The sequence below is a fragment of the Pristis pectinata genome, chromosome 28, assembly GCF_009764475.1.
Source record: "Pristis pectinata isolate sPriPec2 chromosome 28, sPriPec2.1.pri, whole genome shotgun sequence".
In the NCBI taxonomy this organism is placed as follows: Eukaryota; Metazoa; Chordata; class Chondrichthyes; order Rhinopristiformes; family Pristidae; genus Pristis; species Pristis pectinata.
In genome coordinates, this window is record NC_067432.1 from 3,263,176 (window position 1) to 3,550,367 (window position 287,192).

Consider the following 287,192-nt stretch of genomic DNA (forward strand, 5'->3'; position numbering starts at 1 on the left):
CGTTTCTACCTCTCTCCTTTAAGGTGCTTCTGGAAGCTCAACTCTCTGACCAAACCCACGATGACCTGTTCCAACATCTCCTGGATGCCCTGTGAATCACTGCAATCCTTTGCTGAAACAGCTAGAAATAACTTGCATGTATACAGTGCCACCAGTGTAGAAATACATCTCAAGTTACCTCACAAGAAAGCGTTAACAAAAATTGACACCAATTCATACAAGGGAATGTCAGAGCAAATGACCAAAAGCTCAGTCAAAGAGTTGGGTTTACTGTTCTTAGCCCAGGTAAGAGTTCTGTGCAGACACAGGAGACTGCAAATGGTGGAACTTGGAGCAAAAATTGAGCTGCTGGAGGAACTCAGCAGGTCAGGCAGCATCTGTGGAGGGAAATGGACAATCGACCTGAGACGTCAACTGTCCATTTCCCTCCACAGATGTTGCCTGACTGTGGAGTTCCTCCAGCAGCTTGTTTTTTTTTGCTTGAGAACGCCATGTAGCAATGAGAAAGCAGTGGAGAATGACTGTCAGATTAGGAGAGGTCACACCTAGGCTGTCATATGATCGACGGGTGAGACAGTGGAGGATGCAACGCCAGTAGTCCCTCAAACAAGCAACAATCACGGCACAAAGGAAAGGAAGGTGAAATTCTCCGAAGCAGATCTGTCTGTTCACTCCACACAGAGCCTTTTAAGAATTTAACTTCTTATTTTCTGCTACAGCCATTACTCCAGTGATTCCTGATAAATGAATTTCCTGTGCGGTGATGTCAGACCAAAGGGTTTTACGGCAGAAGTTTCTTGTAATGAGCACCCCCACACCCAACCCTGCATCATTGTCTTTTCACCCTCAGCATGATGGTTGAGAGCTGGAGGAACCTGCTGTGGCCCCTAAACTCCATGAGAAAGGTAGCCTGTTGTTAGAAACTCACTCTCTGATTTAAGAACTTAGAAAGTACCAACAACCAATATATTGTGCTTGATTGGGACCTTTCCTCTTCCCTACCTGATCCCTACATTCCTTATTCCTTAGAATTTTGGACACTATCAGTCACAGCCTTGAGTCCACTCCACAACTCTCTGGAGAATTCCAAACATTCACAACCAGAGTGAAGGGATTTCTCCTCCCCTCTCTCCTAAATGGCTGCCTCTTTATCCTGAGACTCCGTCCATTGGTTCAAGATAAAAACAGAAACATAAACAAGAAACCATTCAGCCCTTCAAGCCTGCTCTGCCTTTCATGGCTGACCCTCTCCCTCTCTCTCAATGCCATTTCCCCACTCCTTCCCCATGCCACTTGACAGCTTCATAAATGGAAATATATCCAACTCCTTCTTAAATATAATCAGTAAGCTAGTGTCCACATGTGGTAGAAAATTTTACAAATTCACCTCTCTCTGGGATTTCTCCTCATCTCAGTTCCTAAACAACTTACCAGAGAAACCACTCGTTCTTTGCCAACACTCAGAATGGCTCCAGGCTGAAGATTCAGCACATCACTGCTGAGGAAGTTTCATTCTCCCACACACCCTCTTAAACAGGAGATTGGACCCAAATGATTCACATTGGTTGCACCTGGGAATGGGATTATCCTCACTGACTGACAGCTGCTGCTATAAATCACAGGTGCAGTGTGATTTGCTCTGGACTAAATGTGCTTCAGTGCATTCACTGCACTGAGGGAACCTCTTATGTAAAAGTGGTATGTTCAGGTACTGGAATGCTCCATGCTCGACAAGATTGGAAACCTGCATAGTTGTCACATAGTTGTATTCAAATCCTCTGTCCTGTCAAGTGCTGCTGGAAGGTCATCAACTCAGTGAAGGATGCCCTTTGGTCTGCCCAAAACTTGTCGGTCTCCCAGCACAGCAAGATGTCTGTAAGGGAATACCGCTGACTGGCACAGTCCAGGCTGCAGGAGTACGTGCTGAGGGACGCACTGAAGCTCGGTGCAGCCGATGCAAAGGCTCTGTGGGGAAGGACTGCAGACTGGGCTCCTTCCACTGCCGCACATGGAGGGGCTGAGTCGGGCGGGGAAGCCCCTCGAACAATGAAAGGGGGCATCACCTCGGGGCCACGTTAGTGGCAATGGTGCTGTGTTCGTTTGTGTGTTTTTTTCCTCTTTTAAGTTTTACACTACTGAATAAATGTTAAGCTTTTGTATTTTGCACTGATTTCTTCCTTTGTATATACTTTTTATTATGAATAAAGTTTATTTTTGAAATTAAAAAAACAGTCCCGTTTGGATGGACCTTGTGTGATCCTATGAAGATCTTTAAAAGTGTGAATCGGTTGCAGTGGGGTAGATATTCGGTTTCCAAAACCAGGAGCCATAGACATCAAACAGTCCCAGCAAGTGAATTCAGGAGAGCATCCTGCACTCAGAGAGTGTGGAGGATGAGGGGTGGGGTTGGGGGTGGATGAGAGGAGGGAGGGGGTTCACCCCCACAGGCAGTGGTTGAGGCAAGCAGCAGAGATCCTGGGGAGGAGAGGCTGGATAAAGGTGGAGGAGGTGAGATGAGGAGGGGTGGGAGGGGTTTGTGTGAAGCCTAGGCATGGAACAGATGGGCTGAATAGCCTGTATCTATGCTGTAAATTCTATGAATGGTTGACCTTTTGGGTCAATACCCGGCATCAAGACGAAACGTCGATAACCCTCTTCCTCCACAGATGCTGCCTGACCTGCTGAGTTCCTCCAAGCAGTTTGTGTTTTGCTCCAGATTCCAGCATCTGCGGTCTCCTGTGTCTTCAGCAAAACCTGACCTCTCGTTCCTTGTTCCTGCTGAGACCATGTAACCCTGCCCTGGGTACACAGACTGTCCGTGCCCTCAGACAAGATGGCACTGTGTCCATTGTCACTGTGCACTACTGAAGTCAAGTCAAGTTTATTGTCATGTGCACAAGTACAGTGAGGTGCAGGTACAGTGAAAAACCTGCTTGCAGCAGCATCACAGGCACGTAGGTACAGACAACACACAGAATATAAATTACACCAGTGAAAAAAAGACTGTGCAAAATAAGACATCAGTGCAAAACAAAAACACCATCAGAGACGTCCAAGGCAGTGCAAGAGGTGGTCCGTCGTGCTCTGTTGCTGAGGTAGGGTTAGGGTTGCAGGGTCAAGGTTCCATCTGTATCACCCACGTTTCATCGTCCCTTCATCATCACTGGGTCTAAATCCTGGAACTCCCTCCCCAACAGCAACGTGGGAGAAGGCCATTTTACTTCCCCCGGCACCGCACCCCCCACCCCATTCCCACACCTCGCCCCATTCCCACACCTCGCCCCATTCCCACCCCCCCATTCCCACCCCCCCCATTCCCACCCCCCCATTCCCACACCCCCCCCATCCCCACACCCCCCATCCCCACACCCCCCCCATTCCCACACCTCGGCCTCCTCCACTGCCAGGGGATGCCAGACGCACACCGGGGGACCAGCACCTCATATTCCGCCCGGGTAGCCAACACACATTGAGTTCTCCAATTTCAGGAGGTCCCCCCCCCCCCCGTTCTTTTCTCTCTCCTTTCGATCCAGCCAGGTCCTCTCACACACACCCAGCCCCCTACCATCATTTCTTTCCCCTCTCCCACCTACACCTGCCCGTCACCCACACACTCCTCCCACTGGCCTCCCTCCCCCTCTGTTCCCATCTGCTCACCATCCCTCCCTCAGCTGGTTAAACTCACCACCTTCCTTATCAGATTCCATCATCTGAAGCCCTTTGTTGTCTGCACATCACCTCCCAGTCACTAACTTCACCCTTCCCTCCCCCACCTGACTCCATCCACCTATTCCCCCCTCACCTGGATCCACCCATCACCCTCCTCACCTGGATCCACCCATCACTTGCTACCTTTCACTCCATCCCTTCCCCTCACCTCTTTATACTATCCCCCTCTACTCTTTCAGTCCTGATGAAGGGTCTTGACCCAAAATGTCAACTGTCCATTTCCCTCTATAGACGCTGCCTGACCCGCTGAGTTCCTCCAGCAGCTTATTTTTTTCCCCTCACTAGTGGGACTGCAACAGTTTAAGAAGGTGCCCCCCTCCCCCCATTTTCTCAAGGGAATTTAGCAATGGGTAGTAAATGCTGGTCTTGCCTGCAATGTCTCGATCCTGAGAAAATGAAGACAAGAATCAGTCCGGAGACGTGCCCTGGAGAGGTGTGTTTGGCAACACGGGCTGCTGCCGGACCTTCTCACTGCACTTCGGGTGTGACTGGATTCAGAAGCCTGGCCTCGATGTAGGCGTGACCTACATCACAGGTAACACAAAAAGAAACAACTTGCATTTATATAGAACCTTACACAACCCCAGGATGTTCCGAAGCATTTTACAGCCAATGCCATATGTATTATGGCATTCCGAGTGTTGCGATGTAAGGACTGCAGCAGATCCCATACAAACAGCAAGATAATCGGTACAATTGAAGAGCATAAAAACTGACGGTCTTGAAAATCTGAAATGCTGGGAAGACCCCAACAGTCAGGCAGCACTGTGGCTAAGCTGCTTCCCTTGGTGGGTGAGTCCAGGACTAGAGGGCACAGTCTTAGAATTAGAGGGTACCCGTTTAGAACAGAAATGAGGAGAAATTTCTTTAGCCAGAAGGTAGTGAATTTATGGAATTCTTTGCCACATACAGCTGTGGAGGCCCGATCACTGGGGGCATTTAAGGAGGAGATTGATAGGTATCTAATTAGTCAAGGTATCAAGGGGTATGGGGAAAAGGCCAGAAATTGGGGCTAGATAGGAGCAGATTCGATGGGCCGAATGGCCTACATCTGCTCCTTTGTCTTGTGAGCACCTGTGGAGAGAGAAACAGAGTTAAGGCTTCAGGTTGACAACCTTCCATCAGAACCTGTTGTAGTTGTGAACTGAGCGATAAAGATTGATACTGGGAAATGATTGTCCTTCTCAAGTTCCAAGGAGCAGTTCACATCTTCAGCTTAAAGCAACACCCAAAAGCCTCACTCAGCACTGCCCCTCCAACGGTGTTGGGTCCCCTCAGTGCTGCCCCTCTGACAAGGAGGCACTCGTCGATATTGCCCTGGTAGCTCTCATTGTCTAGTCAGCGGTATTAATGCAATCTAAGGAACAGTGAACTTTCCTATTTCTGCAAAACAAATTATTACTTTGCTTCTTTCAAAATTTTAAGGAAACGTTCTTTGTACTTTTCATGAAATCCCACTCTCTGTTCATTCATTTACTTGATCACACCCCAGAATGCAAGAGGAGAAATCAAACTGGATCTGTTTCACTTCCTTGTTAAAACATTTACCAAACCCCAAGCTTTCTTGATGTCATGCCAGATATTTCTGAAAGCTTCTCCTGAAGTCGGCACTGCTTCCGTCCAGGCTGATCGGGGAAATGGAGTGGTCGAGTGAGCTAAAACAGATTGCATTACCATTGGTCAGGTTATAAATGCGGAAAGGCTTCACAAGTGGTCCCTTAAGACCTCTGTGAGTGCACACACAATTGGTTTTCCAGGAGTGGGTGTGTAAAGACTCAAAGGTTTTCCTGTGTTGTGAGGGAAGTTCTGCGATTGCAAACCTACACTGGGCACTGATCCAGCCTTCTGCCACTCAAATCCCACACTGCACATCCCCGTAACCCCCTCCAGCCCTGCAACTCTCCAACCTCCCTGCGCTCCTCCAGTTCTGGCCTTCTAATCATCCCTCAAATTTAATAACTCTGCCATTGGCAACCCCGAGCTGGTGAGGTCCTGAGCTCTGGAATTCCCTCTCCAAACCTCTCCGCTTCTCCACTTTTAGACACTCTTTAAAGCTTACCTCTTTGAACAAATTTCTTGTCACCTGTGCTGATATCTCCACACCCATCTCAGTTTTATCCAAACCTTGAGACATCTTTATCAAGGTAAGGATCCAAGGCAAACACAATTTGCTGTCATTTTCCAGCAGCAGTGGAGAGTTAAGTGGGGGCAGGCAACCAGCATTTAATTTGTAAAAGTTGCAGTTACACTGCTAAAGGAATATCCTATAAACAGCGAGACAATGATTTTCTAGAAGGGTTCAATTTCCACATTTGCTGTTCACTTCCAGCTTGGAGATGAGCAGGGCTCAAAGCTGAACATCCATCCACTGGGTTTGCAAGGAAGAGACTCTAAAGCAATGGATTCAACATCAGTAACACTCAATCATACAGCACCATTCATGGAGCTCCACTGAAGCAACTGGTCTGTGTGGAGTTTGCATGTTCTTCCTCTGATCCTGGGTGCTCCAGTTTCAAAGCCGTGTGATTTGGAAGATTAATTGGCCACTGTAAATTGCCCCCAGTGTGTAGGTGGAATCCGGAGGGTGTGGAGGGGAATGTGGGGGGAATAGAATGGGATTAGTGTACATGGGTGCTTGATGGTTGGCATGGACTTGATGGGCCGAAGGGCCTCTTCTGCAGCTGAATGACTCTAAGGCAACAGCTCACCAACAAGAGCAATAAGAAATGGGCAATAAAAGCTGGCCAATCATAGCCATGTCGAAGGAGACAATAAAAAATCCCTGTTACTAAATCCTCAGGCACAAAATCAATCTCCAACAATTAGGCCAAAGGTTTTGATAAAACAAGTTTAATAAAAGAACCGTAAACGTATAAAAGTTGCCTGAACACTGAACTCATCATCCTGACTTAACATTCAAACTGCAGGCAAGTCTCCAGCAGTCCCCTGGGACACAGCAACATGGACACAGCAACATGGACACAAGATCTCTTGCCCAGCGAGGACTCAAATGGAACACCGGCGAGGGGCGTTCTCTGTTAGTTGAGAAGCTGGGGAGGCTTTGAGCTTGTCCTTGTTAAATGAGCATATCAGAGCTGGAAAAATAATTTTGTGCCATTTCCTTTTGCGTTTAGATTTAGCGTTAAGCATTTCCAGATTTGGTACAACCCAGGTCAGAGGCAGAGTGAAATTTCTTTCCCTCTTCTCACTCATTCTGCTTCAGGCAGTGCAGGGCTAGAGCTGCTGCCTCACAGCTCAAGTGACCCAGCTTCAATCCTGACCTCGGGTGCTGTCTGTGTGGAGTTTGCACGTCTTCCCTGCGACCGCGTGGGTTTCCCCTGGTTGCTTCTGTTTCCTCCCACGTCCCAAAGTTGTGCCGGGAGGTTAAATTGGTCACTGTAAATTGCCCTTAGTGCAGTTAGGTTTGAAACAAATCAAGGGAGCATTGATGAGGAGGTGAGAGTGAATCAGTTCCAGGGGTACAGGGAAATAAAGAGGGGGATGGGATTGAAGGGATTACTCTGCTGGCACGGATTACATAGCCTCCGTTTGTCTTGTATGTCTTAAACTCAAACCTGGAAAGTATATGGACAGAATATAAAAAAAAGATTCCATTTTAATGCTGCCCCAGGAAAGTATACACTAGAGACTCAAACATCATCAACAGCTGTTTGACATGACCCTCGTTGCAATAAGAGAGTGTTCATTTCCGTAGTAACATACTCACACACACACGTTACTCAGTACAGAGATCAGTGTGGCCTGTGTCCTGTTGTGATAGGTATAGGTTGTACAATGCTTCTTAAGTATTAGCACCACAGTTCTGTTTCCAGAATAATGTACATTAATCAGAATGATAAATGCTCAACAAAAACTTCTGTAAGTTGAAAATAGGTTTCATATAAAAAAAACGTTCAAGTATGAAAAGATTCTGTGCTGTCCGGCAACACCCAGGATAGGTTACAGGGCACTGCTCAGACACAGAGCACCAGGAGACACGTTCATTCTCGCCCATCCCCGAACCACTTTGAAGAGACGGCTGAGGTCGTGTTGTCAATGGGAAAGTGTCATTCTTCAAACTTTGGAGCACCATTTACTTGAAAGGACATGTGTAACTATAGCAACCATGGGCCTCAGGCCTTATCCTGCAACCTCAACACTGTAAAATCTTGGCTTCAATCAACAGTTAGGGTTGTTGTCCTGTTAAATGGTTGCATGAACAAGAATACTGAAAGAATGTCTCTCTCATTTATATATACATAAATATTAAAAAACTCCAGATTTCAGTGTTTTCTTACATATCTTTTTCCTGAATTGCTTTTGTGCCTTTCAGTCCCTGTAATACTTTCTCCTCGTATCGTTATTTTCTTAAAAGTTTCTTGTTTGCTGCATTGCATTCCAGGTCCGCTGCTCATCTCCGTGAGATGCGCTCATTGCCGCGGTCTCTTGTTCCATGTCGTTGGCACGTTTTGCAGCACTGTGCCCGGACGGTCTGAAGGTAACATCGGTCCAAAAGCTTCAGCGTCTGGCAGAAGGTGAAGGTCAGCCGATCTCGCTCACAGGTGTAACCTTAGCGAGGAAAGGTACAGGTAAAGACGCCTATTAGTGAACAGTCGTCAGCTTGCTGTCCCTATCTCCCTTCAGATCTCCCATCCCTGGGCTACAGCTTCACTGATTCCCCTGTGGTTGGGAGCCCATCCAAGTGTCCATGTTGTGTCATGATACCTGAACAACATCGATCACGTGAAGGGTTTTGACAGAGTTCAGAACTGTTTCTGGTGATTAGAGGGCTGCGCTAATAATCAGCGCATACTCCTGCTCTTAAACTGTCCAGGTAACATCTGTTCTCACACCTGCTCCACACAACAGCAGACAAATGTATAACATAAAGATTTACAAGTGGATGGAATGGGTCTGTTCCTGAGTAGTGTGCACTTCCAGAAGTATATAGAATTATGAGAAGCATAGATAATGTAGATAGAGTCTTTTTTCCTAATACTAGAGGGCGTAGATTTAAGGTGAGAGTGAGAAAGTTGAAAGGAGATGTGCGGGGCAAATTGTTCACACAGAGAGTGGTGGGTGCCTGGACCGTGCAGCCAGCAGTGGTGGTGAAGCAGATACAATAGCAACATTTATGAGGCATTTAGGGGAATATACCATGTGCAAGCAGAAGGGATTAATTTAAATTGGCATCATGATCTGCACAGGCATTGTGGGCCGAAGGCCCTGTTCCCGTGCTGTACTGTTCTATGTTCCATGAACGATGGAGCTGAAACCAGTACCTGAGCTGGAAAAGCCCTCACCCCCGCCCAATACTTCAATGGACACCTTGTTCTGTCGCCCATCATGAAGGATGTTGGATCTTCCACTGACCCCTCAGTAAGTCTCCAACAGAAGAGGCCTGATGTTGAAAGCAATGGTGTTGAACCCACCCAAAATGGGTGCATGGGCTGTGCTGAGTTGTTGATCCGGAAGGGGAAGCTGATGGCTTCTACAACTAACAACAAGCTGGGGATTAGCTCCTAATGGAGTCCTGCAGGAATGATTCCAATGGGAAGGCATCAACAAATATCAGGACTGGACTATGAGGTCCTCCTCCCATGGTTGAATAGTCTGTTCACACTCATTTCCCAAGTGGAGGGTGATCACTGGGGTGGGGAAAGAGAACTAAATCTGTGGAACCTACAATAAATAGTTGTGGGATATTGTGCCTGAGTTGTCCATGTTAGTGTTTCTGCTCCTCCCACCTCAGACTCGGTTCCTCTCTCCTTCATCCATTTATCCTGTTTTCCCTCATCTGTTTATCCCGTATCTCTGCTGCTCACCTCAGCCACTCTCCGCCCCGCATTTCCCCCAAATTCTCTCCTGGATTTATTTGTAGAAATGGCCCCTTGTTTACGTCTCATTGAAAGTGGAAGAACTTTCCGTTCATCCACCCTGTCCAACCCCTTTGCAATCTCAAATCATTCCCCCATCTCACTCCTCAGTCTTCACTTCACCAGAGAAGAAAGCCCCAGCCTGTTCAAAGTAACAAGGGAAGAGATGAGGACCACCTCACACCTCCCTCCAAGCCTGATCCAACATCACGGTGCATTTGTCTATCTCCTTCAGACATCCCATTACTCCGCACAGCTTTGTCATTTCAAGTCTGTGACTGTCAGCCTCAAATAAGAGTCAGGAGACAGAGAAAGGGGAGACTCATGAAAAATAAACTTCAGCAGTAGCATGAGATGATAACGAACTGAAGAGGCCATACTTTTCATTTCAATGGGTTCCTCTTTTTGGGAACTCCAGGAGAATAAGCAAGACACCGGCAGGATGTACTGGGCGGAGCAAGTGGCTCGTTGATGGGAAAGGGATGAGTTCTCGTCCCCGGTACATAGCTCATTTACACGGAGCTTCAGTCCCACGTCAACAACTAATTCTTGCTCCAGTGGAACAACAAACGGTGGATCTTATTGAATGGCGGAGCAGGCTCGACGGGCCGGATGGCCTCCTCGTGCTCCTGTTTCTGATGTTCTTATTTCAATTCAACAGCCTTGATTAAATCAACCCCCACCTTTCCGTGGACCAGAGAACACATCTACTCTGTGCAATCTCTCCTCATACACTAACTTTGTGAGCCATGGTACACATTTCAAATCCAATGACACACTCCTTTGAAAGGCAATACATTCTGTCTGAGATGCAGAGCTGAGAACTGTCTGAGACTGACCAGGCCTTTGTTTAGATGTGGAAAACCTCACTCCTCTTTACAGTTCCCTTTAAGAAAATCTGAAAGGGACTGTGACCTTGGAAGTAAATCTCTCGTTGACCAGAGGCAAGAGCTTTGAGTTCAGCACTTGAACTAGAATGACCTTTAAATAGATGCAAGAGGTCACGAGTCCGCATGACCTTGTGGTATTAGTTTGTGCATCATCAAGGGACTTCAAGGGTTCCAGTGGAGTCTGGCTTTTAATGATTTTATTTTACCCTGTGAAATAGTTATTACAAAACGTGACCAGAGATGGGGAGCAGATGTTTCTTTCATCACTCCCATGGAGAGCTGGGATTATACAAGCTGAGACCACTGGATATCTCATTGGGACACACAGACGTTAAAAGGATCGACAAGTCGAACTAGCTGTGTGCCCCATAGTTACATAACCTCTTCTCAGATCACTGCAATTATGCTAAGCAAGTTATTAATATGCAAACGCTGGCTGTGGGATGGGGGAAGGGTGCCCTCGCCTGACCTCTGCTCAGTGATCCCTCCCCGTCAGAAAGGGGTAAGCACAGACCGAGGGAGCAGTGAGCACTCCCAGGCACTGTCTCCTGCAGCTGGGTAGCTAATTGAGACTGAGGGGTAGGATTCGTCCCCAACTGTAAGGTTTTCCACAGCTAAACAAAGGCCTGGTCAGTCTCAGCTCTGTGTCTCAGACAGAACATATTGGCCTTCAAAGGAGTGTGTCAGGAACAGCTACTTTCCTGCAACCATCAGGATCTTGAACCGACCTGCACAACCATAACCCTACCTCAGCAACGGAACACGACGGACCACCTCTTGCACTGCCATGGACTTGTATTTGGTTGTGTCTTTGTTTCTTCAGCTAAGGTCTCGTTTTGGACAGTCCTTGTTTTCACCACGTGGTATAATTTACATTCCGTGTGTGTCTGAACCTATGTGCCTGTGGTGCTGCAGCAAGCAAGTATTTCATTGTACCTGTACCTCACCGTGCTTGTGCACATGACAATAAATTCGACTTGACTTGAATTTAAAATGTTCCCATGGTTCACAAAGTTAGTGTATGAGGAGTGACTGCACAGAGTAACAGTGTGATATCAGAAACACGCAGAACTCTGCTTGTGAAACTCCAGACCCTGACATTCAGAAGCAGAGTTCAGTGTGCAGACATTTCCATGCTGTGTGTTCAGCGTGCAGAGGGCGAGTTCCAGCTTAAACTCAGGGCTGGGGTGGTTGTGGTGTGGGGGAGGGGTTGGGGTGGCGTGGGACAGGGTTTGGTGGTGGGGGATGTGGGGGAGGGGATAGTCAGGTGTGTAGGGGTGTTAGTGGGGGAGTGTGGGACGGGGTGGTGTGGGGAGAGGTTGGTGGTGGGGGCTAAGGGTTGTTGGGGGGTGGGGGGAGGCAGTGGTGGGGGGGTGGGGGGAGGCAGTGGTGAGGGAGTGGGGGAGGGGTTGGAGACTTGCACTTCCCCACCCTAACCAGCCCCGTTCCTGGAACTCCCACCATCTGACCTCCTGCCTTCAACCACTTCACCCAGTCAAACTTTGCTCCATCCACGTTTCTAATGTCAGACGCTGGAACCTGAGGACATTCCCTCCCCATGTCCTCCTTTAATGACCCTGCTGGGCCTTGTTTCCAACCTTCTCATGGTCGACCGCCAAGTGCTGTAGGATGCAGTGGGTGGTTGGTGAGCCTGTAGCAGGGGCGGTTGGAGAGGGTGGGGCTTGCTGGCTGGTTAAGGCTGGAGGTGTAAGTCCACACAGAAGGTGTTGGCTTGACTTCAAAGGGCTGCAGATGAATTGAGTTGCCACTGTGCATCGGTCCTTACACACAATGGGTGTCAGACCTTGGAACAAGGCCAAGCTTTCCGAATTCGGGAGCCAGACTAGCTTCGGACTACAAGACCAGCTTACTTTTCCTTCCTCTCTCCTCTCAGCATTTACCAGAAACAAACAACGTCATCTTAGGGTCAGAGTGGCCAAACAACAAACCAAGAAATCTAAACTAAAGCCATTTTCCAATAATTTGCACTGGCAGTTTCCCAACTTTCCTTCCAACACAGTTTCCAACTCAATTACTCAAATGTTAAAAGCAATCCAAAACAATTCCCCCTGCCCCCCCCCACTCCAATCTGACCAGGGGCTCTTGTGCAATGATCTTGTTTTCAAAGCTTCGGACAGCTCAGTCTGATCCCAGTTCTCACAGTCTCTCCACCCCACTTCCGTAGGTTCACTTCCACTCGAGAAATCCACTTTGGACCGAACTCTGGACTGAATAATTCATACCAATCTTTCTTTTGAATGATTAAATGTCCACTGTCGGTTAAATTGGACATACAATGGTGGATTATTTTAACCTAGTTCATCACTGGGTCAAACTAGCTGCCCAATTTATGGGGCAGGCCCCTGATCCAATTACTTCAGTTCCCATTGCGATGTCTCAGTTGAAATGTTCCACCATTGTCTGTAACTGAATAGACTCAAAGGACAGAATGGCTTTCTTCTGTTGTGTGGTTCTTTGTAACTCAAAATGTTTGAATAGTAAATATATACATACAATTTATATATACACAAATAAAAAGTGTCATAAGATAGGGCTGCACAAACAAACCCTTGATTAATGTTTTAAGAGGTACCAGTCATGCTGTAAACATTTGCATTCTCAATGGATCCCATGCTGTTCAAAGATTAACTAAACTTCACTGGAGTCGATCAAAGTTAGCATTACAAAATTACACGTATGAGTCACCTAACTGAACAAATACAGCAGCTAACTACATAGTTAATGAGCATGTTATCATTTCAGGTTCAAACTGAGCCAGACTGGAGCAAGGAACATGCACTGGCATCTAAGACATGATGAATAATCTCACATGATAGATTTCAACACTTAATCTCAGCACATTTCACTATCTCACCGCTGGCATTTTTCCTGAAGTCTGGCACTGATTCAAACAACAATCTTCTTTTATGTAGCACCATTAATGTAGCAAGTATCCTAATGGCCTCAGGGAACTGATTATCAAACAAATATTTACAGCAAATACAAAAATTGATGTTAGGTAAAGAGATGAGTTTTAAAAAGCATTTAAAAGAAGAATCAGATGGAGAGGTGACAAGATTTAGCGAGTGAACTCTGGAGTTCAGAGCCTCAGCAGCTGAAGGCATTGGTCAATAAGAGTGCATTAAATAAAACTAGGAATGGTCCGGGGCAGGAGGAGCAAAGGAGGACTGGAAAGTCAAAGTCAAGTTTATTGTCAGATGCACAAGTCCATGTGTGCACAGGTGCAATGAAAAACTTACTTGCAGCAGCATCACAGACACATAGCATCAGAGAAGCAGCATTCACAAGAGAAACGTAACAAACATAAATTTTGCACATTTTTTTACAAGAAAGAACACAATTAGAACAAAAAAAGTCCATTGTAGTGCAAAGTGGCCATAGTGTTGTTACACTGAAGTAGTGAGTAGGGTTGTGCAGGTTGTTTCAAGAACTGAATGGTTGAAGGGAAGTAGCTGTTCTTGAACCTGGGTGTGTGGGACTTCAGGCTTCTGTACCTCCTGTCCGATGGTAGCTGCGAGAAGATGGCACGGCCCAGAGTGTTTAAAATGAGGGAGGAAGGGATTTAAACGTGACGTACAGGAAGCACAGAATGATGAGATTTGGGAACTTGTATTTTAGCTGAGCTCGTTTACAGAGGATGGCAGGTGGGACGCAGGGAGAGGTTGGACAATGGAAAGGCGTTGATGTAGGTCCAAGCAGCAATTAGCTGAGGCAGTAGGAGATGTCAGGAAAGAGTCATAGAGTTATACAGCATGGAAACAGGCCCTTCAGCCCAACTGGTCCATGCTGACCAAGATGCTCCATCCAAGCTAGTCCCATTTGCCAGCGTTTGGCCCATAACCTTCTAAACCTTTCCTATCCATGGACCTGTCCAACTGCCTTTTAAAAGTTGTTATTGTACCTGCCTCAACCACTTCCTCTGGCAGCTCATTCCACACAGATACCACCCTTTGTGTAAAAAGGTTATCCCTTAAGTTCCTATTAAATCTTTCCCCTCTCACCTTAGACCGGTGCCCTCTAGTTCTTGATTCCCCACCCCTGGGAAAAAGACTGAGTCCATTCACTCTAAGATCTTACAATAACTTGGAATAATTCCACTCATCTCCAGTTCCTTCCCAAAGGCTCAAACATGGTGATATCCAAAGAAAATATTTAATCAATTAAATGAAGTGAGCTGTAAACGGTGGCACTATCTTTCACCTACAGTTCCACTGGTAACTTTGTTCAACTGGTACACAGTCTGTTTGTCACAGGCAACATTTCTATTAAGATACTGAGTCGTCTGTAATTAAGTACTTGACAACTGGGAAAGTACACTCAAAACGCTGCAGGAACTCAGCAGGCCAGGCAGCATCAATGGAGGGAAATGGACAGTCGACGTTTCAGGTCAAGACCCTTCATCTGGACTCAAGAAAAAGTACACTGCTTAACACCTTTTTGGGTAACTTGCTGGCTATTTAATGTTTAAAGAAAGTCTTGCATTTCTATAACCACATTATGACTCACAGGTTTATGCCTGGGAACGTGTTACAGCCACTGAGAATGTGAATAGGATTGTGGTTTAATGGCTCATCTTAAAATGTCACCTCTGGCATTACAGAACTGCTCTTGTACAGCACTGAAGTATGAGCTGGATTCTACCTTCAGCTCTATTGTCTGGGAACTAAATCCACAAACATCTGACTCAGAGGCTACGGTAGCTGACACTATTGAAACTCCGGGAGCCGCCTGGATGGTAACAGAGATAATGCAGTAAGTGTTGTGTGACACAGTGGTTGATAATTACCCTCAGTAAGAACAACAAAAGGGGAGACGTCTCCCTGATCTAACAAACTGAATGTTATTGGCAACTAATGGGGTTGTTGCTTGGCTAGATATCTGTGGAACAAGGATAAATCAGTGACTGTGTTGGGAGTTCTAGTAGCAAGTTAATGAGCTCCCTATCATTTTAACACAGAACCGTGTCTGGAGAGAATCCATCTGATTATCCCTGTGCACTTTAGATGGAACAGAGGTTGTGGAGTGTTGACATGAGGAGACGAGGGGATTAACTGCACACAGTAGAAATGCTGCCTTATTTAGGTCCAATTTCATCACTTTCTGCCTCAGTTCTGCACTTATTCCCCAAATGCTCATAGAGGGCAGCATAGTGGCACCCCTTGCAGAGTTCCTGCCTGACAACTCCAGCGACCCAGGTTTGATCCTGACCCCCAGTGCTGTCTGTGTGGTGTTTGCACGTTCTCCCTGACACCCTGAGTGCTCCAGTGTTCTCCCACATACCAATGAGGTACGGGGTTGGTAGGTTCCTTGGCTACTGCCAGTTGTCCTGTGTAGGTGAGTGGTAGAATCTGGGGAGAGTTGGTGGGCATGTGTGGAGGAGAAAAATGGGACTAGTGCAGCATTAATATGGGTGGGTGCTGGGTGGTCGGCACAGACTTGATGGGCCGAAGGGCACTTCCATGTTGTGTCTCTCTATGACTCAGTCAAAGTCGAGTTTATTGTCATCTGTACATGTGTGCACAGGTGCAATGAAAAACTTACTTGCAGCAGCATCACAGGCACAGAGCATCAGATAAGCAGCGTTCACAAGAAAAACATAAATACATATAATCTCTACCTCTGCTCTCCTCTCCCAGTTTGGTTTCTATCGCTGCTCTGCTCTCCCAGAAACCCCACTGTCTGTGTTGATGGACACTGTGGAGAAGGCCACAATCCCAGCCGCATGTACTCACACACCAGCATCAGGCACACTTTCCCTACAACTTCATTATTTTGCCCTTGACCTCTTAAGGGTGGTGCACTGGAGTCACATCCTCAGAATTGAATCATTCTAATCTCTAAACATGTATAGCTTGACGTTATTCTTTAAAAGATACTTGTATTTAGTCTTGGTTAAACTGAAACCCTGGTCTCCTCTCAGAAATATCCAAAATATCCCATGGGACCATTTCAAGGAGCAGAGGGGGACCTCCCCAATATTCCTGCAACTTTTATCCCCCATTAACATCACTAAAATGGATTTGTCTCAGCTGTAGGTGAACGAACCTGAAGACCCACACTCAACGATTCAGGAACAGCTTCTTCCCCTCCGCCATCAGATTTCTGAACGGTCCATGAACCCAAGAACACTACCTCGTTATTCCTCTTTTGCACTATTATTTATTTTTGTACCTTATAGTAATTTTTATGTCTTGCACTGTACTGCTGTCGCAAAACAACAAATTTCATGACATATTTCAGTTATAACAAACCTGATGTCTGTGAGAAGGTCGGGTTCTATTCCCCGATTGTCCAACTCATGTAGGTGTTCACTTGCAATGTAACAATGATTAAACTCAGGGACTGCACCTCAGATACAGGAGCATCGTAACCCTTCAGCTGAAACCCCTCCAGAACTGGTGGTTCAGTAGTCTCTGCAAAAGAAAATCTTCCTTGCTGTTGGGATTTGCTGAGTCCCTTAACACCATCTGGGTTCAGAGCACGGTGCATTCCCCACGGCAGGGTTAGGTTGACATGTAGTCGTTGGTATGTTCTGCCTTGCGAAACACTTCAACCAATCCATGCTGTTATTTTTAATGTGAACCACTTTGTCATTTACTAATAAAGCAGAGTTACATTAATTCAAATTGGGACACAATATGAGATCTGGGCAGCTCAGTCTGTCTTTGTTCTCAACTCTCAGCTCAGTCTCTCTCTCCCTCTCTCTCTGCTCTCAACTCTCAGTTTGGTTTCTGTCTCTGCTCAAATCTCTCAAGCTGCTTTGGCTCAGAGTTAGAAAACAGACTCCTGTTTACACAGAATTTTTCACCAGCCCTACACAACCCACTGCCACACTGTCCCCAGCCCCTGCACCACACACACACAAAGTGTCCCATTCCCCTCTGTGGGAGTAGGTGGGATAGATGGGGTGAGATTCCCAGCCTAGAAATGCAGGTTCTTCACAGCTAACCAAGTACAGTAGATTGAGTGATATTTGATTGCAAGCAAATTCAGGTCATAGGTCAGTGATAATTTTGTGTATCTGATGTAATTTTTAAAAGTTATTTTAACCTTATAACACATTTTGTGAGTAATTGAGTATGAAACTACACAGGCAGTCCCCGAATTACGACAGGGTTCAGTTCCTGAGAACTGTTCCCAAGTCAGAAATAAACAATGGGTGTGGGAGAGGATCCCAGACACAGCTATGAGGGGGGAGTGGGCAGGCGCAGGAAGAGCGACCGCCAGCCAGCCTCGCTGACTCAGTGAGTGAGGAGTGCCCGCTCAGCGCTCCCAGCTCTGCTCGGCTCCACCCCGCCCGCGATTGTTGTGACTCAGGGGTGGGGAAAGACAGCACGGGAAGTACCCCGTTCCCTATAGCCCCACAGCAGCCAGTAAATCCACCCCCATCCATCCTGCCAGTCTCCCAAACGCTTGTTGGTATGAATGGGCTGTCCATGAGTTGGGCGATGGTAACCCGGGGAGGGCCTGTAACACTTTTTAAAATGCACTTATTCATTGTAGTTACTTTTGAATCCTTTATAATTGTCAAGTATTTCTTGAAGGGCACTTGTTTCCCATTCAGATTTCAAATATTTCTGTGTGATGAATACTTACATGTACTGTTATTACTTGTTTTTTATTTACAGATGCACTGTGGAAAGCATCCTATCTGGATGCATCACGGCTTGGTACAGCAACTGCTCTGCCCAAGACCGTAAGAAACTGCAGAGAGTTGTGGACACAGCCCAGTCCGTCACACAAAACAGCCTCTCCTCCATGGACTCTTGTTTGCATTTCTCGCTGCCTCAGGAAAGCAGCCAACATAATCAAAGACTTCACCCACCCCGGACATTCTCTCTTCTCCCCTCTCCCATCGGACAGGAGATACAAAAGCTTGAGAACACGCACCACTAGGCTCAAGGATGGCTCCTATCCCGCATATTCAAGACTCTTGAATGGACCTCTTGTACGATAAAGATGAACTCTTGTTCTCCCAGTCTACCCTGCCGTGGCCCTTGCACCTTATTGTCTGCCTGCACTGCACTTTCTCTGTAACTGTAACACTATATCCCGCATTCTGTAACTGTAACACTATATCCCGCATTCTGTTACCGTTTTTCCCTTTGTACTACATCAATGTACTTACATAGGGCCTGATCTGTATGGACGGCATGCAAAACAAAACTTTTCACTGTATCTCAGTACATGTGACAACAATAAACCACGTTGTTGTGTATGAGATTTCACTATGCACAGATCAACTGCTGTGCTGCCACATATGATTTCATTTTCAAAGTCCTCTACTAGCCGTCAACTGCCTTGGGATGACCCAAGGATGTGTAGGACACCACCTGAGTATCATGCAGGAGAACCTCACATACAGACATCGTTCAGCCCACTCAGTGTGCAGCCACTCTTCCCAAGATTGATGCCGTTAGTCCCATTCACATCCTGTCTCTCCACATCCTACAATTTTTCCTCCAAGTATTTATCACTCCCCCGCCACCCCCCCCCCCCCACAACCCTCACTGTTGCCTTTCGAAGGTCACACGCACTTCCCTCCATCCCGAATGGACTGAGTTTGCTGAGGTCACGCTGGGACTGGTTTTCCTTTTTCTCATGTTGTTCCTTCCTGGGCAAATTAAACCCATTTGTCTGCAGCAGGAGACTAGACAATTAGGTGCTGAAACCTTGTGGCTGTTTTCAACAGCTTTGAGTGTTTTGTTTACCTAATAAAGCACGCCTGAGGTGATGGTCCCATCTCTCTGCCTACTGATATAGAATTCCTTTCAAATATACCTCAGCCTGATTTACAAGTGGCAGCACAAGCCTGGGGTGCTTCCTGGTATTAGATGTAGAGGGAGCTGAGGCAGACAAAGGCTTGTTTATTCAATTCTCATTTATAGAATGATTTACTAACCACAAACAGTGTCCTGAGGGAGGGAAGGATGAGGGCAAGAAGGAGGGAGAGAAAGAGAAGGAAAAGGGAGGGTGGGGGGGGGGGGGGGAAGATAGAGAGAGAGAGAGAGAGAGAGAGAGAAGGGGACACACTCTCAGAGATACTCTCTTCCAGCTGCAACATTCCACCAAAGTTCATTCTGCCCCACTAATCTGCAGTGAGAAATCCTGAACAAACATTTAAGGAACATCAGAAGTTCCAGGATTTAGATCCAAGGACGGTAAAGGAATGGTGGAGTAGTTCCCAGTCAGAATGGGCGATAACTTGGATTGCCCATTGTCCAGTTCTATCAATATTTCTCTCTCACTAAAAACAAGATGATGTGGTATAAACAAGGAAACACTTTGTTAAAAAATACACCCACTATCACGGCAAGGAGTGTCAATGCTGAGAGAAGAAACATCTTTAAATGATTGCACTAATCCCACTAAACTCTTGCACAACAGATAGAACACAGACTTGAACTTGAACATTTTGAGACCCAATGTTCTCAGAGAGAAATGAACCACACACTTGCGTTGCTTTACAGGCAATGAGTGACCTCACTGTGTTAATACAGTATATGCCTGGGAGTCAGAATGAGCATTTCGCTTTTTGAACAGAGGTTATCTCTGAAGAGCTGCGATATTTGGTGTCTTGCTCCAATATCAGCTGTGACCCAGCAGTTACTGCTCTATCTTACTCCTAGTCAGAAGGCTGGTGGTTTGAGCACCACCAAGACGAGATGGTACTACAGAGCAGGCCACAGACCAGGTGCTTGTAATTGGGATTAGTACAGGCAGATACTTGATGTCCGACATGGACAGGGTGGGCGGAAGGGCATTCCTCTGTGCTGTATGGCTCTGTGACCATCTAGGTCGATGCCAAGGGAATAATGCACTGACAAAGTCTTTCAGATGTGATGCTTAACAGCACCTCAGGAGACACAATAGACCCCAAGGGGTTAACTTAAGGAGGATTAAAGAAATTAAAGAGGTTCTCTCAAGGTTCCTTGGGCAATGTTTATCCTTGAATCACAGAATGTCTGTTGTTTATGGGAGTTTGCTGTGCAGATATTTGACTGGTATATAAGATATCTTTATTAGTCACATGTACATTGAAACACACAGTGAAATGCATCTTTTGCGTAGAGTGTTCTGTGAGCAGCCTGCAAGTGTCGCCACGCTTCTGGTGCCAACATAGCATGCCCACAACTTCCTAACCCGTACGTCTTTGGAACGTGGAAGGAAACCAGAGCACCTGGAGTGATGACTATTTACAATGTGCTTCGTTGGATGCAAGACACTGCATCCTTAAAACTAAATCCTTTCTCAGCACCTCAGTACTTCACCTCATTGTAGCAACACTATGACCACTTTGCACTACAATGGAGACAGTTTTGTTTTGTTCTAATTGTGTTCTTTCTTGTACAATTTATGCTTAATTTATGTTTTTCTTGTGAATGTTCTGTCTCTAATGCTCTGTGCCTGTGATGCTGCTACAAGTAAGTTTTTCACTGCACCTGTGCACACATGTCCTTGTGCATTCGACAATAAACTCGGCTTTGCCTTTCTGCCTTGTCTGCTGACTTACTGTGGTCAGTGTTGTTGCACTCCTGCAGGTTACATTTCTGGGTGTTTTCAGGCCAGGGCTCGTGGTCACACTGGTTACTGTCTTCCTCTGCCCGCCCCGTCACTGTGTTTATGCACTTCACCAGACGTCGCTGTATCCCTCCGCCACAGGTAGCAGTGCACTGTTGTGGGGCAGAAATATCCAAAGTTAAAGTTCAGCCGCACCATACTGTCATTCAGACAAGAGTCCACTCGATTGGCCACCCATCCGAAACGGCAAAGATTCACCCCTCCAACACCAGGGCACCTAGACTTCAGTGTGCGTCATCTACAAAGTAGCAACTTACCAAGGCTACTCCGACAGCACCTCCCAACACCCATGACCTCGATCACCAAGAAGAATGAAGACAAAAAACAGAGTTCCTGCGGAACTCACTGTGTCAGGCAGCATCTGTGGAAGGAAATGGACAGCTAACGTTTCGGGTCGAGACCCTTCACCTGGACTGGGTGAAGGTGAGGCGGTGTGGGCCAGGGATTTGGAAGCAGTTAAAATGGTGGAGAGCATGTGAGGGTTCCTGCATGTAGGTGGGAAGGGGCAGGACAAGGAGGGATAAGATAGAGTCAAGGTATGAGGAGATAGGGCAAGAGCAGGCAGAAACAATGGGCCTACCAGGGAAGCCCTGTGCAGCAGGCACATGGGAACACCATCACCCTGCAAGTCTAACCCCCTGACGTAGAACTACATCGGTGCTCCTTCATCATCGCTGGGTCTAAAACCTGGACATCTCGAACCTTCACCACCACTGATTCTTAAGGACAAGTAGGAAGAGGCAATAAATTATGGCCTTTCAAGTTTTGCTTGTATCTCGCAAATGGATAAAAATTATCCACCGGAATTCCTGTGGAGGTATTAGTTTTCACAAAGTGTTAATACTGACAGGGAGGGGAGGGTGAGGATCTGCCAGGGTCACCTCTCCACAGAAATGTTTGGTGCTCCTCACACAGTGCAGACACTCAAGCTCACCTGTCCCCACGAACCCTTCATCCACTTGGTGCAGGGATGGACATTGCACGCCCTGGTGCTGTTCATGCGCAGCATTTCATCACAGTGGCCAAATTCGGGGCACATGACCAGCCTCTCCTGCACGCCTCCACCACAGGCCTTTGAGCACTGCACGAAACACAGAAGGCAAATCCAAAGTACGTCACAATTCATCCATAAATAGCAAATGGCAAACCTTTCACTTCAATACTTTCTTCAACCTCCGTCATAATTCTGACCTCGGAAGAATCTCCTCAGTGACATTTCAGTTTGCCATCTGTTGCTCCCTGCTGCTGTTGGATTAGACTGTTTTAAGCAGTTTTTTAACATGTATAGTGTTTAATACACCACAAGTGGTTGCACAAAGAATGGCCTCTTCCTAGCTTATTGGTTCGTCATCAGGTGAATACATGATTTCTCGTTGGTTGGTTCGGCGACAGGTATCTAATAGGTTTCCTGATTGGACTATTGTTAGCTAAGGAGTACCTCTTATCTCAGGTGTAAAAGGTGTCTTTTTTTTGTTAATCTCTCTTCCCCCACTCCCTGACATCGGCCCCCCTACCCCACCCCCCCCCCCCCCCCCCCCCCCCACCCCCGGCCCTAGCTCATCTTTAGTTCCTTTTGTCTCAGCTCATCTCCCAGTAGTAAAGCTGGTGCCATGTGCTCTGTGACTGTTTCTTTGTTTTAAACTTTTCCAATAAAATTTTGTGAAACACCAAGTTGTTTTCAACTCATTCCTGGACTCCTGAAAGAACCTGTGGATTTGAAAATAACCGGATCCGACACTACCTTATTGGTCAAGTTACTGGTGTAATACCTATCTAGAGAACTAGGCTATTGATCTGGAGACAAGAGATCAAATCCACTGCAGCAGCTGGGAGAGAGGAAAAAAACTACATCTGGAACTGGTGGCTGGTCAAAGTGAAATTGACCAAAAGTCTTTCCAGTCCTGATGCAGGGTTTTGACCTGAAACATCGACAATCCCTCCACCCACAGACCCTGCCCGACCCGCTGAGTTCCTCCAGCGGATTGTTCATTGCACCAGATTTCAACATCTGCAGTTTCTTGTGTCTCTGTTGACCGTAAATCTGTTGTGTGGGAATCGGCTGCTCTGGCGTGGATGTGACCCCCAAGACAACACAGCTGAAGACAAGTTGAGATGGGGAGGAGCCATCAGTAATAACCAACACCTGCCTTTGCTTCATTTCTCCTGCTACCCTTGCTCAACCAAAGTGGCATCTGGGGCAATTACATGCAGCTACACTGGAGTTGGCATATCTAGATGGACTTATTCCAGGAGGCCTTGTGACATGAACTTCCCATCATCAAATTTGTCCTGTGGTTGACTGCAAAATGATTGGTCCCTTGGTTACCTGGTTTCTAGGTCAGCCCTTCTTCCTTTCTGGTTACCTTCCTAATTATTAGACCCTAATATTCAAAGGGAATTACAGCCAGAAGTTTTAGTTCACTCAGGATCTTGGTACTACCTGGATGCATCATGGCTTGGTATGGCAAGAAACTGCAGAGAGTTGTGGACACAGCCAACCACCTCATGGAAACTAGCCTCCCCTCCATGGACTCTGTCCACACTTCTTGCTGGTAAAGCATCCAATATAATTAAAGACCCCTTCCACCCTGGACATTCTCTCTTCTCCGCCCTTCCATCGGGCAGGAGATAAAAAAGTCTGAAAACACGTACCACCAGGCTCAAGGACAGCTTCTATCCTGTGGTTATAAGACTATTGAATGGACCTCAGGATGGATCTCCATCACCCACTCTCCACTCACTCTCCACTCACTCACTCCCTCCCTCCCTGGCCTGATCATTGGCACGGTCCCTCTCTCCACCTCACCAACACTACTCCTCCCCCCAGCGTCGACCAACACAGCACAGGGCTCCCAACCCTGGCCACAACACAGGCACAAACCAGCCTACAACTGCACACCATTGCTGCCCCCTGGGAGCATCATAGGGTCAGCAGATTGAAGATCTGGTTGGAGATGGGGGTATGGTGAAGGACTGTCATGGTGCAAACAGGCTCAGTGCATGAATAGTTAATAAGGGGCATATCTGATGGGAACTTCCCTCCAGTGAAGTGCCAGGAAGACCAGGTTATCTTGGGAAGTGCCCAGCATGGTCACTCCCAAAGCAACGCAATCCAAGCTCCCCCAAAGGGTATGTTGCTCAGGGAATGATATTATAAGCTAAGATTTCTTTATTATTAGTCACATGTACATCGAAACACCCAATGAAATGCATCTTTGCTTAGAGTGTTCTGGGGGCAGCCCACAAGTGTCGTCACGCTTCCGGTGCCAACATAGCATGCCCACAACTACCTAACCTGTACTCCTTTGGAATGTGGGAGGAAACCGGAACACCCGGAGGAAACCCACGCAGGCACGGGGAGAACATACAATCTCCTTACAGACAATGGCCAGAATTGAACTCAGGTCGCTGGCGCTGTAATAGCGTTACGTTAACCGCTACACTACCGTGCCTGCCATCCAGGCACCCCTGAAGAGGAGATGGCCTGGAAGTGGTTATTATCAGTTTCATTCCAGAAAAAGGATTTGCAATAACATAATGTTGAAGAAAAACAACATTAGGTGATATTTCTACGCATCAATTTTCTTTTAACGCCCTTGTGATCTTTCTCACTTTCTTAGGATTAAGGAGGTTCGGCTTGTCACTGAACACTCCAACAAACTTCTACAGATGTACCATCGAAAGGAAACTGACTGGTTGCATCACGGTCTGGTACGGCAATTCAAATGTGCAGGAATGTAAGAATCTGCAGAAAGTAGTGGACTCTGCCCAATACATCACAAGCACATCCCTCCCCACCAATGGTGGGGGAATTGATTGGGCATCAGTGGTATGTACAGGAGACGGTGCCTCAAGAAGGCAACATTCATCATCAAAGATCCCCACCATCCGGGCCGTACCATCATTTCGCACCTACCATCAGGCAGGAGGTACAGAAGCCTGAAGTCCCACACCACCAGGTTCAGGAATAGCTACTTCCCTTCAACAATTTCGTTTTTGAACCAACCAGCACAACCCTAATCACTGCAGTTCAGCAACACTGTGACCACTTTGATCACTTTGAACTAAAATGGACTTTTTTATTGTTCTAATTGTGTTTTCTTGTAAAAATTGTGCACAATTTGTTGTGAGTCTTTCTTGTGAGTGCTGCCTATCTGATGCTATGTGCCTGTGATGCTGCTGCAAGTAAGTTTTTCATTGTACCTGTGCACACACGGACTTGTGCACATGACAATAAACTTGACTTTAACTTTCCCTCAGATTGCAGAGTCCTGAAGATTAATAGTTAATTCCTGGGACAATCCCGGAATTTTGGTTACCTCAAAGATACAAAAACAATTCTTTTTTTCAAATTCTGATCTCATCCTGTCTTTCTTTATCCTGCATGAACCCTTGTGATGTTGACTTACCTCTCCCCATGATGACATGTACCAGTCCATGCAAGGTTTAGAGTTGCAAGCGAGGCTGGTGGGCGGCTTGTGGAGGACAGGCTGACAATGGAAGGGTCGCAGGGGTCGTCTGTCCCTGATGTCAATACACTGGATGTCTCGGATCTTCACCCCACCTCCACAGTTCTTGGAGCACTGAGGAAGCCAATGGAAAGTCTGTCAGCATGGACACCACAAATGAAGCTGAGAACATTAGAGTTACCTTGGAAAGGTTTGTAGCTGGGTTTGGTGGAACACATCGCTTTAGTAGAATCGTGCTGCTTTGTAGGGCTCTCATCTCCCATCTGTGCCAGTTCTCTCTGGAAGAGCACTCCAACTCTTCCCACTCCCTCTTCCCACGTCTTTGTCTAGTTCCTGTTTAAGGGTTCCTATTGAATTTGCTTTCAGTGCCTTTTCAGGTAATGCTGCCTAGATCAAAGCGTAAAACTAGAAAAAGTTTTATCTTTCTTTGTTCTTATTTCCTTTATCTGACATCAGTGGAATCCATTGGCAGAAATAATTTTTCCTTTTTTACTACAACTTTCTTTACATCTCTATTAAATCTTCTGGTAATCTGCTCCACAAGCAATTCGCAGTTCTCCGATCTCTCCACAATAACTGAGGCTCTCATCGTAGTAACCCTTCCATTAAACCTGACGCAGTCCTGATGCAGGGTCTTGACCCGATAAACGTCAACCAGCTCTTTGCCACCACAGATGCTGCTTGACCCACTGAGTTGCTCCAGCAATTTGTTTGTTCCCCTTCCACTGTAACCCCCTTGTACCCTCTCCGAGGTCTTGACATCTTCCTTAAATTGTGGCAGCCAGAATTGGACACAATAGAGGCCTTGCCAGGGATTTTGAAGGGTGAATGCAGCCTCTTTATTCCAAGAATACTACCTGGTTGGAAAATGAGGAGAACTTGTGAAGGGAGGAGTGGTGTTGGTGGGAGATGTAAATGTTAAGTGATTGGAACACTGAAAAGTCAGGGAATCTACAGAGCAGTGACTGCATTTCACAGCGATTCAGCTGACAGTGGGGCTGATTAGCTCAGTTGGTTACAGCGTGATGTTACTAACACCAAGTCATGGGTTCAATCCCCCTACGGGCTCGTGCGTTCCACGATGGGCCAAAGGCCCTGTTCCTGTGCTGATTTGTTCTAACATTGAGCTAAAAGTTTACAAAATCTAAATTCAAGGAGGCACAGTTCATTTGCTTCACAACTCCAGACGCCCTGGTTTGACCCTGACCTCTGACGTTGTCTGCCTGGAGTCTGGATATTCTAATCCTTGGATTTCCCCAGTTGCTCCACTTCCCAAAGAAATGATGACTGTAAATTACTCCTTAGTGTAGGCTAAAGGTTAAGAAGAACCAAACCAGAGCTGATGGGCTTGTGTGAGAGAATATCAGTTACAGAGATACAGGTGGTGGGACCAGTGGGATTGCACCCTGGACCAGTCTGGACCAGATGGGTTGAATGGCCTCCTTCTGCATTGTTATAAGTTTAAAATATAAAATAATTTACTGGGAAATACTCTTCTTGGACCAGGATTGAGGAACAGACAATATTTAAATCATGGTCCCACATCCAATAGGTCATTAAATTGTCACCTTGAACTGAAACCAAAAGCAGCAATGAAGTCTCCCTTCCAATTTGTATACTACCCTGACTTGGAAATACCCCACTGTTCCCTCATTGTGACTCTGTTTAAATCATGGAACTCCCTGCCCAAAAGCACAGTGGGAGCATCTTCACCAGAAGGACCTCAGTCGTTCAGGAAGGCTGCCCACCCCCACCCAGTTAGGGACAGGAAATGAACGCTGGCTTTGCTGGTGAAGCCTATATCTCTTTAGAGAATAATTATTTTATGATTTGATGTGGCAGAGGTAGACAGATGATAATTTGTACCAGAATTTAGGGAACAGTTTATGCTTGAAGGAAAAGGATTTGTATTTAAATGTTTGAGTAAGTGCAACAGGGTAGGGGAAGGGTTGGGTCCAATGGAACTGTTCAGAATGGAAGTAAGATACCTTTATTAGTCACACGTACACCGAAACGCACAGTGAAATGCATCTTTTTTGCGTCGAGTGTTCTGGGGGCATCCCGCAAGTGTCGCTACGCTTCTGGCACCAACATAGCATGCCCACAACTTCCTAACCCGTACGTCTTTGGAACGTGGGAGGAAACTGGAGCTCCTGGAGGAAATCCACGCAGTCACGGGGAGAAGGTACAAACTCCTTACAGACAGCACCTGGATTTGAACCCAGGTCGCTGGCACTGTAAAGCATTATGCTAACCGCTACACTATGTTTTGTCAGCCGGATGGTGCTTTGCATTCGTGCTCTCTTCATTATATGTTGTCTTAGCACAGAATTCTGCTTTGCCTGGTTAGAAAGGAGCTAAGCAAAGGACAAGGCAGCATCGCAGGACAGGGAGTCAGAAAAGTGGGGGCAGTAACTCCAGCAGAGTCCCCGATATTGACTGGAGAGAGGTTAATCACCTCCCACATCTGTAGTGGTGTCAGACTAAGGGGAGAAGAAAAGGTGATGAAGGGTTAAAAAAGAACGAATGAAAATTTAAATGTGATGTAATAACTCAATTCAAGTCCCGTTGAGGGCTGGGGAGTGGATGAGGAGCGAAAGGCACTATCTGTGACAGGATGTTCGTATGAACAATGACTGAAATGACAAGTAACATTAACGTTTCAAAAGCATCAAACTAACCAAGACTTTGCCACTTCTGTGGACAGATGGGTGGTGGGGTGGGGGGGAGGCACAATCATGGGAGAACATGGTGACCTGACAGATGTTACTTTCCAACCATCATCAAACCTAGACGTGAGCTCAATGGCCCTCCTCGTGGTACACTGTTCAGCAGCAAGGACGGCCTACCAGATCCCCTTCACTCGAAAACTCCTCATCTCTGTCCACTCCCAATCACACACGCGAGGGCATCATTCGATGGGCTTTTGTGGCCTGAGTTTATGGTCTCAGAGTCTGAGGGGAAATCTTATAGAGATGTATAAGGTTATAATGGGCATAGATGGGATGAATACACAGAGTCTTTTTCCCAGGGTTGGAGAATCAAGAACTAGAGGACAGAGGGTTAAAGTGAGAGCGGAGAGATTTAATAGGAACTGAGGGATGACTTTTTTTACACAGAGGGTGGCACGTATGTGGAATCAGCTGCCAGAGGAAGAGGTTGAGGCAGGTACATTAACAACTTTTAAAAGACAGTTGGACAGGTACATGGATAGGAGAGGTTTAGAAGGTTATGGGCCAAATGCAGGCAAATGGGACTAGCTTGTTTGGGCACTTTGGTCGGCATGGACCAGTTGGGCTGAAGGGCCTGTTTCCGTGCTGTATGACTGTATGACCCTATGACTCAGTGTTGTGCAGTGAACAATGAAGACAAGAAGATGAAGAACAGTTACTGGGGCAGTGTTCTGGATGACATCCTGTGTCCTTGGAGCAGTAGGAACGAGGATACGGAAGGGAACAAAACTGCAAACCTTTTCAACTCAGGAAGTTACGGATTAGAAGATTTAATGAGCTGAATCATAATGAATGTAAAATAAATCAGTCCAAACAAATCAATAATCTTTTCAAAGCATGAGAGTTAATGGAGATCCTATCCAGGGAAGGTGAGGAGAAAAAGTTGTCAAACCAGAACCACGAACCAACTTGCCTCTTACATCTCAGCAACAATTGGACATGGCAGAGAGAGCCCGACCCTGCACAGGAGGAGGAGTGGAGACCAGAATTAAGACTGCCTGTGTGTGATTGTGGATTAATACAGTGTTACAGAGCACGTGGGACTTTCAGCACTACTGTTGATGTGACAGAGCAGGGAAGAGAAAGCATCAGAAAAAGCAAGCACAATGGCCCACAGAAGTTCATACTTGGCTCATATTTTCACAAGGCAGCCTTGAAGAAGGCTGGCTACAGCAATATCTGTGGCACGAGGATCACCCTTCCTGATGCCTGTGGCTCCAGGGGATATCCAACATCCTCAGGCAGGCTTAACACCCCATCAGTTAAAGAATTCTCAACGGCAACAAACCAGGAAGTAAAGAAGCACGAATCATTTATAGTGTAGCGGTTGCTACCGCGGAATAAAACAAGACTCTACTCGGAGGATTGCCAAACAGAACTGGTTTATTTTCCCGCCTTGCGCGGGCCCTTTAAGGGAGAATGTTCCCGCCCAAAACAACCGGCAATGACGTAAGTACTACGTCATCAGGACTTTCCCGTGCGCGGGTTCTCCCCGTCGCTCGGAAAGACGAGGCCCGCCGCCATCTTGGACCTTGTCGCTCCGACGCCGCGCGACCCGACTGCCGAGCCGGTTCGCCCGACTAGACGGTGAGTCGCCACACAACCCCCCCCAGAACCGGCGAGACAGTCCCCAAGGTCCGTGGGCTGTGCCAGCTGCCGCTTAGGGGGGCGGCCTCTGCTTCGCGGCGTGGCAACCCCGACAGGCTGTTGCAGATCCAAATGGGCCGGTTTGAGGTAGTCCGCCATGAAAACCTGTTCCCTGCCTCCAATGTCCAAAATAAAAGTGGATCCGTTATTCCGTATGACTCGGAACGGTCCCTCATATGGTCGTTGCAATGGCGTCCGAGGTGTGCCCCTGCGAATGAAAACAAACTTACAGTCCCGTAGTTCCTTGGGCTGGCAGGATGGGGCTTGACCGTGCCATGAGGTGGGAATCAGGGCCAAGGCACCAAGCTTCTCGCGCAGTCTTTGTAGGACTGCTGGGGGTTGTTCCCCTTGGTCCCGAGGGGCAGGTATGAAATCCCCGGGGACAACTAGTGGCGCCCCGTATACAAGCTCAGCTGACGAAGTGCAGACGTCTTCTTTGGGGGCAGTGCGTATGCCGAGCAGGACCCAAGGCAGCTCGTCAACCCAGTTAGGACCCTTCAGGCGGGCCATCAAGGCCGTGGTGGTGTGCAGCTGCGTCCCTAGCAGGTTCGCTAATGCAGCTTAGAGACTGGAAGTGAATTGGGTGCCTCTGTCTGAAGTGATGTGGGCCGGAACGCCAAAACGTGAGACCCAAGTTGTGAGCAGTGCCCAGGTGCAGGAATCAGTTGTGATGTCAGCCAGGGGGGTTGCCTCAGGCCACCTCGTGAACCGGTCCACGATGGTAAGGAGGTACCGGGCTCCTCTTGAAACCGGCAGAGGGCCCACGAGGTCGACATGTATGTGGTCGAACCTCCTACGGGTAGGCTCGAACTGCTGTGGTGGGACCTTGGTGTGTCGCTGGAGTTTTGACGTCTGGCAGTGCGGACAAGTCCTGGCCCACTCACTGACCTGTTTGCGCAGGCCATGCCAGACAAACTTGCTGGCGACCAGTCGGACAGTAGATCTGATGGACGGGTGCGCCAATCCATGTACCGAGTCAAAAACGCGTCTCCGCCAGGCTGCAGGGACTATAGGGCGGGGCTGACCAGTCGCAATGTCGCAAAGTAGGGTCCACTGACCTGGACCAACCAAGAAATCTCGGAGCTGCAGACCCGAGACTGCAGTTCTGTAGCTGGGCAGTTCGTCGTCGGCTTGCTGTGCATCAGCCAGGGCCGTGTAGTCGACACCCAAGGATAGGTTGTGGATGGTTGGTCTGGAAAGTGCATCAGCAACGACATTATCCTTTCCGGAGACATGTTGGATGTCAGTTGTGAACTCGGAAATGTAGGATAAATGTCTCTGTTGACGAGCTGACCAGGGATCGGAGACTTTGGAGAAGGCAAAGGACAAAGGCTTATGATCGGTGAAAGCGGTGAAAGGCCTGCCTTCTAGAAAGTATCGGAAATGCCGGACCACTAGATACAGCGCTAGAAGTTCCCGATCAAAAGCGCTGTACTTCAGTTTGGGCGGTCTAAGGTGCTTGCTGAAAAATGCCAAGGGTTGCCAGCGGCCTTCGAGTAGCTGTTCCAGTACCCCACCCACCGCGGTGTTGGACGCGTCTACCTTGAGGGCAGTCGGGACGCCAGTCCTGGGGTGTACCAGCATCGTGGCGTCTGCCAGGGCGTCTTTGGCCTTAACGAAAGCAGCCGCAGCCTCGTCAGTCCAGGTGATGTCCTTGCCCTTACCAGCCAGCAGGGAGAACAGAGGGCGCATGATACGGGCTGCTGCAGGGATGAAACGATGGTAAAAGTTGACCATCTCAAGGAATTCCTGTAGGCCTTTGACTGTGTCGGGGCGGACAAAATGGCGGATAGCATCTACCTCGGCGGGTAGGGGTGTTGCCCCGTCGCTGGTGATTTTGTGGCCGAGGAAATCGATAGAGTCAAGTCCGAATTGGCACTTGGACGGGTTAATCGTGAGGCCGAAATCGCGGAGGCGGGAATACAGCTGGCGGAGGTGGGAAAGGTGTTCCTGGCGGTTACGGCTGGCGATCAGTATGTCGTCCAAGTAAATGAACATGAAGTCCAGGTCTCGGCCTACCGCGTCCATCAGCCGCTGGAAGATCTGCGCGGCGTTCTTAAGGCCGAACGGCATCCGAAGGAATTCGGGTTGGTGGAACGTTTTCACCGCCATCTGAAATCGGCCTTGATGGCCTGCCTGAAGGGTCCTAACTGGGTTGACGAGCTGCCTTGGGTCCTGCTCGGCATACGCACTGCCCCCAAAGAAGACCTCCGCACTTCGTCAGCTGAGCTTGTATACGGGGCGCCACTAGTTGTCCCCGGGGATCTCATACCTGCCCTTCGGGACCAAGGGGAACAACCCCCAGCAGTCCTACAAAGACTGTGCGAGAAGCTTGGCGCCTTGGCCCCGATTCCCACCTCACGGCACGGTCAAGCCCCATCCTGCCAGCCCAAGGAACTATGGGACTGTAAGTTTGTTTTCGTTCGCAGGGGCACACCTCGGGCGCCATTGCAATGGCCATATGAGGGTTAGGGACTCTACTCGGAGGATTGCCAAACAGAACTGGTTTATTTTCCCGCCTTGCGCGGGCCCTTTAAGGGAGAATGTTCTCGCCCAAAACAACCGGCAATGACGTAAGTCCTACGTCATCAGGACTTTCCCGCGCGCGGGTTCTCCCCGTCGCTCGGAAAGACAAGGCCTGCCGCCATCTTGGGCCTCGTCGCTCCGACGCCACGCGACCCGACTGCCGAGCCGGTTCGCCCGACTAGACGGTGAGTCGCCACAATAGAGAGTGAAATACAGGTTGGATCGAACAACCAAGGTTAAAGTAAAAATTATAATACTAGAAATAAACATTTTAAAAATTAAGCTACAAATAGATTTTATTGCCTTAAAACTGACCATCTACAGATAGATAAAATTATTTTTTTAAGACCAGTGAGTGTGTTAAGCGTTATTATTTTAGTACAGGATTAAAAACAGACCCATTTACAGAATATAACATTTTCAGGGTTTTTTAAGTGGGAATAGTTAAACACCTGACGGTCTCACAGATTCTGGATTAAAAAGTCTGCAAAATGTACTCCCTGTGACAGCATCTACTGGATCTCCACACATGGGTACTCCAGAAATTGCTGGAAGATTGACTTCACTATAACTGCAACTGATAATTTGCTGTAAATTCTCAGTGCAAATTTCACACCATTGAATTCAGACCTCAAGTTCATTATTGCTGTTAAACCAACAACTCAATGTACAAGGATGGCACCTTCCCAGAGGAAGCACAAAGTTGGGTTGAGCTGAAGGTACCTTACACCTTCCTTGGTGAGATACTGGAGATGATTGAGGGAATGGGGTGACTTACTTTGCTCCAGTTACCTACACGCCATGCTGAGCAGGGTCGGATGTAGCATCTCCGAGCCGGGACCGGCCTCTTGGTCGTATCGCAGTCATCGTCCGAACCGGAGCTACACTGCACTGTTCTCCATATTGCTCCCAGGCCACACGTGGTGGAACACTGCACAGCACATTAAAACATTATTAATTCCACTTCCCATTCCCACACCGACATGTCTGTCCACAGCCTCCTCTACTGCCAAGTTGAGGCTAGACGCAGATTAGAGGAACAGCACCTCGTATTCCACCTTGGTAGTCTCCGACCTGATGGCATCAATGTTGAATTCTCTAACTTCCAGTAATCACTCCCCTCTGTCCCTTCTTTCTTTTCTTGATCCCACCAGCCCCCATCACCCCTTCCCTTCCCCCTCCCACCCTCTCCACCAGCCCCTCACCCACACACCCCTCCCACCTCCTTCCCTTTGCTCCATGGTCCACTGTCCTCTCCTATTAGATTCCATCCTCTTCAGCCCTTTGTCACTTCCACCTATCACCTCCCAGCTTCTTACATGATTCCCACCCTCCCACCCCCTCACCTGGATCCACCAATCACCTGCCAGCTCTTGCTCCCCCCTTCCCCCCACCATTTTATACTATCCCTCCTCTTTCCAGTCCTGATGAAGGGTCTCGACCCAAAACGTTGACTGTCCACTTCCCTCCTGTTCTCCAGGTTAGTGTGGGGAGATCTTGTATGTACACAATAACGACATTTAGAAGACATTTGGATAAAGATAGGAGGGGTTTAGAGGGATATGGGCCAAACACAGGCAAGTGGGACTAGCTTAGGTGGGCACCTTGGTTGGCATGGACGAATTGGGCCGAAGGGCCTGTTTCTGTGCTGTATTATTCTATGACTCTATGATACACCCATTGTTGTAGGGAATGGTTTGGGACTAGCCCCAGCCCAGAGAAAGGTAGGTCAGGGAAGGAGAAGGGATGGTTTGAATATTAATGAAGCAGACAGTATACAGGCAACACACAAAGTGCTGGAGGAACTCAGCAGGTCAGGCAGCGTCTATGGAGGGAAATGAACAGTCAACGTTTCAGGCCGAAACCCTTCATCAGGACTAGAAGGGAAGAGGGCAGAAGCCAGAATTAAAGGGTAGGGGGAGGAGCACAAGCTGGCGGGTGATGGGTGAGAGGGGGAAGGTAGGTGGGTGGGGGAGGTGGGGGAGTGGGAGTGACGTGAGAGGCTGGGAGGTGATGGGTGGAAGAGGCAAAGGGCTGAAGAAGGTGGAATCTGACAGGAGAGGACAGTGGACCATGGAATAGAGGGAAGGAGGTGGGGAACCAGAGGGAGGAAGGAGTGGGTGAGGGGCAGGTCAACGTGTGCAGTCACGGGAGGATTGTGTTTCTAGACATCGGTCCGTATCGTGATTTTTGTGAACCAGCATCATCTGTTCATGTGTCAAGAAACACTTTGAAAAAAAATTGTATTTAATTATTAACTTTTTTCACATGAGAGCGAATTTTATTCCAATTCTCATATCTCTGGGTGGTGACTGAATTCTGTAAGGGCAACTTTCCATAAATTGAATGGCAAAAAGGGGGGGGGGGGGGGTTAGACTGCAATGTCTGCAGGGGGGTAAGGGTTACAGGGAGAAGGTGGGAGAGTGGGGTTGAAAAAAAAATCAGCCACGATTGAATGGCAGAGCAGACTCGATGGGCTGAATGGCCCAATTCTGCTCCTATACGTTATGGTCTTGTCAAGGTAAGTTCAAGTGATTATATAAACAAGGCTTGCTTTCCCTGGAATATGGAAAGTTAGGGATGATTTAATTGGGATTTTTTTAGATTTTTGGAAGGAATTGCTGGGGCAGATGAAGAGTCCCTTCTCCTGCTGGCGAGGGGTATAACCTTGACATTAAAAGTATGCCTCGGGTGGTGCAGTTGTGGAACTCTCCGACAGAATCTGTCCACACAAATCACCGATCATCTCAGATCCTGTTGCTGAACATGATGTTTGGAGATAAGGCAGGAGATGGAGTTAGGGTGCAGTTCTTTCTGATCTCAGTGAACGGTGGAACAGGATCGAGGGGCTGAATGGCCATCACCTGTTACTATGTTCCCTATTCCCTGATATTAAAGAAATGTTTTGGATGGCTGCTCCCCCTCTGGGTTATCCCCCAGTACTTGCCTCACTCCAGTTTCCAACCACCCAGTACGTGAGGGATTCCATGTTGGCCTCAGGAGCTGCTCCCTTCACTGAGTCAGTTGAAGTTGCCTGGCTACCCAGCGTTGGCCTCGGAGACGGGATGTGCCTGGAGAGACCCGGAAGACGAACGGTAGAGACTGGTACTGGTGAATTCCCCACCACAGATCTCAGGGAACCAGTCCCAACTCCTGAGTCGGCATCTCCCGCATCAGTGTTTCCAGGATGGGCCTTGCCCTCCTCGGACTCAGCTCCAGTGCTGGACCTTGCTAAATCAGTTCTTGTTTTACTTGAGCGGAAGCTGGACCCAAGCGTTGTTGAAACCTGCTCCAGGAGCATCAAGTCATTAGTCCAAGAAGGAGAACCCACAGGTGGAGTGTCGCCTGGCTCCGTCGCACCATCTGTTAACATCTGCTGTGGACTTAGATCTGAGTCAGGGCTTCCTGAGGCAGTTGCTGACAAGTTAGGACCAGGGACAATGTCAGCAGGAGAGGTAGTGGTTGTGGGGGACATGGCTTCTGTAGTCGTTGGAGATGTTGGTGATGGGGCTTCCACTGGCCTTGTCCTCTCTTGATGTGTGTGCACTGACACAGTGGAGCTCGAATCTGAAGGCACCAGATGAACAAATGAGTGGCCGGAGGGTGTTGCCTGAACTGATTGCAGACTGTTTCTCTGGTTCCCCTCGGTTGCACCCCGGTCTTGCAGTGGAGAGTCCAGTTCTGGCAACAACGCAGTAGTTGCAGGAGATGCTCCCGCCACTGGCAGCTGACTTGCTTCTGGTGGCAGCACTGCTACTGACGTGGTTGCAACTGATGTGATGAATACGTCAGCCCGTGGCAAAGGAGGATTAAGTTGAGTGTGCACATCCGCTTGGTCAGTGTTATAGTCAGACACACCAGGTAGAAATACATTTCCTGATGAGGTTTCAACCTTTCCTGGGAATTCTGAAGAGCTGCTTAAACTACGCCCATCTGGCCACCTTGGCCTGGTTTGTCCGTGCCTCATTGGCCAATGGATCTCTTCTGAAGCAGGAATGTCATTTGGATCAATTGGGATGGGAGGCGTGGGAGTAGCACTGCTGGTGACAGAAGTGAGGTCTCCCCAGTAGTTAATGGTAACAGCTGGATGCTCAGTTTTGGTCTCTTGCTGTGGGGAGCGACCGTGGTCAACACTTAATTTCTCTCTATTGCCGACTGTCACAGTTGAAATCTCACTTCGAATCCCAGGCACATCCTTCCCAGCTCTTCCCTCATCTCCCAACGGATCTGCCTCCTCACCATGCATGCTCTCCCTCGATTCCAGGTCCTCTTCTCGCTGCACACTGTCTGGGGATTCTCCAAAATCTTCAGCATATTGATTATACTGACGGCCCTGCTCAGTACTGCTGCCATTACCAGCACTCGTGTTGTGGTCCCCAATGTCCTGGTCTTTCACCAGATGTTTCTGCTTCCATTTGGGATCACTTGTTGTTGAAGCACTGGGAATGTCTACATAAGGTGAAGAGGTGGGAAAGAGTAGTGTTGGGGAGTTGTGATAATAAGGTCTCTGGGTCGTTACTGTGTTAAGAACTGTGTCTTGATCATTACTCAGTGAAGAACCAGGATAAATAACCTCCTTAACGTTGTGCGTTGTGGTATTCTGGACAGGAAGCAACTCATCTTCCTCGTACATGTCTTTATCAATATCTTCACTGCCAGTGTTGTACAATCTACCTGGTGTAGCCTCTGTAACCCTGAGATTATCAGTAGTATATTCTTCACTATCGTGAACATCCACTGAGTTTGCTTTTGAGGTAGCAGTTGTAATCTGATTATTATTTATCTCCACTTCCTCCTGATTGTTTCCCATTGACTCCAAAGGAATGTCCTCCCATTCATCAGGTCCTGGCTTTTCAACAGAGGTCCTATCCTCAGTTTGATCGGGAACCTTCTCCCAAATGTTGTTTGAAATGTTATTTGTTTCCAAATGTTCTTCTTCATGTTTAATATTCTCACCTAACTTCTCCTCTTCACTGAAATCCAGCCTGTCTTCTGGATCGTAGTCAAGGTCTTCGTGGAAGTTGATGAAGTTATAATCATAATAGAAATCATCCACAAACACGTTTGGTCTGGAGGATTCCTCACTCTTGCTGCTGTCGACGGTGAAATCATCTTCAATGATGTGGTTAGTTATCTTGTTATCTTCGGGGGATTGTGGCTGTGGAGTTTGTGTGTTGATATGGGAAGGATAGGAGTTGGGAATGTGAGCGATTAAATTGGAATTGTCCTCTTGGTTTGTAGTGCTGGGGCCAAAATTCAGGTTGAATCCCACTTCATTGTATAGCTCCTTGCTGGAAGCTCCACTTCCTGACCAGTCATGCAGTGTGAATCCCGGCCAGAGTACGGGGCACAGCTTCAGGTGACATGGTCTATTTGCAGCTGGTTTCATCTCGAGACTGCACGTCATGTTGGTGTTGTTCAGACACACGATGTTGCGTTCCTGCACACCTTCTCCGCAGGTGACAGAGCACTGAGGAAACAAAAGCAAAAACTTAAAACCTCCAGCAATATTACATCCTTTTCAGTTGTGTTCACATAAGATCAGCTCAAAGGGGCATAAGTTCTCCTTTAGCCACTGTTTGGGCTTTTGGAACTTGGCAGAGTGGGTATGACCAGGAGCAAAACCTACTGGAGGAACACAGTGGGTCAGGCAGCATCTATGGAGGGAAATGGACAGTTGACATTTCAGGTGGAGACCCTTCTGGACTGAGTCTTCCCTCCACAGATGCTGCCTGACCCACTGAGTTCCTCCAGTGCCTTGTGTGTTGCTCCAGACTCCAGCATTTGCCGTCTAGTGTGTCCCTGGGAATGACCAGTGTCTGACGCTGGCAGACATACTCAGAACCTGCAACCTCAAATTCTACTGGAAGAAAGATTTTCATTCTGGTAGCACCTTTCAAATTCTTCCCAGGGTTGCCCAAAGAGCCCAGTGAAATACTTTTGAAGTCTGGTCACTGTTGTGACATAGGAAATGCAGCAGCCAATTTGTGCACAGCAAGCTCCCACAAACAGCATTCCGATAATGAGTGGATAAGTTGTTTTAGAACATAGAACAGTACAGTACAATACAGTCCCTTTGGCCCACAATGTTGTACCGACCTATGTAAACCTACTCCATGATCAGTCTAACCCTTCCCTTCTACACAGCCCATAACCCTCCATTTTCCTTACATCCATGTGCCTATCTAAGAGTCTCTCAAATGTCCCTATTGTATCAGCCGCCACCCCCGGCAGTGTGTTCCAGGCACCCACCACTCTGTGTGAAAAACCTACGTCTGCCATCTCCCCTGAATTTTCCTCCTCTGACAAAATGATGTCCTCTGGTGTTAGCCATTGCCACCCTGGGGAAAAGGTGCTGGCTGTCCACTCTACCTATGCCCCTCATAATCTTGTACACCTCTATCAGGTCACCTCTCATCCTCCATCACTCTAAAGAGAAAAGCCCCAGCTCACTCAACCTATCCTCATAAGACATGCTCTCCAATCCAGGCAGCATCCTGGTAATCTCCTCTGCACCCTCTCAAAAGCTTCCACATCCTTCCTATAATGAGGCAACCAGAACTAAACACAATACTCCAAGTGCAGTCTGACCAGAGTTCTACAGAGCTGCAACATCACCTTGTGGCTCTTGAACTCAATCCCCCGACTAATAAAGGCCAACACACCATACGCCTTCTTAACAACCCTATCAACTTGTGCAGCAACTGAATAATGGAATGGAGGGATAAGTATTAACTCCAGAACACTGGGGAACTCTCCTGCTCTTTTTAAAATAGTGGCTGTGGGATCTTTAGTACCCATCTGAAAATATAGATAGGACTTTGGCCTCACCCACATTCAGCTCCAACAGTGTGGCACTCCCACAGAATCACACTTGAGAGAGCCCCTCTTGTGTCCAATTTCACGTCAAACAACTCACCAGGAGTGAGGAAACCATTTGTCTATCTGTGGTCAACACTTCCTGTAAACAGTGGACCTTCTAGAGTTGTATAAAATCACAAGGGGCATAGATAGGGTGAATGCACAGTCTTTTTCCCAGGGACATGGATCCAAAAACTAAAGGCCATAAGTTCAAGGTGCAAGGGGAAAGATTTAAAAGGAAACTGAGGGGCAACTACTTCATGCAGATGGCAGTGCGTACATAGAATGAGCAGCCAGGGAAAGTAGTTGTGGCAGCTACAATTATGACATTTAAAACAGATTTGGAGAGGTCTATGGACAGGAAAGGTTTAGAGGGATATGGGCCAAACTCGGGCAAATGGGACTGGCTTAGATGGGCATCTTGGTCAGCATGGACCAGTTGGGCAAAAGGACCTGTTTCCGTGCTGTATGACTCCACGACTAACGTTACCAGAAGGAGAGAAGAACTGTATCAGATTATCTGGCCGTGATCACACTGTGATTTGTGGGACGTGTCTGTGCACTGACTGGATGTTGCATTTCCTACATCACAACAATGGCCACAGTTGAAGAACGTTTCACTTCCAGGTGCACTGAAAGGGAAGTGAAAGGTTTTACAGGATCACTTCCTCCTTTTTGACGATTAACTAACAAGGTGAGAAGCTGATGTGAAGCACGAACATCTCCAGCCAGACGTGCTGAGTGTCCTGCTCCCATCCTGCTAACTCCAAATGCTGTGAGTATTTTAGTCTCTTGTTTTTTAATTTCTCAGGATGGGTGTGTCGCTGGCAAGGCTAGCATTTATTGCCCATCCCTAAAAGCCCTTGAGAAGTTGGTGGTGAGCTGAATTTCTGATCTGCTGGTGGAGGTGCTGCTTTAATACAGTCAGCAGCAGTGCAACTTTAAGACAAGAATACTCTTTAAAGGCACGATTATTAAGATCTGTTTCTTCATTATCGCTGCCCACGTAAATCATGCAGAGTAATTGGATGCTGGATTGTCACAGGACTAACTCCCAGTTCCATTATCATCCCTGTTCAGCACTGCTCTGTCCCAGATTATGGCTCATCAGCCCCAGGCAGATCCAGTAATAAGTCAGTAATGCAAGCTCTAAGGTCAGTGGCCTACGTCCTTGCTCACTTGTCCTGTTAATCAAGGAACGAAGCTGTGAATGTTGTCCTGTTGGTGAATAACTAATGCACGGTTAATCAGAGAAGGAAGTGTGGACTGTCAATGTCAATATAGGAAGTGTGTAAATAAAAGCCCAATCATGAGAGGATTCCAGTGAGTTAAGTTTGACCATACAGTGGAAGAACAAAGACTTCCAAGAAGATCCAAACTGTGTTACAACTAATGAAGCAACACACAAAGGAGCTGGAGGAACTCAGCGGGTCAGGCAGCATTGAAAGAGGGAAGTAAACAGTCAACGATTTCCCTCCACAGATGCTGCCTGACCTGCTGAGTTCCTCCAGCTACTTTGTGTGTTGATCCAGAGTTCCAGCATCTGCAGCCTCTTGTGTCTACAACGAATGAAGCATTGCTTATGTAATTGCAGTATTAAACTGTATGAAATAGGGCAGCAATTTGTGCACAGCAAGCTCCTACGAACAGCAATGTGATGAGCTGATAACTGGGCTCACCCCTCGCTCTCGTGGGGACGATGTCAGTGATCTCAGTAATGTCTATGGGCTGACGGGTGACCTGACAGGGGTCTTTACAATTATGAGTGGGTCAATAAGTTAGATGTAGGCAAGATCTCTCTACTGTAGGGGAATAGGTACTGCGGGCCATAAGTACAAAAGGGGGACCAATAGATTCAGTAGGGAACTGGTGAGAATTCTTTTTACCCAGACTATGGCTATCACTGAGTCTTGTGTTTGAAGTGAATGTTTCCGTACATTTCAGGGTAGTCCAGGTGATTAATAGGAGGGAGAATGGAACAGAAAGAGATTCTCTTGAAGGGTGGGTGGAGGCTGGTGTTGGGGACCAGAAATGGAGGCTAGTGGTGGTGGTCTCTATGCCTCTATTACAGTAACAGCTTTCAAAAGACAGTTGGACATGTACATGGATAGGAAAGGTTTAGAAGGTTATGGACCAAACACAGGCAAATGGGACAAGCTTGGATGGGCATCTTGGTCGTTATGGACCAGTTGGGCCAGAGGTCCTGTTTTCAGGTTGTATGACTCTATTACAAATGCTGGTACAGACCAGTTGGGCTGAATGGCCTGTTTCTGGGTGTTGTCTTTCCACTTCACTGAAGATGAAATTCCTTGGGGGGTCTCTCCTCCTTCCACAACTTGTACAGAAACTCTGTTTAAACACAAGGGGTATTCGAGACCCCAGTGGGAACTCCCTGATCAATAGGTTAAGTTCTGCTCAACGGAAACCCTCGGCTTGAAGCTGCATAATGATGGAGTTGGGCCAGTGTCTCCCATCCCTCCATTCTCTGCACATTCGTGTGCACATCTAAGATTCTTTTAAAAGCCTTTAGCATATCTGCCTCCACCACCATTAAAGACAACTGAGTCAACTAAGTTCCTAACTCAGTCCCTTGTGTCTACCAGAGAGCTCTGGATGGCATGGAACCCAGGAATGGCAAAGAAGAAACACCTTCAGTGCCCAATTAAAATATTGCTGCAGTGAACTAGATAAAATATTGTCCAGTGATCCAAACACCCCGCTTGTCATCTACTTTTGAGTTTATGTTAATAATCTGCCAGACCCATTCACATCCCCTTAGAGAGGAAGATGTGTTATTACCTGGCCAGGGCCTATATGTGACTCCAGACCCCATACCTACATGGTTGACTCAGTTGTCTTTAATGGGCGCACTACACTTACACAGACCAAAGTAGTTCATGACAGGATTTTTTATATTAGGAGAAGAGGGCTGGTATTTTTTTTCCAGGTCTAATACCAGAGGGCATGCATTTAAGGTGAGAGGGTGTAAGTTCAGAGGAGATGCGAGGGGCAAGTTTTTTTACACAGAAAGCGGTGGGTGCCTGAAATGTGCTGCCAGGGGCAGTGGGGGAGGCAGATACGATAGAGGCGTTTTAAGAGAATCTTGGATTGGCACATGGATGTGCAGAGAACGGAGGGATACGGACATTGTGTAGGCAGAAGGGATTAGGTTTATTAGGCGTTTAATTACTTGTAGCAGTTAGCATAACACTTTACAGCGCCAGTGACCTGAGTTCAATTCCGGCTGCTGTCTGTAAGGAGTTTGTACGTTCTCCCCGTGTTTCCTCCGGGTGCTATGGTTTCCTCCCACATTCCAAAGACGTACAGGTTAGGAAGTTGTGGGCATGCTATGTTGGCGCCGGAAGTGTGGCGACACTTGCGGGCTGTCCCCAGAACACTCTACGCAAAAGATGCATTTCACTGTATGTTCTGATGGATATGTGACTAATAAAGATATCTTATCTTACCTCTTATAATAGTTTGGCACAACATTGTGGGTTGAAGGGCCTGTTCCTGTGCTGTACTGTTCTGTGTTCTATGTAAGATACACACAGCCCACCACCCCATTCAACCAAGGATAGAGTGGAGTGGGCTGGGCTTGTTAGCAATGTGCAGATCCCACAAATGAAATAAAGCAATCAGCAAAAATGGCAACAGCAGTGTATTAAAAGGACCATTCCTTTTGTATTAGCTCAAAGATTTCTTTTAAATAGCCAATCTGACACTGAGGCTGTCCCTTTAAGAATAAGCCACTCACGCTTCACAAGCACAATGTTTCTGGATGTTTTTGGACTCAGGGTCACCTCAGCAAGATGGAGCTGATACCAGACAATTTACTCAAGACAGACATTTCCTTGTTGATCTAATTGGTTGTCAATCATTGCCTAAGTTTTTTTAAAACAGCCTCCTGTCTCAGCACGGCTGCCCTGACATTTAACCTTTGCCCCTCTCACCTTCGACCAGCTGCCCAGGCTCCAGTCTGAGGGGCAGGGGATCTCCCTGTTGCAAGGGCTGGTGTCTTCGGGTTTGGGCATGTGTTGGCAGTCCGAGGCTTGGAGAGCCCGCTGCTCGTCCAGCCCCACGCTCTGGATGCACAGGGTGGTCCTCCTCATGGTTCCTGTTTCTCCGCAAGACGCAGAGCATGTCTGCCACTCTCCGACCCACCACCTGAGGAAACAACGAGAGGTCTCAGAGTGCAAACTGGCTCTCACTGGAGAAAAAAAACAACCTTCACTTACAAAGAGAGTCACACAGCACGGAAACAGGCCCTTTGGCCCAACTCGTCCATACCGACCAAGTTGCCTACTTGAGCTAGCCCCATTTGCTTGCATTTGGCCCATATCCCTCTAAACTGTTACTATCCATGTACCTGTCCAAATGTCTTTTAAATGTTGTAATTGTACCTGCCTCTCCCATTTCCTCTGGCAGCTCGTTCCACACACCCACCACCCTCTGCGTGAAAAACTTGTCCCTCAGGTCCCTTTTAAATCTTTCCCCTCTCACTTTAAACCCACGCCCTCTAGTTTTGGACTCCCCTACTCTGGGGAAAAGATGGTGGCTATTCACCTCATCTATGCCCCTCATGATTTTATAAACCTCTATGAGGTCACCCCTCAGCCTCCTACTCTCTGGGGAAGAAAGTCCCAACCTACCCAGCCTCTCCTTATAGTTCAAACGAACTGCATGCAGTACTCCTAATGTGGCCTTAACAGCATCTTGTATGGTTGTAACATGACGTCCCAACTTCTGTACTCAGTATTCTGACCAATGAAGGCCAGTGTGCCAAACACCTTCTTCACTGCCCTGTCTACCTGAGTCGCCACTTTCAATGAACTATGTAGCTGCACCTTTAGGTCTCTCCAGTCATAGAACACTACAGCACAGAATCAGGCCCTTTGGCCCATCTAGACCATGCCGGCCTGTTTTTCTGCCTAGTCCCATCTACCTGCACCCGGACCACATCCCTCCAAACCCCTCCCATCCATGTACCTATTCCAAAGCTCTCTTAAATTTCTCAACACTCCCCAGGGCCCTGCCATTTACTGTGCAAGTCCTGCCCTGGTTTGCCTTACCAAAGTGCAACACCTCACATTTATCTAAACTGAACCCCATCTGCCATTCCTCAGCCCACCGTCCCAACTGATCAAGATCCCATTGTAATCTGAGATAATTTATATTTCAGGGATTGGCAGAGTACGGACAATCTTCCCTAATTTGTCCCCCAGTACAAAATTTTATCTCCAATGTTTGAAGTTCAGATACTGCCCTCAAATGGCTCCCTCTTGTACTGTGACATCCCATAAATGATTACATTTATGTGGCACCTTTAACAAGTTATTTCACAGGAACATAACCAGAAAATGTGCAGTCATCCAATCACATACAGAGCAATTAGGGTAGGTAACCAAAGACCAGGCTTATAGAAGCTGGAAGATCTCAAAAAAGTGTAGGGGAGGGAGGGGGTTACAGAGTCAGGGAGGGGTGTAGGGGAGGGAGGGGGTTACAGAGACAGGGAGGGGTGTAGGGGAGGGAGGGGGTTACAGAGACAGGGAGGGGTGTAGGGGAGGGAGGGGGTTACAGAGACAGGGAGGGGTGTAGGGGAGGGAGGGGTTTACAGAGACAGGGAGGGGTGTAGGGGAGGGAGGGGGTTACAGAGACAGGGAGGGGTGTAGGGGAGGGACAGGGTTACAGAGGGAGGGGGGGAGGGGAGGGAGGGGGTTACAGAGTCAGGGAGGGGTGTAGGGGAGGGAGGGGGTTACAGAGGGAGGGGTGTAGGGGAGGGAAGGGGGTTACAGAGATAGGGAGGGGTGTAGGGGAGGGAGGGGGTTACAGAGACAGGGAGGGGTGTAGGGGAGGGAGGGGGTTACAGTCAGGGAGGGGTGTAGGGGAGGGAGGGGGTTACAGAGACAGGGAGGGGTGTAGGGGAGGGAGGGGGTTACAGAGACAGGGAGGGGTGTAGGGGAGGGAGGGGGGTTATAGAGATAGGGAGGGATGTAGGGGCTAGAGATGGTGTCTGAGACAGGGTAGTGCAGTGGAATGGTGTGTCGTGAGACACAACTGAACGTGGACCCAATGCTGTTCCGTGTGAGCACAGAAGGCTAACGTGCAGAGTGCAGTTTGGGCTGATGCTGGAGACCCAGGTTCCCTGGGCTGATCACCCACCGGGCTGGGCAGGGCTCAGGGTGACAGCTCCGTTGCTGGTCATCAGGTCGAGTCACAAGGTCGCAGTACTGTTCTTCTACAATTCCCGCAATCTTCTCCAGACAGTGCACAATCTGCCTTTGGACACCTGGGAGCAACGCAGTAAACAGGGTCATTCCAGAGGCTGGCATCTCTGACAGAACGTGTCTTACCCTACACGGTAGACCCTTGACACAGCCGCAATCCACACTGAGGGATATCGGCAGTTCACAACCTGGTAACCTGTTGAGTGCTCAGAGCATTAGTTACCCGTGGAAAGGCATGATGGAAATCCAGGTCCTTCTACCTTTCTCCAGTTAGGGGACGTGGCTGGAGGGTTTCAGATGGGATGTCCCGATTGTCAATTCTTTTTGGTGCATCAGTGACCTCCAATCACCCATTCTCAATGCAACTGGATATCATTCCATCCTTGACATGCAGTGCCTTCCCACAGCCAATGGAAATGAACAGACTATTTGGCAACAATTGGGTTCATCTTGACTGTTAAAGAGCTTTGTTTCCCCCACCTTCACGAGGACTGGAGGGCTTGAGCTGTAAGGAGAGGCTGGATAGGTTGGGGATGTTTTCACTGGAACTTAGGAGGCTGAGGCGTGATCTTATGGAGGTTTATCAAATCATGAGGAGCATAGATAAGGTGGGTGTTCATAGTCTTTTTCCCAGGGTAGAGGAGTCTAAAACTAGAGGGCATAGGTTTAAAGTGAGAGGGGGAAGATTTAAAGGGGACCTGGGTGGGCAAGTTTTTCACACAGAGAGTGGTGGGTATGTGGAACGAACTGCTGGAGGAGGTGGTCACGGCAGTTTCAATACATTTAAACAGGTACGTGGAGAGGAAAGGTTTGGAGGGATATGGGCGTGGGACCAGCTCAGGAAGGCATAGACAAGATGGGCCGAATGGTCTGGTTCCATGCTGTATAACTCATGATTCTATAATATTTTTGTAACTAATAATACTTAGTTATAGAAAAATCACAACTAAGGTTAATGGTCCTTTCATTTTCCTTTTACTCCTGGGTTTTAGTCCCAGCTGTTCTGGAGAGATTAAATCTTCCATTCCCGGAGTCTCCAGGCCAGCTCTGCAGGGCTGGTGACCCTGGATGTGCCCCTTTATAGAGACATGTGCACCTTGCATCCGCCACAGTTCAGATGTCAAGTTTAGTTGAATGGAGATTGTAATGGAACAAAGGCGGTGATCTGCAGACCCTGGGCCTGTTCTGAAGCCAAACGTGACCATATATGGGAACCGACTTTGGAAGGTAGTGCGTCAAACATAAAAACCTGCATGCTGGAACTTGCAGCTCCCAACCTCTCTGGTGTACAGACTAACAACAGGTGTGTGATTACCAGTTACGAAGAAACATTACGCCATGTTGAGACCCACCACATCAGCTTCCTTATAGTTTAGATGAAGTTTCTGTGAGGTGACTTGAATGTGAAGTTAGATGCTCATGGAGTATTTCTGTACGCCCCAGCCAAACTAATTCAGCAATGATGGGAGATACAGGACAGGGGAAACAGCCCAGTCCCTTACACGTTTCACCCTCTTGTCACAGCATGGATAAGGTTCCACCACCACTTGATTGACCAAGAGTATCCCTGAATGGGACAGGAATGCCCTGCTCACTGTGTGTGAATGGGCTGCTGTTCCCTTGCCTGCTGCAGTGTAAGGTCACAGGTTGGATGGGAAATGTGGTGTATGAAGTAGCTAGGGCTACCAGTGATAGAGATCTGGGTCAGAGGCCATCTTCTCATGAGATCTGATCTCAACTCAAGTAATAAACACTTACGTGCCTACAGTTCACATCACAGTAGCAAGGCATCCCAAGGAATTACCTTGAAAGTATTGTCACTGTTGCAATGTACATAGAACATAGAACACTACAGCACAGTACAGGCCCTTCGGCCCACAATGTTGTGCCAACATTTTATCCTGCTCTAAGATCTACCTAACCCTTCCCTCCCACATAGCTCCCTATTTCTCTATCATTCACGTGTCTATCTAAGAGTCTCTTAAATATTCCTAGCATATCTGCCCCCACAACCTCTGCCGGCAGTGCGTTCCACGCACCCACCACTCTCTGTGTAAAAAACTTACCCCCGACATTCTCCCTTTTACCTTCCTCCAATCACCTTAAAATTATGCCCCCTCGTGTTAGCCATTGTTGCCCTGGGAAAAAGTCTCTGACTGTCCACTCGATCTACGCCTCTTATCACCTTGTACACCTCTATCAAGTCACCTCTCATCCTCCTTTACTCCAAAGAGAAAAGCCCGAGCTCACACAACCTATACTCATAAGACATGCTCTCCAATCCAGGCAACTTCCTGGTAAATCTCTGCACCCTCTCTAAAGCTTCCACATCCATTCTATAATGAGGCAACCAGAACTGAACACAATACTTCAAGTGTGGTCTGACCAGAGTTCTATAGAGCTGCAACATCACCTCGCGGCTCTTGAACTCAATACCCCGACTAATGTAGGCCAACACTCCATACGCCTTCTTAACAACCCTATCGACCTGTGTGGCAACCCTGAGGGATCTAAGGACTTGGATCACAAGATCCCCCTGTTCCTCCACACTGCTAAGAGTCCTGCCATTAACCTTGTATTCTGCCTTCGAATTCGATCTCCCGAAGTGTATCACTTCGCACCTATAGCACAAAGAGCGTGTGGAATGCAAGGGTGGATGATTGGGAGAGGTGAGCAGAGCTATGGCTATGAGGCTCAGCGTTTGAGTGTGTTAGACTCCAACAGTTGTCAATGAAAGTTGATTTCCAGCCTACGAATGCCTGGGTGGAGGAAGAGTGAACGAGTCTGTGTAAAGAACAGTCCAGAGGCACCGCCTACACTCAGTGCTGAAATCTCCTTATAACGGAGCTGATCCTTTGTCATCAAGGTGAGTGCGTTACTGTAGGGCTGCCCTTGTCTCACAGCCAGAGAACTGTGGGTTCAAGTCCTGCTCGCAAGACACAAGCACAATAAGCACTGCCACATCTTTCACAAGAGAAGTTAAGCTAAGGCCCTGACTGTCTTCTCAGGGAGAGAATCATCTGTGTTATTTTGAAGACCATTAGGGGAGTTCTCCTCAGTGCTCTGGGCCAAGGTTATCCTTCAATCAACACTGAAAATCAACCAAATCACCTACTGAAAGACAACATACCCAAGTTGCAGTTTGTGGGACCTTGCTCTGTCCCAATTGGCTGTTGTGTTTCCTATATTACAGCAGCTCCAGCTCATCAACAAGTCCTTCATTGGTTTTAAGTGTCTCCGGAACACCCCAAGCTCACAGGAGGTGCTATAGAAAGGAAGTTTGTCTTCTGCATCTTACTGAGCACACTATTTTGAGTGGTTTTAGTTCCATTTGATTCTGTCTGCCAGAGTCCGATCTTCAGGCTGCTTTGACCACAGTAGGTGTCACTAACAGGAGTTATTTCACTGATATGTACTACCATGAAGTTATCACTGACAGTGTGCAAATCATGTTAGTGTGAACTGCAAGTGTGGGGATCTGGGGCTTAGGAGGAATAAAAGAAATAAAACAACTAAGCTGTTGATTACTCTTTCACTTTAAGAGTCAGCCCGGGGAGCAAAGATAACAGAGGAAGACAGCTGGCAAATTGATCTGGGCGGTCTCCATCAGCCATTGCTTGGAGATCTGAACATACGTCGGCCAACGGTGGAAACGTTAACGTTCTTGTAAGGAAACAAGCAAGAATTACACCAATCATTGCCCCTACAACTGGCTGCTCACTCTGACTCTTTATTGCTTGCTGGTGTTTTAGAGTCATACAGCACGGAAACTGGCCCTTCAGTCCAAATTGTCCATGCTGACCAAACTGCCGACCTGAGCCAGTCCCATTTGCCTGCACCTGGCCCATATCCCTCTGAACCTTTCCTATCCAGGTACCTGTCCAAGTGCCTTTTAAACATTGTAACTGTACCTGCCTCTACCACTTCCTTGGGCAGCTTGTTCCATATACCACCACCCTCTGTGGGAAAAACAGGTCTCCTTTACATCTTTCACCTTAAATCTGTGCCCTCTAGTCTTGGACTCCCCTACCCTTGGAAAAAGACATGCTCCTTTATGATTTTATAAACCTCTAAAAGGTCATCCCTCAGCCTCCTACATTCCAGGAAAAACAGTCCCAGCCTATCCAGTCTCTCCTTATAACTCAAGGCCTCCAGTCCCGGCAACATCCTTGTGAATCTTTTCAGCACCTTTATTGACATCCTTCCTATGGCTAGGTGGCCAGAACTCTCAAAGTCTTGTAGTTGTAACATGAAACTGTATTAGAACATAGAACAATACAGCACAATACAGGCCCTTCAGCCCACAATGTTGTGCTGACCTTTAAACCTCACCTAAGACTATCTAACCCCTTCCACATATCCCTCAGGTCTGGCACATAGAAAGGACTCCAGACCTTTCCATGTGCCAGAGGAAGTGGTAGAGGCAGGTACAATTACAATGTTTTAAAGACATTTGGACAGGTACATGGGTAGGAAAGGTTTAGAGGGATATGGGCCAAATGCAGGCAAATGGGACTAGCTTGGATAGACAACCAGGTTGGCATGAATGAGTTGGGCTGAAGGGCCTGTTTCCCTGCTGTGGTAGACACTTATCTGCTGTCTGAAGTGGCCCAGAAGACATTCAGTTCAGGGGCAATAAATACAGGGCTAGCCAGTGATCCCCACATGAATAATGAGAAGGATTTTACTAGGCAGCTGTTAAATCAGGTTCAATAACTTGAAAAGCAGAAATCTGCAGAGCTGTGTGGAAGGAGCAAGGTGGTGGGGCTGACGAGAGCTCATTCAAAGAGCCAGCATAGGTAAGGTAGGTTGAATGACTTCACAGAGCAAAAGAAATAAAAGCAAGAGGCTATTTAACCCCTCATCCCTGGTCGTGGCTGACCTTTACTTCAGTACTTCTTTCCTGCATTAATCCCATCTTTCTTGATTCCCGAATTATCTCAAGTTCCACGCTGTAAGGTTTAATGATTTGTTATGCTCAGTGCTGGTGGTTGGTTTAAGTGAGACGTTAAACACTTCTCTGAGAGGTTGTAAATAACCCGTTGCAGTCAGCTGCACTCAGCAGCTCCTTTGATGCCAAGCATGTGTCCACCTGCCTGGAGACAGCAACATTAGTGGAGCTGACTGGTAGTCATGAAGTTGGAACAAACACTACTTTTGAAAACGACCATTGAGATGGACAATGAGGCTGCATTTGGAATACTGTGTTCAGTTTCGGTCGCCCTGCTATAGGAAAGAGGCCATAAAGCTGGAAAGAGTGCAGAGAAGATTTACGAGGATGTTGCCGGGATCGAGGGTCTGAGTTACGAAGAGAGGTTGAGCAGGTTGGGATTTTTTCATTGGAGTGTAGGAGAATGGGGGTGATCTTATAGAGGTGTATAAAACCATGAGGGGCATAGATAGGGTGAATGCGCACAGTCTTTTCCCCAGGGTAGGGAACTCAAGGGCATAGGTTTACAGTGAGAGGGGAGAGGAACCCAAAGGGTGGTCAGTATATGGAATGAGCTGCCAGAGGAAGTGGTTGAGGCAGGTACATTAACAACACTTAAAAGGTACTTTGACAGGTAAGTGGATAGAAAAGGTTTAGAGGGATATGGGCCAAACGTGGGCAAATGGGACTAGCTTAGATGGGAATCTTGGTTGGCATGGACCAGTTGGGTCGAAGGGCCCTTTTCTGTGCTGTATGACTCTAATGAGATTGATTCCTGGGGTGAGAGGTTTCTCCTCAGTTCTCAGTGTTCAGGAACACATCAATTGCAGCCTTGAGTGTACCCATGCACTGAACACACACAGTCCTCTTGGGCAGTGATTCCAAAGATTCCCAACCCTCTGGGTAGGTAGAATGGACCTTTATTCTCATGAAAGCATACAACATTCCTAAGCAACAATGTACAAGGAAGGCGGTGAAACTGTCTCCTCCTGGTTAGAACATTATCTCAGGATAAGGGGTTGGGACTGAGAAATGTTTTGAAATAGGGAGTTGGGAATCTTTGGAATCCTCTCCCCAGAGAGCAGTGGAAACTCAGTTAGTGAGTGTACTCCAGGCTGAGATCTTTGGCCACTTAGGGAATTTAGGGGATATGGGGAAGTTAGGGGGAAGGTGGGAATAAGCCTGGGTCGAGGAGCAGGCAGGAGGGGATGAACAGCCTGCCGCTAGTCGTCACATCCTTCTGTGGCGCAGTCGATGGTAGATGTGTGGACCCTTATCTGCTGGATTCATGGAGGTCAAGTCAGGCCGATGAGGCCTGTGCATGTCTGAAGGGACGGGTAGGGAAGATAGTGGATCATGGGCTGGTACACAGCAGAGCGTCACAGAGGGGGAAGATCCAATGTGGAGTGTGAAAGAGGGGGAAGGAGTGTTCAAGTCAGATCCTCCGCACACAAGAACAAAGCAAACAATGAGGGAACAAATGAGTCCTCCTTAGACATCAATAGCCTTTGAGCTCCTTCATTTGAAACGCTAGATCCTGAACTGCAATTACATCAATACAGTGACTGTTGGCCACACAATGCCTGGATTGTGTGTGTGTGAAATTAAAGGAATTCCACAGACTCCTTTCTCTCAGATCCTGGCTTGTTAACAGACCCAAAAATCTGTGTCTATCACATGATGTTATCCTTTCAAGATCTGTCTATAACTGTAAAGATCAAAGGTTGAAGTGTACAAGGCACACAAGGCCCTGGAACGGTCAGAGGTTGTGTATCGATGAGTCATATTTGACCTGCAAAAATCACAGACCCTCACTGCCGATCCACTCTCTGTGATTATAATTTACATCAGTAACCAGCAAATTGAAGAAATTCCATTGCTGGTGACCCCTAACCTGTACTAACTTGATAAAGAAAGAGCCTGGAGCTGAAGTTTGGTTGATGTATTTGCGAAAGGAATCTGGCAGCAGAAAACTACGCCTCCATATTCCGCGTCAAAAACCTTGCCAAGAGGGTGTGTCACAGCCAGAGTGACACTCGATAGACGTTCACGAGGTAAGTCCGTCTGCCCAAAAATTCACTCACCCAGTGAGATACACTGCCTCACCTTCACCCAACTGTTCCTTCAACAACCCAAAGAGGTTTGCTTCCTTTGCACCCACTTGGCGTTCATTCCACATATTTAATTTTATTTCAGATTTTCAACATCTGCAATTTTTTGATTTTCAAATTTTCTCTCCACAACGATGAGAGGTCCTGCATGACAGGCTGGTTCTGAAGGTGAAGGAACGTGGGATCCACGGCGAGCAGGCTAATTGGACCCAAAACTGGCTTGACGATAGGAGGCAGAGGGTGGTGGTGCATGAGTAAAGCACAAAGAATAACAGAGGGAGTTCCAGAGCTTAGGATCCAAGCAGCTGAAGCCACAATGAACAGTGTTGGAAGAGATTAAACTCAGGGCTGATCAGGAGCCAGAACTGGGAGAGTGCAGAGATCTCCGAGGGTTTTATGGCTGGGTGGAGGTCACAGAGCCACAGAGGCGAAACAATAAGTTTTAAGTTAAAGCATTTTTAGATTGTGGTGATGGGTGAATGGGACACCAGGATAAGGGGAGTAACTAGGCTCAGATTTATAAAAGTCAGCATTGGGAAATAATCCTGAGTTAACATCTTGTTCAATGCTAAAGTTTGAACAGAGTTCCCCTTTGCAGAATAACATGTACAGGCACTGATACTGCTGGACGAAGAGTGGCTGGCTCAAACACCCACACAGCAACGTTCTCAGCTGATACTCAGGCGTGCCAAGAAATACGGACTCAAAAACTCCAGACTACCTCCTGTTGACAGGTCCATTGTGATTCTCGGGGTTGTCCTCTGCTGGCTTCCCACAGTAACTGTCAATCTCCTCCATTCAACCCCTTGCCAACTCTCAACTGTACATAATCTGCTGTCCAACGCCAACCCCCATCTCCCCTCCACACCCACACACCCACCCACCCACCCACCCACACACACACACACACACACACACACACACACACACACACACACACACACACACACACACACACACACACACACACACACACACACACACACACACACACACACACACACACACACACACACACACACACAGAGTTATTACTGAGTTCCACCTCTCTGCCTGCCAGTTTTCAATTTGGGCCAGAACTAGATCCTTGGAAGTTGGAATTCTCTCTCCCAAGTTTCTCATGAATTTTAAATTTGGCTGTTTTCCCACAATTCTATGGAAGAACCAACTCTGGGCATCAGTGTTCGAAGCAACAGCTCACAGTTCACTTGTGTTTAGTTCAGTGGAAACTTAAGGTGGATATTGAGCTGGATAAAACAATGTCTGGGAAGGATATCCTGACAATTGGTGTGTTTCTGTCAAGGGCAAGAAAGGAGCAAAAAGATATTCTCTTGGAGAGAGAATTCCAGAGGGCAGATGGATACTGACTGGAAGAGCTGTCATTGAACGTGCAGTTGAAGAGAAATAAAAGACTTGCCTTTCTGTAGCACTTTTCAGAACTCAGCTCATCCCAATGTGCCTGACAGTAAAATAAATACTTTTGAGGTGTAGTTATACTTGGGTTGGGAGGTTAATTGGCCACATTAATTGCCCCTACTGTGTAGTTAAGTGGTGGAATCTGGGGGGAGTGAGAACAAAGTAGGATTGGTGATTAGTGTAAAAACGGGTGTTTGTTGGTGGAAGCGGACTTGACGGACCATAGGATCTGTTTCCGTGTTGTATAACTCTGTGACCTCTACATGCAGCAAACCAGCAGACAATTTGCACACAGCAAGCTCCCACAAACAGCACTGTGGAAGACCAGATAATCTGCCTTAATATTGTTGGTTGAGGGACAATGTTGCTCCCAGGATATTGGGGAGAATACCTGCTCTGTTCAAAATAGTGGCTGTGGGATCTTTCTGCCCATCTGAGAGTGGAAAGGGCCTCGGTTTCATATCTCACGTGTAGGATGGCGCCGACAACAGTGCTGCTCTCCTTCAGTACTGGACCGAAGTGTCAGCCTGGATTGAGGTGACGGGGGAGCACAAGAGATAGAGTTGTTCAGGTTTATTGGAGTCAGGCTGTAAAGATCTTGATCAGCAGTCTCCCTAGACACGTGAACACAGTGGAACTGGGTATAGTTTAGCGGCTTCTTAACGTCACATTTTAAATACTAAGAGGTTTTAAAACGTAAAGTCTGAGGTAAGAAGATACTGCAATTGCTTAGGGGAACACCATGATGGCATTCTATTCACCAGTGTGTATATAAGTTACGAGGTAGCCTCTTCCCTTCCTTTAAAAAAATTGCCCATAAAATAACACACTGCTTTAAACCCTCACCCACTACCCAGGTCCCTGACGGGTAATGGAGCTCCAATCAATGACTTCCACCCATGCAGCTGAGGGCAGTTGACATTGGTGTACAACTGTCTGCCCACAATGGCAGTCAGTAACCCTTCCACTTCACTGGCTACCCACTCAAACACAGCAGGATTAACTGCACCCATTCACCTCCCAACGTACTGCCCCGAATTCACAGCTCTGGAGGCTGGTTTCCTGCACTGGGAAATCCACACATAGATCAGGTGATCACTTTGCCAAATCCCTCCTGTTCTTCATGATTTCTATCACCTGTCACTTTAATTCTCCTTCCCACCTCCACTCTGACTTCTCACTCTGATTGGGCCAACATTGTTCCGGTGAAGCTCAAAGAACAGCACCTTATATTGCAACTGGGAACTTAACAGCCTTCCAGACTCAATGCTGAGTTCAGTAACATTTGAGATCAACAGCTGGAAATATGGACAGAGAAATGACAGACAGAGTTTAATCCAGACAATGTGAGGTGCTGCACTTTGGGAGGTCAAATGTAAGGGGAAAGTACACAGTAAATGGCAGAACCCTTAGGAGCATTGATATACTGAGGGATCCTGGGGTTCAAGTCCATAGCTCCCTGAAAGTGGGAACACAAGTAGACAGGGTGGTAAAGAAGGTGTACGACATACTTGCCTTCATCGGTTAGGGCACTGAGTATAAAGGTTGGGAAGTGATGTTGCAGCTGTATAAAACTTTGGTTAGGCCACATTTAGAGTATTGTATGCAGTCTGGTTGCTGCGTTACAGCAAGGATGTGGGGGCTTTGGTGTAATGAACCTGGTGAAGCACCTTTTACAATTATGAAAAAAAAATGCAGATACTGTAAATCTAAAGTAAAACACAAGAATTACTCAGCAGGTCAGGCAGCATGTGTGGAGTGAGAAACCAAGTTAATAGATGGAGCCAGAGCATGGCAACTCGTTGCAAGCTGCACCCTACAGATCTACTCATTACTTCTATGATCGTTCTGCTCTTTCAAATTTAAATTCAATGATTCTAAGAACCTCACAATCTACCTCGTCATGACCCTTAGACCTTATTGTCTGCCTGCACTGCACTTTCTCTGTAACTAACACTTTATTCTGCATTCTGTTATTGTTTTCCCTTGTACTACGTTGATGTACTGATGTGATGAAATGAACTGCATGGATGGCATGCAAAACTAAGTTTTTCACTGTACCTCAGTACATGTGACAATAATAAACCAATTTACCTATTTGTCAGTTCTGACAAATAGTCTCCAACCTGAAAGGTTAACTCTGTTTCATTCTCCACAGTTGCTGCCTGACCTGCTAAAGTGTTCCAGCATTTTCTGTTTCTCACTGAATGGAATCATAGAAGACTTGTATGTAGTGGGCCACTCAGCCCATTGTATCCGTGGCAGTGGAGAAAGAGCTCCCCAGCCTTATCCCACCTTCCAGCACTGTGTCAAGTACTCATCCAAGTACGTTTTATTTTGGACTTTCAGCCCCTCCTGCTGATAGCATAGGGCTCACTGAATGACTATGGTACTTGTCAACAAGAGGCCTCAAGAGATCCAGTGATAAGTGGATCCACTTATCATTGGATCAGGCAGGGTTGGATCAAACCTCAGGGATGTCTCATAGAACACAGGACAGTACAACACACCATGTCTGTGCTGACCATGATGCCAATCTAACTAATCCCATCTGCCTTCACATGGTCTGTACCCCTCCATTCCCTGCCTGTTCATGTGTCTATCTAAATGCCTCTTAAACATCTTTTGCAGGAACTGTCTACAATCTCAGAGATTCTCCAGCACCAAGACAAGAACACTTTGCATTTATAAAGTATCCCAATGTGATTTGGGAAACATTAGGAATAAATATTAATATTGAACTGCTTAAAGTGATATCAAAAAGGGAGGTTTTAGGGAGCATCTTCTATGTTCAGGAGAAGGGTGGGGTTTAAGGAGGGATTTCCAGAGCGTGGGGGCCAGGAAGTTGAGGGTGATAGAGCAACAGAGACCGGGGCAAGAGCAAAATGCCACAACTGGAGGACCATAGGTACCTTGAAGGGTTGTTGGCCTGGACGAGGTTCAGAGGAAGGGACTTGAAAGTCGCACAGTCGCAAAGTTATGGTTAAAAGTCATTTGCATTCAAAATCATCTAATCTCCTAGATGCAGATGTTTTATAGAAAATCAATCCAACCATCTCAGGAGAGGCAGCAAGGAAAAGCTGATCATGTTTTTTTTAAGGTCACTCCTGGGAATAAATCTACTGAAGTAATAAATCACAGTGAAGCTGAAAAATAGTTTTCCGCTTCAGCGAGATGGCTGTGGGTTGAATTGGAATATCTGCCCCACCAGACATCAGAAATGCGCCAAATAATTACAGTTCAGTCAAAAAGGTACCTTAAAGCATCCACCTCAACTGCAGAGTGCTGGATTATTGTGTTTCCTGTTAGCAAGTACCATCCGGATACTCTTAGCTAGGGAGTCCATTTTGGGGGCTGCTTCTGCCCTCGGAGAACTAAGGTGAAGCCACAAAACCACCTCCCCCTCTGTTGGGTGTAAGAAGCTCCACAGTTCCTGTTTGAGAAGGAACAGGGTGGTTCATGCTGGTGTCCCAATCCCAACCAACACCATCTGGTCATTTATTACATGGCTGCCTGGGATCTTGCTGTGTAAAAACTGGTTGCCACCCTTCCCATCTTACAATGGGAATCAAAGGTCCTTCATGGGCTGCGAGCATCCTGAGACTGTGAAAGGCGCCACAGAAATGCCAACCTGTTGACACGACAGACCCAAGCCCTCTGGTCCGCTGTATCTTTGCTCCACAACTGCCTTTTACTTTCTCCTGTCTGGTTTAATGGAGTTAATATTGAATCAAAGATCTCCGTTAAACAATGGAATAAAGGATGTCAGACTGGATTTTGCAGTTGCTAAGGAACATTTAGCTGTGCGATTTCGAGGCCTGTGTGTCCAATCCAGAAGCCGCTGCCAGATGGCAGGAACAGTGACCCTGATGGAGCCCTGACCTCACTAGTTATGGGCGGGCCCTTGGCCTTGCCTCTCACAGACTACTGCACCTCAGGGGAGAAGGATGAGCAGGACATGTTTCACAGGCACCCCAGGACGGCTGATGGTGCAGTCATTTTGTCAAAGCTGCTCTTCCTCCATCTATCGCCTCCCAGCCTCTGTCACTACCTCCACTCTTCCCTCCTCCATCTGCCTCTCACCCCTCCTCACCTGGATCCACCTATCACCTGCCAGCTCTTGCTCCACCCCTTCCCCTCACCCCCTATACAGGCGATCTCCCCTCTATCTCAGTCCAGGTGAAGAGTCTCGACCCGAAACGTCGACTGTCCAGTTCCCTCCACAGCTGCTGCTTGAACCACTGAGTTCCTCCAGCAGTTAGTTTCTTGCTCCACCTCAGTCTGCTGTTGCTTCCAGCTGGACACTTAGTGGTTCATTAAACCTGGACTCCTTGGGACTTACGCCAGCCAACAATCTGCTCAATGATTCCCTTGATAAAAGCATCTTTCCAGAGGTTTTCAAGAACTGCCTGTGAGACCCCTGCCTAAACCCGCACAAACCTCAAACAATACTTCACTTAACTTGGGGGCGTGTGCAGAATTTAAAATTGAAAGCTTTTGGAGGGGTATCTCAAACTGATGCATATTAAATGCAAACATGCATAAGTGCATGCTCTTAACCTGGTTAATGATTACTGTGGGGGAGATGTGTTCCAAATGCCTGACTTTCCACACACATCATGACTTAACTCAGTAGCACATTCATTGCTCACTTTATTCAGCTTCCTCCTAAATACGTCTCTGTTATTTCCATCAACAACCCAGGGCCATGTTCCTCCTCCTCTGCCTTATCTTGACTAAGAATTTCCTTTCCCAAGTGTTGACTGGGGGGGGTGGGGGGGTGGGGGGGTGCAGGGCAGCACTGAGCACCTCATAGTCAGTCAGAATCGTCACAGCCACTTCACTGTGACTGTCCGAACTGCACTCAGCCAATCACAGGGCTGCTAAACTTACTATGGCCTCCCCTAAGATGCACCCAGACACTTGTGAGGTTTTACCCATGGGGGACCCATCTGTTACCTGCCCCTCTACATACCCCGAGAGGGGAGAGACTGGAGAATGTTACACAGTGTGGAAGACGGCTCTGGGGTTCCTTCTCTCAACAGGAGTTAGGAAGATGGGTGAGAATGCAACAGGGTGAGTTGCCCTCTTTTGTCTCGAAGGCGAGGGGCCCTTTGGTCATGATCTCACTGCACGAGGAATGGTTTATGAGCTCTTCCTTCCACTTCAGTCAATGCGATCAGTTCTACAAGCTTGCAGTGTAAACACGAGAGGCATAGATGGGGCAGACGGTCAAAATCTTTTTCCCAGGACTGAAATATCAAACACTGGAGGGCATGCATTCAAGGTGAGAGGGGGAATGTTTAAGGAGATGTGAGGGGCAGGCTTATTTTACACAGAGAGCGGCGGGTGCCTGGAACGGGCTGCCAGGGGCGGTGGTGGAAGCAGATACGACAGTGGTGTTTAAGAGGCTGTTGGACAGACACATGAATATGCAGGGAGTGGAGAGATACGGATCGTGTGCAGGCAGAAGGGATTTAGTTTAATTTGGCACCATGTCTGGCACAGACATCATGGGGCACTGGGCCTGTTCCTGTGCTGTTCTGTGTAAACATATCCTACCTTTGGGTTTATTTGGAGGTGGCTTGGGAGAGTTGTTGGAGTACTATAGAGTCATTACAGCGTAGAAGGGAGTCATTCACCCCTTACGTCCATGGCATTACTGTGTGGAGCAGTCCCATCAGTCCTGTTGCCCTGCTCTATCCCCAGTGCAGTTTATTTTCCTTGTGTTGGAACAACTTCCTGCAGAAATTATTGGCCGTCTTGAGATGGCGAGTTGCAGGACCCTTCAGATCCTGCCTTATCTCTTGTCCTGAGCCTTATAGCTATGTCTCCTAGTTGTATCATCAGCCAATGGGAACAACTTTATCCAACCTGCCATAACCTTCTACACTTGCACCAAATCTCTCTCAACCTCCTTCACTCCGGTGAGAACAACCTGAACTTCTCTGATCTAACCTTGTAGCGAAAATCCCACGCTCCTGGAACCATGCCAGTAAATCTCCTTTGTATCCTCACTGGGACCTTCACATCCTCCCTAAAGTGCGGCCACCATTACTGTGTGAATACTAACAGGGATGAATTTCTACCTTCATTCAGGGTTGGTTAGCAATGATCCGTGTTCTAAGATGCAGGGAAAGGACGAGGGAGGAGTGGTCTCCGATTGGGTGAAGGACAGGAGAGATTAAATGTCAAATGGGGTGATAATGCAACATGATAGAGAACCGTAAACTCCAGTTTGTTACTCACTAATCTCAACACCTCCCTCTTCCTCATTAACCCCTCATCCTCTGTTGTCATCCAGCGTCCATTCACCTCCCTCTTTCCTCTGCACCTTCCAATCCTTCATCTCTAAATTTACACGGTTCTGGTGAAAGTTCATGACCCTGAAGTGTTGACTCAGTTTCTCTCTTCAGGGATGCTGCCTGACCTGCTATTTCCAAGATAATGACCACATTATTTCAGCAATCTCAGGGACATTTCAGCGATCTCAAGGATATCTCAGTAATCTCAGAGATATCTCAGGCATAAATATTGCTCAAGACACCAGAAAATCTCCTTTGAATAGTGACGGTGGGATCTTTAAGTTACCTCAAAGGGTGTGAGTCAACTATAGCTTAATAAAGTGATAGCAAGCCAAAAAATTGCAGGTGCTGGAAATCTTAAAAAGGTAAATGCCTCAAATACTCAGCATCTGTGGAAAGAGAAACAGAGTTACAGTCTCAGGTCAAAGATCTTCTGTCAGAACTGTCTACAAAACTGCCTTGTTAATAGATCGATGAGGACATTAAAGACACAGAGAAGACAACAAAAGGGATGTAAAAACTGCGAAATGCAGGTCAGGGCTGTTACTGCAGCCAAACAGGGAGTTCTGGAAATGCTCAACAGGTCAGGCAGTGTCTGTAGAGAGAGAAAAACTGATCAGTTTTCAAGTTTCAGCGGCGGCCCTGATCTGCATTTCTCACCACCTCTCTGCAGCCGAACTTGTTTTCTCAGTTTCCCATCAACTGCGGAGTTAACTCTGTTGTTCTTTCCACAAGATGCTGCCCAATCTTCCAACTGTTTCCGGTGTTTTCAATTTTACTTTTAATTAAGCAGAAACTGTGACATAAGCATGTCTTGGCAATGGTCTGGGGATGTGAGTGAGCTAAGATTCAACAAACGAGCTATGTCCTGATGCTAGGACAACATAACCAAAGCCTGTGCTGTGATGGTAGTTATGGTTCGTTCACACTGTGAGGCAACAGAAAGAGCCAGGACACATGAGGAACAGAAAAACACAATGCAGCCCCTTGCATCCACTTTGCCATTCAATAAGATCATGGCAAATGTAATCCTGGCCTCAGCTTTGCTCCTTGATCCCCAAAGCCCTTAACTCCCCCATAGCCCAAAACTTTGTCTATCCCGGCCTTGGATAGGTCTCAACCTCTACAATTCCCTGGGGTAGAAACTTCTGAGGAAGAATTCCTTCCTCATCTCTCTCTTAAAGGGATTTTGCCCTTTGGTTCTAAGTTTCCATGAGGGGATACATCCTCCCAGCATCTCCCTTGTCCAGTCTTCTCAGAATTTTATACGTTTCAAATAAACTCTAGAGAGAACAGCCCTAGGAATCAACCTATTGAACCACCTCCAGCACAACATTAAATTTTCCTCATTAAATAAAGACTAAACTTGCATGCAGTACTCAAGGTGTGGCCTTGCTAAAGTCCTGCCTAGTTGTAGCAAAACTGCCCTACATCCTCTTACAATAAAGACCAACATTCCATTTGCCTTCAAGTAACACCGTCAGCAACCTAGGACAAAGGCTCCTGAAGGCTTTCAGAAGATGTATTTGCGATTACATGGCTCTGAAAGAATGATTCTGGCCTCCCCACAATTGCTCTTGCCTTAACTTGGCTCTGTCTCCAGGAGTTAATCAGTTCCTGGCTTGTCAACATGTCTAATGGATGTAAGACCCAAGGAAAATACAGACAGGGTGCCAGTAGCAAAACAAAATGTGAGATAGCTCACAGCTACTGGAGGTCAGAGGAATGGCAAGGATTTGAATTTCACATCGTGATGGTCACAAACTGAATGTTGATTTTGGTGCTGAGTTCTACACTCAGATACGTGTTGCCTTGGGACGGAGCTGCTTGAGTCGAGAGTCACAGTGAGAAGATTTGGTAGGGCCCGGTTTCCATCACTTTAATATGAATGTCTATGAAATGCCAAAAAACTGGAATAAAGTTGGAGAATAGCTGATTCAGACACTCGCTGACCCTCAGCCACTCCCTCCATCAGCTCAACTGGTTCGTGCTGAATCAGGAGGCAGAATGTGTCTTGGGAGTGGGAAAACAAGGAACTTTCCTCTGAGGAGAGTTTTCACACTTGGTACATGGCTATTTATTTACTCTCAATTTGCACATGCGAGGCTGCACAGTGTGAATCTGGCCCTTCCTTCTCTCTGCAACCTTCAGCCCTACAAATCTCGGTACTCCTCCAATTCCAGCCTCTTGTGTTCCCCCACTAACCAGTTTCCACGACTATAAAACATCTTGGTAAGTTATATTACAGTAAAGATGCAATTTAATCAAACCCTATCGAATGCGGCAAATAATTTGCCAATCTCATTTTAACTCTTGCCTGGCTTGGTGGGAGAATTAAAATATCCCTCTTACATGGGCCAGTGTTGCTTCACCTTTGTAGGGCAGTTGAATTACTTATGAGTGGGGGAATTAAATTTCTTCACCACACACTCTCTTGGGAATCATCCAGTATCACTTGTAGCCTGAGCCAAGCTAATTTCTGCATTGTATTAGGTGAAGGTTTTATCTTACACAGTCTTGCAGAGAAGGGGTGATGAATAGTGCCCAGATGACCACCCACAGCCATGATAAATGAGCTCTTATAGCAACAGCTCCCGTGGAACCTGAGCCTTTCAAGTCCTTGTCTAAATAAAGCCTCAGTGGATACAGGATTAAGTTTGAAATCTAAGGCATAATGATCAGGAAACCAAAGCAACAGCCTTAAGGGCTGAACTCAAGAATGATCTAATAATGCTTTTGGTCGATCTTGAAATCACACGCTGGGGAGATGGGCAACCATTCAGATCACTCCCCCACTGCAGCCTCTTGTTTGGCCTCATGTTGCAATGTGGTTTTTTTCCATGTGAAATCTAGCTAGCTTCGTTATTCAAAGAAAGCAATAAAAAGTGGGAGACCTTGGCATCAGAAAATGTTGCTTCATGGAATTGAGGTTCGGATGAACGTTCAAGGAAAAGAGTCCTGGAAACATGAAAGAAAGAGCAAGAGGGAAGTTGGAGGGATCTAGTTTATTCCCTTTTCAGAACGGGATGTCTGCTGTAGGCATCAATCCTTGCCTATCCCTAATTACCCTTGAATTGAGTGGATTGTTAGATCTTTTTACAGAACATTTAAGAGTCAACCACATTGGTGGGTCTGGATTCTGTGGATTCGAATGTTGCTGGAAAAGCCTTGAGAAGGTGGGTGTGAACCACTTTCTGGAACCGCTGCAGTCCCAGTGAAGGTGCTCCCACAGTGGTGCTGGGCAGACAGTTCCAGGATTCAGACCCAGTGACGATGAGTGAACCATTTCGCTCCTGTCCAGTTCCACCTCAGCTCTTGGTCCACACTCCTGTGGAAACCCAGCCCAGCGCATCAAGTGTTAATCTCAGTACTTCTCATGTGATGAAGGCTCTGCTTCCACCTTCCTTCCACCCACCCCCTAAAAAGTCACCCCGATTTCCCTTGTCTTTCTACCAGTTAAACCTATGGCCCTTGGCGATTGAATGGAGGGGAACAAATGGGTGATGGCATTGCCATGTAACAGCTGCCCTTTCCTTTCTAGGTGGTAGAGGAGTCATAGAGTAACACAGCACAGAAACAGGCCCTTCAGCCCACATGCCCATGCTGACCAAACTTGGGTTAGGGCGAGAAACAGTCGTGCATTTAGTAGATTGTGCCAACATCATTAATTTGGTCATTCAAGACTCCTTAGAAAATACCTTCCAACCCACCAGCTCTACCAGCTAGGACAAGGGCAGCAGAAGCACGGGGAACACCACCCCCGGAGGTCGCCCTCCGAGCCACACACCATCCTGACTTGGAAATATATCGCCGTTCCTTCACCGTCACTGGGTCAACATCCTAGAACTCTCTCCCTCACAGCAGTGTGGGTGTACCCACACCTCAAGGACTGCAGCAGTTCAAGAAGGCAGCTCACCACCACCTTCTCGAGGGCAATTATGGACGGGCAATTAAACGCTGGCTCAGCCTGCGAAGCCCACATCCCTTGAATGAAGAAAGTAAGTACCACATTGCTGTTTGAGGGATCTTCCTGTGTACATAACTGACATTGCATTTCCTATGTTAGAACAACGTGGGTTGTTTTCTCTAGTGTATCGGAGACTGAGGGGACACCTGATAGAAGTTTATAAGATTATGAGAGGCATAGATTGGTTGTAGACAGTGAGAATCTTTTTCCCAGGGTAGAAATGTCAAATACTAGAGGGCAGAGCTTTAAGGTAAGGCGGGGGGGTGTTTGGGGGGCATGTTTAAAGGGGATGTGCGGGGCAAGTTTTTTACACAGAGTGTGCTGGGTCTCTAGAATGCACTGCCAGGGGTGGGGGTGGAGGCAGGTACAATAGAGGTGTTCAAGTGGCATTTAGGCAGGCACATGGATATGCAGGGAACGGAGGGATGTGGACCACATGCAGGCAGGTGGGATTAGTTTAATTTGACATCATGGTTGGCACAGACATGATGGGCCGAAGGGCCTGTTCCTGTGCTGTGCTGTCCTGTGTTCTTTGTTCTAACAGTGACTGCACTTCATAGAGTACCTCACTGGCAGTAATGCATTTGGGTCAAATGTAAATTCCTTCTTTTGCTTCCTTTACCAGGAGACTGAGTGAAGAGTTTGCACTGGTTTACTTTGGGAAGCATTGAGACACTCTACCCCCCCCCTCACCTGGACTCACCTATCACCTGCCTGCGTGTGCTCCTCCCTCTCCCCCTCCCCTTTTATTCTGGCTTCTGGCCTCTTCCTTTCCAGTCCTGATGAAGGGTCTCGGCCTGAAACGTCGACTGTTCATTTCCCTCCACAGATGCTGCCTGACCCGCTGAGTTCCTCCAGCATTTAGTCTTCGTTGAGACACTCACCACCTCCACAGGTCGCAGAGCACTCCGTCCACAGGCCGTATCGCCAGAAAAACTCTGGCGACTGAATCTCATTCTCGTGATCCAGGTCCCGCCGCACGGTGTATTCGAAGCGCACCCCGGGGTTAGTCTCCTGGAACAGCAGCTGTCAAAGCAAGTAAAAGTCGCCTGTAAACGCCTGTAAACGCTTCCAACTGCAAACCCTGTGATTTTAGATGCGCAGATCCTCCCCAGGTTACAAACGTCCGACGTATGTACAGCCCGTACGGATAAACGAGCGTTTGGGAGACTGGTGGGATGGATTTGCCATCTGCTGCGGGGCTGCAGGCATCTTCTGCAGGTTTAGAACTCCATATGCAGCCTTTTTTCTGACTTGCAAACTGTCCGGGTTACGAAAAGTTCACAGGAACATAGAACACTACAGCACAGTACAGGCCCTTCGGCCCACAATGTTGTGCCGACTTTTTATCCTGCTCTAAGGTCTATCTGACACTTCCTCCCACATGGCCCTCCATTTCTCTATCATTCATGTGTCTATCTAAGAGTCTCTTAAATGTCCCTAATGTATCTGCCCCCACAACCTCTGCCGGCAGTGCGTTCCACGCACCCACCACTTTCTGTGTAAAAAACTTACCCCCGACATTCCCCCTTTTACCTTCCTCCAATCACCTTAAAATTATGTCCCCTCGTGTTAGCCATTGCTGCCCTGGGAAAAAGTCTCTGACTGTCCACTCGATCTATGCCACTTATCACCTTGTACACCTCTATCGTCACCTCCCATCCTCCTCCTCTCCAAAGAGAAAAGCCTTAGCTCACGTAACCTATCCTCAAAAGACATGATCTCCAGCCCAGGCAGCATCCTGGTAAATCTCCTCTGCACCCTCTCTAAAACTTCCACATCCTTTCTATAATGAGGCGACCAGAACGGAACACAATACTCCAAGTGTGGTCTGACCAGAGTTCTATAGAGCTGCAACATCACCTCGCGGCTCTTGAACTCAATACCCTGACTAATGAAGGCCAACACTCCATACGCCTTCTTAACAACCCTATCGACCTCGCAGCAACCTTGAGGGATCTATGGACGTGGACCCCAAGATCCGCCTGTTCCTCCACACTGCTCAGAGTCCTGCCATTAACCTTGTATTAGGAACGGAACCCCGTCGTTACCCAGGGAGAAGTTGGAGCAGTTGGGGTTTGGGAAGTGAAAGAGGGTGAAGGAAGTTGGAAATTAAGGAAGTTGGGAGTGGAGGAGGTGGTGAAGTGGGAGATGGGATGGTGAAGTGACGGGTGGTAGAGGTAACGGAAGGGGATTGAGAAATGGGCCGTGCGGGGGGTAGTGGAGTGGGGGTGGTGAAGTGGAGGGGGTGGGAACCGTGCAGTGGAGGGTGGACAAAAGTAACCAATGCTATTAACAGCAACACACCCAAAGTGCTGGAGGAACTCAGCAGGTCAGGCAGCATCTATGGATGGAAATAAACTGTCGACGTTTCGGGTCGAGACCCTTCATCAGGACTGCTATTATATTGAAGCATAAGGGAGGCCTCTTTAGAATCAATATTTATCCCTCAATCAACATCACTACAGCACATTATCTGGTCATTATCACGTTGTTGCTTGTGGGATCTTGCTGTGTGCAAATTGGCTGTCATGTTTCCGACATTTTAAAGAGTGATTGAGTGGAATGTCATGGTCTGTAAGGTGCTGAAGACATTAGAGATGCAAGTTCCTTTGTTCCTTCAGTGGGTCAGTTGGACTGTCTCCAAGACAGACACACAAGGGACTGCAGATGCAGGAATCTGGAGCAACGATCTGCTGGAGGAACTCAGCAAGTTGAGCAGAGTCTGTGGGGGAAAGGAACTAACGATGTTTCAGGTCGAAAGTCTGCAGTGGGACTGAAAGTAGAGGTGGAAGAAAGCCGGTATAGAGAGGCGAGGGGAGGGCAGAGACAGGGGCCGGTAGGTGATTGGTGGATCGAGGAGGGGGAAGGATGATTCCCTACCTGCCTCCATCTCTTTTCTTCTGCCTTGTCCACTTCCACTCATCATTCACCGGGTTCCGTCTGTCCATCGCTTTCCCCCCCCACCAATGCTGCTCAACCCACTGAGTTCCTCCAGCAGTTTGCTGACAGCTGTTTTCAACTTTTATCCACTGACTGATGGCTCGTGGCGTATTCCAATTCATTCCTGGAGGAATGTGTGTTGTGTGTGGGGGGATTTCAGTGCTGGTGGAGGGGGGGGGGGAATGAAGACATATTCAGGAGGAGGTGACAAACTATCTGAACCACTCAGCTCACAATGTTCTTTCACAAAAACTGATTGCATTTTCTTCTCTGAAGATACGACAAAGCATCTCCACTACTGATGGAGTTATTTAACCACAGACTTTAGAAATGGAGGAAATTCAAGTTTTAGAAGTGGGTCCCATATGATTAGCAGCTGAATCAAGGCTCATGAATAATGAGCACATGATCCCTCTGGTTGGAATTTCTCTCCCTGTTCTTTGTCCTGTGTTTCTCCTAGATTAAAGCTGACAGCCTCATATAGACTATCCCAGATTCCCAGTTGGAAGCAATAGCAGCAAGGGATTGGGGAACCAGTGATGGAGTATCACAGCCTGATCTCCAACACTCACTTTGAGTATGTACCCTAACTTGAACCATCCCATCAACCTGCCTCTCATGTCCTTGCCCTCTTACCGTACCTTCCAGTCTGACAGCACCTCTATTTTAAAGTTCTCACCTGCATTATCATCCTCCTCCAGGCCCTTGGCCCATTCCTGCCCAAAATCCCTCCAAAAAATTCTGGCCCTTGCACTTTCTATATTTTAATCATTGTGGCCGTATTTTCAGCTGCCAAGACACATTAGCACCTTTATCCCTCCCTAAACCTCTCCTCCATTAAGAGTCTCGTTAAAATCTCTCTCAGTGACCCTGTCCTCATCTCCTGGGTCGGAGTCAAATTATGTTTAATTGCTCCCCTGGAAAGCATCTTGGGATGTTTTTCTATGTTAAAGGTGCTATATACAGTAAACATGGGCTTGCAATCCAATAGCTCTGGATGGTAACTGTTCACTCCTGCATTCTGTCTGAGCTGATCTAGTGGACTGGATAACCTTAGTTAAGCTTCCTTGACTATGGTTAAGAAGGCATATAAGATCTTTTCCTGTACTGGGCGAGGCAAATGTGGGTGGAGAGGTCACATTTGAACAATGTAAATACTTGTTGAGCTATGGCAGGTGCTCTGGGTACAGTACTGGTCATCACACCACAGAAAAGATCTGACTGTACCAATGAAGATCTTAAGACATAGGAGCAGATTAGGCCATTTGGCCCATCGAGTCTGCTCCCCATTCTCCTGCCTTCTCCCCGTAACCTTTGGCATCCTTACTAATCAAGAACCTATCAACCTCCGCTTCAAATATACCCAATGACTTGGCCTCCACCACCCTCTGTGGCAATGAGTTCCACAGATTCACCACCCTCTGGCTAAAGAAATTCCTCCTCATCTCTGTTCTAAAGGGACATCCTTCTATTCTGAGGCTGTGCCCGCTGGTCCTGGACTCTCCCACTACTGGAAACATCCTCTCCACGTCCGCTCTATCCAGGCCTTTCAATATTCGATCAGTTTCAATGAGATTCCCCCCCCCCCCCCCCCCATCCTACTAAACTCCAGCAAGTACAGGCCCAGAGTCATCAAATGCTTCTCATACATTAACCCTTTCATCCCCAGGATCATTCTCGTAAACCTCCTCTGGACCCTCTCCAACGCCAGCACATCCTTCCTTAGATATGGGGCCTAAAACTGCTCACAATACTCCAAATGTGCTCTGACCAATGCCTTATAAAGCCTTAGCATTACATCCTTGCTTTTATATTCTAGTGCAACACACACAAAATGCTGGAGGAACTCAGCAGGTCAGGCAGCATCTGTGGAGGGAAATAAACAGTCCATGTTTTCGGGTCGAGACCCTTATTTGCCTTCCTTACTACTGACTCAACCTGAAAGTTAGCCTGTAGGGAATCCTGCACTAGGACTCCCAAGTCCCAACTGAAGATGCAGAAGAGATTAACAAGTATGTTACCAGGGATGGAGCTCAGTTATAAAGAGAGCCTGGTTAAGCTGGTCTTGTTTTTCTTGGAACAGAGAAGGTTGAGGTAAGATTTAAGTGAGGTGAATATCATGATGAGAGGTTTATTATAAATAGGATGAATTGGTAGGGCTTACTTCTCTTGGCAGAGAGGTGGGTAACTAGGGGAGATAGGTAAAGGTAATTCATAGAAAGGTTAGAGAAACCAACAGAGATTTTGTCACCCAGAGAATGGCAGGGGACTGAAATTCACTGCCTGGAGGGCTGGTGGAGGCAGAAACCATCACCTCAGTTGAGTGACACCAGGAGGATCAGTGATGTGGTATTGCCCACTGTGCTACAGAACAGGAGCTGGGCAGTGGGGCTTGTCCAGAATGTACTTCATTGGTTGGCATGGTCATCTTGGGCCAAATGGCCTCTTTCCAGACGTAGGTTGAGTGAGCTCGGGCTTTTCTCTTTGGAGAGAAGGAGGACGAGAGGTGATTTGATAGAGGTGTACAAGATGATAAGAGGCATAGATTGAGTGGACAGTCAGAGACTTTTTCCCAGGGTGAAAATGGCTCACAGGAGGAGGCATAATTTTAAGGTGATTGGAGGAAGGTATAAGGGCAATGTCAGGGGTAAGTTTTTTACACAGAGAGTGGTGGGTGTGTGGAACGCACTGCCGGCAGAGGTTGTGGGGGCAGATACATTAGGGACATTTAAGAGACTCTTAGATAGACACATGAATGATAGAAAAATGGAGGGCTATGTGGGAGGGAAGGGTTAGATAGATCTTAAAGCAGGATAAAGGGTCGGCACAACATTGTGGGCCGAAGGGCCTGTACTGTGCTGTAATGTTCTATGTTCTATTAGTGTCTATGATTGCTGTAAATTACTGGCCCATCGCTTAAAGTCACTGGCCTAGATGAAAGGTCTCTAGATTTAGAGTGCCAAGGCCATAAACAGGTACAGTAGCAGGCCCTTTGGCCCACTGAGTCTGTACTGACCATTAACTACGTGTTTACACAAATTCTATATTAATCCCTTTTTTTAGTTCTTTGTTTTTCTGACAGCAGGTTGTGGAGATAAAACTTCGCTCTTTCTTTTAGTTAGTAGGGACAAAAAGCTCCCCTCTCCGGACTGTTACCTAGAGGCTCGTGTGTGCATTTGGGTTTGCTTTAGATCAGGGACAGGTCAGCAGTGGCGTTCCCCGTAGTTGAAGAGCTGTGGGAGCGGGGATGGGGAGTGGAATCACGGTGTCATACAGGAAGAGTAGTCCTCAAGTTGGGGGGAAGCCAGGGCTTAGTAACTAACCCTGCCGTAAATCAAACGGACAGAACCTGGCTGAAACACAAAAATCTCTATTTTCGGATATTACACTGGACAACGTACAGACTTCAGTGGGAACGAACAGACCAACAATATATCAAATGCAGAAAAATACAACACAAAAAAGCCAGCAATGTGTGTGTGCACATTGTGTGGAGGATACAAAGAATGTGCATGTGTCTGCGTGCATGTGTCTGCGTGCGTGCGTGTGTGTGTGTGTGTGTGTGTGTGTGTGTGTGTGTGTGTATGTGTGTGTGTCGATCTGTATATCTGTCTGCATATGGTTAGTTGACTCTTGGCAACATCTGAAGCACACATGCTGCTCCTTCCTCCCACTTGGGAGGTAAGGGGCCACATTCAACATGAGAAAATCTCCACACTATCTCTCTGCAACTATTAAAGTGATAGACCCTTCAGAAGCAGCAGCTAGACATCCAAAGGCTGGTCTACCATTCAACATCATGGGAGATCTCCTGCCTCGTCCTTCCCAGCCAATCCCACATCCATTGATTTCCTTATTAGCTAAAAAACACAACCCATTTCAGAGTGTCTTCACTGGAAAATTGAATCAATGGAGATATCTCCTGTTCAAACATGATCAGCTCCGATTTCTCACGAGTTAATCAACCCTTAATTTATCCCGACTGTGAACATTCACTTGTGGAATTCAGAATAATGAAGAGGATTTGATGGGGGTTGCATTAAGGGAACCAATTCACCTGAAAGTGTAGAACAAGGGGACAGAGTCAGGAAGCAGATCTTCACTCCAAGTGTTGGGGAACTCTGCAGCGATCCCACTGAGAACAGCCCATGGCCGAACAAAAGTTTGACAGATTCTTTGGAAAAAGATATTGAGGGAAAGGGAGCAAGGCAGGTAGCTGGTCAGATACAAAGCTGTCTGGCTCAAGGAGTTAAATGACCTCCTTCAGCCAGGACCTGGAAGTAGGTGATTTCCTGGGGAACAGATCGTGCAACTTTATGGTTGGACGTCTATGAGCAATATTCACCAATAGTACATTAAAGACGTGCTGCCGTGCTCGTCGTCGTATTTACTGTTGTATTTATTATCACCACGTTTACTATGTGAGCTTCACACGAACAAGGAATTTCATTGCACCCTGGAGAATAAACTCATCTGAGACGTTCTACCTGTGCGCACTTTCTCATCCTACCATGGTTTCCTATATATTCATACAGCACAGAAACAGGCCCTTCGGCCCAACTGGTCCACGCCGATCAAGATTCCCATCTAAGCTAGTCCCATTTGCTCTCGTTTGGCCCATATCCCTCTAAACCTTTCCTATCCGTGTACCTGTCCAAGTATCTTTTAAATGATGTAATATACCTGCCTCACCCACTTCCTCTGGAAGCTCGTTCCATATACTGACCATCCTCTGGGTGAAAAAGTTGCCCCTCAAGTTTCTATTAAATCTCTACCCTCTCACCTATGCCCTCATGTACAATATAAATTCCTATGTAAACATCACACTGTAATCCCACCCTCCCACCAGGGAAGGCAGTGTACCAATGGATAGGCTGGGAAACAGGGCAGCATGGTAGCGTAGCGGTTAGCGTAACACTATTACAGAGCCAGCGATTGGGGGTCAATTCCCGCCGCTGTCTGTAAGGAGTTTGTACGTTCTCCCCGTGACTGCGTGGATTTCCTCCGGGTGCTCGGTTTCCTCCCACATTCCAAAGATGTACGGGTTAGCAGGTTAACATAGGTGTAATTGGGCGGCGTGGGTTCATTGGGCCGGAAGGGTCTGTTACTGTGCTGTAACAATAAAGTTTAATAAATAAAGGCAGTAGATGTCCCATGATATTAATGGTAGATGGCACGTCCATTGCAACAAAGTCACAGACACCTCCCAGGGTCACTGACAATTAATGTGATCAACATACGTCACACACTCCTTACCAGGGATTCACCACAGTCCCACCAGTACATGTGGCTTCAACAGCTGTGCAGCTTCCACCTCCTGGAGACTCAGGGAATTTGCTTGTTCCTGACTTTTCGTGGCCAATACCACAAAAATGTTGTTGCAATAACAAAGTTAATCAAAGATCAAAGCAGCTCAGTTGTTACCATTTTTAATCAAAAACCACACTTAACAGTTGAGTGGCCTAAAATCAAACACTTCAGATGCTGGAAATCGGAAACAAAAATAGAAAGTGCTGGAAAAGCTCTGCAGATCAGGCAGCATCTGTGGAGAGAGACACAGATGACCCTTCCTCAGTTCTCAGAACCGAAGCATGACCTGTTTCTCTCGCCACGGTTGCTGCCTGACCTGCTGAGTTTTTCCAGCACATTGTTCGTATTTCAGATTTCCAGCATCTGCAGTATTTGTGCATAGCAATGCGGTATAAAACAGCAACGACCAGATAATCTGATTTAGTGATCTGAGTGAGGGTTAAATATTGACCAGGACATGAGGGAGACCTCCCCTCCCCTCCTATCTTTACAATGGCGCCATGGGTTCTTTTCATCGACTCAGGAGATCAGATAGTGCCTTGGTTTAACACCAAATCCAAAGACAGTCCCTCCGACACTGGGGTGGGGGGGGGGGGCCTGCACAGATATTTGTGTTCCAAGTCTCCGGAGAGGGAATAGAACCCGCAACCTTCTGACTCGGTGGTGAGAGAGAGAACTGATACATCCAATGGCCCCTGACAACAGGATCATGGTGGGCAGTGATACCATCAGGAAGCAAGAAATCGGGTGAGAAGCAGATGGTTGCCTGGTAGCCTGCAGGATTGTACTCAAGCAAGAACTCAACACCATCAGCAAGAATTCCTGATTTTTATCTGTAGAGGTACTTATAAACATCATGGTGCCCTGATGCTCAGTTACAACATGGTGCCCTGAAGTTCTTGAGGTCTCAGCTTTGAAAGGTCCAAAGCCATATTCAAGTCACAGTACGTGCAAACCTTTGGTCACACCATGAGGTGGTCTCCATTCTTTGGACTCCTTGACCTCCTCCACCATCCCTGTTCTACACGAGCTACCAGTCACGTTTTGCAAAGGTCCAGTACTTCCCGTGATGACTTAGGTTTACATATCTCACAGTAGAAAGTGGTTACAGTAGTTCAGCACACAGCAAGATCCCGTTCAAGACTGACCAGTGAGATGAATGTTTAATCTCACTCTGCCATCTAAGTTGGGTATCAAGTCAAGTCACAAGAGTAAGCTCCAAATTTGGAGCTGGTTTGTTCATTCTGCTTAAAGAAATCGCAAGAGCACCAGGATACAAAACCAGAATGATCGGTCTACTTCAGCTGGGATGCACCGGCACTCTGAGGTTATGAAGAATTACATTGGCTTTACAGCACAGTACCTCAGTGGCCTTTGTTGGCACTCCAGCTTCACATGAACAGATGTATATCCATGCTTGTCACCTCAACCATTCACTTTAGCAGTGAGTTACACCACTCCCTGGGAAAGAAGTTTTCTCCGAATCTGCTGGAGGAACTCAGTGGGTTGAGCAGCATCTGTATGAGGAAAGGAATTGCCGATGTTTCGGGACAGGATCTTGATGATCCAAAATGTCAACAATTCCCTTCCTCACACAGATGCTGCTCGACCTGCTGAGTTCCTCCAGCAGACGGTTTGTTACTCCAGATTCCAGCGTCTGCAGTCTCTTGTGTCTCTTCCAAATTTTCCACTGATTTCTTAGAAACTATATTATACTAATTACCACTAGTTTTGCAATTGGTGAAAACTCTCTCCCTGGATCTACTCCATCAAAATCTTCCATAGTTTTGAAGACTTCTTTGACCTTACCTCAGCCTTCTGTTTTCAAGAGAAGGTAGGCCCAGTTTATCCTTTTCTGTTAGCTGTAGCTTCCCAATTTTGGTAATTCCTTGCAAGCCTTTTTTATGCCTTGACCAGGGCTCTACATTATTTTTATAACACACTAACCAGAGTCGTGCACAGTTCACCAAGTTGATTATTAGAAGCTGAGCGCCTTACCTTTCGACTAGGTATGCTGCAGACTTCCAAGCAGCAGTGAGTTAAACAATTTCAGATAACTAATCAATCCAGCAATTTTAATCCTGCTACTCATCATTTCTTCCAAACTGTTTTGTTCTGTATTTTCGCCTTCTCTTTTGTTATCTTACAGCTTCACGCCCATTGTCGTTCATCCTCCCTCCACCTCCTCCACCTAGAACAGTACAGGACAGGACCAGGCCCTTCGGCCCACTATGTTGTGCAGAATTAATCAAGTTAATGACACCTCATCTCTTCTGCCTGCACATGGTCCATATCCTTCCATTCTCTGCATCATAGACCTTTCCTTTTGTTTTCTCTCCTCCCCACTTACTTTTTCTCAAATTTTTCCCGGTTCTAATGCAAGGTCATTGACCTGAAACGTTAACCCCGTTTCTTTCTCCACAGATGCTGCCTGACCAGCTGAATGTTTTCATCATTTTCTGTTTTTATTTAAGCATAGCGCATAACTTTTCAACAGATCCAAATGTTTTATTTGCTTTTGTTATTGCCTTGCCAACCTGTATCAATCGGGGAATTGAATTTAGGAGCCGAGAGGTATCATTGCAGCTATATAGGTCCCTGGTCAGACCCCACTTGGAGTACTGTGCTCAGTTCTGGTCACCTCACTACAGGAAGGATGTGGAAGCCATAGAAAGGGTGCAGAGGAGATTTACAAGGATGCTGCCTGGATTGGGGAGCATGCCTTATGAAAACAGGCTGAGGGAACTCGGCCTTTTCTCCTTGGAGCAACGGAGGATGAGGGGGGACCTGATAGAGGTGTATAAGATGATAGGCATTGATCAGGTAGATAGTCAGAGGCTTTTCCCCAGGGCTGAAATGGTTGCCACAAGAGGACATAGGTTTAAGGTGCTGGGGAGTAGGTATAGAGGAGATGTCAGGGGTACGTTTTTTACTCAGAGAGTGGTGAGTGCGTGGAATGGGCTGCCGGCAACGGTGGTGGAAGCGGACACGATAGGGTCTTTTAAGAAACTTTTGGATAGGTACAGGGAGCTGAGAAAAATAGAGGGCTATGGGTAAGCCTAGTAATTTCTAAGGTAGGGACATGTTCGGCACAGCTTTGTGGGCCGAAGGGCCTGAATTGTGCTGTAGGTTTTCTATGTTCGATGTTCTATGCATTGCATCATTCAGGGATAATGACAGAGAGAATTATGAATTACCTGAATCCACACTGGCTCTCTGGTGGGACCTGGTGACGTCAGGTTCTCCAGGTTTCCATTTCGTTCATAGGTGAATGTTGTCCCAGCCACCTTGTAGTCGCCGTTCCACTGGATTATCCAGCCGCCATTTAAGAAATACTTCTCAGGATCATCGCTCCGCAAGGCTAGGAAATTTCCTGCTTCTGCCACCTCTTCGATTCGGATCTCTCGGGCACCCTCAGGGATCAGCCCAATGTCGACATAGCCTACAGTTGAAAATAGGTGCAGAGGTTGATGGACATATTTCTGAATATTTCATTATGACCCCTCCTCCTCCAATGTCTCCTTCGAGCCAAGAACGTCTTGCTACCCCTTTCCAACACTTCTCTAATACACCAAGGTGTTCAAAGAAGAAGGAAAACTTAATGCATTTCTCAAGCAACACACAAAGGAGCTGGAGGAACTCAGCAGGTCAGGCAGCATCTATGGAGGGAAATGCACAGTTGACATTTTGGGTCAACACCCTTCATCAGGACTGAATGACAGAGGGGGAGATGCTGAAGGGACTCAACCCAAAATGTCAACTGTCCATTTCCCTCCATAGATGCTGCCTGACCCGCTGAGTTTCTCCAGCTGCTTTGTGTGTTGCTCCAGATTTCCAGCATCTGCAGCCTCTTGTGTCTCCATGCACTTCTCAAAGTGGTTTTCCTACTGAAAGAAGTGTCCAAGAGATTAACTGCCAGCTCCTGGCGATTCAGCTCCTGGCAATACTTGTGTTGGCTTTGGGTCAGGTTGGGTGTATGTTCTGATGAAACATTTGGGTCAGGTCATGGCAGCCCAGCTCAGTACTTTATCCAGCTCAGAGTGATTTGCTTAGTGTTACCGTGCATGTACCTTGTTCTTGATCAATACTTGGTGTGTCATTCTCCAAAAGATCAAAAACACATTTTAGGTCATTATATTTACACCAATGGTCAGACCAGGTCAGCTAAGTCCTCAGGCTCAAGTTGGATTGGGTCAAACATGTTTGGATTGGCTGTGATTGGGTTGGATATGTTTTGATCGGCTGTGGTTTTGTTGGACATGTTTGAATTGGCTGTGGGTTGGATATGTCTGGATTGGCTATGGTTGGGTTGGATATGTCTGGATTGGCTATGGTTGGGTTGGACATGTTTGGATTGGATATGGTTGGGTTGGACATGTTTGGATTGGCGGTGGTTGGGTTGGACATGTTTGGATTGGTTGTGGTTGGGTCAGACATGTTTGGATTGGCTGTGGTTGAATCATATATCTTTGGATTGGATATGGTTGGGTTGGACATGTTTGGATTGGCTGTGGCTGAAAATGTTGGGCTCAGATTGGCTGTGGTCAGGTTCTATGGTTGGGTCAGATGGGTTCAGAAGACAAAAGAGACAGTACATGTTAGAATCTGGAGTAAAAGCAGAATGCTGGAAGAACTCAGCAGGTCAAGCAGCATTGTGGAGGCAAAAGGTGTAAGTCAACACTTTGAACAGGAACAGAGGGAACAAGAAATATTAGCAGTATGTTGGGTGTTGCACAGAGGCTAGTAGGTGATAGATGGACCCAGATAGGGAAGGGATGAGGGTTAGATGGAACTGGCTGGGGGGGGGGGGGGGGGGGGGGTGGGGAGGGGATAGGAGGGATGAACAAAGGGCGAAAAAAAATAGGTGGACTTTGTGTGTGGGAGGGAGAACACCAGGGGTGTGGGTTACCTGAAATTGGAAAATTCAACATACAACCCATTGGGTTGTAAGCTATGCAAGAGACCTGATGAAGGATCTCGACCTGAAACGTCGACTGTTTATTTCCCTCCACAGATGCTGCCTGACCTGCTGAGTTCCTCCAGCATTTTGTGTGTGTTGCTCCAGATTCCAGCAGCTGCAGAATCTCTTGTGTTTCCGGAATATGAAATGTTGTTCATTCAATTTACATTTGGCCTCCCTGTAGCAATGGAGAATGCCGAGGACAGACAGGTCGGTGTGGGAGTGGGAAGGAGACCTGAGTTCAGGTTGGCTGTGGGTAGGTCGGGTTTGGGCTTTAATTTTATACCCAAGTCGCCCTCTATGCTTTAACCTTGCGGCAAGGCTGTGAGGGAGTTGAGCCAGTAGCTCCAGCACCAAACCCTTCATTAAAGAAAGAAAGCACTTGCATTGCTATAGCACCACGTCCATGTCAGAACATTCCAAAGTCCTTTCCAGCCGATGATGTGCTTCACAAGTACAGTCATTGTGGGAATTAAACTGGGCCTAAAGCCCTCCTCCAACTTCCACAGCCCCACCATTGGTGGCCGATCCAGCTGTCTAAGCCCTAGCCCTCGAATTCCCTCCCAAAACCTCTCTGCCTCTTTCCCCCACCCCCCCCCCGCCCCCCACATCTTTCAAATCCTCCCTATCTGTCAAACTCCCTGTCGCCCATCCCAGTGTCTTCCTCATTTTGTGTAATTTTCACCTGATTATTCAATGCCTGCTGTGAAGCACATATTGACAGTTTGCTACATTAAAGGCGCTATATAAGTGAAAATTGTTGCTGTAGATTTAATTCCTTTTTAATCTCCAATTTATACAGGCTCACCAAACTCCCTTTGGATTTCACATCCTATAGAAAAAGTGATTTGTCACAAGCAGGAGAAAATCAGAAGGACAGCCCCTCAAGCCTATTCAATAGCTGAACTGGTCATGAAGGGGTAGGATTGGTGGGATTGCTCTGAGAGCTGGTATGGACTCAATGGGCCGAGTAGCCGCCTTCTGTGTCGTAATGAAATATGATTTATTTTTCCCAGGGTCACAAGGTCTAATACCAGAGGGCATGTATTTAAGGTGAGAGGGGGAGAGTTCAAAGGAGATGTGCGGGGCAAGTTTTTTTACACAGAGAGTGGTGGGTGCCCGGAATGTGCTGCCAGGGGTGGCGGTGGAGGCAGATACGATAGAGGCGTTTCAGAAGCTCTTAGACAGGCACATGAATGTGCAGAGAATGGAGGGATATGGGCCATGTGCAGGCAGAAGGGATTAGTGTCATTAGGTATCATTAGCTTAATTAGTTCAGCACAACATTGTGGGCCGAAGGGCCTGTTCCTGTGCTGTAGTGTTCTATGTTCTATAAAAAACAAATTGCTGCCTATTCCTTGTAACCCCTTGATTGCCTGATGGTCTAACAATCCACTGATCACAGTCTTACTTTACGCAAAGACTGAGCGTCCACAGCTCTCTTGGGATGAGAATTCCAAAGACTCACAGCCATTGAGTGAAGAAATTTCTCCTCCATCTCATCCCAGTCAGGACTCATCAAACAGGGGAAACACCTTAAACTTTTGACATGCTCCTGCGAAATGCCTTGGGACATTTCATCAGGTGGAAGATGCAACACAGACACAGGAACAGAATGGCCTTACCCAATCCTTCGCTCTTATCAAACGTCTTTTTCACTGTCTCACAGGTAGAGCCATTGCCTTGGCAGACTCCACACCGATCTTCCACTGCATTGGAATCAATTTCATAATCGCAGCCTACATTCTGAAGAATGAAATTGAGAGTCAGCACTTTTGCTGGACAATGTTCCTGAGTTTTATATTAAGTTTGTTTTATAGTTGAAAACAACTTACTTTTGTTCCATTACTAAACGATTAACCTACCCCCGTGCTACTTGTTCCCACAGATCAACAATAGGAATGTAATGTTACAATTTTAATAACTTTTCTTAATTTAATATGTTTAAAAGTGGGGTGCATATTTACTTCTTCTCAGCAGTTAGCTCAGGTGAGATGGTCCAAAGGGTCCCAGTCACTCGCTGATTAAAACCAGAATCAAACTGTTTTTGGGGAAGCGTTCTGAATGAAGTAAATTCTAAAGTGGGTAGAATCAATCAAGCAATTGACTCGGGTCACACTTCTGCATTGGGAAATACAATGTTGTTCCTTCATCGTTACTAGAAATCCTAGAATTCCCCAACAGCATTCTGTGGGGTTACCTTCGCCACAGGGACTGCAACGGTTCAAGAAGCCGGGGTGGCTCAGTGGTGAAGCCAGTAGGGCCACTGCCTCACTGCGGCAGAGACCCGGGTTCAATCCTGACCTCTGGTGCTGTCTGTGTGGAGTTTGCACGTTCTCCCTGTGGCCGCGTGGGTTCCCCCCGGGTGCTCCGGTTTCCTCTCTCATCCCCAAACTATGCCAATTGGCAGGTTAATAGGCCACTGTACATTTCTCCTAGTGCATCGATGAGTGGTGGAATCTGAGGGGGAGTTGCTGGGAATGTGGGGAAGATAAAATGGGTTGGGGGAGGATTCGTGTAAAAATGGGTGCTCGATGGTCAGCACAGACTCGATGTGCTGAAGGGCCTGTTTCTGAGGTGTATCTGTCTGTGCTGGCTCACCGCCACCTTCTCAAGGGCAAGTGAGGGTCGGCAATAACTGCTGGCCTGCTTTCTACATCCTGTGAAAGAATAAATAAAAAGAACGTCCAACTTCAGATCTTGCCCCTGGGTTGTTCACCCTGAGAAAGTGGAGCTCTCCCCTTGACCCACCTCCGGAACCAACTCAGATAATTCCACTTTGGCAAACTCCAGAGGTTGAAACGTTGCTAAGTCAACGTCAATAGGGAACCAAGCGTGACTCATTCATGGCTTGAAAGAGTCATCCACTTAACCCGTTACCTCATTGGCTAAACTAACCAACTCCCAGAACACCTCCAGCAGCGTTCACTATTGACAGTGGTTATCGCGCCCTGTCCACTTTGTTCATCTGCTAACCAGGATTATATGCACTCAGTAGAAATCTAGACAACCATGGAACAGTCTAGGTCAATCACCGGTTGTAACTTTCAATGGCTAGGATATTTTCATTTTAGAGTCATTGAGTCATGCAGCTCGGAAACTGGCCCTTCGGCCCAACTGGTCCATGCCGACCAAGATTCCCATCTAGCTAGTCCTATTTGCCTGCGTTTGGCCCATATCCCTCTAAACCTTTCCTATCCATGTACCTGTCCAAGTATATTTTAAATGTTGTTAATGTTCCTGCCTCAACCATTTCCTCTGGCAGCTCGTTCCATATACTCACCACTCTCTGGGTGAAAAAGATACCCCTCAGGTTCTTATTAAATCTCTCCCCTGTCACCTAAAGCTTATGCCCTCTAGTTCTTGATTCCCCAACCCTTGGAAAAAAAGACTATGTACATTCACCCTATCTATGCCCCTTATAATTTTATACACCTCTATAAGATCATCCCTCATTCTCCAATGCTCCATTAAAAAATGTCCCAAACTGCTCAACATCTCTCCATAACTCAGTCCATTGAGTCCCAGCAACACCATCTTAAGTCTCCTCTGCACTCTTTCCAGCTTAATGGCATCTTTCCGACAGCAGGGTGACCAAAACTGAACATAATATTCCAAATTATAGATTTGCATATGGAACAAACTGTAACAACCAATGCCAGATACAAGAACCACTGACACTAATCAGGGGTACAGGCAGGGCATTTCAGCACAGTTTGTACTTATATTGGTATTCTGGCCTGTTCTTTGAGGCAACTGCTATGCACTCCCATGGGAAAGCTGCCTAAATTAACAAGTGCAGCTAAATGAGGAATGCCTATAAACCAGGAGGGTCATTTGGAGGACAGCTGTTAGTTGCTTGTAAACTGTATGCTCCAGGTCAATGATTGGCTTCATTTTCCCTGAAGATTCTGAACAGCAAATTTGGGCGTGGATATATAGTAAACACAAAAGAGTTTTAAATAAGTGGGCATCACACACATACAGATGGAATATGAGCCAAAGTATTTTACTTAAAGGTTATTGTTCCCTGATCTCAAGAAATGTCTCAGCCTAATGTTGTAGTTTACGATTGCAGAACATTTCTGAATGCATGTGAAGGCTTCAATAATCATGGAGGAGCCATTATCACAGATCAGGCTGCAAATTAGGGGGAGACGTTTGCCCCGACTGCTAAAGTTACGGGTGTGTGAGAGTACTGGCTGCTGGTTGTACTCACTCTGGGGTCAAAATCACTGGAGACCAAAGGATGAAACCTTTCCCCTTATTTCTTCCATTGAAGGCTCTTTCAATTGGTCAGCAACTGAATAAATTATATTGTGTTAATTTTAAAGAAACTAATTAGATTTTTTGACAAAATGTGAACAGTGGTGTTAAGTTAGTGTGCAAGATGTCTATAAAAGAGAGGTTCATTATATTGAGGATACATTGAGCATCACATCGACACAGGAATGAGCAAAGGGTCATTCCTCTAACTGAAAAGGCTGTCATAACAAGGCAGGAATGTGTTTTCCAATCCAGCTACTGCATTCAATCCCTATTTTGATTGTCTTTCTTCCACTATACAAGATACACTTTGTAAAACTGTGCTTATTGCAAAGTGTTGCTTAATTTGCAGTAAGAATAGCATGAAAGAACCTTCTCATCTGAGCAAGCTGCAGACTACAGAGGGGGGCAGTTATCTGTCTGAATTTTGGATTGTGCATCTGACCCATGAATGTGCAATTGTCAATGGAGTTACTGAACAACAGAGCCAATCTTCAGGCCAACAGAGCCTGGCAAATGGGCTCCCAACAGGAGTTCTGATTCATGAAACTACTGGCATTATCTCGTCTGCACTTCTCTAAAAAGTAAAGTAGGTTTCAACCTCTTCAGCACAGAGTCCCTAATCATTTCAACTCTGCTGCCACTTCATTCAGTAATAGAACTCTTCAATTCCTTAATTGTAAAGCTTTCAAAGAAACCTTAGAACCCAAATCTTCAGTAACTCAAAAGGCCAGATTTCAATTCAGGGATCTGGAAGTTTTAGTATCAATTGTCATTGTGACATTGCTTTTTGCTTGCTATGCCCAAACAGTGTGGCATGATTCCAAATTGCAATAATGACTTAATTAATTACTTAATTGGTCGTGAAGAACTTTGGAACATCCTGAGGTTGTGAAAGGCGCTATGGAAATGAAAGCTTTTCTTCTTTTGTGCCCGATTGAGACTAACTCGATGGGCGTCCATCTCCAAGTTGCACTGAACCTGTTGGTCTTGCTCCAACACCACCAGAAAGTAGGCTCCTGGTATTCAGAAGATGAAAGGACAGGCGTTGCCCTGTTTACTGGAGCAAGTGTCCAAACCAAGCACATTGCTGCTATTTCCAATTGATGACTGGCCATAAACTATTTCGATTTTTCTGGGCTCTTGGCAGCTATCAGGATCAATATTGCCACTCTGGAAAGCATGCCGCTTATCACATTACTGATGCACTAAATATAAATGGAACTCCCCATGTAAAGTTTTCACAAACACACCAAGGAACTGCTCATAAATGCAAGACCACAAGAAAATAGGCCCCTCAAGTCTGCCCACCCTTCACTCTGATCATGGCTGATCGGGCAGACACGGTAGTGTAGCGGTTAGTGTAACGCTTTACAGCGCCAGCATCCCGGGTTCAATTCTGGCCACTGCCTGTAAGGAGTTTGTATGTTCTCCCCGTGTCTGCGCGGGTTTGCTCCGGGTGCTCCCGTTTCCTCCCACATTCCAAAGACATACAGGTTAGGAAGTTGTGGGGATGCTATGTTGGTGCCGGAAGCGTGGCGACACTTGCGGGCTGCCCCCAGAACACTCTACGCAAAAGATGCATTTCACTGTGTGTTTCGATGTACATGTGACTAATAAAGGTATCTTATCTTATGCTGGCCTCAGCTTCTCTTCTGTGCCAGCTCCCCACAAACATCGACTTCTCAATCTTTCAAATATTTATCTACCTCAATAAAAAAGATACTAGTTTACTTGTGTGTATAACAATTAACCTATATATGATCTGAAACATTGACTCTGTTCCTCTCTCTATGGATGTTGCTTAACATACTAAGTGTTTCCAACATTTTAAATTGGTTTATTATTGTCACATGAACCGAGGTACAGTGAAAAACTTTGTTTTGCATGCCACCCATACAGGTCATTTCATCACATCAGTACATTGAGGAGGTACAAGGGAAAATAGTAACAGAATGCAGAATATAGTGTTACAGAATATAGTGTTATTTCTAATCTTTACACATCTTGAGTCTGCCAGCTCCTGACAGATTACTCATTCCAGTCAGTGCCATTGCAATTGCCACACAACAGGCAGACCATGTGGCTCTACTGTCCAATGGGGTCTCAGTATGTTCCTCCATATAGATATATTACACCCCTAGCCTTGAAACTAGACTGTACCTTGCAAATTCCATTGATGCACATGTCTCGGCTGGTGTTCCCCTCAAAGCATGGTGTTCCATCAATCACGGCATCCAACATCTTCTCCGAGAAATAGCCATCTACAGGTCGGCAGTGTAGCTCACAGGGATTAACTGGGGGCACAGTCACACCATGGGAAAAATCAAAGCAACCCCAGTGATTCAACTTATTGCAATTTATTAAAGATCTTGAACCACTCTGAGTGGCTTTGTACTAGATTATGCATTTGTTTTTGGTAAACCAGAGCTTAGAAGCCCAAACTCTGAAACTAAACTGGCTAGAACTCCAGTACTTGAAAAAATTCTTCCAAGCTCTGGTCTAAAAAGGAAACAGTGGCACTGGAAAGATATACGAGGTTAATGAGATGGGTGAGGGATGAGTAGATGAAGGCCTTTCAAAGTTCTGATGAGTCTTGAAAGGGTAGATGTAAAGGAGATGTTTCCCTTGTCAGGGAATCCAAAACTGAGACCATCATTATAAAAGTGGTCACAATTAAATCCTACAGGGAATTCCGAAGAAACACTTTCCCCTGGAGAGTGTGGAGAGTGGTGGAGGTGTACAGCAAAGGAATTTGGAGAAACTCATGGGGTGGGGGTGTGGGGGTGTGTGGCGGAGAAATAGAAGGATATGGTGATGGGATTAGATGAAGTGAGGTGGGAAGAGGCTTGTTGGGCTGAATGGCCTGTGCAGTGAAATGCATGGCAATCTGCACTCTAGTTACACTTGCAATGTGAGAATTACAGCAACCAGCTCGATCACACAAACGTTCACGTGAAAAAGGCGAGATCACTTGTTTAAGTGACATTAGATGAGTAACTTAAAATTGGTGTCAGGATCTGAGGATCAATTTCCTTCCCTTTTATCAAGTAGTCCAATGGAATCTTTTGCATCTTTGAGAGGATAGCCTGGAGCAAACTGAATGAGTGAGAAACAATGGTCAGACAGGGCGGCACTCCCTCAGTATAGTACTGCAGTTCTAGCCGAGGATTCTGTGCTTCATTTTGGAGTGTGACTAAAAGTCACAGCATCTCCATCACATCTGTTGATTTGCTTACTCCATGGCGACACTATTATCTGTACGCTCCCTCTCTCTGGCTCGGAGGCAAGAGTACATTAATAAACACAGCAGAGAGCGAGGGATGTAACAGATGTAAGGGGAGGGGAGTCTAAAACTAGAGGGCATAGGTTTAAGGTGAGAGGGGAAAGATTTGAAATGGATCTGAGGGGCAACCTTTACTCACAGAGGGTGGTGGGTATGTGGAACGAGCTGCCAGAGGAAGTGGCAGAGGCGGGTACAGTTACAACATTTAAAAGGCATTTGGACAGGTCCATGGATAGGAAAGGTAAAAGAAATATGGACCAAATGCAGGCAAATGGGACTAACTCAGGTAGATAGCTTGGTCGGCCTGGGCAAGTTGGACCAAAGGGCCTATTTCCATGCTGTCTGACTGACTCTATAACAAAACCTGTGATCCTACCCACAGGCAGCAGTTTGTATCACTGAAGCCACAGAGAGGCTGGATCTGGACCTAACCTGGAGACTAAGCTCGAACTTCTGCATGAAACTTTCGATAAACGTCAGCAAAAATAAAAATGCATTTTCCCCAGAATCTCCTCCTTGTACGTTACAGGAAACTTTCAATGAGCACATATCAGGTGAGCTGAATCAGAGAATCAAAGATTGGCAGGCACAAGGGAAACCGTTCACTCACTGTGCCTATTCCAACTCTTGCAAACAGCAATCAATAAAAAATCAATTACAAAAGTAATAACAGCTGGAAAAAAGCATGTAGCATGGCAGTAAATATAACCAACAAACAGTGGACTTACTTCTGCTGAGGACAGGAATCCATTTATGCAGCTTCCCCTTGTAAGGCATGGTGTCAAACTGACTGCACTGCATCTGACGGAAGGAAGGTGAGTCTGAGACGCAGGCCTTGATGTTGCATATCCTGAATCTCTTCCTCTCTCCGAGACAGTACGAGCCACCATACTTGGGCCTGAAAATGAGAGATGTCCATGGGGTAGCAATTCATCCTTGGCAACTGCATAGGAATCATGGATGTTTATGACAGAAGTCCATGCCAGCCAACATAATTAATTAAATACTTAACTAGCCCTTTCAACCAGTTTAATTCCACTTCTTGGCCTGGATGGTTACAGCTCAAGTGCTCTTCACTCTATAACTGTGGTGCCTCAACCACCCTTTCAGGCACTCAGCTCCTCTAATCCAGACATCAGAAGCAGAGTACACGTCACCTGTCAAGCAATGAGTATGTGTGAGACTGAAGACAAATTTCTACCCTCTTGTCCAGCTTCAGTGACTTGAGCATTGACTCTTGCTGTGCAGTACTGAGGGAGTTAGAGTCACAGAGTCATAGACACGCAACACAGAAATGGGCCCTTCAGTCTACTATGTCCATGCTGTTCGTTATACCTATCTACACTAATCCCATTTACCCGCATTAGGTCCGCAGCCTTGGCGATTCAAGTACTTGTCTAAATGCTTCTTCAATGTCGTGAGAGTATCTGCCTCCTCCACCTACAGTGGTGGTACTGCACTGTAGAGTTCTATACCGATAAAGATGCTGAGACACTAAGCTGAGACCTTGCCTTGTTTCTCACACAGATGTGAAGGATCCACGGTAAGCAAAGCAGCATCGAGGAGCTGGTACTGAACTCTCAACCAACAAAGTTAACAAAATAATTATCTGTCCATTGTCACATTGCTCTTTGCAATCTTTGCTGTGTGCACCCGAGCTGCTGCATTTCCCACATTGCAATAATTAATGCACTTCCAAAAATATTTCATTGGCTGTAAAATGCACTGGGATCCCCTGAGGTCAGAAAAGGCACTGGGGAAATAAGAGATTTCCTTCTTCTAATGGACCCTTAACATTTATCTAATGTGGTCAACAAAAGCCTAATCAAAGAGGTAGGGGAGGAGAGACGGGCAGAGTGGCTGGGCAGCTTAGGGAGTTTAGTGACTTGGCATGTGAAGGCTCGGCCATCAATGACAGGGTGGTTGTCGCGGGGGTGCTGGTATCATAGAGTTGTAGAGCCGGAGGAGGTATGGAGAAAGGAATTGAAATATGGAGAGGTTTGCTAACGAGGGAGATGTGGCATGAATTGGGTGGTGGAGCGGCATAGCTGGTAGAGCTGCCACCTCACTGCAGCCAGCAGCTCAGAGCCGTGTGGAGTTTGCACGTTCTCCCTGTGACCACGTGGGACCAAGTTGGTGGGAATATGGGGAGGACATAGAATGGGATTAGAATAGGATTAGAGTGACTTTTTTCTGTCTGCCTCCATCTACCCTCCTCCAAACACCGGCTCCACCTTCACCCTCCCCTCTCCCCACTTGGCTCCATCTGCCTTTTTTTGCCTGCTTCCACTTATCAGCCATCTACCTCCCAACACCACCCCTCACCCTTCCCCACCCAGCTCCTTCTGCCCATCATCCTTCATCCTATCTTCTCTTCTTCCCTTTCCCAGCCTCTCTCCCTTTTTTCTACCCCTTTTCGTTATCTCTCCTTACCTGTGACCCATCCCCTGGTGGATCTGCTCTCCCCTCCTCCCCCACACCTGCCCATCACTGTCTCTCACCTACATCTACCTATCACCACCCTGTGCCCAACCCGCCTCCCCTCTTTTGTCCACCTATCACTGCTCTGCTTTTCCCTCCTATATATTGGGCTTCCCCTTTTCCTATCTTCAGTCCTGAAGAAGGGTCCTGACCCGAAACGTTGACCGCCTGCTTTTCTCCACGGATGCTGCCTGGCCCGCTGAGTTCCTCCAGCATCGTCATGTTTTTCATCCAGATTGCAGCATCTGCAGTTTCTCTAGCCCCTCCCCCTCTCCTCTTCATATTCTATTCTCTCTCCACTCTCAATCCTGATGCAGGGTTTTGACCCAAAATGTTGGCAGCTTCTACCCACTGTTAAAAGACTATTGAACGGTCCCCTAGTACAATAAGATGGACTCTTGACCTCACAATCTCCCTCGCTGTGACCTTGCACCTTATTGTCTACCTGCACTGCACTTTCCCTGTAACTGTAACACTTTATTCTGCATTCTGTTATTATTTTACCTTGTACTACCTCAATGCACTATTGTAATGAATTGATCTGTATGGACAGTATGCAAGGCAACTTTTTCACTGCACCTCAATGCAAGTGACAATAATAAACCAATTTACCAATTCCTTTTCCCCCCACAGATTCTGCTCGGCCCGCTTAGCTCCTCCAGCAGATCATTTGTTGCTCTACCTTCCAGCATCTACAGTCTTGTGTCTCGAGAGTAAATTGGTACTTGATGATCACCGTGCTGATTCTGACAAAGGGTCTGTTTGTGTGCTGTCTGACTCTACGAGGGCACAAGACGTTTATTACTCCCAAGTTCATGTTTATTGTGAACAGAAGGACTAACTCAGTATAAACACAATGACGATGTTTGCCCCTGCATTATATCTTGTTCACAACACAGCGCCATTGAAAGAATCTGCATTTCTCTAATGCCTTGCACAGCTCAGGAAAGGCAAGGAACCAAAGAGGAGCATTTGAAATGTATAACTCTTGTGATCCAGGAAATGTGCCAGACAAAACTTAGTGCCATAAGTTCCAAACCGTCACTACCAGGGAAATAAGAGTAATATATTTACTGTGAAAGTGCTCAGAATGGGGAACAGAGTAATATGATATTTATTTATTAGTCACATGTACATCGAAACACACAGTGAAATGCATCTTTTGCGTAGAGTGTTCTGGGGGCAGCCGCAAGTGTCGCCACGCTTCCGGTGCCAACATAGTATGCCCACAACTCCTAACCCGTACGTCTTTGGAATGTGGGAGGAAACCGGAGCACCCGGAGGAAACCCACGCAGACACGGAGAGAACATACAAACTCCTTACAGCCAGTGGACGGAATTGAACCCAGTTTACTGGCACTGTAACAGCGTTACGCTAACCACTACACTACCGTGCCGCCAATACTGAAAATGGTTGAGGGGAATAGTAGGGATCCTTTCCAAAGGAAATCAGAAGAGAGACCAGGGGGCAGAAAGAGATGCTAAAAGATTGAGATGAATGGAAAGAGACTTGTGGAGTCTAAATGCCAACACAGACTATTTAGGACAAATAGTCCAATTTTATGTCACATGTTCCATGTAATTTCATGATCTAAAGAGCACATTGTATTTAAGCATTAAACTACTGAAGACAGCCTTTTCATTAACTGGTTTTGGTGTGTTAAAAATATCAAAGCTTTTAACTTGATGATGGGAGCAAGCAACTTTAGAATTTGTTGGCAGCAAGTTTAGCAAATTACAACTTAAGCATATTCTATCCAAAACAGCTAGGATCATTGTGTGCCTGCTTGCAGTGTTAATAAATAGGGCAGCGTGATGGCATGGCAGTTAGTGCTGCTGCCTCACGGCTCCAGGGATCTGGGTTCAATCCTGACCTCGGGTGCTCTGGGGTTGGAGTTTGAACTTCCACCATGACTGAATGGGTTTTCTCCCAGATTCCTAAAAAGGTGCAGGTCAGTTAAATGACTACTGAGTGTAGAGCAGTGGCAGAGAGGATCAAGGGGAAGGTGATGGGCGCGTGAGAGAGAATAAGCTGCAGGAAAACAGGAATTGAGAGGGGGGCTGGGACGAATCGGATGGTCTGCATGGACCTGGAGGGCTGAATGGCCTCCTTCTATGTAATAAGCAAATAAAGTATCTCCCCACAGCAAATTTATTCAAGGGATGTGGGCTTCGCAGGCTGAGCCAGCACTTAATTGCCTGTCCCTTGAGCTAAGGTGGCGGTGAGCTGCCTCCTCGAACCACTGCAGTCCTTGAGGTGTGGGTACACCCACACTGCTGTCAGGGAGGGAGTTCCAGGATTTTGACCCAGCGACGGTGAAGGAACGGTGATATATTTCCAAGTCAGGATGGTGTGTGGCTCAGAGGGCAACTTTCAGGGGGTGGTGGTCCCCGTGCTTCTGCTGCCCTTGTCCTTCTAGCTGGCAGAGGTGGTGGGTTTGGAAGGTGCTGTCTGAGGAGTCTCGGTGAGTTGCTGAAGTGCATCCTGTAGATGGTACAAACTGATGCTACTGTCTGTTGGTGGTGGAGTGAGTGAATGGCTGTGGATGGGGCACCTCTCAAATGGGCTGCTATGTGCCTATGACAGGTGTCTAAATATATGAATATTATTAATATACAGCAGAAACAAATCAATTTCTGAATTAACATGGTATTTCTGAGATTAATGGCCTATGGAATATGTACTGCTCTGTATTCATGATGACTTGAATCTGACAAATATTTCAATTGTTCAGTGAAGGTGTTTCAAAGTTCCATGGTGTAACAATATTTTACACAACGATATGTTTTCAGGAAGAAAATAATCACTTCCACTTACATCAACGTGTGCCCTATACTTCCTTGTAACCTAAAACGACTTAATTTGAATTCACAAATTGAGATTTGAATTGGACTCAGTTTATCGCAAATACGCAGCGATTTCAGAGGGTTTTTACGTATCTAGGAACCACTTCAGCTGAGGACTTGAAGATCAAAAAAACTACAGATATGGGAACTGAAATGAAAACAGAAGATACCTTAAGTATTCAGCATGTCAGGCTGCATCTGTGGGAAGAGAAACAGAGCTAACGTTTCATGTCAAAGATCCTTTGTTGTCAGGTCCTTGACCCGAAATGTTGACCCTGCTTCTCTTCTCACAGATGCTGCCTGACCTGCTGGGTATTTCCAGCCTTTTCTGTTCTTAGATGTACAAGATGATAAGAGGCATAGATCGAGGTGGACAGTCAGAGACTTTTTCCCAGGGCAACAATGGCTAACACGAGCGGACATAATTTTAAGGTGATTGGAGGAAGGTATAAGGGGGATGTCAAGGGTAAGTTTTTTACACAGAGAGTGGTGGGTGCATGGAACGCACTGCCGGCAGAAGTTGTGGGGGCAGATACATTAGGGACATTTAAGAGACTCTTAGATAGACACATGAATGATAGAAAAATAGGGGGCTATGTGGGAGGGAAGGGTTAGATAGACCTTAGAGCAGGATAAAATGTCGGCACAACATTGTGGGCCGGAAGGCCTGTACTGTGCTGTGGTGTTCTATGTTCTATTTCTATTTCACCTGAGGACTTGCAGTGGAACCTCCAACATCCATCCAATGTAATGGAATGGAGTTGGATGGGTTTGGTTGAGTGGGAATGAGAAGGAAGCAATCTATTAATACATTAAGAACATTGGCCCAGATTTTGCTGAAGAGGTTGGTGTTAGAATGGCAGAGACTGTAACTAAATCACACAGCATCCTGTAGTAAGCGGCAGTGCTGCTTCAGTTGCTTTTACACCAAGTTCCACAGCACACAACTGTCTGGATAATGATTCTTCTGCTCTCTTTCATAGATCTCTCACCTCTAACATCGATGTCCTCTTGTTCTAGAAACAGCCTGTGTACTTTCTCCCAAAATGTATAATATCTCTGATCTCTGGTCCAGCAAGATTAATGAGAAGTGATTTTACAGGAATAAATATAAATTAACTGCTATGTTAAACAATTTGCTTTTAATTCATCTGTTTACATTTTGATGTATTTATTTAAAATGTAAATTTCAAATGTAAACACATCATGTTACAACTGGTTCCTCCCAGCAGGAACGACAATGCAGTACTTCTGCTGGAAGAGACTGTAATGCGATCTCAGCGATGCTGGACACCAACACAGTTTGTTGGGTGGTGTGACCTGTTGCTGCTGTCAGTTAATGCCCAGCCCCAGATGCCCCCTGAGAGGGTGGTGGTGAGCCACTGCCTGAAAGTGGTCGCACCACGTGTTGGGTCGTGGTTTCACAGATGACCCACACAGGACTTCATTAGAAGGACAGGGACACGAGCCTGGAGAGGCAGCTAACTCATTACTTTACTGACCGGCTTCTCAGGTTTCTCATTTTCTCATGGCATTGAAGGAGGCCATTTGGTCCATCGAGTCTCTGCTGGCCCTATTTCCCCACTTCCCTACTCTTTCTCACATGCCCATCAACCCCACTTTGATTCTCCAACCATTTACACCGGGGAAAATTTACAGCAATCACCTGCCAATCAGCACATCTTTTTGATGTGCAAGGAAACCGGAGCAGCCGGACGAAGCCCGTGCAATCACAGGGAGAACGTGCGACCTCCACACAGACAGCACTGGAGCTCAGGATCGAACTCACGTCACTGGAGCTGTGAGGCAGCAGCACTACCCGTTGCACCACTCCACTGCCCTTCTAAGGAGGAGCACTTTGTGGTTTGGCAGGTGTGCTGTTGACACAGTTGTTGGGAGTGAGATGTACTATTACCAGGGGGGTTGAAAGGGATTGATACTAAATGAGAGGGGATGCATTGATCACATTATGTATCAACAGGACAATTACGTTCAGAACAGCTTACAGAAGATATCATACTGCCAAGACACATAAATAACTTTCTTTACAGGACTGTATCACACTCCTTCATCTTGTCTTCTGCTGACCACCCAGATGGTTTACATCTGTGTTTAATTTTGGCATTCTGCTATTGATGACCAGACCAGATGTGATTAACCCTTTCCGTCTTAGTCAGCCTGTCTCAGTGCACAGCACTCACAGGCAGCTGTGGCTAAAGCTTCATCTTAGGATCTGACTCTTCAGGGAGAGCTGTGCTTTCAGGAGGAGGTCACGTATTTTACATGAGGCATTAAGTAGAGAGCATGTCTGTCCATGTGGTTTTGTCCAGTGTTAGGGATTGTGATACTTTTGAAGAAAAACGACACTCCTGAGGTACTGGCAAGAATTTTCCTCAACTACACTCATCCACAGCAGATTAACTTATCATTCTCCTGTCACTGCTGTTTGTGGGATCTCAAAATACCCACATAACTACAGGTATGACTCATTATGGTAACTTACTGTATGTTTGGGAATGGTGTTGAGACAATATGGAACGTCTGACTCAAGGCAAGAAAGGCACCAATTGAACCACAGCTGACACAGATCAGGGTAGATAAAGAGAAGTTGCTTCCATTATCTCAGCCAATATATACATCTTTCAATCAGTTCACGGGGAACGGATTGCCACCTTGTGGGATCTTTGTTTGTGTGTGGGGGTGTGTGTGCGTGTGTGTGTGTGTGTTGGCTATCATGTTCCTATATTGTGATGGTGAGACATTTTGAAAGTTCTTCACTGATCGCAAAGTACCTTTAAGTCCTAAGGCTGTGAAAGGTGCTATATAAATGCAAGGCTCTCTTTCTCTGTAGAGTCAGTAACCAATGGTACACATTTCAGTTATCGACTCTTGAACAGACCTCTCATACGCTAGAGATGAATTTTTTATCTCCCAATCTACCTCATTGTGGCCCTTACACTTTGTTTGTCTACCTGCACTGCACTTTCTCTGTAACTGTATCACCGTATTCTGCATCCTGGTTTCCTTTTCACTACCTCGATGTACGGAATGACCTGCCTGGATGGCACACAGACAAAAGTTTTTCACTGTATCTCTGTACATTGTGCAATGATAAACCAATTACCAATAACCAATACATTTAAACTGATTAGCAAAAGAACCAGGATATGAAGAAATATTTTCTGGCAGTGAGTTGTTGTGATCTGGGACGTGCTGCCAAAAGGACCCGTGGAAGCAGGGTCAGTGGGAACTTTCCAAAGGGAATTAGAGAAATTCTCAAGGATAAAAAGTACAGGATCATGAGAAAAGGGAACAATAACATTGGAGAACTCTTAACTGTACACACGACCAAATAGCCTCAAGTGCTGTAAAATGTAGGATTTATCATGCTTTTGTTCTCATACAGTCTCAGAATTTTTCTGCATTACACCAGGTTGTTGGGTACACATCCATCCTCATACTTTAAGCATTGCCTAAACGAAACAAGCAAGATTTATCCCATTGAACTGCCAATGTTAACAGGTGAACTGGGAATCATTTCAAGTGCAGTCTAATGAAGAGATTCCAAAGATATAAAACAGGAAGCCACACATGCTGTAACTTATTATAAAGCAATAACATAATGGCAGGTTGACATGACATTGTGCATCTTTAAAGTGAACTTTATCGTTATCCTCTGATCCTTTTGAGATGACTTGATCTGGAATTTTAACTCTGCATTGGCTGTGACCTGAGCTGGTAATACTTATGATACCCAGGGTGACAATCAGCAGGTAAACTAAACATAGACTTTAATTACATTGGAAACCAGAGTCGAGGATGTGACAGATGACAGAATAGACCTACAGCAGGATGCTTCTCAGAAAATCTGACCACCATTTACACAGGATCCAACTCTCTCTTAACAGAAGGACCACAGAACTGCCTTGTTATTATGCACTACTTATCTATGGCACTGCAACTCTCCATTCGGCCCAACTGATCCATGATGGTGTTCATGAACCACACCAGTCCCCTTCCACTCTTCTTTAACTTGAAGAAATCATTGCTTAGGAATTGGTGTTGTGTAGTGCAAGCACCCAGCTGGGTAACCCACAAAAGATTTGGGAAACTGGGGAAAAAAATTCCAATTCATGTCGAGGTTGAGATTCAGAGAGGTTGAGCAGGCTAGGACTTTGTTCATTGGAGCGTAAGAGACTGAGGACTGAGCTTATAGAGGTGTATAAAATCATGAGGGGCATAAGACAGGGTGAATACACACCGTCTTTTTCCCAGGGTTGGGGAATCAAGAACTAGAGGGCACAGGTTTAAGGTGAGAGGGGAAAGATTTATTAGGAACCTGAGGGGCAACTTTTTCACCCAGAGGGTGGTCAGTATGTGGAATGAGCTGCCAGAGGAAGTGGTTGAGGCAGGTACATTAACAACATTTAAAAGGCGTTTGGACAGGTACATGGATAGGAGAGGTTTAGAGGGATATGGGCCAAACGCGGGCAGATGGGACTAGCTTAGATGGGACTCTCGGTTGGCATGGACCAGTTGGGCCAAAGGGCCTGTTTCCATGCTGTATGACTCCATCACTGTGTGTGAAACCTTTACCTGCGCAGTTCGGTTGCTGTGTCATTGCCAGGTGGGTAGTTAGACCCTCAATGAACCTCTCTAATTGGCTGCCATGAAGTGCCTGCTATGGGTAAGACAAAGTGGGGGGGAGGGGACACATCTTCTGGCCCTGGCCAGGACCCTCTCCCCCATCCCCACCAATCATGCACACTCACTAAGCCATGAGTTCCAATGGAATGGCAAATAGACGAGAGAGTCACAAACCACAGCCCCTCATACCTCTGCCAGTTCCCAGGAACCCACAGCCAAACAGTCCCACACACCTCATATTTCTCTGCAGCCAGCCCTGCAAGATTTTTGATTATTTAGCCAACTCTTCTCTGAAAGTTCCCACTGCCCTTCCATCCAGAGCACACTATACCTCAGCAACTTGATGTGTAAAAAAGCCTCATCTTTCACCACATACCCCCCCACCTCCCACAATAACCTCAAACCTGTGTCCTCAGGACACTGATCCCCAGTGAGTAGAAGTGTTTTTTCCTAAATTACTCCATCAAAACCCTTCAAAATTTTGAACCTCTGTCCAATTTCCATGCTCCATGGGGAATATTCCCAGCATCTCCAGTCTCTCCACACAACCACAGACCTCATTCTTACTGCTGAAAATCAGAATTCCAAAGATTCATCTCTGAAAATGTAGATGGCAAACTGGGAGAATCCTCTGAGCATCACAAATCTATGGCAATAAGAGGGGAATAAACTGGTCTAGGTTGAGTAGTCATGGTGACAAAATTCTGTATTGGTTTGAAGTTGTCCCAAGCCTGACCGCTTTCACAAGAGACAGTTTGGAGACGACACTAATGGAAAGGAACAAGATTGGTATGTGAATCTAGGAGGTTAAGACTTGTCTGTTGCCGTTCTGTAGACACTGCAACATACCTGTTGGTACATGTGATTCTCACCACATACTACAAGTCCAGAATGCTCACTCTAACCATTACCAGCTAAAGTTTGTCAACATCACCAAGATTCCCTTACTGTTTACATTCATGAAGTCACAGAGTCATATAGCGTAGAAACAACCCTTCAGCCCATCAAGTCCATGCTAATCTTCAAGCACCATTCACACTAATCTTACACCAAACCCATCTTCTTTTGCTCTTCCCACATCCCCATCAACATCTCACAGATCCTACCACTTACATACACATTTGGGGCAATTTACAGTGGTCAATTTATCTTCCAACCTGCATGTCTTTGAGCTGTGGGAGGAAATTGAAGCACCTGGGGGACACCCACACAGTCACATGAAGAACGTGCAAACACCACACAGACAGCACCAGAGGCTGGGATTGAATCCAGGTGACTGGAGCTGTGAGGCAGTGGATCTATCAGCTACATTACTGGAGATTTGGTGCAATGAACTTGGGACTTTTCAACAGGGACCTGAACACTCACTTGTGTTCAAATTCATACACACCATTAGGACTAAATTCCAGCATTGGGCTACATGAATTTTTACTTGGTAGAATTAGTACTGCAGTTCCTCTAAGGTATTTACAATTAACTGGATTGTTCAACACAATGATCCTGTAGAAAAGTTTCTCTATAAACTTTATGCCTCCAATAAGGCTGTAGTTGATTTCATTTGAAAAAGTAGGGACAGTCAGCATGGCTTTGTGAGGGGCAGGTCATGTCTCATGAGCCCGATTGAATTCTTTGACGATGTGACAAAGCACATTGATGAAAGTAGAGCAGTGGATGTGCTGTACATGGATCTTAGTAAGGTGTTTGATAAGGTTCCTCATGGAAGGCTCATTCAGAAAGTCAGGGGGCATGGGCTCCAGTGAAACTTGGCTGTGTGGATTCAGAATTGGCTCGTCCATAGAAGACAGAGGGTGGTGGTAGATGGAGGTGTTCCGCAGGGATCTGTTCTGGGACCCCTGCTCTTTGTGAATTTTAGAAATGACTTGGATGAGGATGTGGAAGGGTGGGTTAGTAAGTTTGCTGATGACACGAAGATTGGTGGTGTTGTGGATAGTGTAGAAGGTTGCTGTAGGTTACACCAGGATATAGATAAGATGCAGAGCTGGGCTGAGAAGTGGCAGATGGGAGTTCAACCCAGAAAAGTGTGAAGTGATACACTTTGGAAGATCGAATTTGAAGGCAGAATACAAGGTTAATAGCGGGATTCTTAGCAGTGTGGAGGAACAGAGGGATCTTGGGGTCCATGTCCATAGATCCCTCAAGGTTGCCGCACACATTGATAGGATTGTTAAGAAGGTGTATGGTGTGTTGGCCTTCATTAGTCAGGGTATTGAGTTCAAGAGCCGTGAGGTAATGTTGCAGCTCTATAAAACTCTGGTTAGACCACACTTGGAGTATTGTGTTCAGTTCTGGTCACCTCATTATAGGAAGGATGTGGAAGCTTAGAGAGGGTGCAGAGGAGATTTAACAGGATGTTGCCTAGATTGGAAAGCATGTCTTATGAGGATAGGTTGAGCGAGCTAGGGCTTTTCTCTTTGGAGAGAAGGAGGATGAGAGGTGACTTGATAGAGGTGTGCAAGGTGATAAGAGGCATAGATCGAGTGGACAGTCAGAGACTTTTTCCCAGGGCGACAATGGCTAACATGCGGGGACATAATTTTAAGGTGATTGGAGGAAGGTATAGGGGAGAATGTCAGAGGTAAGTTTTTTACACAGAGAGTGGTGGGTGTGTGGAACGCACTGCTGGCAGAGGTTGTGGAGGCAGATATAGTAAAGACATTTAAGAGACTCTTAGCTAGACACATGAATGATAGAAAAGTGGAGGGCTATGTGGGAGGGAAGGGTTAGATCAATCTCAGAACAGGATAAAATGTTGGCACAATATCGTGGGCCAAAGAGCCTGTACTGTGCTGTAATGTTCTATGTTTAAAGTCCAACATGGTCAAATATAAGAGACTGTAATGGTTTCTGACTATTGTGCTTGACCAGGGAGTCACGCCATTCATAAACCTCTGGAGCGACCACAGCCTTGGAACACACCATCCAACACCATTTCCCAGCTTTATTATTTTTTGGAAGTTTAGTAAAATTATTTTTTACTCGGAGGGTAATATATATCCCTTTCAGGCAAATAAAACAGGAAATGTGTTCTTGCTGCAGCTACCAAGAAAAGTTAGACGATGTTTGCTCTGTGGAAAAGACCCATAATGTTGCCAAGTAAAGCAGTAAGCCTGAGGAATGGGAAAGTCTCAGAACTCAGCAAAGTCAGATAAGGAAAAGGAAGGTAGAATACAAGAGTAGGTTAGTGAGAAACATCAAGCAAATGACAAAATATTCTATAGATTTGTAAAAAGGAAAAAAAATTGTCAAGAACTAATGTGGGTCCCTCACAGACTGAACCACACAATGCAATAGGAGCAGGAGAGGGCCATCAGACACTTCAAGCCTGCCCCACCATTTCATATGATCATGGCTGATCTATGCCGGTGTCACCTCCTCTTGTGTGCCATTTCTCCATATCCCTTTATTCCTTGAGCGATCAATCCACCTCCACTTTAAATATTTCTAATGATCCAGCTTCCACCACCCGCCAGGGCAGAGACTTCCAGAGATTCACCACCCTCTGCGAGAAGGAATTTCTACAGTCCTCAGTTTTAAATTGACCGGCTCCTTAGCTTGTAACTATGTCCCCTTGTTTGGGACGTTCCCACTCATGAAAACATCCCAACATCTAAACCCCCTTTGGATCTCATATATTTGAATAAGATCATCCCACCTAAACTAAGAGGAATACAGTCCCAAACTATTTAGCTTCTCTTGGTAGGACATCCCTCTCATCCCAGGAGAAAACATAGAGGGGAATAAGGAAATTGAAAAGGTATTTGTGTTGGTCTTCATGTAGAAAATGCAGGAAGCCTCCCAGAACAAGTGAAGGTCTACAGGTCTGGATAAACGAGGAGCTGAAGGAAACGTGGTTAAAAAAAGGGCAGGTTATTTTTTTTTAAATAGATCTAGGTGTCTCTGTACATGATTCACTGAAAATTAATTTGCAAGTACACTCAGCAGTTAGGAAGGCAGGCAGCCTGCTGGTCTTTGTTACAAGGGGTTTCAGTGCAAGGGTCTTGCTCCAAATATATGGAGCTGAGGGGCTTGCAGGAGAGAATTGGTAACAGGGAAATGAGTGATGGAGTGTTCTCAGAGCTGGCAGAGGCTTAATGGGCCAAATGGCCTCTTTCTGTGTAAGGAAGCAATAGAACTATGAGGATAAGCAGACCATGTCTGTATTCTCTTGCATTTAGAAGAATCAGGGGAGATCTAATTGAACTATACAAAATTCTGATGGGCTTGACGGGACAGATACAGGGAGCACGTCCTCCTGATTGGGTTTAGAATCAAGGGTCATGGTCTCAAAGTAATGGACCGTCGTCTGCGATGAGGAAAAGTTTCTTCACCCAGAGGGCAATGAAGTTTTGCAATTATCTACCCAAGAAGGCATGGAGGCTCAGTCACTGAGTATGTTCCAGAAAAATATCAATGGATTTTTAGATAAATTGACTTATTATTATCACATGTACCGAGATCCAGTGAAAAACTTTGTCTTGCATGCCATCCAGACAGATCATTTCATCACATCAGTGCATTGAGATAGTACAAGGGAAAACAATAACAGAATGCAGAATAAAGTGTTACAGTTACAGAGAAACTGCAGTGCGGGCAGACAATAAGGTGCAAGGTCATAATGAGGTAGATGGTGAAGTCAAGAGTCTACCTATCATACAAGAGGTCTGTTCAATTGCCTTATAACAGCAGGGTAGAAGCCCTCAAGGACAGAGCCTGGTGGTATGTACTTTCAGGCTTTTGTATCTTCTGCTCAATGGGAAGGAGTGAAGAGAGGATGTTATTTAGGGAGTTGGGGGATATGGGTTTGTGAAGGAAAATGGCACAGAGGTAAAAGATCAGCCATTGTCTCACTGGATGGGGGTGCAGGTAGAGGGGCTGAATGGCCTCCCCCTGCTTCTACTTCTTATGTTCTAGTGCGGGGTGAGGAAGACCACTAGTTGCCCCCATCCAGGCCAGAAGGAAATAAGCAAGAAGGAAACACAGGGGCCAATCTGCTAACACAAGACACTCACATGTAATAAACAGAACCTTAGAGTCGAATAAACTGGAAAGTCAGTAAACTGACACTTTAGATTATAGCCGGCAGAAATGAAAGGGAACGTCACTCTCCACCAGCTCTGACAGGGCAACAACACAGTCAAAATCTGTTAGCTGACGAATTAATTATCCATGAAATGTTCCAGTTCAATGAGGATGATGTTTGGATCAGTCATGTTATAAACTCCTGATTCAACAGCACATTAAATCAAACGCTCAGCCACTCAGTCTAAACAAAAACAGTGGTAGCATACAAAGTGGGGAAGGATGTGTAATGAACAGAATCTTACAGCAAAGTATGTCATTCGGGCCATTCTATATCTGCTACCTCTTTAGTCCCATTGCCATGCTCTTTCCCCGCAGCCCTGCAACCTCGAATGAAGGTTTCAGAAGGAACAATATTATAACAAGTCTGCTTCTTAATGGTGTTGATCAAGAGGTAAATATTGGCCAGGACAATAGAAAGAGCTTTGCTGTATTTACTCAACTTGTGTGGACTGTGCTCAGTTATCTGCCATTCAGTTGATAACTCACACGGAGTTTAGTGAATGACAGCTCCACATTCACACAATGACTTTTTCCCAGGGTAGGAGAGTCTAAAAGTTGAGAGGGGAGAGATTCAGTAGGATCCTGAGGGGCAACTTTTCCCACCCAAAGGGTGGTCCATATATGGAACGAGCTGCCAGAGGAAGTGGTTGAGGCAGGTACATTAACAACATTTAAAAGACACATGGACAGGTACATGGAAAGATTCAGACGGATATAAGTCAAACACAGGCAAATGGGACTAGCTTAGATGGGCATCTTGGTCAGTATGGATGAGTTGGGTCAAAGGGCCTGTTTCCTTGCTGTAGGACTGTGACTCTAATGACCCTCGACAAACCCTTACTGCAAAGCTGCTTAGCCCCTCTAGCACCAGATTGGAGCCCCATTTCTCTTCCTACTGTTACTGCTTCTACAATCTATGAGATAAAATTTCTTTATTAGTCACATGTACATCGAAACACACAGTGAAATACATCTTTTGTGTAGAGTGTTCTGGGGGCAGCCCGCAAGTGTCACCACGCTTCCGGCGCCAACAGAGCATGCCCACAACTTCCTAACCCGTACATCTTTGGAATGTGGGAGGAAATCGGAGCACCCGGAGGAAACCCACGCAGACACGGAGAGAACGTACAAACTCCTTACAGACAGCGACCAGAATTGAACCCGGGTGGCTGGCGCTGTAAAGCGTTACGCTAACCGCTACACTACCGTGCCTGCCATAACTCTGCACAAAGACATATCCACTACATACTCTGAACCTGAACCCACTAGCCTGACTCTCACCAATCAGTTCTCCTCAACCTCCTCTCCAAAAGACAGTTCCTATCTTATTCACTTTGATATCAGCTCTCAGTTGCCTCTTTTCGAGCCAGAGGGATCTCTCCAGTTTGCTCCTCTGAGGCTAAGGAGACCAGTCCCATGGCCCAAGTACTTGAATCAGCAAATGGAGCACCATTGGCAGATTGGAACAAGCAAAGTAACCAAGGTCTTACGTGGGATTGTTGCAGTGCCTCTCTGCGCTCTGTGTTCCTGCACTGCAGCTTCGACTGCAAGATGACCAAGAGCTCCACGCTCCCCAATTTCCATCCGTACTCTGAGGATGGTGGACTGTAGATATGCAGTCTCCACCGAAGCACCACTGCAAGAGGATGGCGAGAGTTAATGTGGTAAATGACCCTTGTCCTGGTCTTCAAAGAAGCAATTGTCAGCTGAGGTGGAAAAGTCTTACTGATCCCATTGTTGGAATTTCAGACTCCTATTCAGATACAACGACACACGATTATTATAGAGTCTCTTCTGCCTTATAACATGCTAAAGCACTTCATGTGGACACAGTCAAACAAAATTTGGATTAAGGAAATATTAGGAGATGCAGACATGAGCAAAATTAGTCCTGATGCAGGGTTTCGATCCAAAACGTCGACAATTCCTTTCCCCCCCACAGATGCTGCTCGACCCGCTGAGCTCCTTCAGCAGATTGTCTGTTGCTTCAAAAATACTTCATTGGTTGTACCATGCACTGTGACATCCTGGGATCATAAAAGCATGATGAAAATGAAAGACTTTGTTTTTAATTGAATAGAAAGGGCTTTTATATTCTTTAGTGATTAGAAGAATCTCGTGAGAATGCATTACATTGTTAAAAGGCTTGACAGGGTGGATGCTGAGAGGCTGTTTGCTCTGGCTTGAGAGTCAAGAACTGGGGCACTCAGGGCTGGCAAAGAAAGCAGTGGGTTGTGAATTCTCTTCCCCCAGGGGATTGTGGCAGCTCAGTTGTCCAAAATATCCAAGGCTGAGCTCAGTAAACAAAGGGAGTTAGAGGATGTAAGGGTTTGGTGAGGTTGAAGATCTCATTGAGATTGGGAGATGCTTAATCCGCCTACTCCTGCTTCGATTTTTCATGCTCCACACTTCCCGTGGCAAATTTCCATGGTAAAGGAGACACTCTACACTGTCCAGTGAACGGAAGCAGTGGTAAGGACAGGCTAAAAAACCAATCATCATTTGTTAGACCGAAGGGACAAATCAATGAGAGATGGAGAGCCAGCTCAATCTCTACCTTGTTCACTCCACACTTTGTACCATCCACGGCAGCGTCCAGCTTGGAATGGCAAGTGTTTCCCACGGTGCACCACAAGGTGTTGCAGACGTTCTGTCCGGGAGAGAGAGGAAATTATTTCACTCAAAGCAACAATTCGCATCTCAAAATGAAGACCAAATTCAAGGGGGTCGGGCCTCTCAGCAATCCCAGCCCAGTAAATATCTTGCACTATCCAAGCCATGCTATGTGACTCTCTGCCAGAAGTTCTCTGCCTTGCTCCTTATCCATTGTCTGTCCACTGAGGAGGATAGGTTCCTCCTGGTCACTTTACCTTGGACTCCCAGAACTTTATAGACTTCAAGTACATTTCTCTTCAGCCGCCAAAGAAACCTCCCTGTCCATCCAATCTTCCTTCCCAGATGGAGGTCTCCACACTGGCAATTTTCCCGTCAGTCTCCTCTGCATCCTCACAGGTGACCAGAACCGCAGAGGATACCCTTGCTGTGGGCCTGAGCAATGCCTAGTGCAGTTCATGCATGATCTTCCTGCTGTGTATTCTATGACTGGGTCAGTAGACCACACCTTAACTACTTTATCTATCCTCCCTGCTACCTTTGAGGAACTGTAACATAGTAGTGAATCTACAGGAAGGATGTGGTTACACTGGAGAGAGTGCAGAGGAGATTCCCCAGGAAGTTGCCTGGATTGGAGGACTTTAGTTATCGGGAAAGATTGGATATGCTGGGCTTGTTTTCCCTGGAGCGAAGGAGGCTGAGGGGTGACCTGATGGAAGTTTATTATAAGATCATGAGAGGCATAAATAGGGTAGATAGTCAGAATCTTTTTCCCGAGGTAGGGATATCAAAAACAAAAGGGCATAGGTTTGAGGTGAGAAGAAGGAGATTTAAAGGAAATTTGCGAGATAAGTTTTTTTTACACAGAGAGTGGTTTTATTCTGGAACACACTACCTGAGAGGTGGTAGAAACGGATACAATTACTATGTTTAAGAGACATTTAGCCTGATATTTAAATAAGCAAAGATACAGTCCTAGTAAACTAATTTATCATTCTCTCTTCTCCCCCCTCATTGGGCAGAAGATACAAAAGCCTGAAAGCACGTACCACTGGGCTCAAGGACAGCTTCTATCCCGCTGTTATAAATCTATTGAACGGTTCCCTAGTTCGATGAGATGAACTCTTGACCTCACAATCTATCTCGCGTGGCCTTGCACCTTATTGTCTGCCTGCACTGCACTTTCTCTGTAACTGTAACACTTTATTCTGCATTCTATTATTGCTTGTCCCTTGTACTGCCTCAAGGTACTGATGTGATGAAACGATCTGTATGGATGGCATGCAAAACAAAGTTTTTCATTGCACCTCAGTACATGAGACAATAACAAACCAATTTACCAATTTAACACAGGCATACGGGACTAGCATAGATGGGCAAAAAGGTTGGCATGTACATGGTGGGTTGAAGAGCCCATTTCTGTGCCTTTCATCTCTATGACTCTTGGATTGTTGACCCCGAGATACAAAGTCCAATCCCACCACAGCTGTGCAGGTAAATCTGAATTAAGTTAATTAAACAAGTCATGAAACCACTGAATTGTCTTAGAGTCACTGAGAAACCACCTATTTCCCTGATGTCCTTTAGGGGAGGAAATTTAGTGTTCTTATGCGACTTCAGCCCGACAAGCATTGCTGATTTGTTACTGCTATCTGCAGAGAGCCAGCTAGACCGGCTTAACCACACAGATGTCAAGGCTTCTGGAAGGTGGTTTCAATGAGTTAAAAGTGGACGTGGATTCTAAGATCCTTCTGTTCCTCTACACTTCTCAATATCTACACTTCTCTACACTTCTCAATATCTAACAATTTATCATCACTGCTTTACCCTCCCCAAACTATCACCACTTTTTCTGTTTGAAGCCCATTTTCTATTATTCTACTCACATGGCTGGTCACTGATACCTTCCTCATTAGCAACTGCACAGTTGATTTTTGTATCCAAACAGATTGCCTCATCTTCATTACCGTACGTCAGGAACACTTTGTTGCCTGCTAAGCCTTTTAGACATAAAATTGTAAGACTTCTTTCGTCTACGATAAATGGTTCTGATTCCCCCAGGGTCAAGGACACCTGCCACCCTGGCCATTCCCTTTTCTCTCTCCTACCTTCTGGGAGGAGATACAGGAGCTTGAAAGCCCGGACGTCCTCACTCAAGAACAGCTCCTTCCCCACTGCTGTCAGACTCCTGAACCGACCACCTCTTTCACATCCCCTTCCTGGTGGTGCTAACACGTTCTCAGACTCTTAACTCCACCTCTCTTGGTTATTTTGTTATTGACATTTAAGCATTTATTTTCGGACTACTTCAGATTGCACTACAATCTTCGCACCATTCTGCTGTTTTGTGCTCATCGCTGTATTTAATGTATTTATTCCTGCTATGTTACTGTCAGCTTCACGCGAGCAGGGAATTTCATTTCACTGCATCATTTAACAATAAACTAATCTGAATCTGATATGACTTCTGACTGAGACTCACTACCTAATGACTGGGACCTGCTGGGTTCAGACGTGTGAAAGTTCAAGGGCTATCGTCTTACATCCACGTTATCGCAGAACGTCGACTTGGCTCCGTACTGCAGCCGACACTGGTGATTGACATCATAGAGCACTCCCGGTGCTGCTGAGGGTAATTTGATGGCTTCCTTGGCGGGTCGATCGTCTAGACAGAGACCCCAACCGCGGCTGGAAATGACAACCAGACAAAGTCAGATCCATGCGTCATTAAAACCAAAAGCAAGTAGAGAGGCTCCAGTGAAAACTGTGGGAGGGTTGAGAGAAAATTAAACCCGAATCAAGCTCCATCCTCACTGTTCCAGCACACAAACAGACTGCCTAAACCTCTCCACATCGCTGCTGTTGTCTGGTGTCCTCTAGAGGCAGGAAACCTCTTACCTTCTGCCTCCTACCATCTGTCACAGAATCCCTCTCAGCACCATAGTCAAATGTGATTTCTCTCATTCTCCAGAAACAGCAGAATCCTAAACAGGTCCAACTTAAGGCTGTCCTGGTGTGCTCAGCACCCAATGAGCCATTGATGTTGGGGCAGGAGGTGTGGCCAGTATTCAAAGTTGATCCCTTATAATTTTCTGTGCAATAACTAGGTTGAGGGTAACCACATTCATAATTACAGACTACAGGCTGTACATGACAATATTAAGCCTTAAATAACTCTGGGAGACTTAGGAGAACCGCAAAGCCAATTCCTGCAGTTTGCACAGCACCACATCAAGTGAATCCTTCACCAATACTGTGCCAAGGGGATGCAGTATATAGTGATTAAGCTACTGGACTTGTATCTAAAGGCCTGAGTCCAGTCCATCACGGAAACCAGCCTCCCCTTCATGGACTCAGTCCACACTTCCCACTACCTCGGTAAAGCAGCCAACATAATCAAACCGCGCCCCCACCCCGGACATTCTCTCTTCTACCCCCTCCCATCAGGCAGAAGATACAAAAGCCTGAAAGCACGTACCACCAGGCTCCAGGACAGCTTCTATCCCGCTGTTATAAGGCAATTGAATGGTCCCCTAGTACAATAAGATGGACTCTTGACCTCACATACTTCATTATGACCTTGCACCTTATTGTCTGCCTGCACTGCACTTTCTCTGTAACTGTAACACTTTATTCTGCATTCTGTTATTGCTTTTCCCTTGTACTATCTCAATGTACTGATGTTTTGAAATGATCTGTATGGAGGGCATATAAGACAAAGTTTTTCACTGTACCTTGGAACATGTGACAATAATAAACCAATTTATCAAATTTAAATTCCACTATGAACTCAGTTAATTAAAAAGTTAAAATTGGTGATGACCAGATTGCGGTGACATTCCATTTGGTTTATTAACTCTTCTCTGGTAAGAGAAGGAAATCTTTATCTTTACCCATTCTGGGTGTAAATGACGCCAGCGTTCAATATTGCCCCAGGAAGAACAATTCAAAAAGGGCCAACAACCTCAGCCACCAGATACTTATTCCCCTCCCTCTTCGACAACCTGAAGGGATCGTTCCCTTTGTGACTCCCTGGTCTGCTTTTCCAACCCCACCAGCCTTTCTCACCTCATGGCCCTTTCCTATGGAACTACTGGAGATGCAACTCCTGTCCTTTCACCTCTTCCCTTCCCACCACCAGGGACCCGAACAGTCCTCCCATTCACTTGTACTTGCTTCGATCCTGTGCACTGCATTCCGTGTTCACAGGGTGGTCTCCTCTGCACTGGAGGAACCAAAGGTAGATCGGGTGATCACTTGTGGAGCACCTGCACTCGATCCACAGGAGTGACCCTGAGTTCCTGGTGGCCCGCCAGTTTAACTCTCCATTCCACCCCTATCTGTCTGTCATAGAACAGGAGGCAACAAGGACCCCAACACAAACTTGAGGAACATCACCCCATTTTCTACCTGAGTGCATTACAGCCTTCTGCACTCAGTTTTGTATCTCCAAACTTTAGGTAACTTGCTCTGTCTTTGTCTGTATCCGAAAAGACCATTTCTGCCAGTTGTCCTTCTGTGATTTTGGCTCAGTATTTCACTCTCCATTGGAGTAGGTGTTGGTCTGCTGGACGTGTTCCACAGCCCTGCTGTTCACGATACACACCAAGAAGCAAAATCTGCTTCCAATCGCCATGTTCACCCATTTGGTCTCACCCTATCAGAGAGATTCTCTTTGGTCTACCCATCTCTCCCTCATCTTTTCTGCAACTTGTTTTCTCTTTTTCCCTGTTCTGATGAAGGGTCTCAGACCTGAAACACTACCTCTGTTTCTCCTTCCACAGATGCTGCCTGACCTGCTGAGTGTTCTCTGCATTTTCTGTTTTTATAACAAATCCTTGCCCTTGACGGTGACGGATGAATCAACCCACCCACTGCCACCACAGAAAACGCATGATTCAAAGAGAAGGACACTTACTCAAGGAAACGCGTGATGTATTCCCTGCTGCAACGAGACCAGGTCAGTGGGCTGGTGTCGTACAGGAGCTGCGGAGACATGATAAACGGCCTCTTCCCAATGGGCTCGCAGTCATTGCCGATCCCATCGTGCTGGATCCCAAAGCTGCACAGAAGATCCCAGAAAACAGAAGGGAAGGTTAGTTGTACCAGGAGGGCGGGCAAGGTCACACCTCACTGCCAGACCTTCAGATCCTCACTGACTCACCACCTGGCCTGTCCCTACAACTTCCAGTGCAGATGGTGGTTAAGATCTGAAGAAACAATCAGCAGCTGTTGTGTGGGGAATGAAGGGCCATTTCTCCACATTAACATCATGAGTAGCGGAAGAACACTGGGCCATCTAACCATCCCTGTTGAACCCCCATTAATGTTCATCCCTTTCCTCCTGGTTCCCATGGAGATTATTCCCTGTATGGTTCTCTGTTCTGCTACTCTTGCTGGCAATTCAATTCCACAGTCTCAGCAGCCTTTACCAAAATGTTGTCCAACAATGATAAAGTATTTATATAGCACCAATGTAACGGAACCCTCCCAAACTGCTTCACAGGAGCAATTGAAATATTGGCACCTAGCCACCTGAGGGATGTTCAGGCAGGTGACCCAGAGCTCACTAAATAAGCAACAAACACAATGCTGGAGGAACTCAGTGGGTCAGGCAGCACCTGTGGAGGGAGATGGACAGTCAACGTTTCGGGTCAAGACCCTTCCTCTGGACTGAAAGATAGGCAGCATTTGTCCTGATGAAGGGTCTTGACCCAAAACGTTGACAATTCCCTTCCCGCCCCCCGTTCCCCCCCCAACAGATGCTGCTCGACCCACTGAGTTTCTCCAGCAGATTGTTGCTCCAGATTCCAGCATCTGCGGTCTCTGGTGTCTCACTAAATGAGGCCATGTTAAAAAGTGTGCCATGTTTTGTTGCACCATTACAGGAAGGGTGTGGAGGCTTTGGAGAGGGTGCAGAAGAGGTTCACCAAGATGCTGCCTGGATTAAGAGGGTAGAGCTACAAGGAGAGGTTGGACAAACTTGGGTTGTTTTCTCTGGAGCATCGGAGGCTGAGGGGAGACCTGATAGAAGTTTATAAGATTATAAGAGGCATCGATAGGATAGACACTCAGAATTTTTATCCCAGGGTAGAAATGTCATGTACCAAAGGGCATGCTTTTAAGGTGAGAGGGGAAAGTTTAAAGGAGATGTGAGGGGCAAGTTTTTCTCCAGAGATAGTGGGTGCCTGGAACGGGCTGCCATGGGGAGTGGTGGAGGCAGATACGATAGTGGTGTTGAAGCTGTTCGACAGACACGTGAATGCGCAGGGAGTGGAGGGATATGGATCATGAGCAGGCAGAAGAGATTTAATTTGATTCGGAATCACGTTCCGTGCAGACATTGTGGGCCGAAGGGCCTGTTCCTGTGCTGTCCTATGTTCTTTGAGTGCCTTACAGTTAGAGAAGCGGAGGGATGGAGAGGAGGGAAGATGAGGACCCAGGAAGTTGAAGCACCACTGGTAGTGGTAGGGCAATGTAGAGCCAGAATCAGACAAGTGCTGAGATCTCCAAGGGTTGTAGAGCTGCAGACAGAGGAAACCATGAAGGGATTTGTATGGAAGGCTGTGAATTTTAAAACTGACATGTTGTTTAATGGGACCTGTGTGGATCACTGACCACAGGTTAATGTTTCCTCTAAGCAGAGTTTCCCTCTAAGGTCTTGCTTTTGCACATTTTTCCCCCTCTCTTCACTGCCTTGTATAATTTATGTATTTTTACGTATGATTTATATTCCATGTGTTGTCTGTACCTATGTGGCTGAGATGCTGCTGCAAACAAGTTTTCCATTGTACCTCACCGGATTTGTTGAGAGCTTCAAGTTCCTAGGAGTGAACATCACCAATAGCCTGTCCTGATCCAACCACATAGACACCACAGCCAAGACAGCTCACCAGCGCCTCTACTTCCTCAGGAGGCTAAAGTAATTTGGCATGTTCCCTTTGACACTCACCAACTTTTATCAATGCACCACAGAAAGTATCCTATCTGGATGCATCATGGCTTGGTGTGGCAACTGCTCTGCCTGGGACCACAAGAAACTGCAGAGAGTTGTGGACACAGCCCAGCACATCACAGAAACCAGCCTCCCCTCCATGGACTCTGTCTATACCTCTCACTGCCTTGGTGAAGCAGCCAGCATAATCAAAGACCCCACCCACCCAGGTCATTCTTTTTTCTCCCCTCTCCCATCAAGCAGAAGATACAGGAGCCTGAGGGCACATACCAACGGGCTCAAGGACAGCTTCTATCCCACTGTGATAAGACTATTGAACGGTTCCCTTATACAATGAGATGGACTCTTGACTTATTGTTTATACCCTGTACTACCTCAATGCACTCTGTACTGAGGAAGTAAAGGGTTAAAAACTGTAACCATACCTATAGCTGATAGAAAAAATACCTCACAAGCAAGAGCACACAAGCTGCTGACTCAATGGATAAGGTGTTAATTGCTGTGTCCAGGACCTTGGTGGCAGACCAATATACTAGACGATAAGGGTGGTGGGTGTGATGAACAGACTGGAAGAAGCTTGTTTTAAACAATGAGGGTGAGACCTGTCTTTGAATCTCTTGATTATAACTCAATTATGCTGGACAATAGGTGCGATGTCTGTTTTTGGTTCTCTGAGGTCTGAACGAAACTTGTGGAGCCGAATTCATTAAGTGTGTGTGACAATATCTGTATAAATGACTGTCTGCTGCTTTGGACTGCGGAGAGCTCCGATAAAGACTCTGCATGAGAGTTTGAGGAGAATTCTCCCGCAGTATACTGCTAATAAACACCCTTTATCGAATCAACCTTGTGGCACTGGGTTACTTTGCAGCGGACAGAAGTGGAAACTCAAAATCGGGACAACAGTACTACCTCAATGCACTGTGTAATGAATTGATCTGTATGATCGGTGTGCAAGACAAGTTTTTCACTGTACCTTGGTACAAGTGACAATAATAAATCAATACCAACAAACTCGACTTAACTTGATGTAAAGTCCTTCAAACTCTCCTCCATCTTTAACCCTTTGTCCCACAGGTATTGGTTCCTCACAATAAAATTCACAGAAGGTGGCCACTCAGCCCATTGTTCCTGAGCCACCAAATTCAAATACGGTTCCTGGATTTTCCTCATGCCTGGAAAATTATCCCTGCCTCCGGTATTTACCCTGTTCCCTTCCTCCTATCCAAGGTATTCTGAGCTTTGGTCCCACTAAGCACCAACGATGAATTAAAAAGAGACACATTTTTACAGCATCTTTCAGGATGTCCAAAATGTTTACACCCAATGAAGTGTAGTCACTAATGTAGTGCAGCTCCTAATTTGTGCACAGCAAGATCCCACAAGCAGTGATGTGGTAATGATCTGGTTACTACCATCGGGGAGGAGGTACAGGAGCCTGGAGACCCACACTCAACAATTCAGGAACAGCTTCTTCCCCTCTGCCGTCAGATTTCTGAATGGTCCATGAACCCATGAACACTGCCTCGTTATTCCTATTTTTTGCACTATTTAATGTTGTAATTTAGAGTAATTTTATATCTTTACACCGTACTGCTGCCACAAAACAACACATTTCACGTCATATAAGTCAGTGATGATAAACCTGATTCTGACCTGACAACCTCCTCCAATGATGTTGACTGATTCTTCAATCAGACTCTCTCTCCATGTCAGACGGACAAAAGGGTGAATAAAAATATCTGCAGACTCTTCCCACATCAGATTTTAGATAGGTACGTGAACATTCAGGGAATGAAGGGATATAGATCATGTGCAGGCAGAAGGGATTAGTGTAACTTGGCATCGTGTTCGGCACAGACATTGTGGGCCGAAGGGCCTGTTCCTGTGTTGTACACAGGACATGTTGTACACATGGTCTGTCTACGCCAACTGCACTATAGGGCCAGTGGACAGAACCATTGCCAGATACAGGCTCGAGATAACCTCTCACCACTTCCCTTAATTTGATTTGGGGAACTTCAAACAAAAGTTGTACCACAGAGTCACCATCAATCAGTGACGGGAACCAAGGGAGACAGAAGAGACTGCAGATGCTGGAATCAGTCCTGATGCAGGGTTTCAACCTGAAACGTAGACAATTTCTGCCCCCCCCCCCCCCCCCACGGATGCTGCTCGACCCACTGAGTTCCTCCAGCAGATTGTTTGTTCCTCCTCCAGTATGTTGTTTTGTGCACGAGAACTAAAGGAGGCCATTTGGCCCTTTATGTCAATGCTGGCCATTTGAAAGGGCTCTCCAATCAGTCCCTCTGCTCTGCACTTTCCTCATACCCTTACCAATCTTTCCTTTTCCTGTATCTGAAAATTCCCAATGAATTTACTTCCCTTTCATGCAACACATTCCCAATTATCACAGCTCCGTGAGTGACATTTCCACAGCAAGAACTTAAACAGTGCTACAGGTGAGATAAAATTTATATCCATATAAAAATATAGTCAATACCAGAGCAGTGCTGGTTCTATTTTCTCAAGCAACTGATTGATCAAAACAAAGCTGCTTAAAGGCAATGCCTGGAGTAGTTCCAGACAAATTGCAGTCTCGAGGCCCACAGGGAGCCTCAGGAGATCCGGCCCTGACTGACAGCCTGGAATTCCTACCGGAACTTCCACCACTAGTGACCTCCAGACTATCTAAAGCACTTCACAGCCAACTGATTTCTTTTAAAACAATCACTGTCCTAACTGTGATGGAAAGCCATGTTAATAGCAGTGTTATTACCAAAGGTGATTTGATTAAAGTTTTCCCAGATAATACTGAGGCCTGATAGGATAGGTAGATAAAAGATTCCCACTGGCCGGGGAGTCCAGGGCTAGGCAAGTGTCTAGAAATCTAGAGAGTTTAGTGACATGGTGTCATGACAACAACCTTTCCCTCAATGTCAGCAAAACAAAAGAGCTGGTCATTGACTTCAGGAAGGAGGGCAGTGCACACACTCCTGTCTACATCAATGGTGCTGAGGTCAAGAGGGTTGAGAGCTTCAAGTGATCATCACCTATAGCCTGTCCTGGTCCAACCACATAGATACCATGACCAAGAAAGCTCACCAGCACCTCTTCTTCCTCAGGAGGCTAAAGAAATTTGGCATGTCCCCGTTGACCCTCACCAATTTTTATTGATGCACCATAGAAAGCATCCTATCTAGATGGCAGCTGCTCTGCCCGTGACTGCAAGAAACTGCAGAGAATTGTGAACACAGCTCAGCACATTACAGAAACCAGCCTCCCCTCCATGGACTCTGTCTACACTTCTCGCTGCCTCGGTAAAGCAGCCAGCATAATCAAAGACTTCACCGGACATTCTCTCTTCTCCCCCCTCCTTCTATTGGGCAGAAGATACAAAAGCCTGAAAGCACATACCACCAGGCTCAAGGACAGCTTCTGTCCCATTGTTATGACTATTGAATGGTCCCCCAGTATGATAAGGTGGACTCTTGACCTCACATGATCTGGCATCTTATTGTCTACCTGCACTGCACTTTCTCTGTAACTGTAACACTTTATTCTGCATTGTTATTGTTTTTTACTGTACCACAGTACAAGTGACAGTAATAAACCAATTCCAATTCCAATTCCAAATTCTAAAGCAGCAAACAATCTGCTGGAATAACTCAGCAGGTCAAGCAGCATCCACGGAAGGAAAGGAATTGACCAAAAACATTGACAATTCCTTTCCTCCCACAAATGCTGCTCGACCTGCTCAGTTCTTCCAACAGATTGTTGCTCCGGATCCCATTATCTGCAGTCTCTCGGGTCTCCTATCTGGAAATTATATCCGGGTTTTACTGGAGTGAAGTTTGGAAGTAACAGGGAGAGGGAGAAATTTGGAAGTCAGTTCTGCAAACAGCAACCTATGCCAGATCATCTTAACTTTAGATCTGAAATCAATATACTTTTGCAAAGCGAAGGCATAAGAGATATGGGGAAAGGGGAGGTACGAGTTATTAGGTCATAGATTAGCTAAGACATAACAGTCTTGAAGGCCTGAACGGCCATTTCCTTTTCCTTTTAAAATAAAACAGTTCATAAAATCTTCATTAGTCTTTTTAAAAGTCAAGGGGAAGAATAACCGCATAGATTGGACATCTGGGAGTAAAGTGATTTATGGGGACTTGAATACACTCTAAACTGTGAGAGCAGACATGGAGCATTTTTTGAATAATCTAAACTTCTCTCAAAACTGTTCAGAGCTGTCAATTTCATTTATATACAGGATTAGGGAGATTTACTTTTAACATTAAATACATTCTATCCAGGTTTTTGCTTGCAGCTTGCACAAGTTCTAAGCAAAAACGATGCCAGCTTCTGAACCAATCACCTCTCTCACACCCCCTTCCCGGCAGTGCTGCCACCTTCTCGGACTCTTAACTCTCCGTCTCTTGGTTATCCTGTTACTGTTTCTTTAGCATTTCTTTCTGCACTACTTCAGACTGCACTGCAGTCTTTGCACCATTCTGCTGTTTTGCACTTGTCGCTGTATTTATCATTGTATTTATTATTACCATGTACACTGTTTACTCTGTGAGCTTCATGCTCGCAAGGAATTTCATTGCACGCTGGTTATATGACAGTAAACGAATCTCATCTGAGCTATCACGGCACCTGTGTTGGGTGGTGTTTCAAACTGAGACAGTGCAAGTTTGTTGCTGAGACGGGGCAAATCTCAGGCCTGATCCCTGGCTTTGTTAAGTTGGTAGTGGGCAGGTTACAACTGAAAACAAAAGGACTTCCACTCATTTGGTGCCTTCCACAAGCTCAGGACATTCCAAATCACCTCAGCTAATAAAGTCATCAAAGGCAGGGAAAGGAACCTGGGGACCTTCAGTAATGGGAAGCCAAGAATCTGTGCTTCCAAAATGCAAGGATGGAAAGATCCCAAAGTTGCATTCCTTGCTGCACTGTCTCCAGTGAAGGGAAGTGAGGGAGTGTCTTTGAAGAGCAATGATATCCAGTGCCTGAAGATCAAAGAAAGCAGCCACCAGTGAAACGGTCCTAATTCCAAGGAAAGGGAACCAGAAACCAGAGGGCATAGGTTTAATGTGAGAAGAGAAAGATTTAGAAGGGACCTGAGCGGCAACTTCTTCACCTAGAGGGTGGTGCGTATATGGAACGAGCTGCCAGAGGAAGTGGTTGAGGCGGATACAATAAGGACATTTAAAAAACATTTGGGCAAGTACATGAATAGGAAAAGTTTAGAGAGATATGGGCATAGCTTAGGTGGGCATCTTGGTCAGCATGGATGAGTTGGGCCGAAGGGCCTGTTTCTGTGCTGTATTACTCTATGACTCTAAGTCATTCTGAAGTATGGTCACTGCTGTAACATAGGGGAAATGGCAGCCAATCGATGGACAGTGAAATCTCACAAACAACAATCAGACAAAGACCAAATATTGTAGTGTTGTTAACTGGAGGATAATCTTTGGAGAAAACTTTCCTGACCTTCTTTGAGATTGTGGCTGTGAGGCTTCCTCTAGAGGGGAGAATTTGTAGAGAGAACCTCCACAGAAGGTTCTCACAATCTACCTTGTTATGACCTTACACCTTATTGTCTACCTGCAATGCACTTCCCTGAATCTGTGACACTTTACTCTGTATTCTGTTATTGTTTTTACCTTGTACTCCCTCAATGCACTGTGTAATGAATTGATCTGTATGAATGGTATGCAAGACAAGTTTTTCACTGTACCTCTGTACAAGTGACAATAATAAACCAATACCAATACCAGAAGCACAGAGTCCGCATTGACCAACCACCCATTTACACTGATTCTACATTAATCCTATTTTTAAACACTCTCCATATTATCTTCAACTCCCATGAGATTCTACCACTCACCCACACAATAACAATCCCACCAACCTGTACATCTTTGGGATGTGGGAGTAAATCAGAGCACCCAGGGGGAAACTCACGCAGTCCCAGGGAGAACGTGCAAACTCCACACAGACAGCGCCGGAGGTCAGGACTGTACCCGGGTCTCTGGTGATCTGAGGCAGTGGCTCTACCAGCGGGGCCACTCTTGGTTTAATGTGTCTTTGAACAATGTCACCTCTGACAATGCGGCACACCCTCAGTACAGCACTGTGAGGGTGTGTGTAGAATTTGGCGTGCTGAGGGACGCACTGAAACTGGGCGCAGCCAGCGCAAGGGCTCGCTGGGGAAGGACGACAGCTTAGGGTTCTTCTGCCACAGGAGGGGGAGGGGCGGGGTCAGGCGAGGAAGCCCCTCAAATGTTGTAAATATGAGATTGGGGTATCACGCCAGGGAGCCACACGTGTGGCATCGGTCCTGTGTTTTTTTATATATAAAAAGGTAACACTAAGAATGGAAATGTACAAGAACGTAAAGGTTTGAACTGTTTTATTATTGTATATAGTTTCTTTTATTATGAATAAAGTTTATTTTGTTAAAGAAAAACTGGGTGCGAGATGTCCGTAGGGGAATGTTGCTGACTGGCACATTCCAGGCTGCAGGAGTAGGTGCTGAGGCATGTACTGAAGCTCGGCGCAGCCAATGCGAGGGCTCAGTGGGGAAGGACTACAGTTTCGGGTTCTTCTGCCACTGGAGAGGGAGGGGCGGGGTCAGGCGAGGAAGCCCCTTAAATATTGTAGATATGGGATTGGGGTATCATCCCAGGGAGCCACACGAGTGTAAAGGTTTGCACAGTTTTATTGTTGTATATAGTTTGTTTTTTATGATGAATAAAGTTTATTTTTGAATAATAATAAAAAGAAACTGGTGACACTCCCCCTGTGGATTTGCAGAGAGGGTGTGGAGACGGATGTGAGGGTCCGTGTCCCAGTTCATCCTCAGCAGCTGCGTGACAGAGGACTCTCTGATCTACGGGCTGTTCCTGGGGACACACACCGAGACAGACATCAGGTGCTGCTGGAAGGTCATCAACTCAGTGAAAGACGCCCTTTGGCCTTCCTGAAATGTTGGTCTTCCAGCACAGCGCGATGTCGGGAAGGCAATGCTGCTGACTGGCACAGTCCAGGCTGCAGGAGTCCGTGCTGAGGGATGTGCTGAAGCTCGCAGCAGCCAATGCAAAGGCTCTGTGGGGAAGGACCACAGTCTGGGTTCCCTCCACTCCTGCACATGGAGGGATTGAGTCAGGTAGGGAAGCCACTTTAATATTGAAATGGTTTATCACCCCAGGAGACCACATGAGTGGCAATGGTGCTATGAGTTTAAAAAATTAAGTTAACGCTACTGAATGCATTGACCATGAATGTGAAGGGTTTGCACTGTTTATTCTTCGTATATATTTTTTATTATGAATAAAGCTTATTTTTGAAAATAAAAACTGCTCTACCCAAGACCGTAAGAATTGCAGAGAATGGTGGACACAGCTCAGTCCATTACACAAACGAGCCTCCCCTCCATGGACTCTGTCTATACTTCTTGCTGCATCGGTAAAGCAGCCAACATAATCAAAGACCCGACCCATCCAGGTCATTCTCTCTTCTCCCCCTCCCATCGCGCAGAAGATACAAAAGCCCGACAACATGCTCCACCACGCTCAAGGACAGCTTCTATCCCACTGTTATCAGACTCTTGAACGGACCTCTTGTATGATAAAGATGAACTCTTGATCTCTCAATCTACCTCGTCATGGCCCTTGCACCTTACTGTCTACCTGCACTGCACTTTCTCTGTAACTATAACACCATATTCTGCATTCTGTTGTAGCCTTTCCCTTTGTACTAACTTAATGTACTGATGTTTTAAAATGATCTGTATGGATTGCATGCAAAACAAAGTTTTTCACTGTACCTCGATACATGTGACAATAATAAATCAATACCAATGGGATTTGAGCCCATTATCCGACAAAGCCGAGAATGATAGTTAACTGGGTCACAACAGTGTAAATGAAGTTGGTGAGGCCACATTTGGAATATTGTGTTCAGTTTTGGTCACCCTGCTATAGGAAACATGCCATTAAGATGGAAAGAGTGCAGAGGAGATTTACGAGCATGTTGCTGGGACTTGAGGGATTGAGATATGGTGAGAGATTGAACAGGTTGGAACTTCTTCATTGGAGTGTAGGAGACTGAGGTGTATAAAATCATGAGGGGCATGGATGGGGTGAATGTGCACAGTCTTTTTCCCAGAACTGGGGAATCAAGAACCAGAGGGCATAGGTTTAAGGTGAGAGGGGAGAGATTTAATAGGAACCTGAGGGGCAACTTTTTGACCCAGAGGGTGGTCAGTATATGGAACGATCTGCCAGAGGAAGTGGTTGAGGCAGGTACATTAACAACATTTAAAAAGATACTTGGACAGGTACATAGATGGGAAAGGTTTAGAGCGATATGGGCCAAACATGGGCAACTAGAACTATCTCAGATGGGAATGTTGGTCGGCATGGACGTTGAGCTGAAGGGCCTGTTTCCGTGCTGTCTGACTATGACAACTGACCCTGGCCACTGAAACCCAGGCTGCTCACCATCGTCCTGCTGACTGACAGGACAACGGTCACGGGAGAAGGTCCCTGCACTTACTTGTGTCCCAGCTCATGTGCGACTGTGAATGCAAGGGGAAGGCCCGAGTCTTCATTGATGCTGCAGCTCCTGTGAGGCTGGCACATCCCAGAGACATGCGACAATCCCAGGGTCTCGCACGGACGGTTCATGCCAGCGCACACGTCCTTCCTGGTCAACACAAGAACAGCAACAGTCACAACCATGTCTCTCTCCGAGGCAGAGCCAAGCTTGGTAGTGGAAACGCTTGCTGACAGGTTTAAGATCCCACCGACTATGGTCCACTCCACCCCTAACCTCAACCCCTACCCTGCTCTCCTGTCACAAACCCATCAAACAGCAACAGGACACACCAGTAGCCCAACCGATACACTAACTCATCAACAACCCAACTAATTATAATGCATAGCTACTAGCTCAGCTGATATATTCCATAACCAGCAGCCCAACTAATAATAATCCATAATAGACCCCAGCTGATAAAATAACCCATAACAGGCAAATTAACAATAACACATAACCAATATCTCAGCCAATAGTAAACTATAACTAGAAGTAAACCTGATAAGGTAACACATAACATTCAGCTCAATTAATGCTCCTGTTTACGTCAATGGTGCTGAGGTCAAGAGGGTTGAGAGCTTCAAGTGGACATCACCGATAGCCTGTCCTGGTCCAACCACACAGATGCCATGGCCAAGAAAGCTCATCAGCACCTCTACTTCTTCAGGCTGAAGAAATCTGGCGTGTCCACTTTGACTCTCACCAATTTTTATAGGTGGACTATAGAAAGCATCCTATCTGGGTACATCACAGCTTGGTATGGTAACTACTCTGCCTGTGACCGCAAGAAACTCCAGAGAGCTGTGGACACAGCTCAGCACATCATGGAAACCAGCCTCCTCTCCATGGACTCTGTCTACACTTCTCGATGCCATGGTAAAGCAGCCAACATAATCGAAGATCCCTCCCACCCCAGACATTTTCTCTTCTCCTCCCTCTCACTGGGCAGAAGATACAAAATCCTGAAAGCACGTACCACCAGGCTCAAGGACAGCTTCTCTCCCACTGTTATAAGACTATTGAACTGTCTCCTAGTATGGTAAGATGGACTCTTGACCTCACAATCTACCTCGTTGTGGCCCTTGCACCTTATTGTCTGCCTGCACTGCACTTTCTCTGTAACTGTAACATTTTCTTCACATTCTGTTATTGCTTTTTCCTTGTACCTCCTCAATGCACTGATGTGATGAAATGATCTGTATGTAGGGCATGCAAAACAAAGCTTTTCACCGTACTTTGATACATGTGACAATAATAAATCAATAAATAATATCCAATCATGAGCAGTCAAACTAATTCCATAACCCATAACCAGCAAACACCTCCAGTCAACAGCCCATCCCAAGATACCAATGTGCCCCAGTTAGATCAGAGACTCCCTGCAATGCTCATTCATTATATTTTTCTGGGGAAACTCGTCTTGCACACTTGACACTATTAATCCAATGTTCAGTCACAGAGTTGTACGGCACAGAAACAGGCCCTTCAGCTCACCACATCCATGCCCACCTTTTTTGCCCATGTACACTATTCCCATTTGCCTGCATTAGGTCTGTACCCTGGGCCTTGCCTATTTAAATGGCTGTGTAAATGTCTCTTAAATGTAGCGATTGCATCTGAATCCACCAACTCCGCTGGCAGCAAGTTCCACAATCAAGTATTCCGTGTATAAAAAAACTTACTCCTCAAATCCCCTGTAAAGCTCCTACCTCTCACCTTAAACCTTTGCCCTTTTGTTTTTGATACCCCAACCATGTGAAAAAGATTCTATCGGTGCTTTTTACAATTTTACCTTCCCCTGTCAGGTCACCCCTCAGCCTCCTTCGCTCCATGGAAAACAAGCGCAGCCTATGCAATCTCTCCCCCCCTTCAATCAGCCATTTCCACACATTCCTCCCACTGGATCCCTTCCCCCCACTGTTCCCATCTGCCCTCCTCCCCATCAGGATCTGATTCCACTCACCACCTTCTTCTCCTATCAGGTTCCATCATCGGCAGCCCTTTGCCCTCTCCACCTATCACCTCCCAACCTCTGTCCCAATTTCCACTCTTCCCTCCCCCACCTGCCCATCAACCCCTCCTCACCTGGCTCCACCTATCACCTGCCGGCTCTTGCTCCACCCCTTCCCCCCACCTCTTTATACCGGCTATCTCCTCCCCTCTTTCAGTGCAGATGAAGGGTCTGGACCCGAAACGTCGACTGTCCATTTCCCTCCACTGACGCTGCCTGACCCGCTGAGTTCCTCCAGCAGTTTGTTTTTCACGCCCAAAGCATAGGTACTTGCGGATCAAAACCTTTCCTGTTCACACTTGATGTATAAGTTTTCAGTGGATCAATTTCCTTCCTATTCCCTCCCAATGGAAATCCAATGGACCAAACTAACTCCCACTGCACAGAATTCTAATGGATCAAACTCCTCACTCCCACGGTATAAAATAACTACGTACCTATGAGTAATGACTTTCATTTACTACTCCCGGGGTGGTAGAATAAACCATGCTATATTTATACAGGATTCCCAATCCATGCACCAACTTAATGTTGAACGTTGAAAGATTCTGTCAGACCCCGGCTGGAGCTCAGCATGATTTATAAGCAGTCCAGAAAATCTCCGCCTCAGTTTCCTGTTAGGATTGGATCGTTGGATACAAGATTTAATGGGCTTTGGGTTGAAGTTGTTAACTGACCGGGTATAATCTACAGCTTCCTGAAAGCCTGTCTGACTCTCGGCCTGTTGACTCTGTGTTTGCTTGGAGCACTGCACTGAACATAACATAGAACCTTGTCGACACAACCAACAAGATAGTAATGACCTCTGTACTGAGAAGAGTTCTTGTACAGAGACAGGCCAGCCCAATGGTTGAACATGAGATTGTTCGCATCATTTGAGGGCAGTCAGCTGATGGTCCAATTGTTATATCACAGCTCAATGAATTTCACACCCTGGATCAGTTCTTATTAAAGATGCTGAGTACTTTAATCATCTTCTAAATGTGGGCATCACAGCTAAGGTCGGCATTAATTGCCCATCCCTCATTGCACTCAAGGAGGTGGTAGTGAGCTACCTTCTTGAACCAGTGTAGTCTTCCGGTGAGGGTACTCCCTCAGGCTGTTTGTGAGGGAGTTCCAGGATTTAGACCCAGTGACAATGAAGGGCTGAGACAAGATGGTCTTTGACTTCTTTACCTGCGGTCCTTGTCTTTCTCAGAGGTGGAAGACCCAGGGTTTGAGAGGTGCTGTTGGAGGAGCCTGGGCAAGTACTTGCAGTGCAAATTGCAGATGGCACACACTGCAGCCACCGTGCATTCCTGGTGGAGGGAATGAACGTTCAGGGTGGTGGATGAGGTGCCAATCTAACAGGCTGCGTGGTCTGAGGTTTTGTCGAGCTTCTCGGGAGCTGTTGGAGCTCCATTCATCCAGGCACTTTCGGGTGAATGGACCTTCATCCTGATTTCTCGTATCCTTCCAGGAATACATGAACTATTTTCAATTGCTCCCCTTCTGAATACTTCAGTCTGTAAAGGTTCAAGGGCACCAATCCTGCTCTGGTGTGATATCTCTCACTGACTACAGTACGCACATACCATATTGTACCACATCCAATACATAACCACTCGTGTATCACTGCTTGCCGCAATCCTGGAACTCCCTCCCCAACAGTACTGAGAGAGATCTTCACCACAAGGACAACTGTGGTTCAAGTATCAGACCAGCCCAATACTGGAGTGTGAGGTTGGTAGCATCATTTGAGGGCTATCAGCTAATGATCCTCAGGCTAGGACTTCATTCACTGGAGCGTAGGAGACTAGGGGGTGACCTTATAGAGGTGTATAAAATCATGGGGGGCATAAATAGGGTGAATGCACACAATCTTTTTCCCAGGGTTGGGGAATCAAGAACTAGCAAGCATAGGTTTAAGGCGAGAGGGGAGAGATTTAATAGGAACCTGAGGGGCAACTTCTTCACACAGAGGGTGGTGAGTGTGTGGAACAAGCTGCCAGAGGAAGTGGTTGAGGCAGGTACAATAACAACATTTAAAAGGCACTTTGACAGGGACATGGATAGGAAAGGTTTCGAGGGATATGGGCCAATGGGACTAGCTGAGATGGGAGCCTTGGTTGGCATGGACGAGTTGGGCTGAAGGACCTGTTTCCATGATGTATGACCCTATGACTATGACCAGACCTTCCCAAGGACTGTTAGGGACTCTTAGTAAATGTTGGCCATGCCAGCAACCCCAACATTGCATAAAAATATCCTAAACAGGGAGGGAGGAAAAGGATGGGAAGAGGGAGTGAATTTCAAGAATGAGGTCTTTGGCAGCTGAAGGGACAGCTGCCAGTGGAGGAGGCCTGAGGATTAGGAAGAAAATGATAAGAATCTGCAGAGTGAAACGTAATGTTCTCAGCGGTGGAACGGTGTGGGAGGATCCAGGGACAAGGCCGTGGAGGGACAGGGATGCCAGACCTGGGAGGGGTGAGTTGACATCAGGTCAAACACACCCATCAGATGCCAGGACAACCACTGGATGACAATCCTGCTGGATTGAGCAAGAGAATGCAACCCTGCTGATCACTGGTGGGATCAGCATTCCTGAGGCAGTGCCAGCTCCTCACCATCAGCATTGAGTGACTGGCCTCAAGGAAAGACTCTGTTGAGCTTCTGATGGTGCTGACTGTGAGTGGGGTCTCATTTTGGAGTCCAATTATTCTGATTAACACATGCTTTTCTGTTATACTTTTAAGGGGTAACAAGTAACTTAAGGTATTAAAAAATTAAAAAATCTAGCACCAGAGATGGAAAACTAAATGAATGACAACAAGAATAGGACCTAGGGAGTACTGAGGAACAGAGGGACCTTGGTGTACAGGTCCAAAGATCTTTGAAGGTTATAGTGCAGGTAGATAACATGGTGAAGAAGGCATACGGGATGCCGGCCTTCATTAGTCAGGGCACTGGACGAGTGCAGTGAGGTGATGCTCCAACTTTATAAAACATTGGTCAGACCTCAGCTGAAGCACTGCCTGCAGTTCTGGTCACCACAGCATAGCAAAGATGGTGAGGGTGCAGAATGGAATCACCAAGATGTTGCCTGGCATGGAGCATTTTAGTTATGAGGAGAAACAGGAGAGACTAGATTAGTTTTCCTTGGAGCGCAGGAGGTTAAGAGGGGACATGATGAGGGGTATAGATAGGGTAGACTGCAGGAAACATTTTACCTTATCAAAGGTGAATAAAACTATGTAGATTTAGGGTAAGGGGTAAGGGATGTAGAGGGGATCTGAGGGGGGCCTTCTTCACCCAGAGAGTGGTGAGTACCTGGAATTCACTGCCAGAGAGAGCGGAGGAATCAGCGTTTAAGAGGTGTCCAGGCAAGCACCTGAATCGCCCAGACATAGAAGGCCACAGGACAAGTGCTGGAAGATGGGATTTATATGGATGGGCGCCCACTGGTCAGCATGGACGAGGTGGGCTGAGGAGCCTGTGACCACGCTGTATGACTCCATGAAAATACTGGCCAGGCAGCAGATGCTGGTCTAAAACATTAAGACAGCAGGAAACCCTTCATACAAGGCAAGACCAATTCAAAAGAAGAAGATACATACGATAGCCTAATTATCTCTTGCTGCCAGCTGTAAATTGTGGTGTGTCTCTAATCCCCACTTACCGAGTGAGCAGTAGGGCCACATCATGGTGTGCCGGATGGCTGTCACCCTTGAAGTTGATTTTTTTTTGCCACTTGCAGAAGCTCCTCAGGGTGTTATCTGCGTGATGTGTTATCTTCAGGTCCTCCTGCCAGAGAGAGAGCAGAGAATGTATCCACATGTGATTCTACATGGAGAGAAACATGGGTTGACTTCCTTCGAGCAACAGAAGGTCAAATTTATTAGGGGAATTGCCATAGTAGATGGAAAACCTTTTCCACTGGCACAGAAGAGACAGTTTTATGATAATTGGCAAAGGAAGCAAGGCAAACGATAATGCAAGAAGTCTATGATCTGGAGTTCAATATTTAGCACTATTTACAGAGTGTGTCAGTAACCACGGAGAGTCTCTGCAGTGTTTCAGGAGTCACAGGGGTTAAGGGAGCGCTAGGGCCCCAGGGAACCAGAAATGAAATACATATGTTTATAATTTACAGCAACGATTTTCAGGATCAAGTCTCTACATTTGTAGGCAAAACCAAATTGCAGAGGTAGACGACACTGAAGAGATTACAATATTTCACTAGGAGCCATGAATAAACTTGCAGAATAAGCATTTGATTGGAAGCTGAATTTCAGTATATGATTGCCATGTATTTTGGTAAGAAATATAAGGAGACTTATTGTACTGGAAGACCTGAGCTCCAGAACTTGCTGCACCTCTAGCCAAGCTGTTGTAGTGCAGTTACAACACTGGTATCTACCTGACAATGTGGAATATTGCCCAGGTAGGTCCCTTTCACAAAAAGCAGGAGAAATCCAATCCCGTTATCGACTGCCCAATCAGTCTACATTCAATCACCAGAAAAATGACCGAAGCTGCTTCCAACAAGTGACACTTATACACAATAGCCTGTTTACCAATGCCCAGTTTGGGTTTCACCAGGACCAGTTAGCTTCAGATCTTGTCACAGCCTTGGTCCAAACATGGACTAAGAGCTGAATTTGAGAGCTGAGAGTCACAGTCTTTGGTATTGGTATTAGTTTATTATTGTCACTTGTACTGAGGTACAGTGAAAAACTTGTCTTGCACCCCATTCATACAGATCAATTCATTACACAGTGCATTGAGGTAGTACAGGGTAAATAACAGAACACAGAGTAAAGTGTTACAGCTACAGGGAAGTGCATTGCAGGTAGACAATATGGTGCAACATCAGGGCAGCAGTTAACCAAGTACGACGTCACAACGTGCTGGTAAAACTGAAGTCAATGAACATCAAAGGAAAACACTCCAATGGTTGGGGGCAAACCTTGCTCAAAGGAGGACTGTTGTGATGGTTGGAAGTCAAACATCCCACCCCCAAGACATCACTGCAGGGCAATGTCTGAGCCCCAACCAACCTCAGCTGTGTTATCAATGACCTTCCTTCCACTATGAGGTCAGAAGGAAGGACGCTCACGGATGACAATGTTCAATTCCACTCACAACTCCTCGTGAATGAAGCACATCATGCCTGCATGCAGCAAGACCTTGACAGTATGCAGGCTTGGTCCTTTCATCCAACTACCGGACACAAATCAAGGGTGTGATGGGATATTCCCCACTTGACTGGATGAGTGCAGTGTCAACAACTTTCATGAATTGACAGAGCAGCTCGTTTGATTGGCATCCCATCCAGGACTCTAAATATCCACTCACCACAGCGCGCAGTGACCACTGTAGGTACCATTTACAAAGTGCACTCCAGTTACTTGCCCAAGCTACCCCAACAGCACCCCCACCCAAACCAGCGAGCTCCACACCAAGGACAAGGGCAACGTGTGCATGGAAACACCACCACCTTCAGGTTCCCCTCCCTGTTGCACGTCACCCTGACTTGGAAACATATTGTTGATCCTTCATGGTTGCTTGATCTAAATCCTGGAACACCACGTCGGACAGCGGTTTGGCAGTTCCTTCACCAGGACTTCAGTGGTTCAAGAAAATGGTTCATCACCACCTTCTCAACAAGAGCGAGGTGTTCTAAATAAGTGTTGGCCTTGCTGGTGAAACCCAGGGCCCAAAAATATACATAAAAAAACAAGGTCATAGATTACTTGGAAAATAAGAATCGAAATGAGATAGAGAAACAAAAGAATCTCAGAAAAATACACAAAGAAAATAGCTTTGCCATTTATACAATTCATAGCAATCACTGCAGTTGATCTGTAGAGGAAATCATTGAGATTACATTAAATATAGATGTGTTGAATCTCGGTTACACCACATGGAGATTATGCAGAATTCCGGATGGCTGCATTATAAAGTGGATTTAGCAACAGAAAAGATTTAAAAGGACACTATCAGACTGACCAGGAACGAGGCCTTTAAAAGGGTTTAGATGTAGGGTGAAAGTAGAAACCATCAATGTCGGATTGACACCTAGGAATCAAAACGAGTAGGGAATTCAGAAGAATCTTTGAAATCCAAAGGGTGGTGGGAATGTGGACTTTGCTGTCACCGGGAGTACCACACTGTTGGAGGAACTCAGTGGGTCGAGCAGCATCCGTGGAGGGGAAATGAGGACTGACCTCAGGGTTTTGACAACAAACGTTGACAATTCCTTCCCCCCCACCGCCACAGATGCTGCTCGACCCACTGAGTTCCTCCAGCAGATTGTTTGTTGCTCCAGATTCCAGCGTCTGCAGTCAAGTCCTCTCGTTCTTCCCCACCGACCCCCCCCCCCCCACCCCAGACCACCCACTCACCCCCCCACCAGACACTTATCCCTGCAACCATGCTAAGTGTTACACCTGCCCTTACACCTCCTCCCTCACCACCATTCAGGGCCCTAAACAGTCCTTGCATGTGAGGCAGCGCTTCACACATGAATCTATCGGGGTCATTTACTGCACCTGGTGCTCCCGGTGCAGCCTCCTCTACATCGGTGATACCCGACACTCCAGGTGCATTCTCACATAGTTACAGGAGGGTATCTTTATCAAAATCCTCATCTAATAATAAGCAACATGCCATTTGCCTCCCTAATTGCTGGCTGCAGCTGTAGGCTTTCTGCAACATGTGTCCAAGGACACCCCGTGAACATCAGCTTTTCCCAATGTCAGCAGTCATCAAATACTCTGCTCTTCTGTTCTGTGCGCTGAGCATCCTCACTCCGTCTACCGCAACAGCCGGCGTCTCCCAGTGGGCAGCCACTTTAATTCCACTTCCCATTCCCACACCGACACGTCTGTCCACAACCTCCTCTACTGCCACGTTGAGGCTAGACGCAGATTAGAGGAACAACACCTCATATTCCATCTGGGTAGTCTCCAACCTGAAGGCATCAACATCGATTTCTCTGACGTCCGGCAACCACTCCCCGTTTTCCCTTCTCCCCCGGCCCCTTTACCCCTTCTCTTTCTCCTCCTCCACCCACATCTTCCCTGTGGTTCCCCACCTCCTTCCCTCTATTCCATGGTCCACTGTCCTCTCCTGTCAGATTCCATCTTCTTCAGCCCTTTGCCTCTTCCACCCATCACCTCCCAGCCTCTCACGTCACTCCCACTCCCCCCTCGCCCATCTACCTACCTTCCCCCTCTCACCTGGATTCACCTAACACCTACCAGCTCGTGCTCCTGCCCCTCCCCCACACCTTATTTTGGCTTCTGGCCTCTTCCTTTCCAGTCCTGATGAAGGGTCTCGGTCCAAAACGTGGACTGTCCAATTCCCTCCATAGATGCTGCCTGACCCGCTGAGTTCCTCCAGCTTTTTGTGCATTGCTTCAGCATCTGGAGTCTCTTGTGTCGTCGCAGGGAGTGATTGGGATGGATAGTGAGGTGTAGCTAGGGGGAGGTTTTCCAAGTATATGAGTAATGAATCACTGGTTATGCTGGAAGGTTGGATGAGGGATGATGGACAAATGGTTGACTGCACCATAAATGCCAGCATAAACTGTTTGGACTGAATGGCCTGTTTCCTTGCTGTACATTCTACATAATTCCACTGGTGTAACAATTGGCTGTGCTATCTCCACCCAGCCCTGATTCCAACGCTGTCTACAGTAAAGTCACAGTAGTCTCAGCAGCTTTGAGAATTCTTAGCAACCATTATGAGTGTCACCAAGGCAAACCCTTCACTTTGAAGCGATGGTCACACCTCACACACAATGAGCTTCGGAAAGTGTGGACCTCCACCTCTGATTTGTAGATGGGTCCCTTTTATCCCGATTCCCAAACCTTTTCATTACAGAGGGGAGGAGAGCGACTTAAAAAGTCCAACAAACCTGAGAAACTGGGCATTTTGTTTAAATTTTCAGATGCGAATGTATACCATGACGTGAAGCTTCAACAACACCAACATCATCGAGACAACCAGAACAAAGAGTTATCAATAACTATAATCACTTGAGAAACAAAGGACTGCAGATGCTGGAATCTAGATGAAAAACACGATGATGCTGGAGGAACTCAGCCGGCCAGGCAGCATTCGTGGAGAAAAGCAGGCGGTCAACGTTTCGGGTCAGGACCCTTCTTCAGGACTGAAGGTGGGAAGAGGGGAAGCCAATATATAGGAGAGAAAATGCAGACTAGGTGACCGTTTCACAGAACACCTGCGCTCTGTCCGTAACTGCGATCTGCATCTCCCCGTTGCCAGTCACTTCAACTCCCCCTCCCACACTATCACTGATAACGTCAGTCCTCGGCCTCCTCCACTGCCAGGAGAATTCCAAGCACAAACTGGAGGAACAGCACCTCATTTTCCATCTTGGAACCTTGCAGCCTAACGGCATAAACATTGAATTCTCCCACTTTAAGTAATCCCCTTCCCCCCACGCCACATTTCCCCCCCCCCAAACCATACTTCTTCTTTTCTTCCCTTTCCTAGCCTCCCTCTCTTTTTTCTACCCCACCTCCCCTCTATTTTGTCCACCTATCACTGCTCTGCTTTTCCCTCCTGTATATTGGGCTTCCCCTTTTCCTATCTTCAGTCCTGAAGAAGGGTCCTGACCTGAAACATTGACCAGCTGCTTTTCTCCACAGATGCAGCCTGGCCCACTGAGTTCCTCCAGCATCATCGTGTTTTTCATCTATAATCATCTGACTTTAATATAATGCAATGCCCAAGGAACTTCACAGGCTTAGCAAATTAAATTTGTTTCTTTAACATAAGGAGAGAGAGGTGGCCAAAAGCTTTGTCAAAGAAGCAAGTTTTTATGAGGGGCTCAGAGAAAAGAAGCAGTAGCAACATAGAGGATTAGGGAGAATAATTTCAGGGCTTAGGGCCTTGGCAGCTGAAGACATTGCTGCCAATTAAACTCAGGGATGGAGAAATGTGGAGGCGTCTGGAGACCTTCCAGGGTTGTAGGTCTGGAAGAGATTACAGAGAAGGGTGACACCAAAGTCACCTCAATCCTACACTACAATGGTGAGTATATCACAAAAAGAACTTCAGTTTAGTGACTGCTGTTGGGAGAGGCTGGGTGACCAAGTGAGTTAGTACTGGTGGTGGTAGCCCTGTGGTAACCCACAGGAGGCACGGCCACTGGAGACCTGAAACACAGACCCGAAACACTCGCCCGAAACACCGGCCAAAACATACCGGCCGAAAACGCCAACCCAAAACATGGGACTGACACAACAGGCTGAGAGAGTGGGCCAAAACCCCAGCCTGAAACCAAAGAGTTGTAAAGGAAGCCTGGTGGTGTGAGTCCAACCCCATGTTTCCCACAGAGACTTTTGGAACGTTCAGGAATGTTACTGGACAATAAACTTCAGCTACCGTGAAATTCACCATTTAACATCCTTCAGAAGATGCCCCTCTTGTAACCAGAGCCTGGAGAAGTAGGCTGATGAGTCAATTTTCTACCACAGATAGTTTTTGCCAACTTCCTTCAATCTGGGTCCTCTGGTTGCCAGTTTTCCTGGCACCTTATAAACAAATTTTTCACTCCAATCTCCCCTCGCCCACTCACATCACCACTCTACCAATCCTTCTATTATTGGGGGAAACATCAGGGAAATATGACCAGCTGCAAATTCCCATCCCAAGGGCAGGAGAAGCAGAACCAGGAATGCTCCATGAAAACATGCGTGCATCTCAGTTTTCATGTTCCATCGAGAAAGCAATTGATATCTGCTATAAGCCTCTGTCAGGGAAGTGTGGGGTTAGGCACTTGGTAGGAAGAATAAAGGTGTAGACTATTTTCTAAGTGGGAAGAGAGTTCAGAAATCAGAGGCACAAAGGGATTTGGGAGTCCTAGTTCAGGATTCCCTCAAGGTTAACTTGCAGGTTGAGTCGGTAGTAAGGAAGGCAAATGCAATGTTAGCATTCATTTCAAGAGGACTAGAATATAAAAGCAAGGGTGTACTGCTGAGGCTTTATAAGGTGTTGGTCAGACTGCATTTGGAATATTGTGAGCAATTTTGGGTCCTGCATCTGAGGAGAGATGTGCTGGCCCTGGAGAGGGTCCAGAGGAGGTTCACAAGAATGATCCCGGGAATGAAAGGCTTAACGTATGAGGAGCGTTTGATGGCTCTGGGTCTGTACTTGATGTCAGAAGGATGAGAGCAGATCACATTGAAATCTATCCACTACTGAAATTCTTGGAAAGAGTGGACGTGGAGAGGATGTTTCCATTTGTAGGAGAATCTAGGATCTGAAGGCACAGCCTCAGAATAAAGGGACATCCATTTAGAACTGAGATGAGGAGGAATTTCTTCAGCCAGAGGGTGGTGAATCTGTGGAATTCATTGCCACAGAGGGCTGTGGAGGCCAAGTCATTGGCTGTATTTAAGACAGAGATTGAAGTTCTTGATTAGTAAGGGGGTTAAGGGTTACAGGGAGAAGGCAGGAGAATAGGGTTGAAAAAAAAATCAGCCACGATTGAATGGTGGAGCAGACTCGATGGGTCAAGATGGCCTAATTCTGCTCCTATGTCTGATGGTCTTCGGACAGGAGGAAAAATCTCCTAAACGCTAAAAATTAATTCTTCACTGTATTGTTCAGCGTTTACCTCCTGTGAACAAAACAATTTGGCAAGATGCACAAGGCATCACTTTCATGGACTTTCAAAGCTCAGTAGGATACACTTGGTCCACTGTGAATGCACTGGCACCTCCATGGAACTCGACAAAGGTTCCATTTCCTGCTCGTTCCTCAATGCCTTGCAAATTTTGACCTCAAGTATTTATCTAACTCTGTTTAGAATTTAATTGTTCACCTTACCACCAGGCTCAAGGACAGCTTCGATCCCACTGTCAACAGACTCTTGAATGGATCTCTTATACGCTAAAGATGAACTCTCGATCTCCCAATCTACCTCCTCGTGGCCCTTGCACTCTACTTGTCTGCCTGCACTGCACTTTCTCTGTAACCGTAACACTATATTCTGCATTCTGTTTCTTTTACTACCTGGAGGTACTTATGTATGGCATGACTGGCTTGGATAGCACGCAGACGAAAGTTTTTCACTGTATCTCGGTACATGTGACAATAATAAACCAACACCAAACTCCACAGTGTCGAAGGGAGAGAGGAAGTACAAGGTATGCTAGGGTGGTAGTCAGCTGATTGTGTAAGGACTGGGCTCCTTAGACATCTTCCTACTATGTTGCATTCAATACCAATCCTATGTAGACCAGTCCCTAATGATTCAATCAATCCACTGGCACGGTCTACTCACCTCATCTTCCTCTAACAGCACAAGACGTACGATGATGATGTTCACAGAGTTCCCGATACTGGCATCACGAAACAACCCAGCAACCTGTGGAGAGACGTGTCAAGAGCTGGTGAGAGAGCAGTGCAGCCACGTGTTATAATAGGACAACAACCACTTCCTACAGCACTCAGTACATTCCAGGCATCTCAGAGAGACAGTACCAGTGAGAAACCAACTACACTAAAACTGCTGGAGGAACTCAGTGGGTCAGGCACTATTGGTGGAGGGAAGTGGACAGTCGAAAGAGTCCAGTTGAAGGGACTTGACATAGAGTTATACAGCACAGAAACAGGCCCTTCGGCCCAATACATCCATGCTGACCAAGATGCCTTCCTGAGCTACTCCCATTTGCCTGCATTTGGGTCATATCTTTCAAAACCTTTCCTATCCATGAACTGAATGTTGTAATTGCATGCAAGCTGTGGCTGGTATTGCCTGAGTAAAAAGTGCAGGTTCCTCAGCCTCAACCTGAACCCAGGATCTACTTCACCAATGTTGCTCCTCCAATCTTGAGGGAAAGTCACACAGTGACCCTCAATGCTGCACAATACCGGTCCACACTGCCATCTCGAGACATCATCTTGGACTGTTGCTTTTTCCACTCCCAGGACAACAGGAAACATCTGGTTTCCTGGAATGTATGATCATCTCTGTCGTTACTTATTCCCTTTTAGTTTCAAAACTACTCCTTCCCAGATATTTATCCAGATTGCAGCAGTGATAGACGTCACAGCATTACTTGGCTTTGCTGGAATTGGTCTTGTCAACGGATGGGAAATTCTGGAGCTCACAATTCAGCCCTACGTTGGCACGTGGTAGTCCTGGGCCCTTCCCTTGCAGGAGGAGCCGAGATTTCACGGAAAGATCCCAGGGATGAGGGGCAACAGCTATGTGGAGGATTGGAGAAGCTGAAGTTCTGCTCAGAGCTTGGGAGGTTAATGCAAGATCAAATGGAATAGCCCAGCGGGGTCTGATGGAGGAAACAAAGAGGAACTGTTCCCATGGCAGGAAGTCAGTAACCAAGGACACAGCTCTGCCTTAGTAAAGAACTACGGGCAAGGTGAGAATGTGTTTTAATCCTGTGTGTTGTGACCTGGAATGTGCTTCCTGCAGGAGTGGTGGTAACATATTCAAAAAGAAGTGGGATAACTATTTGAAACTCTACAGGGGCTGTGCAGAAAGAGTGGGAATGGGACTAACATGAGATTTCTTTCAAAGACCCAGAAGAAGGACTGAATGGCCACCATCTGTGCTATTAGATTTGATGGTCTCCAGAGGCTTATTGATAAATGCTGAGTCAATGATTCCCACCTTCATAAAGACTACTGGTATCGTCATGGACACCTGCCACCCACAACATTACCTTTTCTCTCTTCTACCTTCTGGAGAAGATACAGGAGCTTGAAAGCCCCGACACACAGACAAGAACAGCTTCTTCCCCACTGCTGTCAGACTCCTGAACCAGTCACCTCTCTCACATCCCCTTCCTGGCGGTGCTGCCACGTTCTCAGACTCTTAATTCTCTCTCTCGGTTATTCTGTTGTTGTCACTTTCGTATTTCTTTCTGCACTACTTCAGACTGTACTGCAGTCTTTGCACCATTCTGTTGTTTTGCACTTGCGGCTGTATTTATTATTGTATTTATTATTACTATGTACACTGTTTACTCTGTGAGCTTCATGCGAACAAGAAATTTGATTGCACCCTCGTGTTACATGACAATAAACTAAATCTGACAGGAATACAATAATACATTGTGGGGATTATCTGGGCCCAAGCTGTCCATGGATTTCTCTGGACTCTGGACTTGAGGTAGTTTTAGACACTCCTTGACTGAAATAACTTTTGTCGGAAGGCTTCACCTTAACAGCAAGTTAAAAGGCCTGAGTGGGCACAAATCCTGAATGATCAGTTAATGTTTGGAATTGCCTTTGTTGCCGAACTACAACCGGTGTTCAGCCTTTGTTGCTCACTGCAGTTTGTAACCTGCAGCACTCAGCTTAGAGATTGGAATGGCTCCTAATAAATTTATGATTGTCAGTATTAGAGCTTTGATTAACAAGGTATGGAATAAAACCGTCCTGCTACCAATTCTCGAAAGGAAGCTCAGGTTCTGCTTCAGGCTGACACTACAAGGAGGAGCCATTGGAAGCACAGATTTTTGGATGAGTTATTAAAACATGGTCCCATCTGCTCTTGCAGTTGGATGTGAAAATCCCGTGAATGTGAAATGGAAGTGGTCCCTGCTCAATATTCACACTTCAGTCTATACGAGCAAAACATATGATGTGGATATTTTCACATGGTTGTTTGTGGGAGCTTGCTGTGCCAATTTTGACAGCAGCGATCCCTACAGTGATTATACTTCAGAAGAATTTATTTGGCTACAAATTGCTATGGAATGTCTAGAGGATGTAAAGTGCACTTTGCAAACACACAGACTTTTTTCCATGTTCCACCCTATTAAGGTTTACCGGCAAACAAGGCAAAAATAGCCATGTTGGTTTATTCATGCTCCTTCAAAGAACGTCACTTGAAAACCCATTCCATTTTAGCTGTTTAGGACAAACATTCCCTGCATGCAACACACTTGTTCTGGTGGAAAGACCGTCTCTCAGTCTACCGTATCAAATCCATTAATCATCTTAAGAGCTGCTCAAATGAACTGCAACAGTTCAAGAAGGTAGATCCACACCATCTTCTCAAACCAAACACTTTTAATGCTTTATTAAAGTACTTAACTCATGTCTGTGGAAAGTTTTGCCTTCGTCACGACTGTTTTCTCAGTACACATGCCCTGTTGTACTACAGCTCAAGGCTCCAACCCAGGACATGATTGGTCCAGTTTGTGGGGTTGGCAGTAGAGATGGGTGAGGCTGGTTGGACTGGCATTATCCTGGGATCGGTCGGCAGGAGACTTAGGGAGCAGCCAAGAGAAAGTCTGGAGACCCCAGGAGTGGCCAAGTGGGAGGCTGGAGACCAGGGGAAACTGTGAGGGAGGCCAGGAACCCTAAGAGTGACCGGTGAGTTCAACAATGGGAGAAGTTTAGATACAGGCCCTTCCCGGGTTACAAATGCCTGACTTATGTATAGCCCATACGCACGAGCGAGCTGGCAGGAGGGATGGGGGAGGATTTGCCGGCTGCTGCAGGGCTGCAGGAATCTTCTGTCGCCTGGGAATTCAGTTTACAGCCGCATTTCCGACTTGCCAATCGTCCGGATTATGAACCATCGACGGGAATGGAACCCTGTCATGACCTGAAAAAAAATTCCAAGGGACCCACTACCTGTGGTTAAAAAGGTTAAAGGAAAAGCATACAATCACACGATGACAGGTGGCAGGTCAGAAGATTGGACATGACACAAAGATTAATAAAGAAGGAAAAATCAGTACAAGATAAAGCAATGCAGAAATATAAAGTAGTAAGTGTTTGTACAGCGAGTTACCAAAGGAAGTGTTGGTTCCATGCAAGGTGACTCTCAGGAATTAATAATGGAAAACAAGGATGAGGTGAATGAATTAAACAAGTATTTTGCATCAGTCTGCAGTACAGAGGGTTCAAGTCACATCTCAGAAATAGCTGTTAATCAGGAATTAGAAGGGAGGGAGGAACTCAGGAAAATTAAAATCACCAGGGATGCGGCACTGAGCAAGTGGTTGGAGCCACAGGCTGATCAAAGTCCAGGTGCTGATGGTCTTCATCCTGGGATCAAGAAGTGGGTAGTGAGATAGTTGATGCTTTGGTTTTAATCTAATAAAATTCCCCGGATTCAGGCAAGGTTCCATTAGATTCAAAAATAGAAAATATAAATCCTCCTTTCAAAACGGAAAGGAAGTAGAAAAGCAGAAAAAGCAGGAAAAGTGGAAGCAGGAAAACTTGACCATCCGTCATTGGGAAAATGTCAAAAGCTAAGATTAAAATGTTAGAGCAGGGCACAGAAAAATTCAAGGTAATCGGGCAAAGGGAAATGATGCTTGGCCAATTTATTGGAATTCTTTGAAAAGGTAACACATACTTTAGATAAAGGGGAACCAGTAGATGTAGTATACTTAGATTTCAGGAAGCATTTGAAAAATGCCACATCAAAACTTACTATGGAAGATAAAAGCTCGTGGTGTAGGATGTAACATACTGGCATGGATAAGTCAGCTGGCTAACAAGAAAGAGAGAGTAGGTAATAAGTGGGTCTTTTCCTCGTTGGCAAGTTGTAACAGTGGTCTGTCACAGGGATCCTCAATATTTTACAATTTCTATAAATGATCTGGAAGAAGGCAGTGAATGGTTGCTAAAGGTGCTGACAACATAGAGAGAGGTAGGAAAGTAATTTGCAAAGAAGACATCAGGAGACTTAAAATATCTAAGCTAATACCTGAAATAGGGTTTTTTTGTGGAGAAGTTGGACAGGCTGGGCTCTTATCCATTGGAGTTTAGGAGAGTGAAGGGGGAGTTGAGTGAAACATACAAGGTGCCGAAGGATATGGAGAGACTGTTTCCCTTGTGGGAGAATCTAGAAATAGGAATCACTTAATACAGATGAGATTTTTTTGCTTTTAGAATCATGAGTCTTTGGAACTCTCTTCCTCAAAGGGCAGTGGAAGCAGTGTCTTTGAACATTTTTAAGGCAGAAGTAGACAGACTATTTAGAGGGGAATGAAAGGTGGCTCCAGGTAGACAAGGATGTGGCCACAATATTAATAAATGGCAGGGCAGGCTTGAGTGGCCTGCTCCTGATTTCAACAGATGCTCACGTGTTTGTATGTAACAAGGTAGTGGATGGATTTTGTGGAACTTCACTACTGAAGTCAGGATTTACAAATGAGTAAAAAAGATTACATCACCTCCATCTTTAAGCTTCTGTACTTTGGGGGTGAAGCAAGCTTCCTACCTAGATCCTGGCTGCATTACACCTGGTCTCAGAGTGGTGGCTGATGGCAAGAGAGGTCCTTCCAACTGCCACCGCCAATTTCTGTGACCTCGATGAGCATCGACATCTCACAAAAATATAATTGAGAAGTAATTTGAAATGTTCCAGTGAAACGGAGGAAGAAGACGGTCACTCACCATGTTCATAACAGTGAGGACGTAGGCCTCAATGTTTTCACTTCCGTGATGCTCCACCATTTTAGTGTCAGCCACAACCAGCGTCTCCACCCACCTCTCCTTGCTAATTGACCGTTGCTTGATCCGTCTCTTGTGCTCTTGCTTCTTTTCCCATTTTTCCCGTTTCTTTTCCAGATGCTTCAAGTCCTTCAGGGAATCTGAACAATTTCCAAGAAGGAACAGAGAGTGGGATTTGACTTTGGCACTGCTCAGCATCATTGGGATTCATCAAGGAACACAAGAGTAGAACAATCCCTCCCAACACCTGCTCCCCCACTCAATGTCATGACTCAGCTGTTTGCTGGCCACATCGATCCACCTCAACACCATATCCCTTAATACCCTAACCCAACCAAAACCTGTCAGATTTAAAATGATTAATTGAGCTTGCATCAACTGCTTTTTATGGGAGGCAGTTCTGCACTATTACTACACTTCACTGACTTCCTTTAATTTGTTCGAGTGATGTGACTATCACTGGTAAGGCCAACATTATTGTCTTGCTACACTATTTCAGAGGACAGATAAGAACTAACCATGTTGGTTGTGGATCTGGATTCAGACTAGTGATAGAGGGCAGATTTCCTTGCAACAACCCAGTCATCACGGAAACCAGCCTCCCCTCCATGGACTCTGTCTACACTTCCCACTACCTCGGTAAAGCAGCCAACATAATCAAAGACCCCACCCACCCTGGACATTCTCTCTTCTCCCCCCTCCCATTGGGCAGAAGATACAAAAGCCTGAAAGGACATACCACCAGGCTCAAGGACAGCTTCTATCCCACTAAGACTATTGAACAGTCCCCTAGTATGATAAGATGGGCTCTTGACCTCACAGTCTACCTTGTTATGACCTTGCACCTGACTGTCTGCCTGCACTGCACTTTCTCTGTAACTGTAACACTCTATTCTGCATTCTGTTATTGTTTTACCTTGTACCACCAATGCACTGTGTAATGAAATGATCTGTACGATCGGTATGCAAGACAATAATAAGCAAATTCCAATTCTATTTCATGACCACCATTATTGATCCTAGCTTTGCATTCCAAATTTATCTAGTTACTAATTTAAACTTCAGGGCTACTGAGATAGGATTCAAACTCATGTTGCTAGATCAATAGCCCATCTCTAGATACCAGCCCCGTGGTTTGGTCACTGTGCTACTTTTGGAAGACCTGGCTGATTTTAAAGCTATTCCCTAAAGTGAACCTACCTCAGAATCCTAATAACCTCATTGAAGTCACCGCTTAACTGGAATTGGAATTGGTTTATTATTGTCACATGTACTGAGGTACAGTGAAAAACTTGTCTTGCATACCGTTCGTACAGATCAATTCATTATACAGTGCATCGAGGTAGTACAAGGTAACTTTCTATATTCTGGGGATTACAGCCCATAAGGAGACTTGAAGCAAGGAAGCCCTCGCAGTTAAGATCCTGGAAACCTTCTTAAAAATAGTTTTAAAAAAATCTTACATCAGTACACATTTCCCAAATGTAAACATGTGACTATAATTACCTCATGGAGCCACATCAGCACCACGACTGGCAGAAGGATTTAATTAGTGTGACAAATATCATGCACAAATCTGAACATGCGCATTTAGTTCCCATTCTAAATGTGCATCATGAATTTGTAATGGTCGGTAGAAATAAAGATAGAATAGATGTTTCCTTTCTTGGGAGAGAAAACAGATCTGGTAGCCAAAAGTGGGAGGAAACTGATCTTGTTTGTCAGACGCCTAATGCTATCCTAGTTGGGTTCAGGGATCACATACCAACTTTAGACTCTCAAAAATCTTCCATAAAAACCCTGAACTTTTGATAGTCTAGTTCATTTTACATCTGCAGTAAGTGAGATTATCAAAAACACTGGAATTTAAGCAACTGTAGAAGTTTTATAATGATGGAAGTAATCAGAGGAACCAGATTGTTCTACCAGGAGCAAGGAGAGAGAGAGACAGACAGACAGACAGAGAGAAAGAGGGGGAGAGAGAGAGAACGAGTAAGAGAGAGAGGAAGAGAGAGAGGAGAGAGGAGAGAGAGAGGAGAGGAGAGAGAAGAGGTGGAAAAGAAGGAGAGAAGGAAGGCACAGAGACAGAAGGAGGAATAAGCATAAAAGACAGAGTAACAACAATGGACTGGTTCTGGTGTCAATCAAATGTTTCTATTTCTAAGCAGACAGAAGTAATTCTGTTCAGTCTAAGGCTCTGAGTCTATTTGATCCTCAGAACTATTGTTCCAGTCTGGTACACCCCCACTTGCGGATCAGTTTGTGACACATCATGGTCTCAGGATAAGCAAGTGACATCTCGCATTGAGATGAGAATTTTCTTCAGCAGGGTGTGCGGACTTGTGAGCCGTGAAGTTGTTGTCACTGAGAACTTCCAAGGCTGAGATCAACTACTTTTGGGCATTAAGGGAACCAGGGATTTAGGGATCAGGCAGGAAATTGGAAGTAGGCACAGGATCAGCTATGGTCTTATTGAACAGAAGGGTAGGATCGAGCAGCTTAAAGACCTACTCCGGCTCTTAGGTTCTTGTGGCAGAGATTCCGTTAAGAACAAAAATGGGGCCATTTTAACTGATTGCCCACAGAGACCAAGGGCCTGATGGCCTTATCCCTAAAATTGGGGTATGGTCGTCTGTTGGTTTTGTGTCTGCTTCTCTGGTTAAAGTTACCCCCCCACCAACCCCCACCCCCCAATGGTGGTGGTGACATCTAGTGACAGTCATCAGTACTGCAGTGATCTGCATTGAGACACCAACCAGAAAATGTTGGAACCAACCGGCAGGTCAGGCAGTGTTACCAGAAGTTTCCGTTTTTGTTTCAGATTTCCAGCATCTGCAGCTATTTTTTTGGAATTTTGTTTTCACGTTGACAGGTTGTCCAGATCTAACACATTTGACCCTCTCTGTGTCGCTCACTGAACACTGGTGGATGGCAGTGGGGTTGTGAACGGATGACAGAAAATAGGTATAAGTGCATCTGCCACTTAAATAGCACATCCGAAGTGTCTCATCTGAAGTGGGGCCTTACTGTGGGGAGATCACTGAACGTGCAATCCTCTCCGTTCATCCTATTCCACTCACGTCCAATCCCACCTACCATGTTCCGTCTGTATTGTTCCAGAGGATCTCTGTCATCCAGAGATGCTCCCTCTTTCTGAAACTTTGGTGGTTGCTGCTTAATCTGGTGCTCATGTGTCTGAACACAACTCAGCAACACATGAGCAAGTGGAGTTCACTGTGCCAGAGAGAGAGAGAGACTGAGTTGCTTGCGCACGTGTGTGTGTGTGTGTGTGTGTGTGTGTGTGTGTGTGTGTAGTGTCTGTGAGAGAGAGAGAGTGAGAGAGGGGGTGGTGGTGAGATTGTCTGAGAGAAAGAGAGAGGGGTGAGAGTGTGTGTGTGTGTATGTGTGTGTTTGTGTGTGTGTGTGTGAGAGAGAGAGTGGAGGGTGGTGGTGAGATTGTGTGAGAGAGAGGCGTGAGATAGTGTGTGTGTCACAGAGAGGACAGGTGAGGTTGTGTGCATGTGAGAGAGAAAGGGGGGTGAGATTGTGTGTGGGGGGTGAGATTGTGTGTGAGAGAGGAGTGAGATGTGCGTGTGTGTGTGGGCGTGTGTGAGATAGGGAGGTGGTGATGAGATTTTGTGTGTGTGTGTGCGTGTGTGTGTGTTTGTGTAAGTGTGAGAGAGAGAGAGAGAGAGAGAGAGACAGGCATACAGAGAGAGAAAAACAGAGAGAGAGGGAGATGCAGGGTAATTGACAGATCATGACCTCAGTGCGAGAGCATTGGGAAATGTAAGATAAGAGTTAAACAAGAGGCCCAGAGGTGCAGACGAGTCTTGGAAATCACCCGGGGTAGTTCCCATGCAACACCCTGGCAATGATGAATTAACATGGGTGTTATCTGATGTGGCGTCTGCTCATATCAGGTTGTGCTGAGAGCTCTCCGTGCTCACAGCTCATAGCTCCCCAACTGAGCACGACTGCACCATCTGCAGTGCAGGGACAATGAGTAAAAGCAGCAGAGGCCCCATCAACACAGTCAATGCCGTCCTCGAACCCCTTCAGTACTCAATTCCACATACTGGGGCCTCAGAGTTAGCCGATGGCAGTTGTGTTATTGATGCTAATGTTGCTACGTTAGTGAGGTGAGGGGGGGTAAGGCAAGGGTGAGAGAGATGGCCATCAGCTGGAGTTCCCAAAGCTGTGATTCCACATCCCTCCTCCCACCCTCCCCCACTCAGAATAACAAGTGCACAAAGACCAAGCAAAGGGCAGCTTGAAGCCCAATCATGATGTCTGTGTTCTTAAACAACCATCTAAGTTTGCACACAATCCTGGATGGGTATGGAAGAGCTGTGGGCAACAGGGCTGGGGATCAACTGCTGGGGTAAGATGGAGCAGCTGTTTTCCAACCAGCACAGGGTCAATGGGCAGAGTGGCCTCCTTCTGCATTCAAAACATTCCATGAATCCAATTGGTGGCTGCCACAGGAGGCACCAACAATCTACACAAATACCCCAGCAGTACTTGACCAGAGAGTTAACAACATTGGAAACAAAGACTGATCCGTGTTTGTATACAGGCTGTCCCTGGTTTACACATGCCCGACTTATGGACACCCAAACATACAAAGGACCTCCTGTAACATTATTAAGTTCAAAAGTCCGATGTACATTTGTTCCTACAAACAGCAGAACTAGTTTCCCCCCTCTCTCCACTTTCAGTTATTGTTCCGGTATCAGTCTGGTGTGGTTTTGATGCCATTCCCTACAATGGAGGGACAGTTAGTACCAAGGTATTTTTGTGTGATTTCTGACTTATGGATAAAATGGACTATGTAAACACAGAACCTGTTCTTCATCCAGGAGCAGCTTGTGCTGCCTATCACAGACACGGGTACCCCAAAGTCTAGTCACTGCAGTGATGTCAGAAGCAACAGGGAGTTTGTGCACAGCAAGCTCCCACAAACAACAATGTAACAATGACCAGGTAATTTGCTTTAGCGGTGTAAATAAAGAAATAAATACCAGTTTGCCAGGGATAACTCAGCTGCTCTTCTTTGGAAAAGTGCCATGGGGCTTTTTCCGTCCCTCTGTAAGGACAGAAGGGGCCACCGTTGATGTTCTATAATCCTATATCGAAAGACAGCACTTTCAAGAACACTGCACTCCCTTCGGACTATCCTGGAGTTTTCGTGGAGGTCCCACATCTGGGATTTGAACCCATAAACTGCTGCTTCAGATGGTGGTGAGGAAGGCGCATGGCATTCTTGCCTTCATCTGCCCAGGCATTGAGTACAAGATCTGAGATGTCATGTTACAGCTGTACACAATGACGACCAGGCTACACTTGGAGTACTGTGTGCAGGTCTGGTCACCACACTAGAGAAAGGACATGATTAAGCTGGAGAGGGTGCAGAAAAGGCTCGCAAGAATGTTGCCTGGATTGGTGGACTTGAGTTGTCAGAAGAGATTAGATAGGCTGGGTCTGTTTTCCCAGCAGTGAAGGAGGCTGAGAGCTGACATGATCGAGGTATATAAAATTATGAGAGGCATCGATAACCAGATTTTGTTTCCCGTGATAGGGGTGTCTAAAACTAGAGGGCACAGGTTTAAGGTGAGAGGGAGGTTTATAGGGGATCTGAAGGGCAGCTGATTCATGCAAAGAGTAGTTGGTGTCTGGAACGAGCTGCCAGAGGAGGTAGTGAAGGCAGGATTTAAGACAGCATTTAAGAGTCATCTGGACGGGTACTTGAAGGAGCAGGGAACAGAGGGTTGTGGGATTAATGCAGGCAGGTGGGATTGGTATAGACAGGCATGATGGTCAGCAGAGACAGGGTGGGCTGAAGGACCTGCTTCTGTGGTGTACAGCTCTATGACTGACGCAGAACTGACGACTGCCAGGCTCAGGAGCAGCCCTACAGCTGAAACATGAGCTAGCCGAGGTCACGGTGCGACAGCTGCACGTCTCCACACTCCTGGTACCTTTCAACAGGAATTGAGTTTCATGACCAGAAGCAACTTTGCTAATGAGCCAGAAAGATTGGGTTGAGCCAACACAGATTAGGATGTCAGAATTCGTGTCTAGCGTTTATTAAAACTTTGTATTGTGAAATGCTCCGTCAAGGTTGATGGAAGACAGAATCTGTGGGATATCCACTCGAAGTGGGTGTCCAGGAGAGCTTATTGGGAATAGCACAAGGCCATTCAGCCCCTCAAACTTCTTCCTAGCATTCATCTAGACAATGGCTGAGCCACATTTCCATCACGGGTTAGCTTTGAGAAGGGCCATAAATTGAACCCTGTTAGAAGAGGCAGCTAACACCTCACAATCTCAGAGCTGGTGGGATGTCAAATTTCCAGTATTTGCTGTTAAGGCAGAAAATACTGGAAATATTAAAAGATCGGAATAAAATATTTGATGGGGCTATGGCCCAGTGTATTCCAAGATGAAGGTCACACAAGCAGAGGTCTGGGGGAGAAACAGGGCCTTTTTAATGCCTTTTATGGACCCCACATCTTTGCCTCACAAAGCAGTCAATGAAACAGCAAGTGCTTCGAAGACTACAGCAGTTCCGAGGTTGAAATTGATAGGTACTGTGCCCTAATTTTGAGATATAAACAGTCGCAAACCTTAGAAATCTTGCAGTGGGGCGCAATTTGTGAAAGATATCAGTCATAGAGTAATACAACATGGAAACAGGCCCTTCGGCCCATCTCATCCATGCCAACCTTGCTGCCCACCAAGCTGATCCCATTTGCCCTCATTTGGCCCATATCCTCTAAGCCCCTCCTATCCTACAGGTGAAGGAGCACGTCTTTTAAAAAAAATCAAAATCCTTCTCAAATCCGTCAAAGGTGCTGGAATTATTGCTGCAGTCAAGTTAGCAGAAGCCCCGTGGCTAAACTTGAGGGCCCAGCATCAGTACCCTGAGTAACTGGTGAGAGCACAGGCCTGGAGGATGCTTCCTTTTGGAAGTTAGTGATCCAGGAGCGAAGCAGAAGCTTGTCACTCCTCAGCTGGGGACCAACTGAAGCTTCAAAACCACTACTTTCCTGTGTAGAAAGCCTCTACTCACAGCCAGAGTAACCCTGTAGCCATGGCTCAGTGGGCAACACTCTGCTCCCTAACTCAGAAGATTGTGGGTTCAAATCCCACTTCAGAGATTCCAATGTATGCTCCCAGGCTGACATTCCAGAGAGAGTACTGCGCCCTCCGGGGTGTGAAACTGAGGTAAAAGAGCTCAGTGCAATATCTGATAAAAGTCTATACAATTATGAGAGGCATAGATATGGTAGACAGTCAGCGTCTTTCCCCAGGACGGAAATGTCAAATACTAGAGGGCATAGGTTTAAGGTGAGAGGGGGAAAGTTTAAAGGAGATTTGTGAGGCAAGTTTTGTTTTTACACAGAGTGGTGGGTGCCTGGAACAGGCTGCCAGGGGTGGTGGAAGCACGTTTAAGAGGCGTATCGGCAGGCATGTGAGCAGGCAGGGAATACGGGGATATGGACCACATGCAGGCAGATGTGCATTGACATCATGGTTGGCACAGACATCATGGGCCGAGGGGCCTGTTCCTGCACTGTACTGCTCTAGGTTCTAATACTGAAGTGGAAGGGCAAGGGCAGATTCTGCTGGCGTTGGGGATGGTAGTCACGCATGAACAAATGTACATTATCGTACTTAATTGGAGGCAGCAAAACAAAATGCTGGAAACACTCAGCAGGTCAGGCAACAGCTGAGGAGAAAGAAACAGAGTTAGAACATAGAACAGCACCGCACATGAAAAGACCCTATGACCCACGAGGGCTGCGCGCTGCCTGGGGTGGTGGTGGAGGCTGATACGTTGGTCAAGTTCAAGAGATTGTTAGATAAGCATATGGAGGAATTTAAGATAGAGCGATATGTGGGAGGAAGGGGTTAGATAGTCTTAGGTGTGGTGTGAAGGTCAGCCCAACATGGTGGGCCAAAGGGCCTGTATTGTGCTGTATTGTTCTATGTTCTAGGTTCTCCATGATGCCAAGTTAAACTAATCCCATTGGCCTGCACGTGGTCCATATCCGTCCATTCCCTGCTTGTTTGTGTGTCTGTCCAAATGTTGCTTTTAAACACTGCTGTCGTATCTGCTTCCACTACCTCCTCTGGCAGCGTGTTCCAAGCGCCTACCACATAGACAGGAAAACATAGACAAAAGAATGGAGGAGTTGCGAAATGCAGAGCAAGGAGACATGTCCAACAGGTCAGACTGGGCACGTCCTCCACTCTCAGAGAGAAAAAATGGAAAACAAACAAACAAATTGAGCCCAATAACACAAATGAATGACTGATACAGACAGAGAAATCAAGTCACCTGAAGTTGTAGAACTTTGCACCTCCTCACTCTCTACCTGCTCCCATTCACTCATTGACCTTGTTTACAGCTTACCCCCATGGTTGCCCTGGTTTCACCCCATCAGAGACATCGCCCTCCCCCACCCTCCCTTCAGCTAAACCAGTGTCTTTTGTCACCTTCCCAGTTCTGATGAAAGGTCTTTGACCTGAAATGTTAACTCTGCTTCTCTTCCCACGGATGCTGCCTGACCTGCTGAGTATTTCCAGAATTGTCTGTGTTCTTGATTTTAGATTTCAATTGAGGTATTGTTAGGGTAGGTCATCAGATTCTTTTTCCTTGGATGGAAATGTCAAATACTAGAGGGCATAGGTTTAAGGTGAGAGGGGAAAGTACAAAGGAGATGCGTAAGTACTAACATGCTGAGTGTTGTCAGCAGTTTCTGATTTATCTTGGATCTCCAGCAGTTATTTTTGGTTTTTCAGAGTTAACTTTTCAGATTGATGATCTTACATCATCCACAGCCATGGTACAGTGACAATGAGTGAGAAGCACTCAGTAATGTTCCAAGGTTGTGAAGAATGCTGTACAAATACTTTCTTTTTATTTTCATGTTATGTAACCAACCAGCATATGGATGGGACTCTAACATTGCTGTTACTAACACATGCAAGGCATGCCACTGACATCATGCCCAAAATAAGCTCCAAAGGCGGAAAGTTTTGGCATGGTTGCAGTGGTTCTTGTATTCAAATGTTCCACTCATATGGACACGATGATAAACATTGCAAGAGCTTTTATTTTGTAACATGATCGAGGGAACTGCCCAGAGGCATGCCAAAGAAACTTCACTGCCAGCATTGCTGCTGAATTCACATAAGGACATTATCCTTTCTCTGTGGCTCTTGGGAACAGCAGGGCCATTCAGCCCTTCTAGTCTATTCTACTTTTCAATGAGATGATGGCTGGTCTATGCTATCTTCATTAACGTACTTTATTCCTGTAACCCTTATTTCCTTTATCCAACAAATAACAAATCCAGTTTTAATATTTATGATTGACTTCTGCTCTCGGGGGAAGGAGTTCCAGATTTCAACCACCCATTGTGGAAGGAAGTGTACACAGATGGACCATCTTTTATTACAGATGGACACTGTTGTCTCCCTCACCCATTCTCCAGGGCTTACTGTCACAGGAACTGCAGGAGCCTGTTCATCCCCTCTATCACCATCCAGGCTCTGATCTGTATCAGAGCAGGTACATATCCCTCAATGCCCTTGCCCGTCCATGGCACTTAATCTTGCATTCGTCTCAACCCTGCAGTCGTGTGGTGAAGGTACTTTGGGGAGGGAGCTCCAGGAGTTAGTCCCAGTGATGGCTACTTGGAGAAGCCAAACCAGCCACATAAATTCTTCATCCCGATCCCACTCTGACCGACCTCAGGATGGAACGATAACTTCAACACACTCAGGTAGCCAACCATTACTGGCCAGGCTTGGGAATGGTCATCAACCTGCAACATTGACCTGAAGTAGGGTTTCAACTCGAAACGTCGACAAAATTCTTTCCTCCCACAGATGCCGCTCAACCCACTGAGTTCTGCCAGCAGATTGTTTGTTGCTCCAGATTCCAGTGTCTGCAGTCTCGTGTCTGCGACGTTGACTGCTTTTCTTCATCCGTCTGTGTTTGCACCTCACATTTCCAGCTGTTTTCCTCTCTCTTACTCATGTCCTTCTATTTACATCTCCTCCAGGCAGATTAGTTGCAGTTAAGAAGTCTCCATCACCATCCTATCACAGACATCCCTGCTTCTCCTGACCCCCCACCTCCTCAGCAACTAAAACCTGCTTTTTTTCTAACACTTCCCAGTCCTGATGAAAGGCTTTCGACCTGAACATTGACTCTGCTTCTCCCTCCATAGATGCTGCCTGACAGGACACCGTTAGGGTGGAGTTAGTATCGACCTCTGAATGGCAGGAGAGGCTCAAGTGCCTGAATGACCTCAGATTGTCAGCACCAAAGTGAGACCGAACAAAAGGATTCCAGGGGACAAGGGTAGGGGCTGGAGAGGCTGGGGCTGTTCTCCTTGGAACAGAGGAGGTTGCATGGGGATCTGATAGAGGGATTTAAGACCATGAAAGGTATAGGCAGAGTAGAAAGACACTGTTCCCACTGGTGGAAGGTCAAGAACCACAGGTCAGAGAATGAAAATAAATAATGATAACATGAGGCAAAATGTTGTTACTCAGCTGGTTTGGATCTGGCATGCACTGCCGGGGGCAGCAGATTAATTCGTAGAGTTCAAAGGAAAGCTGAATCAAGTCTTTGCCGAGCTGTGGAGAGAGGCTGGGGTTGTGGTACCAGCTGGATTGCTCTTCCATAAAACCAGTATAATCACAATGGGCCAAATATCCTCCTTCTGTGCTGCAACCATTCTGTGATTCACCTTCTGAGTGAGACCTTAAAATGAGGCCCCATCTGCTCTCACAAGCAGACATAAAAGATCCCACAACAGTAGTTCAACAGCTGAGAGCCCTCCCCAGTGTCCTGGCCAATCAACATCACGGAACAGGTTTGCCCAGAACCAAATGCTGCGTTTAGCCTACATTTGTTCCATGGCTGGGAAGCTCAGAAATGCATGAAACACAAGACACTGTGCGTTTTTGACCAGCTTTACACGAGCAAAGCCTTCCCTTCCCTGTGGAGCGCACAGAGGGAATTAGGTTATAAGTGGGCATCAGGGTCATGGGAAACCAGCAAGTGTAGGGTCATGGTCAGATGGACAGTGGGAAGAGGGGTCTGGGCAAAATCAGCTGCCAGGGATCAATGGATGGGGAGGGTTGAAGGACAGATGAGCAAGAACACTGGTTGAAGAACACCAGCACAAGGCATTGTGAAACCTGCTTCAACACGCGTGGCTGTGTGTGTGAATTAACAGCCTAGAGGCGAGGGACATAGATAGGGTGAATGCACACAGTGTGACTCAGATCTGAGAGTGATACTTAACACTGTCACGACTGCGTAAGTTGTACATGACGTTGTTGAGGCTGCATTTGGAATACCGTGTTCAGTTTTGGTCACCCTGCTAAAGGAAAGATGCCATTAAGCTGGAAAGGGTGCTGAGGAGATTTACGAGGATGTTGCTGGGACTCGAGGGACTGAGTTATGGAGAGAGGTTGAACAAGTTGGGATTTTATTCATTGGAGAGTAGGATCTTATAGAGGTGTATAAAATCATGAGGGGCAGAGATAGGGTGAATGCACATAGTCTTTTTCCCAGGGTTGGGGAATCAAGAACTAGGGGATGTAGGTTTAAGGTGAGAGGGGAAAGATTTAACAGGAAGCTGAGGGGCAATGGGTGGTCAGTATGTGGAACGAGCTGCCGGAGGAAGTGGTTGAGGCAGGTACATTAACAACATTTAAAAGACACTTGGACAGGTGCATGGATAGGAGAGGTTGAGTGGGATATGGGCCAAACGTGGGTAAATAGGGTTTAGCTTAGATGGGAATCTTGGTCGGCATGGACCAGTTGGGCCGAAGGGCCTGTTTTCATGCTGTATGACTCTATAAGTGGTGTCCAGACAAACATTGTCCATTGTTGGATGTCACAACGTGACCTGGTTCCTTTGTCTGCCAGCCTATCACATTCACATTGTCGTCTGTGGGATTGTTCTTGACTTTACAAAGTGACTACGCCTCACAGATATTCTCTTTCTTTCTCTCTTTACCTTTTATCATTGTTTCCTTCTCTTTCTCTCATTCTGTTTCTCTTTTCCCTCCTTTCCTCTTACTCTCGCTTGCTTTTCCTCTCCTGCTCTCATTTCTTGGTCCACATGGAGAACTTGTCAGCGGGCCAACAAAAGAAAAGCCCAGGGATCAGACACTGATGAGCGGGACTGGGACCTGGTAATTGGACAGAGCTTTGTTTTCTCAGCTTACTGTAGCTGTGAGTAAATGTTTCCCTCCTTCGGCACACTGTCCAAGGGGATTCTCTAGCCTTGACCACTGGCAGCTGACATTCGTAAAGTTTGTGAAGAAACAAGCATTAAACATTGACATTTTCCACTGGGTTCAACTGACATCATGAACCTGACTCATGAAAGGAAGAAGAGATTCAATAATGTCGAAGGAGGAGGGCGGGGTTGAAGTTACCAGCTTGGATCATGTCCATTTCTAGAGGGTTGTTGCATCTCTCAACGGCATGTGTGTAACTGTGTGCAATTGAGACATGTGTCTCAATTGTGTGCAGTTTAGGTCACCCATTAAAGGAAGGATGAGGAGGCTTTCAAAAGGGCACAGTAGAGGTTTACAATGTTGCCTGGATTAGTGGGTATGAGCTATAAGGAGAGGTTGAACAAACTTGGGTTGTTTTTTCTGGAGTCACAGAGGCTGAGGGGAGACCTGATAGAAGTTTATAAAATTATGAGAGGCAGAGATAGGGTAGAGAGTCAGAATCTTTTTCCCAGGCTGGAAATATCAAGTACTAGAGGACATCCATTTAAGGTGAGAGGGGGAATGATTAGAGGAGACGTGCGGGGAAATTTTTTTTTGCACACAGACATTGCTAGGTGCCTCATTCTGCTTCTACCACTACCTCTGGAACAGGCTGCCACAGGTAGTGGTGTTAGCAGATACAATAGTGACACTTAAGGGGCTTTTAGATAGATACATGAATAACCAGGGAGTGGAGGGGTGCGGATCATGTACAGGCAGGAGAGATTTAGTTTAATTTGGCATCGTGTTCAGCACAGACATTGTGGGCTGAATGGCCTGTTCCTGTGCTGTACTGTTCTATGGAATAAAAATATAGTTTTTTTTTATCAATACATTGCTGGGCGCAAATTTCCTACCTTACAACAAAGTCTATACTTCGTGCCAATTGCTGTGGGATATTCAAAATGATTCCTGAAAGGTGCTATAGGAATGTAAGCCTTTTTCCCCCTTTCTCTCTCTGCTCTGTTCCCACACTCCTCCATTGGTTTCCCCACAGATGTTCATCATTGTGGCATCTTCCTATGCAAATTGGAAAGCAAACAGGATTTCCTCAATTCAACTGGATAATTCTCGATTACTCCAACTCCTGTATTCTTAGGAATATTAAATAAATACATAAAAGGAAAATGCTTGTGCTCCATGGTCTTCCTCTGGAGATGGTTCCAGCAGTCTCCAGGAGACCTTAGGTTCTGGGTCACCAGTGCAGGGTGGAGGGTGGGTGACCCTCGTAACCCATCTGAAGCAGTTAGGTTTGTGCTACCACCAATAAACTGCCACCTCCTTCAGTTCTTCCAAGCCAGTTCCACAACAAAAAGCAGAACACTGAGAACTTATGGAACAGGAGATAAAATTAATAACCATGGAAAATGAAAGCATTTGCTTACTATGGACAAATACATGGACATGGGCCCATCTGCATACTCTGGGAAGCATGAAAGATCCCACAAACATTACTTTGACAATGTGCGGGGGTGGGGGGGGGGGTGCAGTTCCTCTGGCGTTTGAGCTAAATACTTAACCCTCCACCTAACCTCACTAAGTGCAAAGGAGTTCAGCATTCTCACTTTGCTGAATGTGGGATCTTTCTGTGCAGCATTTTCCATGCTAGAACAGTGACCGTTCTTCAGAAACACATCATTAGCTACAAGGTGCTCTTTGATGTCCTGACATCATGAAAGGCGCTATAGGAATGCAGGCTGTCCTCTTTGTGTTAAAGCCTGCATCAGATACCATTTGATGGACTGAACTAGACTGCACGTCCGAGGCACAAGTTCCGACTCATCGATAAGCAGGCAGGAAATCTCAGGCTGTCTGAATTTCTGCCTTATGTAATATCTCTATCTTTTGGAGATTTCCTCCTGGGAGCTGTGCCACATCCCTCTGCAGGAAAAGGATGCTTCACAACAATAGGGAACTTGGCTGCAATGGCATCCCGTATGTAGCGGTAACAGCTTACAGGAAGAAACAACGCGTCAGTTAACTGGGGGCCTGAGCTCATGCTGCTTGCTGCTGGAACCCTCAACCATTCCATAGTTGCCTCTAACCTTGGCTCTTCCAGTGCGCTCCTGGCTCCCCTCCTCTCATTCTAATCTCCATAAAATTGAGCTCATTCAAAGTCTTCCTCCATCACCTTGTTCGTCCATCCCTCCTCTGCCCACTGACCACGACTGGCTCCCTTATGAGCAACACTTTGACTATGAAATTCTCATTCTTGTGGCTTGGTCTCATCCTTCCCCATCTCTATAACGTCCTCCAGCCCTACAACCCTCCAAGGTCTCTGCACTCCTCCAATTCTAGTCTTTGTGTCTTCCAAACATCACCTTGCTCGCAGCCTGGAAAGCATTCTGGCTGGTTGCATCATGGCCTGGTGTGGAAACTCCAATGCACAGGAACGCAAGAGGCTGCAGAGATTGCTAGATTCAGCCAGTTCCATCAGGGGTACAGTTCTCCCTACCGTCAAGGACATCTACAAGAGGCGATGTCTCAGGAAGGCGAGATCCATCATCAGGGAACCCCACCCCCCCCAACCCACCATCCGGGCCGTGCCCTCTTCTTGATGATCCTATCTGAAGACCTTCACCTCAAGGTTCAACAACAGCTTCTTCCCCACTGCCATCAGGTTCTTGAACAAACCCCAACACTGCCTCGGACTATATTTCCTTTCTCTCTCAACTTGCACTAATGTCATTATGTTTATTTGGTTTATTTTGTCATGTAAGTTATGCATAATTTATGTTAATTTAAGTTTATGTTAACTTATGTTTGTCACATGGTAATGTACTGTGATGCTACTGCAAAAAGCTAATGTTCATGGCATTTAGACCCCAGGTATGTATGCCTTTGACAATAAATTTGAACTTCAGCTGCCAGGGCCTCGAGCTTCACAGCTCCCTCCCTAAACCTCCCTGTCTCTTACTCCTCTCCTCCTTTAAGTTGTCCATTAAAACCAACCTCTGAATAATCTTCGGTCACCAGCCCTAACATCTCCTCCTGTGTCAAATTTTCAGTAAGATAATGCTCCTGTGCAGCACACTGGGACATCTTACCAGGGCAAAGGTGCTACATCAATGCACAAAGTTGTTGCTGGCAAAGCACAGAACAATCCATCACAACTGATGGACAATGGAAACTGAGAGATAATCAAGGAGCCCTGAAAATTTAGGGGTATGAGCATTTTCAGCAAGAGAATGAAATCTCTTGAGGACTGCAGCATAAGGGGATTTGAATTCAAGTAACTGATTGGATGTTGTCACCATGAATTTCCCCATTTTGCAATAAGGTCCTAACTGGATCTCTACTGTTCTTTAGTTAAGAGATTGTGCCTTACTTGTGACTCCAGACCCACCAACATAGTTGATTCTTGACTGCCTCTGGAATGGTCTTGCTAGCTAGTCAATGCAACAGCAAATAGGTTGCTGGCCTCTTCAGGAACTTCCATGTACCATGACCAAATTCAACTACTGTACACGTAACAACAGAAAGAAAGAAATGGGGAACAAACCACAAATAAAAGGCAAGACAGCATCTGCTTGTTCATTAAGAATTAGGTAAACTTCATTGGCCATTTGGCCCATCTGGTTCATGCCAACGTTCCTACTCCACAGAGCCCTTATGTAAAAATCATAGGAGCATACAACACAGAAACGCACCCCAACAACCCATCACATCAATGCCAACTGTAATGCCCAACTAATCTAATCCCATTTGCCCACATTAGCCCTGCATCTCTCTGTGTCTTTCCGACCCAAGTATCTACCCAAAGACCTTTTAAACTTTGTAACTGTATCTGCCTCCACCACCACCTCTGGCAGCTCATTCCAGATAACTACCACCTTACCCCTCAGATCTCCTTTAAATTTCTCCCCTCTCTCCTTATAACTGCCCCCTCTAATTCTAGGGTCCCCTGCTCTGGGAAAAAGACTCAAGTGTCTATCCTAATTATGCCCCTCGTAATTCTATAAACTTCTGTAAAGTGCCTCCTCAGCCACTGACAATCCAGTGAGAATAAACCCAGTCCATCCATCCCAGGCAACATCCTGATGAATCTCTTCTGCACTCTCTCTATTGCCACATGCTCCAGTGTGTGGTGACTGAAAGGCAGATAATTTTACAGTACATCCTCAAACTCTATTCTGCTTGGCAGTAATACAGTTAAGAAATAACACAGGATCTGGAAATCTATTCTGGGCGTAGTTCTGTCCATGGAAAATTGGAACAGCTGTCTCTTGGCTGAGCTCATTCCAGTTTAGGTCTTTGCACCTCCTGGAGAATATTGCTCAAGCATCAGAAACCAAACTGCAATTGAAGCACACACTGCTCCTCCCATGGACTTCTTCAAAATTTATATAATAGGATTTATATTTTACAGAGGAACCAATTTCACCCCATGGCCCCATAAAAATAGATATTTAAAACAATGCCTCTACTTTCTGAAGTCATCAAGTATCGCGTCCATGGGACAAAACTATTTCTAAAATTACTGAATGAAAGAAAAGTCTGAAGAATAATTACAGAGCTAGGCAGCATGTCTGCTGATAGATTATTGCAGTTTGTCAGATCAGAGATCTGAACTCAAGCCTTGTAAACGTATGAATTGGCTACTGGGGCTGGTTCTGTCTGCTGGAGAGCAGTATGCCTGCAGGAGGTTGGATATGAAGGGTGGTGATTTTCTCTGGATCTCTAAGAGTGAGCTGGATCAGCTCCCAACCAAGATTGCAGAGTAAAGAAGGCCAGCGTCTTTGAAGATAAAACTGGGTCTAGATGGTCCTGACTGGTTGCAATTGCCTCAGAATTGGATGTGAATTTTCCACTGTACTTTTCATCGGCTCAGTCCTGGGATGTTGACCCTGTTTCTTGTCTCTCCAGGCACTACCTGGAGTAGGTGGAGAGGCAGGTGTGTCGATGGTGATGGGAAGGTGGCTAGGGCATGGTGGGAATGGGGACAGACACTGTGCAGGTGTGAAGGGGAGGTGCTGTGGTATGGGGAGCACTATGTGCGGAAGGGAATGGAAGACACCTCTAGGCATGGTTTTCCGACAAATTATTTTTGAAGTGTAACTTTGTTGTAACGTACGAAAAACAGTGGTGAATTTCTGCACAGCATGATCCCACAAAGAACAAGGAACTAATTGACCTGGTAATCTGCACTAATCAGGTTGGTTGAGAGATAGATATTGATCATAGCATTGGAAAGAACTTCCCTGTTCCTTTATATTTACCTGAGAGAGTTTAATGCTTCACCTAAAAGACAACACCTCCAACGTTGGAACACTCTCTGAGTACCGCAGTCTGAGGCTCAGCTTACCTCCGCTCTGTTTAGAACACAAGAAAATAAAAAAACGAAAGCAGCAGGTTGCCATTCAGCCCATCCACCAGAGCAGACTATCTCACCGTTTAATCTTCTATTTATTCTGGTGACTGTATCTTGCTTCACACGGAGACCACCAGCTGGACTCAACGACGCACACTGCCGCCCTGTCCATCAGTGATGAATATATAAAATTCTTATTCTTGCGCTCAGATTCTACTACGGCTTTCTTTCTCGTGACTTCTGTCACCTGAAACCCGCAACTCTCCGAGAACCCTGGGTTCCTCCAGTTCTCGCCCCTCCCTCACTGCCGACTGCTGTGCTCCACCAACGGTGGCTGTGCCTTTGACAACATTAACACCACCAACAACTACACCAGTACTGTCATCACTAACAACAATAGCAAGCCAACTGTTCAAGAACCAAAAGGTCCCTTCAACCATTCAGTTCTTGAACCAACTAGCACAACCCTAATCACTACCTCAGAATAGCAACATGATGACCACTTTGCACTACAATGGACTTTGCTTTTTTTTGTTCTAATTGCGTTCTTTCTTCTAAAAATTGTGTATAATTTATGTTTAATTTATGTTTTTCTTGTGAATGCTGCTTATCTGATGCTCTGTGCCTGTGATGCTGCTGCAAGTAACTTTTTCATTGCACCTGTGCACACATGGACTTGTGCACATGGCAATGAACTCAACTTTGACTTTGTTGGAAACTCAATAATTCAGCTACAATAAATCTGGAAATCAAAAAGAAAACTGGTAACAGTAAAAGTGACCAAGAACTTGTTTGTTTCTTGTTAAAACTCAGTTGGTTTAGGGATGGAAATCTGTCACCCCTACCCAGTGTGGGCCTTTTGTCCAACTCCTGCCCCCACAGCCCATTCTGAACATTTTCTCATTTTACAAAATCAACTTTTAAAGTTCCTCTAAACTTTGCTCTGAATCTGCCTCCATTCTGCTGACCATCTCTCTCTAACCATCTTACCCTGACCCTTTCCCTCTGCCCTTCAACCTCATGAGACACTGATGTACAGGACAACTAGGGATAGCCAACAAACAGGGTAAGTATCTGCTCCGGTGCTGTGCCCAGACAATGGGATGAGCTGTACAATTTTCACACCAAGGTGTAGAAATCCAAAATATCTCCCCCAAATCATTTAGAGATGAGGTTCGCTTTGGAAAATCAAATGTAAAGGAAAAGTACACAGTTAATGGCAGGACTCTTAACAGTGCTGATGTGCAGATGGATCTTGGGGTCCAAGTCCATAGCTCTCTGAAAACGGCCACACAAGTTAATAGTGGTAAGGAAGGTGTATGGCAGGCTTGCCTTTGTTAGTTGAGTTCAAGAATTAGGAAGTCATGTTGCAGCTTTATAAAACTCTGGTTAGGCCACATCTGGAATATTGCATTCAGTTCTGGTCGCCCCCTGATAGGAAGGATGTGGAGACTTTGGAGGGGGTGCCGAAGAGGTTTACTAGGATGCTGCCTGGATTAGAACAACTAGGGTTGTTTTCCCCGGAGCAGTGGAAGCTGAGAGGAGACCTGATAGAAGTTTATAAAAATGAGGAGAGACATAGATAGAATAGACAGCAGGTAGCTTTTTCCCAAGGTCGAAATGTCTAATACTAGATGGCATGCAGTTAAGGTGAGGGGGGGGAAGTTCGAAGGAGATGTACAGCGCAAGGTTTTTTTACACAGAGAGTGGTGGGTGCCTGGAATGGGCTGCCAGGGGTGGCGGTGGACGCAGATATGATAGAGGCATTTAAGAGGATCTTAAGATAAGATAAGACAAGATTTCTTTATTAGTCACATGTACATCAAAACACACAGCGAAATGCATCTTTGCGTAGAGTGTTCTGGGGGCAGCCCACAAGTGTCGCCACACTTCCGGCGCCAACATAGCATGCCCACAACTTCCTAACCCGTACGTCTTTGGAATGTGGGAAGAAACCGGAGCACCCGGAGGAAACCCACGCAGACACGGGGAGAACGTACAAACTCCCTACAGACAGCGGCCGGAATTGAACCCAGGTCGCTGGCGCTGTAATAGTGTTATTCTTAGACAGGTGCATGAAAGGATACGGACCGTGTGCAGGCAGAAGGGATTGGTGTAAATAGGCATCATTAGTTTAATTAATTTGGCACAACACTGTGGGCCGAAAGGCCTGTTCCTGTGCTGCACTGTTCTGTGTTCTCCATGTTCTATGTTCAACTGAACATTTCTAACAGAGATTGATCAATCAGGCGAACTTGGGGCAAGGCAGGTTGATGTAGCTAACAGACAGGTCAGACATGATCTCATGAAGGACAGAACAGCCTCTATCTGTTCCTGTGTACAAACCTAATTGCAAGGAGATTGGCAGGTTCAAGGAAACCATACACCTGTTTTTACAGCAACTAATATTTTCATCAGTTCCCACTCACCAACCTTGGCTCAATCTTGTTAAATATGTTAGTTTTAGAGTAAAAGTTTATTTGGATCTCAAATGGAAGAATGCATTGAATAAAATAAAGGGGTAGAGTACTGACATGTAAGGAAAAGGGGAAAGAACACGCTGAGAGATAGAAAGGAGGTACAGTTTTTACAACCCAATGTGCAGGGGAGGGTCAGAGGCTCAGAGGATCGGGGCCAAAGAGAGGGTGAGAGAAGGTTAAGGGGAGATTTGACCGAGACGCCCAAATTTTGACAGCTTTTAGTGAAGTAAGAAAGTAAGAATTTTCACCTCCTCTCCCCTCTGGTTCTGTCTCCTCTGGCTGGTAGGTCAGTGACCAGAGGAGACTGAACCAGAGGGGAGAGGAGGTGAAAATCATCAGGCAGTGAGCTGTTCCGGTCTGGGATATGTTGCCTGATGGGACTGTGGAATCAGGTTCAACGAGAACTGTCGAAAGGGAACTGGATAAATATGGGATATGTGCAGTGGAGGAACAGTGCAGTGGGCCCAGCATGCTGACTTACAGAGCCAACAGACAGCTGATAGGATGAATATCCTCTAGGACTCAAACATTGTGTCATAACCGTGCCGATGAGCTGCTCAGTGCATTCAGCAGGTCAACATGGACATCTGTCCCGAGCAGCCTGTGAGAAAGTGCATCTTCAGTGCTGTTGGAATAACCATTCCCAAGCCAGAGTGCAACAGGGGCCAGGGAACCGCGTGCTTCCCGTCAGCTGCAGCCTCCGAATGTAAACGGAACAAACAGCAGCAGACAGCAGCCACTTACCGGACACACCACACACTCGGTTCTCACTGGGGCTCATCTTCCTCAACCTGCCCACAAGTTCCTCCAACCGCTGGGGGTCCTGAGATCCCTCTGCTTCCGGGGCATGCCGTTTGTAAATGACGTGGGGTTGTACTGCAGCTTCCTCCCAGGGCTGCCCTTCCAATGGTTCAATGAAGTAATCCTGTTCCGACAGTCTGAACACACCTTTCTGGAGAGACAGTTGAAGAGCCTCAGGTAACATCATTTCTTTGTACAGCACACCCTCTCACAGATCTAGGCAATGTAACAAGGGTACTTGAAACACAGTGACCACGTCAACAATTGCACAGAAAGATTCCACAACCAACAAAGTCATTGTATGTGTCTTTGGCGTTGGTTGAGAACAGTTGATGAAAACAGTGAAGATTCCAGCATTCTTCTAGTAAAGCAAAGGCTCTGACATCACCAAAATAATTTAATGTATCAGATAAAATACAACATCTCTTTCAATGCACTGTTCCCTCAGAGCTGAGCTGAGTGCACTTACTGAGAGTGGCTTAAGTCTGGTTTCCTCCTGATACCCAGACCCAGGGGACTGTGCACAAAAGAAAAAGAACCTTGTACTGATGTAGCCCAGTGTTTCACCAATATCAGAACCCAGTGATATTTGCAGCCAACACAGTAATTTATCTTGAAGACAATTCGAGTCTAGAGATAACGACAAGACAAAGAAACCCTTCATTCATTTCTCAGAGGCGAAAGGAGAAAAGACATTTGGCCTTCATAGAACATGGACACATAGAAAACCTACAGCACAGTTCAGGCCCTTCGGCCCACAAAGCTGTGCCGAACATGTCCCTACCTTAGAAATTACTAGGCTTACCCATAGCCCTCTATTTTTCTCAGCTCCCTGTACCCATCCAAAAGTCTCTTAAAAGACCCTATCGTATCCGCCTCCACCACCGTTGGCGGCAGCCCATTCCACACACTCACCACCCCCTGAGTAAAAAACTTAGCCCTGACATCTCCTCTATACCTACTCCCCAGCGTCTTAAACCTGTGTCCTCTTGTGGCCACCATTTCAGCCCTGGGGAAAAGCCTCTGCAATGGAGGCGATCGCTCCATTGATAAGACTGAATTGATACCCTCTGAAAACTTTCCCACCAGCTTCCCTTATCCCTCAATTCCTTCAGTGCCCAAGAACTCATCAATCTTAGCCCTGAATAAATATCACCAGTAGAGAATTCTAGAGGTTGGGAATGAAGAAATTTCTCCTCATCTCATCCCAGGTAGCGAATTCCTGTTCCTGAAATCCCTGTCTCCCGAATCCAGATTCTCCAGCAGAGGAATGAACTTCAACCAACTACCTTCAGAATCTTTAATGTTTCAGTGAGATAACTTCTCCAGAGAGAACAGGACTGTCTTATTCAGCCTCTCTCATTGGGCAATATCTCATCATTCAACAACCGGTCTTAAGCTGCATGTTGTCCAAGAAAAGTACATTGTTTCCTTGGCATGAAACTAAGCTTCACATAATGTTCTGAGTCTGGCCTGAAGCTTCAGTACAACTTCCTTTTTTTAACCCCTTACAATTAAAACAAATGGACCAGTCGCCTTCCAAAATGCATGTTAACTTTCACCACCTACAGAACCACCTCTGTTCAACACTTCTCAACGTTCCTCAGCATTTACATAAATAATCAATTCTTCAGCTTTTCCTACTTAAATGAATTAAGCATCAGTCACCTTCTCACCCACTCTGTTATATACCTTCCACTGGATCTCTTCTCACAGCTCACCTTCTCACCTTCTCACCAGCAGCAAACTTGGATACGCACCATCCTTTCATTTAAGAGAGAGACCCAAGAGACTGCCGATGCTGGAATCTGGAGCAACACAGAAGGTGTTGGAGGAACTCAGCGGGTCAGGCAGCACCTGTGGACGGAAACTGACAGTCGACGTTTCAGGTCAAGACCAGATGAAGGGTCTTGACTCAAAACTTCAACTGCACATTTTGATCTTTTCACTTAAGTCATTAATGTTGATTGCAAATATTCCTGGTCCTGACAGCAGTCTGCTAACTCTCTGTTTCACCAGTCCTCCATTCACACCAGTACGTTGTTAGTCTAACCTCATGAACCCTTTTTATTGATAATAGCCTTTTGTGAGGCACTTTATGATTCAATCCTGGTTCAATCTATCCAATAGTTCATGCTACCCCCTGCTAGTTACATACCCAAAACAAACCACAGGACGTGTCAAATACAATTTCCCTTTCATAAAACTATTTTGAACTCTGCCTTATCATATTATGATTTTCTGAGTTCCCTCTTACCACTTCCTTCCTTACTAATGGATTCCATATTTTCCTAATGATCAATGCTAGACTAACTTCCCTGCAATTCCTTATTTTCCCTCTTCTTTCTTGAAATGGTCCGAGACTCCAGTAGATTTTGGAGGACCACTATTGCTAAAGCACCCACAATTCTTGCAGGTGTCTCTGTTGGAACCTCTGGATGCAGGTCATTGGGTCCAAGGGTAATAGTATTGGTTTACCATTGTCATGTGTACCAATATACAGTGAAACGCTTTTGTCTGCGTGTCATCCAGACAGATCATTCCATGCATAAGTACATCGAGGTAGTAAAAAGAAACAGAATGCAGAATATAGTGTTACATTTGCAGAGAATGTGCAGTGCAGGTAGACAAATAAAGTGCAAGAACCAAGACGAGGTAGATTGGGAAATCAGAGTTCAAGAGCGGCGTATGAGAAGTTCATTCAAGAGTCTGATATCAGTGGGATAGAAGCTGTCCTTGAGCCTGGTGGTGCATATCGTCAAGCTTTTGTATCTCCTGCCCAATGGGGGAGGGGAGAAGAGAGAATAACTGGAATGGGGGCAGGGGCCTTGATTACATTGGCTTTATTGGTCACATGTACATCAAAACACACAGTGAAATACATCTTTTGTGTCGAGTGTTCTGGAGGCAGCCCGTAAGCGCCACGCTTCCGGCGCCAACATAGCGTGCCCACAACTTCCTAACCCGTACGTCTTTGGAATGTGGGAGGAAACCGGAGCACCCGGAGGAAACCCACGCAGACACGGGGAGAACGTACAAACTCCTCACATACAGCGACTGGAATTGAACCCGGGTCGCTGGCGCTGTAATAGCGTTACGCTAACCGCTACACTACCGTGCCGCCTCGGGGGTACATGTTCTCAAGCTTTTCTATCTTCTGTCCAACAGGAGAGGGGAGAGGAGGGAATAACCGGAATGGGAGGGGTCCTTGATTACATTGGCTGCTGGACTCTTCTGCTTTGGATCCCATTAATTTCACCAGTACTTTATCAATATTGAAGTTCCTCACTCTCATTAGACCCATCAAATATATTATTTGTCTTCCACTGTGGAACCGGTTGCAAAATATCTCCAGCTATTATGATATTTTCCATTATAATTTTTCATGTCTCTGCCTCCAAGCCACCCACATTCATGTTGCCAGCATCATATACTCAAAGATGTTATCAAGCAATCTCTCAGTTTTAAAATCCCCATGTTTGTTCTCATTTTCCTCTGTGCCTTCACTCCAAATCTCTGCAACCTCCTCCTGCCCCTCTTGAGATCTCTGTGGTCCTCCAATTCTCTCCCTTGTGCATATTACATGTTCATCCCTCACCACTGGCAGCTGCAGCTTCCATTGTTTAGATCCTAAACTCTGGAATTCCCTCATTAGTCACTCTTCCTCACTTCCCCTTTAAGAACTTCCTTGAAACCAACTCAATGACCAAGCTTTCCCTGACAAACTCATCTCTCTTCGTTGTGGAGGTTTAATTTTGGATTTCTTATTGGTGAGATACAAAACCAAACAGAGTTCAAATCAGTCTTTAGCAGCCCCTTTTGCCAGCTGGAAGGAATTTATGTTACCAGGCTCATCTTCCCACCTTGGGGCAAGGCAGTGACACTTGCTGCTCCGGAATTCCTGGGATATGTGCCCAATTGTTGACACTGGGGGATTTAGACAAAGCACCAGATGGATATTGAGAAGTGAATGTTTACAATTTAGTCTTCGACTCGAGGTGGTTTTAACAAGTATTTAATGCAGAAGAATTGGGATGCAGTTGTTCTGAGGCATCTTGGATAAATGGCAAAGCATTCAGCTTTGGAAGTATTTCTTGCAAGGGAAATCACCCTTTCCAACAGACCTTTCCAAACAATGCATTAGCCAAGTTCATAAATTAAGATAACACATTATCTTGAACATAGAACCGTATATCCATGATATCTGTGCAGATCATGATGCCAAAATAAACTAAGATCTTTTCTGCCTGCACATGATCCATGGATACTCATGTGCCTATCTAAATGCCTCTTGAACAGCACTATCATATCTGGTTCCACCACCCCTGGCAGCCCGTTCCAGGCACCCACCACTCTCTATGTAAAAAAACTTGTCCCGCACATCTCCTTTAAACTTTCTGCCTCTCACCTACCAGCTATGCCCTCAAGTATTCAACATTTCTGCTGTGGGAAAAAGATTCTGGCTGTCTAGCCTATCTATGCCCCTCATAGTTTTATAAACTTCTATCAGGTCTCCCCTCAGCCTCTGACACTCCAGAGAAAACAATCCACTTTGTCCAACCTCTTGCAGCACGGTAGTGTAGCGGTTAGCGTAATGCTATTACAGCGCCAGCGACCCGGGTACAATTCCCGCCGCTGTCTGTAAGGAGTTTGTACGTTCTCCCTGTGTCTGCGTGGGTTTCCTCCGGGTGCTCCGGTTTCCTCCCACATTCCAAAGACGTACAGGTTAGGAAGTTGTGGGTGTGCTACGTTGGTGCAGGAAGCGTGGCAACACTTGCGGGCTGTCCCAAGAACATTCTACACAAAAGATACATTTCACTCTGTTTCGATTTACATGTGACTAATAAAGATATCTAATCTTATTTTCCCTATTCTGGTTTATAATCCTCATTCACACCTTCACAGTTCTGCCTCTCATCTAAATGTTTCTACTCTTTGCCAACCAGCTCTCCCCCTGAACAGTCAATTTAATTCAAAACTCTCCGCTGCTTCCTAAATTGCATTAAGTTCAGTTCAATCAATATAACTAAAACAGATTATCTGTTGAGGTCAAAATTGTCAATACTACGTAACAATTGTCACTGGTACCGTGAATCAAGTCAGATCGAATTACTGCTTGTTGCTTTCACAGGGAGGAGGGCAGGTGTCAGCTTGATGTAAACACAAGGCCAGTGTTGTTGGCTCTGAGGACACATTTTACTGAGCTGGAGTCAGTTCAACAATGTTCTGAGAGTTCTGTTGGAGCCATAATTGGTTCACTGAATGCAGCCTGTGGCAGAAACAGCCAGCAGTAAGTTTTGTACATGTTAAAACAAAGTTGGGTAGATAATCTTCGTTCCTCAACACGAGTGAAATGAAGAAATCAGAAACTGTTTCAACCATAAATGATAAAATGAAACAAAACACAGCCACAAGCTTCAAGCTAAAAATAGTAACAAATGTCGATCTGTCAGCATCATAATATGCTGCCTAATTCCACACAGAATCTTGAAGCTAGAACTTGCTCACACCACAATTTCCAATAAACTTTATATCCAATTAAGTACTTTTGAAATGTCGTCAGTGCTGTAATGTAGGATGCACAGCATGATCCCACAAATAACATTCTCTTTTTTAAGTGCTGTAGGTTAAGAAGTAAATATTGTAATTACAGTGGAGAACTCTAGTGTCTTCTTCAGAAAAACATAAGCACAGATACCTGCCAACATTGTGAAATGTTTAGAGTCATACACCACAGAATCAGGCCCTTTGGCCCCACCAGTTCATGTCGACCAAGATTCCCATCTAAGCTAGTCCCATTTGCCCGTGTTTGGCCCCATATTCCTCTCAACCTTTCCTATCTGTTTACCCGTCCAAGTGCCTTTTAAATGTTGCTAATGTACCTGCCTCAACCACCTCCTCTGGCAGCTCGTTCCATATACTGACCACCCTCTGGGTGAAAAAGTTGCCCCTCCGGTTCCTATTAAATCCCCCCCCCCACCTTAAACCTATGCCCTCATGTACAATACAAATTCCTATGTAAACATCACACTGTAATCCCACCATCCCACCAGACTATCTCCCCTCTACTCTTTCAGTCTAGATGAAGGGTTTCAACCTGAAACGTCGACTGTACATCTCCCTCCACAGACACTGCCCGACCCGCTGAGTTCCTCCAGCACTTTGTTTTTTCCACTCCCCACCTCCTTCAATATTTCTAAAGTCTGTTCAAAGAAAGTGAAGCGAACTTGTAAGTGCTTTAAATGCCTCCGTTTTCCCCTAACTTTTGCTTTCAACATTTCAAGTAATTAAACTTTAAAAGGATCAAAACCAGAAATGTGTAATTTTCTGAATTGAAAAAAAGGAGCAAGTATTTCTAATGCCAGAAGTGGGGGTTAATTTGACTCCCATAAAAAGGGGTGAGGAAACTGCTTTTAACACAGTGGCGATCTGGATGAGCTGCCTGAAAGATATGTGGAAGCAGATTCAACCAGAGCTTTCCAAAGGGGTTTGGATAAAATGGGGGAGAGAAGGAGACAGGAACTAATTGACAGCTTTGCCAAAGTGGTATGATTACCTGAAAAGCCCCGTTCTGTACCGTATCAGTGTTGGATTCTTAGAACCAGCCTTTCCTGGTCGTTATGACCACCCAGATATCGTGAATCTATCTATTTCATTGGCAATCCTACTGTGCTTTAGCAGCATTTTTCATTTATTGATGTCTCACCTATATTTAGTGCATGCGACGTGAATTTGTGCCTACAGTCCATCATCTGAAAGAAATAGCCCTTACTTGAAAGTTCAATATAAACCTCTGCTAACACTGAGCTATTTTTTGTGACTTTCTTTTCAGCAATGATGTTGGCTTCTGCTCAAAATAAGTTATAATTAAAATTAAGCTATTTCTATACTGAGGATCTGCATTTCAAATCCATGAAAGCACTTTCATTTTTTAAGTGAAACACCCGAGTTCCTCGTTGAATCATGTTACTGTTTGCAATAAATTTAGCAGTTAAGTGCAGGAAATGAGAAGCAACTCAAGGTTGTGCTGTGTTTATTTGCGGGTGTAATTATCTAAATTGTACTTAACACTTTGTGTGCCAAAGATGCACCGAGTTCCAGTGTCTTAATATGGTTTTGGAAATTCAATCTGTGATGTTAAATTAAGTGGAGTTTCCTACGCTTCACTATCTCCCTTCTCGTGATCTCGACAGACACATTTATTAAATAGACTGACACTTGCCGACATAATAATTTTATGACATCATTGTAAGTTAATGTATTGCTGTGACATTAACAAATCCCCTTAGAAAAGATAGTCTTGCTTTCCTGGAGCACCCTTCATGACCTCAAGGCTTCCCAAAGCACTTTGGTGCCAATTAAGGCTTTCTGGAATGTTGTCACTGTTGTAATGTCGGAAACACACTTCACTGATGCAGCTCATTGCTGCTTCCTTTTCTCTCCCTCCTACTTCAAGCTGCTGGTTCAGTCTGCTATACCGGTACGGTCCAAATGGCAACTCTTCAGCTATGAGTTCACAGTGAACCAGCTAAGGCACCATAGAAGTCTGTGTCCTTGTTCCAGGTCTATATGCACATATACTCTTACACACATCTGTACATGCACGTACACTCATTAACACACACGTACACACACAATCCTATTCACACGTGTTGTGCATGTACTCATGCATTAGCATGTACACTTTTTCAAGAACACACATACACCTGCAAGTTCTGTCGCAAACTCACAAATTCTCCACACACACTCACACACACACACACACACACACACACACACACACACTCACGCACGCACGCACGCACACACACACACACACTCACACTCACACACACACACACACACACACACACACACACACACACACACACACACACACACACACACACACACACACACACACACACCTGCTACCTCGCTGCACCAGAGACCCAGGTTCAATCCTGATTTCAAGTGCTGCCTCTCTGGAGTCTGCAAGTTCTCCCTGTGACTGCGTGGGTTTCCCCCGGGTGCTCCGGTTTCCTCCAACATCCCAAAGACATGCAGGTAGGTTAATTGGCTGCTGTACATTGCACCCAGTGTGCAGGTGAGTGGTGGAAGCTGTGGGGAGCTGACGATAATGTAGGGAGAATAAAAAAATGGGATTAATGTGGGATTGATGTAAATAGGTGGTTGATGGTCGGCAGAGACTCAAGGGGTTGAAGGGCCTGTTTCCACACCGGGGGATCTCTCTGTGACTCAATCACACACACAAACACCCCCCCCCCCTAATATGGGTAGATAAGAGAGCATGGATGTCTTTCATCTTCAGTGTTCACTTTGTGATCTCACTAAAAAGTTAGATAACATTGTGTTCACTCTGGAAATCTAGGAGCAAATTCTGTATGCCAAAGGAATCACACAGAACTGTTGTACAAGTCATGATTTAACTTTCTGGCTTCCTATAGAGCTACTGTAAAAACTAAAATTGGAATTAGCTATCTCAGTTATCGGTACATACTGACAAATTGCTAAATCAAAATTACAACATTTGCCAGGATTGAAAACTGAAGCAATTTATTATGAAAGAATAATACGGCAGTAAGGAAACATTATTGCAATTGTATAAGCCTTGGGAAGACTGCACACCTGAACTACTGTGTACAATTTTAGTCTCCTTCCAGAGAAAGGATACACTTGCCACAGAGCCATGAAGATTCACTAACCTAGTTCCAGAGATGGTTGGTTTGCTGTGTGAGGAGAGATTGAGTACATTGGGACTGTGTTCTCTTATTTAGAAGAATGAGAGAACATCTCAATGAAACATAAGAAGGGCTGACGGGTTGGATGCTGGGAGGGTATTTCCCCTGACTGAGGAGTCTAGGACCAGCTGGCATAGTTTCAGAATGAGAGGTAGCCCACTTTAAGGAGAAATTTATTCACAGAGAGCGTGGCGAACCTTTGGAATTCTCTACCTTGAAGGTTCGTTTGTTTTATTCATGCAAAACAAATATCTACAGATTTTTGGACATTCAAAGAATTAAGGGATGTGGGACTGGAATAAGGTCCCCAAGGTAGATCAGCCATGATCTTATTGGATGGCAGAGCAGGTTCGAAGGGTCTGATGGCCTCCTCCTGCTCCTGTTCATATGTTCTTATGTTCAATGAGGAAAGCTTGGAGTGTCGGCAGTTGTTTTCTTTGGAGGCTGAGGGGAGACAATTGAGGCACACAAATTCATGAGGGGTCAAGACAGCTTAATTAGGAAGGATCTATTTCCCTTAGCAGTGGGGTCAAATAACTAGAGAGCATGGATTTAAAGTAATTAGTGGAAGGATTAAAGGGGAGATGAACAAAGTCTTCATCCAGAGTCTGAAGCTCACTGCCTGAAAGAGTGGTGGAGGCAGAATCCTCATCACATTTACACAGTACTTGAGGAGATGAGGCCTGCAGGGCATGGACCCAGTGCCAGACGGTGGGATGAAGCTGGGGAGCTTCTTGTCAAGCAGCATTGTCCCAGTGTACCAAATGGCCTCTTTTTGTATCATAAATTTTGAACAATTCCACCAGTAATGTCAAAGATTCCACTCTCTGGAACAGGCAAGGAGTCATGTCGTTCGTTTTCCCATTTTCCAGTATATCTCTGGTTTCAGTTAAATGCTAATTTTGACTTTTATATAAAATTAAAAATAGAAATTGGTAAAAACAAAAAAATGTTAGAAAATGGACAATAAACACTGAGAAGCAGCAAGCTAAATCTACTAATATATGTTTATAATTCATATTCAACCCATGAACACTACCTCATTATTTCTTTTTTCTGCAATGTTTAGTTTTGTAATTTTTAGATTTTATGCCTTTGCGCTGTACTGCTGCCACCAAAAAACAAATTTCACATCATATGTCGGTGAGGATAAATCTGATCCTGATTCTGGGGTTTTCACTTCAGTACATGCCAGATTTCAATGTCAGAATCAGGTGAGGAGGAAATAAGACACTTCCCTGTTGAAACTATTTCCGATCTTAATAATCCTGCATCTTTCCAATGGATGTTCATGGAGCTGGAAATCAAGAGAAACTTCCCTCCTAACAGGTCTTGATTGGCGTTCAGGAGGAATGGGCCACTGTTCCATATGGAATTACCTTAAAGGGAAAGTTCATTTAAGCTCTGGTCCATATTAAATTCGGTGGGGCGTTCCCACCTGACCATTAGGAAGGGTCTGCCAGTTGTGTACGTGCAGAAATAACAGCTCATGCTTCACACAAATGGTTAGCTGGGTAACCAAGTGTCACCTCATTGAGAGGGGCTGGAATCACAGATAGGGAGGAACCAGTAAGTTATCTTCCTGAAAGGTCAATAGTAAACAAAGGCTTTCAATTCTTATGCCAATTCTCATTGTGGGGTATGGACATTTTCCCGATGGGTTGTCCATTCAGATAAACCACTTCACTCACACAACAGTATTGGTCTCATGTTGTGCTTTTAACTTAGAGAATCATCCTCCAGGAGCAAGTGGATATTGTGAGGAATAAGGCAGCTGATGTAACAGGAGGGAAGGTAAGTAGTACTTGCATAGAGTGTCTATGAGTTCAGAAGTTCAGCTCAGAGTTGAACAGGATGCTGAGATTGCAAAAGATTAGCCCGAGACTGTTGCCAGGGGAGAGCTGAAGTCTACAGCAAGGTCTACATCAGGAATGTCCAGTAAGTGGCTTCATCCAAAGACTGACTGAGAAAGAAGCAATCAAAATGTTCTAATGAAAATGCTGGCCACTATGCAGTGTCGAGATGAGTGAAGGGGAAATGGATGCGTTCGGTGAGAGTTCATCTGATCAATTCCTGCCATGAAAGTTCTGACCTCTGAAGAGTGTTTGAGTAGGTAGGTCCATCTATATAGTTTAGAACGAGAAGTGATCTTACTGAGACATACAAGTTTCTTGCAGGGGGCATACTTAGAGGTCCATTCCCCTGGCTGGACAATTTACAACCAGGAGTCATAGTTTATTGTTAACAGGCCGTGAAGAACTGATATCAGGAGAAATTTCCTCACTCAGAGGATTGTAATTGGCCGGAATTCTATACTCCAGAGAGCCTGTTGCTGACAAGATCCAAAGCTGAAATCATTAGCACTGAGCGAACCAGGGAACGTGGGAACCAGGTGGGAAAGTGGTTTTGTTGAGGTTCAGCATTGCTTGGGAGAGCAAGCTCGAAGGGTATGAGCTTGCCCAGACTGGCAGGGTGTGAGGGCATGACCTCTGCTGGTAGAAGCCCTTGCTGTCCAAGGCTGACTGCCAATGGATTTTTTTTGTTTGGTGATGCTCATGTGTTTTGCCTTGGGACATTTCTTTCTTTGTAACTACATTTTATAAATGGAAGTTATTGTTTCTCCTCTCCATAAATAAGGAAGGACAAACTTCCATTGTTGAGAAAGTTCAGTGTTGGTTCCTGGGACGCAGGGTGGTTGAGCAGGTTGGGTCGACACTCGTTGGGAGTGTAGAAGAACGAGAGGTGCTTTATTTCAGACATATAAGATTCTGAAGGATTGGCCAGGCGGATGCTGAGAGGATCTCTCCCCTATGGGGGTATCTTGAACTGGGGTGGGTGGGGGGGGGGGGGGGGGGGGGGAGAAGGAGGAATCTCTTCTTTGTGGATGGTGAATCTTTGAAATTCTCTGCCCTGAGAGCTGCGGAGGTCACTGAATGCCTGCAAGGTGGAGATGGACTGACTTTTAAACCATAGGTGAGTGAGTGAGTAAGTGGTGTCAGCTATGGTCTTACTGAGTGGGGCAGTCAGTGTGAGGGGCCAAGTGGCCTCCTCTTGCCCCTGATACTTGAGTACAAGTTGCTGCAGGAACTCAGCCTGTCAGGCAGTAAATGTTCAACAGGAGACACCAGAGATTGCAGACGCTGGAATCTGGAACAACAAACAATCTGCTAGAGGAACTCAGGGGGTCGAGCAGCATTTGTGGGGAGGGGGGGCGGAAGGATCTGTCAGCGCTTCGGGTCGAAACCCTGAATTAGGACTGACATTCTACATCCCCTACAGATGCTGCTCGACCCGCTGAGTTCCTCCAGCAGATTCTTTGTTGCTCTGCTTCAATAGGAGCACTTCTCATTCTATACGATGTAGATGGACCCATCTCATGAAACACACCCAGAGGCCAAAACTGTCATGGTGCAGAGTCTCCACCCAAAACATCGACTATCCCTCTGCCTCCACAGATGCTGCTCGACCCGCTGAGTTCCTCCAGCAGCTTTCTGAACCAGATCCCAGCATCTGCAATCTCTTGTGTCTCCCTCTTATGTTCTTGAGCTCTCCTGAAAACTAGCATTCTCCATCACCACATTAGTGCGAGCTGTTATAAAAAGTATACAGGTACATAGTTCCCTGAAAGTGGTGACACAGGTAGACAGGGTAGCGAAGAAAGCATTTGGCATGCTTGCCTTCATCAGTCAGGGCACTGAGTCAAGAATTGAGACATCATATTACAACTGCACAAGACATTGTCGAGACTGCACTTGGAATACTGAGTGCAATTCTAGTCACTGAGCTCTAGGAACATAGAACACTACAGCACAGTACAGGTCCTTCGGCCCACGATGTTGTGCCAACATTTTATCCTGCTCTAAGGTCTATCTAACCCTTCCCTCCCACAGAGCCCTCCATTTTTCTATCATTCATGTGGCTATCTAAGATTCTCTTAAATGTCCCGAATGTATCTGCCCCCACAACCTCTGCCGGCAGTGCGTTCCACACACCCACCACTCTCTGTGTAAAAAACTTACCCCTGACATCCCCATTATACCTTCCTCCAATCACCTTAATATTATGTCCCCTCCTGTTCGCCATTTTCGCCCTGGGAAAAAGTCTCTGACTGTCCACTCAATCTATGCCTCTTATCATCTTGTACACCTCTATCAGGTCGCCTCTCCTTCTCTCCAAAGAGAAAATCCCTAGCTCGCTCAGCCTATCCCCATAAGACATGCTCTCCAATCCAGGCACCATCCTGGTAAATCTCCTCTGCGCCCTTTCTAAAGCTTCCACATCCTTCCTATAATGAGGCGACCAGAACTGAACACAATACTCCAAGTGTGGTCTGACCAGAGTTCTATAGAGCTGCAACATTACCTCGTTGCTCTTGAACTCAATACCTTGACTAATGAAGGCCAACACACCATATGCCTTCTTAACAACCCTATTGACCTGCGCAGCAACCTTGAGGGCTTTATGGATGTGGACCCCAAGATCCCTCTGTTCCTCCACACTGCTAAGAGCCCTGCCATTAACTATTTATTCTGCCTTTAAATTTGATCTTCCAAAGTGTATCACTTCACACTCTTCCGGGTTGAACTTCATCTGCCACTTCTCAGCCCAGCGCTGCATCCTATCAATGTCCTGTTGTAACCTACAGCAACCTTCTACACTATCCACAACACCACCAACCTTCGTGTCATCTGCAAGCTTACTAATCCACCCTTCCACGTCCTCATCCAAGTCATTTATAAAAGTCACAAGGAGCGGGGGTCGCAGGACAGATCCCTGTGGAACACCACTGGTCACCGACCTTCAGTCAGAATACGCTCCATCTACAACCACCCTCTGTCTTCTATGGGTGAGCTAATTCTGAATCCACACAGCCAAGTTTCCCTGGATCCCATGCTTCCTGACTTTCTGAATGAGCCTTCCATGAGGAACCTTATCAAATGCCTTACTAAAATCCATGTACACCACACCCACTGCTCTACCTTCATCAATGTACTTTGACACATCCTCAAAGAATTCAATCAGGCTCGTCAGGCACGACCTGCCCCTCACAAAGCCATGCTGACTGTCACTAATCAGCCGATGCTCCTCCAAATGCCCATAAGTCATGTCTCTAAGAATCTTCTCCAGTAATTTGCCCACCACTGAAGTAAGAATCACTGGCCTGTAATTCCCAGGGTTATCCCTACTCCCTTTCTTGAACAAAGGAACGTTTGCCACCCTCCAATCATCTGGCACTACCCCTGTGGCCAGTGAGGACGCAAAGATCATTGGCAAAGGCGCAGCAATCTCTTCCCTCGCTTCCCGTAATAACCTTGGATCTATCCCGTCTGGCCCCGGTGACTTATCTATCCTAATGTTTTTCGAAAGTTCCAGCACGTCCTCTTTCCTCACACCGACATGCCCCAGCACATCAGCCTGTTGTACACCATCCTCACAATCATCAAGGTCTCTCTCTCTCTCCGGTGAATACTGAAGCAATGTATTCATTAAGGACCTCCCCTACCTCTTAAGACTTCAGGCATGTTTCCTCTTTTATCCCTGATCGGTCCTACCCTCACGCAAGTCATCCTCCTATTCTTCACATACGTGTAGAACACCTTGGGGTTTTCCTTAATCCTACTCGCCAAGGACTTCTCATGCCCCCTTCTAGCTCTCCTAAGTCCATTCTTAAGCTCCCTCCTGGCTACCTTGTAACTCTCCAGAGCCCTGTCTGATCCTTGCTTTCCAAACCTCAGCTTTCTTCCTCTTGACAAGATATTCTACATCTCGTGTCAACCCTGGTTCCTTCACTCTCCCATCCTTACCCTGCCTCAATGGGACAACCCTATCCAGAGCCCCATGCAAGTATTCCCTAAACAATCTCCACATTTCCATTGTGCACTTCCCTAAGAGCATCTGTTCCCAATTTACGCTCCCAAATTCCTGTCTAATAGCATCATAATTCCCCCTCCCCCAATTAAATACATTCCCATATCATCTGCTCCTATCCCTCTCCAGGCTTTGATAAAGGTCAAGGAGTTATGGTCACCACCTCCAAAATGCTCTCCCACCGAGAGATCTGAAACCTGATCAGGCTTATTGCCTAGTACCAGGTCCAGTATGGCCTCTCCTCTAGTCTACCTGTCCACATACTGTGTCAGGAATCCTTTCTGGACACACCTAATAAACTCTGCCTCATCTATCCCCTTTACACTAAGGAGGTGCCAATCAATATTAGGGAAGTTGCACCTTTCCAAAATCTGCCTCCTGATCTGCTCCTCAGCATCTCTGCTGTTAATGGGGGGGGGTTCTGTAGAATACTCCCAATAGAGTGATCGCTCCCTTCCTGTTTCTGACTTCCACCCACACTGACTCAGTAGACGATGCCTCCAGGACATCCTCCCTTTCTGCAGCTGTGACACTGTCCCTGATCAGCAAAGCCACTCCCCCACCTGTTTTACCTCCGTCCCTGTCCCTTTTGAAACATCTAAACCTCAGAATATCCAGCAGCCATTCCTGCCCTTGCGACAGCCAAGTCTCTGTAATGGCCACCACGTCAAAGTTCCATGTACTTACCCACACTCTATCACCCTTGTTCCTGATACTTCTCGCATTGAAGCAGACATGCTTCAGACCTTCCAACTAACTGCAATTTTGCCCTTTCAACTGCCTATCCTTCCTCACAGTCTTTCTACGTTCTGCATCTACTTGTACACTACATGCACCAACCTCTAACCTATCACTCAGGTTCCCATCCCCCTGTCAAATTAGCTTAGACCCTCCCCAACAGCTCCAGCAAACCTGCCCGCAAGAATATTGCTCCCTCTCCAGTGCTGGTGTAACCCATCCCTTCTGTACAGGTGTCCTGCTTTTCAGCTTCCTACCTAGGTCTCTATATTCCCTCTTCAGGACCTCATCTCTTTTCCTACCTATGTCATTGGTACCAATATGTACCACGACTTCTGGCTGTTCACCCTCCCCCTTCAGAATGCTGTGGACACAATCCAAGACATCCCAGACCCGGGAGGCAACATACCATCCGGGAGTCTCTTTCACGTCCACAGAATCTCCTGTCTGCCCCCCTTACTACGAAATCCCCTCTCACTACCACCCTCCTCTCTCCTTTCCCTTTCGTGCCACACAACCAAGCTCAGTGCCAGAGACCTGGTCACTGTGGCTTTCCCCTGGTAGGTCGTCCCCCTCAACAGTATCCAAAGTGGTGTACCTGTTATCGAGGGGAACGGCCACACTGCACTACTTGCCTATTCTCCATCCTTCTCCTGACAGTCACCCGGCTACCTGCCTCCTGCAGCTTCGGAGTGACTGCCTCCCTGTAGCTCTCGTATACGAACTCCTCATTCTCCCGTACGAGCTGAAAGAAGGATGTCATTAAGCTGGAGAGAGTGCAGTAAGGATTCACGGGGACGTTCCTGGGACAGGAGGGCTTGAGTTATAAGGAGAGGCTGGGTGGGTTGGGATTTATTTCCCTGGAGTGAAGGAGGCTGAGGGGTGACCTTATAGTTTATAAAATCATGAGGGGCGTAGATAAGGTGGATGGACACAGTCTTTTCCCCAGGGTAGGGGAGTCTGAAACTAGAGGGCACAGGTTTAGGGTGAGAGGGGATAAAATTAATGGGAACCTGAGGGGCAAGTTTATCACACAGAGGCGGGTGGGGTACATGGAAGGAGCTGTCAGAGGCGGGTACAATAACATTTAAAAGATATTTTGACAGGTGCGTGGACAGGAAAGGTTCAGAGGGGTATGGGCCAAACACGGGCAAATGGGACAAGCTCAGGTAGATACCTTGGTCAGCATGGATGAGTTGGGCCGAAGGTCCTGTTTCTGTGCTGTATAACTCCATGAGTTGACCACTGTGGCCAATGCCGAGACAAATGGTACGGAAATTCTTTGCACCTGAACTCCTGCTACAGATGTGCAGATTAACAGATGTGCAGATTAACAACTGTGCGGATTAACAGGTGCGCACAGATTAACAGGTGTGCAGATTAGCAGATGTGCACAGATTAGCAGATGTGCACAGATTAGCAGATGTGCTTACCAAACCATGGCAGGTGCTGATAGCGGCAACCCCGCTGCCGGCTGCCGGACCCCGCACTCTCCCGATGAGGTGGCAGCTGTTGGGCCGAGGGCGGCTGATCGCGGCCCCTCTCACGCCCCCGTAGCGCCTCTCAGCCACGAAGCCCGGGGCAAGGAGAGCCTGGTTGAGAGTCAGGTTGAAGTACAGCTGGCGGCCCTTGTGCGAGAGCTTGTAGTACACGGTGGGGCCGAGCGGCCGGTCCGCCGTCAGTTCCCGGCGCCGCAGCCGCCTCACCTGGTGAGACACATCGTGGGACACGAAGCGGCCCAGGTGGTCAACTTTAACTGGGTAAACCACCTCCTGCTCGGGCAGGCCAGGGAGATGGTGCTCTGGAAAACAAGAAGCGCCCATCACAAGTCAATTCCAAACCTAATTTGCAACTGGTCGCTTTACCGTAAACGTGCATTCAAAAGCAAACCTAAAAATGCATCGTTACTAAGCAAAATGCATCGTTACTGAGCACAAAGCAATTTTATTAATCAAAACGCATCGTTATTAAGCATGCTTTATAAAGCAAAATGCATCGTTATTGAGCAAATTGCATCCTTAGTAAGCACAATGCTTTATAAAGCAAAATGCATCGTTATTAAGCACAATGCAATTTTATTAAGCAAAATGCATCAAGTAAAAGCAATTTTATCAACCAAAATGCAGCTTCAAGTAAAATGCAACTTTATCAAACAAAATGCAACTTTAATAAACAAAAACTAATTCAACTGCTAAAACTTTAAACAACCAGAGATCTAAATGTTTTCCCAACTTGAGAAAATCGCAGTGATACAAGTTATGAATAAAATATCCCGAAGGCGCGGTGTGAAAGCCTTGCTGTGGGAACACCGCTGTCAGTGCTGGGTTTGGGAGTCTCGGATGAGTGTACAGTTATTCAACAACAGACGCATCGTCCCGAAGCCCCTGGAACGGGATGATGTGGCTTTAAGGGGGACGGGGCAGGGGAGGGGGCGGCTGGGACATGGTGTGGGCAGCCACCTACCCTGTGCTCCGAGCCTGCCTTCACACAGCCCCTCGGTCAACACAAAGGCAAGGAGGGTTGACAGGGTCTGGATGAAGTGGCCACTGCTGCCGCTCCGCAGTCTCTGCATGTTCCCCGGTCACAGGCTAGCTCGCTGGGTCCTGGGGCATGTCACCCGTCTGCACACCAAGGTCCGACCTCTCTCCCCCGAGCACCGGGAACCCGACCGCGGCGGGGCTGCGGGCAGCGGAACGGGAGCCGGCCTCAAGCTGACAGCGCGTCCCGCCGCCCTGGCTCTGCTCATCGGCCGGCTCGGCCGACACTTATTTGCATAGAGTTCCGCCCCCTTCTCCCCCTCCCCGCCCCGACACACACACCCCTCCCCAACACACACCCGTCCCCGACACACACCCCTCCCCGACACACACCCCGCCCCGACACACACACCCCTCCCCAACACACACCCCTCCCCAACACACACACCCCTCCCCTCTCCCCCTCCCGGACACACACCACCCCTCCCCGACACACACACCCCTCCCCGACACACACCCCTCCCCAACACACACACCCCTCTCCGACACACACCCCTCCCCGACACACACACCCCTCCCCTCTCCCCCTCCCGGACACACACCACCCCTCCCCGACACACACCCCTCCCTGACACACACAACCCTCCCTGACACACACAACCCTCCCCGACACACACACCCCTCTCCCACACACACCTCCCCGACACACACACCCCTCCCCTCTCCCCCTCCCCGACACACACCACCACTCCCCGACACACACACCCCTCTCCGACACACACCCCTCCCTGACACACACACCCCTCCCCAACACACACCTCCCCGACACACACACCCTTCCCCAACACACACACCCCTCCCTGACACACACACCCCTCCCCTCTCCCCCTCCCCGACCCACACCACCCCTCCCTGACACACATACCCCTCCCCAACACACATCCCTCCCTGCCCGACAGACACCCCCCCTCTCCCCGACACAAACACCCTTCCCCTCTACCCCTTCCCAACAGACATACTTACCCCTCCCATCTCCCACTTCCCGTCCTGATACACACACCCCTCCCAAATCCCCTCCGCAACACACACCTCTCCCCTGCTCGCTCACACCCCCACACACATCCCTGCCATCTCCCCTTCCCTGCCCCAACATACGCACACACTCACACCTCTCCCCCTGTTCACACCCACAAACACACACTTCTTCCTCACAATAATACACTACTGACATCCATTACACACACAACTCTACCCCTCCCCTGCTCATACCCATATACATTACACACACGTACACCCCCTCCTCTGCCCACACACAATACACACTCCTGATGAAGGGTCTCAGCCCGAAACGTCGCCTGTTCATTTCCCCATCATAGATGCTGCCTGACCTGCTGAGTTCCTCCTGCATTTTCTATGTTGATACCCGCTCAGACACACACACTCACCTTCTCCCTCGCGCACACACGAACACACATTCAGACCCAGGCATAATGACACAAATACACAAGAACATACACTTGAAATGACACACTCACAAACACAATGACACATTCAAAATACAGAGATGCGCACACTCAGACTCATATTCAGATGCACATACAAAGCCACTCACAGATACTCAACACTGTTACAGACATGTTCACAAGTAAACACACACACACACACAACTGCCATTCACAGACGAGCTCAAACATGACTCACATTCACACACTTAGATAGCTGAAACATTATTGAAGCTCCCATCCAATTAACTTTTCTTTTGTTGTGATAACATTCTCCACTTCCCCTGAGCTGTCATCAAATCTTTGTTTCCCAGTTCCAGTTCAGTAATCTCTCTCTCCCTCCCTCCCTCCCTCCCTCTCTCTCTCTCTCTCGCCTACCTCTCCCTGCCTAGACCCTCAGTAAGTGGACACTGTTGCACTGTTTACTAAAGACACTGAGTGTGAGATGGGCATCATGTTGTTGCATGATTTGCTGTATTGTCCTTTCTTAAATATGCTTCAATTCACAGTGGTGCAGTGGGTAGAGCCACTGCCTCACAGCTCCAGCGACCTGGGTTCAATCCTGACCTCCGGTGCTGTCTGTGTGGAGTTTGCACATTCTCCCTGTGACAACATGGGTTTCCCCCGGGTGCTCAAGTTTCCTCCCACATCCCAAAAATATGCAAGTTAGTAGGTTAATTGTCGACTGTAAAATTGCCTAGTGTGTAAGTGAGCGTTTGCCTAGTGTGTAAGTGAGAATTTGGGCAGGGGTGGGGTGAGTGATGGGAATGTGGGGACAAAAATATGTGTTGGGTTAGGAATAGTGCAAGTGGGTGTTTGATGAACTGGGTGGGCCAAAGGGCTTGTGTCTCTCTGTGACTCTACTCCCTGGATTCAGGACTCAGAAGCAGTGGGACGGAAGGCTCCCTGGATTCAGGAACACAGTGGGAGTGGGAAACGAGGCTCCCTGCAAACACTTCTGCAGCTTCAATGGTCGCTTTGGGCTTGTGTTTGGAGCCACATAGTGGGAAATGTGAGAACTGCAGCCTGTTGGACAGTGACTGCGATGAGTGATGCATCAACTCAGTGCCACATTGACACCACTTGTGTTTTATCCTCTGGCAAAGTCATAATTTATAATTCGTCCCTAATTGTCTTCGAGAAGGGATGAGCCACCTTCTTGAACCAACAGTCTGCTGGAGGAACTCAGTAGGTTGAGCAACATCTGAGGGGGAAAGGAACTGTCGACGTTTCAGGTCGAAACCCTGCATCAGGACCTTGCATCAATTCCATTCCCCCCACAGGTGCTGCCTGACCCGCTGAGTTCCTCCAGCTGTCTGTGTGTTGCTCCAGATTCCAGCATCTGCGGTCTCCCGCGTCTCCACCTTCTCAAACCGCTGCAGTCCGCACGGGGACGGTGCTCTCACAGAGTTGTTGCGGAGGGAATTCCAGATTTAAACCCAGTGTTAATGAAGGTACAGCGGTATATATTCAAGTCAGAACAGTATGGTGGCCTTCCTGTGTCCCAGCTTCCCCCACCCTTCTAGGTGGAGGTCATGGAAGTACTGGAGAAGAATCCTTGGGGATTAGCGACGGGACATCTTGGGGATTGTTCCCATTGCACCCACGCTGCTCCAGTAAGTAAATACTTAGGACAGAGATGGTTGAAAGAATGAAATCCACAGATACTGAAAATACTGAAAAAAGTCATGTTCTGAAGAAAGGTCTTCAACCTGAAACATTAACTTATTCTCTTTCCGCAGATGCTGCCTGACCTGCTGAGATTTTCCAGCATTTTCTTGTTTTACTTCAGATTTCTAACATCTGGTTTTATGAAGTTTTATACAAAGAACCAATGAATCTAACGCAAGACTGACAGCATTCTATGTCTTGTTAATAAACATTCCATAAATATATAACTCCCCCTCCCTAGCATAAAAAAATTACATAACATTATTAAGAAAACAAGACCTTGCATTTACACTTGCTCTTTAAAGACTTCAGATCATCCCAAGTTATTTCAGTGTAAAAGTCAACCTGTGCTCTGTAATAAATCAGACAACAGCAGAACCAAAGAACTTAACAATTAATGTTTTTTTGGTTCAACGCTAGCAGGAGTGGGGGCACATGGAGGAGCAAACAGTCAGTGCTACTCTTCCCTGCACGTGGCCTGACTCAAGGAATACAGGGTTCTAACAAACTTAAATACATTGTTCTCCAGTGGGTGTACACCTACTGCACAGGCATACCCATATTTGGGTATGCTTGACCAGCTCATGCTACCATTGGTCCCAGACAGGTTAACACATCTTCCACAGACAGTCACAAGCAACCCTGTTCCTGTGGCTTTGAAGTTTTCATAGCTCAATAACTCCTTGTCAGACCAAGCAGAGACTATGAGAGAGAGAGAGAGAGAGAGAGAGAGAGGGAGAGGGAGAGGGAGAGGGAGAGGGAGGGAGGGAGGGAGGGAGAGAGAGAGAGAGAGAGAGAGAGAGAGAGAGAGAGAGAGAGAGAGAGAGAGAGAGAGAGCCCTTTGTTCACCACAGCTCCCTTCCCATTGTCTTCTACATCAGGAGTGATAAAGTGTAGGGAACAAGGCTGCCAATTTCTGAAATGAAAAGTTCTCACAGAGCAATGTGTAATGGCCAGATCATATGTTTGCTTGAGAGTTAAATGGCCAAGAAACAGGGGACAAGTTCCCAGTTGTGAAAATGGTGCACAGGACCTTTACTAGAATTTTCCTACGAGATAGAAAGAGGCCATTAGGCCCTTCAAATCTATCCCAGTTCTCAGAATAATTACATTAGTCCATCTTCTCCCATCTATTTCCCTGTAACCTATTCTCTCCCTCAAGCCCCTCCCCTAGTACTCACCTACACATTGGAGGTTATTAACTGAGCAACCTACATATCTTTGGGATGTGGGAGGGAACTGGGACGTTTGGGTGAAGCCCACACAGTCACAGGGAGAATTTACAAACTAACAGATGTAGTGTCCGAGGTCAGGACTGAACCCGGTTCCATGGAGATATGAGGCTCCAGGTACTTGGTTTTCCACTATGCCACCCTGATTTTCAGCTGAGAGAACCAAGGGGTTTTGATTAACGTTTCATTCACCTCTGTGGTGCAGCACTGCAACACTACTGAACTGCAAGTACCCAACCACCCTTAGTGCTCAGGCGCAGCACACAAGATGCTGGAGCAACTCAGCAGGTCAGGCACATTCTGTGGAGGGAAATGGACGGTCGATGTTTTGGGTCGAGACCCTTCATCTGGACTGAAAGGTAGAGGGGAGTTAGCCAGCATAAAATGGTGGGTCCATGTGAGAAGGAGTGAGAGGCAGATGCAGGATGGGGGTGGAAATGGTGACAGAAGCTGGGAGGTGAGAGGTGGAGGTGACGAAGGTGTGTGTTGCTCCAGATTCTGGCATCTGTGGTCTCTTGTGCCTCTCGCACTCAGGTGCCCGGAGTGGGACTTGAACCGGCGACATTCTGATCAGGAGTGAGAAAGCCACAGCTGACACAGAGAAAAGGACAAATCCTCATGCGAGCTCACTGTCTGGAAAGACCAGGTTTCTGTAGCAATGGTCATATCCCAATACATTTCCTCCTTTTTAATTATCTGCTCCCGGGATGTGAATGTACAGCAATGCTAGCATCTATTGTCCATCCATAATCGGCCTAAACTAAGGAGGGTAAGAATCTTGGTGGGTCTGGAGTCACGTAGACTGTGTGAGGATGGAAGATTTCTATCCTTGAAGGACATCAGTGAACCAGGTGTGTTTTTATCACTATCTATTAGTTTTATGGCCAATACTCCTGGCAATATTTTAAAATCCAGATTTATTTAATAACCTGAATTTAAATTCTCCAGCTGCGATACTGGGATTTGAACTCACACTTGTGTATCATTGGGCCAGAATTTCTGCTGAAGCTCCAATGAATTAACCATTACTCTGCCATACTCATGACTTGGCAGGCAATAAAGCACATCCATAGAATACAAAACTATTATGGTACAGGACTGTGAATGGGTTGAGTTGCAGGCAGCTAGAATATTGTGATTTGTATTCATTGGAGTAGAGGAGTTTAAAGGTGATTAAATTGAGAAGTGTCGCCACATTCTGGCGCCAACATAGCATGCCCATAACTTCCTAACCCGTACGTCTTTGGAATGTGGGAGGAAACCGGAGCACCCGGAGGAAACTTGGATTAGATAGAGTGAAAAAGAGTGAAAAAGGCAGGCACGGTCATGTAGCGGTGAACGTAACGCTTTAAAGCGCCAGCGACCCAGGTTCAATTCCCGCCGCTGTCTGTAAGGAGTTTGTACGTTCTCCCTGTGTGGGTTTCCTCCAGGTGCTTCGGTTTCCTCCCACATTCCAAAGACATACGGGTTAGGAAGTTGTGGGCATGCTATGTTGGTGCCGGAAGCGTGGCGACACTTGCGGGCTGCCCCCAGAACATTCCATGCAAAGATGCATTTCACTGTGTGTTTTGATGTACATGTGACTAATAAAGATATCTTATCTTAAACTGTTGGCTTTATGTAGAGAATTCCAGCAGAGTAATCTGAAAAAATAGGGTCATTTGGGCATGGGATCAGACGTTAAATGTATATTAGTGGATGTGGTATTAGTATCTGACCATCTACGTTGTACTCAGTTACCTATCCTCAGCCTGAATGGAATTGTACAACAGGAAAAACATATCTGCCGGTCTTATAGGAGTATCAAAACCAGTAGATAGACACATGAACATGCGGGGAGTGGAGGGATGTGGATCGTGTGCAGGCAGAAGAGAGTTAGTTTAATTTGCCATTGTGTTTGGCACAGACATCATGGGCCAAAGGACCTGTTCCTGTGCTGTTCTATGTTCTATGTACGAAGGGCTGGTCAGTTTCAGTGGAAGTGTGAACTGTGAGGAGGATGCAGAGAGGCTCGAGTGTGATTTGGGCAGGTCGAGGGGGGAGGGATAATACACGGCCAATGCAGTGTAATGTGGATATCTATAAGGTTATTCATTTTGGAGGCAAAAATAGAAAAGCAGATTATTATCAGAATGGCAACAGATTGAAGCAGGGAGTGAAGCGAGACCTGGGTGTCTTTGCTCACCATTGGGTGAAAGTAACCATGGATCAGGTGTCAAAGTCGAGTTTATTGTCATCTGCACAAGTCCATGTGTGCACAGGTGCAGCAGCATCACAGGCACATAGCATCAGATAAGCAGCATTCACAAGAAAAACATGAATTAAACATAAATTATACACAATTTTTACAAGAAAGAATACGATTAGAACAAAAAAAAGACAAGGTCCATTTTAGTACAAAGTGGTCCCAGTGTTGCTAAGCTGTAGTGATTAGGGTTGTGCCAGTCAGTTCAAGAACCAAGTGGTTGAAGGGAAGTAGCTGTTCCTGAAGCTGGTGGTGTGGGACTTCAGGCTTCTGTACCCCGATGGTCGCTGCGAGAAGATGGCATGGCCCAGATGGTGGGGATCTTTGATGATGGATGTTGCCTTCTTGGTGATAAAGAAGGCAAATGGTACATTGGCCTTCATAGCTGGAGGAGTAGGGGTGTTTATTGAAATTGTCCAGGGCATAGTGAGACCATATCTTGAGTCTTATGCAGAGCTGGTCTCCTTGTCTGAGGAAGAACGATCTTGCTGTGGAGGGAGTACAGGGAAGATTCACCTGGGAGGCAGGACTGGCATATGAAGAGAGATTGGGATGATTTGGCATATCTTCACTGGAAGTTAGAAGAATGAGAGAGGACCTCATTGAAACTTATTACTTCCTCACTGGACGGCATGGACTAGATACAGGGAAGATGTTCCTGATGAGACGGGAGGTCCAGAACCAGGGGTCTCACCCTATGGGTAGAGGGAAAGCTCTTCAGGAGTGAGACGAGGAGAAATTTCCACCACAGAAGGCAGTTGAGATCAAACCATTAAATATACTCGAGAAGGATTTAGATGTAGAATCAGAATCAGGTTTATTATCACTGACTTATATGACGTGACGTTTGTTGTTCTGCGGCAGCAGTACAATGCAGAAACATAAAATTACTGTAAATTACAAAAATAAATAAATAGTGCAAATATATAACATCATGAATATATAATAAACCTATAATAAGATAATATTATATAAAATAGTCATTATTAGGGCTAAAGATATTGAGGGACATGAGAAGAAGGGAGAACACAGTAATGAATCTGAATGATCAGCCATGTTCATATTAAATGGTGGAGCAGGCTCAAAGGTCTGAATTGTCTGGTCCTGCTCCGATTTTCTATGTTTCCCAGTTGTCTGCTATTACACAGAAGGCACAGCATTGAATCATTTGGCCCATGTCAGTGTTCCTGCTCCACATGAACCTCCTCTGATCCCTCATCATCTGCTCCCAGAGACAGAATTATTCCTTCCTCCCTCTTTTTCTCGCTTTGCCTTAAGTATATCATCTGGTTGCAGGCTCCGTTGTCTCTCCTCTTTCTGAAGGATTTTCTGAATTTCCTGGTGGATTTACTGGTGATCGTTACTCATGCGTGAACAGCAAACTTTTAAGGACTGCAACCCCTCAGCTCTCTCTGTTCATGGGAAAACAATCCCACCCTCCTAGACGTCCAACAAATACACGATAGTTCTTGAGCTGAAAAGCTGAGGCAGTAGAGATGTCCTGGACACATGCAGACTGGAATTTTGCCATTAGGCTGTGCGTTATCTCCAGCTTTAAGGTTTACTTTTGGAGGAGTCCTCTAAATATCATTGCCCACCCCCAGGACCATCACCACTCCACTGCACCAAACCCCGAGAAGCCCAGCTACAGTGGAAACATCTTGCACTGATCCAGTTTTCAATTGCTGCAGCCAGCAGGAGACTCAACTCCTAGGAAATGTACACCTATTTCTTCCTGTCTCCTTTATTTTATCTTGGTTGCTAACTGAACGATTAATTAGACTGGGGAAAGTTGGGTAGAAAGATTTCAAATTGTTATAATGACAGATTAATCCAAGCAGACCACTGATTAATCTTGGAAACACTAAGCAGGTAAAGCAGCATCTGTGGAAGGAGCAACATGTCAGGTTTGAAACGTTAGCTGTTTCTCTCTCTTCAGATGCTGGCCGACCTGCTGAGCATTTCTAGCATTTTCGTTTTTTTATTTCAGATTTCCAGGATCTGCAGCTTTCTGAATTTTCACGTTAACCTTGGCTGCTATACATTTAAAAGCAGATATTCATGCATGTGTAAAATGGTTCAAAGATTATATGGGGGTTTGTAGTTTCATTTGCTGCCACATATTGAGATCACTGGCATTGTTTCATCGGAATGGCAGAGGAACATAAAAACAGAAAGAGACTATTCAGCTTTCCAAGTCTCTTCTGGTGTTCTTTTAGATCATAGTTGATCTGTATTGTAACTCACAACCTGTCTTGGTTCAGTAACCAATAATATCCTTGACTGATAAGTACCGACCAATATCATGTTTGACTCAGTCAAGCTACAATTCCAGCAGCTTTCTGAAGTGGGTCATGCCAGTCTCCACTCTGCCTTGTCTGAAGAACTGCTTCCTGCTTTCACACCCGAACAGCCTGCCTGCGTGAAAATCAAACAGGAAACACTGGAAATTCTCAGCAGGTCTGGCAGGAGACACAGTCCCTGAACCAGATGTGAACATTGGTCTGGAATTGTGCCCCGAGACAAATGAACTCAGTCACTGACCTGTGTTTGTGTCTCCACAGATGCTGCCTGACCTGCTGAGTGCCACCAATGTTTTCCGTTTGATTTCCGATCTCCACCATCTGCAGTATCTTCCCCTCCAATTTTAATATTATGGCCTATTGATCAGCACTCTCCCAGACCCTCTGTTGACCTATTAATATTAATTGATCATTGTAAGTTGCTTCTAGTGTGTAGGTAAGGGGGAGAATGTAGGGAGAACAAAAGCTGGGATTAGTTTAGGATTGGTGTGATATGGTTGCCTGATAATTGCCATAAACTCAGCAGGTGAAGGGCCTGTTTCTGTGCAGTTTGATTCTGTGGCTCTGTAGTCCGAGGCACTGGTATCCCATGTGTTGGCATCGATTGTGCAGGTCTTCATGGCTTGTGATGCCTGTCATGGCATGTGACAGAATTGAACTTGGAGAAAAGGCCTTGCTTAGAAGTCTGTGGAGTTCAGCACCCAAATAACTCAGCAAAGCTGCAGAAATTCCTAAACCAGGGTTCAGCTGAGTTGCTCTCACTCTGCACAGGCGATGGAAAGTAGTGGAGGGCAGTCGGGGAGGCAATGGAGCCACGTGAAAGTAGCTCCAAGCAATTTCCTGCTTTATTTTCTGAGCAGGGATCTGTTGACTGTGCAGTGCCAAAAAGATAAATATTCTCCTCTCTTAAACTCACCTGATAACAATTGAACGGGCAAGTATATTAAAGCAGCCCACAGATGCATTTTAACAGAAATACGTTAACCAATTATTATCAGTGGGAACTAAACCCCAGATCTCTTCAATTTGATCTTCCAGGTCACTGCAGACTTTCCCAGGACGACGATCCTTGTTTCTGTAGATGTCAGTTCTTTCAGAAAACATGTGGATGGCCAAGCAACAATGAGTCATTCATTCAGTTCATCGCGTGCGTTCTTTGTGCCTAATTGTTGACTGCAACTCGTGCATCTGTAGATAAAAGACAGGCAAGATGGCCAGAAAATGCCTTCCCACTATATGCTATGATGACTGTTCTGGATTTAAAATGTTCTTATGTTTTAAGTTAACTCCATTATCAAAAAAATCTGAATCTGATTAAATGACAACCATTTATAATGTTCAGAACTGAACATCATTTTAAGAATTATAAGGACCTACATCATAGAAGGGGTCCACTCATCGCATCAGACTTCTACCAGCTCCTTGACAGATCTTCAGTTAGTTCTTTCTCCATTGTATGTATCCATTGATATCCCCTATCACAACTTGGTATCACAACTGCTCTGCCCAGGACCACAAGAAACTGCAGAGAGTTGTGAACACAGCTCAGCGCATCACGGAAACCAGCCTCCCCTCCATGGACTCTGTCTACACTTCTCGCTGCCTTGGGAAAGCAGCCAACATAATCAAAGACCCCACCCACCCTGGACATTCTCTCTTCTCCCCCTTCCATTGGGCAGAAGAAACAAAAGCTTGAAAGCACGTACCACCAGGCTCAAGGACAGCTTCTATCCCGCTGTTATAAGACTATTGAATGGACCTCTTAAACATTAAAGATGAACTCTTGACCTCACAATCTACCTCGTCATGGCCCTTGCACCTTATTGTCTGCCTGCACTGCACTTTCTCTGTAACTGTAACACTTTATTCTGCATTCTGTTATTGCTTTTCCCTTGTACTACCTTGATGTAATGTTTCAAAATAATCTATATGGATGGTACACAAAACTAAGTTTTTCACTGTACCTCAGTACATGTGACAATCGTAAACAAACACCAATATCATTAATCATTCTCTATGTTGTTTCTCAGTAGCAATAAATAGCAGGCTAATGGACAATGTCACAGAATGTCGGCTCAGGGGTTCTTACTGGGCCAGGGTCTAATCTGATTGGTTACAGTTTATCACCATCCACCAGTAGGATGTTAGAATCACTCGGAGGGTGACTGGATGTGCCAAACTGTTCTAGTGTTATATAGACTGGGCTGCAGGAAGCTATCACTGGACTGGGGTACAGTTTGCAGATAAGTGGAAAATGTAATTCAGTCCAGAGAAATGAGGTGCATCAGCCTTTAGAATGTCACCAGCTCTTGGAACATCACCAGCCAGCAATGAGTACGCACTTTATCTCACCATTAATTTGGACGGTCATACTGGGCTCTCTGTTTCTGCAGTAAGTGCATAAGTGAACTTTATTGTAAGCGAGCACAACATTCTTCTCAGCGATGGTAAGCACTACGAAGGATACCGAAAGGACATGATAATCTAAAGCATATTTCCAAAACATTTTATTTCCTTTCTTTTGGTGGTTCTTTGGATCCAGTTACCCTTTGGCTTTTTAGTAGCCTGACCATTGCCACGATGTGGGGTCACGATGGGAATTTAGGAATCTATTTAACTCATCATGGCAGCAGTTAACGAGGTATTTATTCCAATCCTGTTTCCTAGCTTTTGGTCCTTATTGGTCCTTGTTGGTCCTGGGTCAGTAGGAGGTGGAATAGGAGGAGCTACAACAGGGAGTTTGGCACTTCCAACAGTACAAATGAGTATGAAAGGAATGGAAGGATATAACAGGAGGACATTTTGTATAAATCAGCGTGAAGATCAGCACAGCATCATGGGCCAAATGGCCTGTCCCGTGCTGGACTGTTCTATTTTCACAAAGTCCCAAGCCAATATACAGGAGGACCAACATTCACCAAGACAGATCAGCTCTGTTAAGCTGGTGAAGGTTATTACAACGGCATTTGCTTTTGTTTAGCATCTTAACATTGTAAAAGTAAATGCGAAAGGAAAACCCAACTGGTTCACTGGTGTTCTTATGGGAAGAAAATCCGCCTTCCTTACCCAGCTTTCCCTTGAGGTAGCTCCAGTCTCACACCACCATGGTTGACTCTTTCCACCCTTCAACGTGGCCCCACAAACCACATTCTCGTGGACAATTGAGGGGTGGTCAATAAACAGCAAGCCCACAATCCAGAGGCTAATCTTCCAAACCTTAGTACGTACCATGACCTTTACTGATTCAATATTTACTAAACCATTCCAAATCTACAACACCCCTCTGCTTCCCTTCCCTCAGCTCACCTCCCTTTCCCTTCCTTCCACTCCTGTCCCACACTAATATCCCAGCTCCCATTGACAGAAGAATACACAGCAAGGGGTCCCTGCTCTGTGAACAACAGTAAGAAATGAGTTAAACTGCCACACAAACAGGGAGTGCAGATTATGTTCACAAAAGATTCATACTTTCTGCTACAGCTTATGCAGAAGCTGGCCGATTATGTAAAAAAACATTTAATTTTCCAACACAGCTGTTATTTGATACACCACAATGTGGTGCTCTGGTGTATTCTGATATTTCTTGTGCTTTTTTCCTCTCTCTTTCTCTCTCTCTCTCTCTCTCTCTCTCTTTCTCTCTCTCTCTCTCTCTCTCTTTCTCTCCTCTCTCTCTCTAACAAAAACACACACTCATATGCACAAAAAATTCCCCTCAAATGTACACACATTCATGTATGCACACAAACACTCACTCACACACACATATATGTTCACATGCACATATAAACAAGCTTGTTTCCTATCTCCAGACCTCTCTGACAACACACACACAAACATGCACACTCACTCGTGCTTAATTCCCTCGCTAAAACATATATGCCGAAAGAAAAGTAAGAACCTGCAATGAAGCAGCAAATTTCACAGCCTCAGGACATTCCAAGAACAATGGTGCAATCTGAAAGTGTAACCTTATTGTACAAAGGAGAAGTGATTAAATGGTAATGGTTATGGATTCTGTTAAGAGGGGATGTCGAGGAAAGAGGGGATTGCAGTTATCTTAGCCCCCGCCTATCGGGCAGAAGATACAAATGTCTGAAAGCACGTACCACCAGGCTCAAGGACAGCTTCTATCCCGCTGCCCTATTGAACGGTCCCCTAGTATGATAAGATGGACTCTTGACCTTGCACCTTATTGTCTACCTGCACTGCACTTTCTCTGTAACTGTAACACTTTATTCTGCATTCTGTTATTGATTTACCTTGTACTATGTCAATGCACTGTTGTAATGAAATGATCTGTGTAGACAGTATGCAAGACCAGTTTTTCACTGTACCTCAGTACATGTGACAATAATAAACCAATTTACCAATTTCTCTTTGGAAGTCAAGATCTCTGGATGTCCAGAGACTAGAGGGCACAGGATCTATTCATGTCAGCAGTTAAAATATATGTAAATTAGCTCGAACTTTGCTTTAAATTTTACACTTGGCATGGGGGATTCCACAGTATCCAAAACATATTCAAAACTGGGACTTGCCTGCGTTGAGGCTGGGAGTTTTACCCTCAATCTTGCTTACCGAAATATCCTGCACTCCCTGCATCTTTAACCTTGATGATCTTAAATTTTATCTCTGTGTCCTGTCTTTCAGTTTTCATTCCTCTTTAGCAACTGGGCTGCAGATCAACATGTGAAGAGCAAGCTAATACATTGTTTGAAGGACATAGCTAAAATCACAGCCCAGCAAGGATTCAGTGCCACTTGAAGGGAAAGTGATCAGTTTAAGAGAGTGATTGTTGTAGAAGATAACAGATGTTCAACAACAATGATTAAATTTCAGGAGTCTAATACATTTTGTAAACAACAAAATACTCCATCTTCTATCCTTCAAATTTCCCACCCAACAAATATCAGCAGAGGGCTGTAACCATATAATTTATCAGTTCTCATAGGAATAAAATAAATTTATATTTGCATCAGAGACTATTAACCTTAATCTTTCTTCCTGTTTAAGGGTCTTCTCTAAACCCTTACCACAGACATGTGTCGATTAAAGGTTAGAAGAAAAGCTATTCCCACAGAAAGTGTATATGTAGAATGGGCTTGCATTGAAAGCAGATAAGGTGAAACCTTTAAAAAAGATTCTGGATAAATTTCTAGTTTTGTGGTTGGAGTGGTCTTCAGGGAGACTCAGCTGTTCTTGTACATAAATCATTCGTAGTCAGCATGCGAGATCGGCAAGTGATTCGGATGACAAACAGTACACTAGCCCTTATTGCAGGAATATTTTGAGGAGGAGAGTGGAGACATTTTGCCCTTGGTGAAACCGTGTCTGGGACACAGTGTACAGATCTGGTCTTCCTACCTAAGGAAAGATATACGTGTGAAAGAGGGAGTGCATCAAAGATTCACCAGACTGATTGGTAGGATATCAGAGATACCCATCATTGAATGTAAACCACCTGAACCTAGGATCAGTCCTGAGTCTTTAGACCAAATTTTGAATAGACAGGTCTGTGTCTAATTGTTTTACACAGGACCTAATGCTTGTCTACAGGTCCCCTCCAGGTTACAACAGGGTTTTGTTCCTGAGAACAGTTTGTAACCCGAACAGTTTGTAAGTTGGAAATGTGGCTGCTCTGTAATATTCAAAATAAAAACATTAGCTAACCAAGGACAACATGTAACCAAACCGGGGTGTTTAACTCAACCATTCAGATTTCTCTGCAAGCTGCAATGTTGTTGCAGGAAAACTATTATCCATACTCAGTAGTGTCTGTGCTCTGTGTGGGATAAAGGACTGGTTTGTTTCATTCATGCTATATGAAGATAGAACGTGTTTTGTGATCCCAGCCTTGCACCAGATCCACAAACCAAGTTCCCACGGCAGAAGATACCTGTGGTAGTTGGCAAATCCATCCCACCGGTCTCCCAAACACTCGCTTGGACGTATAGGCGGTCCATAAGTCGAATGTCCGTAACCTGGGCAGGACCTGTATTTGGAGAGATTAAGCAAACTAGGCTTATACTCTTTTGAGTTTAGAAGAATAACAGGCGATCTCTTTGCTTTCTTAGGAGATCAAGGAGGTGCGACTTGTCACCGAACACTCAAACAAACTTCTACGGATGTACCGTTGAAAGGAAACTGACTGGTTGCATCACGGTCTGGTACAGCAATTCAAATGCACAGGAGTGTAAGAAACTGTAGAGAGAAGTGGAATCTGCCCGATACATCACAGGCACATCCCTCCCCACCGTCGGGAGTATCTACAGGAGGCGCTGCCTCAAAAAGGCAACATCCATCATCAAATATCCCCACTATTCATGCCGTGCCATCTTTTCACAGCTACCACTGGGCAGGAGGTACAGAAGCCTGAAGTCCCACACTACCAGGTTCAAGAACAGCTACTTCCCTTCAACCATTCATAGAACATAGAACATAGATTACAGCACAGTACAGGCCCTTCAGCCCACAATGTTGTGCCAACATCTTATCCCTCTCTAAGATCTATCTAACCCTTCCCTCCCACATAGCTCCCCATTTTTCTTTTCTTTTTTTCTTTTTCAATCTTTTTATTAGTTTTCAAATTAATACAGATTGATATATAGCATCTATGTTTATACATGTAATACAAAAAGATCAGAACAATCACGGCACAGATAATCATAAAGAACAATAAAATATAAAAAATTCTGTAGATCCGATGATCTCTCAGTAAATGAATATAATATAAAAGAAAGGAAAGGAAAAGATTTATTATATATATTAAAAAAACCAAATCAATAAGAAAAATTATAAACAATATAAACTAAACAAAAACATTTTTTAAAAGAAAACAAACAACAAAAAAAAAGAAAAAAAACTGGGCTAAAATTTCTCAGTAGAAACAGAGCAATATTATGTCGTCAAGTCCGTTCTTCCAAGTTGGAAATTTATTGAAAGGGGATCTATATCATGTGAAAATATTGAATAAATGGGCTCCAAACTTCCTCAAATTTAAGTGAAGGATCAACAGTAGCACTCCTAATTTTTTCTAAGTTTAAACATGATATAGTTTGAGAGAACCATTGAAAAGTAGTCGGGGGTATTGGATCCTTCCACTTAAGCAAAATGGATCGTTTGGCCATTAATGTAACAAAAGCAATCACACGGTTAGCGGAAGCAGATAAATGGCCAGACTCTATCCTTGGTCATCCAAAAATTGCGGTAATAGGATGAGGTTGTAAATCAATCTTCAATACGTTTGAAATAATGTTAAAAATGTCTTTCCAATATTTTTCCAGAAGAGAACAGGACCAAAACATATGTGTCAAAGAAGCCACATTCGATTTACATCTCTCACATATAGGATTTATATGGTTATAAAAATGAGCTAGCTTATCTTTGGACATATGGGTCCTGTGGACTACCTTAAACTATCAATGAGTGTCTGGCACACATTGAAGATGTATTAACTAAATGAGGAATTTTCTTCCAAGTCTCTATAGGTAGAGATGTCTGGAGTTCACTCTCCCATTCATTCTTAATTTTGTCTAATGATTCTAGACGTATTTTCATAATTAAATCGTAAATATTGCTATCAAGCCCTTCTGATAAGGATTAACCTTCCACTTTTCTATCATTCATATGTCTATCTGACTCTTAAATGTCCCTAATGTATCTTCCTCCACAACCTCTGCAGGCAGTGCGTTCCACACACCCACCAATCTCTGTGCAAAAAACTTGCCTCTGACATCCCCCCATACCTTTCTCCAATCACCTTAAAATTATGCCCCCTCGTGTGATCCACTGTCGCCCTGGCTATTCAGTTCTTGAACCAGCCGGCACAACACTAATCACTACAGTTTAGCAACACTGTGACCACTTTGATCACTTTACACTAAAATGGACTTTGTTTTTTTGTTCTAATTGTGTTCTTTCTTGTAAAAATTGTGTATAATTTATGTTTAATTTATGTTTTTCTTGTGAATGCTGCTTATCTGATGCTATGTGCCTGTGATGCTGCTGCAAGTAACTTTTTCATTGCACCTGTGCACACATGGACTCGTGCAGATGACAATAAACTCAACTTTGACTTTGAAACAGAGAAAATTTCTGAAGGACTTGACAGCGTAGATGCAGAGTTAATGTTTCCCCTTGCTGGGGTGTCTAGAACCAAGTATTGCAGTCTCAAAATAAGTGGTCAGCCAATCAATGTACATGAGGAAAAATTTCTTCTCCCAGTGGTTAATGAATCTTTAGAGCTCTCTACCCATTCAGTCAATGAGTGTGTTTAAGACACAGATCAATAAATATTTAAATATTAAGGGAATCAAGGGACATGGGGTTAGTGAAGCAAAGTGGTGCTGAGGTAAAAGATCAGCTCTCTGCTTCTATTTATTATGTACGTTGGGATTGATAGAGAATTAAATAGGATTGATGTTCCATTGGAGGGGATTGGTGTGATACTAATTGGATCAGAATGGTATTAGATGGGATTAGTATGATTACTAAGTTCTAAATGCTCCAAGACACCCATCATTAAACGTAAACCACCTGAACCTCTTGAAGAAAATTAGGTTGCAGAATCAGTTCTGAATATTGAGTCCAATTTTGAAACAGCAGGTCCACGTACAATTGTATTCGATGGGACCCAATGCTTCTATGTTGTTTGTTGTCAATAGGGAGGAAAGGGGTGTTCCACAATTATCTTACTTTACAGGCTTCTTGGATTTAATGGCTGCTAAGACTCCTGTAAAATGTATATAAAGAAATTCCCTCCCCCATTTCCTGAACATTTCCCAGTCCAAAATCAAAGTACAGCTGACATTGGAAATACCAGCTTTCTACCTGACATTGTATTTTTTGGACTATTGTTTAACTCACTGGCACTTCTTCGGGAATGCCCACCTGAAGAATTCTGCTCTTCCGCCCACAGGGAGTCAGTTAAGTACTTTAATTTGCTCACCTTCATGTTTCGGATTACCTTCTTGTCTCTGGTGTGGCTTCTTTTAAAATTTACTTTTACGACTGAATCTTCTGAGACTCCCTCTGGTTCAGATTTAATCCATGCGGCTTCCAGCTTTGCATTTCAGATCCGCTCCTGATTATAGACACAGAATCATAGAATCCTACAGCACAGAAACAGGCCCTTCAGCCCAACCGGTCCATGCTGACCAAGATGCCCCATCTAAGCGGGTCCCATTTGCCTGCGTTTAATCCTCTACACCTGTCTTATCCACATATCTCCAAGTAACATTTCCAAGAAATTCTGCATTCTTTAAGCTCTTATTCCTGTGCTGAGGAAAGTTTATTGACCTGAAACATTGCCTCTGTTTCTTTCTCCGTAGATGTTGCCGGGTCTGTTGAGTGCTTCCACCAATTTCTGTTTTCACTTAAAGTTCTCAAGCCTCTTTTAAATGGAAGGGATTTTAGAGTTTCCTCTGGGTAAAACTGAGTCAATAATTAGTCCGTGCCGAGGTTGAAACCACTGGAATGCAGTGATAATCCCCAGAGATCCATTGTTCTCCAGGGAAATGGTTCCAATCTTCCAGCCATGGGGCAAAATTCAACTCAACGAGTTGACGGAACTCTGGCACTTCCTCTGAATCTTGTTCGTTCTCTCTCTAGTGTCTTCATATCTAGTTTATTAGATGAAAACTGGAACCTTGCACAGCACCTTCTAACATGAATGATTGAGGACGATGTTCTTCAATTCCCCTTCTACATTGCATCAACTGGAAACATCACACTTTGTTGCTTGTGTCTCATCAGATGGGGAAAAGCATAAAATGGTTGGAAGATTCACAGTAGTTATTTCCATTCTCTTCACCTTTCTTATCAGTTGACAGGGGATGGTTTTGGAGACTTCCACAGTGGTGGTAGAAAGCTGGTCTACACGGGGTTCATAACCATTTCTCTCCAGAAGAGAGACTACCTGCTGTCTGTCCTGGTGAATAAAAGAGAATGTAAGATGGTGGAGGAGGATCTCACAACGGTGGCAGAAGTTGATGGGGTTGGGAGAGGGAGATGGGGGTGGGGGCAGAGTGGGAGGGCCCCACAAACCCACCTGGCATAAATATCCCACTGGACATTAGCTCGGAATTCAAAGCCAGACCTCTGGCGTTGACTCACTGAGGCTGCCCAGGGCAGTCTTCAAACCCTTCCCTCTCTAACCTAGAGGCCAGGTGGCTCCCCTAACCTAGAATCTGACAAACTGCCATGCTTTATATTGCTATAAAATCCACCCACCCTCCCAATACTCTCCGATATAGATTTATCTTTAATAGAAGGCCAACATAAACAGACGGAGTCTCACAATTATTTAAAATGATTTGTTAGTCATATTACTGTGGAAGCAGATAGTATTTGCAATCTTCCTTCAAACTAGCTGCTAACCATGTACATTTATCTTTCTGAAAATGAACCATTATATGTCCTTAATTACTCTATATTGTATTTACGCTGCAAGAACATCAACAGATAAGTTTCATAAAAATATAGTAAAATCAATGCAGTAATATATTCATAATATTCCAATAATTGAAATACCAGAGCCTTAAAGCAGTCCCAATGGACCTAAATGTTCAAGACATCAGCCACAAGCATCCAGTAGGAGGTGAATGCAAGGTATAGGCTGGTCCAGCCCAGTAAGTACAGTCAAGATCGATAGATGTTGTACCACAGGGGACTTGGAGATTATGAGGAACAGGCAAAGTGGAGTTGAGACCGCAGATCAGATCTTATTCAACACTGGGGAAGGTTCAAGGGGCGGTATGACCAGCTCCCGTTCTGAATTCTTCCCTTCTTAATCTTATCCTGTTGAAATAATCTGAGTGTTTATAAATGGGAGTAAACAGTCATGGTCCGTCCTGCTAATGAAGGAGACATAATCCAGCTGCCTGGAACTCATCCCCAGAAGTACTGCAAAGTACATGGACATGGCTTTAGGGTGAAAGGGGAAAGGTTTAGGGGGAACATTAGGGGGAACTTCTTCACTCAAAGAGTGGTGGGAGTGTGGAACAGGCTGCCATCTGATGTGGTAAAAGTGGGCTCACTCTTAAGTTTTAAGAATAAATTGGATAGATACATGGACGGGAGAGGTCTGGAGGGTTATGGACTGGGTGCAGGTAAATGGGACTAGTGGAATAAAGTTTCAGCACAGACTAGAATGGCCGAATGGCCTGTTTTCTGTGCTGTAGTATTCTATGGTTCTATGGTTCTATTATTTTGGCTGTTCTCATCTTCTTACATTTGACCCAAGCCTGGATAGAAAGCAAAAACGAACAGCCAGATTTCTGAGGGTGGGTTAACTCCTTCTTAATCATCTTGCATCCTGTGTTATTCACCAGGACTGACACCAAGTGGTCCCAATGTTGGGGAGAAATAGTTGTGAGCTCTGTTGACCAGCCTCCTACCACCAGCACAGTCATCCTCCCAGATGGTTAAACTGAAACAAAAGCTGAGTGGGGAAGGTACAACACAAAGGACTGGTGGGTCTGTCTGAAGGACAGCTCACCAATAACCAAGATAGATAGACAGAGAAACCACACCACCAAATTATCGCAAGAATTGTTCCCACCAGGACCTGACAGCCTGCAAGAAGCAATGAAGAAGTGCAGAACACGTATCCAATCAGTGAAGAGAGCATGACACACATGGTCAATCAACAGCCCACGCTGGTGGACAATGGGGACAAAGGGCTGGGGTGGGGGAGGTGTGGACATCCTAAAAATAAAACAAAACTGCAGATGCTGGAAATCCAAAATAAAAACAGAAAGTGCTACAAACACTCAGTGGGTCAGGCAGCATCTGTGGAGGGAGAAGCAGAGTTCACGTTTCAGGGCCGAGACCCTTCTAACAGCACTACCTCCGAGCTGCAGTCAGCCAAAATCAGAAAACGGTCTCTAGCCCAGACTGACGATCAGAGGAACATTCACGTTCAGCAACTATCAGCTAAGCTGGAGATCTGTGAGAAGTTCAAGTGATCTGAAAAGTAGAACAGTTTTAAATGATTTATAAATAAAAATAAAAAACTGCAGATGCTGGAAATCTGAAATAAATACTTGCTGAAATGTCTCCAGCATTTTCTGTTGATATTGTAGATGATTTGCTGTCAATGATATTTGCAGGATCCTGAAATACAGTTATTTGATTACAGGCTCCTGGTTGTCTGTCCTGTAAGTTGCAACGTCAAACTTCCAGGAGAGACAGAAGGGTTGGAAAGACTCTGGACCTGAACCACCCAAGGAAAGCCATCAATCACTTTGACAGCTCAAACTGGTGTTTCTCCTCAAACATTTGTTTTAAAACAGTGACATTCTTATACTATCACTTTTTCTTTGACCACTGTCAACCAAAATGAAAAATAAATTCCTGGAACCAATTATCTTAAAACAACATTTCTCCATCAGACTTTACTGGAATGGACCCTGATGAATTATCTTTTGCTCTACTTGTGTTATTAATGCTGCTGCTGAAGTTTATACTATTTTGCTATCAGTAAGTTCCATCTTCTACTACATATGATAACACATCTCTAAAGTAAAATTAAAACTGAAATTATTGGAAATGCTAAAAAGCATCTGTGGAGAGAGAAAAACAGAGTGAACATTTTGAATGATGCATCAGATGGTCTAAAATAGAAGGTCGTAAAAGGTAGTTCTTGTTAACATGTACTTTTTTTCAATTTTGTTCTCTTTAATATGTATTTAAACATTACAGCTTGTCAGTTGCGGATATGTGGCAGTCTCTGCAGCTGTTCCAAGATTATTGGTTTCCGAGGGTATATAACAAGCATATTATTAGAAATCTTCCAACCTTGTCCATGCCTGTCTGACAGTAATTACATTTCTTTTTCTCCCCTCTTTGTGTTTTCCTTTGATTCAATCACTGCATCCCCCAGTCTCCTCCAGTGTTTAATTCTCACAGTCCAGGTGACTACAGGTTCAGCTGTGGCTCCCTCTTGCCGCTGACCCAGAGCTGTAGCCTCATCGTTCCAAATCAGCAGCTTGGCAGCTCAATATCATTTCTACTTTTATCTCTTTTACTTATTTTTCCATTTCCTTTCAGGGCTCCTGTGTAATGGAAAGAAAACAAAACTGTACTTTCTGCAGTGCTCTTCAGGGACACAGGATGACCTGAAGCATCTTACGGTCAAAGAAATAGTCTTTGCATGTGGTCACTGTTAGACAAAATAGCAGTTGATTTTCATGTAAAAGGCGCCCCAGAAAAACCATGTGATAGGTCAGTAATATTCTTAGTGGAATTAGTTGATGGTTAGGATAATGAAGTGAACTGCCTGTTCTTCTGGATAGCACAGTGATCTTTCCCCAAGAGAACAGTTTGAACCTTTACCCGGGAGGGCGGATTGGGCTTTGGTTTAGTGATCAAACATTTGGAATTGGAATTGGAATTAGTTTATTATCATCATATATACCGAGGTACAGTGAAAAGCTTGTCTTTCATACCATTCATATAGATCAATTCATTACACAGCGCACTTAGTACAATAACAGAATACAGAATAAAGTGTAACAGCTACAGGGAATGTGCAGTGCAGATAGACAATAAAGTGTAAGGTCATAACGAGGTAGATTATGAGGTCAAGAGTCCATTTTATCGTATATGGGAACCATTCAACAGTCTTATAACAGCAGGATAGAAGCTGTCCTTGAGCCTGGTGGTACGTGCTTTCAGGCTTTTGTATCTTCTGCCCGAAGGGAGAGGGGAGAAGAGAGAATGTCCAGGGTGGGTGGGGTCTTTGATTATGCTGGCTGCTTTACTGAGTCCATGGAGAGGAGACTGGTTTCCATGATGTGCTGAGTTGTGTCCACAGCACTCTGCAGTTTCTTGCAGTCATGGGCAGAGCAGTTGCTGTACCAAGCCACGATGCATCCAGATAGGATGCTTTCTATGGTGCATCGATACTGATTGGTGAGGGTCAATGGGGACATGCCATTTAGCCTGAGGAAGTAGAGGCACTGGTGAGCTTTCTTGGCCGTGGTGTCTATCTGGTTGGACCAGCACAGGCTATTGGTGATGTTCACTCCTTGGAACTTGAAGCTCTCAACCCTCTTGTCCTCAGCACTGTTGATGTAGACAGGAGCATGTGCACACCCCCCTTCCTGAAGTCAATGACCAGCTCTTTTGTTTTACTGATACTTAGGGAAAGGTTGTTGTCATGACACCACGTCACTAAGTTCTTTATCTCCTTCCTGCACTCCGACTCATCGTTATTTGAGATACAGCCCACTACAGTGCAAACTTGTAGATGGAGTTAGAGCAGAATCTGGCCACGCAGTCATGAGTGTATAGGGAGTGCAGGGCTGAGGACGCAGCCTTGTGGGGCACCAGTGTTGAGAATAAACATAGAACAGTACTTTCATAAGTGTGCTATTGTACTGGAGTATCTGCTATTATTTGTACTCAAGCTGCTGGTGTGAGGCTATGAGGCAACAACTCTTTGATTCAAAAGGCAAGAGTGAGCCACATAAGATATTTCAGTTCAATGTAAAAGTTGCAGCTAAGAAGTTCAGGCAGTCTGTTTGTCAATGCTAAATTACAGGTTGTCCTCTTGTACAAGAATACAGCTTTGAGAATGAGAGTGACTGAGAAAGTAGAACAAATAATTTGTGTGGAATTGAGGTGGGAGAAGATAGAAAGAAAAATCTGTTTCCAAACCGTGCCAATTAAATTTGTACTCTTATGCATATTTTCTGAACTTCAGAATCAGGTTTATTATCACTGACTTATATGACATGAAATGTGTTGTTTTGCAGCAGCAGTACGGTGCAAGACATAAAAATTACTATAAATTACAAAAACAGATAAATGGTGCAGAATCAAAAGGTATAGCGAGGTAATGATCATGAGTTCATGGACCATTCAAGAATCTGATGGTGGAGGGGAAGAAGCTGTTCCTGAATCATTGAGTGTGAGTCTTCAGACTCCTGTACCTCCTCCCCAATGGTAGTAATGAGAAGAGGGCATATCCCGGGTTGTGAGAGTCCTTAGTGATGGATGCCACCTTCTTGAGACACCGCCTCTTGAAGATGTCCTCAATGGTGGGGATGGTTGTGTCCGTGATGGAGTCTACAACCCTCTGCAGCCTCTTTCAATCCTGAACATTGGAGCCTCCATACCAGACAGTGATGCAACCAGTCAGAATGCTCTCCACTGTACATCTGTAGAAATTTGCAAAAGTCTGTGGTGACATACCAAATCTCCTCAATTACAACTTGGACAATTATTTGATTAATTGGATGTGGGTGTCTCTAATAAATATCTTAAATCAATAGAGAGTTAGGGATACTGAGACTACAAGTGGAGGAATAACAAGCAATGCCAGAAGCAAATGCCTTCAAGTCATGAACCAACTTAATGGATTGAATTAGAGAAGTAAAACGATATTACCAGGATTGGAAAATTTTAGCTATTAGGAAAACATTACGTACAAAAACAGAAGATGCTGGAAACACTCAACAGGTCAGGCAGTGCTTGTGGAGAGAGAAAAACAGAGTTAATGTTTCAGGTCTGACACCCTTTGTCAGAACAAATATTGGATAGGATAGGGTTGTTTTCTGTGGAAGAGAGGAGCCCGAGCAGAGAGATGTATAAAATTATGTTGCACCTCGACAGAATATATAGTAATATATGTATGGAGGCTCCAATGCACAGGATCACAAGAGGCTGCAGAGGGTTGAAGTCTCAGCCAGCTCCATCATGGGTACAATGCTCCACCCTATCGAGGACATCTTCCAGAGGCGGTGCCTCAAGAAGGCGGCATCCATCACTAAGGACCCTCACCATCCAGGACATGCCCTCTTCTTATTAGTACCATCAGGGAGGAGGTACAGGAGCCTGAAGACCCACACTCAATGATTCAAGTATATAGGAGAGATGGGGTGAAATTTCACCAGGTGGATGATGGGGGTCAGGGAGTCACCACCAGAAAGGGTGGTAGAGGCAGAAATCCTCGCCACTTTCAATGTGCCTGGATATGTATTTGAACAGCTGTGAACTGCAAGCTGTGGACCTTTTGGAAAGGATGTTAAGCTGAAACCTTGGTTATCCTTGCAAGTTAAAATAAAAACAGCCCACTATTTGAAAGAAGAAAGAGGAAGATATCCTGGCCAATACTTAGCCCAGAGCCAACTCTAAAGAAAAGCAGATTGCCTGGGCATTATCTATTTGCTGCTTGTGGCAGCTTGTTGTGCACACATTGGCTGTCTGGCCTCTCAAGTGTGAAAGAGACCACCCTTCAGAAGTGCTGCATAGGCTGTAAGGTGCCCCGAGGTCCTGAGTTCAGGAGAAGATGCTACAGAATTGTGAGTGCTCCCTTTTTTCCAATATTTCTCAAATGTATTGCAGGGCAGAGGACATGAAAACATGGAAATTGTTGGAATTCAAGAGAAGCAGAGCAATCCAGTTCACATCCCATCCAGGCTATAACAAGATGCAATGATAGAGGAGTTGTGGACTAATTATCTCAATGATACTAAATATATCAACCAGCCAGTTCATTAGATCCAGACTTGAGCTGTAAACCTTTGGAGTTACGAATCCAAGATCTCTGATGTCATGGTGGTGGCAGAGTTGTAGAACAACCTGTCCACGCCGACCACAGTGCCCACATACCCCTCGTCTACTCAAGTCATTCACACAGCCTGGCTCCATCTCTGCTCGTCAACCCCTCCTCACCTCGATCCACCTATCAGCTGTCAACTCCTGCCTCACCCCTCCCGCTCCCCTCTTTATACCGGCCATCTCCCCTCTACACTCTCAGTCCTGATGCAAGGTCTCGACCCGAAACGTCGACTATCCCTCTGCCTCCACAGATGCTGCCTGACCCGCTGGGTTCCTCCAGCAGCTCGGTTTTTGTTTTATTCACACGGTCTCCCTGTGTATGAGGAGCTGAAATTCTGCCGGTTGTCCTTGTTGCTCCACGCATTGCTTCAGGTTTGGACACTTGAACAACGTCAGACGTCTGTCCCGAACCCCTACCGTGAATATTCCAACCTCCAAACCACTCGCAAACCCTTACAAGGCACTGATTCAACCGACGCGCAGCACTGAAGTCTCCTCCGTTCCCGGAGAATGCTCAGCAAGACGGGATCCGAGCTTCCGCGCTGAAGCAGGTAGACACCCACAGATTATTTTACATTCGCCGCTGGAGCAGCGTGTGAACAAAACACACCAAATCCGCGAGAAAACAAAAGAAAACCTAACCTGAAACTTGAATGTATGAACTTGAAACGCCGATAAGTGGGACTAGCTTAGATGGGCATCTTGGTCAACATGGACAGGTTGGGCCGAAGGGCCTGTTTCCGTGCTATAAGACTCTATAACTACGAGGCTTTGATCAGTACTGAACATACTGAACATTAGCTTAATTATGTTTTACTGGAATATAATGGAACAATAATTCCCCAAGATGAGATAATATGTTCAGCTCCAAAGGAAAACATCCTCGGGGATCTATAAGGAAATTTATTGCGGATTTGTACTCCCTACCGTGATGATTATTGCAGGATTACGATGATGGCAATTAGGTTAGCCGATCTGAATTGTCACCGGCGTCGAGGTACCGTTTGCGAAATCCCCGCCCGTCACGTATTGGTCGTGTTCCAAATGTGCTCAAGCGCTGGACACCGAGACTAGATTCCGGTTACGCATGAAGCTCACCTTTCCTGTTTACCGCAGTGTTAAGAAAACAAGAAGTTGAAGTTAAATGCACCTTGGGGATTTAAGGAAAATTCCCCTCGGTGTGGGTTCGGTGGGGCAAGACGCACATCGACAAACTGGGAAAATGTGACTTATTTATTTGAGCAAAGGAATTTCCTGCATTCGGGCGGGGGTGACGGTGGCTGTGTCTGCGGTGAGTGCCCCATGCGAGAAGCATCACCGCCCCGCTCCCGTGTCATTTTACCCGGACACAAGGCAGTGGAACAGCTCGGGACCTCCTGAAACACAAGGACCCTTCTTCACTCTACCTCCTGCTCTCGTTCTGAAACACTCCCACATTGATTAACTATCTTTCCAAACTAATCAGGTGCAAATAAAAGCATTGCATGCATAAACATCGAGGTGTTTGTTTCTGAATTTGCAAACGTCTCTTCTCTGCCCCCGACCCCAGGATCTTCAGCACCCTGGACAGCAGCAGAGCGCATGAGTCGGGGGCAAATGCCCCTCCCTCGAGCTCCTGCCGCCTGATTGACGTATCCGAGGACCGGTTGCTGTCCAGAATCGTCCAAGGGAAGGCCAATAGGAGCGTGGAAAGGGCGGGCCGTCCAGGTTGGCTTGATTCAAACCGGAGATCCGTCTTGTCTTCAGAGGACTGGAGAAGCGACCGCCGTCCAGGTGCCTCCGTGACCCTGTGGCGAGGTCTGGGGCAGAGCTGCACCTTGGACAGCCGGCTGCAATTGCAAAAAAAAGTTTATTCTGGGTACTTTGTTATCTGAGTTTGCTTGGCGCCGGGGCTGAGTTGTGCTATGATCTCATTAGTAAGTCTGGTGCCACTCGAATGCAGCAAGTTGGGAGAGATGGATGACTTGACGCTGAACGCTACCGTGTGGATTTACAACTCTACCCTGATGTCTGGAGCCCAGAACTGCAGCCTGTACGAGATGGAGCTTCACGGAGACGGCTCCCCCGCCTTGAGAATCATCATCTCCATCACCTACTCGATGGTTTGCGCCGTCGGTCTGGTGGGAAACTTGCTGGTCCTTCTCCTGATGAAGGCGAAGCCAGGACGCAGCAAATCCACCATCTGCGTCTTCATTCTCAACCTGGCAGTGACCGACTTCCAGTTCGTCCTGACCCTGCCGTTCTGGGCGGTGGACACGGCTCTGGACTTCAGCTGGCCCTTTGGAGATGCCATGTGTAAGATCATCCAGTCAGTGACCGTCATGAACATGTACGCGGGAGTTTTCTTCCTGACTGCCATGGGCATAGCCCGTTACTGGTCGGTGGCATCGGCTCTGAAGACCAGGTGTAACCGGCTGTCCTGTTCGGTCAAGTGGATCAGCGTCCTACTATGGGCCGCCGCTGGCCTGGCCACGCTGCCCACGGCTGTCTTCTCCACTGTCAGCACCACTGCTGGCGAGAAACTGTGTCTGCTGGACTTCCCGGACGATGGACAATACTGGCTGGCTCTCTACCACATCCAGAAGATCATCCTGGCCTTTATCCTGCCCATGGTCACCCTGTCCGTCTGTTACCTGCTCCTTCTCAGGTTCCTGAGGAAACAACACATCGGCAGCCACAATCCCCGGAGAAAGTCCCGAGTAACCAGGTCCATCACCATCATTATGCTTTCCTTCTTCCTCTGCTGGCTACCCAATCACATGATAACATTTTGGGGAGTCCTGGTCAAACTCAACGTCATACCTTGGGACAAGACATACTACTCCATGCAAACCTACGCTTTCCCAGTCACCGTGTGCTTGGCACACACGAACAGCTGCCTGAACCCAGTGCTGTACTGCTTAATGAGGAGAGAGTTCAGGAAATCCATGAAAGAGATCTTCTGGAAGATCTCCACGCCGGCTTTGACACATAAGGTTGCAATACGACCCTTCTGCAGCCCCGTAAGTCGGGAACCCACACACGTCCAGGCCGGAATCCCCCTGAACATTATTGAGAGCGCTCACCACAGCCGAGATTCCGACTCCAACAGTAGAGGTGAAAATGGTCCCTCCAACTGCACCTCCGAGCCGAAGACCAATTAACCAGCTGCCTTGGGAGCCTGGTAGAGGACTTCATCACAACAAGTCACTACTGGATAAAACCGATGTAGGATAACCATTTAGAACGAATGGGATTAATGCTGTGAATGCCCAACACAAGAACATTTGAGGATTGACTGCAAAACCGGCATGGTTTAGACTGACGGCGATCTCTTTCCCTCTCGCTCTAGAGATCGCAAATCGAAGCTCGGTCGTTTTCATTTTCCTTGCAATGTTCTAGAAGTTGGATTTTGTTTCTTAAACGTACTTTTTAGACTAATCTGTGATCGGCAAATTCATCAGTCTCCAGGCACAGGAGAACTGCATCGCTTTCACCCAATTTAGAGGCGAGGAATGGGAGGGAGCTCACAACTCGTGCACTTCGGTGGTTGTGTAAAGGGTTCCAGATGTGTGTCGCCCGTGGATTTCATTGTGATGTGAGTGACCCGAGGGCTTCTCCGAGGGCGCTTCTCTGTGAGACCGGAGTCGTCAGTCGTTGCTGTGTCCAGAAACCGAACCATCATGAAATGGATGGTTCTTGAAATGGATGCTCTTGAATTGTTAATAAAAAAAACACATTGATTTAATTCAATAATCGTTTTCAATGGGACAACGGTGCAGTATGTCGAAAGATTAATGACGCACTTGTGTATAAGACAAAATCTGGCAAAGTTTTAACATTTTATTAACAGTTATAAAGAATTAAATGTAACAACAGGTTTCCTCATGCTCTCGTGTGCTATTGTATCAATGTATGAAATGGAACTTTGGGGGAGATGAAAATCAACTTCAGCGACTATTAAAACCCCCACAGTTTTGACTACGATGTGAATTCTAAGGTGTCCACTTTCCATAAATTAAATATTTGAAGCTTGGTTCTAATCTGGTTTCATTCATAGCGCGTTAGGAGATTTTTTTTGCTGTAAACCCTTTCAAGAAGTTTGCTGAGACATGTAAGTAAGTTCCAAGCACGCACGTTACTTAAAAGGGGTACGATGGCCGGCATGGATACCACGGGCCGAAGGGCCTGTCTCTGTGCTCGATGACTGACCATGAATATTCCCGGGAGCTTCTCGAGCTGAGAGTCCTCTGGCGGCGACAGGTCGAACAGCAGACGATCGTCCGTCTCTCATGGCGACATAATAGGCTGCGGATGCCGGAATCTGGAGCAAAAAGACCAGATGTTTCAAGAACTCAGTGGGCGAACCGAAATGTCGACTGTCCATTTCCCTCTATAGATGCTGCCTGACCGGCTGAGTTCCTCCAGCACCGTGTCTTTCTGTCTCACTTCACTTAATTTCATTATTTTAAAGTATTTCACATTAAGTAAAATGTTTCATACTTCAAGTGTTTGCAACGTCTTTGATAACGTACTGCTGTGGCCTCCGTGTTATGAAAAAGTGTCAGAGGCACTGGAAAAGATGCGATGAAGATCTGCAAGAATGATACAAGAACTGACAAGTTGTAGCAATCAGGAGAAATGCAACAGTTTGGGGTTCCTTTCCCTAGCAGAGAGAAAGCTGAGCAAACAGAGGTCCTCACCACTATTTGGAAAGTTATAGAGTAATGTAGAAATGTTTATGAGGGAAACCAAACCAGTGGGCCATGACCAATCACCTCTTTCACACCCCATCCCCGGTCATGATCTCGAACCCTCAATTCTACCTCTAATTGTCACTCCAGCATTTCTTTCTGCACTGCTTCAGTTTGCACGACGATACTTTGCACCATTCTGTTTTTGCACTTGTCACTGTACTTATTGCTGTATGTATTATCACCATGTACACTGTTTACTCTGAGCTTCACGCGAGCAAGGAATTTCTTTGCACCCTGGTGTATCTGACAATAAACTAATCTGAATCTGGATCTGACCTGAATCTTAAAAATAAGCAGCTCACTGAGGAAGGAAGAAGGAAATCCATTCCTCTGGTTACCACATTATAGAATGGAGGAGCTGGAGAGGGTACAGATAAGTTTTGTAAGGATGCAAGGGTACACACGTCAAGAAAGGATGTACAGACTGGGGTTCTTTGGGGAAGGATGGATGAGGGCTGATGTAACCTTTACAATATTTTCTGCGTCCACCCTTTTAAACTTCTACATAATTTAAAATCTGTCAGATAACCCTCATCCATCTCTTACGTAACATCTATTTTATATTGTTATTTGTAGATACAGGTTACAAATTCCCTACTTATGGACACACCTGCAGCTGAATGAGCTCCAATTAGATAAGATATCTTTATTAGTCGCATGTACATCAAAACACACAGTGAAATACATCCTTTTTTTGCGTAGAGTGTTCTGGGGGCAGCCCGCAAGTGTCGCCACGCTTCCGGCGCCAACACAGCATGCCCTCAACTTCCTAACCTGTACGCCTTTGGAATGTGAGAGGAAACCGGAGCACCCAGAGGAAACCCACACAGACACTGGGAGAACGTACAAACTCCTTACAGACAGCAGCCGGAATTGAACCCGGGTCGCTGGCGCTGTAAAGCGTTACGCCAATTGCTACACTACCATGCCTGCCCAATAACATTATTGGCTTCAAAAGTCCAATGTACATTAATACATTCCTTCCTTCCTCTCTCTCTCTCTCCACTTTTAGTACTTGTTCTTTCTTTTCAGTCTGATGTCTTTTGAAACCACTCATTACAATGCTGTGAAGGTATGGTTACCACAGAGCGATTTTTGTGTATTTTCCAACTTATGGACAAAATTGACTTACGGATATCTGTAAAAAAAGAACCCATTTGTTACCCGGGGATGGTTTGTAAATACTAAAGTTTACTGCAATGTGAGAAACAGTAGGGTGGTAAGTTGAGCCATGGGACTGGGAAGGCTGGATTGGGGCATCTCTGTGAGAGGCCGAAGTTATGACAGTATAACTTTTGAACCCTTACATCACATTTCAATGCTCCAGAGAATGAGGTCATTCACCCATCATCTCTGTGCTGCCCCTTTGATGGAGCTTTCCAATGAAGCCCAGTCTTCTCCATTTTTGTCATGGTGCTTGAAGTATTTATTCTATTCTCCTTCTGATTCTTGAGTTCTGTTTCCATTTTCTGTTCACACAGCAGATCACGCAAACTTGCTGAGTATAAAGTATGTTAAATTTCTGATCTTTTTGCCAATCACCTTCAGTCCATTTCCTCTGGTGATTGACCTTTCTTCCACTGGAAAAAGCTCCTCCTCATTTACTTGATCATCGAAACCCCTCCTCCAGTCCCTCTATAGGACTGACATCCTTCATTCCTGGAAGCTCCTCCCCAGGGTACGATAGGCTATTCAGCCCTACACTGACATGTCTGTCCACAGCCTTCTCTACTGCCACTTAGACCCAGGTTGGAGGAGCAACACCTCATATTCCGTCTTGGTGGTCTCCAACTTGACAATATTAACAGCAATTACTCTGGTAACCCCTCCACTCTGCTTTTCCTTTCCCCCGCCCTTTGGTTTCCCTCATTCCTGTGGCCCCCTCACCCCTTCTCTTTCTCCTCCCCCACCCTCACGACCTGCCCACCCCCTTCCCTTTATTCCATGGTCCAATGTCCTCTCCTATTGGATTTCTTCTTCTTCAGCCCTTTGCCTCTTCCAGCTATCACATCACACCACCAGGTTCAAGAACCCAATGGTTGAAGGGAAGTAGCTGTTCTTGAACCAACTGACACAACCCTAATCACCACAGATTAGCAACACTGTGATCACTTTGCACTAAAATAGATTTTGTTTTTTTTGTTCTAATGTGTTCTTTTTTGTAAAAATTGTGTATAATTTATGTTTACTTTTTGTTTTTCTTCTGAAAGCTGCTTATTCTTTTGAAAGCTTTTGAAAGCTGTTTTTCATTGCGTCTGGGCATACATGTACTTGTGCATGTGACAATGAACTCGACTGTGACTCTTAAATCAATAACCCTGTTCCTCAGAAACAAAATCCCGCCGAGGCATGGCCGATACAAACATAAAGTGGGACGGTATTGGAGGGAAAGGCTCTGGTGGTGGCAAGATTTAGATATCAGCCTCCGTCACTGTACGGTACTGGCTGCATTGCCACGGTCCTACCGCCTCCCCCGGTGCCTGAGATTGCGCGGGAACGGTGATTGTTACATCCAAATGATACATTTCAAGTCACGTGAGAGGCCAGGCAGCCGGAGGCCGGAAGCGGGGGTGCAGAAGGCTCCGGCTCAGACTTCAGCTGAACCTGAAATGGGTGCGGTTCAGTTCCTCATCCTGCAGCGAAGACTGGGGAGCAGGACTCGCAATGAAAGGAAATTCAGAGTAACGTATGTGCAGACGAACCATCCACAGAGACTGAACGCAGGGTTTGTGTAACAGCCCGGCTAGCTCAGTCGGTAGAGCATGGGACTCTTAATCCCAGGGTCGTGGGTTCGAGCCCCACGTTGGGCGCTAGTTTTCTCAATCGTTTATTATTTTTGTTAACCTGTAAATATGAATACTAATCTCTTATCTTGTAGCTTTATCCAGTCATTCATTTTCTAGCACTTTCTTGAACAGTCACGGCTGTAATTTTTTTTAAACTTCATGCAGTGTTTAATATCGATGGTGTAGCAGGTAATATACTGGCGTGGATAGTGATAAAACCGGATAATGCTGGAAGCACTGCCTGAAGTTTCAGTCGCGTCAGTGGAAAGAGAAACGTGAAAACTTCTTTAAAAACTTGTGTTAATGCTTCGGGTTGGAGACGCTTGTCAGAACTGGGTTGTGTAGAAGATTGACTAATTATTAGGAATTAGAGAGTAGGCATAATAGGTCTTTTTCGGGTTGGTAAATGTATTGATTGGCATGCCACAGGGATTAGTACTGGAATCTCAATGCTCTACAATCTATATAACTTTTCTGTATGAAAGCATAGAAGAAACAAAGATAGACGTGAATATAAATTGTGAAAATAAGTTGTGAAGAGGCTGTAGACAGGCTTAGATAGGCTAAGGGAGTGGGCAAAATCGAGTATTCTGTGGAAAAATGTGAAAATGTCCATGTTGCCAGGAAAAGTTTTTTTTAACAAAATGTTTTGTTTATAGTAAATGCTAGAAATATTCAACAGATCAGGCAACATCTGTGGAAGAGGGAAAGTTTCAGGTCGAAGTTCGGAAGTGGGAAAGAGAGCAAACAAGTTAGATTTAAATTGCAGAGAGGTTGGTCCAAGACTGGCCCTGCCCTATCAGGCATTCCCTTTGTCCTATAACCCCGCCCCCCATCCTCTGCAAACTTGCTCTCTTTCCCAGTTCTGACACAGCCTTCAACTTGAAGTCTTAATTTTATTTCTCTTTCTATGGAGGCTGACTGACCTGCTGAGTGTTTCCAGCACTTTTGATTTTTATTTCAGATATTCAGCATCTGTGGTTTTTTAAATTTTCAATCATATTGAAATGGCGAGAGAATGCAGAGCCCTCAGATATTGAGGGATCTGGGTGCACTGGTGCTTGATCTGCAAGAGGCTAGTATGTAGGTACTGCAAGTAGTTAGGAAAGCTAACAGAATGTAATTATTTGTTTATTTTGAGGGGAAATGAATACAGAAGTGGGGGAGTAAACTTCAGTTATATAGGACATTGATGAGACCACATCAGGAGTACTGTGTACAGCAGTGGCCACCTTTTTTAGAGTTATATTAATGCATTGGACACAGTTCAGATAAGGTTTGATTAGGCTGATGCCTGGAAAGGGTGGGTTGTCTTATAGGAAAAGGTTAGACAGGCTAGGCTTGTATCTACTGGAGTTCAGAAGAGCGAGAGGGGAATTAATTTAAATGTATAAGATCGTGAGGGGACTTAATAGGGTGGACATGGAGAGGACATTTTCTTTTGTGGGAAAATCTAGAACCTGCTTAACAGTAAGGGGAGACCCATTTAAGACAGGGACGTAGTGATGCTTTTTTCTGAGAAGGTCATGATTCGTTGGAACTCTCTTCCTCAAAGGAGGGTGGAAGCATGTGTTTGAATATCTCGAATGCAGAGGTAGATGGATACTTGATAAGTAAGTGGGTAAGTAAAGAGGCACTGCCTCGAGAAGGCAACATCTACCATCGAAGATCCCCACCATCCGGGCCATGCCATCTTCTTGCAGCTACCACCAAGCACAAGGTACAGAAGCCTGAAGTCCCACGCCACCAGGTTCAAGGACAGCTACTTCCCTTCAACCATTTGGTTCTTGAACCAACCAGCACAACCCTAATCACCACAGTTTAGCAACACTATGACCACTTTGATCACTTTGCATTAAAATTGACTTAGTTTTTTTTGTTCTAATTGTGTTCTTTCTTGTAAAAAAAAATGTGTATAATTTATGCTTTTTATGTTCAAAGTCAAGTTATTGTCATATGCAGAAGTCCATGTGTGCACAGGTGCAATGAAAAACTTACTTGCAGCAGCATCACAGGCACATAGCATCAGATAAGCAGCATTCTCAAGAAAAACATAATTAAACAAATTATACACAATTTTTACAAGAAGAACAATAAGAACAAAAAACAGTCTATGTTAGTGCAAAGTAGTCAGAGAATTGTTAAACTATAGTGATTAGGGTTGTGCAGGTTGATTTAAGAACCAAATGGTTGAAGGGAAGTAGCTGTTTTTGAACCTGGTGGATGCCGCTTATCTGATGCTATGAGCCTGTGATGCTGCTGCAAGTATAAGAGGACATGGCTCTAGGGTGAAAGGAGAAAGGTTTGGGGGAACACCAGGGGGAACTTCTTCACTCAGAGAGTGGTGGGAGCGTGGAACGGGCTTCCATCTGACGTGGTAAATGGGGGACTCACTCTTAAGTTTTAAGAATAAGGTAGGGACATGTTCGGCACAACTTTGTGGGCCGAAGGGCCTGTATTGTGCTGTAGGTTTTCTATGTTTCTATAGAATAAATTGGATAGATACATGGACGGGAGAGGTCTGGACAGTGATGGACTGGATGGTTATGGACTGGATGCAGGTCAATGGGACTTGCGGAATAAAGTTTCGGTACAGACTAGAAGGGCCGAATGGCCTGTTTTCTGTGCTGTAGTGTTCCATGGTTCTAAGTAAGTTCTTCATTGCACTTGTGCACATGACAACAACCTGGACTTTGACTTTAATGTCTTGCCTACAGTGTTTCTCCAGGTGGAACTACAACTCCCAGCGTGCATTGGGGGGCAGGGACGCAGGCGAACCCGCCTACGTGTCGACGTCATTCCCCGAGCGTGCTGCGTCGCTCGGCGGTCCCTTCACCGGGCGGCGTCGTGTTGCTCGGCGGCTGTGCGTAACCTGGCGGCGGGGCGAGACGAGACCGGGCCGCGATTATGGTCGGGGCATCGAGGAGGTGGACAGGCAGTCGGATTTAGCACAGGAGACGCGGTTTGACTTGATGGCTCCGAAACCGGACCCGAGACCCAAATTCCAAGAAGGTGAGGCCCACCGTCCGCTCGGGGGGGAAACATGGCGCCGGGGCCGGCCGGCCGCCCGCCCCCCGCCGCGCATGCGCACGGGGCAGCCGCTCTGGGCAGCGCGGCGAGGAGGCGCCTGAATGGAGACTGGTTGCACCTTACATGTCAGCACGTTACAGCCTCCCCCCTGCCAGCAGCAGTGCCAGCTTGCAGAAAACAAAACCGTGCAGGGTATTCCCTCTACCAGGTTCTCTGTGAATACCCCCCCCCCCCCCCACACACCAAGGAATACCCTGCAACAGCAATGCAAAAATACATCCCTGCTATTAAAAATAAGGTGAAACTGCTCTAAACGTTCTCTTCTAGATTCAGGTTTGTGACTTTTCTTTCATTTGAGGATTGCAAGCAGTTTTTTTGATTTGACATATACTATGCAACAGTGCAGTAATTTTGCTTAAAGAGCTGGAAGACTATTCTAAATTTTTTTCCAAATTCATTTTTGTTTTAGAGCTTGTAAATAGTTTAATTTAAAATATTAAATAACTTTACAATTGGTTCCTCTGCATGTATAATTGTTCTGCATTTGAACCTACTCTGCAATACACTCAGTAAATGGCTTAAAGTAGCCACGTGCACATTCCTGTATGTGTATTTTGCAAGTATAGAATACATCCTGGTTAAACAAGTTTGTATGATCATAGTGAGTAAAATCATCTTGTTTTGCAGCAGTTAGGAATTGAGTTTGCATGTTCCCACATTTAAGTACTTCAACCCAGCATTCCTGCATGGAGAAAAGCTGGAATTCTGGGAACATCTAATACTGTTGAACCATCCTACTTCAATTAATTTTGTAAAAAGTGTAAATAAATGTGACAAATGTGGGACATTTTAGAATTATAATTTTCAATATATTGCATGATGGCTAAATGGGAGGTAGTATTAAAGCAAAGTTTAGGTCGAGATCGTGTTGCTGCTGTATGCTGGCTGTGTCTGTATTAGCACTTGAATAATGTAGAGTAAAAATAAATCATGGAAATACACAGCAAGTCCATTAGCAGCTGCAAAGATAGCTTAACATTTCCGGTGTAGACCCTGTGTCAGAACTATTCTGACAAAGAGTCTACATCTGAAACGGCCTGTATTTTTTTTTATTTTTCAGGTGCTGATGGACTTGCTGTCTTTTAATAAAACAGAATATGCTGGAATCACTCAGCATCTGTGGAGAGAGGAAGGTAGGGTTAAATTTCAGATCGATAGCCTTTTGTCAGAACTGAAAGATGTGAAAGACATTTTCTTTTTTGAATTTAGATTTTGTTTTATTAAATGAGCAACAGTTTTGGAAATTAATTTGGTGGTACCCAAGAGTCTTCCTCTACCAATCAGGCCAGAAGCCAGGAAGGTGCAAACCTGAGGTGTTGCTACATTACAAATGGTGGAATTATATAATTAGTGTGTTGGGTTTACATAGGAACCTACCAATTTAAGTGTGTGCTTGGACATTTTACATGGGGGCAGTGATTTTTTTTAAGAAAGAAAATTAGTCACTAACATAGAGCAAACCTATGATGGTAAAGCACATTAAGCAATTTAGCACCAAAAAAAATTGCACAACCTGTTAGTACTTTTAAAATATGAATACTTAAGGTTTAGAAAAATATAATAGCTTGTTTGCACACAGCAAGATCCCACAAACAGCAGTCATATAGTCAAGTTCTGTTGATTGAGGATACTGGGAAAACATTTGCATTAGTGCTGCAGGGTACAGTTTTGTATTGAATGAGTAATCCTGAGCCATGATCGTTGATCCAGAGTTCAAAGGCACCCTGCTGGTTGGGGTATTTGAAATCAATCTGGTTTGAAATCAATCTGGCACCCTGCTGGTTGGGGTATTTGAAATCAATCAACCCATCTGGTGCACTCATTTCCTTCAAGAAATTTCGTCTAGTCAAATGTGACATCACCTAGTGTGCTAAACTTTCTTCTGCTTCATCAATTTGGGTATAACTAGGAATTAACAAAATTGTCAGCCTTGCGTGTGGTTACATCCCCTGAGCCCATAAATAAAACTTGCCTAAATCTCCTCATCTGCAATCTCACTGTTATCAGCCTTGAGGTGTTGGCCTAGACATGTTGTCAGGTCTGGAGAGCAGGTCTTGAAACCAAAGCTCTCTTCCTCAGACATGAGATCTAGCAGTAAACTGCACCCATTGCTGAAATATATCTGTAGCTAGGCGATGCAACGTTTTTGTATATCAGCCTGCTTTAAAATAGCTGGCTGTTTGTGTGCAAGATGAGAGTAATTCTCCTAATTCATCACCTGTGCCAAACATGGAAAAATATGTGGTAATCTAATTTGAATTAATTTCGTTCCATTTTTCTTCTGAGACCTCTGCCCTGCCAGACCCAGATTTTCCAGCTGACTACAGGGATTTGCTCTTAAACACTTAGATTGTGGCTTGAAATATTTCTTTTGACAGAGAAGCTCCTAGTCTGTGCGCCTCCCTGCAGCTACAGACTGCCAGTTAAGGCGCAGGCTTGTGTCCAACTGTTGAAGTCAACATATTGAATCTCTGGAACATTGTGTAATGGCTGCTGCTTGGTATGCAGCATACACTGCCCTGGCCAATAATTATCACTTTGCCTGCATCTTAAAAACAAATTATCTGGTCATATCGCATTGCTGTATATGGAAATTTGCTGTGCACAAATTGGCCACTGTTTTGTACATTACAGCAGCAATTGAAGTTTAAAAAAGAAATAAACTAATCTGTGTTTTGGGGGTTTTAAGGTTCTGAAGGGTGTTATATTTGCAAGTCTTTTTTTTCTTTGCAATCCTCTTCTAATGTCAATTTGGTATTCTTTATTTCCAATATTCTCCTGCTTTGATGTCCAAAGTTAGGCGGTGCTGTCACATTGCTACCATGCATAGCCGCCTCACTCTATCCAAAAGAGTTGTCTTGTTGACCTAGCTGTATGGAGAATTACCTCGAGAATCTTTCCAGTCACCCCTCTAATGCTTCCCAAGTTCATGTTACTGGAAATATGCTATTACTGAGGAAACATAACTAATGAGCACAAACAGGTCTGGACTTGTTGATGTCTGCAGACATTATCTATTACTGCTAGAATTTGCAAAGGTAACGAGTTGTGATTACCAACTGAGAGACACAGAAGTTGCTCAATGTCTGTTAATTCAGAATTATAATTGCGGGGAAAATACTCAATCATGCAGTAATTTCAGTTCAGTAAAACACTCCTGGAGAAGTTATTTTGTTAAATGCAAGTGAGACAAATTTAATGTAAGAGTACTATATAAGCAAAAGGAAATGAATCTCTGCGTTTTTGAGAGATGAGGTGGGGAAAGAACAGAACAGGAAATTTGTATTCTAATTTCCAAATTTGATAACCTGGAATATAAGTGTTTTGCAGAGAAGAACTTGAAACACAGACATTCACTTACTGTAACCACTTTTAATATTTCAGTGTAATTGCAACAGAGCCATTGTAAACCTTACTAGAAGAATCATTGTTCTTTTTAATTTCAGGTGAACGTGTCTTGTGTTTCCATGGGCCATTGCTTTACGAGGCTAAGGTATGTGCGACAGAAACTTTTGCAAGGGTTTTCCAGTTTATTCGAATGTATATTCATTTTTTATTACTGAGTATAGTTAGAATGGTCTTGCAAATGTCTGTCTTGTTCTTTTTATAATCATTACATCTACAACAAACTAGCATATTTCTGAAAGTCGGTCTGAAGTTCATTATACACTTTCCAGTGGAAGCACTATTTAGAGAACAAATGGAAAATTTTTGGAAGCATATAGATTTCCAGTACAGAGAGTAGGAATGGTAATGTTTCACAATGGATTTGTCAGAACTTAATGGTTTGGTAGCACACACCCTAGCAGCATATGTATCTCTTCCTGTTTTTTGCATTGCTCAAAATTTTTCTGAGAAACCCAAGGAAGGATTTCTGTCCTCAGAAGTGTTCAAGGTTTTTAATGAGGAGGCAGAGATTATTTGGAACCTGTAGTCAAGCTATTCCAAGTTTGGACTGCAGGAGGATAGAACAATTGAGTCCTGGTGTTTGTGGTTTTGGGATATGAGGAAAACTGGCTGTCCTGAGATATTGCAGTAAGTCTCTCCTTTTTGTAAAGGAATGAAGAGTGTATAGGATAAAAAGGAGTTTGTGAGAAGCTTTGTGAAATATTACTGTAAGTTCAATAAAGACAATAATGGGTAGTCAGGGGAAAGGAGAAGATTGCAGATAAGGATAATGGTTTGTTATTTGTCTTGTCCACAATTGTCAGGCATTAGAAAAATATTGAAGTGTTAGATTTCAGCTTTTTAATCTTTAAAAATATGAAGATAAATCATTCGTTTAGCACTATAGAGAAAGCTAAACTACTTGAAGCAACAAACAATCTGCTGGCGGAACTTAGTGGGTCATGCAGTATCTGTGGGAGGAAAAGAATTATCGATGTTTCAGGTCGAAACCCTGCATCAGTTTTCGACCTGAAATGTCGACATTTCTGTTCCTCTCACAGATGCTGTCTGATCCGCTGAGTTCCTCCAGCAGATTGTTTGTTGCTCCATATCTTAGCATCTGCAGTCTCTTGTGTCTGCTAAACTACTTGAAGTTAGATTCAGCTCATAAGGGTGTTTCATTTGATGCAAGTGAATGTATTGCTAAGAATCTCAACAGATGAAGGAAATTAACAGTGGAGTTATTAAAAGCAGGATCTGTCATGATTCATGGAAATAAAAATGAACCATCAAAGATTAGCAAAAAGAAAAGCCCACTTGAAGGGCTATGTTGGAGGAGTACTGAGGGAACAACTGAAGACCTGCACTTCAAAAAGACACTGGTTTACGGAGGAGGTCTGAGCAAGTATTTGGGTTAGACAATGAGCTGGGGAAGAAATTGATGCAATGGAATGTATTGGGCAAGAACTAACATTAAAGAACTTATGAATTAAGAACTAGCTTTTGTGTGGATGATATACAAGGAAACTGGATAACCTCTTGACTCATTCACCAATTGTTGACTGCTTAAAAGAACACACATGAATGTTCTTAATATTTCCTCTCTTTGACATTGGTGCCTTCAGAAATAGTGGGAATCATTACAGAATGGACTGTAGCAGCTTGCCAAGTTTTGTGATGCCTCCCAAGCCCACAACTGCTACCACATTAGAAAGACCAGTGTCTAAGTTGCCTTCCACACTACATGGTATCATGAAAAAGCATTGGTTGTTTCTTCATGTCTGAGTCAAAATTGTGCTACTCTGAACAGACTGTACCACCACCACTGTCTCAGGCATTTAAGGTGGATATTAAAATTGATCTTGCCTGAACAATCCATATCTGGCTGAGCATGGAGCAAGGAAAGCACATTACAAACTGCATACTCTAGCTACTGATCCAGTCCACTTCCTAGCAGCTGTCATTGAGGTTGAATGGGCTGCATTTTGTATGTGCCAAAGTAACCCCATGTGTTCTGTAGGGGCATTATTGAGCAATATTTGAGGCTGTGCCACAAGGAACTGTGAGGACAAGTGAATAATAGCTTGATCAGGTCCAGGAGTGGAGCACCTTGGCTTTGGGATGATCAGTGGTCAGAATTGAATGAATACAGAGAAGGTTATAGAACACAGATTAAAGGTAGGAAAGGTTAAGGATAGGAGAGGATCTGAAAGCAGATTGTTCACCAATATTAATCAAGCTACAGCTAGGAAATGAGGGTGGTTTTCATGTTCAAATTTATTGTTGCTATTGGCATTCATACATTGGCATTTCATGGTATAAATGCCATGAAAATTAGCTGCTTGCAGCAGCACAGTACTTTATAAACATAACAAATAGAAGTTAACATAAATTATCAAGAGGGATTAGGGTGAGCATGTGAGGTAGAAGTACCTTGTTATATTGGATGGTGGTTACATAATTACTCTTGGAAGATTCCAGAAGTCTCTGTTCCTTTATGGCTTTCAATTTCATGGCCACTGTTCCCCCTTCAATTGAAGCTGCTGTCTTTCTGACATTCGCTTAACCAGTTCTGGAGCCATGCTGCCTGTGTACCTGGTGGAGGACCAAGGGGCCACTTGTGATACATTAATCACCCATCATCTGAGTGGTAATTTTACACAGAATGACAATCAATTCGGAATTTTCCAAATGTGTGGTGATTTATTCAAAGCAACTGTTCATTGCATCAGCTGAACACCACAAAGGGACTTTAAGTGCTGCACTTCCACAAATTGCTATTGTCATGTCGCAAAAGCAGTGCACTCAATCAGCTCCTTGGCTGTGGCTGCATAGAAATCATAGTTCTTGTCGAATGAATTTTTTAAAAAAGCCCTTTGATTATTCCTGAGAATTAAACTCTTTTTGAAATTAAATTTTAAATTTCAATTTCCAAAGGAATTAATACAATATGTACCAAGGTAAATAGTATGTCCATTTTTTAGGCTACGTAGCCTCCTTGTAGAAATGAGTGTAGAGGAAGTAAGAGCTGTAATTGGATTCATCATCTTTTAATCCCTTTAGTGTTCCATCGAATTTGTTTTTTGTAGGGGCTAAGGATGGGCAATTAGCAATGGAATCTCAAACATTCATTCCCTCCACAACTGATGCACCATGGCTGCAGTGTATACCATATACAAAATGTACTGTAGTAACTAGGGTGCTGCAACAATACCTTTCCAGCCTAAGGTCTCTGCAGCTACTAAAGACATGGTATGTGGAATCCCCTCCAAATATCTCCTCTTTATTTCTAAAAACAAATCCTTTTTTTTACTTAATCTTGCAAAGCTTAACGATCAGTCCTTCTTTCCTACTCTGAGAGTTCAGCATTCAGACACTATAAATTTGAGAGATCCTGGTTTATGCAATTCTTTGAGAAGATTTTTTACCTCAAAATGGTAATGCTCTTCTTGCCAATCGTTCTGCCGCATGCCTTGACTGACACTCAATTCTGAGCTGTGTAACAGGAAAAGATTACCTGGCTGACCAAGGAAAAGATTCAAGGATATTCTGAAAGCCTTGCTGGGGGGGGGAGTGCAACATTTTCCATTTACTCTTGGGAATCCATGGCCCATGACCACTGAAAGTGGAGGAGGAGAATTTAGGATGGTAATGAGAACCTCGAATCCATGCCCAAAGCTCAGAAATCCTGTGTAAAGGATGGAAAGTGTGCACCACCCAAGCTGCTAGTCAGGCATGTGGCATCAGTGCAGTGATTTTTATATATAAAAAGGTAACACTAAGAATTGAACTGTACACGAATGTAAAGGTTTGAACAGTTTTATTATTGTATATAGTTTCTTTTATTGTGAATAAAGTTTATTTTGATTAAAAAAAATTTCCTGTGGAAGAGTCTCAGTTCACACGGAACACTCCTCAGTCACCTCAACTCTCAGAACTTAAATCAAAGCGTCATCATCAATCCCAAGGGCTTCCTCAGAAAGAAAACTATGAATGCATGCATTCCCTCTCAAATTTAATGGAATATATTTGGGATGTTAATTTTCACACAGCTGAGAGAAACTCTATTTGGCTTTTATAGCATTGGGAAAGTTGTGCTTTTAAATAATTTATTAAATCATGTTCTGTGATTAAACTTCAAACATTTAAAAACAAAACAATAATTCCATGTTTGGGCATTGTTTTAAATATTTATTTTTGTCACTATTTCTGCAGAATCTAGGTCATGGCTTTAAACCCTTCATTTGTTTCGAACATTATTAATGTCAAAACCATTGAATGCTGAGTTTATTATCAGGAAAGGGATGCTTTCTGAACCAGAATTTAGCTTTTATTCATCAAACCTAGTTCCTGTTTGTTTCATTTATCTTTTGAGCAACCACTTAGAAGGTTTGATAGCTGTCTGAATATCAGACCTTTGGGTAAGAGGTCCTGACGGTGAATCCCATTGGGGATTTTGCAATAATTTTTTTTCTATACACAATTACTCTGCTCTTTTATCTTTTAATTGGTTACAGATATTTTGTGTAACAGTGCTTTCCAGTTAGCTGCTAATGTAGGAATGTGTTTTTGGCCAATATGAATCAAGATGTTGTTTATTATTAACAAACAAAAAATCATATTCCAAATTGCCTATCTAACTTGCTATTACTCTTGAAGTTAATCTAATTTTTCTTTTCATGTTGTAGTGCGTAAAAGTTGCTATAAAGGACAAACAAGTGAAATACTTCATACATTATAGTGGCTGGAATAAGAAGTAAGTATAAAATATTGTACTACAGAAATATGATTGTGTGAAGGATGTTGAATATTTCTGGGTGAAATAATACTTTGAATATTGGAACTGTTGGATACAAGGGAGGTAAATGGAAGTCAGTGTAATGAACATGTGGATCAAGTATCTAGAATTTTTGAAGTAATGCATCAACTAATAGAGAAAGCACTGTTAATGGTATCTAAGTTACAGTGAAATGGGATGAGGTCGAGTGGACGTTTCTTGTTGACCAGGAATGTTACGCATATGATTTAGTTTATCATGTCAGTGGTACATTGGGTAAACATTGAACTTTCTTGTACCTTTTTGACCAATGAATATATAGTGGCAGTAGTAATAGTGCCTGTTGCTCCTCAGTTCAGGAGAAGGGTCAAGTTTGAAGATGATCCATGAATTAAAGGAGATGTTTCTGAATCATAGAACATGTGCTGGAAAATTTTCCTTTGGAACACATGAAGAGGATTCTATGTTCAGATATAGGAATCCAATTGGTAACATTGCTATATCAGCACAATTGTGTGTTGGTCTTTGGCTCCTCCACATGGAACGTGTGGTACTTTTGTAATCGGGTGCATGCACTGGATTTGACAGAGTGTAGCACTGGGATGGATTTGGAGGGTTGTTGTAGCAAGTAACCATGCATATTTTCATTGGCTAGTCATAGTTACAATGCTGTTTTTCATTGCATAACTTGTTGGAAGGAGTTCTATTTACCATCTCCATCACTTGAACAGTGCTTTAAAAAAGCAGTTGCTTCCAATACCCATACGATGGATAGCCACACTAATTTGCATTAACAAGTCAAAGTTGCCAGTGATGATGTCACATCTGTTGCATTTATTTTGCAACAGTTTGCACCTTGCACTGAATGCAGAAATCAAGATCTCATTCAATCAGAAATTGTTCCCCAAATATTATCATTTAATTGTCACATGAAAATACTACTTTCAAGTGTCATTTCCTATGCAAGGCAGACTATAAATTACTTATTGATAACCGATCAGTAATTTATAGTTCAGATTTCACTGGAAAATTCCAGTGAAACAGTGTGGAGATTGGATAGGTTAAAGTATAACATAGGAAAGGTTGGAATTTTTGTTCTAGCCTATCAGTGGAAGAGATCTGAAATTTGGAAAACACAAATCCAGTTTTGGAAGATTTCTCTTGGCTACTGCCGGTTGGTTATGGGAGAGATTCTCCAAACCAACTTCTGATTTTAGTGTTTCATCATAGCATTGCCTCATCATACCAGCCACGAGAAGTAATATTTCTACCCTTGAGGAGTATTCCTTGATTTACAAACTTTCACTATAACACTGACTTTGGGGTATGTACTTTGATTTATAAATGTATTTTTCACGATAATGTATAGCACATTCCTGTCTGGCTATAGGAATAGAATTTGCTAAACTACCCAAAATATATTTTGTTCAGTCTTTTCAACTTGTGTAATCCTGCTTAAGGAAGCGTTTTTCAAGAACATGTCCATTTTGTAAATTGAGCGAGGGATATATTAGCTGTAGAATGGAAATGGAATTCTGTGGCTTGGTGTGCAGAATCTGTTCAAACTGGATTTAGTTGTACCCACTTCTGCTTTCCTTCCATTGATTTGACTTTTCAGCTCCACAGCCATATAGAGAAATGGCAACAAGCAGCGCTCTTAATTCAGCTGATACACATGAATTTCGTGAAGATGTATTCTGAGTAAACAAGCAAAAAGTTTGTATGTTGCATTTTTTTTGTAAATTAAGACTCCAAGATGTATTGATGTAAAATATTTTAAACAGATTTAGAATTCTTTAAAAATAGCAGCTATGCAGCCCCTTGAGATTGTGATGAGATTGCTACTGAGCCCCTATCACTTCCACTTTCTTACTTAGCTCTCAGATCTCTTGATTCCATTTATCTCAAAGCGGCCAGCAGCCTCTGCTTTGTATATGTTCAGAGCATCCACAGTCTTGGGGTTAAAGAAATTTTAAAAAAAATCAACACTGTCAGTAAAATTCTCCTGACCTCAGTCCCAAGTGGTTGCAACCCTTAAAACTCTTGAGTTTTAGTCCCTCCAGCCAGTGGAAATGTTGATTCTTCTCAGTTTCACAAGTGTTAACGAGATCGCCTCGCAATAATGTAAACACCAGTAAATATAGGCCAGTTTCACCTTGTCTCTCCTAATAGAACATCCCTCTCATCCCTGGAATCAATTTTAGAGAACCTGTGCTGCATTGACTCTAAGGCAAGTATCTTTGCATACGGAAAGCAAAACTGCATGTAATACTGTCTATGTTGCCTCACTGAGCGCTGTGAAATTTCAGCAAGGCTTCTTTAAATTGTGCTCCAATCTTCCTGACAGTAAAGGCCAATGTGCCATTTTCCTTTGTAATCACTTGTTGTATCTATATATTTTTTTGTATTTCATTTAAGCAGTCCATTTATTCCTCTGTACACCAGCATTTATTACTGGTTCATCATTTATGAAAGGCTTTTCTCTTCCTTCAAGAATGAATATATTTCTGCACATTATACTCCACTTAACACATATTTGTCCATTCAAGTTTTTTATCACCCCTCTGACCTCCCAATATTCCTACCCAGCTTTTATCATTGCAAATGGGAATGTATTACACTTTCCTTTAAATTCCATCAATAATATGAATTGTCAAGAACTGAGGGCCCAGCATTGATCTATGTGGCACTCTATTAGTAAAAGGTTCTAGGCTGAAAGAGATCCGTTTATTACTAATGTTTTGCCTTTTAACCAATCTTTCTGCACATCAAATCTGTGAGCCCATACTTCAGGCAAGTACTTTTGAAATGACTCCCAAAAATTAAAAATTTGATGTCAGAACAGTAGAGTTTCAAGCTACATCATTTTCTTATCTCTGCAGTTTACTGCAGGTTGCATCCAATCTCTTCCTGTAAATTAGTTCATTCCATCATCTTAAACTTGGCCAAAGTACTGGGTGGGTCTTGTGTGGTAGAAGAATGAAGTGTGAGTAGACATGTCAGCTCTTGTCCATTAAATGTGACTGGTTAAAGAGTAGCCCTCGACTCTGTTCATCTTTGTTCTGTTGATGAATGATCAGTACAAGGAGATGTAAAGAGTTGTAAGGTACTTTTGAATTGGTTGTTTGGTTAGGAATGTGTTGGTCACTTGGGGACTATGGTGCAGAATCATTGGCGGTTTTTGGCAATTATATGGTGAGCCGAATTGGAGAAGCACAATGGCAATAATTAATTTTAAATCTGATATGGTTTAAGGCATGAGGGGGAAAAGACAGCTGAATGATATTGGGTTACAGAACAGACAGATATTGAATAGTGGAACAGGCTTGAAAGATTGAATGGTCTGCTCCTGTTCCTATCTTCCTGGACATTAGTTGAGGATAGATACATTTTGGCACTGATGTCTATACAATCTACGGATTGTCAGGAAAAAAGTAATTTTACCTGATCCTTTGAATTTGGGGTGGTTATAGGCAGCAAAGAAATTAAGGATTGAAATACTTTATTACAGTTGTATAGATTATTATGGGTGGGAAAACTGCAGCTTGCTCTAGAGAATTCAAGTTTAAAATATATCTTGTTTTTAAGGATAAATTGTGAGAATAAATAAAGCATTATTTCTTTGCACATGTGTACAACTATAGGATAGGATAATGAGAGAGAATGCCACATGTAATTCTTTATTATTTCACCTATTTAAACAGCTTAGGTGTGTGGTATCTTCAAGATTGCAGGTATTGTAAAGACTATATAGAATTTTTACTTAAGATTGAAAGAAAATGATATTGTTTTCTCTGGGAATTTCATTTTTGGTGTTTGGAATTACAAAAATCCCAATAAAGGGTTTTTTCAAGAAAATGAACGTACATTGAGATTCAGACTTAAATGGTGAAAGATCTCTAATAGAAGTAACTTTAAAATCATATGAACAATGATTGATAATATGCACTAAATTTCATCCATATTGTAGGCACGGGTCAAAAATAATGCTAAATATTCCTGTTTCGTTCACTGGTCCGTGCTGGTCTAAGCTACATTGGGTGAAATGGGAGGGTATTCAACCTGATCCCTGAATTTGGGAATAAAATGGTTGAGACTTGGTTGCTGTTCCTGGCTGGTGCTTGTATATAACTTACGAAGTCAGGCTCAGGACAAGTGCAGTATTTTCTTGTGGTCAGATAGCCTACTGACAGACTCTAACATGAATAATGGAAGGAAGGTTGCTGCTGCCTGTGGTACTAAGTGCTAATGCCATCAGGGAGCTGAATTAAAACTTCATTTATGCAGCATGGTTACAGGTCCTTGCAGCCCAAAGAGTCCGCATCGCCCATTTAAACCCATGTTAACCCCGTACGTCTTTGGAATGTGGGAGGATACCCGAGCACCTGGAGGAAACCCACACAGACATGGGGGAACATACAAACTCCTTGCAGACAGCAACTGGAATTGAACCCCGATCACTGGCGCTGTAATAGTGTCATGCTAACTGCTGCGCTACTGTAACCTGAGAGAAAGGAGCTTGTGGAAAACTCTTTGGGTTAATGACAATCTACTGAGGTCTCATAAACTATAACTTGGTTAGAACAGTAATGACATTAATAAGTAGATGTTAATCTGAAAGTGTAAAGCTATTTTATATGTGTGCTGAAGGGACTGGGTGATCCTGTGGGACTGACTCTTCGCTGATGCAGTGTGATATTGCCATTAATGTTGATAAATGATTCGGCCTGTGTTGCTTTGCACTACCACAGAGTTCTTGATCTGATTTTTGCTTTCAGATTGAAATACTTTATTTATATCTGCAATTAATTCTGATAAAGATCTGTGCAGTTGCTATATGTAAACTGGTTTAAATGATTTGAAATTTATTTTGTGGCTATAATAATTTGTATAGCACCTTTTTTAATGCAGTGAAACATCTATGCTCGTTTACAATGTGAGGTGTAAGAGAGCCGCATGTATTCAGATATCACAGTAGGAAGCCATTTTGCCCATTGAATCAACTTTCAGGCAGTGCATCCTAATTCATTGTAACTCGTTGCATCTAAACAAGAGAATCCTTTTGTCATCTCTGGTTTTTCTATTAGTATTTTAAAAATGGGACAAAGTTAAATGTGTGTTTGACTGATCTGAAGGTTTGCACCCTTATGCATGCGGGTGAAGCGATATGTAGAACAAGGATGGAGAAGCTTTTGCAACTTCGGAATATCTGAGAGCACTTCAGTCGTTGAATTATTTTTGATTCAGTATCATTATAGTTTTGTTTGCAGTATGTGGGCATGCCAAGGAAAAAACAAATGCTAAGTGGCTTTCTGAGTGGTGTTTGAGAAACAAATGTTGACAAGGACCTGAAACAACCTTGAATGCTGCAATAAAGTCTTCCAGACAAGTGGGACCTGAATAACAACAGCTCTTAAGAAGCTGCAGAACTTCAGAACTGAACTGAAAAGTCCAGCCTGATTTAGCGTGTCCTTGAACCCTTGACTCAGCACAATATATTGTCAACTGAGCCAAGCTGACACTAAACATTAACCTAACCTGGCATTCGACTGGCCAGAGGTTGTTTAGGAAGAAAATTCCAAAAGCCTAATAATTAATAATGAACAATAATAAGGCCACCACAAACTTAATGGGCTTCATACTGGAATCTGCAGCTCCATTAATGTAGTCAGAAATATATACTTTGTGATTCTAGCATTATAACTTCAGCTAATGTAGTGATGGCAGTGCAAATATTTCACAATATAGCCCTGATTCTGTACAGCAGGAAAAACCTGTACTGGGAGTGACACACACAAAATGCTGGAGGAACTCAGCAGGTCAGGGAGCATCTATGGAGAGAAATAAACAGTTGACGTTTCGGGTCGAGACCCTTCATCAGGATTTGGAGTGGTTGGCTTTTATGGCCAATAAGCTCTGATGTGGTATCTTGATTTTTATCCTATTAGCTTTTGTTTGCATGACCTTTGGTTTTGCATTTACAGCTGGGCTCAGAGGAAGTTGACCAAAATCTAGCCTGCAGCCTAGATTAAAAGCAGCTGCATATGAAATTAAATATTGACTCACTGGATTTTACTGTGCATTCAGAAACCTTTTGAACCTTGTGCTTTGATTGAGTTTATAGAAGGATGATCCTCTTCCTTTGCTTGTTTCATCATGTGCTCATTGTTAAAAGTATTTGCACACTTGTTTAAAAAGTATTATTCAGTCTGCTTCATTCCATCTTTTGATGTGGCGTTGTATATCAGAACAATCCTCTGCAATTGTAAAAGGTCTTGCAAAGTCCTGTCAAAAAGGAAACTGCTGGAACCACTTGACTCGTTAGGCAGAATCTGTGAAGAGAGAAGTAGAGTTAATGTTTCGAGTTGATGATCTCTCACCTCTTCTATTCAGGTCATAAATTGATGTCCTCGAGCTGCAGACTGTGCCCCATTCACTTGATCAAATCTCTCCATAACTTCTGAATATTTCTATTGGATCTCTTAATCATAGAATGATGCAGGATGGAAGGAGGCCAGTTGGTTCACTCTACCTGCTTTGTCTCTGCCAAAGAGTTACTTAATTGGTGGTCCTCTTTGCCCTTCCCAATTCTTATGAAAAGAAGACAATCAGACAGTTGATGGCATTGAGTCCTGTGGGTAACTGTTATTGAAAAGTGAAGAGAATGATTTTAGTTTTCTTAACATTAAACTGTGATTCATCCAATACTGGAATGTTAGACAAATAATTCTAGCTATTTAGGGAGCAGTTGTGTTGGGAGGTACAAATGGGTATTGTTGGCATGTCTACATTCAAGTTATTGCCGAATAACAGTACAATGAGTAGAAAGGGCTCAGCAGTAGAGTTCTGTTGCTCACTGGAAGTGATAGGAAGATGTGTTTTGAGGTGGAGAATGAATGTTGGGTGAAAAGCTGGGGCAAGTTGGACGAATACCAGGATGTGTTGTAGAAAGCTTGACTGAATATATGTTAAAGTTAGGAGCTTGGGATATTGTAGTGAGAGTATGTTTGGGAAGAGTGTTGGATGGGTTAGAATACTGGCTGTGTAATGTATGGAATGTTGTGGGGGATATGAGAGCAGGCACAGAGGACAACCTGAGAGAGTAAAGCAAATAGAAAGGCAGAAGTACTTTCGGCCTGCAGCGGGTCAAAATATCAATGAGTAGCCACTAATTCCATGAGATGTTTCTGATCAAAGCTTGGAAGCTAGCTCATTCAGGTTGAGAAAGTTAGGAATTCTCTCCTCCTGATCTACCCAGTACCTCCTCCACCCACTCCATATGCCCATCACCCATGCATGGAATGATCAATGAAGTGAAGAGCAAGAACTGTTGGAATTAACAGTGCAGTAGAGTGGGATATTCTCTTAGTACCTTTTCAAGAAGCATAGATGGGATCCCTATTGCTGTTTCCTGACTTCAAAAACCAGCAAGAAGGCAGAGTTCAAATTCTTGCTGTTTTTAACTTCAGTGGTATTCCCAGACACACTCTCGCTACTGCTATCTGAAGCTCCTAGCTTTAACTTTCAGTCAAGCTTTCTGCCAAGTGTCATTGGTCATCCTTCCCAACCTCTCACCCAACATTCATTCTCTATCTCAAAACATTTTCCTCTCACTGTTTTATACTGAGCTTGTAACATCTACTGAGAATTGTTTCTTGTTCTTGTGAAGCAGTACCGCAGCAGCCATGAGGTGAGGTTCTGATGCTGCAAATGTACTTAAAATTCCAATTGTGCCCCTGGAGGGAATCTTGATAAAAACACGATGATGTTGGAGACAGCATCTGTGGAGAAAAGCAGGTGGTCAACATTTCTGGTCAGGACCCTTCTTCAGGACTGTAGATGGGAAAAGGGGAAGCCCAATATATAGGAGGGAAAAGCAGACCAGTGATAGGTGGACAAAAGAGGGGAGGTGGGGTGGGCCCAAGGTGGTGATAGGTAGATGCAGGTAAGAGGCAGTGATAGGCAGGTGTGGGGGAGGAGGGGAGAGCAGATCCACCAGGGGATGGGTCAAAGGTAAGGAGAGAGGAACAAAAGGGGTAGAAAAAAGAGGGGCTAGGAAAGGGAAGAAGAAAAGAGGTATGGTTGGGGGGGGGGGAGGTGGGTGGGGATTACTTAAAGTGGGAGAATTCAATGTTCATGCCCAGACGGAAAATGAGGTGCTGTTCCTCCAATTTGCACTTGGAATTCTCCTGGCAGTGGAGGAGGCCGAGGACTGACATATCTGTGATAGGGTGGGAGGGGGAGTGACTGGCAACGGGGAGATGCAGGTCACGGTTACGGACAGAGCGCAGGTGTTCTGCGAAATGGTCACCTAGTCTGTGTTTAGTCATGCCAGTGTCGAGGAGGCCACATTTGGAGCACCGAATACAGCAGATAATATTACGGCAGGTGCAGGTGAATCTCTGTCTCACCTGAAAAGACTGTTTGGGCCCCTGGATGGAGGTGAAGTTGGAGCAGCTGTTGCACCTATGGTGGGGGCAGTGGAAAGTTCCCAGGGTGGAAGAGGGATAGGTTGGAGGGGGGGGGGGGGGGGGAGTGGAATGAACTAGGGAGTTGTGGAGGGAGCTGTCCCTGCGAAAGGCTGAAAGGGGTGGGGAGGCCATTGGAGATGGCAGAAATGGTGGAGAATGATGTGTTGGATATGTAGGCTGGTAGGATGAAACGTGAGGACAAGGGGGACCTTCTGCCTGTTGGGTCTGGGAAGGGTGGGGGTGAGAGCAGAGGTGTGGGAAATGGCAGATATACAGGGGCGAGCTCTCTCAACCACAGTCGGGGGTGGGGAAACACTGGTTAGAAAAGAAGTTGGACATCTCGGATGTCCTGGAGTGGAAAGCCTCAACATGGAAGCAGATGCGGTGGAGGTGGAGAAATTGAGATAAAGGGATCGTGTCCCTGCAAGAGACGGGTGGGAGGAGCTGTAATTGAGGTAGCTGTGGGCGTCAGTGGGTTTGTAGAAGATGTCAGTGGATAAAGAATCTCCTGATCTGGAAAGATTGAGGAAGGAGAGAGAGAGAGGTGTCAGAGATAGTCCAAGTGAATTGGAGGGAGTCTTGGTTGTCACCATCAAAATACCCAGATGTGTGAAGATGAGTGAACTTGGGTTGGGTAGCTGAAAATATCTGCTGTTGACACTCCTTCGTAACGTACAGATTGTGATGGGCACCACGTGCCTTGTACTTTGTCTGTGTGACTTGAGCTACTCTTGTGTTATATCATATAACAGGCAATTATTCTGTTAAGGCATGGTGGTAAATTGCATGTCCCTCTTAAAGGCACAAAGTATACATTGCTATGCTTTGCTAGGCTAATTAGTGATATGACTGCTTTAGTTTAAGTGTGACTTGCAATAAATCATTTTGTGTACAGTGCTCTGCTGAAAAGTTGCTGATTATTTAAAATTCTTTGCTTGATATTTATAATAAGCTGTCAAAGGATTTTACCTGTAATTCTCTTCAGTTGATGAACATAAATTAATATTTTTTTGTTATACTTTTGCCTGCCTGGTTCATTTTTAAAAAGGGGTAAACTTTGCAATCTTCAATTGTCAACTTAATTGTGAAAATTTTCCAGTACTTTGATTTCGTCTTGTCTTATTACTTTCTCTCTTGGTTTTTAGTTGGGATGAATGGGTTCCAGAAAGCAGAGTGCTGAAGTATGTGGACACAAACCTGCAAAAGCAGAAAGAACTACAAAAGGCTAATCAGTGAGTATGTGAGCAGAACTGATAAAAGGGGAAATGGAACTATCAGCCAAGGGACTTAAGACTATTTTAGGATAAAGCCAGTCCTCTCTCAGGCTGGTTGGGTGAACAGCAATTTTTATACAGCCTCTATAACATGGTAAAATGGCTTCAGGCACTTCAGGAAGTATTATCAAATAAAATTGTAATAGAGTCACATGAAATCTGTGTCTGGATCCAAGACTCTTTGGGAAGTCTGTAAGTAAAGCAGGAATAATTAAAGGGGATGGGTGGCACAGTGATGGTGTTAGTAGAACTGCTGTCTCAGTTCTGATTTCTGGTGCTGTCCGCGTGGAGTCTGCACTTTCTCCCTGTGTGAACGTGGGTTTCCTCTAGGTCCTCCAGTTTTCGTGGATTGATTGATATGTTAATTGGCCACTGTGAAAGGCCTCTAGTGTGCAGGTGAATGATAGAAATTGGGGAGAGTTGATGGGGAAATTGGAAGAATAGAATGAAATTAGAGTATATGAGTGCTTGCTGGTCGGTGCAGAACCTGTTCCCATGTTGCATGGATGCCTAGAGCATTTATTTCCCATCTTGAACCTTAAATTTATAATTGCATTCTGTCAATAATTCTATGTAAAGCAGAAGACAGATTTGTATTTGTACAGTGGCTTTCACAACCTCTGAGTATCCCAACTTTAGAGATGGTGTATGCTTTTCAAAACATGGCCACTGTTATAGCATAATGGGCAGTTTACTTGCATTAATAAAATAGTTGAGTGTTAAGTACTGGGTAGAGCTTGCGTACTCATTGAAATATTGGCCTAGAATCTTTCACATGTTATGAGGGTGATATGATACTGTGATGAGAATTGAATGCTGCATTTCCAAGTTAAATGTGAACATAGTGATTTATAATAGAACTTTGAAGATAATGACAAGTGGATGTGGAATAGTTAATGTACAATAAATTAGTGAATCTCCTAAGTATTAATGTTGATGTTTGAGAAGTGTTTCATTTCTCTCTCGTGAATTTTTAAAGATTTTCTATTCTCTTCAGAGAGCAATGGGCAGAGGGCAAGATGAGGGGCGCTGCACCAGCCAAGAAGGCTTCCACCATGCAACAAAAGAATGTTGAAATGTAAGTGACTTGGATCGATAAATATAAGATGCTAATAAATCCATCCAGTAATTCAGGAAGATAATTTTTAGTGATAATTAGAATGTAAAATTCATCATGTTGGGGGTTTGAGGCCATTGGCATGGATGCACTTAAACAGAACCTAGATAAACGAGGGAGAAAGACTTGGAAGGAAATGTTAAATGTTTTGAGATGAAGTGGAGTGAGAAAGCTCATGCAGAGCATGAACATGGATGTTTTGTTTTGAGTGCCCAATTTCTGTGCCACAGATTCTGCAAATGAGGGCCTGGGTTAGCATCTGAAATTTAAATGTAGACTATGGTATCAGTGCTGCAGCTATTGCTTAATAATGCAGGATTTTTAAATTCTAATTGTTGCCTCTTTTCACATTTAAAATAAAAATTTCCTGGAATAGCTGGTGCATTAAGGCCACCAAGATATTCTCTTCCTTCTCTTTACATGGGTACCCAGAATTTAAAAAAAATGTAATTATATGAAAAATCAATAAAGCTGCAGTCATTGAAATCTGAAATAAAAACAGAAACAGCAGTTTTCTGTCTCGTGCATTTTCTCCGCTGATGAGATACCTCCAAAATGTTTGTAGCTTCCTGGTCTGAAGCTTCCCCTTTACCATTGTGGACTTGACTGTGTTTCATTTGCTTTCCACAACCTCTCATCCTCTCTCCTGGACTGAACAAAAACAGTTCTCCTGGTCCTTGCCTTCCATCCCACAGCCTCTACATTTAACGGATCATTGTTTTCAATTTCTGTCAGCTCCAACAAGATCCCACCACCAGGCACACATCTAGGGAATCAAACAGTCTTTCTGGATGAAAGAGCAATTTACTTGCCCTTCCAATCTAGTGTACTGTGCTTACTGTTTAGTGTCATCACCTCTACATTGGAAAAACCAAATACATACTAGGTGATTGCTTTGCAGAGTAGTGTGACTTTAAAAGAGCCACGTGGAGTCCAGGGCATTAGATGGACTGGGTCTTTATTTGGCACAAGCAGGTGGGAAGATCTGTTGGAAGGCTCTTCCTGAACTCCCCAAGTACATTGAGTGTTTATGCCCTTCAAGTACAAAGATAGCAGCAAGTGAGTAAATGCAATTTCAATTGCATATTTCACTTCAGTGTTTTGGGTGTGGACAAATAGTTGCATAGAAGTGTACATTTTACAATAGATGCATATCTTAACTCTGAAATATTCAAATAGCTTTGTTGGGACAAGGTAGTTCACACTGATGGTTTAAAAGCTTTTTGAGGACAAAACCTAGGAACCCAAAACATCCTACTTTACCACAGAATTGAGGACTGGCTTGCTGCATACACAAACATCCCACATATTGATTGACAGAACAAATGAAGCTATGACCATGTGTTAAGTGGTAAAATAGTCCATCTTGAACCTTCCTTGATCTCATTCTGGGTGTTTTGATGTAGTCCAATTAACATAACCCTTTTGTCTGTACATTTGGCCACTCTCATGGTCACGTAGGTTTCCAAAGCATCTCTTAAGTGGACTCCTACTGTGAACTGGTAGCTGCCTCCATTCACAGATATTAATGTTTATTCATGCAGCTATCCTTGTAATTTCAAAGCTGAATACTGCTTGCAGCATTTGAAAATGGTTTGAAAGTGATCCTGGGCTTCTGGTTGCCTAGTGTAATTCCCCTTCCCACTCCCTCTGTGGCCTCCTGTGCTGTTATAATGAGGCCCTTTGCAAGCCTGAGGAACAGCACCTCATCATCTTCGTCTGCGCATGTTGCAGCCTTTGGGACTATGCTGAATCCTCCAACTTCAATTAACTTGCTCTGTCTTCCTGTCTGTATTACAACTTGCCATTTCTGCCGGTCATTCATCTGTGATTTTTTTTAAGCTCAGTTTTTCTTCCTCTGTTACTATAACCAGGGCTGCTGGGCATGTCCCACATCCCTGCTGTTAGCAACGTTTAAAGTAGGCAAAGAAGCTTAATGTGCTTCTAACTGCTATGCTTGTTGATTTGGTCTTGCTCTCAGTTATTTCCTTTAACCCATCCTTCTCCCACCATCACTGCAACTGAAACTAAATTCTTTCTTTCCCACCCCTGACAGAGGGTCTTGGACCTGAAACGTTAACGCTTTCCATGGATACTGCCTGACCCGAGTGTTTCCTACATTTTCTGGTTCTATTTGCAATTATACAGTGACTTTTCTGTACCTTTTTAAACATCCCAGAGTATTTTACAACGAATGTCTACTTAAGAATGTAGGCATTTTTATAACAGTTGATTGTTGCCATTTGAATTTATGAATGGTTTTCAATTTTTTAATATACAGAACATAATCAGCAAACCAATTATCTAGATACTTGAGATGACAGTGTCTAGCATAAATTCTGATGCCAAGAACCTCCCAAAACTCGGTAGATTTCAATGGAAAACATTTGGCCTGCATTCAAGGCCTCACTTTTGTCAAAACTGAGCTGGGGATTTGGCATATGTTTTCCAGCCAGAATTGGTGGGTGGGGAGTTTAACTATTTTCCCCAAATGTCATGTTACTGAACTGCAAAGATGAAGGGAGTGGGGTGGCACCTTGATGGAACTTGCATGAGACACCTTTGCTAAAGTGTTTTGCTGCAGTGATTCCTTATTCCCTGCTGTCTTCTTTCAACATTCCTGACTCGTGATTCTCTGGCTGCCAGGTTACTTCCTAGTATCAGTATTTAGAATTGTATATGATGAATGTTAATCTTTTATCAATAGATGCAAAACAATCAAACCTAATTCATCAGTAGAGCGCAATATGCTTTCTGGAAGGATATGTTAAATAATGATCAAGGACAAAATCTCTTTATAAAGACTGGTTATAAAGGTTAGCTGCAACCTTGGCTTGCCCTTCACTATGATTGGTCAACTCTGTGAGACTGCTTGTACAACGGGACCCTACACAGCCAAAGATAAGTTCCATCAATCAAGCTATCAGGATGAAAGGGTTGACTGATTTGCAATACCCCATCTGTGCTGGAGAATCACAGGAATTCTATACTTGCAGATACTTAATGCTCTTTGGATGTGATGGTTTTCTTTCACACTTAGATAATTTCGGGACATTCTGATTTAAATATACAGAAGGAAGGTGTTGCTTGGATTGTTAAATAAACTGCTGAACTCGACTTTGAAACAGTTTCCATGAGATTTTGTCCTTGTACTGTCCAAGCAATCGGCAGTTGATCCTTGTACACAACTTAAATATGTCTAAAACATGGCTGAAAGTGTTTTAGGACCTGAGTACATTCATCTTAAGTTGATAGGTCTTGACAATTTTCATGTCAGAGGCAGTGAACGCACAAATGGTTGTTTTTAATAGGGTGATTACTGCCATTCTTTAATGAACACAGAAATCAGGGTGCTTTCCTTTGAGTTTTGGTATTCCACAATAGCTTGATGGTCATTGAGGTGTTGTGTCAACTCTATTTCCTACCACTGGTGTTGAAGATAAATAACTCATTTTATTCTTACTGGTGGCAAACTGGCCTCTTGCATGCAGAATAGCAGTGTGTTTACTCGGTGTTGAAGAAAATCCTTAGGAAGAAGGGAGAGGTGACAAATGTCCTCTGCTTGTTTCTTTGACAGTTACTGTATGAGCTATTCTTGGAACACATTCAGATCTGAATATTGCCAAGTGAAGCTTGCAATAATGTTGGTGTTTCTGTTGGAAAATTTTTGATATGAATTAGTTATAAGGAAATTAAGTAAGCATTTGCTGTGGCCCCATCACCATCCTCTTTACCTCACCCTAACATAGGCAACAGCTGCACACACATTGTCTGCATATTCCATTGGACAATATAGCAGGGGAGGATGAAAAATTCAGCTGAGGTCGCAAATATTGTTAACCTCATAGCTTAGAATCATGTTAGATGACCTGGGTTGTTGGAAAAAATCTGAAATTAGTAGAAATGTTTGATGGGCAGCAAGTTCAATAAAACTAAATATCTAAATGGAATATAAAATCATGCAGGGAAAGTGCTTTAAATGGAATTGAAGCATTTTGCATTGATTCAAGCAGGCTGAATGGACTGATTCATTTTCTGATTTGTTACATGCTAGTCAATGAGATCTGTGCCAATGGAAATGTTTCCCAAGTGAATGTTTGCTCTGACAGTCTGTTCGGTGCCAATGTCTCTGTAAAGGACATGATATTTGAGGAATGGGAAGGAGAAACAGCTCTTGCAACAGTGACATAATCCTCCTGTATCCCTAACCCACCAGAAAGCAAGTTAACAGACTATCTTGGAAGCATGATTATTTACTTGGGTAATGTGTCCATTGCAATGAAACCTTAAATTATTGATCTTGTACTAATTCCCTGAATACAGTGCAAGCTACAAACTGCCCTGCCAGTGCATTTCTAACATTTGCTGGCTTTCTATTAGAACATGTTTCGTCGTTCATGTGACTCGAATTACATTAATGTTTGGCATACAAATTAATAAACTGTTCTCTTTTTCAGAAAAACAAAGAAGAATAAGCAGAAAGGTAGGCTTGCTTAAAACTCTGATTCAAATCTTTGTTATTCTATAGAATCTTCACACAAATGACGAGATTATTGCACATCTTGAGTCAGTTCTTACCCCTGTCTGCTGTGATTAAGCTAGCTCCAGACTCTTGAGTAATAAAAACTTGAGGCTGTCACTCTTAACAAATGCAACTAAACTGAAGCCCCTATCTAGCTTCTGTATGGATGTAATAGATCCCCTGGAACTATCTTGAATAGTTTTCTGACCCTTAGCAGTGTTTGATCTCTTAATTATAATTGCATCATTGTTTCTTGTACACAAATTGATTGTAAAGTGGTAAGCGGAAAGCCAGTTAAGACAGATAAATTAAAGAAATACTGGCTGCTAAACAGAAGGTGACATTGATGCTCTTGCCACTGGAATGGCACAGGACCCATTATTACTAAATGATGCCTTGTATTTGGAATGATAGAATAACCAGTGTCCCTTTTAAAAATTTGTGACTGTAGATCCATTTTCAATGTATGTATGGCACTAACTGTAAAATGCATTGCTCGATTAATTTAGCTATAGCACTGCTATCAGTTATTGAAATGGGTGTACAAATTTTTTCATCTAAATTTTAACTTTGAGAAACATCCAGTAGTCATTTAACCATTTTCTCTGTTGTATATCCTTTTCCAAGTTCTTTGACCTGTATAATGTTGGGACATAATAGCTAAATACAGGTCTGTCATAGGTGATAGTGGTAAAAGCAGTTTGATGTGACTACTACAAGAAAAACTGCCTTAATTGATTTCTTGTTCATTTATGTTCCTGAAGAAGTACAGGAAAAAGGTCGGTGAACTGATAAATTTCTCCTAAAGCTTTCAGAAGGGCCAATGGTCTTATTTTATCAGCTTTCAAGATGTGTTGGAATTGATAGAGAGAAACCATTCTGGAGAATGCATCAATAAATAGGGCTCATTATGAATTGTGCAGAAAAACAAATGGGAGAAACATTTTCACTTGATTGTTGGGATCCCGAGGACTACCGGAAAAGATGATGAAAGCTGCTTCCAAAAATAACTTTGAAAGGGAGTTACACCTGTGTGCAAGGACAAGGAACTTCCTGGTTATGATAAAGATGGTGCTGTGGGACAAAGTGTGATGGCTCAGAGCCAGAGAGATGAATCAAATGGCAGCTTCCTCTGTTGTAGATTTCTAAGGTTCAATGAATATTTTGGTTTTGGAGTTTGGAGGATTTACAGAGTGAAGTAAGCTAACAAATATTGGATTCCTATCTTTGTAATAATCTTCAAACTACCTAAATGACACCTACTCAAATTGGCCAAGGACATTCAGGACTTATTGAAGGTGTCCTTGGAATGTGATATTCTGATGGGCACCACTTCTTCTGATGAATTTAACCACTTTCCTAAGCAGCTTGTGCAGCACTGCATCAGTATTAAATAAGCAATGACATAAATGATATTTTGGCCTCAATCTTTGACGGTCCTGCCTACAAAGTGTGTAGCTACGTAGTGGTAAACTTCAGAGGGAATAGTGATCCTCTTCATAATTGGAACATTATGGATATTTAAAAACAAAATGGTGCTATTTGGTAACAGTAAGTTGAATGTAAGTAAGTAAGCTGTTTGACTTGTTTTTTTTAGCCCCCACAGCTGGTGATGGAAGTAGCACCAGTGAAACTCCACAACCACCCAGGAAGAAAAGGGCAAGAGTGGACCCCACAATGGAAAGTGTATGTAGTTTGTTGGAATGTAACATAGCGAATGAATGTGTGCCAAACATCCAGTAGCAGCATCAGAATTTATGCTGGTATAAATTTATTACTGGTATTTGACCTCAAAATCCTGGACTTGTTACTGCATTATTACCTGGATGTAAACTGATGCATATCAGTATTGTCCTGTGGGGATGGTATACGTAATGTGTTGTATTGTCATACAGTAAAAAGAATTTTATACATTTGAAAACTGGATAGCTGCACACATACATTCAAAGTGTTGCATTTTAATGTTGGTTATTTCAGTAGTCAGTTGGCCTCCGTTCCTTCCCTTGGAGAGCTGTGTCACATTGAGCTTCCTGATTGAGATGCTAATTCCTGTAGAGCTCGAGGTTCGGCATTCAATTTTGTCTCTTGTGAGATAGCTTATCTCAATTGGAGCAGTAATTGGCAATCTGGAATAAGTGTGAGTCCATGTCACAATTTGAATCTCTTGGCTCGGATGAATAAGCATAGATGGTTTTGGCTCATGATCACTGTCCAAGGACAGTTGCAAGCAAGGGTACTTATTTGTGTGTTGGATCATGGCAGGAGAGAGGGCGTGATTTCCCCTTGCTTCACTGCTGGATCAATGCACCCAGTCTAGGATGGTTCATTGTCACTGTGAAATGGGTGGCTGGCACCCATGGTACAGTGCCTTAGAGAAAGTTAACACTTTCATCAGTTGATAGGACCTCCCAGGAGAATAAATAATGTTGTAGAGCTGCTTTTCTTAAGGGTATAATGCCATAGGAATAACAGCTAATCTTACTGATTTGATTGATTTGTTGCAACTACCTTTTATTTAGTTTTTTCATTAGTGATTTATTTAATGCAGGATATTAAGTTGAGAGATGCTCATGAATCAGTGTAATTGGTTGATTATTGTCACATGTACCGAGATGCAGTGAAAAGCTTTTGTTGCGCGTGCTGTCCAGACAGACCATTCCATACATAAATACATTGAGGTAATACAAAACAGAAAAAAAAATGCAGAATATAGCGTTGCAATTACAGAGAGTGCAGTGCAGGTAGACAAATAAAATGCAAGGGCCACAGTGAGTTAGATTGAGAGATGGAATTCATCTTTAGCATATAATAGGTCTGTTCAAGAGTCCTATAGCAGCGGGTAGAAGCTGTCCTTGAGCCTGGTGGTACATGTTCTCAGGCTTTTGTATCTTGTGCCTGATGGAAAGGGGGAGAAGAGAGAATGACTGGGGTGAAAGGGGTCCTTGATTATCTTAGCTGCTTTCCCAAGGCAGTGGGAAATGTAGACAGAGTCAGTTGTAGGGGAGGCTGATTTTTGTGATGGACTGGGCTGTGTTCACAACTCCCTGCAATTTCTTGCACTCTTGGGCAGAGCAGTTGCCATACCAAGTTGTGATAGGATGCTTTCTGTTGTGCATCTATAAAAGTTGATGAAGGTCATCAGGGATATGTCAAATTTCCTTAGCTTTCTGAGGAAGTAGAGGCATTGGTGTGCTTTCTTTGCCACAGTGTCTACATCGTTGAACCAGGACAAGCTCTTGGTGATGTTTACACCTCTGAATTTGAAGCTGTCAAGCATCTCCACCTCAGCACCATTTATACAGACAGGAGCATGTACTCTGCCCTGCTTACTGAAGTCAATGACCAGCTCTTTTGTGTTGCTGACATTGAGGAAGAGGTTGTTATCTTGACACCATGCCACCTGTCCTCCATATCAGGAGTCCAAACTTAGATTGGGTGACTGTTTTGGGGAATGCTTTTATTCATTGTGCAGATGTTATCATGAGCTTCTGGTAGCCAATGGAAGAGGGCCTGTGTGAGCAAAATGTTATTCAAGGGATATGGGTATCACTGGCCAAGCCAGCATTTGTTGCTTAACCCTAACAGCCCTGGAACTGAGAGGGTTGCTGGGCCATTTCAGAAGCATTGCTGCAGAGTCACATAGAGGTGAGACCAGATAAGGATGTCAGTACTGAACCACGTGTGTGTTACAACAATTCTGTAGATTTTTTTAAAGATAAAACTTGGATGTACTGAATTTAAATTTCCCACCTGCCATGGTGGCACGCTAACAGATCAATAATATCTTCTGGGAACCCATCCAGTAAGTTAATTACCGTGCATCTGCAGCCTGTGTGTTCCTGTTCCCTATTGATAATCGTTAATTTTCAGATGACTCCCTGACTCGGTCACTCCCTGGGGGAGAGAGAGAGAGAGAGATTTAGTTTGCCACCACTACTTTGTTTTTTTAAAAAAAATGCTTCCTGATCACCCCTGAATATTAGGCACCAAATTTAAGTAAGGATGTGAAATGTACCTATGTGACCAGGCCTCATAATTTCATCATTTCCAGTATGATTTTGGTAAAAGTTCCTGTACGCCATCACAAGGTAAAAAATATCTTTCCTAATGTGCTAACACCCATAACTAAGTGAAGTAATGCAGGATAACGTCTAATTAGATCATTGCACGGTTGTAGCATACCTTCAGCCTCGTAATTGGTACTTGATACCCATGTACTCTGGATCGGGTATGATTGGGAAAACTTACCCTGTAATTGTACTGATGAACAATGGCAATGATTGTGGGGATCCCACTTGACATGTGATGTTTGTGAATGTAAATTTTGAAAGCGCGCTGTGATATGAACAACTGGAATGCACCTCTGAGGGGGATCCTTAACTTGTTATTTCCTTGACTTCTGCAGGAGGAGACATTTATGAACAGGGTTGAAGTAAAGGTTAAAATACCAGAAGAGTTGAAACCATGGCTTGTGGATGATTGGGACCTGATCACTCGTCAAAAACAGGTTAGTGCTCTAACCATGTGCTTTAGACTAACGTGATAGAGTAAGGCTGGCTGCTACAGGGAGTAGTTAAAAGAAATTGTCAAAAAAAAATTCTGCCTTTGTGAATCTGGATCCAGTAGATAGACCATTGTGCTAACTGGAGGGTATAGAACCATAGCACAATACAGGCCCTTCGGCCCACCATGTTGTGCCGCCCTTCAAACCACACCTAAGACTATTTAACCCCTTCCTCCCACATATCCCTCTAACTTAAATTCCTCCATATGCTTACCTAACAATCTCTTGAACTTGTCCAATGTATCGGCCTCCACCACCACCCCAGGCAACACATTCCAGACACCAACCACTCTCTGGGTGAAAAACCTCCCTCTGACATCTCCCTTGAACTTCCCACTCATTACCTTAAAGCCATGCCCTCTTGATTTGAGCATTGGCGCCCTGGGAAAAGGGCGCTGGCTGTCCACTCTATCTATTCCTCTCAATATCTTATATACCTCTATCATGTCTCCCCTCATCCTTCTCCTCTCCAATGAGAACAGCCCTAGCTCCTTTAGTCTCTCCTCATAATCCATACTCTCTAATCCAGGCGGCATCCTGGTAGGTCTCCTCTGCACCCTTTCCAACGCCTCCACATCCTTCCTATAATGAGGCGACCAGAACTGGACACAGTACTCTTAAGTGTGGCCCAACCAGAGTTTTGTAAAGCTGCGTCATCCCTTTGCGGCTCTTAAACTCGATCCCACGACTTATGAAAGCTAACATCCCATAAGCTTTCTTAACTACCCTATCCACCTGCAAGGCAACTTTCAGTGATCTGTGGATATGAACCCCCAGATCCCTCTGCTCCTCTACACTACTCAGAATCTTGCCATTTACCCTGTACTCCACCTTGGAGTTTGTCCTCCCAAAATGTACCACCCCACACTTCTCTGGATTGAACTCCATCTACCACTTGTCAGCCCAGCTCTGCAACCTATCGATATCCCTCTGTAAGCTTCGACAGCCCTCCGCACTATCCACAACACCACCAATCTTTGTGTCATCTGCAAACTTGCTAACCCAGCCTTCCACCCCCTCATCTAAGCCATTAATAAATATCACAAAAAGTAGAGGTCCCAGAACTGATCCCTGCGGGACACCACTAGTCCCAGCCCTCTAATCTGAATGCACTCCCTCCACCACAACCCTCTGCTTTCTACAGGCAAGCCAATTTTGAATCCACATGGCCAAGCTTCTCCGGATCTCTTGGCCTCTGACCTTCTGTAGAAGCCTACCATGTGGAACCTTGTCAAACGCCTTACTAAAATCCATGTAGACCACATCCACTGCACTACCGTCATCAATCTTCCTGGTCACCTCCGTTCTAAAGTAAAAGAACATGAGTGTGGAAGTTTTCAGGTAGGTATTGTTATTGTTTAGCATGTATTGCCTTTCTCATTGTGACTTGGGTTCAGACTCTTCTCAGACTAATGCACTGGAGTTTCATTCTCTGTAAACCTCGTGGAAAGACCGTACAGCCTAACATGGACAAATCGGATTAGCATAGATGGTTATCGCTTTGGCACGGAAGAGGTGGGCCTATTGGCCTATTTCTTCACTGTGAAATTCTAATTTGCAGACACATTTTACTTACGAGATGGTAGAAATATGCAACACGTTGGTTGCAATTCTTTGACATTTTGCTTTGTTCTACCTGTTGGTATATTTGAGGCACTGTCTGTAAGACATAAGCCACTAGTTTTCCAATAAGTTGTAAAACTGCATTACATTTTAAAAATTGTTACTGCACTCTTTTTGCATTGAAGAAAAGTAATTATTTCTATGGTTGTATAAATAATGGATCTGATTATTGAACCACAAATTTGTTCGTGGTTAGGATTCTAAATATAACTGGAATTATTAAGTAATGGTTTATTGTTGTCACTTGTACCAAGGTACAGTGGAAAAACTTGTCTTGCATACCGTTTGTACAGATCATTACATTGAGGTAGGACAGGGTAAAAACAATAACAAAATACAAGCTAAAGTTCACAGCTACAGGGAAGTGCATTGCAGGTAGACAATAAGGTGCAAGGTCATAACAAAGTAGATTGTGAGGTAAAGAGTCCATCTCATCGTATAAGGGAACCGTTCAATTGTCTTATCACAGTGGGAGAAAAGCTGTCCTTAAGTCTGGCGGTATGTGCCCTCAGGCTCCTGTATCTTCTGCCTGATGGGAGAGGGGAGAAGAGAATGACCCGGGTGGGTAGGGTCTTTGATTATGCTGGCTGCTTCACCAAGGCCGTGAGAGGTATAGAATCCATGGAGGGGAAGCTGGTTTCCGTGATGCGCTGGGCTGTGTCCACTACTCTCTGCAGTTTCTTGTGGTCCTGGGCAAAGCAATTGCCATACCAAGCCGTGATGCATCCAGATAGGATGCTTTCTATGGTGCATCGATAAAAGTTGGTGAGTGTCAAAGGGGACATGCCAAATTCCTTTAGCCTCCTGAGGAAGTAGAGGCGCTGGTGAACTTGGCTGTGGAATCTACGTGGTTGGACTAGCACAGGCTACTGGTGATCTTCACTCCTAGGAACTTGAAGCTCTCAACCTTCTCAACCTCGGTACCATTGATGTGGACAGGTACATGTACACTGCCCCCTTTTCTGAAGTCAATGACCAGCTCCTTTTGCTGACATTAAACGAAAGGTTGTTGTCATGACACCATGTCACTAAGCTCTCTATCTCCATCCTGTACTCTGACTCATCGTTATTTGAGATACGGCCCACTACGGTGGTATCATCTGCAAAGTTGGAGCAGAATCTGGCCACGCAGACTTGAGTATATAGAGTAGAGTAGAGGGCTGAGGATGCAGCCTTGTGGGGCACCAGTGTTGAGAATAATTGTGCTGGAGGTGTTGTTGCCTATCCCTGCTGATTGCGGTCTGTTGGTCAGAAAGTCAAGGATCCAGTTGCAATGGGAGGTGTTGAATCCCAGGTCTCGGAGCATGGTGATGAGTTTGCTTGGAATTATAGTCGAATTGATAGTCTGTTATATTTAGTAATTGAGAATGAGTGTTGTAGGTTTATATTGATCAACATTCTAACCAGAAATCATTTCTCTTAAAGCTGTTTCACTTGCCTGCTAAAAAGAATGTCGACACTGTTCTGGAAGAGTATGCCAACTACAAAAAGTCACGTGGGAACACTGACAATAACAAGTAAGTGAATTTTTCTTTGCAGTCTTGTATAATTTAGCCTAGAAACACTGGAATGTCATTGGGTTCTTTTGCTGATCCTTAGATAGGAACACCAGTGAAACAGACTAATAATGGCTACTTGGACCTTCTCAGGAGCTCCCTTTCTCCTGGTTTCCCTTGCGATGACAGGGATAGCAATCTTGAAAATGAAAATGTCCTGTGGCATCCCGAGGTGTTCTGAAACGGCTGGCCCATTGAGTCGACTATCAGTGACCATTCTGTGAATCTGTTCCAGATTTTATCAGCTTAGATGAACGGTTTTGCTTGAAAGCAAAAGGAGTATCAGATGGTTATATTTTGTCTTTTTAAAAGCAAACCAAAAAAAATTGCTACGAGCACTTAACAGGCCAGGAAGCATCTGAGGAGTGAGAAATGATAACATTTTATGTTGTTTGGCTTTCATCAGAGCTAAAATAAAGGTGGATGTGATTACAACATGCACTGTCAGTCTGCCATAGTGGATTACACATTCGGTTGAATGGACATAGCTAATTATTTACCTTGGAGCTACTTTACTGCACTAACTTCATATTTTGATTCTTCCATTGATCACTCTTGCTCACCCCTGAATATGCGTAGCAGCAACCTCCACGGCAATCTCGGGTAGATAACGCCAAGGATTTCCTGCCTTCTGTGTGAAGAGAATTCTTATCTATCCTGAATGCCTGGCCCCTTTTTTCCTTTTTGAGATCTCTGGCTTTGGACACCAGAGCTCTGCGACTATCCTATCAAGCTCTTAATGTATTTCTGCATGATCACTTATGATCCTTTGAGAAAGTATGCAGGATTTCTGTCCACTCCATGAAGACCGACACAAAATGTTTGTTTACTTTCTCTGCCATTTCTTTATTTTCCAATATTGTTCTGATTCAGTCAGTTAGGGACTGACATTACTTCTTAGCTTTCATCTTTGCTTCTTGCTCACCCACTCTCCTGATTTCCTTTCCTTATCAATGCCTTGTTCCTCCTTTGTGCAATTCTGAAATTATCTCAGATTTATTTGATCCAAACCACAGCTGGATTAATATTCTGATGAATTCTTATTTGGGAATTGTTGTGAACAGTATGGTCCTGAATGGATTGGGTTGCTTCTGATGTAAGAACATCAGAAAATGATTCAGTCAATTAGCCCCTCCCACTTGCTCCACCTTTCATTAAGATCATGGCTGATTCAGTCTTGGCCTCAACACCACTCGTATATCCCTTGGCTCCCTTTTTGTTTGAATGTTTGTCAGTCTCCATCTTGAATTCAATTGCTCCACCTCCGCAGTTCTCTGGGATGGTGAATTCCAAGGTTCACGAACCCTCTGAGAACAAATTTCTCTTCCGCTATATTAAATGGGTGCCCAATTTCAAAAAATTATGCCCCCTAAGTCTAGGAAACCCTTGTTTCCTAGACTCCACATCAACCTTGTGTCATATCCCATCATCTTGGGATTGCTCTGGTACCTTGATTTGTTTTCTTTGTCATAAACTGATTTAATAGAATTCTGCTGGTTGCTCAGTTCTGATTTTTTTTCATTTTTAGGGAATATGCTGTTAATGAAGTAGTTGCAGGAATAAAGGAATACTTCAATGTGATGTTGGGGACTCAACTGCTGTACAAATTTGAGCGGCCACAATATGCAGAAATCCTGGCTGATCATCCAGATGCATCCATGGCACAGATTTATGGAGCACCACATCTCCTTCGGTTGTTTGGCAAGTTCAATTTAGCTCTCTGAATTGGTTTTACTCTGTGCAAAGTCTTCACTGTCTTTCTCCATTCTGCAGAAGGTGGTACTTATGTGTTGGGGATGATTACTGCCCTCTGCAACTCAGTTTGTCACTCCTCGTTTGAAGATGGGCAGCAACTATTAGAATTCCAAGCACAACTTAGTCTAATCCTGTCATGATCCAAGGAAAGAATTTCTGAGAAATGACTTGCATTTGTATGGTTCATTTGATGGACTCAATCATCAATTAGAGTTTTCTCAATCATCAATTAGTTTTTTTGAAGTCATTGTGAGAAACACAAAGCTCAATTTATGTAGAGCAAAATCTCCCCAAAAAATTAGTGATGTGGTAATGGTTATATAATCCATTTTTGGTGACGTACTTGAGATTTTTCCCTGGAGAATATTTCTCCTCTTCTTCGAAAGCTGTCATAAGATATCTTTAGTCACATGTACATCGAAACACACAGTGAAATGCATCTTTTGCGTAGAGTGTTCTGGAGGCAGCCCGCAAATGTCACCACGCTTCCGGCGCCAACATAGCATGCCCACAACTCCTAACCCATACTTGGAATGTGGGAGGAAACAGGAGGAAACCCACGCAGACACGGGGAGAACGTACAAACTCCTTCCAGACAGTGGCTGGAATTGAACCCAGGTCGCTGGTGCTGTAATAGCGTTATACTAACTGCTACACTACCGTGCCTGCCTTCTTTTACTCCCTTGGTATTACATGATGGTCATAGATGAGGCTGGCATTTGTAAGTGAGCACTTCCATGAAATATGCGAGATAACAACTAGGAAGAAAGGTTGGGGTTGACCTTTTTGCTGATTAGGATTGCAGTGAATTAATTCAACTGTCCACAGTTGATATATTTTTGACCCAAATGAAAGATTTAAGAACTATCCTGAGGAACATTGCAAACCCCTGCAAACGATGACGGTCTGGATTGGGATCAAGGAACAAGATTGCAATGCTGCTTCTCTTCAAGTTCTGGTCCATAATCCTCCAGCTGATTCATGGCAGAACTGTGGTGTTTTGGATTTCTATTTGCATCCAGTTAGGAAGGTTTATTTGCCAATTATGCCAATAATAAACATCAATTTCATCTAATCTGATTCCTTCCCTAGCTCCTCTTCCTGAACCCCACCCCAGTCATTCCACCCTCAAGTTGGCAACTTGAAGTGCTGCAAGTGTGCTGGCTTCACTTGTATCCCCTTCCCTGCCACTCTGGCTTCATGGTTAATTGTAGTTGGTTAATCCAGATGCAGTTTTCATTACCTTGCTCCCAATGCCAGCAGGCTTTTCTCTTTCCTCCTAATGATAGGTCTTTTTTTTTCTTTTTGTCACCTGGTGCATTTCCAGTAATGACACCAACAGTGCATCCTGATATCTCTGTAATAGCTTAATACATATGCAACCTTTTTAATTATATAAAACAATTTGGACTGTTGATGGAATGGCTCAGGAAAGCTAGATATTTATTATTAAATTTCACGACTGACTAAGCTGTTTAATTAAAAAAAAATTGTGATAGGGATTTGTTGGGAAATGAAGCTGAATTGCAAATGGTCAAGGTATCTTTGAGGGAGAGAGGCAGGAGAATGAGAGTTACGTCAATGCCTAATCTTTTTTATATAATAAGACCTCTTCTGCAAAGGTCCAGAACTGGCTGGTTCACTGGTGGCTCATTACGGAGTTGAAAAGCTGAGCCAGAAGAGCATGACGGCACAAGAGTAAGAACGAGGTGCAGTTTCAGATTGCCCTAGGTTCTGATGGTGGTTCCACTTGTAGATGTTTATCAATGACTTACAAAAGTTGTTTCAGCACCTTCCAAATGTACAACCTCTGCCTAGAAGGGCAAGAATAACATCAACTCTTGAGTCTCACTGTTCTGGTCACTTTATTTATTCTTGCTGGTTCAACTTCCTTGAACCTAGCTGCTTGGAGGCATTGTGGGGTACACATATGACAGCAGCTCATCACCATTTTGAGAGTGATTATAATGGGCACCATTTGCTGGCCTTTTCACTGGTACTTAGGCATTTTTTTTAAATCTGGAGCTTCCCTACTGTAAGGTTTCAGTACAGGACACAAGTGATGATCCTCTATCAGTAAATTAGCCATTCCACACTCTGACTGTTCACACCATTTTGCTAATGTACTTGAGCCTTTTGAACCTTAACTACAAGTCCTTGTTATCCACGAAAGATAAGGGTATGGACTGCTGACAAATAACTTCTTTTAAAAAAAAGTTGATAACATGACTTTGTAACCAGTACAACTCAAATAAATACAAATATCCCCTATAATGTTCTGAAAGCATTAAGACATTAATAAACATATTAAAATCTTTAAATACATAACAGGAAATGATGTCAGCTAAAAGCTACTTAAATTGAATGTATTGATACTTGCAAGCAGTCACCATTTTGAAGTCACAAGGTAAACAAAGACTGCTGTCTACTTGAACAGTGCACAGGTGGGATCCACTTGACACAGGTGGTCTGCAAACTGATCACCCTATTTATATACACATTAATTGGTTCCTAAAGGTGTCTGCTTATTTAAAAAAAATTCAAGATGGACTGGGGCCAATCTCGCAAATATGTGGATCTGTGGTCAGCAAATCTGCTGCTAATGTGGACTGAGTATATAATTTCACTGTGGAGAGAAACAAGGAGAAAATTGCATTCATTTCCTTTAGAGTGCAAAATTCTAAACATCTGGATTTGATGCCTTTCATTGGTTTGGAGCCTACCCTGTCAACTGAATTAGGTGGTTAGGCCTCCAAGTCTAAAATTCTCCCAAGGTTAGTTCTGACGCCAGCTTTAACGGTAAAATGGTGTGACTTCTATTTACATTAAGTCAACCAAGTTGCACAATGGCACATGTAGCACAGAAACAAGCAGTGAATGAAAGTTAAAAATCTTGAAGTAGAAACGGGCAGCTTTGTTTTGTTGAACCTTGTCCCAGTTGATTCTGCGCTAGAGCATTTTAGAGAACTTGCATTCACTTGGTCAAATGGAGATGCGTATGACAGTGAGTGTTTCCACACAAAATATCTTCATTGTGGTGTTGCCAGTAATTTAATGTGTGACGATAATAGCAGAGTAATAAAGGATAATAGAGGCTCTATCTATCAGGGAGGGATGTACAAAGTAGGGCTTGTTCTAGAAAACTCTGGGTTGACCTGACCACTTTCATATCATGAAAGGATTTGATTGGGTTGGTGCAGAGATGTTTCAGTGCGGGCGAGACTGGATCAAGGGACTGTAAATATGTCGCCACTAATAAATCCAATAGGGATTGAGAAGAATTAGTACCCAATGAGTGCTGAGAATCAGAATCAGGTTTATTATCACTGACTTATTTGACGTGAAATTTGTTGTTCTGCGGCAGCAGTACAGGGCAAAGACATAAAATTACTGTAAATTACAAAATAGGTAGTGCAAAAAAAGGAGTAACGAAGTAGTGTTCATGGACCATTTAGAACTCTGATGGCGAAGGGGAAGGGACTGTTTCTGAATCGTTGAGTGTGGGTCTTCAGGCTCCTGTACCACCACCTCCCCAATGGTGGTAATGAGAAGAGGGCACATCCTGGATGGTGAGGGTCCTTAGTGATGGATGCCGCCGCCTTGAGGCACTGCCTCTTGAAGATGTCCTCGATGGTGGGGAGGGTTGTGCCCGTGATGGAGCTGGCTGAGTCTACAACCCTCTGCAATTTCTTGTGATCCTGTGCATTGGAGCCTCCATATCAGGCAGTGATGCAACCAGTCAGAATGCTCTCCACTGTACATCTATAGAAATTTGTAAGGGTCTGGTGACATAACGAATCTCCTCAAACTCCTAACGAAGTAGAGCCGCTGGCGTGCCTCCTTTGTGATTGCATCAACATGTTGGGCCCAGGATAGATCCTCTGAGATGTTGATGCCCAGGAACTTTAAGCTGCTCACCCTTTCCACTGATGACCCCTGACCAGGACTGGTGTGTGTTCTCCTGACTTCCCCTGTTAGAATTTGCTAACAGGGAATGTGAATAACAGCATTTAGATAAATAAATATATAGTGGAATTGGAGACCTTGAGGAGGATACTGATGTTGAGCATGGGCCAAATGGGTTGATCAGCCTGCTTTTGTTCTGTGAATAATCTAACACTACTCTCTAAAGTCTACCTTCTCTCTAACAGTGCGAATAGGAGCAATGCTAGCCTACACACCTTTGGATGAGAAGAGTTTGGCCTTGCTGCTAAATTACTTGCACGATTTCTTGAAGTAAGTAGAATTTCTAAATGCTCAAAGCCTTTTTTAAAAAAAAACATGCTGGACAATGGGGTGAGTCTCTTCTGGGCTGTAAATTGCCTAGGCTGCAGAAATAAGCTGTTTCTGAATCATTGAATGTGGGTCTTCAGGTTCCTGTACCTCCTCCCCGATGGTAGTAACGAGAAGAGGGCATGTCCCAGAAGTTGAAGGTAATTGAAATTTTGAGCAAGTACAGACCATAGAACAATACAGGCCCTTCGGCCCACCATGTTGTGCCGACCTTCAAACCACTCCTAAGACTAACTAACCCCTTCCTCCCACATATCCCCCATTTTAAATTCCTCCATATGCTTATCTAACAATCTCTTGAACTTGACCAACGTATCAGCCTCCACCACCACCCCAGGCAGCGCATTCCATGCACCAACGACTCTCTGGTTTAAAAACCTCCCTCTGATGTCTCCCTTGAACTCCAGCCTCACGCCCCCCCCCCCCCCTCAGTTACCTTAAAGCCATGCCCTCTTGTTTTGAGCATTGGTGCCCTGGGAGGCGCTGCCCATCCACTCTATCTATTCCTCTTAATATTTTGTATACCTCTATCATGTCTCCCCTCATCCTCCTCCTCTCCAATGAGTAAAACCCTAGCTCCTTTAGTCTCTCCTCATAATCCATACTCTCCAATCCAGGCAGCATCCTGGTAAATCTCCTCTGCACCCTTTCCAACACCTCCACATCCTTCCTATAATAAGGTGACCAGAACTGGACACTGTACACAGTACACAGACCTAGGAAGGTGTTAAGGATGGGAGAGTGTGGTAGTGAAGAACAGATGTAGGATGTCTATAATAAAGCGAAAGGTTGGCAGATTAAGGGGAAACGCAGTTAAATTGCAAAAGAATTCTTTCCACTTTAAGAGTAACTTGCAAATGGAATTTAACACCACATAGATGAAGCAAAGGGGGTAATGGTGCGGGACAAAGGGTGTGAATGGACAAGTTAAGGAACAAAAGCAGGGTGCAAAGGAATGTAAATAGAGCAGTATGGCTGGTGACAGAGGACAAAGCCTTGGAAACGTGGCTAAACTCATCTTGTGACCGTGGCAGAGAGTGGTGAGAAGGTCACAAACGACACACCTTTCTAAATAATTAATTGGGATTTCCCTTTGTAGTACTTGATGTGGAGAGATTGTAGAAAGAAGTTTGTGGGTTAAATCAAAATTTTGCAGGAACTTGAGGGGAAACAAAGTTAAATTGCAAAAACAAAGAACAAACTGCTGGAGGAACCTTCCGTTCCCTCCCCCCCCACCCACCCACCTAAATTCCCCCTTTCACCTGGGCTCACCCATCACCTGCCAGCCTGTGCTCCTCCCCCTCCCCTGACCACCTTATTCTGCCTTCTGCCCTCTTCCTTTCCAGTCCTGATGAAGGGTCTCGACCCGAAACATTGACTTTATTTCCCTCCATAGATGTTGCCTGACCTTCTGAGTTCATTTTGTGTGTGTTGCTGGAGGAACTTAGCAGGTCAGGAAGCATCTGTAGAGGGAAATGGAGAGTCAACGTTTTGGGTGGAGACTCTTCATCTCTCGAGGAGGCTATTCGCCACTCGAGCTGACCTGCATTGTTTGATCGTGGCTGATTTAAATCAAGTTACATACCCTCCTTGATTCCAAGGTCTTAATACACCTGCCAAACAAAAATTGTTGGAAACTTGAAACAAAAACAGGGAATTCTAACATACTCAAACCTGGGAGCATGTAAGGGAAAATGCTTTTGCTCCATTTTGAAGTTTTCAATTGATATCTCTGGCTCGACAGCTTTTTATGGGGGGGGGGGGGGGGTGCGGAGGATGTTGGGAGCACCAGGTTTGGACAGAGCTTGCAGATACAGTGTAAACGCAGGCTGAATTGGAGTCTTTATCACCCTTAAATACCCAATTTATATGATGCAAGTTTAGCGCATCTGAAATTGCCTCGGGCAAACTCAATTTGGAGTATGAATGCATCTGAGAATTTTGTGTATTCTTGATAAAGAACAAGTTGAGGAATAATTTCACTTTGGTTAACTGGAGTCCCAAAGACACATTTGCAACTGCTGTACAGTTAGGGGCTTCACTTGCTCTTGGACCAGGAATTGTTCCCTTTATGATTGGATTGGTTTGCAGAGGCTGAGCACTGAAGGAAAGTTAAGTAATATTGTCTTGGCCCTTCATTTGAACCAGATCCTTGTAATTTGGGCAATCTGTTAGAGTTTCATAATGTCTTTTTTCCCAGGGTTGGGGAATCAAGATGGTAAGAGGGAAAAGATTTAATAGGAACTTGAGGGGCAACTTTTTTTTTACGCGGAGGGTGGTATGTATATGGAATGAGCTACAAGAGGAAGTGGTTGAGGCAGGTACAGTAACAACTTTTAAAGGACAGGTACATGGATAGGAAAGGTTTAGAGGGATATGGGCTAAATGCAGACAAATGGGACTAATTTGGATGGGCATTTGGTCAGCATGGATCAGTTGGGCCAAAGGGCCTGTTTCAGTGCTGTACGTCTGAGAATGAAATAGCTCAGAAGGACACCATTTAACAAGTCTGCTTGTACTGGCTGTTTGATAGAGAACTAATTTGCCTCACTCCCCTACAATTTGGTTGAGATGTTGAGGTTCCAAAGAAACTTGGAGAATATGGAGCAGGCAAATTGGGGTGTCTCAAACCATTCTGGTAGCTTTGAATTACCATTCATAACTCCATAATTTCTTCAACCCCACATCACCTTTAGGTACTTGGTGAAGAACGCTTCAAGTCTCTTCAGTCCAAGTGATTATGAAGTGGCACCACCAGAATATCATCGAAAGGCCGTGTGACTTTGCTGCCAGTAATTTCATCCTTTGGTAATTGTTTTCTTTCTGCATTTAACTTTTTTTGTAACCAATTAACAATGCAGCAGTTTCCACTGGTACCTGCAACAACGAGGTCCCAAATGTAATTTATAAACCATTTTAGTGGATTTTTACCATTGACGGTTATTCATCCCCTTGTAGTCTTTTTGGGAAGTGGAGTGTAGGTAGTGGGGAAAATTGGTGTAGAGTAAACCAAATACTTTAGTTCCTGAATGATTTGCTTTTATCCGTGGATAGAAGCATTTAAAGACATTTTAAATCATGGTTCTGTTGTAAACGTCCAGTTTCTCCTTATCAGTTGTATCGTAGGCCTGGTTTTGGCCGATGAACCATTTTTGAACAAGTTCCATGATAGGCAAAAACTAGTTGTAATTTTTCAGCTCTTGATTACATAAGAAGCTGGGTTTTAACTGTATCATGTGCTGCATGTGAATTTTTATCCTGTTTGTGGAAAATACATTTAACAGTAGAGATTTTTTTTGTAAAAATGCTTAATACCAATGGAGAATGGAAGCGGTTTCCATTCCAACATATTCATCCCTGAGAAGGAAGAAAATTACTGTATAAAAAAAAAAGAGCTTTGAAAAGTAAATTCTTTTGGCGGGAAAGAAGAAACATTTTTCTTCCTTCTCTGCTGAAGGTGCTGATCTCACTGGGGTGCAACAATACTCCACACATTTTGAGCAGTGCTCTCTCATTGTTCTGCGATGGTTGTTTCTCATGTGTGAGCCATATCATGGGCACGCAAAACCAGCTCCAAAGTCATTAAACAGCATTCAAGTCAGAACCCTGGCTGGCAGTCTTCTGTGGCTACTTGGGTTGAAACCAGTTAGCCCAGAATGGGAGTTCTTCCCTGTTGTGTCTTGACCTACGTAACAGGTAGTCTGTGCAACCCACAAGCTCATTGGGGAAGGGTGATATATTGTTTCCTCAAACTTTGTGCAGAACTAACTTCTGTTGAAACTTGCTGGTTAATCAGAGCATACTTTGCTGAAAGTCTTACTATAGTGATGCAGCAAACAGCTGATCGACCTCCTCGCCAACCTGCACAGAGGACTGCAGGGAATCACAAAAGAATTGTCAAAAACCTGTGCACGGCACTGGGGGAGTGGGACAGAGCAGCCTAACCATTGTACTACTCAAGAACCCTCCATTCCCGCACAAATTGTACATAGGAAAGCCCTGTGGCCACCAGTGACAAGAGTGAGTTCACCAGGAAGGACAAAGTGGGAGATTCTACCAGAAAAATACATTGCCATCCCTGGTACATTTGGCTTTGTACAGGAAGCAGGGCTGTCACTCTACAACATAACTTCAATAAAAGGATCTTTTCTGGAGTCAATCTTCCCAAAGATGCAGAGTTATGTAAAATAATCTTCTGTTTTTTTAGATTCTTACCTGCATTTGTATTTGATAATGTTGTACAATATTTAAATTTATGTTCATTTTTATACAATCTGTTACAAGTAATCTGTGGACTTTTCAAAGTCTGTTTTTGTGTATTGAAGACTGGGCAATTCTGAGAACTTGTCCATTCTGATGATCACTTTCAACATGCATCAGAACTCGGTGGTTGTGCCTGGTGTTTGTGTATATAAAAATAATTGCATCCTTGTGTTTGTATATTCCAGTAAAATGTTGAATGATGTTTTGTTTCATGAGTGCTCTTTGTGGGTAGTTTGGGGGGGGGGGTGGGCCAGTAAAAGGAATGTAAAGCCACTATTGGGCAGTAGTGTAGCGGTTAGTGTAACGTTATTACAGCGCCAGCCACCCGGGTTCAGTTCCCGCCGCTGTCTTGAAGGAGTTTGTACGTTCTCCCCGTGTTTGCATGAGTTTCCTCCGGGTGCTCTGGTTTCCTCCCACATTCCAAAGACCTACAGGTTAGGAAGTTGTGGGCATGCTAAGTTGGTGCCAGAAGCGTGGCGACACTTGCGGGCTGCCCCCAGAACACTCTACGCAAAAGATGCATTTCACTGTGTGTTTTGATGTACATGTGACTAATAAAGATATCTTAAAATGTTACTTAAGTATTCAGGAGTAAATAAGGCAGGGAGTGTGGTCTAGATCACAATTCAATAAGACCATTAGTGATCCTCTCACTTACCTTCACTTCCTATGGGCTCTCATTCTCTTGGGTTCCATGATGCTAAAAAATCTGTTTAGAATGTGGAACAGTACAGCACAGGACGGGCCCTTTGGCCCACTGTGTTATGCCAACCTATATAAAGCTACCCCACGATCAATCTAACCCTTCCCTCCATTTTTCTTACATCCATGTGCCTATCCAAGAGTATTTTAATGTTCCTATTGTATCAGTCTCTACCACCACCCATGGCTGTGTGTTCCAAGCATCCACCACTCTTGTACTTTCTAAAAAAAAACTACTTCTGACATCTCCCCTAAACTTTCCTCCACTCACCTTAAACAGATGTCCTCTGGTATTGGCCATTGCTGCCCTGGGATGCAGGTGCTGGCTGTCCATTCTTATCCCCCTCATAATCTTATACACTTCGATCCGGTCACCTCACATCCTATGTCACTCCAAAGAGAAAAGCCCTAACTCACTCAACCTTTCCTCATAGAGCATGTTGTTTAACCTAGCAGCATCCTGGCAAATCTCCTCTGCACCATCTCTGAAGCTTCCACATTCTTCCTATAAGGAGGTGACCAGAACTGAACACGGTACTCCAAGTGTGGTCTAACCAGAGTTTTGTGGAGCTACAACATTATCTTGTGGCTCTTGAATTCAATTCTACCCCCCCCCCCCCCCCATTAATGAAGGCCAACACACCATACGCTGCCTTAACCTCCCTATCAACTTGTGCTGCAACTTTAGGGACCTATGGACTTGGACCCCCAAGATCCCTCTGTTCCTCCATACTTCTAAGAATCCTGCCATTAACCTTGCACTCCACCTTCAAGTTCCATCTTCCAAAGTGTATCACTTCACATTTTTCTGAATTGAACTCCATCTGCCACTTCTCCGCCCAACTCTGCATCCTGTCTATATCCCGTTGTAACCTACAACCTACAACAACGTTGTAACCTACGTGTCTGATACTGTGGTCCAGCAGAGGAAGAGACATGCAGTGGTTATTGGGGATTCGATAGTAAGGGGTACGGATAGGAGATTCTGCGATAGCGATAATGAGTCTCGGATGGTGTGTTGCCTCCCTGGTGCCAGGGTACGGGATATCACAGACCGTGTCGAGAATATTCTGAGAAGGGAGGGTGAGCAGCCAGAAATCTTGGTACATGTAGGTAGAAAAAGAGAAGAGGTCCTGAAGGAGGAATACAAGGCATTAGGGAGAAGGTTGAAAAGTAGGACCTCAAGGGTAGTAATCTCAGGACTACTACCCATGTCGCGTATCAATGACAGGAAGAATAGAAAGCTCTGGCAGTTAAATGCGTGGCTGCGTGACTGGTGCAAGGGGCAGGGCTTCAGATTCTTGGATACCTGGGACCTTTTTTGGGGGAGGCAAGACCTATTTGCTAAGGATGGGTTGCATCTAAACTCCAAAGGGTCCAATATCCTGGCGGGAATGTTTAATTTAGTTGTAGGGGAGGGTTTAAACTGATCTGGCAGGGGGATGGTAACCAGGATGCTAGGTTACAAGATGCTAAGGTGAGGGAGAAAGTGTATAGAAACGAATCCATTGAGGATGGCAAGAATGACAGGCAGGTGATAAGTCAGGATAATTTACTGAATAATAGAAGTACAACAAATCAGGATGTTAGGATCGGGGATGAGGATGTTCGGATACCGAATGTTAGGATAGGGGATGAGGTCTACACGAACATGTCTAAGATAGTAGGTAGCGAAGATAGTAAGAAGGATGGACAGGTAGAAAGTCAGGATAATCTGCTGATCAATAGAAGTACAATAAAATCAATAGCAGATACCAGTCTAAACATACTATATTTAAATGCACGTAGCATCAGGAATAAAGTAGATGACCTAGTGGCACAACTACAGGTTAATAAATATGACATCGTTGCAATCACTGAGTCGTGGCTTCATGATGGATGTGATTGGGAACTGAATGTCAAGGGGTATACAGTATATAGGAAGGATAGGAGGGTAGGCAGAGGGGGAGGTGTGGCCATGATGGTTAGTAGCGATATAAAATCAATAGAAAGGAAGGACATTGGGTCAGAGGAGGTGGAATCCTTATGGGTGGAGCTAAGAAATAGCAAGGGTAAAAGAACAATAATAGCAGTCATATATAGGCCCCTGAACAGCAGTCAGGAAGTGGACCATAAGTTGCAGATTGAGATAGAAAAAGCGTGTCAGAGTGACAATGTGAAGATAATTATGGGGGATTTTAACATGAAGGTGGACTGGGAAATGCAGCAAGGCGGTAGTACTCAGGAGAGTGAGTTTGTGGAATGTCTAAGGGATGTTTTTCTGGAGCAACTTATTGAGGAGCCCACCAGGGGATCGGCTGTTTTGGATTGGGTGCTGTGTAGTGAACCCGAGGTGATTAGGGAACTAAAGGTAAAGGAACCACTGGGAACAAGTGATCACAATATGATTGAGTTTAGTTTCAAGTTTGAGAAGGAGAAGCTGATAACTGGTGTATCGATATTTCAGTGGAATAAGGGAAATTACAAAGGTATGAGAGATGAGTTGGCCCAAATTGATTGGAGGAGTAAGTTAGCTGGAGGGACGGCAGAGGAAAAATGGAAGAAATTTCTGCAGGAAATAAGGACAATGCAGGACAGATATATTCCAAGAAAAAAGAAGGTTTTGAATGGAAAAAAGGCACAGATGTGGATAACGAGGGAGGTGAAGGATGAAATAAAAGCAAAAGGGGCGGCGTACAAAGTAGCAAAAATTAGTGGGAAAACAGAAGATTGGAACGATTTTAAAAATCTGCAGAGAGAAACTAAGAAGGTCATTAGGAAAGCAAAGATGAGTTACGAAAGGAAGCTGGCGGACAACATTCGGAAGGATTCTAAGAGTTTTTTTAAATACATAAGGAGTAAAAGAGAGACACGGGTTGACATAGGACCAATTGATAACGGTGCAGGAGGTATTATAATGGATGATAGTGAGATGGCAAGGGAATTGAATGAATATTTTGCATCGGTCTTCACCTTGGAGGACATAAGCAATGTGCCCGTTAGTCAGGAGTCTCACGAATTGGAGCTGAGTTCAATTGAGATTAATAGGGAGAAGGTGCTTGGAAAACTAAAGGGGCTTAAGGCTGATAAGTCTCCCGGACCGGATGAGGTGCATCCCCGGGTTCTGAAGGAGGTGGCTGTGGAGATAGCGGAGGCATTGGCGATTATTTTTCAGGAATCGATAGATTCTGGCATGGTTCCGGAGGACTGGAGGGTAGTGAATGTAGTTCTGTTGTATAGGAAAGGTGGGAGGCAGCACAAAGGCAATTACAGACCTATTAGTCTGACGTCAGTGGTGGGAAAATTATTGGAGTCTATCCTCAAGGAGGAGGTTGCCGAATACCTAGAGGCGCAAGGCAAGATAGGACCTAGTCAACATGGTTTTGTGAAGGGGAGGTCCTGTCTGACCAACCTATTGGAGTTTTTTGAAGAAATCACAGGTAGGGTGGATAAGGGAGAGGCGGTAGACGTTGTGTATTTAGACTTTCAAAAGGCCTTCGATAAGGTGCCTCACAAAAGACTGATTAATAAGATGAGAGGTCATGGAATTATGGGCAGGGTAGCAAAATGGGTGGAGAATTGGCTGGTTGGCAGGAAGCAAAGGGTGGAAATAAAAGGATCTCGTTCTGGTTGGTTACCGGTTACTAGTGGTGTGCCGCAGGGGTCGGTGTTGGGGCCTCTCCTTTTTACCTTGTACATCAATGATTTGGATGATGGAATAAATGGTTGTGTGGCTAAGTTTGCGGATGACACCAAGATAAGTGGAGGAGTAGGGAGCATAGAGGAAATAGAAAGAATGCAGAGGGACCTAGACAGTTTAGGAGAATGGGCAAGGAAATGGCAGATGAGATTCAATGTTGAGAAATGTGCAGTTGTACACTTTGGAAGTAGAAATAAGCGGGTAGATTATTATCTAGAAGGAGAGAAGATTGATAGTGCGGTAGTACAAAGGGACTTGGGGGTACTCATACAAGATACCTTAGAAGTTAACCACCAGGTTGGATCGGTGGTTAAGAAAGCGAATGCTATGTTGGCATTCATCTCGAGAGGTATAGTGTATAAAAGTAAGGAAGTGTTGATGAGGCTCTACGGGGCGCTAGTGAGGCCTCATTTGGAATACTGTGCGCAGTTTTGGGCCCCACATCTTAGGAAGGATGTGCTGACGTTGGAGAGGGTTCAGAGGAGATTTACGAGAATGATTCCAGGAATGAAAGGGCTTAAGTATGATGAGCGTTTGTCGGCTCTTGGACTGTACTCGCTGGAGTACAGAAGGATGAGAGGGGACCTCGTAGCGACATTTAAAATGTTGACAGGTAAGGATAGAGTAGATGTGGCTAGGCTGTTTCCCTTGGTGGGCGTGTCCAGGACCAGAGGGCACAATCTTAGAATTAGAGGGTACAGTTTCAAGACAGAGATGAGGAGAAGTTTCTTTACCCAGAGGGTGGTGAAATTGTGGAACTCCTTGCCACGCACAGCAGTGGAGGCCAGATCAGTGGGGGTATTCAAGGAGGAGATAGACAGATATCTAAATAGTCAGGGTATCAAGGGATATGGGGATAAGGCTGGCAAATGGGATTAGAATAGTTTTTTTTTCTTTTCTTCTTTTTCCCACCCCATTTCTTTTTCCCTTTTCCTTGGAGCAGACTCGATGGGCCGAATGGCCTGCTTCTGCTCCCTTATCTTGTGATCTTGTGAACAACCTACACCATCCACAACACCTCCAACCTTCATGTCATTTGCAAACTTGATAATCCACTTCCTCATTCAAGTCATTTATAAAAAATCGCAAAGAGCAGGGGTCCCAGAACAGATCCCTGTGGAAAACCACGGTCACTGTTTGAGCTCAGATTTCAGTATACTCTGTATCTGAGGGTCCACAGCTTGTGAGGTAGAAACTTCTATATGTTCCCTACCCTCTGACCATTACAATCTTAAATGGCTGAAGCATTAGCCTGAGCGTGTGACTTCTAGTTTTAGACTTTCCAGCTGCTCATTACAGCCCCAGAGCATTTACCCTATTGGACCCTCTGAGAACTTTGTTTCAGAGATTTATATAATCACTTTCTGTGATGGAATGAATCTCCACAGATCTTTATTGTGATTGGCTGGTAGCAGGTAAGTTTACTTTTCATAGGTTCTTAGGACTCAAATGTACACGGTACATTGCACTGATATATCTTGATAGGTTAGTGTTATATTTAGATATTAAAATGGAATTACTTAAGCTCTGCATTTTATGGCTGAATAAATGGAGCTGTAATCCTATCTTTGGAAGAGTCCATAACACACTTAGTTTGAAACAGAGGTAGAGTGAAAAGACAGCTTTACAAGCTGCCTGATGTGTCATCTTAGATTCAAGTCTGAAGTGAGTGCTCTTTAGTTTGTGCTAGTTTAATATCTGTGGCAACCTCTGGACCAGAGTGGGGACAGGCCAAGCAAATGATAATGCCATTTTGTTCTCCTTGAATATATGATTACAATTGCATCTTGTTGATTTGTTCCCAGATGGCTTTTCTCCAAAGCAGTGTGTTTTTGGGGGGTACAGACTGGCCACATGTGAAAATGAAATGGAAAGCACCAGTCATTGACATTACCTTTCACAACATTAGGATGTACCATGGGGGTGTGCAGCCAATGGCACTCTTTGAAGTGCAGACTATTTGAGGGAACACATCCATTTTGCATACTGTGAGCTTCCATAACTAGCAATGCAATAATGAGCACTTCTCCTTGGCATTCTAATTGATACTTATCTCTGAGCCAGTATTGTTAAAAACATTAGTTTATTTTTATATATCACACTGGAGGGGTACTTCAGTATGTCAGAGTTGTATGGCCTTTAGCATGAGGGAAAATAGATATTCTGCTTCACTTGGCTGCTGTACCTCACCGGTGGGTTCAGGTCCCACAGCAGGACCTGGTTACATTGGCTAGATGACCACACTAATTTAGGGCTGAAGGTGGTGATGCCCTACGAGACTCCTGATCCTAGTCATGATGTTGCAAACTAAAGTTTTGTCCAACTGTCCAGTGAGCGAGGCCCTTTTGGTGATCTGAGACCTGTTGCTCAGCTCAACTACTGCCTTACCTGAGTATTTCCAGCATTTTCTGTTTTACTTCAAATTCCAGCATCTACTGATGTTCTAACTGATACTTCTTCCATAACCAACTTCTCTGGAACAGAGCGATGAGCTGGTTGTTCACTTCTCATTGGTGTCATGATTTCAAAAGTGGTTCATCGTGGGCAATGCTTCCATTTGTGCAAAAGTGCTGTTGTAAAGGCAAGTATGCTGAGTATGGGAACAGTTGAGTTGCAATGTTTGTTACGGTCTTGCAGACAGGAATACAGTTTGTATAACTCAAACATAAATTGGGAACAGGAGGAGAGCTCTTGGCTCCTTGAGGTCTGCTCTGCCATTTCATAGATTATGGCTGATCTGGTGGTATTTCACCCTCAGATCATCTTCATCTTCTGCCTTAAAAATATTCAACTTCCATAGCTCTTTGAGGAAGAGAGTTATCAAAGTTCTTGTGTGAGAATTGTGATCTAACTTGTACACAGATCCTGCAAGACCCATGTCATCAGTTTTTAGTGATGTCGATCAAGGAGTAAATAAATCGGAGGTTTCTTTCAAAATAGTTCAGTTGGATCTTTTACATTCACCCAAGATGCCTGGTAGAGTCTCAGTTCAGCAGGTGGTCCTCTGAAAATGCAGCACATTCAGAATCTTTCTCCCCAAGTTTCTGGAGTGGGACTTGAACTCATAACCATCTGAAAAAGGCAAGATTGTTCCCAACAGGCCCGTGGTGTAGGCCACCTCCTATGTTCCCCTGCCCTCGTGTGCATAGTGACATTCTGATTGGAGTGGTGTGGATTTATAATCCCTGACTACTTTTCCCATCTATAGTTAGGTCTCGTCGTGGCTCTTTTCCCCCCATTCAGCACAGGCCAGGAACTGACTCTTCCCTGTGCACTTCCAAACCAAGTGAGAGAAACATCACAGCAGCAGTGCAAAAAAACCTTTTTGTGAAACTGGTTGATAATTGTAGATTGTTATCTTCTCTGAATTAAGAAAACTTAAAATAATGGAAATTAGTTTAGCACACAATTTTGAAAGGACACAGTTTAGCATTGCAGACAAGAAACTTAATGTTAGTTTCTGATGGGAACGCAGATCGGTGCACCTGTTAATAAGAGTCGGCGACGAGATTGCATGTTAAATGAAGATAACGGCTTCAGTCTCTCCAAGCATCAACCAAGAATTAATTCAAAAGCAACAATCCTTGTCCATTTAATTCCAGTCTCTTGTGTATCCATTATTTTAATTGTGCTACCATTAGAAGCAGATTTTGTTATCTGTGCACTAAACTCTACATTTCTTTTCCCCTTCCTGCCTCTCTATTTGTACCTCTAAAATTTAAGTCCATTTCCTTGGCCAAGATTTTGGTCACCTGACCCAATTTTGTTCTTTTGTGGTCTGGCATCAAATTTTATTTGATGACATTCCTGTTGCTTGTATTTTATTATTTAAAGATGTCCTTAAAGTTGACAAATCACTAGATCCAGGTAAAGTACACTGAGGGTGGAAGTTCTGAGGGTGTTGGCCTTAAATCTGTAGGTATAGGGTGGTGCCTTGACATTGGAGAATTGCAAATGTTACACCCTCATTCGGAAATGAGTACAAGGATAAACTGAGCAACGACAGGCCAGTCGGTTTAACTTTGGGGTGATGAAAGTTCTAGAAACAATCAGCGTCAGAATCAGTAGTCACTTGGATCAAGAATGGATTAATTAGAAAAACTCAGCATGGATACATTAAAAAACTTGATAGATTCTTAATAATGTAAGAGAATGTTGATGGACTGTCAAATAGTGGTTGATAAAGTACAACATAATAGGCATTTTTTTGCTCCAGATTCCAGCATCTGTAGTCTCTTGTATCTCTTTAATAAGCTTGTCATCAAGATTAAAGTCCATTGAGTAAAGAGGGCTGCAGTAGCTTGGATCCAAAATCGCCTGTGACAGGTAACAGGCAACAGCAGTAAGAAGCTGCTTTTCAGATCTGAGGACAATGTACAGTGGGGTTCCCAAACATGTAACATGTCAGGTCTGGCACAGCTGGTTCTACAGCCCCTTCTTTTCTTCAAACACTTCTGTGGTCCCATTTTGAACACCACAGTTCACTCTGTCTTAATATTATCACATGTAGTGTGAGCACATGTAGTGAAAACTTTGTCTTGCAGACCATTCATACAGATCAATTCATTCACAGTGCATTGAGGTAGTACAAGGTAAATCAATATAGAATGCAGGTACAGAGAAAGTGCAGTGAAGGTAGACAATAAGGTGTAAGGTCATAACGAGGTAGATTGTGAGGTCAAGAGTCCATCTTATCATACTAGGGGGCTGTTCAATATTCTTATAACAGCGGGATAGAAGCTGTCCGTGAGCCTGGTGGTATGTACTTTCAGGCTTTTGTAACTTCTGCCAGATGGAAGAGGGGAGAAGAGAGAATGTCCCAGGTAGATGTTGTCTTTGATTATGCTGGCTGCTTTACTGAGACAATGAGAAGTGTAGACAGTCCATGGAGGGGAAGCTGGTTTCCATGACGCGCTGGGCTGTGTCCACAACTCTCTGCAGTTTCTTGTGGTCTTGGGCAGAGCAGTTGCCGTACCAAGCCGTGATGCATCCGGATAGGATGCTTTCTATAAAGTTTCATGTAGTCCTTGCTCTTGTACTCGCTGCCTCTATTTATAAAACCCAGAATCTTCTGTTATTTTAACTGCTTTTTTACACAGAGAGTGGTATGTCTGTGGAACAAACTGCCAGAGGAAGTGGTTGAGGCAGGTACAATAACTTTTAAAAGACAGTTGGACAGGTACCTGGATCGGAAAGGTTTAGAAGGTTATGGGCCAAATGCTGGCAAATGGGGCTAGCTTGGGGATGGGGCATCTTGGTCAGCATAGGCCAGTTGGGCTGAAGGGCCTGTTTCCATGCTGTATAACTCTATGAACTCTTCAACCTGACCTGCTACTTCCAATGATTTATGCAAATATATCTCAGGAATTCTGTGCTATATCCCTTTTAGAACGGTGCCCTCTAGCTTATATCGTCTCTCCTCATTCCTGTCATTGAAATGCAACACTTCATTGTGTTGGACCTGACATGTTGCACGGAATCTCTCCTGTGATTCTGACATCAGTACATGCTTTAATCAACAACATGAGTGTCAGGTGAAATTGTTCTGCCTGAGATACATCATTCACCATCTCTCTCATGTCCTCTTACAGGATGGCAAAGCATGTTTATATTTTGGGCTTGGTCTGTGCTCAGTACTCTTTTGCACCCTTGTACCATAATCAGTCTGTTTCCAAGAACATAGTGTTAGGTTTGCATATTGGGTTGTTGTGACGGAACAAGCCATATTCTTCTCTGTTTTGTTTTTGGAAATTGCATCATGTGATTCTGTCCATTTTTCCAGGTGCCTTGCCTGATATTTGCAGGGAGTTTATATACTTCAATGTTAATCTGGTGCACAGTGGCTGAATCAGTCACAGACTTTCTATCATGTTGGATGCCTTGGAGTGAATTAATGGTCACTCCTCTTCCTCTCTGTCTTAGCACAAAGCACCAATGAAACTGGGGATAAAATATTGGGGGTTAGGATTAAAACAGCAAATCTTTTATAATGAGTGTATCAAAATCCTGCATGTAAAAATAATTCATCAATGGTCTCAGTCCACTGGCGCTGTCAGTTGCTGACTTGCTGGCTAATTGATCAAACCCAGAAAGTGGGAGTTTAGAGGTGACGATCAGAGGGATCCCACATGGGAAATCTTTTGTTTAATATCTTCAGACGAGATCTAGAACCAAGAGTCAAAAGTGAACATGGTAACCACCAGGTGGGTTTGGGTGGACACAATGGACCACATTGTCTCTGTGGTAAAATTATCTGAAGGAGGTTCTCTGGTTGAAAAGAAATTCAACGTGGAGAAATGCAGAGAACTTCACGTGGATGTAAAGGGAGGATCTGTTCCTCAATTGGAAGGAAACTATTGCCAAGGATTTTACACAGTCAGTGACCAGTTATGGTTAGCAATGACACTTGAGACTGCGGAGGTTGGAACAAGGGAGGTTGGAAATGCATCTGATAAAGGTATTTAAGTCATCAACGGTCTAGACAAAGTAAATGGAGAGAAACCATTCCCATTGGTAGTGGGGTCAAGGTTGAGAAGAAAACGTAAGAATCCTCAATCAACATAGAATATTACAACGCAGTACAGGCCCTTCAGCCCACAATGTTGTGCTGACATTTTATCCTGCTCTAAGATCTATCTAACCCTTCCCTCCCACATAGCCCTCCATTTCTCTATCATTCATGTGCTCATATAAGAGTCTCCCAAATGTCCCTAATGTATCTGCCTCCACCACCTCTGCCGGCAGTGTGTTCCATGCACCCACCACTCTCTGTGTAAAAAAACTTACCTCTGACATCCCCCTTATACCTTCCTCCAATCACCTTAAAATTCTGTCCCCTCGTATTAGCCATTGTCACCCTGGGAAAAAGTCTCTTGACTGTCCACTCGATCTATGCCTCTTATCATCTTGTAGACCTCATCCTTCTTCTCTCCAAAGAGAAAAGCCCTAGCTCACTCAACCTATCCTCATAAGACATGCTCTCCAATCCAGGCAACATCCTGGTAAATCTCCTCTGCACCCTCTCTAAAGCTTCCACATCCTTCCTATAATGAGGTGACCAGAACTGAACACAAAACTCCCAAGTATGGTCAAACCAGAGTTTTATAGAGCCGCAACATTACCTCGTGACTCCGGAATTCATTCCCCGACTCATGAAGGCCAACACACCATACGCCTTCTTAACAACCCTATCAACGTGTGCGGCAACCTTAAGGGATCTATGGACATGGACCCCAAGACCTCTGTTTCTCCACACTGCTAAGTCTTGCCATTAACCTTGTATTCTGCCTTCAAGTTCGATCTTATAAAGTGTATCATTTCACACTTCTCCAGCTTGAACCCCATCTGCCACTCTTCAGCCCAGCTCTGCATCCTATCAATGTCCTGTTGTAACCTACAGCAACCTTCTACACTATCCACAACAGCACCAACCTTTGTGTCATCTGCAAACTTATTAACGCATCCTTCCACATCCTCATCCAAGTCATTTATAAAAATCACAAAGAGCAGGGGTCCCAGAACAGATCCCTGCAGAACACCACTGGTCACTGACCTCCAGGCAGATTACACTCCATCTACAACCACCCTCTGTCTTCTATGGGCGAGCTAATTCTGAATCCACACAGCCAAGTTTCCCTGGATCCCATGCCTCCTGACTTTCTGAATGAGCCTTCCATGAAGAACCTTATCATACGCCTTACTGTGATTTACTGTGTCACAATAAACCAAGGCTCGGATTATAAATCTGATAGATTCCATCGTAGAAATCAAACAGGAGGTGAAACGTGAAGGTAAAAGGCTGCTGAGCCTGATGAATCCCTATGGCATTTGGCATTATCATTGGTTGCTTGATATGACAATGGGTCAGTTTCTTGGCCAAGCAGGGGCACCTAATGTTCTTACTTTCAGCAACAGCATGTATTTCTGTCGGAATCAGTGACAAATTACAATGTAGGAGGAGGCCATTCAGCCCATTGAGGCTGTCCCAACACTTCGAAGAGCATTGCAGCGCATTACAGTTTCCAACAAAAATCTTGCAAAAACTTCAGTGAGCCAGTTGGTTTATGAATCAATTCCATTCAGACAAATGTCAATAATTCCATTATCATGGTGTTGTCCCCTCACAATGCACAGCACCAGAGTAGATGCACATCATCTGCAATCCTGAGAGACAGAGGTGATCTCCGGGATGATGGAGAGCAAACTGGATCAATTAGTCATTTTCATTTGGCAGGTCCAATCCTTTGTAAATTCATAGGGGTTGGAAAAGGTTGTAGTGCTGTGGGGTGAACATAACTGGTGTGTTAGTAATGTGATGTATATCCTGGAGGAATCGCAGCACAGAAATAAAAGTTGTAAATAGAGTCATCAGCCTGAAGCTATCTCTTAATTATACTCTGTCTGTCACACTAGCAAGAATTTGTAAATTCTTGCAAAATCCCAACTGGTTGAAAATCTCTTCTCCAAGTAATGATGAGTCAGGCAGTTTTCTTGAGCATCTCTTGCCCTTTCTGCAAATAAAATCCTTTTCACGGTGTCGGTTGTTGGTGGGGAAAGATGCATCAGGCAGATGAAGTCAGACAGGGGGCAGCAAATCACACAGCAAGTACTCAGACCTGTCTGAACTCCACAAGTGTGATGAAAGCATGTCATAACATTGGAGCACAGGCACAAGAAATGACACTGTGTTGAATGCAATATTAACCCTAAAGTAAAAGAATTATTTCAACTGAACCTTTAAATTAATACACACTGATTTTACCCTAAAGACAAATTAATTTAGGCTGGGCTGGCATCTACTGGATTCCCCTACCCTGGGAAAACGTTTGTCACTATCTACCCTATCTATGCCCATTGTGATTTTATAAGGTCATCCTTCAGCCTCCTTAGCTTCAGGGAAAACAGTCCCAACCTCTCTGTACCCTGTCTAGCTTTATCTGTGAGATGTATTTAGTGCACCACTGGTAGTGGGGTAAATTTCTGTCCCTGCCATGTTCACACAGTCTTTCAATCGTTTACTTTGTGACTGCAAGCTCAGCTGAGGCTCCATAGCCTGCAGAGTGAAGAATTCCAGAGCTTCACATCCCTCTGAGTGAAGTTTCTCCTCCGTCCTAAGTGACCCAGTCCTTTACTTCAGGTCAACAAAAGAACCAAAAGGGATTTGAGAGAAACCCCTGTGCGCACGAGATAGGGTCTGGAATATACGGCAAGGGGGAGCAGCGGAGACATATTCAATCACAGAGTTCAAGAGGGATAAGCTTCTGAAATGAATGGATTTGCTCGGTTTTTGGGTAAGGCAGGTAGCGGGGCTACCTGGATTGTTGTAACATGGAGCTGGTGTGGACTGGAGAGACCAAATGGGCTCCATCCCGGTACTAACCATTACATAGAACATAGAACATTACAGAACAGTACAGGCCCTTCAGCCCACAATGTGGGGCTGACATTTTATCCTTCTCTAAGCTCGATCTAACCCTTCCTCAATGCCCTCCATTTTCTCTATCATTCATGTGTCTAAGAGTCTCTTAAATGTCCCTAATGTATCTGCCCCCACAACCTCTGCCGACAGTGCGTTCCACACACCCGTCACTCTCTGTGTAAAAAAACTTACCTCTGACATCTTCCCTATACCTTCCTCCACTCAAGATCTGCGACCCCCCTAATTTGAGACCCTCAAACTAGGGAAGCAGATTTTCAGATTTTTCCCTATGGTATATTTGTACATTTCAATGAGATTATCTTCCAATCTCCAGTGGCATAGGCTAACTATTCTCATTCTCCCAGTAGAGCAACCTCCTTATAGTGTACAACAGGATCGTTTGCATTGCTGTTCACTGAGGTAAGTAACAAGGTAGAACTACCAACAGAACACCCTTTATTGAAGGCAGTTAACACTCATTGAACAGAAGTGGTTGGTGCAGTAACGTATCAAACATACTGTATTGTACATGCAGTTCTTAAAAGTGCAATTACATTCATTTATGAAACACCCTTTAGCTTTGAAATCTGGTAACCCTTCATTGCACCACCTCTAAAGCAAGAAAATCCTGTTGATTAGAGATCCAAAAGGGAAGTATTTAATAAAAACCAGAAGCACTGGAAATACTGAGCTGGTCAGGCAGTGTCTGTGGAGAGAACAACAGAGCTAATTATTCGGGTTGATGACCTTTTATCAGAGTTGGGAGAAATTGGAAATGAAGCAAGTTTTAATAGAATCATAGAGCAATACAGCACAGATACAGGCTCTTCAGCCCAGCCAGTCCATGCTGACCATGGTGCCCACTCAGCTAGTCCCAACTTCCTAAGTTTGGCCCATATCCCTCCAAGTCCCGCCCCTCCATGTACCCATCCAAGTGCTTCTTAAATGATACTATTGTACCTGCCTCACCCACTTCCTCTGGCAGCTCGTTCCATATACTCACCACCCTCTGCGTGAAAAAATTGCCCCTCAATTCACTTTTAAATCTTTCCCCTCTCACCCTAAGCCTTGTTTTGGACTCCCCTACCCTGGGGAAAAGACTGTTACTGTCCACCTTATCAATGCCTCTCATAATCTTAAACATTTCTATAGGATCATCCCTCATTCTCCTACATTTCAAGGAATAAAGACCCAGCCTGGCCAACCTCTCCCTATAACAGGCCCTCAAGTTCTGGAAACATCCTCGTAAATCTTCTCTGCGCTCTTTCCAGTTTATCCACGGCTTTCCTATAACAGGGTGACCAAAACTGTACACAGTACTCCAACAACTTATACCACTGCAACATAATGTCCCAACTCTTGTACTCAGTGCCCTGACTGATGAAGGCCAGTGTGCTAAACACCTTTTTCACAACCCTATCCACCTATGACACCACTTTCAATGAACTATACCTTTGTACTCCTAAGTCCCTCAGTTCCACTACATTCCCTAATGCCCTACCACTCATAGTATAAGTCCCATGCTAGTTTGACTTTCCAAAATGCATCACCTTACACTTATCTGTACTGAAATCCATTTGCCACTCCTCAGCCCAGTTCCCGAACTGATCGAGATCCCCCTGTAATCTACGATAACTTTCACTATCAATAACACCTCCTAATTTCTTGTTATCTGCAAATTTACTGATCAAGCCTTGTGCATTCGCATCCAGATCATATACAGTATATAAACATAAAATTGCATAGAAAGGGAGAAAAGGCAGAGAGAACAGAAGAAATGAGTGCAGGGAAAGAGAGAGAGCACAAAGGAGAGTGTTTCTCTGCTTTTCTGGTAATTTCAGATTTAATTCACCTATTTATACCTCTTTCAGTCACCACTTGTGTCACCCAGGCACCCATAGCCTCTGGCCATACAGACCATCCCTCTTTGCAATTAAAACCTGCTTCATTTCTAACTTTGGATGGAAGCTCACTGAGCTGCCACCTTAACTGTTCCTACCGATGCTGTCTGACTACTAAGTATTTTCAGAAATTTCTGTTTTTATTTCAGACATCCAGCATTTGCAGTATTTTACTTTTGAAAGAAAGAAATATGATTGGCCAAAGAATTATTACTTCAATTAGCAGTTCAAGAGACAGATCCTGTCTTCATTAAACACGGAGGGCTTATTCACCAGGCAAAATGGGATACGTTATAATCACTTACTCTAATTAGATGTAATTTGTATACGCAAATTAGCATGTTAAACTAATATAACTCTCTCTGATTGTAAATAATTCTGAATCTTGAGATACAGGCTATTAGAAACCACATTGAGGATGCTGATTGGAAAGAAATTACAAATCTGATTGATGATTTGTCACATAACACATTGCAACAAGCTAGATTAGTTTGACATCAGCCATACATTAGACAACAGGGAATGGTGATCAATTTTTTTTCTCTGTACAGCCTCCAGTTTTTAATTCGAATGCATCTTTTACATATCACTGCGCACAGCTGAATTCTTGCTTATGATGCCCTGTTCATGCCAGGATGCTGCTTCTTCCTATTAGATCAGCCTGTTCGATTGGAATCTGCCTTTTCTCTACACCTTTTGTTGCTACCAAGCTACCTTACCCCTGGGTGCTTCAGTTGACCCCCAGCATCCAGTCTTTTGGGGTAAATAGCTCTAGATCTCTACAATCCTTTGCTACCTAATGCCTCTCCTGAATGGTACAACCCTATTTTTAAGTCATTTCCCCATCAGTTTCCCCATTTCAGCCTAAGAACATAGAACAGTACAGCACAGGAACAGGCCCTTCGGCCCACGGTGTTGTGCCGAACTAATTAAACTAGTAATTAAATGCCTAACTAAACCCATCCTTTCTGCCTACACAATGTCCACATCCCTCCATTCTCTGCACATTAATGTGCCTAGCTAAGAGCCTCTTCAACCTTCTCAAATCCTTTGAACATTTTCAGCATCCAAAAGGAATAAAGGGATCGGATCACCACTTTATCCTCGAGAAACACAAGCCACATTTGTCCTCATAATTCAACTCTTCCAGCCCGGGTATCTGATGAGTCTGTGCGGCAATCTCTCCAATGTTCATTGGAAGGTGATGTTCCTCGGAAGGAAACACAGGCTGGAACAAGTTTCCATCGCCGTGGTATCTACAGCATTGCAAAACATCCTGAGGTACTTTGCAGGAGTGTTTTCGAGCAACATTTTACGCTGAGCCAAGAGATACTCGGGCAGGTGATTGAAGACATGATGAAAGGGGTACATTTTAAGCAGGGGAGGGGGCGGAGAGGTTGAGGGAGGGAGTTGCTGAGCTTAGGCTCAGCTGCCGATGGTGGGACAGGGGATGATCAAAGTGCTCAGGTTGGGAGCTTATGAAACATTCAAAACTGTGATTAAGTGGATTTGGAAAAGATAGATGCATCGTGAAATAATCATTTTGCAGCAAAATAGAGGCATCGTCGGTGTGTTTTTCAAATGTCATCAACAAGGAGCAAAGTTACTGTCGAGCTAAGTGTTTATTTAGAGCCTTTGAAGCTTCAGAAGATCCCAAAGTCTTTTACACTCAATGAAGTGCAACTTGAAGTGTAGACATTACTGTAAGAAACCAATTCACACAAAGCAAGATCCCACAAACAGGAATGGGACAATGACTAGCCATTCTTTTCTCGTGGTGGTGGTTGAGGGAAAGATATTGATCAGGACACCAGGGCAAACGGAGCTGCCCTCCAAAAATAGTGGAGGGTCTCTTGCAAAGAGAAGGCACGTCCAAAGGTGCAGCACTCCCTCAGCCGTACACGACAAGATTTTCACACAAGGAGTGATGATGCAGAGACAGGAGGGGTGCTGGTGTCGGCTCAGTCATTCCAATGGGTTTGTCCTCTCAGGAATAGACTGGGCAAAAATGTGAGTGTGTGGGAGGTGTCAAACCCTGCTCGATGTTGGGTCAGAGTTAGGATTTGTCTCTTCGGAACGTGTAGGTCCAGTTAATGTTTGGCAGACTGACTTAATGTCAACTGAGTATAATTATAAAAGTCAGTTTCCCTCCCTTCAGTGTTATCTGAAATAACCTTAACAGGATCTTACAATACTGATTTGTTAACACTTTTAAAAAGTCCAGTAATGTTTTTGGAGTCAAAGTGAGATGTAATTACTGCACTGCAGACTTGACTCCTACACCAGGACTAATTGTACCCATTGGCACCCCTAAGTTGAGTACCAGTAATTAAGTATCACACTCGTTTGAAGAGGTGCCTCTGAAATACTTCAGAATATTATTTCGGTGACAGAATGCATCTGAATCCAGACAAAATGTGAGATGCAGGAGACAGATCGGGGTGGACTGGAGGTGGTGGGGTGACACAGGAAGTGAGATATCGGACATAGTTGTGAGTGGCACAGGGCAACAGAGGGACAATACATGGAGGACTGTGGCAGCTGAGACGGAGAACACAGAACAGTACAGCACAGGAACAGGCCCTTCAGCCCTCCATGTCTGTGCCAAACACAAGGCCAAATTAAACTAAATCCCTTCTGCCTGCACATGACCAATATCCTTCCATTCCCTGCACATTCATGTGTCTGTGTAAAAGCCTCTTAAACACCTCTATCGTATCTGCTTCCACCACCATCCCTGGCAGCCCATTCCAGGCACCCACCACTCTGTGTGTAAAAAAACTTGCCCCACACATCTCCTTTAGACTTTCCCCCTCTCACCTTAAATGCACGTCCTCTAGTGTTTGACATTCTACCCTGGGAAGAAGATTCTGACCCTCTCTATTGCTTCTCATAATTTTATAGACCTCCATCAGGTCTCCCTTCAGCCTCTAATGCTCCAGTTTGTCCAACTTCTCCTCATAGCTCATACCCTCTAATCCCGGCAGCATCCTGGTGAACCTCTTCTGCACCCTTTCCAAAGCCTCCACATCCTATGGGCCAGTGTTTCCATCCACGTAGGATATTTATTACATACTTTATTTCAGACCTCCTCAAGTCCCATTCACCTTCTCTCTTCCTGCTGCACTGTTGGATGTATCAGGTCGACTTCCTTTCTCATCCTGAACTGGTAACTTTCATCAATTCTTCTGCCAGTTTCCACCCACCATCAGCTTTGCCTGGTCCTCCTCTTGATTCTTTCCCCCCCTTTCCTTGTCTACATTTTCTCAGATAGGCGAGCGACCACATCCTCTGTCAGCCCAGCCTTGAGCATCCTCCCTGCTTTCTGTAAGGGCTAAGTTCCATTCTCCCGTTGTTTATGGGTCAGTGTTGCAACTGGCTTCTTAAAAATACGTGCTGACACCCCCACTTCCTACAGTGCACCTGATCTGTTCCTTTGCAAAGGCCACGGTTCATCACAGCAGCTCCTAGTCAGTAGGGGTTCAACTGGGCTGAATGGTGGTGTGTGGAGTTCCTAGCGGAGCCCAGGAAAATTCCACCCCAAGGTACACCCCCGAAAGTGGGGTCCAGATGGGGGGTACACGTGTAAAGTGGGGGTGTTTCCAATGTGTGCTTCTCCGTTCCTCTCCACCAGGATCATCAATTGTATTCCCTCCATTTCTCACATCTCTCACCCGTCCTCCCTCCCTCCCTCCCTCCCAGAACCAGGACAAGGTTTTTCTTGCTCTCCACACCCACCCCAGCAGCCTCCACTCAGCTCTTCCTCCTCAGTCAATTCCGTGGGACAGGGTTTGTGGTGGAGACACCAGGGATTGCAGACGCTGGAACCTGGTGCAACACACAATCTGCTGGGGGAGCTCAGCGGGTCGAGCAGCGTTGGTGGGGGGGAAAGGAATTGTCGACGTTTCAGGTCGAAACCCTGCATCAGGACTGAGTGGAGGGGGGGGGGATGGCCGGCATACAGAGGGGAAGGGGAGTGGCGAGAAAGGATTCCGAGGCGATTGGTGGACTGGGGAGGGGTGTAAGATGGTGGGCAGGTAGTGGCAGGTTGGGGAGGGGAGTGGGGGTGGAGTTGGGAGACAGTGGCAGGTGAATGATAGATGGAGGCTGACAGACAGAGGGAAAGGGAGGGGAAGAGAAAACAGATGGAGTGAGGTGGGAGGAGGGAAGTGTGAAGGTGGGAGACGGCTGCTGGAGGGAGATGAGCAGGAACCCAAAGCACTGCCGGCGCTGGACTCTGGCAAGTAACGGAGGTGAGGATGGGAAGCACTGGGGGAGAGGTGAACAGTTAGAACCAGATGAGGGGGACCCGTGTGTGAAGTGGGTGGATGGACCCACGAGAGGGACGGGGATAAAGGTGGGTGAAGGGAGTGGTGGAACTGAGTTGTGATGGAGACTGATCTTCCCAATGTTTAGAAATGACTGCTCATCCGGAAGCGCGGCGACACTTGCGGGCTGCCCCCAGAACACTCTACGCAAAAGATGCATTTCACTGTGTGTTTCAATGCACACGTGACTAATAAAGAAATCTTAAATCTGGACGTCAGATAAGCTGTCTGCATCTTGGAGGAACTTAATCACAGTTACGGACCTCTTGGGTGATTGGGCACTTTCAGTGAAGTTCTTTCAATCATTGCAAAGAACAGAGTAACTGCAGGGGAAGAACGGCGCTGGAGGAACAGCTCTTCATTTTCCATCTTGGAACCTTGCAGCCTAAGGGCATAAACAACAACTCCCACTTTAGGTAATCCGCACCTCCCCTTCCCCACAACCTCACCCCTGCGCCCCACCACGCTTCTTCTCTTCTTCCCTTTCCTAGCCTATCTCTCTTTTTTCTACCTTTTTTTTCCTTTCTCTCCTTACCTGTGACCCATCCCCTGGTGGATCTGCTCTCCCCTCCTCCCCCGCACCTGCCTATCACTGTCTCCTACCTGCATCTACCTATCACCACCCTGTGCCCACCCCGCCTCCCCTCTTTTGTCCACCTATCACTGCTCTGTTATATATTGGGCTTCCCCTTTTCCTATCTTCAGTCCTGAAGAAGGGTCCTGATCTGAAATGTTGACCGCCTGCTTTTCTCCACGGATGCTGCCCGGCCTGCTGAGTTCCTCCAGCATCATCGTGTTTTTCATCTAGATTCCAGCATCTGCAGTCCTTTGTTTCTCCCTCAGGGAAACAACATGTTGGCACGAATTGTTTCTTGTCGATAGATCCATTGATCTTTGACAGTGATTCTCACCAGATGTCTTCATCCAACAGCACTCCACTCACACTCTCACTTGGTCATGCAGTCCAGGAGGCATACTTCACCCCCCTTCACACGCTGGTTTTTTAGTGAGTTTGCAGACAAAACAGCCAGCCTTGTCTTGAGTACTTAATTTAAATTGTTGAATACAGTTACACTCTATGAAATATTTATGGCTAATGTTTGAAGTGCTTTGTGTTATATTCCTTGCTCCTTCTGGCTAAATTGCAATAATCACTCATGTTTAAACAAATTGTATAACTCCTTTGGAACTGGACAACGATCATTAATCAGAATGGTTTTGTAAGCTGCAGCAGTGGCATATAGATTAGTGACGGTAAATCTGTAACGAGATCGCAGAATTAAACAACTTTTGATTATACGTACGTATGAATTTTTTTAAATTAAATTTAAAAAAAAATTTTATTTACAGCGTGGTAACAGGCCCTTTTGGCCCAACGAGTCCCCGCCGCCCATGTTATGCCCCCAAATTAACCTACCCGTACGTCTTTGGAATGTGGGAGGAAACCGGACCACCCGGAGGAAACCCACGCAGAAGCAGGGAGAACGTACAAACTCCTTACAGATAGCGACGGGAATCGAACCCCGATCGCTGGTGCTGTAATAGTGTCGCGTTAACCGCTACGCTACCGTGCCTACAAAATCCAGATATTATGAGAATTAAATTCTGACCTAAATTATTGGTTTAATTATTAGTGATTTAGTAGTTTGTTGCCCTTTGTTGATATCTGTATTATTTTTTTGTCCAACGATGCTGACAAATTGAACTCTGACTTCACTTGACTGTTGCCTGGTGAATCTTAACATTGACTTAAAAATAAAATATGATGGAAATACTCAGTAAGTCAAGCAGCATCTGTGGAGAGAGAAGCGGAGTGAATGATGTAAGGTCATTGACCTGAAATGTTATCTGTTGGCTGAGGGGAGACCTAATTGAAGCTTATAAAATTCTGAGAGGCATAGACAGGGTAGGCAGCCGATATCTTTCTCCCAGGGTTGAAATGTCTTTTACTAGTGGGCATGCATTCAAGGTCAGAGGAGGAATGTTCAAAGGAGATGTGTGGGGCAAGTTTTTTTATACAGAGAGTGGTGGGTTCCTGGAATCCGCCGCCAGGGGTGGGGGTGGAGGCAGATACGATAGAGGCATTTGAGAGGCTCTTAGAAAGGCACATGAATGTGCAGAGAATGGAGGGATATGGGCCATGTGCAGGCAGAAGGGATTAGTGTCATTAGGTATCGTTAGCTTATTTAGTTCAGCACGTTGTGGGCTGACAGGTCTGCTCCTGTGCTGTACTATTCTATGTTCTATTTTCTCTGTTTCTCTTCTCACAGATGCTGAGAGGTTCTGGCATTTTCTGTTTATATTTCTGTTTCCAGTACTTGCAGGACTTTGCTTTGGTATTATCACTGTGCTTGGGAAGTCATAAGGTGAGTTCTCAATGCCCTGTGTGAGTGAAGGCGAAAAGAACAGGTTCATTTCTGCTTCTGATCGATGACTCATTTCGATAGGTGTGTGGTCCATAGAAAGAAACAATGAAACAGCCTCTTACAGCGGTAATGTGAACCTTGACTCCGCCTGGGTACCTTTGTACAGTGGTTAAACTAGTAGCCAGGGGTCTGGACCACCGACGCTGAGAAATAAGTTCAATCCTCGGAAACCAGCCTCCCCTCCATGGACTCTGTCTACACTTCTCGCTGCCTTGGTAAAGCAGCCAGCATAATCAAAGACCCCACCCACCCAGGACATTCTCTCTTCTCCCCCCTCCCATTGTGTAGAAGATACAAAAGCCTGAAAGCACGTACCGCCAGGCTCAAGGACAGCTTCTATCCCACTGTTAGAATAACAGTACAATAAGATGGACTCTTAACCATAGAAACATAGAACAATACGGCACAATACAGGCCCTTCGGCCCACCATGTTGTGCCGCCTTTCAAACCACACCTAAGACTATTTAACCCCTTCCTTCCACATATCCCTCTAACTTAAATTTCTCCATATGCTTATCTAACAATATCTTGAACTTGTCCAATGCCTCAGCCTCCACCACCACCCCAGACAGTGCATTCCATGCACCAACCACTCTCTGGGTGAAAAACCTCACTCTGACATCACCCTTGAACTTCCCACCCATTACCTTAAAGCCATGACCTCTTGTTTTGAGCATTGGCGCCCTGTGAAAAGGGGGCTGGCTGTCCACTCTATCTATTCCTCTCAATATCTTGTATACCTCTATCATGTCTCCCCTCATCCTCCTCCTCTCCAATGAGAACAGCCCTAGCTCCTTTAGTCTCTCCTCATAATCCCTACTTTCTAATCCAGGCAGCATCCTGGTAAATCTCCTCTGCACCCTTTCCAACGCCTCCACATCCTTCCTATAATGAGGCGACCAGAACTGGACACAGTACTCTAAGAGTGGCCTAACCAGTTTTGTAAAGCTGCATCATCACTTCGCGGCTCTTAAACTCGATCCCCTGACTTATGAAAGCTAACATCCCATAAACTTTCTTAACTACCCTATCCACCTGCGGGGCAACTTTCAGTGATCTGTGGATATGAACCCCCAGATCCCTCTGCTCCTCTACACTGCCCAGAATCCTGCCATTTACCTTGTACTCCACCTTGGAGTTTGTCCTTCCAAAGTGTACCACCTCACACTTCTCTGGATTGAACTCCATCTGCCACTTGTCAGCCCAGCTCTGCATCCTATAAATATCCCTCTGCAAGCTTCGACAGCCCTCCACACTATCCACAATGCCACCAATCTTTGTGTCACCTGCAAACTTGCTAACCCACCCTTCCACCCCCTCATCTGTCATTAATAAATATCACAAAAAGTAGAGGTCCCAGAACCGATCCCTGCGGGACACCACTAGTCCCAGCCCTCCATTCCGAATGCACTCCCTCCACCACAGCCCTCTGCTTTCTACAGGCAAGCCAATTTTGAATCCGCACAATGACTCTTGACCTCACAATGTACCTCTTCCTGGCCTTGCACCTTATTGTCTGCCTGCAGTGCACTTTCTCTGTAACTGTAACACTTTATTCTGCATTCTGTGATTGTTTTCCCTTGTACTACCTCAATGCACTGATGTGATGAAATGATCTGTATGGATGGCATGCAAAACAAAGTTTTTCACTGTACCTCGGTACGCGTGACAATAATAAACCAATTCCAATTCCAATTCCAAACCCCAGCATGTCTCAGATGAAGGCACAGATACCAATGGTGCAGGTAGGTCAGTCAAGAGATCACTGGTTTCTGGCTGAAGCCCAACCTCTCCAATGATTTTGACCTGCAACTTACTCCTGGCCTTTTAGTTTGGTTTCTCAACCTTACAAGTAAGGTTTTAAAAGTTAATGAAAGGGAAGCAATACTAACAGCTACCTCGGCAATAAGCTATTGAAGTAAACTCGGTTGATGATATATGCCTTGACCTTCAGTTAACTGGCAAAGACACGTATGAAAGACATGCAGCAAAGGTGAGTGTTCATGAATCATTGATGAAATGCTAAATTGGACAGAGAATTGCTTTGACACTAAGAAGCAGAGAGCAATCATTAAAGGGCTTATTTAAATTGCGATGCTGTGACTGATGGAATCCCAACGGATTCAGTTTTACAGTCTTGGCTAGTCCAGAATATTTATTAATGAGTCATAGACGATGTGTTATTTTGTATGGGAATTAAGATACACTGAGGAGAGGAGTTTTGTTTAAAGAGCTTCACATAATTGAATGGTATTTAGCATTCAGTTTTGATGAACATAATGCACAGGGTCACATAACAAATTGCTGTAGGTCAATACAACAGGTAACAATGAAGGCTACGGAGAAGGGTGGGGGAGGTAAGGGGTTTGGAGTGCAGCGGAACATTTCCTAACATTGTACTAACAACAAGGATGCAATCAACAGACCGGGTGCTTCCGAAATTCATTTCGTTGAGCTATGATGGGACTAAAAGAGTTGAACCACCTCCCATTGGCATTCACTGTCACTGTTATCAACAGATCTCAGGCTCACCACTGACAGGGAAGTCACGAGGTGGGCTGCCACAGCCCTGTGTGTGAGTGAAGGAAAAAATTTGTTTTAATTTCTGCTTCTGATCGTCGAGTCATTTTGCTAGGTGTGTGGTGCGTGGAAAGGACACGGGTGTGTGGTCCATGGACTGGCATTTGTTTATTGTTGTCACTTGTACCGAGGTACCAGTGAAAAACTTGCCTTGCATTCCGTTCGTACAGATCAATTCATTACAACAGTGCATTGAGGTAGAACAGGGTAAAACAATAACAGAATGCAGAATAAAGTGTCACAGCTACAGAGGAAGTGCAGTGCAGGTAGACAATAAGGTGCAAGGTCAGAACGAGGTAGATTGTGAAGTCAAGCGTCTATCTTATCGTTTTTGGGAACCGTTCAATAGTCTTATAACAGTGGGATAGAAGCTGTCCTTGAGCGTGGTGGTACGTGCTTTCCCTTCCTGTGGTGCCCGTAGGGCATTGTTAACACTCTGCTGGTCGGACAGGCTGCATTTGGATCAACCTGCAGGCAACCTTGGTACCTCTGGCCTCGAGGTCGTTGGCTTGGGTCTGGGCAGCCTGGACTGCCTCCTGCAGCACACAGCAGCGCTGCTGGAGCTCCTCTATCTCCTTGTCTTTCTGGAGACATGTATTCTGTGTCTGGCTAGTAATCCTGACCTGGCGTCTCAGGAGGGACACAAACAGTCAGAAGGCACCCCTTTGACTCCCTTTGGCCTTGGGGAACCCCGACCTCTGGAGGAGGGCGACCATGTGGTGCCCCAGTTTCTCACCATGGGGGTCTAACTGCTCGGCCCAGTCCACTGGTTTACCGTGGTCTGCCAGCATGCTGGCCAAGCTCCCAAATCCCTCCCTCTCATCGGTCCACCTGGGAATCCTGTCCTAGGTGCCTGCATTGGCTTTGTTTCCCCTATCCCAGAACATCCCTCCCCGCATCTGTGTTCAGCCAAGACCCCCGAGACCCTGCTCGCCGTGCCAATTGTTGTGAGACAAGTTTGAAAGTTCTTGAAGGGCAAGGACTCTGAACAACAGTCTTTGGAGTTAAAATAATTTATTTACAAAGACAAACGCAGGGAAAAGTTAATGGGGGCACACACACACACGTGCACCGGTGATAGTGAGCGTGGGGTAAATCGCAACAAGGGTAAGATACACACACACACACACACAAAACACACACAGAGACTCACCCACACACACACACACACCCACACACACACCCACACACACACACTCACACACACCCAACTGGGGAGATACAATCAAGGAACAGTCAATACGATGCCTGCCACTCCTCGATTCAGTGCAGGCATGGCTCTATGCAGGAGGGATAGCCTAACTAACTTCTCTTAAGCAGTGCACTGCTTACCTCAGTGTCCCTCGGAGACAAAAGAGGCAGAACCAAGCATGTGGCACTCTATACTGCTGGAGGACTGGGTGGTCCAGCCCAGGTAGTTCAAACAGGCCAGTTGCCCGAGTGTGCCCGGTACAAAGGTGCTTAAAAGACCAATCGTCAGGTGTGCACTTGATGGGTGGGGTGGAGCCGGGCCTTGATTGACAGTGGTGTGTCTTCCGACCAGATAGGAGCAGTGCTGTCATCCAACCAGGTGGGGGCAGTGTTGTCACATGACAGCCATGACCTCCACAATACACCATCAACACTAATCCCATTTTATTCTCCCCACGTTCCCAGCAACTCCCCCCAGATTCTACCAGTCACCTACACACTGGGGACAACTTACAGTGGTTGATTAACCTACCAACCCTCAGCCTGTAGGATGTGCGATAAAACTGGAGCACCCAGAAGAACCCCACACAGTCACAGGGAGAACGTGCAAACTCCACACACACAGCACCGGAGGTCAGGATCGAACCCGGGTCACCAGAGCTGTGAGGAAAGGCTGTACTTGCTGCACCATGGTGCCAGTTCTCTGACAGGTTGAAGGCAAGAGCCACGTAGGGTTACCTCCTCCCCAAGTTCCCTTTCAAGTCACATCACCTGGCCCAGAAGTATATCACCTTCCTTTCATTGTCACTGGGTCAAAGTCTTGCTTGGCTAATGCTGATGGATTTTCCATAGGCTGGGGTTAGAAAACAAAGGAACATAGGTAACAATTAGCTCACGTCAGCCATGATCTGATTTAAATAACAGAACAGTCTCTAGTAGCTGAGTGGTACTCTGCTTGTTCTCTGTGACTATGTTTCCATAACATTTGCTTGCTGACAGATACCGGTGTGGTCCGCAGAGGGGGAGGTTTGGAAATCACTGGATTATTGGTATGTTATTGTCACACGTACCGAGATACAGTGAAAAACTTTTGTTTCATGTGCCATCCAGACAGATCATGCCCTACGCAATCACATCAAAGTAGTAAAAAGAAAACAATGCAGAATACAGTGTTGCATTACAGAGAAGGTGCAGTGCAGGCAGGCAAATAAAGTGCAAGGGCCACGATGAGGTAGATTGGGAGATCAAGTGTTAATCTTTAGCGTATGAGAGGTCTGTCCAAGAGTCTGATAACAGCGGGATAGATGCCATCCTTGAGCCTGGTGGTACGTGTTCTCAAGCTCTTGTATCTCCTGCCCAACAGGAGGGGGAGAAGAGAGAATGACCGGGGTGGGGGGTGTCTGATTATATTGGCTGCTGTACTGAGGCAGTGGAATGAGTGCAGCCTCAGCTGTACAGACTAGAGATTTAGCAGCATCAGGAAGAGTATTTGTGTTTCAAAGCAAAGCTCAACCAAAATCAATTCACATCGTCCAGCAATGACTTCATCCCAGTCCCCTTGCCTCTGAGGAGTCACTGACAGTAGATGTGTGAGGGGGAAACAGATGGCTTGTTCTGAAGGCATGAAATTGTCATGTGGAAAAACGGCACCAAATATTTCCCCTCACAGGGTTTGTAATGCAACTTGTGAGGGAACAGTCACACGTCTACAATGATTCATGTTTCAGAAATGCTTGCCTGTTGTTACCACAAATCTATTTCCAACCAATTGCACATCGGATCATTGCAACTGAATTGTACGGTTGTATCTCAAAATGTAGCCGTTTCCACAGATGGGATGAGGACCACAAAGGCAGAAGAGTGTTCCTGTTGATCCTGTCATTTTGCAGAGAATAAGAGCCCTGTCTGATCTCACATCAAGGATGCACCTTTGCAGCATCGTCAATTTATTGTGTAAATTCATGGCTGGCCCAATGTGCTGGTCATCTACAAAAAATAATCTCCTTTCAACCATGGCCTTTATCACCCTCAGCACACCCTGGGATCCTCACAAGTCTGTTGTCGTGGACTGAGTCACCCAAGTGAGGTGAGGCGAATCCATAATCTGCCAGTGTGGTTGTGCCGTGATAAAGTAGGAGACCCAGATAGCTAGATCCCAGACTTAGCTGTAAGCTAATGACCTCCGACGATGGATGTAGAGATGTTGGCTGAGAAAGTAAGAGCAGGTCCAGACTTCAAGCTTTCCTTTCATTCAATATGATCATGAATCACAAGAAGTTAGTAAGCAAGTTCCGCAAGTGGTTTGGCGGGGAAGTGGCATCTTGGTATCTTCAGTGAGTGGGAGCTGAGACTTAGAACGAGAGGCGCAAGTTTTCAAAAGAGGTGAGTCTCTGTGCTTGGTGGTCTTATTCAGTGAGCGGGACCTTAAAGAGGCACACTTGCATATTGTTAGTAATAATTGGCTAATTAGCTAATTGGCAGCAGCCAATAGAAAGAAGCTAGGCTTAAGCAGAGCAGCCATTGTTGGAGTGGTTCAGTGTTAGAGTGAGGACAGGATGGGACGGGATGGGACGGGACGGGACTGAGGCTTTGGCTCAAGAGGCTTCAGCGTGAAAGGCTGAGTAAGTGACCCAGGTGTGGGGAGTGCGAGCAGCTCTTTAAAAAGAAAGGTTTCAGTAAGAAGGCACAGGTAAGGTCTTTATTTTGTTGTCTGTAAGTCCTTAGTCCTTGATTCGGTGCAGGCAGGATGGCAGTTAGGGCAGTGGAATGCTCCTCCTGTAAGGTGTGGGATGTCAGGGAACCTCAATATCTCCCTGGTGACTACATCTGCAGGAAGTGCACCCAGCTGCAGCTCCTGACTGACCAGGTCAGGGAACTGGAGCTGGAGTTGGATGTACTCAGGACCATCCGGGAAGCTGAAAACCTCACAGACGAGACTTTTACTGAGGTGGTCACACCCAGGGTACAGCCTTCAGATAGATGGGTGATCACCAGGAGAAGCAAGGGGAGTGAGCAGTCAGTGTAGGGTTCCCCTGTGGCCATTCCTCTCAGCAACGTCTACCCTTTTGGATACTGCTGGGGGGGAGGGGAGGGGAGGATGACCTATCAGGGCACAGCAGCAGCAGCCAGGTCAGTGGCACTGTGGCCAGCTCTTAGGCTTAGCAGCGAACGGTAAAGTCAGGCAGAGCAACGATGGTAGGAGATTTGATAGATGGGAGGACAGACAGGAGATTCTGTGGTTGTGAAGAGACACCAGGATGGTGTGTTGCGTCCCAGGTGCTAGGGTTGAGGACGTCTCAGAGCGTCTGCAGAATATTCCCAAGGGGGAGGGTGAGCAGCCAGAGGTCGTGGTGCACATTGGCACCAATGACATGGGTAGAAAGGGGGAAGGGGTCCTGCACAGTGAGTATAGGGAGTTAGGAAAGAGGCTGAAGAGCGGGACCTCCAAGGTAGTGATCTCTGGATTACTCCTGGTGCCACGTGCCAGTCAGGGCAGGAATAGGATGATAGAACAGGTGAATGAGTGGCTGAGGAACTGGTGCAGGGGGCAGGGTTTCAGGTTCTTGGATCATTGGAACCTCTTCTGGGGCAGGAGTGACCTATACATGAGGGACGGGTTGCACCTCAACTGGAGGGGAACCAATATCCTGGCTGAGAGGTTCACTAGTGCTACTCGGGAGGGTTTAAACTAGTTTGGCAGGGGGATGGGAGCCAGAGCACTGGGTCAGAAAGTGGAGGGATTGAGAGGAAAGTAGATTTCAGGATCAGTAAAAACATGCAGGAGCAAAGCAATAGACACGATGGGGTGGACAGTTTGAAGTGGGTGTATTTGAATGCCGGGGGTATTATGGGTCAGGGTGATGAACGTAGAACATGGATCGGTACATGGAACTATGACGTTGTGGCCATAACAGAGACTTGGCTGAGAGAGGGACAGGAACGGGTGCTTAATGTTCTTTTCAATGTTTTAGAAAAGATAGAGAGGGAGGTATAAGAGGTGGTGGGGGTGGGGGGTGGGGGGTTGCACTACTAATCAGGGACAATGTCACAGCTGCACTTAGAGGGGACATAATGGAGGCTCGTCCACTGAGTCTATATGAGTAGAACTCAAAAATAAGGAAGGTGCAATCACTCTGATGGGATTGTTCTACAGATCCCCCAATAGCCACCAGGACATTGAGGAACAGATATGCAGGCTGATTAGGGAAAGGTGTAAAACTGATAGGGTTGTTGTTGTGGGGGACTTCAACTTCCCTAATATAAACTGGGACCTCCTTAGTGTAAGAGATTTAGATGGGGCAGAATTTGTTAGGTGCATCCAGGAGGGTTTCTTAAATCAATATGTAGATAGTCCAACGAGAGGAGGGGCCATACTGGACCTGGTGTTGGGTCACGAGCCTGGCCAGGTGACCGAACTTTCAGTGGGAGAACAGATCGGGAACAGTGACCACAACTCAAGTTTTAAGATAGCTATGGATAAGGAGACGTATGGACCTTGTGGGAGAGTATTAAGTTGGAGCAGGGCAAATTATGGGAGCATTAGGCAGGAACTAGGGAGAATTAATTGGGAACAGCTGTTTTTGGGCAAGTCCACAGCTGACATGTGGAAGGGGTTTAAAGACCAACTGCACAGAGTACAGGACAGGGATGGCAAGGTAACAGAACCTTGGATGTTGAGAGAGGTGGTGAATTTAGTCAAGAAGAAAAGGGAAATGTATGTAAAGCTTAGGGAGCTGAATCAAACAGTGCTCTTGAGGATTATAAAGAAGCCAGAAAGGAACTCGGTTAGGAAAGCCAGGAGGGGCCATGAAAAGTCCTTGGCAAGTAGGATTAAAGAGAATCCTAAGGCATTCTATACATGCATCAAGAGCAAGAGGATAACTAGGGAAAGGGTAGGACCACTCATGGATAAAGGAGGGAACATGTGCTTGGAAGCAGAGGAAGTGGGTGAGGTCCTTAACGAGTACTTTGCATCAGAATTTCCCAAGGAGAAGGATGTGGAGGATGGGGAGATCAGTGTGGAGCGTGCTAAAATGCTAGAAAATTTCAAGATAAAGGAGGAGGTAGTATTAGGATCCTTAAAGAGCATTAAGGTGGATGTCCTTGGGGCCTGATGGGATATACCCCAGGTTATTGAGAGAGACAAGAGATGAGATTGCTGGGGCCTTGACCGTGTCCTCTCTAGCTACAGGCGAGGTCCCAGAGGACTAGTGAGTAGCTAATTCTGTTCCATTATTCAAGAAGGGAAACGGGGATAATCCTGGTAACTATAGGCCGGTGAGTCTCACGTCAGTGGTAGGGAAGTTACTGGAGATGGTACTTGGGATAGGATTTATGAGCATTTGGAAAACCATAGCCTAATTAGGGACAGTCAGCATGGCTTTGTGCAGGGCAAGTCACGCCTTACTAACTTGATTGAATTTTTTGACGAGGTGACAAGGGTGATAGATGAAGGCAGAGCTGTGGATGTTGTCTGCATGGATTTTAGTAAGGCATTTGACAAAGTCCCTCATGGGAGGCTCACCAGAAGATTAAGATGCATGGGATCCAAGGTGAACTGGCCGTTTGGATTCAGAACTGGCTTGCCCGTAGAAGACAGAGGGGAGTGGTCAATGGAGGTCTGTGACTAATGGTGTTCCTTGGGGATCCGCACTGGGACCTCTTCTGTTTGATGTATATAAGTGACCTGGATGAGAATGTACATGGGTGGGTTAGTAAGTTTGCAGATGATACGAAGGTTGGTGGTGTTGTGGATAGCGTAGAAGACTGGCAAAGGATACAGCAGGATATAGATCAGTTGCAGATATGGGCGGAGAAATGGCAGATGGAGTTCAACCCGGCTAATGTGAAGTGTTGCAGCTGGGGAGATCAAATGTAAAGGGACAGCACACTGTTAATGGCAGGACCCTTAACAGTGCTGATGAGCAGAGGGATCTTGGGGTCCAAGTTCATATAGCTTCCTGAAAGTGGCTGCACAGGTTGATAGGGCAGTAGAGAAGGCATGTGGCATGCTCGCCTTCATTAGCTGAGGCATTGAGTTCGAGTCCAGAAGTTATGTTGCAGCTTTATAAAACTTTAGTTAGGCTGCGTCTGGAGTATTGCATTCATTTCTGGTCGCCTCATTACAGGAAGGATGTCGAGGCTTTAGAGAGGGTGCAGAAGTTTACAAAGGTGCTGCCTGGATTAGAGGGCATGAGCTATGAGGATAGGTTGGAGAAACTTGGGTTGTTTTCTCTGGAGCGGCAGAGGCTGAGGGGAGATCTGAGAGATTATGAGAGGCAGAGGCATAGATAGAGTAGACAGCCAGTATCTTTTCCCCAGGGTTGAAACGTCTAATACCAGAGGACGTGCATTTAAGGTGACAGGGGGAAATATCAAAGGGGATGTGCGGGGCAAGTTCTTTACACAGAGTGGTGGCTGCCTGGAATGCACTGCCTGGTGTGGTGGTGGAGGCAGATACTATAGGGGTGTTCAAGAATTTCTTAGATAGGCACATGAATGTGAGGGAAACGGTAGGATATGGATATTGTGTAGGCAGAGGGGATTAGTTTCATTGGGCATTTTACTACTAGTGTAATTGGTTCAGCACAACATTGTGGGCCGAAGGGCCTGTTCCTGTGCTGTACTGTTCTATGTTCTATGTTCTGTGAAAGAGGGCTTGGAAGTATTTGTTCAGGGTATCGGTGAGGCACATGAGGAGTACTGTGCACAGTTTGGGCTCCTTACTTAAGAACAGATACAGTAGACTGGCACTGGAAACCTTGCAATAGAGATTCGCTGGTCTAATTTCTGGGATGAGAATATTTTCCTATCACAGCTAAAGAAATTTTATTCTTTAGTTTGGAAGAATAAAAGGTGATCTTATTGAAACACCTCAGATCCTGAGGGGGCATGATGAAGTGGGCGTTGAGCTACTCCCAGTAGTGGGGGACCCTTGAAGGGGGGAGTATTGCTACCAGACCGAGGGGTAGATATTTAAAATGCGTGCATGGGAACCTCTTCTCACTGGTGCTGAATCTCTGGAATTCTCTATCCCAGAAGATTGTGAAGGCTGGATCACTGGGGATATTTAAAGAGGAAGTGGATACATGTTTTGGAAGTTTGGGGAACTGAGGGTGATGGGGATCTGACACAGAAGAGGACATGAGGCCTGGGTCAGATCAGCCATGATCATATTGAATGGTGAGGGAGGTTTGAGGGACTGAGACCTACTCCTGCTCCTATTTCAATATCTTCTTATCCTAAAAGCCCTCGAGGTGTGGCGAGCAGCGTACATCCATGATACTCCATGTGGTAAATGTCTCTCACAGTGCTGTTGGGAGGGAAGAGAAGATCAGGATCAAATTTCAGATTTATTACTTGTCTTTGCAGCATGTTTAAGGACAGATTCATCCTGTGTTCCTGGTGGTAAACTAACCAAAGGCAGGTGTTGTGATGAATGTGATCTTTATTCATCTGCGTAGGAAAATAATTTGTAGTATGTTTGAATGCTTCTCATCTCCTTTGAAGCTTAGACTGAGCCCTGATGCATACAGAGTTCATGTAGTGTGCAAACTGAAACACAAAACCCATTGTGAAGTGACCTTCTCTTCATCTTTGCTTCTATTTATTCATTTCATTGAGCATCTGATTATCAACGCTTCAATCAGACAGTTTGGACCTGACTGCCAGAACTGTATGCATGTATTTCAGTGAACTTAAAAAGGGAAAGTGCTGGAACA

The 287,192-nt window shown here is 45.1% G+C and overlaps 3 protein-coding genes and 1 non-coding gene across 6 annotated transcripts; 3 read left to right on the forward strand and 1 right to left on the reverse strand.

Annotated features, from left to right (window-relative positions):
* Positions 1–6,563: 6,563 nt before the first annotated feature.
* LOC127584088 (A disintegrin and metalloproteinase with thrombospondin motifs 7-like) lies at positions 6,564–175,781 on the reverse strand. The gene is made up of 24 exons (XM_052040647.1): positions 175,499–175,781; positions 174,469–174,836; positions 157,632–157,839; positions 136,722–136,918; positions 131,620–131,703; positions 123,976–124,100; positions 118,265–118,414; positions 107,663–107,806; positions 105,288–105,432; positions 102,689–102,781; positions 101,622–101,767; positions 85,782–85,951; positions 83,931–84,064; positions 79,127–79,247; positions 75,739–75,983; positions 65,173–65,314; positions 45,495–45,621; positions 43,286–43,499; positions 35,419–37,941; positions 33,250–33,402; positions 25,507–25,680; positions 22,032–22,178; positions 21,030–21,189; positions 6,564–8,298 (listed from the first exon to the last, which is right to left on the reverse strand). Exons 1-24 carry the CDS (start codon positions 175,605–175,607, stop codon positions 8,141–8,143), a joined length of 6,237 nt encoding a protein of 2,078 aa, XP_051896607.1. The 5' UTR covers positions 175,608–175,781; the 3' UTR covers positions 6,564–8,140.
* A 27,205-nt stretch (positions 175,782–202,986) lies between these two features.
* On the forward strand, positions 202,987–204,174 carry rxfp3.3a3 (relaxin family peptide receptor 3.3a3). Its single transcript, XM_052040257.1, has one exon. It carries the CDS (start codon positions 202,987–202,989, stop codon positions 204,172–204,174), a length of 1,188 nt encoding a protein of 395 aa, XP_051896217.1.
* A 4,191-nt stretch (positions 204,175–208,365) lies between these two features.
* On the forward strand, positions 208,366–253,447 carry morf4l1 (mortality factor 4 like 1). Of its 3 annotated transcripts, XM_052040609.1 has the most exons (14): positions 208,367–208,453; positions 211,271–211,565; positions 212,704–212,776; positions 215,090–215,136; positions 219,719–219,786; positions 229,424–229,510; positions 230,550–230,630; positions 235,127–235,152; positions 236,789–236,877; positions 239,597–239,698; positions 242,804–242,895; positions 244,463–244,635; positions 248,841–248,925; positions 251,679–253,447. In XM_052040609.1, exons 3-14 carry the CDS (start codon positions 212,710–212,712, stop codon positions 251,761–251,763), a joined length of 1,002 nt encoding a protein of 333 aa, XP_051896569.1. In that variant the 5' UTR covers positions 208,367–208,453; positions 211,271–211,565; positions 212,704–212,709; the 3' UTR covers positions 251,764–253,447. The 3 variants fall into 3 exon arrangements, with proteins under 3 accessions (XP_051896572.1, XP_051896569.1, XP_051896571.1); XM_052040612.1 differs by lacking the exon at positions 212,704–212,776 and having other exon boundaries at positions 208,366–208,453; XM_052040611.1 differs by lacking the exons at positions 208,367–208,453; positions 211,271–211,565 and adding an exon at positions 211,829–211,916.
* trnak-cuu (transfer RNA lysine (anticodon CUU)) lies at positions 208,505–208,577 on the forward strand. Its single transcript has one exon. It is a non-coding gene; the product is annotated as a tRNA-Lys (tRNA).
* Positions 253,448–287,192: the final 33,745 nt, after the last annotated feature.

Coding starts and splice junctions, on each gene's coding strand:
- LOC127584088 (XM_052040647.1), bottom strand. CDS start 175,607: ATGCAGAGACTGCGGAGCGGCAGCAGTGGCCACTTCATCCAGACCCTG. Junction 157,840..174,468: donor TCAGCACCTGCCATGGTTTG/GTAAGCACATCT, acceptor CTGTCTCTCCAG/AAAGGTGTGTTCAGACTGTC. Junction 105,433..107,662: donor TACATCACGCGTTTCCTTGA/GTAAGTGTCCTT, acceptor TGTCATTTCCAG/CCGCGGTTGGGGTCTCTGTC.
- rxfp3.3a3 (XM_052040257.1), top strand. CDS start 202,987: ATGGATGACTTGACGCTGAACGCTACCGTGTGGATTTACAACTCTACC.
- morf4l1 (XM_052040609.1), top strand. CDS start 212,710: ATGGACTTGCTGTCTTTTAATAAAACAGAATATGCTGGAATCACTCAG. Junction 212,777..215,089: donor GCATCTGTGGAGAGAGGAAG/GTAGGGTTAAAT, acceptor TTTTAATTTCAG/GTGAACGTGTCTTGTGTTTC. Junction 229,511..230,549: donor GAACTACAAAAGGCTAATCA/GTGAGTATGTGA, acceptor TATTCTCTTCAG/AGAGCAATGGGCAGAGGGCA.